Below are 235,392 nucleotides of genomic sequence, written 5' to 3' on the forward strand. Positions count from 1 at the left end.
TATTCTTGTCTGCATATTTTCCCCATTCAGCACATTGAATATATCATGCTATTCCTTTGTGGTCTGCCAAGTTTCTGTGGATAGATCTTCTCTGAATCTGACCTGTCTTCCCTTGTAGGTTAAGGGCTTTTTTCCCCATGCTGCTTTCAGGGTGCTTTCCTTGTCTGTGTATTTTGTGAATTTGACTATGATATGTCTTGGTGACAGCTAGCTTTTGTTGAATTTAATGGGAGTTTTCTGTGTTTCTTGGATTTTGATGTCTGTTTCCTTCCCCAAATTAGGGAAGTTTTTAGCTATAATTTGTTCAAATAAACTTTCTGCCCCTTTTTCTCTCTTCTTCTTCTGAGACTCCTAAGATATGAATGTTTTTATGCTTTAAGGAGTTGTTGAGTTCTCTCAGTCTCAATTTGTGATCCAATACCTTTCTTTCTCTATTCTTTTAGCCTTATTATTTTCCATAATTTTATCTTCTATATCACTGATTCGTTCTTCTGCTTCATCCATCCTTGTCATTGCATCTCAGATACATCATTTTTTATTTTGACATGAGTAATTTTAGTTCTTTTATCTCTGCAGTAAGGGATTCTCTAGTGTTTTCTATACTTCTCTCAGGCCCAGCTAGTACCCTTAAAATTCTTGTTTTAAATTCTGGTTCAGGCATTTTATTTATATCTGTATTAATTAAATTCTGGACATTACTTCTTCCAGTTCTTTTTCTTGTCATTTTGTCTAAGTCACTATTTTTTGAGTGATTGTTAGGAAAGCTTGTTATATTCCTGCTTCCAAGAGTAATGCCTGTGTTAAGAAGTCCACTAGGGCACCTGGGTGGCTTAGTCAGTTAAGTGTCCAACCCTTGGTTTCAGCTCAGGTCATGATCTCACAGTTCATGTGATCCAGCCTGTGTCAGGCTCTGTGCTGGGCTTGGAGTCTGCTTAAGATTCTCTCTCTCGTCCTCTTCCCCTGCCCCTCCCCTGCTTGCATGCATGTGCTGTCTCTCTCTCCTTGGTCTGCTTGTTAAAAGAAGCTAGATAAAAAAGAAAAGAAGGAGATGAAGAAGAAGAAAAAAGAAGCAGCAGCAGCTAGATCCTATGTCCCTTAGAGCTGAAGTTTTGCAGCACTCTATGATCAGTAGACTTGGTGCTTGTGAGGGGTTTGTGCTGGTCCTCTGAGAGAGGGGCCTGCTGCACGGATTCTCAGATGAATACTTGCCCTCATGGAAATGCACCTGCAGGGCTCAGGGTGGTGGGGCTTGGTGTCTGGCATCTACTGTGTGGTACTGTTTTGCTCCCTGAAGTCAGTGATGATGGATTGGGGGGAAAATGACTTTGCTCCATTGTCTCATTCTTGGAGCAGGGAATAAGTACCTGCCATTCTAGAAGAAGCAAGCAATCACCCCTTCTGTGCTCCCAGCTTCGGTCAGATCCCCGCCTTCACCTGTCTGTGTCTGCGCTATCTTCCTGCCAGGCAACACAGTACCTGTGCTTTATCTCAGGTACGTGGCTGGGTTTCAAAACTCCAAATTTTAGGGACCTATATGGCATGGACCCACACTGATCCTCTGGGGGAGGGTCTTATTGCACTGTGGCTGGCGCGAGTTTGTCCCAGAAAACAGTTGCAGGACTACACAGTGGTTCAGAATTTATGCTAAAGCACAGCAAAAAGCCAGGACCAAAGTTTGCTGCCTTCAGCCAGGGTCTTTGTTCCTATGCTAGTGAATAGGGCAGCACATTCACGCTGCCAATTCTTTTGTCCCCAGAGTGGCCATGCCACCTCTCCCAAATGGACTCCAACAAGGGAACGCTTCCCTGTGCCACCCAGGGTATCCTCAGACCATGCTGCCCACACCTGGGTCTCTGTCCTCCTTCCCCATTGGAGCACCGCTAAACCCACCAAGCACTGCCCTGGCAATGGCTTGGACTTGTAAAACTTCAGACTTTGTGCTCCACTGCTTATACAAACTTGCGGTACTCAGCCCTTCTCCTTTTCCCAGTCAATGGTTTTAGGGAAGAGTTTTTCTTGTGCAATCCCCTGCATGTGACTTCACTTTCTCTCTTTCTGTCTTGCTCCTCCCTCATAATCAGGGCTCCCTCCCTTCCGCAACACCTGCAATTCTTAAATCCCCCAAAACAACTCTCTGCAACTCCTCCAGCAAGAAGCACTAATTTCTACTCCTTCTCTTCTTACCTACAAGAAATTTTAAAAAAAGAAGAAGAAATTAATATCATAGTCTACAAGATATATTGCACTGAAAATTTGACTCAAATGTAAGCTTAAAAAAATTGTAATAAAGTTCATAACCCTATTAGTGCCTTGAGTTATTGCCTTAAAGCCTCAAATTTTATTTTTCTAAAAATCTGTGAGGTGTAAGGGATATTTTCAGAAACAACCTTACTTTATGTATAATTTTTTAAATGTATGTATTGTACACCTCTTCACTTTACCCATTGTTTTGCAAATTAGTTATTTATACATTCCCAAAATGTGCATGCTGTAAGGGCTGAGCTTAGCACTCTGATCTTTGTGAACCTCTGAAAATGTCATTTTCAATAGAGATTTTCTTTTAAATAAATATATGATTTCTATAATGAACAAGTAGTGCCAATTGCCAAAAAATGACAAGGAAAAAGCAACTCTTAATGTATCTATTAAAAGGAAAGCTTGAAGAAAAAAAAAGGGAAGCTTAGGAATATATTATTCTGAAGTCATTTAAATTGCTAGTAACTAAAATTCTAAAATTAAGTAAATTTACATAGTCTAACACCACTTTTATTTCTTAAAAGAGTTATATAAGGAAATTGACTCTTTGGAGAATGTCATGCTTTGGACAATTATTTAAATTAATGTTCCATAAATCACAATTAATCTTATTTAGCAGATTAGCTCATATAATTAGTTTACATATACATGATTAGAACAATAAAATGCTCTCAGTTATGTAATTGTTTATAATTAAAATGTTAATTTACTGCTCAATTTTTAAATTTCCAAACAAAATGTCTGATAAATTTGTTTATCAGGGTGGGAGAGAAGAAGATAATGCATTTCAGTAAATGTCAGTATGGTTGAATGTGTAAATCTTGGAAGTAGATATAAAGGATTTGACTCCTTTTTGACAGCATCCTAAAAGTGAAAAAGGAAAACACACACACACACACACACACACACACACACACACACACACACCACATCATCTCAAAAGCCTTATCCATGCAGAACACAGACTTATTAGAGTTTTGCTTGAATCTGACTTTAAAATCTATGGTAATTCTGTATCATTTGTCTCTGACAGTCATATCACCAGGAAAGAATTAATCTATCAGAGTTACTGTCTCTTCCTCTTCTTTCCCTCTTCTATATGCCATTCTTATCCTTTCTCCTTCTCTCCTTCCACCTTTCCACTTTCTTTTTGTCCTTTTTTCCTTTTTTTCTCCTAATGCCAAAAAAAGCTTACTTAATTAAACCACAGGTCCTAATACCTGATATCCTAGAATTCCATAATTAAAGGCTTCTCTTTTATGGAAAAATAGATAGAAATATCTGCCCCAGCCACAGAAGGAAATAATGGGTTGGGAGTGTATGGTAGTTGCAATCCAGGCTGTTTCTAGAACCAAACAAGAAAATTCAAATACGTAAAAATTAGTCAGACTTCAACTTTATTTCATGAATAAGAATTAATACTGAAAATATAGAGATGTCATTTTCAAGTTTATTATTTCAAGACCATCTTTAAAGCTTTCCAGGAAGGCTTTAAAAACAATTTTACTCAATTCTCAGAAGGTAGCTCTTATAGATTCAGTTGTGCCCCCCCAAAATTTATATGTTGAAGTGCTCACCCACAGTACCTCAGAATGTGACCTTATTTGAGGATATTATATTATTGCATGTATACTAAATGTCCAGAATAGGCAAATCTATACATGGAATGTGGATTAGTGGTTGCCAAGGGCTGAGGTGGGTGGTGGGGAAGTGGGGTGATGCTACTATACAGGGGATTTCTTTTTGGGAGGATGAAAATGTTCTAGAATTGACTGTGATGATGGTTGCACAACTCTGATTATAATAAAGCCCATTTAGTTTTGCACTTTAAATGAATGAATTGCATGGTATGCAAATTACATTTCAATAAAGCTGTTAAAAATAAAGGCTACACTTTAAAAACATTTACAATTGACTTGTCCCATTACAAGAACTGCATTGCAGAGAAGAAGGATTATTGCTCTCACTAGATCTATCTCCTAGCTTCTCACCACATCAAAATTATAAATGTTTATTTATAGCTAGTGTATATCCAAGACCTTCTTCAAGATTTGTCATGTAGTGTGCTAACCACACTGTGTCACTGAAGGAGGAGAAATGAGACACAATGACGCTCATCAAGGGAGGGAAAGTTAATCTTCTCATCAAAAACAATCAAACCTCCAAAGAGTTATTTTAACATACATTTGAAATCGTCCTGGGGAGTAAAATACTAAGAATCTTTTTGTTATTTGAGATTTTTAATTTTTTTTTTTGACATTTTTAACTTTTAAAATATTTGACTTTTGACTTATGGGGTGCCTGGATGGCTCAGTCGGTTAAGCATCCAACTGTTGATTTCGGCTTAGGTCATGATATCACAGTTCGTGGGATGGAGCCCCTGCACTGACATCACAGGGCCTGCTTGGGATTCTCTCTTTCCCTCACTCTCTGCCCCTCTCCCACTCATGTGCATGTGCACTCTCTCTCAAAATAAACAAACATTAAAAAAAATAAAATAAAATACTTGACTTGTAATTCTGTTGTTTATAAAAGAACTAATAACCCTGCCAGTCTCCCCTCTAGAAATGTACAAATCCACATATAGTCTTTCTTCCCCACAATAGATTCTTTAACTACAGACATGTCTTTCCGAGGATTACCATTTCTCACCAACGTGTTCAATTTAACTTAAAGAAATCAGGCATGGGGGCGCCTGGGTGGCGCAGTCGGTTAAGCGTCCGACTTCAGCCAGGTCACGATCTCGCGGTCCGTGAGTTCGAGCCCCGCGTCAGGCTCTGGGCTGATGGCTCGGAGCCTGGAGCCTGTTTCCGGTTCTGTGTCTCCCTCTCTCTCTGCCCCTCCCCCGTTCATGCTATGTCTCTCTCTGTCCCAAAAATAAAAATAAAAAAAAAAAAAAAAAAAAAAAAAAAAAAAAAAAAACGTTGAAAAAAAAAAAAAAAAAAAGAAATCAGGCATGGTGAGAAGAAGTAGGAGAGAGTATTTCTGTAGAGACCAGCATGCTACAAGTGTAAGCAAGATAAAGACATGTTATGAAATCCATAGTGGTTTTCTAGTGTGTATAGTAGTTCTGAGATTCTTTGTGCTATGTCAACATGCAGGTCTTTGAAATTTTGACTAACCACAGGGCATCCTTTCTTCTGCGCTAGAGCTGTGTGCTGCGCAGAGGTGAAAACACAATGAATTCTCTTCCAGCGCTGCCCTCAGGTCCAGGCAGTAAGGGCCCTTGCCCTTGGCCTCATGGTTTAGAAGGTCACAGTAAATCACAAAACACTCCAACTCCCAATGGCATTAAAGAGCACGTGGGCTTCTGTGTCTTTTAGGACCAGATGCTAAACAGCCTCTCTTGTGAATAACGCTATTCAGGGCCTAGGATGCTTTTCCATCTCTCTTCTTTTGTGTCCTTGGTGGTTGGGATAGAGTTGAAAATTGTGATTATAAAGCTAAAGATGTTGAAGACAGACAATGCTTCAGAGTGTAGGAAGGATTTCCTCTAAGAGTGCCAACAAATTAATCTATCAGATCCTTCCTCTCAACATAAATGCCATACATACTTGCATAAGAAAGTATCATTTCCTATCAATGTTCCAAACTGTGCTTCAGGAAGTACTTACGAATTAATTAGCATAGTATTTGCAACAATGCACATGGCAATTGATGGACATTTTGTAATACTAATTAATATTACTTAACTCTGCATTACATAATTTAAGACATAATATGTGTGAAGCTTGACAATCTTTATATTAGCCATTTGATAGACAATGAATTCAAGGATGGGAATAGTTTTATTTTTGTGCATGTATTTAATATGACAATTATATTTTAAAAATGAATAAATTTCAACTTTAATAATATTGAGTGAAAATGTTGAAGTTTATTGTTATTTGTAGTTTTGAATCATCTACAATAGAAACAACTTTTTGAAAACTTGGGAAACTTATTTTAATTTTTTGACATTTTCTATTTATTTGTATGAAAATATATTGAAATGTATTCACTTTGAATACACTAGAATTGTTTAATCACTTATATAATTGCTATTAATAGAACATAACTCAAGGGAAAATATTATAATAACATAATTATTGATATTGCTGAAATGGAAGCAAGAAAAATAAATTTAATGGAATGAATACATAGTAATTTATGAAGTTTTATTTTATCAGTCCTCCAAACAGCATTATTCCATCAACGCAAGACCCAGACATATATAATTAATGGTTAAATTGAGTTGTTCTCACTATTTTGCTAACATTCATATAAAAACCATAGTTTTGCACATATTTTTGAGTTTATTGTACATATGTATTTGTCAGGGTAGGCAATTAGAGCATGTTTTACACAATAGTTTGTTGCCTTGATTTATAACCTTTAAATATTTAGACCTATGGTAAATAGACCTGCATTTGCACTTCTGCTTCAGGACTACACAAGTATTAGCGGCAAGACGGTTCCCTCATAACTTTGGGGATCTTACAGGTCATGTTTTGTTTGCACCCTGTTTTGATGGTGGTGGCAACATAATCTGCCTTGTTTTCCATGGCTCTCTTACACAGAGCAGATTTGCGGTGAGATTTATATATCCACAGTCATGGTCTGCTGCACCATACGGTTCTGGGGGTTCATAGGGACCAGACAGCCAGTGCAAAGCAGGTGTATCTCTGGAATTCTTTTATATAGACCATGGCTGCAGAGATGTACTGATATGAAGTCCAGTACTGACCAATCCACATTCACACTGAAAATGAACTTGGAATGACGATCCATTTTTGACAGTAACAGCAAGTTGCCCACCAGGTGTCAAAGGGACACAATAGAAATATGAGCTGGAACCAGTGAGTCCCATCTTGTGGTGGTTTCATATGATCTGAGCCCTACAGTCCTTTGAATTATAACTGCCATGTTAAGTTCACCAAGTTAGTTGAAAGTGCTTCAAGACTCTCCAACCTGCTTTGTTACAAAGTCGCTGTATTAGTTTCCTGTGGCTACTGTAATAAATTAGCAACAAATAGTGGCCTACAATAGAAATTTATTCTTTCACAATTCTGGAGGCCAAAAGTCAGAAATCAGTTTCAATGAGCCAAAACCAAAGTGTCCACAGGGACATTCTTTCTCCAGTGGCTGAAAGCGAAACTCCATTATTGTTCCTTCCATTTTCTGGTAGCTGCCTGTAAGCTTTGGCTTATGACCAGATCACTTCTGGCTAGGCCAGCTGATTCCCTGTCTGCCCTGTCTTCACACAGCCTTATCTTCTGTGGGTAGTAAAATCTCCCTCTGCTTCACTCTTACAGGGATACATGTGTTTACATTTAAGGTCCACTGAATGACCCAGAATTCTTTCCCCACTTCAAGATTCTTAACATAATCACTTCTGCAAAGATTCTGCCATATAAAGTAACATATACAGGCTCTAAGGATTAGGCTCTGATATATTTAGGGGGACTATTTTTTTTTTTTTCAACGTTTTTTTTTTTTTTTTTTTTTTTTTTTTTTTTTGGGACAGAGAGAGACAGAGCATGAACGGGGGAGGGGCAGAGAGAGAGGGAGACACAGAATCAGAAACAGGCTCCAGGCTCCAGGCTCCGAGCCATCAGCCCAGAGCCTGACGCGGGGCTCAAACTCACGGACCGCGAGATCGTGACCTGGCTGAAGTCGGACGCCTAACCAACTGCGCCACCCAGGCGCCCCTAGGGGGACTATTTTTTAATCGAGACAGGTACACAGTCATTTTAATATCATAGTTTTTTAATCCTACTTTTTCAGAGTTCACCATAATGAACCTAATTCTTTTAGCTATTTCATTGCTAAGAATTACTTGTAAGATTTTACCTAAAATCATAAGTCTAAATGTATTTCTTAAATGCACATTTCAAATTCATAAGAGCTATGAATATAATAAGCCACTACTACACATTATAGCATATGAAATTTCAAACATTCCCATTTTCTTAATAAAAACTGTTAACACAAGGCTCTGATTCTCTTATATGTTTTAACACTTAATTTAAAAATTTTCCAGACTTAAAATTTTAAGTCTTAAGGTTGAGAGTAACCATCCTAATTAACTGATGGTGTCACTATTAATGATTTAACAGTGCTCCTTTGGGGGACTACCCTTACAATGTTAATTATTCATGCCCTGGATTATCATACCAAGGTTTGCAGTACATAAATCCAAGTAATCCTCTAAATCAGTATTATCTTTACCCAGTAATATGTGGTAGGTGTGTGTGTGTGTGTGTGTGTGTGCGCGCGCGCACGTGGTTTTTTTTTAACGTGTGTTTTTTCTTTAAGTAATCTCTATGCACCCAACAAGGGGCTCAAACTCAGGACTCCAAGATCAAGAGTCATTCACTCCACTGACTGAGCCAGCCAGGGGCCCCATATGTGGTAGTTTTAAAAATATATCCACAAAGTCTTTGATTCTCCTTCCTTTAAAACCTGAAGCTTAATTTCCTTCCCCTTGAGTGAGGCTGGACTTAGAGCCTCACTTTTACTTCAAAGATTAGGTCATAAGAGGCATGTGGCTTTTTACCTGTTCTGTCTTGGATCACTCACTCTGGAGGATGTTAACTGACATGCTGAAATGACTCTCAAGCAGCGCCAGGGAGAGAGTGACATGGCCAGGAACTCAGGCCTCTTGCCACCAGCCAGTGAAGAAGAGGCATCCAGCCAAGCGCTCCTTGAGAGAGGAGCTGTCTCCAAAGTGTATCCTTTAGCCCCGAGCCCCTGTCAAACATGCAGATGACCCTCGATTGGGCTGACACCTTGACAACAGTTTTGTGAGACACTGTGAGCTAGAACCACCCAGCTAAGTTACTCCCAGATTTCTGGCTCTCAGAAACTGGGAGATAGCATATGTTTGTCATCTTTAGCCTTAAGGTATGGGGTTCTTTGTTAAGCAACTATAAATAATTCATATAACTAGAAGCAATCTCCACATTTTTCTGGATACCCCCTGCATCTTAGAATTGCATATAATTAACAGTGAACAATTCATTGTAAATGTAGGCTGGTGAGACTTTGCCTCAAACATTATTTGACTCAGGATCAAACTGTAAGATTTTATGGATATATATATATATATATATATACACACACACATATATATACGTATATATATATATATATATATACACATACATATATATGAATATATAAGAATATATATATATTCTTATTTTAATTACAAATAAACCAAATGTAGAATTCAGAAGCCACTGGATATGTATAAATATTATGTGCATCTTATACAAATGTGTTTTTGATGATTAAGAATGTTTTAAAATATTAACCACAGTACCTCAAAATAAAATACAATTGAACTTTTAAAAACTGGAAATTATGAGAGATATTACACAATTATACCATACTGCTGGGCTGAACTGTGACCCACTAAAATTTATAGGTTGAAGCCCTAACTCCCAATACATCAGAATTTGTGCAGTAAAACCTTGGAACACAAGTAACTTGTTCTGCAAGCGTTCTGCAAGATGAGCAAACATTTCTAATAAATTTTAACTTGATAAAGGAGCGAAGTCTTGTAATGCGAGTGGTACCTGACGCTGAACGTCACATGATCGCAACTGAGCCAATGGTTCATGAAATTCGATTTGATATGCAAGTGCTTTGGATTACAAGCATGTTTCCGGAACAAATTATGCTCACAAACCAAGGTTTTACTGTATTTGGAGATAGGGCCTTTAAAGATGTAATTAAGGTTAATACAGTCGTATGGGTGGGCCCTAATCCAATCTGACTGGTGTTCTTATATGAAGAAGAAATTTAGACACACACATGAGGCACCAGGGATATGTGTGTGCACAGAAAAAAGGGGACACACAGAGAAGGCCTTCACCCTCAAGCCAAGGAGAAAGGCAGCGAGAGAAGCCTATCCTGCTGACACCTTGATCTTGCACATCTAGCTTCCACAACTGGGAGAAAGTTCTGTTGTTTAAGCCCCTCAGCTTAGTTTGTTATGGCAGCCAGAGCAATCATATACCTTTCCAAGAAAGGTCAAGGGAACTTCCCCATGCATTCTTTTCCAGATCACCCAGGTCTTGCTCAAATTAATAGATAGTATTAACTTTAGTGCAATATTTTAAAATGTTGCATGAAACCAAATACACAATACCCCAAAATACACATCCCATTTTGTAATAACTGTTCTTGCCACCATGGAAACAATAAAATTGCCAATTTTTAAAATCAGATTTTGAAATATCCTGGGGTGCCTGGGTGGATCAGTCGGTTTAGCGACTGACTGTGGCTCAGGTCATGATCTCATAATTCGTGAGTTTGAGCCTCATGTCGGGCTCTGTGCTGACAGCTCAGAAGTCTGGAAACTGTTTTGGATTCTGTGTCCCTCTCTCTCTGACCCTCCCCAGCTTACGCTCTGTCTCTCTCTTTCTCTCCCTCTCAAAAATAAACATTAAAAAAACAATTAAATATAAAATAAAACACTTATCTTTGGAATACCTCAATTTGAAGTAATTGTTGTGAGGAAGAAGATTCTAAAATGAGTCTTTCAAGTAAAAAGAAAGTTTGTTCAGGGCACCTGGGTGGCTCAGTTGGTTAAGGGTTAAGCGTCCAACTTTGGCTCAGGTCATGATTTCTCAGGTTCATGAGTTCGAACCCCACATCGGTCTCTCTGCTGTCAGCTTCAGAGCCTCCTTTAGATCCTCTCTCCCCTTCACTCTCTGCCCCTTCCCCACTCGCACACACACACGCTCTCTCTTTCTCTCTCAAAAATAAATAAGCATAAAAAAATAAAGTTTAAAAAAAAAAGGAGGAAAGTTTGTTTGATCCAGCTCTCCGTTTTTACTCACCTTCTGTTATCTTCATTCTAAAATCTGAGCTTTTGCTATCATACAAGATTTTTTTTCTTTTCTTTCATTGTGGTAAAATACACATAACATAATACATACCACCTTAACCTAGGCAAGAATTTAAAATGCCTTTTTTTTCTGGGATCATCTTATGACTCTTTTATCAATTAATTGGTCCATGGTTTGTTGTTAGCCACTGAAAGCTGTATTTGTCATGTTTGAGTTTGAAATTCAGCGAGAAAAATAGAATGTTGTTTCAAAAAAACAGTTTGTTTTCTATACTTTTTTAGTATCATACAGAAACATTATGGTCCTTACCATGTGTACATTCATTCTATATTCTGGGCTTATCTCACATCCCAGTTTTTGTTTCACATATAGAGAGTATCTCAATTTTTTAACACATCAAAGCCAGAAGGTTTTTGTTTGTTTGTTTGTTTTAAGTTTATTTCTTTATTTTTGAGTTGGGGGAGGGGCAGAGAGAGAGGGAGTGAGAAAAAATCCCAAGCAGGCTCTATGCTGTCTGTGCTGGGCCGGACACGGGGCTTAATCTCACGAAGTGTGCCTTGACCTGAGCCAAAATCAAGATTGAGACTCTTAACTGACTGAGCCACTCCGCTACCCCTATTTGGTTGGTTTTATGCTTTTGTTTTTTAGGCGCAGTGTACCCAAGAACTCCCACCCCCTTTAAGATTTGCCTTGTGACCAGAATAAGAGGTGGCCTCATGACCCTCAAGAAAGTTGAGATATTGTGGCATTCAGCAAGGAATAGGGAAAGTAGGACTTATTGTCTTGAGTTGAGAAACAGCAAAAGGCCATTTGATGTCATATATTGAAATTTTTTTTTATTGTTTATTCATTTTTTGAGAGACAGAGACAGAGCGTGAGTGGGGGAGAGGCAGAAAGAGGGAGAGATACAGAATCCAAAGCAGGCTCCAGTCTCTGAGCTGTCAGCATGGAGCCTGACGTGGGGCTCGAACTCATGAACCGTGAGATCCTGACCTGAGCCAAATCGGATGCTTAACTGACTGAGCAACCCAGGTACCCTGATGTCATATATTTAGATGAGTTTATAATACTTATCAAGTAAAACTTTCAGGATCATAAAAGAGGTTACAGTATTTGCCCACTGAAATAAAACATTGATGATCTAGGAGTTGCATGATTGTCCAAGAAGCAAATACTTAAGGATCTCTTTGTTCTTCAAGATTTCTAAACTTTAGAATATGTGACACCAAGTTTTGTTGATTATACCGAGCAGCTGATTTCCTCTTGAGCATTGCCTGTTAAATTTTACTTTCCCACGTAAATTGTAAGACACTTAAAAGTCTTTGAACCTAGGGGCACCTAGGTGGCTCAGTCGGTTGAACGTCCAACTTCAGTTGAGGTCATGATCTCATGGTTCATGGGCCTGAGTCCCCCATCAGGCCCTGTGCTGACAGCTCGGAGTCTGGAGCCTGCTTTGGATTCTGTGTGTGTGTCTCCCTCTCTCTCTGCCCCTTCCTCACTGATGCTCTGTCTCTTTCTGTCTCTCACAAATAAGTAAACATTAAAAAAAAAAAAAAAATTTTTTTTTTAAGTCTTTGAACCTAAAGGTTTCCAACAAGGAAAAGTAAAACCCACAAATGCGAAAGGACTCAAACAATGGATAAGTTAACTCTGATGTGATACATCGGGTACTTATATACAACATTAAATAGTTTTATGAAAAGTCTCAGGCTCTGAGAGTTAAAAAATAATCTGGCTTTCCTCTTGAGGAGTCCAGCTCCTGGTTTAAAAAACCCATGTGGGATTTTTCAGTCCTGATTGCAGCCAATCACAAAGACCCTAAGTGGCAGGCCTCACAAGGGAAAGCCGCCCTCCCCATGCCAGACTTGACGCAGAGTCGGTACATTGCAATCTCTGAAGGGACTTGCAGTCAAGGTCCCGGGCTCCCCTGGCTGGTCAGGCTCTTACATCTCTATTTGCATTCCTAGCTCAAGCTTCTGTGTTCCTAGGTGTCTTTATCTGAGGCCTTGGGCTGAGGGCCTCTTCAGGCGCCTCTGCCAAATCCTTCTTATTGGGCAAAGGGACAAACCTTGAAGATATTCTTCCCCTTTATCAGTATTCAATATTCCCACCCCACCCCACTCCACCCCCATGCCGCCACCTGGCGTCTGTAAAAATACCACACACTTTTGTCCGGGGTTCCATCAACAGTGAGACAACCCCATACCACAGTGACCTAGCAGATCCTGGGCCAGTACGCCATTTTGTGGGGGAAAATTGAAGAGCAGGAGTTGGCACTTTGTCTGGTTGTAGCCTTTTACATGATCTCAGTAAATGATTAAAAACTTAACTCTTTCGTTTTTGGCTTGTCGCTTTCATCAGTTACTCTGATACGTAGCCTCTCAGCTCTCTTTTCCACAGCTCAGTTGAGCTCCTGATACCACCCCGCCCCATCCCCACCCCCGTTAATGCATCCAGGTCATCTAACATAACAAGCAATATAACTAGTTCACCTCTGACATCCCCTACTCTTGAGTTGGTCAAGGTGAGTCTTCCTAACAAGGCAGAATGGATCCTGAGCAAGAGTACGATGGGCAAATCTGACTACATGGTCTACAGAGTTAAGACTTACTAATGTGGCTTTATTATTTATTGCAATGTATGGATCAAACACATTTGTATTCAAATATAAATACCAAAACCTATTTTTCATAGTCAAAGAATCTTACTCTGTCACACATGAAAATGGATATATCAGAATGTTTTCGGTTTCAAGAAAGAGAAAACTGAACACAAAGTGACTAACATAAGAAGAATTTACTAGCTACTCTAAATGACAGACCAAGACATAGGGCAGGCTTTAGGCACGGTTTGGTACAATGTAACTGGTCTGTGTCTCAGTCTTGCTTTCAATTTTTCACCCCTTTCTTTCTTTGTGTGCCCTTCTTATCCGTAAGTAGGTTCTGTAAATAAAACACAATGGCTTCAAGAGTTCTAGACTTCACATCTGTGGGTCATCCTATCTGAAGCAAAAGAAGGTCTTGGCTGTCTCAAAATTCCCTCTCTCTGATTAGGCCAACTCTTAAACCAATCATGGTGGTTAGAGGAGTTTATTGTTCCAACTGGCTTGGTCCAGGTCAGATGCTGTATTCTTTAAGCTGATGGCTGGAGTTACATCCTCCTAAAACCACATGATATCCCAAATAGAAGTCAGAGTCTATTGAGAAGAGGAGAATGGGTACTGGGGAGTTACGAAAAGATGGCAAATAAATTGCGCAATACAGAATGGACTGTACCTTTTTTATTTGGTCCAGAAATCAACATACAAACCACAAATTTTGTCACTACTCTTAGCTTGCTTACTTAGTACAACATTTTGCACAACCACTATTTCAGGGCCATATTTAAAGTGTTTCTTTGCAAAAAATTGCTTTGCCATCAAATTATAAAACACATCATCACTGTAATCACTGTTGGTGGTGGGCAGGGGTGCGGGGAAGACTTTAAATTTTTAAAGTACTACTGGGCGAATTAACCTAAACAAGATTATAGCAACTTCAAAAGTGTCTCAGCCGCCTCCATTCCTAAAAATAAGTTGGTGACAGGAGGTGACTTGAAACACTCAATAAACGATAGTGTCAGTTTTATGTGGGTTTAGCTGTTCAAATCTTTGGACCAAACGAGTTGCAGGTGATATGTTTGCAGTATGTCAAAGGCAAGGGGAAAAAAGGAGCAATGACAACAAAGAGAACAGCCTCAAGACCTTCCTAATGTCTTTATTAGCCTTCCCTAAACACTGAGTACTTTCTATGGATCTAGGATCTAACAAATGAATTTATTAGCTACTTCCAGTCAGTGCTGATGGCATGGCATTTAACCAATTTTAAATTGTCATGGTATAAAATATGTAACTTAATTGTATTATTCTTATCTGTCTAATTCATTCATACTGAAAAGAACAGAAAGGATTTCTACCTGACAAAAAGTTTCAAAGCATACCTTAGGTGCACATAAACAAGGATGATTAACACGATCCTTCCTGGAATCTATGAAATTCAGTCAAGATGTGGCCTTTTCTCCTATAGCAACAGCTCATCTGTACATTTTCAAAAATCTGAATCAGATATATGGATGATGTTAACATCTGTAAAACAGATATTTAAACAATGTCTCAATGTGGTAGCACTGGGAATATAAAGACAAACAAGACAGTCTCTGTATTTAAAGATCTCACAGTCTACTGTTCGAGGCAGAGATGTAAGCAGAAATTAGCCCCGAGATCCCAGGAGATGGAGGGATTAGCTTTGCCTAAATGTATAAAAGGCACACAGAGGAGGTAACACTTGAACTAGATCTTAAATTATGGGTAACACTTTTATAGTTAGAAGAAAGAAGTCATGGCATTCTAAGAAGAAAGCCAAACCCAGGTTAATAAAAAGAAGTGTGGAATTTTTGGAGCAAAGGGTACTTGGATGATATCTCTGAACCCAGAATTACGTTGGAGTCTGCAAATGACACTGATTCTGAAAATGCTAAGGCTGGAGACTCAAATTTACATGAAGTGAGAGTTGATAAAGTATTCAAGAAGGGCAGTAGTGCAATTGGTTTTGCTTTTCAGAAGGATGGCCGTGGTAGAGTGTGGCTATAAAGATGGAGGCCAGCTAGGATAAGGTTTTAAAGTCCAGGTGAGAGGTAATCAAGTTCTGGATTAAGTCCATGGCGAGAGTTCAGAAAGGAGATATTGGAATGCAGAGCCGCTTCTGAATTTACAATTAAAAAGACTAGGTAGGTGAGTAAAGAAGCAACAGTTAAGACGACAAAGAACACCAGATTTGCAGCCTGGAAGAGTTGGGTGGATGACAGGTCCTGCCATTAACTTGCTTTCTGATCTCATAAGTTATTTTACCATGATTATTATTTTTTAATGTTTATTTTTGAGAGAGAGAGAGAGAGCAGAGGAGGGGCAGAGAGAGAGGGGGACAAAGGATCTGAAGTGGGCTCTGTGCCGACAGGAGACAGCCCTACATGGGGCTCAAACCCACAACCCACGAGATCATGACCTGAGCCTAAGTTGGACACTCAACCAATGGAGCCACCCAGATGCCCCAATTTTACTCTTATTATTTATTAGGTACGTATAACCTACCTAATTGGTTATTGTGATGATTAGATATAATATTTATAAGCCTCCTCCATATCACTAGTTTTTTATGATTATTCATGATGATGATGATGATTAATCAGAGTATGAGAGAGAGGGAAATCCTGGAACTCCTTCTAGGTTTTTGACATAGATGGATGGTGTCATGGATGGTGTCATGAACTAGACAAGTGACAGAATATGTTCTTGGAAGTAAGCATGAATTCATCTTCAGTCTCTATAAGACTCCAGGTCTAGATGTCCAGGGGACAGTTGAAAACATGGACCAAGAACTTGGGAAAGAGAGTCTATGGTTTAACATACAAATTTTAGAGCTTGTCAGTATGTAAATGATTTTTTGAAGTAAAAATAGTGAATGGAATTAGTCAAAGACAGAAGAGCCAGAAAAAGCATTCTAAGAACTGAACTCATGTTAAGTGACCTTGAGCCTTGCCTTAAAAAAAAAAAAAAAAAGAATTATTTCTGAAGTTCTTTTAAGAAAGGGCTATCATTGGGGCACCTGGGTGGATCAGTTGGTTAAGCGATTGACTCTTGATTTTGGCTCAGGTTATGATCTCATGATTCTTGGGTTCAACACCCTATTGGGCTCTGTGCTGACAGAGCAGAGCCTGCTTGGTACCCTCTCTCTCTCTCCCTCTCTCTGTCCTCTCCCCCTTCTCACTCTCTTTCTCTCTCTCTCTCTTTCTCTGAAAAATAAATGAACATTTAAAAAAAAAAAAGAGAGAAACGTCTATCATTTCAAAACTTCCACTTTGTATTAGTGTAGACTTGCTTTTTTTAAATGTATTTATTTATTTATTTCCAGTATAGTTAACATACAGTGTTGTGTTAGTTTCGGGTATACAATATAGTGATTCAACAATTTTGTTTTCCTTTTAAAAATTTTTTAAGTTTATTTAATAAATAAATAAACAAACTTATGAGACAGCATGAGCAGGGGCAGGGCAGAGAAAGGGAGAAGAGACAGAATCTCAAGCAGGCTCTGCACAATCAGCCTACAGCCTGATGCGGGCTCAGATCATGACCTGAGCCAAAATCGGGAGTTGGATGCTTAACCGACTGAGCCATCCAGGCACCCCTGATTTAACAATTTTGTACATCACTCAGTACTCACCACAATAAGTATACTCAGTGTAGGCTTGCTTTTGCCTTTGGGAAATCCTTTCGGTTTGGCGTTGGCTAGAAAAAAATGTAAAGGTGGAGCCAAAGTCCTGTTCTGGAAGTTTACGCCCATAAGAAGCTAGACTAATTGCATAATGAAAAACATTGCTGTCTTTGTTAGGGGCTAAAAGGCGACTGCAGAGATAGAGTGTTAACTGGCTTTCTCTATCCATGAATATCTCTCATGAAGATGTTTTTTCCCAATATGGCACAGTCTCTGGAACTTCTGGTATATACTCTTACTTAGCAACCATATCTAGTATCATGGTTTTAAACACAATGTAGATGACGATGACTTTCAAATTTTTATTCACAGCTCAAACCTTTACCCTGAGCCCCAGATTCGTATATCCTACTGCCAAACCAACACCTCCACTTTTGTGTCAAAGAGGCATCTCAAAGTCAACATGTCTAAAACATTACTCCTGATTATTTCCTCCCCCTCGACAAAACTGTCTCTTCCCAGAGTTGTTTCTATCTCAGAAAATGGCAATTCCATCTTTCCAGGGGCGCAGACCAAAAATGTTAGAGTCATCCTTGATTCTAGTCTTTCTCCCCTGCTCCATATCCAATGCCTCAGTGAATATTATTAGTTTGAACTTCAAAAGAATCCACTAAGGAGGGTACTTGTAGTGAGCACTGAGTAATACATGAAATTGTTGATTCGCTATATCATGCAACCGAAATGAATATAACACTATATGCTAACACTATTGAAATTAAAATAAAAACTTAATTAAAAATGTATATCCAGGGGCTCCTGGGTGGCTCAGTCGGTTGAGCATCCGACTTCAGCTTAGGTCATGATCTCACGGACTGTGAGTTCGAGCCCCGCGTTGGACTCTGTGCTGACAGCTCAGAGCCTGAAGTCTGCTTGGGATTCTGTGTCTACCTCTCTCTCTGCCCACCCCCCCCCCCATGCTCTGTCTCTGTCTCTCTCTCTTTCTCTCTCTCTGTCAAAAATAAACATTAAAACAAATTTTTTTTAATGTATATCCAGAATCTGTAGAAGAAGCAAGGCTTTTGAAACTATTTAGCACCCCACACCATAAATAGCCACAGAAGTATCAATAGCCATTAACAAGACCCCAGTAACATCCTAACTGATGTTGTGTTGATAAGATGCTTCTGACGCGGCTCCCACTGATTCCCCCTCCTGGTGGCCGTGTCCTCCTGTAATCCCCTCCTGTTAAATGTGGGCTGGACCTAATGACTTACTTTTAATGAATCAAACATAGTAAAAGTGATGGGATATTACTTCTGTAACTAAGATACAAGACTCTGCCTTCCATCGTGCTGAGATTTCTCTCTTTGTTCTTCATGCTAGCTAGCTCTGATGGCTAAGACTACCTGGGATGGCACTGTGGACACCTCCGGTCATCAGCCAGCAAGGAACCGAGGCCCTCAGTCCAACAGCCCATAATAACTGAACTCCGCTCACAACTCTGAGTGAGTCTGAAGGTAGATCCTGCCCCACTTGACCTTGAGATTACTGTAACCCTAGCCAACACCTTGACAGTAACATTGTGAGGCCCTAAAGCAGAAACCTAATCCATGGCTCAATTCTTGAGCCATAGAAACTATGTGAAATCGAATGTGTTTAGCTCACTAAGTTTTGAGGCAATTTGTTACAGGGCAACAGCTAACACCTCTCTCCAAAGTCAATTCTGAAATAGCAGATGACTTTTTTTAAAAGTCAAGGCACTCCTCCACTTAAAATCTTTCAACAGTTTGCAATCTCACTTGGAGTATAAGTAAAAACCCTACAATAGCTTCACATGGCCTCCTGACTTTTGTTGGACATGCAAGCATGCTCCTTTTTCAGAGTAGTTACACTTGCTCATCTGCTTGGAAGACTTTTCTCTAGTAGCCACATGGTTTGTTCCTTTCCTTTTTTTCACCTCTGCTCAAATGTCTCCTTATCAGTGAGAACTTCCCTGATTACCCTATAAATTATCAATGACTTCCCTCCCTGATACTTCCTATCTTCCTTCCTTACTTTATCTTTCCTAGCATATGACCTACACCTTTTATTGTATACTTGTGTATTGTCCTTCTCCCCTTGCTAAAAGAAAAGCTCTAGGAAGAAAAGGACTGATTTATTCATTGCTGTATCTCCAGCACTGGAACAGAACTTACGACATAGTAAGCTCTCAGTTTGTTGAACAAATGAGTGAGCTTCTGGTTCTTTAGAGGTGGAGTTGGTACATTTCAAAGTTGTAAATGTTCGGGCACCTGGGTGGCTCATTTGATTAAACATCTGACTCTGGACTTCATCTCAGGTCACGATTGCACGGCTCATGAGTTTCTGCCCCACAGTGGGCTCTGTGCTGACAAAGCAGAGCTTGCTTGAGATTCAATCTCCTTCTCTCTCTGTCCCTCCCCCGCTTGCTCTCTATCTCTCTCTCAAAATAAATAAAAATAAACTTTAAAAAAAGAAAGATGTAAATGTTTAATGGGAGAAAAACAAGGATGGGACAGAGCCCTACTCAGGAACTATATAGCAAACAATACACAAAACGCCATAGGAATATGAATTGCTATTACAATCTACCATTGGTTAGGATAGGAAGCAAAATTATAATTTAATGCTATTATAAGCTAGTAATTTTTCACATAAAGAAAAAAAATCTGTTCCATAATCACAGACTGTACCCCTAACCTTGGCTAATCATCTTGCAAATGCATGCGATTAGTCACAATGGATAATGTGAAAGGGAGTGCCAGTAGCTCAGGCAGCACAATCCATCACCAACACAGGGGAAATAACTCAAATTTCGTGTCCTACTAATGGCGGGTCAGTAGCATCAATTTTGTATTTGAAGGGCAATCCAAACCAAATTCCCTAAAATGCACCAAAATTTTGATAACTCCTCTCTGCTAAAATGAACATCATCTAGCAAAACAACAGATTTAACATTGAAAGAAAGTGCAGCAATTGGGAAAGCAAGCGAATTAAAAGCATAAGAACAAATCACGCAAGGCAATCTTGTTGGTTGTTTTGATAGAACGTCTAAATATACGGCTATTTAAGGGAACAGTATTTTATCAAAATGTCAGAAAACCTTACTCATTTTTTATGGAATCTAACAATTTGGCTCAAATCTCCCTTCAGTACAAAAACTGTATACTGAAAATGGGTCAAAGGTACAATATATGGCCCTGTTTGAAATTACCAGCACATCAATCCTACGATATAATGTTTTAAGACTGGAAGATGAATATAAAAGAGTAAGAAGAACCTCTAAAAACAGTCAGGAAAGTAAAAAGCTAAGTACATTAGGTTATCAAAAGACATTAGAGATGACAGAAAGGGATTTTCAACTATTTGGAGCTAGAGGAAAAAAAAACTGATGGGATAGGCTTACCATTTAAAGAATATAATGCTAACAGGTGATAGAACACTAAAATATTTCTATTCGGTCTCCTTCAAGTTGAAAAGGTCCAATTTAAAGAAAGGAATTATAGCCCAAGATAGTTGAGAAGATAGTAAAAAAGGGCACATAACCACTTTAAGTGAATTTAAGTCTGTAAGACCAAGCCAATTCCATCTTCAGAAGCTGAAAGAATTTGTAGATGGGATCTCAGCACCACTATTTGGTATGAAGAAAGGAGTAGAAGCCAGGAAATTGAAGGTGGCTCCATGTTCCTCTTTTTAATAGGAATATTGCAGTGTTTTGTTTTGTTTTAAGTAGCAGACATAGATTGTAGGCAAAATCTAAGAGTGGATTTATTAAGCATATGCATTTCAAACATCTAGGAAGTAATGTAGGGATGGTTGTGCACCAATAAAGGCTTACAACCACAAGGTCTAAACTAAACTCATTTGCATTCTTGTTTTGATTGGGTTTGTTGCTTGTTTTCTTTTTAGGTCCAGATTTGCTAAAAAGAGCTCCTGAGCTTTGGAGGTAGGGAACTGAATATGGATTTCAATCCTGGCCTTACCACTTTCTTCCTGGGAGATTGTGGGGAATTCTCTCCCTTTTTCTGTCTGTCTTGTTTACTCATAACACTGCCTCAAGGAGCTGTTGTAAGGGTCTTGTAGGCTGATCCGAGTGAAGCGCCTCGCGTAACTTTTGACACACATTTGACTTGGTATTAAGTGTAAGTGGAAATTCTGCATTTCTCTACTTCCATATTCCTTTTTCTCAGTGCAGTCCCTTTGCTCTTTTGGAGCTAGCCTATTTAAAGGATGTGTGCTTTCGGGTTGCCTTCTGTGCTGAGCAAAAAGCTTACTCAGGCAGTTTCAGCTTATGCAAAGGGGAGGCATAAGATTGCCCAACACTTCCTATATAATGACCTACTGTAAGAGGTTATCAGAAAGCCCCAGTGGCCACAGATTGAACCACTGTCTTCAGTTTTATCAACAATAAAGCTGATCCTCTGATCTCGGGGCGCCTGGGTGGCTCTGTCGGTTAAGCATCCCAATTTTGGCTCAGGTCATGATCTCATGTTTATGAGGTGCAGCCCGGTGTCAGGCTCTCTGTTGTCAGCACAGAGCCCGCTTAGGATCCTCTATCTCCTCTCTCTTTCTGCCCCTCCCCAACTTGTTCTCTCTCTGTCTCTCTCTCAAAAAATAAACGATAAAAAAAAAAGTTGCTATTTTGATCTTCATCCTAACTTTTGTCTCACTATCATTAGGGGGAAAAATTGGGGGTTCGGGTGAAGAAGACAGTGTTGTCAGCCAGCTGGAACCTCAACAAAGATGATTAACAACAATGATGAGAAAATTAGTAAATTGGGATAATTCTTACATATTTTACACTTGGATCACAGTTCCTTAAATGACAAAATCTTTGCATTCTTTTGAAGAAGATGGTTAAATGTATGGTGGTTAAATAAGTAATAAATTATATACCAAAAGAGCCTCGATTTAATAATACTTAATGTTTCCTTAGCATTTAAGGAACCCTAGATACTTAGCTAAATGCTTCACGTGTATCATCTTATTCTTCTCTAACAGCCACTGGATGCAGATACTGAAATTCTCCATTTTTTTTTTTTTAATTTTTTTTTTTCAACGTTTTTTATTTATTTTTGGGACAGAGAGAGACAGAGCATGAACGGGGGAGGGGCAGAGAGAGAGGGAGACACAGAATCGGAAACAGGCTCCAGGCTCTGAGCCATCAGCCCAGAGCCTGACGCGGGGCTCGAACCCACGGACCGCGAGATCGTGACCTGGCTGAAGTCGGACGCTTAACCGACTGCGCCACCCAGGCGCCCCTGAAATTCTCCATTTTACAATTGAGGAAACTAGACCTCAAAGGTTAAGTGATTTGCCCAAGGTCACACAGTTAAGTGGAAAATCAGGATACAGCCTCAGATCTGTGTAATTCCAAAGCTCCTATTCTGACCCAGGGCTTGGCAGACTGCATAGCACAGGCCAAATTCGGCCTGTTGCCTATTTTTACAAGTAAAGCTTTATTGGAACTGCCACGCATGTTTGCTTACATATTGTCCATGGCTGCTTCTGCACTGCAATGGCAGAGTCTAGCAGTTGTGACAGAAAGCACATGGCCTACAAAGCAGAGAACAGTTATTATCAGTGTCTTTATGGAAAAGTTTGCAAACCTCTGCTCTAGTAGAAACCATTCTGTAATGTTCTTTCAATTGAGTATCTTGCCAGTTTCCATCTCGTGCATAATTTCCATCTCATGACTCAAATCTGGCCCCTCACTTAACACTGGGTGATGAGATAAAAGCTGGGGGGCTTTCGGGTGTACTCTTTTATTCAGAAACTAAAATGTAATAAATGACCCAATGGCCCCCATAGTGTTCTTTTTTACTATTTTTTCCTCCCTGGAGTTTCAGCATTGTTCTCAAATCACTGTAAATCCCTTAAGTGGTATCTCTTGACAGTCCCGGATTTGACCTTTTGGAAGAATTAAGACAATTCCTAACCAATACAACTATTCCTAACCACATTCAGGGTTTTTTCACTTTATATTAGGAAAAATTCAAATAGACACAAAATATATAGAGTGAACAGTTAAGTCAAATTCCATACGTCCATCACCTAGGTTCAAAATTATTATCTTTGAGGCTAATTTTATCTCATCTATACACTTTATTTCCCCCAGTCCCCACCCCCAAGCCATTTAAAACACATTGCAGACATCATTTCAGCCATAAATACTAAAAGTGGTTTTCAACACAGACCAATAGGTTATCAGTAATAAAAACTATATACTCCTTAATATCTGCAGACCTATAAGTCTGCTCAAATTCTGGTTTTATACTAGGTCTCTGCTTCTGGCATGACAATGTATACTGCATTTTCCGTCAAAAAAGTCAGTTTAAGAGAACATACTGTTCAAAAGTCCATTAGGAAAAGAGTTCAGAAACTGTTATAACAGTTCGTATCATGTGGTAGGAAGTGATTTCAATTACTCTACCAGTGAAGCTCCAGGGGTCAAGAATGAGAGTCTAAGTAATAAAGGAACATGGGGGAAGAAAGAAAGCTACCCAGGCCATGATGTGCCAACAAAAATAATAAATATAACATCTGCCATATATTCTTGAAAGATCCTATACCTGTTTGTTACTGAGACCATTATACATTTCCCAAGACTACAGTAATGATACAGCTGTTACTGTTGGAAGCTGTCTTTTAAGTGTGCAGGGAGAAGTTGTAGTCTATCTTTTAAAGAAGCCAGCACAAGCTAACCATTTGTAGATGTTCTTGAAAGCCAGAAGTGTAATTTTGCTCTATGCAAAACAACTAAAAAAGATGTGTTGCTTGCTGGCTCCTCAAATATCCCCAAACACAACCTGTGGATAAGACAAAGTTAAGTATATTGCTTACATATTAACGAAGAACACAACCTCTGCAAAGCTTTGGTAATGTCTCTGTGGGGGAATGAATTCAGCATTAATTGAGAATCAGAGATTTAGTTCGCTGGGGAGCTTGATGAGAACTGGGTAAAGATTAAGAGACAATAGTCCAGGGTTGTCAAAAACAGCAGGCAAGGATTTTTCAGGCAAGACATTCCAAGAATCTTAGGATGCGGACTGTGTGTTGATGTTTTCCATTGAAGAATTGATGGGTTTTTTGAAAGTCACACCTGTGAAGACAATGGAATAGTAAAGTCATGTAAAGTAGATGGTTAGGTTATCTGTGGGTAGTGAGGGCAAAATAGGCATTTTAATTCCTTGGTGTCCAAACTGCGGGTAAGGGTTGGTAGTTTCAGTTCTCAACCTTTATCTTCAAGTCAAATAAGTTGTCTTCAAATAGGCCATGGTTAGGTAAATAAGCCATATATGAGATAATCTCTCCATATACATACATGTTTTTAATATAATGTAATCCATAGAGTGTTTAATTAGTCTACTAGATTTGTGGTGAAGGTGCCAGTAGGGACTGAAAATGATTCATTATGTATTTTTCTTCTTCATTTTGGAGTTCAGCCCATCTTTCATGTGGCTCCTGAGGTGTGGCCCTACTTAACTTTCAATATCCTTAGAGTCTTCTTAGCAACTGTAGAGAACTTCCGGTCACTGCACCTGCAATCATTCAAAGTTCAGATGGTTAACCCAGACACGTCATCAACTGTAGTAAAAGTTGGATCTTTTATCTAATTCTCTCTCCCTAATGCTTACCCCTAATTACTTAGGACTCAGAAATGTTTTGGTTTGTTTTTTTTTTTTTCATTCCTGCATTATGCAGTATTTCTGAGATGTCATGGCCATTAACACTATGAAGCCTACCCAAGAGTTGCAATGTAAGGCTTAGAATTTAGTGCTTCTACTTCTCAGTTTTAATCCAATATTTCTGCACCATATTTCTGATATTGTTGAGAGATAGAAGCAGAAAATATTCACCTTTAGCCCAGAAGGCTGACCTATACCCTGCATAGTTCTGATAAAGATCAAATACTGCTGGTTGCTATATCCTTAAAGAATTTCATGACTGCCTGTATATCTCACCAATAGTTAATATCGAACTGAATGATAAGCACCAAAGAAATCTTGAGAAAGTAGTTTTACAAGTAGAAATTTGAAGAAGCCATTTATGATCTAATACTCCCGGCACATTCCCGCCCCCTTGATCATAACCACCAGCTTCATACAGCAAAAGTGCAGGTCCTGTCTCTGCGCTACTTAAATGAACTTACTAAGTTGTACTGTCAATGTCTCAAGAATTCTTTCTTGGCTGTCATGCTTGATGACCCTGCAACAGTATCAACAGTGATGAATCACAGAAACACTCGGGAGGTCCGAAATCATCTTGCAGTTATATGAGTGGGAAAAATCCGAAAAGTTAAATTTCCAGCGTCATTTCCCTAAGTGATCATATCAATATGGCTAGTGTTCACCCATACTCAAGATGAGATTGTGCAGTATATATTCCCATCTACCCTTGAAAGAACAGAAAATCCAAGCTTTCTTTAGGTTGTTAGTGTTTTACTTAGAGTCTAATTCACCTGGAGGATTTGGTCTCTTAAATCGTAGGAGAACTAACTCCTGAGGTGAGACTCTTACCGATTTCTGAACCAATTTACCCTCAAGGCTCCAGTGGAGTAAGATCCTGGTTAATGTGAACATCTTCCACAGCAGCCCCTTCGGCTGCCTTACCCGACTGACTAATCTAGCTTTTCGCCCTAACAATCTTCCTCCACTAATAGACCATAGACTCTCAATTATCTGACCATCTGTTCTGTATTTATCTTGCACAACCTCTCACTCTCCCTAGTAGTCAGAGCCTGCTTCCAAACCGCCAACATTTCCCTGTTGATTGGCTCTTGACTTTCATATTAGTGCATGCTCTATATAAGGGGCCACCAACTCTGTTCTTTTCTTGTGTAAGCAAACTACTTGCAATAAAATCCAAACTCAGCTCATCACAAATTGGCAACTCAGAAAGAATATCTGATGGGGAGAGAAGCAGGTCTCAAAGACTTTTAGACTTGTTCTTGGAGATTTCTCATTAATTTCCTCTGCTACTTAAAGAAGGTCTTGCTCCCAGGGTGCCTGGCTACCTCAGTCGGTAGAGTATGCAACTCTTGACCTTGAGGTGAGTTTGAACCCCACATTGAGTGCAGACATTACTTCAAAAAAAAAAAAAAGGTGCTGCTTCCTCTTTGACATTTTCTTCCAAGATGGGACACAAGACTCTTTCCTTAATTCTCCATAGTGCAGCTAGACCCAGACTGAAAAATTAAAAATAATTTACTGAGTACTAAGAGTGAGAAGGTACTAACAGTGATAGAAATAACAGAAGTAACTTGCTAAAAAATAATCAATATTACACTATGCTATTTATCTATCTCCTACTGGGTGTTTATTGCAGAAATTTCTCTTTGCCTGGTTCCTAGTCTCTGCCCAGCCCCAGGTCTGCCTCAATGGAGCAAAGGTCATTTTCTTCTCACTACCTGGAAATAAACTATGCATGACTGGACTCTTTGGGGACCAGATGTAATTCCCAAAGGAGGATGAAAATTTTCTTTCCCATCTGCATAAGCCATGTTAAAGACAAAAACTGGGGGTGTTTGACTGGCTTAGTCAGTAGAATATGCGGCTCTTGATCTTGGGGTCATGGGTTTGAGCCCCATGTTGGGAGTAGACATTGCTTAAATAAATTAACTTTAAAAAAATAAGACAAAAACTGAACAACTAAGGAGAATGATTTTACTCATACTATTGCAATAGGGACAGCATCTAGATCTGAAGATGAGTTTCTCAGTAGGGTGGATTCACCCTAGACATTTTAAAGAGAGCAGTAGCTAAGTGACAGATGGGGTGATTTGCTGTTGGAATTGTTTTGCAGTCAGACAAAGTCTCAGTCATCTCAACAGGAAATGTTTGTCTATGTCTAGCTAGCTTCAGAGGACATACTTTTTTTAAAATTTTTATTTATTTAAGTAATCTCTATATCTAACATAGGGTTCAAACTCATGACCCTTGAGATCAAGAGTCACATGTTCTTCCAACTGAGCCAGCCAAGCACCCCAGAAGACACATACTTTTAATGTTAGCTAATCACTCATGAGACGAAGAATTAGAAATTGACTAGGGGCAAAAGGGGAAAGGTCTCTGTCTGGCCTTGTTAGTAGGTTCAGGCAATAGAGAAAAGCGATGTGTTTGACCTTGTCACATCACCTTTCCTCTTATTGAAGAAAACCATAAAGTTGTCCTTAAATAACTGCAAGGGAAACAAAGCGATGGGGAATGTACAGATCTACACCTTTGTCATTCCAGATTTGATCTTGGTACTTAAAGCTCAAATTCAGCCTCTGAGTGAGAAGTTAGTTGGAAGTGGAGTTGTTTTGGAATCTGATGGATCATACACATTTTTGAATCATATTTTGAGACAATAACTACATAGTAGCATTTAAGACTGTGGACAGGGTGCATCATTTAACTGTAAGGCATAAGATTACAAGAAGGGTGAGTAATTCTTGCAATATACCCTAAATCCAGGATCCTAGATTTCCATTTCCCATCCAGAACAACATGTCTGATAGGCCATTTGGATCAACTTTTAGAGAGCCAAATAGCCTTTTCCTTGAGTTTAGTGGTTGACTATTCTACTTGGTGTGTGATGTTAATCCAAGTGCAACAAGATGTTTTGGCTATGGAGCAGACGCCTCCCTGACCATCTGGGAAGAGGTTGAGAGCTATATGATTGTCTATAACAACAGGAGCCAGTGAGTTTAAGCTTATTTGTTGTGTTTCTATGGCAGAAATGGTATCATTTATTACTTCTGTATGGGTTTGGAGACCTTTCTATTTTTTCCAATTTATAATTTCCATAGTGGATATAATAGCCTCCACAGCACACATAAAGGGAGAATTAATGACCTCTCTATGAACTCCCCTGAATAACTTATATTTGCCTCATTTTGAAGTGACCATTTAAATCTCCAGATGGACACATGGCCAACAGGTAGACTAGTGATTTTAAATAACTGGAAGGGGGCGCCTGGGTGGCGCAGTCGGTTAAGCGTCCGACTTCAGCCAGGTCACGATCTCGCGGTCTGTGAGTTCGAGCCCCGCGTCAGGCTCTGGGCTGATGGCTCGGAGCCTGGAGCCTGTTTCCGATTCTGTGTCTCCCTCTCTCTCTGCCCCTCCCCCGTTCATGCTCTGTCTCTCTCTGTCCCAAAAATAAATAAAAAACGTTGAAAAAAAAATTAAAAAAAAAAAATAAATAAATAAATAAATAACTGGAAGTCCCAGATAAGGTTTCTGAAGATGTAGGGGAAAAAATGATGTGGGGAAGGCAGGTGTAGGCTTGCTACCACATAAAATGTAATATACTTGGCAGGGGGACACAGGCACTTTGGGGGGTGTAGTAATTAATAATAATAGTTGTAGTTCACCATTGGGTAGATCTGGCAGGAGGCCATAGTCATTACTTAGAATTCAACAAAGTTTGCAAGGTTAGTTGAAAAGTAGTGAAGGAGAAGATGGTTATCAGAAATGAAAGTGCTGATGTGTTTTTTTTCTTATACCTGTTATGGGGAAAGTAGAGTCATGAGTTTTGGAGATTTTTAAGAAATTTTTGTTAACATTTGTTCATTTTTGAGACACAGAGTATGAGTGAGGGAGGGTCAGAGAGAGAGGGAGACACAGAATCCAAAGCAGGCTCCAGGCCCTCAACTGTCATCACAGAGCACAACGTGGGGCTTGAACTCATGGACTGCGAGATCATGACCTCAGCTATAGTCAGATGCTTAACCGACGGAGCCACCTAGGTGCCTAGAGTTTTGGAGATTTTAAGAGATGTCTTGATTATGTTGGGAATTGCTGAGAAGTTGGGGTTGATGAAGTGGAAGTGGTTGAATTACCCATATAGACCATTAAGGAGAAAGTCTCCCTGGGGTGTGTTGAAGGCAATGGAGTGTCCACCCCAGTGGTCAGGTGAGGGATGGGTTGAGAGTGTAGGGACAGTTGAAAAAAAAAAAAAAAAAAACAGAACAAATTGAATGAGGGAGCTTTGTTCTCTTTTTGTTTATATGGTGAGACAGGACAGGACAGAACAAAGAGGGGCAAAATCATTTCAAGGTATTGTGTAATAAGGGGAGCATTGGTTCCAAGATTGATGGAAATAGAAGAAACAGTTTGACAAAGAGTAGACAAAGAAGGCAGGGATTAAGCAGGGAACCCCTGGAGGATCTTGTTTTGGAATCTGGGGTTGAAGCTGACCACGTTTTGATGCTCTGTGCCTGTTTGGTGGGGCTTGGGAAAGCAGGGTACTTCATGCTATTCTCTGCTTCTCGGAGCTCTTGAAAGAGCCTTGGTTTAAGGTCTTCTGTTGGATCAGATTTCTATTTAGGTGAGGCTGCCGTCTTCCTTAATTGTGCAACATGAGCTCAAGGTTGTATTCCTTGTAGATTTGCAGCAATACTGGTGGTTAGAAGGACAGAGTTAGGTCCCTTCTACTTGGATTCAGGATCAGTTTTTCACACCTGTCTTTCCCAGAAAACTAGGTATCTGACCTGAAAATCATGTAAAGGCTGAGGTGGGAACTCTGGGCGAAAACAGAATTGACCTGCTAGTCATAAGTATGAGTGTATTTAATAAGACCTGGGCAGTATTTAAGGTTATTGGATTGAATCATATTAGATCTCCTAAGGTCCAAGAGGGATAGTAGATCTTCCCTGCCCTGACTAACTATTTCATAAGGGCTGAAGTGGGAGGAGCAAATAATGATCAGAGATAAAGGCATGACTTTGAACCCAGGCAAACGCGAGTTCCTCGGGGAATTTGGTTGTTTTGGCCCATTCCTTTTTCCAGAGAATGGTAAGAAGGATGCAGTTTTGTGAGAGTAGAAGTATCTGTTGAACATTAGTGAGTTGAGTGCCTCTATTACTAGAGGGGAACCAAGGGACTGCCCAAGTGGTTATTCTTAGCTACAATGGTGGCAGTGCCTATTTTCAAGGAAAAGCTTCCAACCATCCTGAAAACATGCAGACTATGGTTTAGAACATATTCCTATCCATGAAACATTAAGAATTGAATAAGATCCATTTACCAGTGGAGAAATGAGACAGAAGGAGCTGGCTCTCATCCTTGTCCCACATTTACATTTTTACCAGGATTCTGTTCCTGGTAGATTGAGCCAGTGGAGGTTACCTACTCAATATGAAGGCAGGTGCACTCCCACTAATATTTGTGCAGGAGAACTTTATTTCCTTTGCCATAGTGTCTAATCTCACAGAGGTTATGGACTAAATTGCAGGCAAGAGAAGAGGACAGACCAAAGCAGGTGTCTCCAGAGCTAAAAATAAATAAAGATAGAAACCCCCCCCTGTTTATAATTAGCCTTTTCAACTTCAGGTGCTACCAGTTCCTATGCCTTAAATTCCTTAAGAGTTTCTGTGTCTAAAGGAGATTGAACAAGAGGGGCAGGGAGGGTAGTTGAGAAAGAGGGGTCTTGGAAAGCAGTTGTGTTAGTGTATTTGTCAACCAAGGAGTTTACTTTCAGGAGTCTGGCTACTAGTCTGAGGTTTGATTTTAAGAATTTTTCTTGGAATTCCTGGGAATTACAGATTTTTATCATGTCTTTGTCATCAATGTCTGAGGGCCTCTAAATGTTTATGTCTTTTGGCTGGTCCTGTTACAGAATGATCTTTCTAGGAGATCCCATTTGGTTTATGTCTCAAATTAGGTAAAGAGTGGGAATATGAAATAAAGGCTTGATCCCAAGTCATCAGCATGATGATGACTTTATCCTTTAGTTTGACATAAAGGATATATTTTGTAGAAATGTAATATTGTCTTTCTGAAAGGGGGCCATCAGATCATCTTGGGTGTAAAACACTTAGAAGAAATTTTCATGACCTTATTACTTAAACTTATGTCAGGTAGCATGGGACAAATACAAACAATGAAAGACTGTAAAAGGGTTCTACCACATTCTGGCCTACTTGATGTTATTGGCCCAAGGTCATTTCAGGCTAAGGGCTCCAGAAGCATTCAAAATGCATTTCAAGAATTCATATTGATTTTGCAGTCTGATACCAAAAGAACTTCTTGGGTTAGACTCTCTCTCTCAAAATGGCTCTAAGTGCTTATAATTACATTTCAAACATCGGCTGCAATAATCAGGTCTGTGCTAGTTTTTGCAACACATGGATTGACAGACACCATCCTTACTGACAATAGTTCTGATTCAACCTCAGCATGAGTGGTGAGAATTTGTAGTTGGGAACCTTATCTGAGCTGTCACCATTATGTCTTATCAACTCGAAGCAAATGGCCATCCCCAGATGGATGGTGCAGTCTACTAAGATTGCCTTAAATAAGAATGTTGGAAGAACTGGACTCCAATGTTTCCCAGATTTTGTTTTGGCCCCAAGGTTAACATTTTCATTTTCAACAACTGGAATTGAATTTTCTGAATTGATTATTGGGGGGAGGAAAGGAGGTGGTGATAATTCAAGACATGCTATGATGGTCTCACCTAGAGCAGAAGTCAGTCTACCATCTATTTTTACGAAGTCCACAAGCTAAGGTGTTTTTTGCAGTTTTAAATGGATAGAAAAAAATCCAAAGAAGAATAGCATTTCATGACACATGAAGATTATATGAAATCCCAATTTTAGTGTCCATAAATCAAGTTTACTTGGAACACAGTGGCACTCATGAATTTATGTTTTATCTATTGCTACTTTCACCATGGTAGTTGTAACAGACACTCTAGCTAGCAAAGGCTGAAATATTTACCACTTGATTCTTTACAGAAAAAATTGGCTGGCCCCTGCTCTAGCAAGCTGAAGACAAAGAAAAACTCCTTCTGGAAATCAGTTCCATATTTTTACCTATTTTTGCCAACGGGCAAAATTTTGCCAGAGATTATAAAGGACTAGACTAGGTATTTATCTTTAAAAGACATATATGGGCAAAAGGCCCCAATTCAACGATTGATTGATAAGATCTTCTTCCATGATGACTTGGTAACAACAGCATCCTTAGAAGTGCCTCCACGGGTGCCATTAGCATGGAATATTTAGCTCCGTCTTCTAAAAGCTGAGTAGTGACACAAAAGAAAAAAACTAATTTTCCTGGATTCCTGCAATCGCTCTAGAGAAGTCAGCTGGAATTGCCATACTTTCTAGTAAAACTCAGAGACAATGTCATAAAAAGCTGTGCCATAAAGGAGAAAAGGGTTCTGTTAACTCACTAGTAGGGCAGCGGGGTGGAGGCTAGAATGTGGCTGGTGTGGTATGCAGGACAGGTGATTTTGTGCTTTTAGTGTTACTGCTTGTAGTAACTTTGGTGTTTAAATTGGTGTTCGGCATCTTTGGTGTTCTAGAAGGCAATTTAAGAAGGGTTAATTTAAAATAGATATTGTTCTTGATAAATAACGAATCTTCCTGTCTCTAAGTGATCTTATTAACTTTGTAAAACAAGGAGAAAGTAAATGATCATAGGGACTAATCAGCAATCCCTATTATTACATTATTCATTTTTGAAAGGCTTTATTCTACTTGTCTTTCTTTCTCTGCTGCCTTCTCTCCTCCCATACATTTAAAAGTTGACTTCTTGGGGTGCCTGAGTGGCTCAGTGGGTTAAGCCTCCAACTTCAGCTTAGGTCATTTTCTCTTCGTTCATGAGTTTGAGACACTATAGGCAGTGGGGAGCCTGCTTTGGGTCCTCTGTCCCCTCTCTCTGCCCCTCCCCCATTTTGTGCTCTCTCTCTCTCTCTCTTTCTCTCTCTCTCTCTCAAAAATAAGTAACATTAAAAAATTTTTTTAAGTTGACTTCTTTGGGATAGATGCTCACCAATCCCTTTTCCTTTCTCACTTTAATTTTTCTACTTAGGAAAGTTCATCTTCACCTATGCTTCAAATAAAATGTTTATGCTCTAACTTAAAAAAAAAATTAACCTCCAGTCCTTGCTGAAAACTCCAGACTGTAACAGTGCCTTCTCAACACTGCCACCTGAATGTCTAAAAGAGACTTCAATCTCAACATGTCCAGCAAACACTCCTGATCCTCCCATGCAAATTGGTCTTCCTCCAGGGCTTCCTGTCTTGGTAAATGTCATCCCTATGCAGCTTGGCAAACCAAAAAACTGGGACTCATCCTTGACATCCCCCTCTCCCTCCGTCCAAATAAGCATGCCCTCCGTCCAAATAAGCAAAAATGAGGCTCGTAGTTTCTTAAACATGGTGTCAGTCATAGATACCCACCTCTATTTACCTCCATTCCCATCCTCCTAGTTTAAAGCTACCAGAATAATCCCTCATCTCTGGCTACAGACACCTAATTTTGTCTTTAGACACCACAATCTTTTCATATGCTGTTTCCATTCCCCTCCAATCCCTGTGCAGGAGCCAAAAGAAGCATATAAAACTGCAACTTTTATTGTGTCTTCACTCTTCTTTAAATCCTTCGATGGCTTCCAACTGTTATTAAGGTGAACGACATTCCTAATGACCAAAGCCACAAGCGCTGCAAGATCTGACCTCTGCCCGCCTCACACGTCTCTTGGGATGGCAATCTTCCCTCCGTTACAGTCCCTGCCAAATTGGTCTTTTCTCATTTTCCCAAATGTTCTATTTTCTTTCAGGCTGCAGGAGCCTTCCACAGACAGCTCTCAGTTCAGCTATAACGTTACTCACGATAGAACCGCCTGGAGACCACTAACTCCATCAGAGATATAAAGCCATTGAGCCTCAGAAGGGTTCAGGTCCTCAGTCTCCACCCCTAAGCTCCCAGGAATCTCCTTTGATCCTATGCAAATTTACCCACCTTGCCCTCAGAGAACTGATCTACATTTGAAGGGATATTAAAAAGAGCAGTTTTGTTCAAACCATTTAAAAAAAAAAAAAAAAAACGGGGCGAGGAGGTGGGGCTTCCCTGACAATGGGTACCTTCTTCCGTTACAGTTTTTACACATCCACCTTTAGAAGTCTTCCTTCAAGACAACCTTCCTGGAACAAGTAAGACATATTCTGTGATGCTTTGCTGTCTACTGCTGCCAGAAAATTGAAAAACATATTTACAGTTTTTGCTCAGTCTGTTTCTAAAATCAGTCTTTTTTTTTTTTAGTCTGCCTTTTTAATAAAAGGTAAATGCATGTATAAAACTTTTAAAAATCGAATAATAAACAAATTTACAGGATGAAATGTAAGTTTCTTCACTGCTGATCCTTCTCCCAGAGGTAAGATTTCATTACTTACCGTTTCTTTATATTCTTCCAGAAATACTGTATGTATACACAGCATAAAACACACACACACACACACACACACACACACACACACACACACACACATTTATTTATAGAAATGGGGGTCCACTATATCCCTCTTTTCACCTAACTAGGAGATCAGCACACAGAGGCTTTCTCATTTCCTTACTTCAAGACTTCACTTGAAAGGAAGTGTCTTCTAGGTGATAGGTTGGAGATGGCAGCTAATACCATGGTGATAAGCTTTTTGCGATTTTTAAATGCGTTAAATTATCATACTGGCACCTTAAACTTACACAACGTTATGTGTCAATTACATCTCAATAAACCTGGGACAGGAAGCAAAATGGTTTTTTGTTCTATCAATTGATAGTGCCTCTAATCACTTAGGAGAACAGTTGACTTCTCCAAAAGTCATCGGATATTATCTAACTCTCTGATTTTTTTCCAGTTCGAAGGGTAAAAATTAGTATCTTGATATTTTTTTTTTTGTAGGTTGCTTTGATTGCATTTCTTATTATTAGTGAGGCTGGGGCACCAGGGTGGCTCAGCATTGGACTTCAGCTCAGATCCTGACCTCATGGAGCATGAGTTCGAGTCCCGATTTGGGTTCTGTGCTGACAGCTCAGAGCCTGGAGTCTGCTTCAGTTTCTGTGTCTCCCTCTCTCTCTGCCCCTCTCCTGCTCAGGCTGTGTCTCTCTCTCTCTCTCTAAAGATAAACATTAAAAAAATTATTAGTGAGGTTGAGCATTTGTTTTAATGTTTATTTTTGAGAGAGAGACAGTGTGCACGTGCTTGTGGGGAAGGGGCAGGGAGAGAGGGGGACAGAGGATCCAAAGTAGGCTTTTGAGTTGACAGCAGAAACTCAAATTCCCAAACCTGAGTGGAAGTTGGATGCTTAACCAACTGAGCCACCCAGGCGCCTGAGGCTGAGTATTCTTTCATATCATACTTTCATATCGTATCATACCATATATTTATCCTTTTGTGAAGTAGCTATTCAGATATTTCACCTGTTTTTCTTAAGTAGTTGAATGTTTTCTCACTAATTTGTAAGTTTTTTATATTTCATTATCCCTCTAACACATGTATGCACACACATACACCTAGGTGATTATATACCTGCATATAAATGTCATTTTTAAATGTTTTATGATTGTATATATTTTAAGTTTATCTTTTAATTTGAAAGAGAGGAAGTGTGAGCGTGAGAGGGGGAGAGGGTAGAGGGAGAATCCCAAGGAGCTCCGTGCTGTCAGCTTGGAGCCCCGTGCGGGGCTGGACCTCATAAACCGTGAGATCGTGACTGGAGCCGAAATCAAGAATCAGACGCCTAAGCAACTGAGCCACCCAGGGGCCCCATGATTATATTTTTATATTTAAATCTTTGATGTCTCTTTTATGAAAGAGAGGGATTTGGTGATAAGCAGTGAGTAATGATAGCTGGTAAGTTTTAAATAGCAATTATCCTTTTACCAAAGGAATTTAAGGAGTTTACAACAGTGATTAAGTGAGTATGTGTTTGTCCTCTCTATGTAACAACAAATTCCTTGGTGGTAGTGGCCAAGCCTATTTTATTCATTTAATTTGTCCTTAGCATTCAGAAAAGTGCTTCACACGCAGCAGTCTCAGGAATTATATTCATTCATTTATTTGATAAAATGAATACATTCCTAGAATAGCACTTAATTTTAAAATTATGTTAGTAACTCATATACATTATAAAACATGGAAAATAACAGTATAAAGAGAAACATAAAGAAGATGTTCAAATTTGCTTGCAAGCCATCCAGAAATAACTGTGACTAACATTCAGCGAATTGTCCTTCGTATCATTTTGTCTATGTCATATACTATTGGGGTAAAGATAGCATAGCAGACAGTTTTGTTTTTTCTGCCATCAAGTATGTATTTGGGGAACTCACCTTATCCCACACTTGTTCAGTATGTGTGTTTTCTTTTTCTTTTTTTAAAGTTTATTTTATTTTTTATTTGTTTTAAAGTTTATTTTGTGTATGTGTGAGAGAGAGCGCGCGCGCAGGGGAGGGGGAGAGAGAAAGGGAGAGAGAGAATCCGAAGCAGGCTCCATGTTCAGTTTGGAGCCCCCCTCAGGGCTCGATCCCATGACTGTGAGATTGTGAACTGAACTGTTATCAAGAGTTGGTCGCTTAATCGAGTGGGTCACCCGGGCACCCCTCTTTTTTTCTTTTAATGAGTTGTTCTAAAACTTGGTTTCCTTCCTTCCTTCCTTATCAAAGTACAACTGACACACATTACGTTAGTTTTAGGTGAGGTAAGTGTATTTTCAACCCAGACTAGGTTAGTTAGTCCCTCTCCTGGGAATGCTGGGAAAGGGGATTGTTTTGTTGCTATTTTTATTTTTTACTGGGATTTTACAGTAATGTGAGGTTGATATGAAGGTGGAGCTGTTGGTGGCTCTCCAACTGCAGGGTGAATAGTTCCTGCCCACAGAACAAAGCCCACAGAGTGCAAAGAGATGGAGAGAGAGACCTGGGAACATTGCTTCAGAACCTAGATCCAGCTATGCCTGAAACAACTTCCTATTTATGTGAACCAATATGTTCCTTTTTGGTTTCACCTAGTTGGAGTTGTGTTTCTGTCACTTTCACCTGAAATAATTGTAACTAAAATAGGGGTAATTTCGATAGAATTTCATGGTGCTGTGGGCAGGGACCTACAAACACCTGACTCCTGACTTCCTCCTTTCAGAGTTCTGGAGGGAAGAGGTTAGGGATATGAATACACAAAGAAAAGAAGAATAAAATCAGAAAATATTTTTAGCTCACTGGGTAATGAATAATTCCTGAGGGGATCAGGTAAAAGTGAGTCAGGGACTGGACAGTGCCCTAGACAGAATCTCTCTCTTCCCTTGAGACTCTATATATTGCAATATTAGCTGTCAGGTTGTTTTTATTTTATATCCCCATCAGATGGGACTGAGTTTTATATAATGAAGATTAGAGAAGCTAATTAAGTGGATTTAGAATTTAATATACAGAGGTTTTACAGCCAAACAGGCTCCAAATAGATGAGTAACTTTTCCTGATAGGGACAGACAGGAGTCATACTATTGGAATTTTATCATTTATAATCTAGCAATGATAGCATGATACGTTCATATAGTTTTAAGAGGTAAGTGCAAGTATGAGAAATTTCAATGCACAGTCAACTGAGCTGAGAGTGGAGTTCATAAATAAAAGTTTTCCTTAAGTTTCCATACGGCAACTCGGTTGCAGTTATTTGATCGTCATGAAAGACAAATTCATGAATGGAGAAATGTTACCCATTCTTTGGATTATTTTTTCATCTATCGATTCATTCAACAAATATTTATGGAGTGCCTATGGAATACTAGGCATTGTTCAGGTGCTGGGCTTACAGTAATACAGAAGACAAAGGCATTTCTTTCTTGGAACAGACATTCAGAAGCATCTCAGTTATATTGAACTGAACTTGGAATGTACATACATCTGGGCACCTGGGTGGCTCGTTGAGTGTCTGACTCTGTATTTCAGCTTGGGTCATGATCCTGAACTGTGTTGGACTCCATGCTGAGCATGGAGCCTGCCTGTGATTCTCTCTCTCTCTCTCTCTCTCTCTCTCTCTCTCTCTCTCTCTCCCTACCCTCCCCCATCGCCACTCTCCCCCACTCTCTCAGATTCCTTTCTCTCTCTAAAACAGAAAGAGAGAGAGAGAGAGAGAGAGAAGATACGTATATCTGTATGATGAGGAGTGTTCACTTGCAGAGAGATGAGGACAATTGAGGTAATTACCTGGATAAATAGAACTGTAAAACTCAGTCCGTGTGGAGAACACAGGCTTGCTTTTTCCTGAATTTTCTGTATGATTCCCTCCCTCAATTCTCCATTTTGCCTTCCTAGTAGAATCACTGTCTAAGAATGTCCACTGCACTAACTTTGCTGGAATCCAGAGATCCAGAGATGAAAGAAGCTGTATATATGTAATTGTAATGTGGTGTTATTAACAATGAGATGCTTTTGCAGCTTCTAATGTTTATAATGATATGTTATGGTTACATAGAAAGTTTTTCCCAGTGATTTCTTCCAGGCATTACTTCTTTGCCTGTCCAATATTCCTAGAATATAGGAGGTAATTATTAGTCCCTCGATTCTGCAGGTAGAGAAACTGAGACATTAAGTGAGTGACTTATTTAAATCATAACTCGTGACCAGATTATAAGAAAGTCTCATTATAGGCTTATAAGGGAAACCAACCATACCTGCAGTCTTTCCAGTTCTTCTGTTCTGGATTTTATTTGAACCAAAGGTATGACCTGAGATACCTCTGTACAGCCTGTAGGTTTCAGCTTCTCCATCTGGAATATGAGGCAATGGGCTAGATTCAGGTTCAGTAGGTAGGTTCAATAGGCACCGATCGTGCAACGCATGTGCCAGGTGCCTTCAGTGTTGTCATACTTAATTAAATTAAATTTTAAATTAAATTTATATTAAATCTTGCAACAGATGAAGAAATTCAGGCACCAAGATGTTAGGTAAGTTGCCTAAGGTAACCCAGCTAAGGATAGAGTCGGTATATTAATCCAGACTTCCTGACTTCACTTTTTCCTCCGTTTTTTCACACTTCTTCTGTATTTTAGCATGCTATAGAGTTATACAAACTATACATGCATTTTGACTCATTGACATATAAACTAAAACAGTCCTGTTACCCCAAATGCAGGTAACGTAAGGAGAGCAATAACTAATATATCTGAATTAAAAGTTAAAAATTTGACTGAGTTTATATAACCTAATTTTATGATTTAGCAATGTTTGAGGCTTTTGGGTGACATAGGAGGGTGTTTAGGAAATATGTTACAAAAAAAAGCACGTTACAGAAATCCAAATACCACAATGTTCAATGTGTTATCGATATACTGATTCAGAGGTTGATTCAAAGTAATGATTATTTTGTTGAGAAATGTATAACTTCAAATATATCTTCCCATTCTGTACAGCTCAACAAATGGATTTTGACATGTTAACTAACACTAAGGAAGAAGGAAGCTACTGGGTTCTTAAAAATATAGATGGAAATTTATGACTGACCCATCTCCTACTATGTCTATGATTAATAGTTAGTAATCAGTGGATAGGTTTTGACCATTATAGTTGGCACATAGGACCAAAACTTGTAATAACATAAATAGGTGATATAACAAGGCAGGTTATTTACATCGTCTTTGGGAGGTAGGTCTCAGGCAATACTGCTATTTGAAGAAGCTAGCCACATCTCTGGTGTGAGCTATATTTCTAAATTTCCCCAAAGTCTGTTGTTTCATCTGTCATGTAATGTGTTTTCTGTGTTATTTTAAAACATTTAATTCTGCTATAAAAACAGAAAAAAAAAAGGAGAGTAGATGACACTAGGTAGAGAAGCAAATCGCTTATGAGACATGATAGATTCAGGAAAGGAAAGGAGAGAACATGAGCAGAAAACAGATAAAAATGATGGGACAAATGAGAAAATGACTTCTAGGCAGAAAAGGATTGAAGAACTGAGGATGCACCAGATATTTATGGTTCAGTAAACAGGGGTGGCATATAAGGCACTCAATATTTATCGGGTTGAGAACCAGCTACCCACTGGCGATACCCAATCTGACCCTGCGTGTCCTCTGTCCAAGCAGCACAGATAAGACCCACAGCTGCTTAGCAGACAAGTCGTAACTGTGCTCAGGCACAATTGTCCCCACATCCCTCTAATAGAAGGGAGATGCTGGCCCCAGATACGTTCCGTCTGTTGGATCTCTTTGCTCAAACTTCAGCTCTGCTCCTTGTAACTATACCAGCAGTGGGAAGATTGATTTGTCTGAGTTAGAAAACAGACAGACGGATAGACGGACTCCAACAGTTCAAATGAACACCATGTGGCCCAGGGTCCAGGGGGTGTTCCATCTGTCACATTTTATTCTATGTGGGTTGACCAACCCCACCTCTTTCCCCTGCTTCTCACCAAGTGCTTTATTATATTTCTTTTTAATTTTTTTTTTGAGAGAGATAGAGACAGGAGGAGAGGGTAGAGGGAGAGAGAATCCCAAGCTGGCTCCACACTCAGCAGGGAGCTCAACGCAGGGCTTGATCCCACGACCCTGGGAAACCAAGAGTCAGACACTCAACCGACTGAGCCACTCAGGTGCCCCTCTCACCAAGTGCTTTAAATGAATGTAATCAACTGCGTGATTTGAGTGTCTTTAGCTGAATGGTGGGCCTTCCACAAAACTCTGTGTAACCAACCTCATCGTGTGTTTGGAGGCTACTAGGTAATTCCTCACATGGCACGGCTGGCCAATTTTTGCCTCATATTTCTTCTTTGTATTTACAACTGATGGTAATTACACTGGAGTGGGCAAAGAATATACTATTTCAGAAAGATATTTGGTCATCTAAAGAGAGCATTTAACTGTCACGGCGATACATTCCAATAATAGTCTGGCTGCAGCAGACAAACAAGAAAAGAATTCATGGTTCAGCAGGATAAAATCATAGTGCTTAAAAGCTGGTTCTAGTTCAAACTCATTTCAAAAGATGAGATTTAGTGACTTGTCGAAGATCACTATTTCTAGTAACTAGTAAGCCAGAACAGGAGCCAATGCTGTCGAAAGAGGCTAGGGGGTGATTTGAGACACTACTGCTGTTCCTATCTGGGTCCTGGGTAATGACTGAGCATGCGTTCCAGCACAAGTTATGTAATGACTAAAAATATAAACTACAGCTGTGAGTTTAATGGATTAACATTATGTGTGTTTTTTTAATGTTTATTTATTTTTGAGAGAGAGAGAGAGAGACAGAGTGTGAGTGGGGGAGGGGCAGAGAGAGAGGGAAACACAGAATCCGAAGCAGGCTGCAGGCTCCGAGCTGTCAGCACAGAGTCCGACTTGGGGCTCGAACCCACGAACCGTGAGATCATGACCTGAGCCAAAGTCAGACGCTTGACCAGCTGAGCCTCCCAGGAGCTCCAATAGATTAACACTAAATAATGCAAAAATATACAGAGAATGTCTGTTTATTAACAGGGTTTATAGAGGTGTCACTGAGACATTTCAAGTCCCTAAAATTGCTCCTTTCCCAAATAGCTGTCAACTTAATCATGACATTACACATTGCCCTTTGATTCTAGAAGACCGAACTTTAGTCAGCCTCAAGTTAGTTGATTTTAGCTGGACATTCTTGCCCAGTTATCAAAAATATTTAATTCACAAAAGCTTTTACTCACCAGCTAATGCATATGAAGAACCGTTTTGGATGTTTGGAACATGAAAATGACCAAAATTTAAGCTACTGAATCAACAAACACTTTGGATTTCCTTCCATGTGCCAGACACTGTTCTAGGAACTAGAAAACCACAGTAACCATGCATTAAGCCAGAGAATATTCATTACCAATAAAAATAAGGCTTGATTGCCAGCCCAAGTATGATCTCAATGACCCAAATGGTGGTTTTCTCTTTCCGATTCCTCCTATTATTTTGGAATTTTCCTTCAGACTTCTTGCCTAGTGGTCACAAAATATGTGCTTCAGCTCCAGGTCTCCTGTCCCCACAGTATGATCTCTAAAGCAGGGAGAATGAGGGTGGTGGGAGAGATATTCTCTTATAAGTATCACACAGGGCCCCTGCCTTGGTGGCTCGCTGGGTTAAGCATTGGACCTCAGCTCAGGTCATGATGTCACAATTCATGAGTTGAGGCCCTGCATGGGGTGACCTTGAGCCCTGCTTGGGGTGAACACAAGCCCCACTTTGGGTGAGCCCTGCTTCTTTCTCTCCCTCTCTCTCCCTCCCTCTCTGCCCCTCATGGGATTCTCTCTCTCTCTGCCCCTTACTCATTTGCACCCTCTTTGTCTCAAAGCAAGAAAGAAAGCAAGAAAGCAAGAAAAAGTCTGTCACACAGACAATTCCTGTCCTGAGGGTTCTCTGCAGACATCCCCTCACATTGGTGTTGACGAGGAGAACTTTCTGTGATGTTGAAACTATTCTATAGTCTGTGCTGTCCAAAATGGTATTCACCAGCCACATATAGGTAGTGGGCACTTGGGTTGTGGCTAGCATGTTGAAGGAACTGAATTTTTAGTTTAATTGTAATTAATTTAAATTTAAATACTCACATGTATCTAATGTCTACCATATTGGACAGCATAACTTCTGATTCTTTTTGGCTAGAATGAGGTCACCAAAAGTTTGGGCAAGGGAGGCGGGGAAAATGATTAGCTTTTTCAGTCTCTAAGGGAGAAAAGATTTGGGAATGGATGCTTGGCAGAAGCAAGTGTCTGTGATAAAAAGGAGATAAGACAGTGTCATAGAGCTGGTGTCATGTGGGAGACTAAGGACAGAAAAATGTAAACAAATAAATTTTAAAAGGTAGCTATCTTCAGGTTTGAACAAGCCATGTTATCTAGACTCCGTTTAGATGATTGGTCCAGATTTCAGAGTAACTTAATAGGGAGTGATTAGAGGTGGGCGTAATTTAAGAAGGCGGTTGGAAAAGCCTCTAGGAGCTAATAGTTTGGTAGAGGAGGAAGACAAATCATGTAAAATAAATTGTTAACAATAAACAGGGTGGCATCTGTGTATATACACACATATTTATTACATATTCACACATACATAGTTATACACTGTCCCTATTAGGAGGAGAAACAAAGTATTTTGGAGTGTTTCTCTGGTGTCTCCCACAAGCCTTACATAATATAGCAAGACAAGATTGGTAGCATAGAAGCTTTGGAATGTGGTCCACCTACCATCCTTAAAGCAACAGTTGGTGCAACATAGCTTTACTACTGGACTGTGGGTACATGAATATGGTTAATGAGCAATTTCTCAGTTTCTATAGGATGTTCTAAAGTGGGAAATCACAAACACAGTGAAAACTTTGAAAGGATCTCTTAAGTCCTACAACTTCAAATCCTATGATGTTCATGATGCCTGAGGGGGGATCAGCAGTAGATAGACCTGTCTGGCAAGAGGCTGTCGGGCCTGGGGTAGCATAATTAAAGCACGGTTTTTGATCTGACGCAGGGTAAGTGATGGTAAGTTTCAGACAGTATCATCCTCTATTTTTGTACATGTGGAAGGGACTTCTTGCCATTTCCTTACAAACCCATAGTGGTACAGAAATGATAATAACAAGGGGTCCTGTGGTTCAAAGGACTACAGTGTTGAGAGATATTTTTTCTAAAGTTCTTGCCAGCCTTAATACACTACTAACTTGTGATCTATAATGATTTTTAATTTTCAGAGATAGTATGAGTGATTCCTGTACAAGAATGGCTGAAATTGTCCATGTAGTAAAACATTTCATTTCCTCTGTATTTCTCCTTGGATGAGTGGTACTACTTGAGTTTTGTTTGTTTTTTTTTTAAGTTTGTTTATTTACCGAGAGAGAGAGAGAGAGAGAGAGAGAGAGAGAGAGAGAGCTGGGAAGGGGTAGAGAGAGGGAGAAAGAGAATCCCAAGCAGGCTCCACACTGCCAGCTCAGAGTCCAACTCGGGGCTCGAGCTCATGAACCGTGAGATTATGACCTGAGCCGAAATCTAGAGTCAGATACTTAACTGACTGAGACACCCAGGTGCCCCCCACTTGAGATTCTTTTTCTTAAATTCTATACTTTATATAACTTTTTCAACTGCAGTGAAGTAAACAGAGGCTATGTACCAAATTGATGTTAGTGCTTGTGGCAAATTTCAAAATAGACATGCACATTTATTTCAACTATAGACTGACATAAAGTATGTGAAAATATGCACAGATTCTAAGTTCAAATGACAATTTGTAGCTATGACAATAGTAGCATGACTATTAAAAACTTCCATTTTGCCACAGTAAGAAGTATTTAATTTTTTTATGTTTATTTATTTATTTTTGAGAGAGAGAAAGAGAGAGAGAGAATCCCAAGCAGGCTGTGTGCTGTTGCTGTTGACCCCACAAACCTTGAGATCATGACCTGAGCCGAAATCGAGATTCAGATGTTTACCTGATTGAGTCACCCAGGTGCCCTAAGAAGTTTTTACTTTTTTTTTTTTTTTCAACGTTTTTTATTTATTTTTGGGACAGAGAGAGACAGAGCATGAACGGGGGAGGGGCAGAGAGAGAGGGAGACACAGAATCGGAAACAGGCTCCAGGCTCCGAGCCATCAGCCCAGAGCCTGACGCGGGGCTCGAACTCACGGACCGCGAGATCGTGACCTGGCTGAAGTCGGACGCTTAACCAACTGCGCCACCCAGGCGCCCCAGAAGTTTTTACTTTTATAAAGAAAAGGGATGATGATGATAATATCTTTGTTAGTGGATAATAGTTCTTTATATAAATTCAAAAGAAATGTAAACAATTTTGCCTACTTAACACAGAGGCATTTTTTTTTTCTCTTTGCCTTCTAGCTGATTTACAGATTGAAAGCTACTTCATGCTGATGATGAGCTGCCACTTTTTGTACCCATCAGTGTGGAGATCTGCATTGTTCAACGGAGTAGCCGTTAGGCACCTTGGGCTATTTAAACTCAAAGTTAAATTAATTAAACTTAAACAAAATGAAACATTATCTTACCTCACACAGGCTCCATATCACGTGTTAAACACCCACTTGCAGCTGCCATATTGGACAACACAGACCCGGACTATTTCTATCACCTAATGTACTATTAGCAATGGATACTGTTGGGTTTATATGGTTGAATCTCAAAAAATGTTGGTCAGATGAAGTGCTATTCAAACATGACTGCAAGACTGTACGTTATATCATTTATTTCCAATGCGAAAGTTCTAGTCATAGATTTCTGGGAATTGGTCCCTGGGATAAACTCTGCAGGGGCCCCAGACCCAGACAAGAAAAGCCCCGGGGTTCTGCATTTTAGAGGCCACCATTTCAGCTCACCTCCCCAAAGGGAAAAATTCCCCAAGACCAACGGATGTGTTCCCCAAGAGCCTGTGTCCCCTTCCTGAGTGTAGACCTTGTCCAAGGTACCCAGAATCCTTGAATTCACTGATCAAAAATTCCCAAGGCTACTTCTAGGTGCTCAGCAGGCCTCTCTCCAGAATTGTCCTCCCAAGGGAAGACCAAACAACTGATGTGGGCACTGCTACGCCAAGGGGTGGCTGTTTGAGGGTGTGGACAGAGCTTGGTTGAATGGGCTCTGGTATCCATACACGTGCAGAAAGCCCGCTTGTTTATGAATGGAGCTGGCACAGGAAGCAAAGGGTGTGGAAGTGCGTAGGCCAAGGGCTGGGGGTCTGGCAGTTTCCTCCCCGCCATGTTTCAGGGTGGAACTAAAGGCCTCTGAGATCTCTGTACACACACCTGGCCTTGTGGGTTGTTATTAAGGTATGTTTCTCAAGGTAAGAGAATAGATTATATTTAGTTAGCTTGACATATTTCTTGTAAATATTTAAACATAGAGTATTTAAACATAGAGTATGTTAGCCCTTGCAAATATTAGGGTGGGGTTGGCAGCCCCACATCGTAGAGTGATGGATTCAGCTGGGGTTTCTTGACTAGTTTGGTCACTATTGGTCTAACTGGTTACATCTAACTGGTTGCTGTCAGTGGAAAATTTCTTTCAAAAGGCTTTTGGTCAGGCGGGACCCCGATGCATCCTTTCCAGGGTTCACAGCTGGAGTTGCCGAAGGCCAGAAACAGCTTCTGAGAGTCCCCGGACCAGGAGGGGAACCTGTTTCTTGCTCTGGGGCATTTGGGACAAATGAGGCTACCGTGTACCAAGAGAAGGCATGAAATCCCTTGGTGGGGGGGCGGGGATGAGGTGGGAACGTATACTCGGTTTGGGGGCCCTTGCCCTTTCCTTTCTTTCTCGGAGGAAATACAGCCCTGCTCCTCTCCCTCGCTCCACGTTCCCGGCAGGGGCTCCTCGGGCGGAATGGGCGGCCTCCAGGGGCGCACAGGGCGGCTTTGTCTGCAGGGCGGCCGAGGGAATCCAGCGAGAGAGTGGCTACCGTGCCTGGAGTTTGGACGAGAACTTTCTTCCGCCCTCTCCACGAGTTACCGGACTCTCGCGGGGCGCTCACAACTGCTGCCCGGAGGCCGAGGCCGGGGGCCGGGCGTGCACCGGGCCGGGGGTCGGGTCGTGCACCGGACCAGGGCAGGCAGCGCAGATCCCGGAGCACGCTCTTCCTAACCCGAGCCGAAAGCGGCGGGAGGCGCGAGGAGGAGGAGGAGGGAAGGAGGGGGAGGAGGATGGGAGGAGGGGAAGGGGCGGTGGCGGCGGCCGCGGGCGGGGAGGAGCCGCCGCAGGCAGTGGCCGGGGGAGGCGGCGGCGGCAGCGAGGGAGGAGGAGGAGGAGGAGGCGGCGCTCCGGCCGGGCCAGAGAGCAGCGCTGGGACCCGCGCGGCCGTGACCCCGCGGTTCCCCGGACGCCGAGCGCGGCCGCAGCGGACAAAGGAGCATGTTGGCGCCGAGGAGGGCCCGTCCTCCGGCCGCCATGAGGCTCCGGGCGCCGCCGGGCCCGCGCCAAGCCCCCGCCCGCCCGGGCGCCGGGCCGGCCCGCTAGGCCAGCCCGCCGCCGCTCGGCCCGCAGGCCCCGGCGCGCAGCATGGAGCCGCCCGGGCGCCGGCGGGGCCGCGCGCCGCCGCCGCCGCTGCTGCTGCCGTTCGCGCTGCTCGCGCTGCTGGGAGGCGGCGGCTGCGCCGCGGCGCTGCCCCCCGGCTGCAAGCACGACGGGCGGCCCCGAGGGGCCGGCAGGGCGGCGGGCGCCGCCGAGGGCAAGGTGGTGTGCAGCAGCCTGGAGCTCGCGCAGGTCTTGCCCCCCGACACGCTGCCCAACCGCACGGTCACCCTGTGAGTAGCCCTCGCCTCGGGTCCCCTCCCTGGGGCGCTTTCTCGTCGGGCCGCCTCTCTCTGCGCAACTTTGGAGAGGGGTGCTGCCGGCACCCACGCGCCTTTGTGTGAATGAAGCTGCAGGCAGGGATGGCGCTGGGGGGGTTGGCTTGGCAGGGGCGCGTTTCGGGGAAGGCAAGTGAATCCGCCCCGGAGCCGCTTTCCAGTTCCGCTAGTTTGCAAAGTAAAAGTTTTCGGGTTCCCTGGCGCGCCCCGCGCTGTCCCGGCGCAGCGCTTCTGTGGCTGCGCGGTGCCACGTGAGGATGCAAGTAAACACGCAGTCGGCGAAGTTGTAGATGGCCCATCCTTTGCTTGGGCTTCCAGAAAACACGGTGCTCCGTAGAAGCGCCGGTCCTTCAGCTTTTCTGCACATTAACTTACACTTCCATGCGGTTTGCATGAATAGTTTGCAGAATACCAAAACAACACTGGGACTTGGAACGCCTGTGTGTACAATCCCCTAACCCCCAGACTGTTTCCTTGCCTTTCGCTCCCTTAGTTTTATCACACAGTAAAAGAACACCTTTTAAAATGGAGTTGTTATTAAGGGCGTGAAATACATTTGAGACGAACCGTGCACCTTCCAGCCCGGATTTCATGTGTTTGCGCGTTCATACTTAAAAACCCGAGAATTTTGGAATTGAAAACTGGGTTTGTTGAGCCTCCCATGTCGAGGCACTTGAAATTTGAGTTGAGTTTCCGACCTGGAAGGAAGAGTTTTTGGTCTCAGGACTCCATTTGTGCTCAGATTCACGGTCCAGTTTTGCAGGCGTGGTTCTGCCCATGCTAGCCGGACAGTTGGAATCTTGACTTGATTTTCTGAACGAGGAATTGGCTTGGAAAAGTTCAACTATTTCTAAGGGATATTTTGTCGAACTGAAACGTGAGCCTCTCTGTCCCGTGTTCCTCTCCGTTCTTTTGGTTTGTTTCCTAAAAAAGAATCAAGGCTACCACTGTAAAAACACGAAGGCAGGGGGAACAGCATGATTTATGAAAAGCTTGAAGTACGATTTTTAATTTAACCCAAATTAAGCAGGAGGCTAGGGGTAAGAGAAGTATAAACCTCATTACTAAAACCTTTGTTCTTCCATTTCCATTTGTTTGAAATAAGAAAGGCTTAACACATGGAAAAAGTGTTTTTGTCTATGGAGGCATGAAAATGGATAAAATAGTTTTCTTTGACTCCTTTACTGACCGTTTGGTAGTGGCAGCAGCTGTATTTATTTATTTCTTAACCCAGATTCTTTGAAGTGGAAATTTTGGGATGGGACCTTTAATTACAGTCTTGAGTCAAGCAGTGAAAACCCCATGTTGGAGATATCCCTTTATAACTTTGCGGAAATTAGTCATCATACATTTGGGTTCTGAATCGGTGGTGCTCCAGCTGATTCAAGTTTAGGTCGAGTTTTTCAGAATGTCAACAGTTTCAGCTGTATTGTCAGTTATTTTGTAAGTTGTTTTTGTTTTGCAGAAAAAAAAAGATGGTGTCATAGAAAATCACTTTTCAGCACATTATCAGTTAAGCTGTTTCAAAGAATTCTTAGTGCCTTTAAAATGTCATAATTTTTTAAAACGTTTATTTAGTTTTGAGAGAGAGCATGAGCCCTAGTGGGGGAGGGGCAGAGAGAGAGAGGGGGACAGAGGATCCTAAGCGGGCTCCCGTGCATGCAGGAAAGAGCCCGATGGATGTGGGGCTCCAACTCACAAACTGTGAGATCATGGCCTGAGCTGAAGTCGGACGATTAACCAACTGAGCCACCCAGGCGCCCCTACAATGTCCTATTAATCCAATATTTTTTGCACCTGAAACCTCTTTAGATGAAAATAATAGAATGTAGTGAATGGGGAGAAATTATGATTCACTTAAGAATCAGCTAATGTTCCGGATTACGTTGGTTCAAGTTATATCGGACCAGTTCCCTTATTTTGCTAGGGAGTACATCGGAGAGTCCTGCAGGGATAAGTGACTTGCCCAAGTTCCATAGTGATTGAGCATCAGGGTCAATGTCCTAGATTCCTGATGTGCAGTTCAGATGCTTTCTTAACTGTCTCCCCCCCCCCCCCCCCCCCCGCCCCCAAGGCTTTCATCATCTTATTAGTTCAACAGTTGTGTGTGTGTGTGTGTGTGTGTGTGTGTGTGTGTGTTGTTGTTGTTTTTGAGTGTTTCCTAGGTAGTGGCAGCATGTTGAGGTTTAGACTAGGTGTTAATTTCCTCCGGGTGTGGCAAATTACCACACATTGGGTGGCATAAAACCAACAAATTTCTTTTCTTACAATTCTGGGAGCTGGAAGTTGCAAGTCAAGGAGTCAGTAGAGCTTTGTCTTCTCCGGAAGGGTCTTCTGACATTTCTTGGATTGTGCCACCCCAGTGCCAATCTCTGCCCCTGTCTTCATGTCGCTTCTTTCCGGGGTGTCTCTGTGTTTCACATACTGCCCCTTCTCTTGTAAGGACACCAGTCATTGAATTTAGGGTCCACCCTACGTTCAGGATGATCTCATCCAAGGATATGTAACTTAATTACATTGCAAAGACCCTATTTTCAAATAAGATCACTTTCAGGGGTACCAGGGGTTTAGAGCTTTGGACCTCTTTTGAGGGCATACTATTGAACTCACTACAGAATATAAATAAAGCATGGTCTTTCTTTAGGAACACACAGGCAGTAGGAGAGAAATATTCATGAATTCAGAACAGTATGGTAAATGCTCTAATCCTGGAGTGTACATGTAGCAAAAGGAACCCAGAGGAGGGCAACCAAATCCCCCTTGGGGCATAGTTGGTGGGATCCAGGATCTGAGGATCCTGAGCCAATTCGAGAAGGATGAGGTGGATACCTGTGAATGAAAAAGGTGATGAGATGAGGGGGAAGAAATGCGGAGTTGGTCTGTGGTAGACTCCCTACTTCCCACCCCATGCCCATGGGCTTGGAGGGTGCAGTGTTGGCTTGCTATGCGGTGCAGTTTATATTGCTGGATGTCAAGGGCAAGTGTCTACTCCCTGGAGTGGTCCAAGGGGAGCCCGCAAGCGCCTGGTCAAGGACAGACAGGCTTTCTGGTTCTGGTTTGAGTTTTAATTCCTTAGGTGTGGCCAGCCATTTTCAGCTGCTGCAAGGAAATTTGATGGGGATAGCAAGGATAGGATAGAATTTTTTTCTTTTTTTAAATAATGAAAAGTAAGGTAATTTCTGCCTTGGGGAATGAATTAGGCTTCACCATAGCCAAGAGCTCAGACCCTTCAGCTATCTTCATGAACAACATCTATTTTCATAGCCTTCGTTATGGAGAGGTCCAGCAGAAACCCTCCGCGTGACCACACTTCTTTCATGTGTCATGTAGTCTTTTGTATTAATGGAGTAAATTGCATCTATTATTTACAGCCAGATTGAATTAAAATTTGACTTTTAATGTTTTTGTTGGAAATATATATTACTATTTTTTAAACATGTTTGTTTAGTTTTGAGAGAGTGCAAGTGGGGGAGGGATGGAGAGAGGAGGACAGAAGATAGATCTGAAGCTAGCTCTGCATTGACAGGCTGGCAGCTGCAAGCCCGATGTGGGGCTCCAACTCACTAACCTGGAGATCATGACCTGAACTAAAAGTTGGATGCTCAACCAACTGAGCCACCCAGGTGCCCTAAAATATTAGTTATTAACTTTATTCCTGTCTTATTTGATATTTTAAGTTTTAAAAATAATGAGGACTTCAGTTATAGAAAGTTTTACAAATTTACCTTGATTTTCAGATTTTTTTTTTCCCATAATGCTACCATGGAGATTCTAGGTAAATTTTTTTTTTTTTTTTAATTTATGATTTGTCATGAATCGTACCTTAGGGACAATGTCTAGATGTTTCTCACACTTTTTAAAACAATCAGATAATGTAGAAGGTTTGGTTTTTACTCTACAAAATGTTTGTTTTTGCTATCAAAGACCTGATTACAGACATCAACCAGTGTGCCCAGCTCAGTGTCAGGGAGACAAAAAGGAATGCTGTATTGTTTTGAAACCTAAACCTGGTTGGAAGAAAGGATTTGCACAAAAGCAGCATTTAGGGAACAATTGCAGACTGTCTGTAATTAAGTAATAAATCCTGTACTGCCAACTGTTTAAATGCTTTAGGAAGTCTGAAAAGATTGGAGATCGGTTGGGGCTGCGGACGCCCTGGGAGATTTTCTGTTTTCCTGGAGAAGTTTGGACTTGAGCAAGGCCTGAGGGAAGGGAAAGATTGGATTTTGTGCGGACATCGGGGAGTTACTGACAGGGGTGGGGACGGAGTGGTTCTACTGAAGCAGGGAGGTGGTTTTCAGAACCACTGGTCTGTACCAGGTATGTAATACCCAGGTGTGGTGGAGGTCAAGTTAGAGTAGGGGAGCGTGTGCAGGTGGGGAGGAGGAGGTGGGGGTGTGGCCCAGGCAGAAGCTCCCTGGAGCAGTGGTGGAGCCTGGTGAAGTGGGGGACTCAGAGGGGGGAGCATGCGGTCGTAGAAGCCAAGGCACGTTCAGGTTTGAAGGAAGGAACGGGTGCCCATGTTGAGAGATGCTGGGGAATCAGGACCAGGAAGGCCAACGAGCTGAGCACTGGATTGGCCTGCTTGGCGCTTTGGTGCCCTCTGGGGGTCGGAGGCCATGAGGAGAGGTTGGGGTGGCTTCAAGGGAGAAGGGGGTGAGCGAGGATGGTGGTGGTAGCATCTAGACGAGGAAGAATTTCGGTGCAAAGGAAGGTTTCTTAGGAGCAAAGGACCATGAGAGCACATCGGAGTAAGCTGGACAGTAACTTGGGTGTGGGGCACACGGTGGATGGAAGATGAGATGAGCTAAGCGTAGGCACAGGGTTTTGCTGGCAACAGGCACTGTTCGTTCTCGAAGAAGGCGGTGGTGAGGCAGGAGGGCTTTGGGAGTGCAGGTGGGTTGAAGTGGGGGTTCTTTTATGTTCCCATAGACGTGGAGGCAGGGTGAGGGAGGAAGGAGAAACAGGAGGCTGGCTGGCCTTTGGAAGCTGGGAGAGCTCGCTCGCTCGCTGGGGATTGTAGAAAAGTCAGCAGGGTGGAGTTGTGTCCATTTCTGCCTTGTGATCAAATTCGAAGGCACATAGATGACCACAGTTCTTTCTCCAGTCGCATTCAGCCCAGAGGTGTAAATTGTTGGGATTGGCTCAGCTGCTTCTTGCCAGGGCAGTGCCACAGAGCGAGAGAGGCATAGGCTGTGGCCTGAAGTTCTGTGTGTCAAGGGTTAGGTTTTTATCTTTGAATTCAAGGCCATCCAAACGTTTTGTAGCCTTATTTCCTAATACTTGGCACCAATTATATTTTCTTCACATGCATATCAGTTGAGGCACTGTTAATACTGTAGGCACTCGGCTGGGTGCTAGGGGTGTTCAGGGATCACGTAAGACGTGATTCTTTCGTCTAAGGATCAGTGCTATGTGCAAAGTCTCTGCGTAACCCAAGTGTGCCTCTCATTGTCCCCTGACTTGGTTTCCTGTGCATCAAGGGTAAGTCTGTCGCTCTTGCCTGGAAATCCTATTCTGGTAAATTCTGGGTCCTTCACAATCCAGCTCAGCTGCTGTGAGCTTTTTTGTCACCCTTCTGGCTTTGGATCCGTCCCTTCTCTGAAGCCGGGTAGTGCTTAACTAACTGTGCTCCCATGTCCCTCTGTGACACTTTATATGACACTTGCTCTCGTAAAGCACGTACCCTTGAAGGGAAGGACTGGGAAACCTGTCTTAATACCGTGCCTGGACTGTGGGGTGCGAATTGTTCTTAATGGGCGTGAGTCATACTGGCAAAGATAATACTGTATATGTGGTACGACAAAAGGACAGTGGAGGGATGGAAGAGGGATGCGAATTCAGATTTTCACCCTATTATGGCAAATGAGAACACTTATTTATTTATTTTTAGGTTTTTTTTTTTTAATGTTTTATTTATTTTTGAGGGACAGAGCGTGAGTGGGGGAGGGGCAGAGAGAGAGAGGGAGACACAGAATCTGAAACAGGCTCCAGGCTCCCAGCTGTCAGCACAGAGCCCAACGCTGGGCCCGAACCCACGAACTGTGAGATCATGGCCTGAACCAAAGTCAGACGCTTAACCAACGCAGCCACCCAGGGGCCCTGAGAACACTTGTTTACTTAGGTCCGCGTTTCATGGCCGTAGGATCCCCAGTTCAAGAAGGGTACGTGAAATTTGTTTAGTTACATTTGACAGAAGTGATCTTATGTGTCTGGTGAGTACACACATAAGGCGGCGTGGTGGCAGGTTGCTCAGAAATAGTGCAGAATTTTGGGCAGACTTAGGCGTTTGGTCCATGAACGCAGACCTTAAGTTTTTTTCCAATAGGATGGGAAGCTTTTACATGATCCAGACTCTGAATCTTGTTGCTTCTTGCCTGCTTGGAGCGCTCCAGCATCAGGAGTGTGTGAGAGAGGTTGGTGGGTTTGGCAACAAACCAGAAATTAAAATACCAGGAACAAAAGAGCACAGGAATGTTTGGAGATCCTTGTCCCAGTTCATCCACTTTTCCCAGGAGCCTGTAAAGATGGTTTTAAAAAACAGACAAAAACAAAAACAAAACACACCAAAAAACAAAACAAAACAAACACCCCCCCCCCCAAAAAAAAACCCCAGAAGTAAAAGCTCTCGGAAAGTCAGAAAATGACAGTGTGAAGTTTTAGTGTATGTAATCAGTGATTTATTACTATTATTCTTTGCTATTTAGCTTCTGAAAGCCATTGTTTTCTGTATTGGCTGCATTCCTGTGAAGGGGTCTTCAATCCAGAAGACACAGCTAATTTATTGTTGGGTGAACATTTTCCTTGTAAATAGGCAAAAATTAGGATACAGAGCTCTTTTACATTTTAGTAGCTTGTTAAGTCAGTTTTTGCAAAGGTAAGGAAGCTATAGATGCAGGCTTGCTCAATGAGTTTTTAATTGTTGCCAGACTAAATTTATTTTAAAACTTAATGTAATTTTCATGCTTTGTGGTTTAGCTTGCATTAATGTTCCTGTGCAATTTTAGTCTGAGGAGAGAGTTTTAGAGAAAGTAAGCATCTTCTCCCAAGGTTTTTTTTTTTTTTTTTCTTTTCATGACTAAACTTCTCAGAAATTTCTGGTAGGGGAATATCCTGCGTGTTGGCGTGGGGTGAACAGAGAGGGAGTGGGCATCTCACAGAAGGCCGCTTTTCAGTACCATGCTGAGTACATGGCAGTTCACCCAGGGAGGCATTTCTTGTCCTCAATTCCCTCCTGCTCAGGGTCTGAAGGGAACAAAAGGAAAGTTTAGGGATTGGTGTAAGAAGTCTGCAGAACAACCCCTCCCCCCAGTGCTCTGGTCTTCCTTTTTCCTTTCTGTAAGTTGCAAGCCCAGGCTTAAATCTGTGCATTTCCCCATGCAGCGGGGTCTGTCCAAAGACCCAAATCTACTTTTGATGTTTACTGTTCTGTACTGGCATTCTTTTTTTTTTTTTTTTAAGTTGATTCTAGTATCCAACTTTAATAAATTTACCACATATTCTTTCTTTTTTTTCAACATGTTTGTTTATTTTGAGAGAGAGAGAGAGAGAGCACAAGTGGGGAGAGGGACAGAGAGGGGGAGAGAATCTTAAGCAGGCTCCATGCTGAGCACGGAGCCTAATGTGGGGCTCAATCCCACAACCCTGGGATCATGACCTGAGCCGTAATCAAGAGTTGGATGCTCAATTGACTAGCCACCCAGGTGCCTCTTGACCACATTTTCTTATGGCAGTGAATATTTGGGTTTCATTATTCATTTCGTTGGTTTAAAAATACAAAGAAAAGTATGTAAATTGTATATAGGAAGAAATTATGTTCCCTAGTGACTGTAATCTTATAAATCTTTAATAAAAGGGAAGGTTAAAAAAAGTTCCTTGAGATCAAAACTGGGAAAGAAAAGGAAAAACAGTCTTTCAGATGACATGATCTTGTTTTGAAGAGACCTAAAATGGGATTTGATATTTGCTGAAGTAATGTATTTTTTTTTTAATTGATGTATAGTTTCTATACAACGTTATCAGTTTCAGGTGTACAACATACCGATTAGACAATTCTATACATTATGCAGTGTTCCCCACAGTCACCATCTGTCACCATTCAAACTTATTACAAATATTATTGATTATATTCCCTATGCTGTACTTTTTACCCATGTAACATTTTATACCCGGAAGTATGTACTTCTGAATCCTTCTCACCTGTTCTGCCCCTCCTTCCTTTGGCAACCACTAGTTCTCTGTATTTATGAGTTTGTTTCTGTGTTTTGTTCATTTCTTTCTTTAGATACCACATAGAAGTGAAATCATATAGTATTTGTCTTTCTCTGTCTTATGTCACTTAGCATAATACCCTCTAGATCCATCATGTTGTTGCAAATGGCAAAATGTTACTCTTTCTATGGCTGGGTAATACTTTATGGTTTATACCACATCTTCTTTATCCATTCATTTGTTGATGGACGCTTAAGTTGTTTCCATGTCTTGGCTATTGTAAATAATGCTACAGTAAATATAGGGGTACATATATCGTTTTTAATTAGTGTTTTTGTTTTCTTTGGGTAGATACCCAGCAGTGGAATTACTGGATCATATGGAATTTCTAGTTTTAATTTTTTGAGGAGCCTCCTAGTGTTTTCCATAGCGGCTGCACCAGTTTCCATTCCTACCAATAGTGGGAAAGGATTCTCTTTTCTCCCCTTCCTTGCCAGCACTCGCCGTTTCTTGTCTTTTGATACTAGCCATTGAGGTGACATCTCATCGTGGTTTTGACTGCATTTCTCTGAGGACTAGTGATGTGGAGCATCTTCTTGTGTGTTGGTCTATTCAGGTTCTCTGTCCATTTTTAATCAAATTATTAGTTTTTTTTGTTTTGTTTTTGGAATTGAGTTGGTGAGTTCTTTATACATTTTGGATATTAACCCCTTATTGGATATATAATTTGCAAATATTCCTCTCATTGATTAGGTTACCTTTTCACTTTGTAGATGGTCTCCTTTGCTGTACAAAAGCTTTTTAATTTGATGTAGGCCCAATGGTTTATTTTTGCTTTTATTTCCCTTGCCTGAAGAGACATATCCAGAAAGACATTACTAAGGCCATTGTCCAAGAGATTACGGCCCATGGTTTCTTTTAGGAATTTTATGCTTTCAGGTCTTACATTTAGATCTTTAATCCATTTTGAGTTAATTTTGCATTTGGTGTAAGAAAGTGGCCCAGGTTAATTCTTTCACATGTATCTGTCCAGTTTCCTCAACATTTATTGAAAAGTCTTCTCCCCATTGTATATTTTTGCCCCCTTTGTTGTAGATTAATTGAGCATATAAACATGGGTTTATTTCTGAGTTCTCTTTTCTGTTCCATTGATCTATGTGTATTTTTGTGCTAGTATCTTACTGTTTTTATTACCATAGCTTTGTAGTATACTTTTGCTAAAAAACATTCTAGTGTAATTAAAATACAGTATTATATTAGTTTCAGGTGTTCAGTATAGTGAATCAACAATTCTGCACATTACTAAGGGCTCGGTAAGTGTAGTTTTAAAATCGTTTTAAAATTGTTCTCAATCTGGTATGTGATGCCTACATCTTTGTCCTTTTTTTTCTCAAGATGCTTTGGTTATCTGGGGTATTTTATGGTTTTGTACAAATTTTATGATTATTCTAGTTGTGTGAAAAATACTATTGGTGTATATGTATGTGTGTGTATATATATATATATATATATATATATATATATATTTTTTTTTTTTTTTTTTTTACGTTTGTTTATTTTGAGAGAGACAGAGACAGCATGAGTGGGGAAGGGGCAGGGAGAGAGGGAGAGAGAGAATCCCAAACAGGTTCCATGCTGCCAGCACAGAGCCTGATGTGGGGCTGGAATTCATGAAGCCATGAGATCAGGACCTGAGCTGAAACCAGGAGTCAGATGCTTAACTGACTGAACCACCCTGGTGCCCCCTGTTGGTATTTTGATAGGGATTGCTTTGAAACTGTAGATTGCTTTGGACTGTATGAACATCTAACAATATTAATTCTTCCAATCTGTGAATGTGGAATTATCTTCCCATTTGTGTCCTCTTCATCAATGTCTTACAGTTTGCGGATTACAGAAGTTTTATCCCCTTGGTTAAATTTATTCTTTGGAATTCTTTTTGCTGCAGTTGTAAAAAGGATTTTCTTTATTTCTCTTCTCTGTTACTTCATTATTAGTGTATAGAAATGTAACAGATACCTGTATGATAATTTTGTATTCTGCAACTTTACTGAATTTATTAGTTCCAGTTTACTATTGGTAAAGTCTTTGGGACTTTTTCTATATAATATGTCATCTGTAAATAATGACAGTTTTATTTTTTCCCCACCAATTTGGATGCCTTTTATTTCTTATCTGATTTCTGTGGCTAAGACTTCCAGCGTTATGTTGAATAAAATTGTAAGAGTCACCTCGGTGTCTTGTTCCTGATTTTAGAGGCAAAGCTTTCTGTTCATCATTGTGGGTTTGTCATTATATTATATTTATTAATATGTAGCTGTATTATACACACACACACACATATGTACAAATAAAATAGGGCTGTGGGCCTCTATTATATTGAGCGATGTTCCCTGTAAACCCTCTTTGTTAAGAGTTTTTATCATGAATGGATATTGTACTTTGTCAAATGCTTTTTCTGCATCTACTGAGATGTTTTGATTTTTATCATTCATTTTGTTAATGTGTATCATGTTGATCTTGTGGATATTGAACCATCCTTGCATTCTTGGAATATATCCCACCGGATTGTGGTGAATGATCCTTTTAATGTGTTGTTGAATTCAGTTTGCTGGTATTTTGTTGATTTTTGCACATATGTTCATCAAGGATTTTGGCCTGTACTTTACTTTTCTTTTTTTCTTTTTTGTAATGTCTTTCTTTGGTTTTGGTACCAGGATAATGCTGAACTTGAAGAATGCATTTGGAAGCTTTCCTTACTCTTCTAATTTTAAGAATAGTGTGGGAAGGATAGTTGTTAACTCTTTAAATGTTTGATAGCATTTACCTGTGAAGCTGTTTGATTCTGAATGTTTATTGGGAGTTTTTTAATTATATATTCAATTTTGTTACTAGTACTCTGTTTAGATTTTTTGTATTTTTCTGACTCCGTGTTAGAAGATTGTATGTTTCTAGGAATTTATCCATTTCTCCTAGGTTGTCCAGTTTGGCATTTAATGTTTTTGCAGTAATCTCTTACAGTTCTTTATATTTCTATGATGTCAGTTGTTACTTCTCTTTGATATCTGATTGTATTATATATGTCCTGTTTTTTTCTTGACGAGTCTTGCTAAAGGTTTATCAATTTTATCTTTTCACAGAACTAGGACTTTGGTTTCATTGATCTTTTCTATTGTTTCTTTTGGAATCCTTTATTTCTGGTCTGGTCTTTATTACTTCCTTTCTTCTAACTTTGGGCTTCTTTTTTTTCCCTCTCTAGTTCCTTTAGGTGCAAGTTTGGATTTATTTGAGATTTTTTCCTGTTTCTTGAGGTGGACCTGTATCCCTGTAAGCTCCCCTATTAGACTGCTTTTGCTATGTCCCAAAGATTTTGGTGGATCATTGTGTTGCCGCCTTCATTTGTCCCCAGCTCTTCTTGGATTTCGTCTTTGATTTCTTTGACGCATTGGTTGTTTAGTAGCATGTGGTTTAGTTCTAGTGGCATTTCTGATGATTCCCATCCTGTTTTTAAAAATGGCTTGCTTTTGCATTCATTCAACAAAGTTATTCACTGCCTACTCTGTTTGTTGTAGACTTAGGTGGATTTCTGTGACTTTTTATCTCTGGGCATGACTTTTTCTTTGGCCATCAGACCAGTTTTATCCTAGTCCTGTATGCTCGTATCCCTTTCTGGAACTCCATTTCTTGCCCTTAAGCTGTCCAGTATCTCTCCTACCAGACTTGACCACTGGCTCTTTGTGATGTGATTTAACCTGCATCTCCCTCCATTGCTGTGCTCTGCTAAGAGAGCTAGAGGTGGCAGGGGTGGAAGGCGGGAGTGGGGGCTAACAGGTGGATTTGTAGAAATTCTTATAGGCATTTCTAAGGGAAATTTGTAAGACTGGCTTAGGAAAACCTTGTGAGAGGGGCTCATAGACCTTTTTGTTCAGTGACCACCATTGTTTTCCCTCACGTCCACCTGCCGGGCACAAAACCTTTCCAAACCTAGTGTGTCTCAGACCTCTTGTGGTACATAATCACTTCCATTATTTATAGCAATTCTTTCCGAGAACTTTCATGCCATGACCTGTATAGGTAGTGATGATGTCTGTGTGAATGATGCCCCAGGCTCTGCATCCCAGCCCCAGGGGTTGAGGGGAGCGGTTCTCTCAGCTTTCCTATAATCTGGTCGGTGGATTTTTTTGTTGAGGCTTTTCAACCTTGCATTGAGTCACCTGGGAGCATTACAAGTTCAGATGCCTGGGCCACAGACCTCCGCTCTGATTTAATTGTTCCAGAATGAGGCCTAGATGTTGGTATTTTTCACACCTCTGCAGGCAAGTCTGATGTCACCTGGGTTGAGAACTTGTTGTCTAGTAGCCTAGCGACCTGAGGGTTAACCATCTTGACCAGCTGTCACCCACTGCCACAAAAGTAGAGAAAAGAATAGAGGGACACATTGGGGACAGCTGCCTCACGTGGGAGGGAGGGAGTGTTTTAAGTGGAGCAAAGATGGATGAAAATGAGACATTTAGGTAGCTGAGAGCTTTAGGGGGCCTTATTCACAGGAGACAAGACAAGTGACCATTTGTAAGGTAGGGAGTGATGTGCTGCAGGTGGATTTAATGTCAGGTCGTGGGGTTAAGGACAGTTAGGTTGTAGCAGTGTGTTGTGGCACCAAGTGAGCTGAAAGGGCCTAACAGCAGTGAGCATTTGTCCAAACCAGTATTTAAGGGCCTGGTACTCTGGTGGAGCCCCCTGCCTGAGTGTACCTTAAACCCATTATTTTAGATTTAAAGTAGAGATTTAAATCTGGTCGTAATGCATTATTAACATAAAATGATGGAGGAATGAGGAGAGGCCTAGTTTCCCAGGTATATACCTGCTCTGGGAATTTTGGTGGGAGGGAGGTCTTACTAGTTAAAAAAAAAAAAGTCTTATTTTACTTTGCATTGTGATTATTAGTGAAGTTTAATATAATCTGACATGTTGGGGTGCCAGGGTGGCTTAGTCAGTTAAGTATCCGACTTGGGCTCAGATCATGATCACGAGCCCCATGTCAGGTTCTGTGCTGACAGTTCGGAGCCTGGAGCCTGCTTCGGGTTCTGTGTCTCTTGCTCTCTCTCTCTCTCTCTCTGTCTCTCTCTCTCTCAAAAATAAACATTAAAAAAATTTATAAATCTGATGTGTTTACAAAACTCATTTGTGTTCGACCACCTTCTCTGTACACTTTTATTTTCTAATACCATTTTCCCCACTTGATACTCTTGAGATTTTGAGACCTTCTAATCATCTGATAACATTTTAAGTTAAAAAAAATTTTTTTTAAGTTTATTTTGAGGGGGAGAGAGAACATGTGTTTGCGCGTGGGGGAGGGGCAACGAGGAGAGACAGAATCCCTGGCAGGCTCTGTGCCATCAGTGATCAGCGCACGGCCCGTTGCGGGACTCCATCTCACAAACCGTGTGATAGATCATGACCTGAGCCAAAATCAAGAATTGGACGCTTAACCGACTGAGCCACCCAGGCTCCCCTCATCTGATAACATTTAAAAAATTATTTTCTTGCTGATTGGGTTGGACAGTGGAGGCTGGACGATGGGCATCCTTGTCATATTCTTGACTTTATAAGTGATCGGCATGTTGGGCAGACCAGGACAAGAGATTTTCTGTATCCTAGGCTGTGACCCTGAACGGGCTCTTATAGGAGGCACTTGCTAGTTGCTTTTAGCTCTTTATCAATTCAGATGACTGACCTTCCTGTTCTTAGTTTAAATAAAATATATACATCTTTTGACACCCCCCCCTTTCTCTGCCACCCCGATATTCCGATATTTTGCCTTAAGTTTAAATTACATAGTGTTTGAATTGGGCATATTTGAAATCTTTTTTTTTTTTTTTTTTGGTTGGTTGTTCCAACCTGCCCCTGTGGGAGTGGGGCAGGTCTACAGAATTCTATATTCTATACAAAGAAAGCTGAATTATCCAGACCCTTAGAATCTTAGAGTTCTTGCTCAACCTTTTTAGATGACAGTGCCATGAGCATAAAGGAAATCTTTTGGCATAATTGCTAGCTCTACGTGAAAAAGCGCTGCTTCCTCCCTATTTAAGAATGGTCTTTGCAGTCAAGATGTCCCTGTAGAAGAGGAATAAGCACGCCGCCTACCGAGGCTGGGGAGAAGTAGAGAATCCCTGGCGTAATCGAAGCTCCCCAAGCCCCCTGCCTCCCACTTCCCACATCCCTAGTACAGGGAATAATGCACAGGATGTGATTGCGAATTAAATTCACTCCCCATATGAGGACATTTCGGAATTATAATACCTCTTTCCGAATATGTGACCTGGGCTCATAGAAGGTCTAGAAGGTCTGTTCTTTTGAGGTCACAGACCCTTGTTTTGCTCCTTCCTTCAATTGTAGCACCTGGAGTACGGACTTGTATTGCACATGCACTTCTGTGATGGCCTCTTAGTGTGGGCTGGACCAACAGGGCGTTGTAGATTGTGTTTGGGACGGCCCTTCAGTCTAAACCCTCCTTAAATTTAATCGAAGGGAACTTAGAGTGGCCTCAGAGGTGTAAGTGTGATAGAAATTCTTTAATGCAACTGTTAAAGTTTTTTTTTTTAAGTCTGTTTGAATCTAAGTCTAATTAAATTGATTCATTTCCCATCAAGATAAGACTTAAAAGCATCCTTTGTTTTATTGTGCAATGCTTCCCAGCTTTTTTCTCACGAAGAGGCAAAGAGAAATTGACGAGTGTTGTATTCATCTCCAGGACCATGTTTAAGACAGATGTGCTTTCTATTAGATTAATCTTTTTTTTTTTAACCTGCCTTTTTTTTCTTTTTAAACAAGACCAAGCATAAACTCTCCCTTAATGCCCAAGACTCGACTAGAATTCTAAAGTCATTACAGTACTGTGGGCCTTCAGTTCACCTTCACAATGCCAGGCTGCTCCTTCGTTCCTTGTGACTGGGTCCTGCCTCTCGTTTGCTTGCATTAAGGCAGGCATCATACTGTGTGGAACTATTTATAATCCTCACTGTCTTACCAGATTGTGAACTCTTGATGGTGATACTTATCTCTGTGTCTTCAATGTCTCCCCCGTAAACGCTCAGTAAATCTTTGTATAAAGAACTCTCATTTCCCCCCACTGGTTTTTAAATTAAGTTTTAAAAATGTTTCTATTTTTGAGAGAGAGAGTGTGGGGGAGAGACAGAGCGGGGGATACAGAGGATCTGACGTAAGTTCTGTGCTGACACCAGAGAGCCCAATATGGGGCTCGAACTCCTGAACAATGAGATCATGGTGGAAGTCAGAGGCTTAACTGACTGAGTCCCCCGGGCGCCCCTTCCCCAGTATTTTTTTTTTTTTCTTTCTTTCCTTAAGTAGGACTGGGAACAGAATGTTGCATCATCCTTAAGAGGGATGAATCTATCATGGATAAGCTTCAGGTTCTTGAAAGCAGAATGCCCAACCTACAAGATTAGGGCTTAGACTCCCACTCTTCATTTGCTAGTGAAAAATGTCTTCCCAGATTAGTTTGTCCGCCTCCCTTCTTGATCCCACTCCCCACTACCTCTTGAGAAGCCCATCACTTACCTTTCCTGTGTTTTGAGTTTCTCTCCTACTTTGTGACGTTTCTCCTAGGCATACACCGCCATGTCCTTTTCTCCTCTCCCCAAACACCCCCTTGTAGCACCATGTTGGAGGGGTCACTCTCTTCCTTCACAATATAGCTTCTTGAAAAGGGGCTTGAATCCATTGTCTTCATCTCCTTACTCTTCATTTCACTTTCAACCCATTACTGTCTCGTGTCTGTACGGAGCCCAGCCTGAGTCCATCTAGATGTAGACATTTTCCATTCACCACCACGTGTGTTGACTTCTGGTTCTTTGATGGCCACCACCTGTTATCAAGCTCCCCTAATGATTGAATCTTGGCAGTTCACACAGTTTGCGCCATGAAGCTCTTAGGAAGAAATGGTTAGCTTGGCTGTGTGGTTTCTCTGTCAAGATAGACCATGGAGAGCCTTGTCCTAAATAATGCTTTTTGAAGTGCTGAGAATGGGTGTCATCTGATCCGAACCCATGAGAAATAGAGATTGTCCACTTGAGATTACTGCCATTTTAAAGCACCCTGGGTACCTGTGTGACCAGTTTTCAGGGTTCCTTACTTAAATAAAATTATTGGAGTTCCTGCAGGGGTAAAGTTGAAACACTTACGCATCAGCTCGGCTAGAAGTTAGCAACCACAGACCGGGACCCTGAGCATAAATACTTTGTCAGACTTTTCCTCGTTTAAGCTTTGTGACGTTCTCAGGTACTTGAGTTAATATTTACATCTTTTCCCATTTGAGTGATTTTTTAAACCTTTTAAATTGTGGGTGTCCTGTTGGCACTGCGTGAGCAAAGGTGAGGGGGGATTATGGAGGCCTTCTACGTGGTCCTGGTACGTTGAGTAGTACTGGATGGTGGCACCTTTCAAACGGAAGGTGTAGGGGTCGTGCAGTCTGGGAGTACCAGGCTCCTGTTGTGCCTGGAAGATATACCTGGGAGGTGAACCTAATCTGGCCCAGTCAGGTTCCCTCTCTTTTAAACTTCTTTGTCTTGCTAATCTATGAAACTGAGCCTTAGTGGTTATATTTTATTCTGACCCTGAGGGATTAGTTTTAGTTTAGGTTAGGTTTGGTTATTTTTAGGGATGCATTTATTTTTCTGTTGGGAGATGGCGGGATAGTAAAGTCAATCTAGAGATTCTGGTCGTCTTGTTGTCTTTCAAGAGCATGGGAATTGGAAAACACTACCAAGCCTTCTGATGAAATTAATTTGATAGACCTGCTGCTTCCAGTTTGGATGTCGCCTAAAGATTTATGATTGAGTTACATGGTTACAAACTGTTTCTTTCTGTTGCTGGTTTAACTTTCTCCCAAAACCGGTTTGGTAATTACCAGGAAATACTGGAGAACAGGAGAACCTTAAGCTGTCTATAGAGCCTTTCAGCCTTCAGAACTACCTTTATATACAAGAACCTTTCACTGAGTTATGAGTTGTAATGACGGCCAGCATTCAGATGTTTCTCATGTACCGGGTACTGTGCGAAATGTTTCACATACCACAGCTCAATCATGAAAACCAGTTCATGAGGTTGCTGTGGTCCCGCCCCTCCCCAACATCTGACAGGTGTGCCAGCCGAAGTGTGGACAGGTAAATCGATCCTCTCAAGTTACAGGCTTTGTAGGTTTCTGGCGTCTGTGTCCTCTGGGCCTGTAATTCTCAGTATCATGTCCATAAAAGATAAAACAGACAATTTAGGTGCTCACTTAGGCAGTGGGATTGGGGTTAAATCTTTTTTTTTTTTTTAATTTTTGAAATTTACTTATTTTTAGAGAGCAGGGGAGGGGCAGAGAGGGAGGGAGAGAGAGAGAGAATCCCAAGCAGGCTGTGCACTGTCAGCGCAGAGCCCAATGTGGGACTTGATCTCACAAACTGAGAAATCATGACCTGAGCCAAAATCAAGAGTCAGATGCTCAACCGACTAAGCCACCCAGGCGCCCTTGGGGGTTAAGTCTTTGTCGAACAAAAGATATGGGACTTCTTTACTTTGAACCATTTCTTTAGCAGTGGCTGGCTGATGAGATAACAAGGTAACTGAGAATTCTCACCTGGTGCATATTCTGTCCAAGGAACTAACTGTTGAAGGAAAGAATTTTAATTTCCTATTTTCCTATCATCGAGTGGTTTTGGGGGGTGACTAGGGCGGTGGCACTTGGGACGGCCGTGGAGTAGTATTGATGATTAAATAATCAGTCCTTTTCTTGTCTGCATTCTTGAGGTTGGAAATTGTACCCTGGAATGCTAATTGACCCTGTCTCAAGCCTGGCTGCCACTTTCAGATGAAAGGAGTGATAGCGAAGGGAAGTAGCTGCATTTTGGGTAGGTTTCCACTTTTAGGGAGGGTCCACACCTACGTGTCACAGTTGCGCTGGGTAAGCAGGGCTCTGGCATTCTTATTCCCTATTTGATAAGGATGACCAGAAGGAGGGTACAGAAGAAATAGCAATGAGACCGGATGGCTGCGTGGGTGGCTTACAGTAGCTTTGATACCAAGCAGAATGGTGACCTGTAGCCAGTCCTCACTTTTCTGGCCCTCCCTTTCTTGAATAGTAAAATGGGGGTTTGAAGCAGATGATCTTCAAGGGCTCTTGAACTAGTAAAGTTGTATGATTTTATATATCCCACTAAAGCAGACCAAACCTGATAAAATCACGAGGTAGATTTAAAAATCCATGCACGTTGAAGGAAGCTCAAATTGTTTTATTAGGATTGATTCATTGCATTATAATAGGTGCAGCAGCTGTTTTCTTGGGGGAGGGGGTGTAGTATTGGGTCTGTTCAAGTCCTGAGTCTGGTCTGTGTGGTTCCTGAGCTCCTGGGCATTTTCTTTCTTTTCTTTTTTTTTTTTTTTTTTTTTAAATGTTTATTCATTTTTGAGAGACAGAGAGAGCATGAGTGGGGAAGGGGCAGAGAGGGAGGAAGGCACAGAATTCGAAGCAGGCTCCAGGCTCTGAGCTGTCAGCACAGAGCTCGACACAGGGCTCGAACTCACGAACTGCGAGATCGTGACCTGAGCCTAAGTCAGACGCTCAACCGACTGAGCCACTCAGGCGCCCCACCTGGGCGTTTTCGTACCACTCCTGGGGCTAGTTGCCCCTCACCGGCTGAGACCTGCCCTCTCCCTAGGGCTACTGCCAGCCTTGGGACCGTGCACTCCCTTTCTGTTAATTGGATTTCTTTTTTGACTCTTAGTTCCCATCTTTAACATCTTGGTAGACTTTGTTAGCATCTGAACTCCGGTTGTCTCTTTGTGTAACCCTATTCCTTCCTCTGTTACAGGAATATAGATTTTTAACTTCCCAGCTCAATGAATCGGCCAGCTTGCTTGTCTGAATTTTTGAGTCTCAAAGGAATTGACAGGGTGTCCATAATGTTTGGAAACCTCATCTTACTTTCTTTTCTTTTCTTTTCTCTTTCTCTTTCTCTTTCTCTTTCTCTTTCTCTTTCTCTTTCTCTTTCTCTTTCTCTTTCTCTTTCTCTTTCTCTTTCTCTTTCTCTTTCTCTTTCTTTCTCTTTCTCTTTCTCTTTCTTTTGTATATTAGAGAGAGAGAAAGAGCCCGAGTGGGGGAGACACAGAATCCGAAGCAGGCTCCATGTTCTGAGCTGTCAGCACAGAGCCTGACGTGGGGCTTGAACCCACGAACCCCAAGATCATGACCTGAGCCGAAGTCAGATGCTTAGCTGACTGAGCCACCCAGGTACCCCTAGACTTTCTTTTTAGCATAGTGAAGATACCCTTCATGACATCATACACACAGTCACGTATTTTTTCCTTTTATCTCCAGACTTAGTGCATCTTTTAAAAAAATTTTAATGTTTATTATGAGAGTGAGAGAGTGTGCGAACAGAAGCAGAGGAGGGACAGAGAGAAGGAGAGACAGAATCCCAAGCAGGCTCCTGCACTATCAGTGCAGAGCCCAATGTGGGGCTCAAACTCTTGAACTGCAAGATCATGACCTGAGCCGAGACCGAGAATCTGACACTTAACTGACTGAGCCACCCAGGCGCCCCCAGACTTTATGCATCTTACAGATTGTGTGCCACACAATTATTTTCTTGCTGGCATGCTCTCCTACCCTTTACAGCTTTGCCTGTGTTACCACATATTTTTTTATTAAAATTTTTTTTTAATGTTTATTTTTGAGAGAGAGAGACAGAGTGCAAGCAGGGGAGGGGCAGAGAGAGAGGGAGATAGAGAACCCGAAGCAGACTCCAGGCTCTGAGCTGTCAGCACAGAGCCCGATGCGGGGCTGGAACCCACGAACTGCAAGATCGTGACCTGAGCTAAAGTCAGACGCTCGATTGACTGAGCCACCCAGGTGCTCCATCACATATTTAATACAGCTCTTTCAATGCCAGTGTTCTGGCTGATGCTGTTTCACGGCAGTCCCCACTGACTCTGAATACCTAACTTCTCTCTAAGTGGGTAGGCCAGCTTCTGGTCATGATCCCTCCACCAATTATAAAACTACATGTGGGGTCATAGTTGTCTATGATCTACTTCTGCACTGGAAGCCAGTATGACAGATAGATTTCTTGAGTGTCTGCACTGGTGAATTGGGAATAGCCATCAGGAGTGTCGTGTAAGTGTATCAGGAAAGAGCTAGGACTCACTCATGGGCTGCCGTGGGCCTGGGATGGGGACCACTAATGAGCTGCCCCGGGACGGGGAGGTGACGGCACACATGCCGTTGTTTGCCAGTCGTCCCGGAAGCCCAAGGCTCTTAATCATTTCTTTTTCTTTTATAATCTTAGGATCATATGGCTTTTTGTGCATATCCATGTTCTTTACCGTTTGAGAGTGTTTTCAACAGCTACTTTAAGAGTGGCTTGGCATACATTTATAAAAGGTCTCAGGAGATTTCTTACTGGAAGAATTAGATTCTATACTTAGTAGTAAGCTCTCTCCTTGTCAAAAATATTGATTTCACTCCTCAGTGATAGTTCCTAAAATGTACTTTCCAAATATCTTCTAATAGAGTGGCTCCTAGCATTTGGACCAGCAGTCTAAGGATCTTTGGGAGATTATACTGGAGGAGAATGCTGGTTCCCATATATTAAGAACTACAAATTAGTGAAAACAGACATGATCTATTAGAAATATGGGGCAGTAATAACAGGCAATGTCTACAGAGCGTGCCAGATCCTGTCCTGTGTGATTTGAGTGTTGTATTAGTTAATTCATACAGTTCCCTGATGATATCATTATTCTGATCCCTCTTTTGTGTCTGAGGATGTGGGGCATGGAGGCTTATTGATTTCCCTGAGGTCACTAGCCAGTAAGTGATGAAACCGGGACATGAGCCCAGACAGCCTGACTCTAGAGCTCATGTTTGTAAGCAGTGTGTTGTAATGGTCAAGGGGCGTTTCCAGACCTTCAAGGGAAGGAAACAGATTCTCAGTCGGAAATGCAAATTAGAATTTTGAGGTACCACTTTTCACTACTTAGATTCAAGTGTGACTTTGGTAGGAACTACTTCATAGCTGACGTGTAGACTTAAATCCCTCCTTCCCTCCACCCTCGTCCGCTCACTCTGGCCTCGCTGCTCTTGGAGCTCAGGTGTTCTGCAGCCCAATGCCACCTGAGCGGAGGACCCGCCCACCCTGTGCCTGGACTTCTGACCTGTGTGCCAACTTACCGGTGTTGATTTAAAGCACTCAGTTTGTAAAATTTGTTGTGCAGCAGTAGAAAACTAATAAAGAACTTTGAGGGGTTGTCTCTGTTTGAAAGGATTTTCCCCTTCCTGTCTGCCCTTTGAATTTCTACTCCCTTTTAAAAAAAAAAATATTTATTTTGAGAGAGAGAGAGAGAGAGAGCTTGTGAGAGTGAGAGCAGGGGAGGGGCAGAGAGAGGAGGAAGAGAATCCCAAGCAGGCACTGCGCTGTCAGCATAGAGCCCGGCGTGGGACTCGAATTGTTGAACTGTGTGATCGCGACTTGAGCTGAAACCAAGAGTCAGACACTTCACCGACTGAGCCATCCAGTTTTTTGTTTTTTTGTTTTTTTTACACAAAGTTCAGAAACGCTTGATCATTCTGCATTTCAGCAACATTTAAACTGCATTGTGTTTGGATCAGTCATGCACCCTTTTCGTAGCACTTTACATTTAGACCACAAGGATTATTTCTACACATGAATCTAGCTGTGTATCCTTGGTGTCCCTCCTAGCACAGAGTAGGTGCTCAAATATATTCTCAAGTAATGTGTAGTAGGTCTGTCAGGAATTGTAACTTAAAAATCAAAGATTCAGAATTCTGAAAGGACCTCAGTATGGTCCCAGGAGAGAGCTCTCTATTTGATTAAAATGCCAAATAACTTGCTTTTATTGTATTCATAAATATTAAATGTCCAGTGTTCTTTATGATGTATAGACACCTTGAAAAATGGGCTCCCTTTTCTCACGGAGCTGGTGTGTTCATGAGATAAGATGAAGTGTTCTTTAATAAACGGTTTTTCATTTTTGGGCATTTTAGACGTATATCTAGACTGGCATAAAAAACCGTTTAGTTTTTCTTAACCAACTGCTATTTAAATACATGTAGACTTCCTGCTTAATGCTAAAGCATAAAAATAGATGATTTCCCTTTTGTTTATGAAACTGCTGAATAAAGAATCTGAAACAATTATAAGAAGGAACAGGCCTGAAGAAATGTCAGGTCTTTGATTAAGAATGAGTGGAAACTTGAAAGGTTATTTAACGAACCATTTGAATAGTTAAGCATGACCATATGCCCAAGATGACACCTGTTGACTTACTGTAATTATTAATGGCACCTTGTTTTATTCTCAAGTGTCTGTTTGATGATAAATTATATTGTGACCCTGTAATAGTATGTTAGTGGTTGATGTCTTTGACTTGCCGTCTCCTTTTAATAATTATTCACCTCCCAGAGATTGAAGTTGGAAGTTGTACAGCATCCGGTTTCAAGAAGGCAGGCAGACTGTCCTGAACTTCCTCCCGGACTCGCCAAATCTGTGGAAGTGGTATTAAAACTGAATGATAAAAACACCCACGTTTTCGTGTCTGTTTGGAAACTTACAGGGTTTTTTTTTTTTTTCTTTATCATGGAATTCACAAATTTTATTAGAATACACCTGGGTGTGTGTGTGTGTGTGTGTGTGTGTGTGTGTGTTTAAAATTGATTTGCCTGGCATGTGGTTAGTTTTTTATAAGTCTTCAAACTGGAGATATCCCCTCCCCCGCCCTTTTTGAGGGGTTTATATATATATCTTTATCAGACATTACTTTTTTATTGTGGTAAAATACACATAACATCTCTAACCATTTGTAAGAGTATAATTCAGTGGCATTAAAGACATTTGCAGTGTTTATAACCACTGTTACTATACCTGCAGCATTTTCACCCTTTCCAGTGTAAACCCTGTACCCACTGCATGATAACTCCGTAAAACCCCCTTCCCCTGAACCCTGATAACCTCTGTACTACTTTCTGCAGAGATCTTTCCTTTTACTTAATTGTAGTCGTCTTTATACCTGTTCCATTTTTTTTTTTTTTTTTAGGTTTAGTTTTGAGTAATCTCTACATCTGACATGGGGCTCAAACTCACAACCCCAGCATTGAGTTGCATGCTTCACACCGACTGAGCCAGCCAGGTGCCCCCACTACCTGTTCCTTTTTTTACCCTCTGGAATCTGTATTCTTACAAATACTCCAGATTTCATGATTTGCCTCCCACTGGTGTCTGTCTTGATTTTTATTTGCTGAATTTAAAAAGTCAAGCTATATGATCTCACTCATATGTGGAATTTAAGAAACAAATGAGCCAAGGAGGAGAGAGAAAAAGACAAACTGAGAAACAGACTCATAACTGTAGAGAACAAACTGATGGGTTACCAGAGGGGAGATGGGTGGTGATGGGGGGGGGCTGGAAATAGGTGATGGGCATTAAAGAGTAATCAACATCACTATTCATTAGGAAATGTATATTAAAACCACATTTAGTTACCACTGCGCTAGAACGGTGTAAATAAAAAATATTCTGGGCGCTCCTGGGTGGCTCAGCGTCCGACTTTGGCTCAGGTCATGATCTCGCGGCCTGTGGATTTGAGCCCCGCATCGGGCTCTGTGCTGACAGCTCAGAGCTTGGAGCCTGTTTCAGATTCTGTGTCTCCCTCTCTCTCTGCCCCTCCCCTGCTCGTGCTCTCTCTCAGAAATGAATAGATATTGAAAAGAATAAAAATAAAATTCTGACAGCCCCACCGGTGGGGAGACTGTGCCACAGCCCTCACACAATGCCAGTGGGGGTGCAGGATGGTGCAGTTGCTCTGGGAAAATGATTTGGTAAGTTTTTTATGAAGTTAAACGTGCACGAACCAGCGATCACACTTCCAGAGAGTTAGTTACTGAAAGAAATATGTTCACACAGAAACCTGTCTTCAGATATTTGTAAGCAGCTCTAGTCCTATCACCGAAGTCTGGAAGTTTCTCAAATGTCCTTCAGCTTGGTAAATGATAAACCGTGGTCCGTCTCTACCATGGATTGTTGTTACTCAGCAAGAAAAAAGGAACAAACTACTGATGTGTGCAACACAGATGAATGTCCCAATATGTTAAAAAAAGGCGGGGGCTGTGATGATGAGTTATCACCTATAATACTCCCAAGGGTTAGAAATCATCTTTCTTGTAGCTCTCCTGGTTTCCCTACCCACCACACATATGGAATAGCATTTTGGGTGCTGGAAAGCCTTTGTGCTAGGTTGCCTTTTATTTGGTTACTTTATGTGTTTACCTTTTCCAAACTCAGAAAATGAACAAGCAATTTAAATGGACACTTTACCAAAGGATATTTATCAATGACAAATAAGCATATAAAGAGAAGCTCGACATTTATACTAACAAAATTACAAAAGAGATACGTCATCATACCTACTAGAAAGGCCCAAATCGAAATGACAATATCAAACTTAGAGGGTGTGGAACAACTGGAACTAAGTGGGGCTATAAAAGGCTACGACCACTTTGAATTTATTAATGCCTAAACCCTATGACCCAGGAATTCCAATCCTAGATATTTAATTAAGAGAAGAAAACTTACGTCCACAAAAAGTACGTACGTGGTCTTCATCACTTAGTGAGGAACCGGAAGCCCAGATACTGGTCAACAGGGATAGTAAACCAATGGAGGTGTGTGTATTTGCATAGTAGACTCCTACTCAGAAATAAGGGAGAAATTATACAGCAGTGTAGATGAATCTGAAATAATGATGTTGAAGACACAAACTGTGATAAGCGTTCCCAAAAGACCAACTTAATTGATGGTGGGGGAAGTCAGAAAGTGATTTCAACAGGGTAGAGGGCAGGAAGGAATTTTCTGAGAGGATGCCAGTGTTCTCTGTCTTGTTTGGGTGGTGATTGTATATAAAGGTGTATGAAACTCAAAAAGCATCAAACTGAATACTTCCGTACATTTTATTATATGTATGTTACAGCTCAGTAATAACAAGGCTAGGATTGTGCATTAAAAGTAAGTCAAGGTGAGGTGCCTGGGTAGCTCAGTTGGTTAAGCGTCCGACTTCGGCTCAGGTCGTGATCTCGCCGTCTGTGGGTTTGAGCCCCGAATCGAGCTCTGAGCTGACAGCTTGGAGCCTGCTCTGGGTTCTCTATCCTCCTCTCTCTCTGCTCCTCCCCCACTCATGCTCTGTCTCTCTCTCAAAAATAAACATTAAAAAAATTTAAAAGACTTTGAGGACCCCACCAAGCATGTCTCAAAAGAAGAACAACCATAAGAAAGTGAGAAAAGTAGGTCAGTCAGTGGTTGAAGCTATACCCAGGGCTTCTGTGAGAATTGATTGGGCCATAATACAGTCTTGTAAACAAAAAAGGGATGAATCAGTTGCAGACTTTCGAATTTGCTTAGAAGAAATATTTAGACAGCATTTTGGTCTCAGGGACTGTGAAGCTAATATTGCCTTGTCTGCTCATTTTGTTAATGGGCTTCTCCCTGAGCTTAATGATTTATTAAAGAAACATAAAATAAGACGGGAGATCACTCCCCTTTCTGAGCTCCCCACATCTTGCTGAGCATTTTGAAAGAATATTAGAACAGAAAAAGGGGTTATCCAGCAAATAAACTCATGGCCCTACAGTTATAACAACTACAGGGGCCTTGACCAAACTTTAGAACTAACTTTGCACCTGCCTCTGTTGAGGAGATACTTGTCAAGATATAAGCAAAAGGGACATTGGATAAAGGACTTTGCCCTCAAACAACCTGATTATCCAAGAAGAGGAAACACTCCACCTTCAGATTCTCAAGATAGCACTGATGGGGCTGAGGAATCATCTGGTAAGCCACTCCCAGTAATTCCTGTAACTCATCAGGGTGAAATGAAACTTGAAATAAATGAGAAATCTGCACTGTGCTGGTAGATACCAGAGGGACTCTTTCTCCTTTTAACTCCACCATGGTACAGCAAGAACTTCTTCAGAGTAATAAAATTGGTTTGGCGATAGGAGTCCAGTCCAAAGAGTTCCTTTATCAGCGCCCTTAACTTTGGCCCTTACCCTCTTCTCCGAAAATCATGCCTGTCTCTTAGGAGACACTGACTCTGTAAATCTCCTGGCAAGTTACCTACTTCCTAAATTCAGAGGTCAAATAAATTTTGTCTTCCCCAACCATATAAATCTGTTAATTCAGTTTTTTGGACATGGGGGTCTGACATTTGACTGTTCAGGTGAGGTTCGCTGGTGCCTCTGTCACCAGCCTGTAAGAGACCACTGCTGAGCCCTCCCGCCACTCACAAGTTCCAGCTGCCCCAAGAACAGTGAGGGGTTTGAGCTGAGCACAACTATGAAGTGGGCCATGGCAAGAAAAAGGGAAACCATGACCACTCCAGAGGACCCAGTGGCCAGAGAGAACAAGGGAGCAATCCAGAAGTCTGCTTTTTTTTAAATTTTTTTTTAATGTTTATTTATTTTTGGGACAGAGAGAGACAGAGCATGAATGGGGGAGGGGCAGAGAGAGAGGGAGACACAGAATCGGAAGCAGGCTCCAGGCTCTGAGCCATCAGCCCAGAGCCCGACGCGGGGCTCGAACTCGTGGACCGTGAGATCGTGACCTGAGCTGAAGTCGGACGCTTAACCGACCGAGCCACCCAGGCGCCCCCAGAAGTCTGCTTCTAATGACCTGTGTCAAAAGTTGATAAGAAACAAAAACCCAGTGAATCACCAAAGTGGTAATCAGTAGAACTTTACTGTGCACACGCCAAAAGGCTGTTTGCCAACTATGAGCACTCAAACCGAAACATGGAATGAGGCTCCACGGTGGCTTATATCGCATGAGGGCAGTGAGTGTTCTTTACAGTGATTGGTTATAGTAATAGAATTTTCTTAAATGTAAAGGAATTGGTTAGTGGTTACCTCATGTCAGTTTTGGGGAATGAGGTTAGTTTTGCTTATGATTTTCAAATGCAGAGGCAAGAGGTGACCCAGGTTGACCTGGAGCTTTTGCTATTAATAACATTTTACCCCTTCATCAGTTGCTTTTTCTGTGTGTGATAAATGTATTTTAAATCTGACCATTTGACAGTATGGTGCCTATATCATAACCCACTGATCTTTTTATATGGGTGATTTTGACTTTTTTTCATCTTTAGTCTTGATAATATAATTTGGGTATCTGTGAAGATCAGTTTTCGTTTGTACTTTTTACTTGGTTAATTTAAAAAGCTCCCCCTGCCCAATTTTAGTTTAATCATGTATCTCTGGAAGTTTAACTGCTTCCCTTATAAATGAGCTGGCAGCTTATGAGATCTGTCGGCTGCTTGAGTGATAGTTCTCCATGACACCTGAATGAATCCCACCAACCTCTCCTAAATGTTAAATTCTGAGAGGTTTAGCATTTCTGCTGCCTTTAATTACTCTGACTGCTGTATAATATGTAATCGTCTATTACACAGCTTTTTTTTCAGTGCTGTATCATAGTGAAACCTTAATGTGTAAACATTAAGCCGCGATTAAGGATCCAGACTTAAAATTCAACCCCAGTTTGTGTGTATGCCAGCAATGACAGCTACTGATAAATTCTTAATTTCTTTTCCTAGCAGCTGGAAATTTCTTTTGATACCAATTTGAAGATGGTCCTAACTTTAGAAGGGTGAAAATGTGGAAAACAGTATCTTAGGACACTTCTATTGCAATATTAAAAGAAGAAAGCGAGATGTATTCTGGTAGAATTTTGGATTCCCTTCTTCCCCCTAAATTACATAAGCCTCAGAGAGAAGAAGTAATGAGAACAGCATTGAGGTTTTTACTCCTCATCTGTAACACTGGAAGCTGGTACATTGTAGGTGCGGGTGAATTCCTTAAGAAGGATCTTTGCCGATCCTTAAACCCAACCATATTTTTATTTTATTCATTTATTGAACAGATATTCTGGGCATCTTGCCAGTTGGGTCCTCTGGGAAGCACATGCCAAGTGCTTAGACGGGGTTAGAAGTAGATTTTTACCGATGGAAACACAGTATATGACGGGAAACGAAGCAGAAGTGGGCCCGGGGATCCTTCAGACTGGGATGCAGGTGTAGTCTCTGTGAAGGGAGAGGGGAAAGGGAGGATGACTGGGTAGACTACGGTGCAGTTGTACGGAAGTCTGGGCCCGCCCTGGTGTAGAGATTGCCCACTGGCGAGTCTGTGCTGGCCGGGAATGGAGAGCCCTCTGGGCCCCGCTGTGCTTTGTCCTTGGCTGGCATTGCCTACAAAGTGGCGGCCTCTGCTTAGAAACTGAGGCAGGTCCTCCGCACAGCGGCAGCTGGAGTCTCTCTGCTCACTGGCCTCCTGTGCAGGGTCTCTCTTAGAGGATGGTCTGAGGAGTGCGTCTCCACAGCCAGGAGAGCCCCTTGCCGCGTACCAGGAGTTGTTGTAATGTTAACTCTGCCACTTGGTTTGAATCGGAACCTGGACCAGTCGCCTAACTTGCAGATTTTAGCTTTGGAGAAAATAATGCCGATATCGTAGGGTTTTCGCGAAGTCTCACCGCACAGTGGTCTGACTCACACGTTCGGCGTTCTGGTCTGTTTCCTGTGGGGATGCGGTGATGGTCAGATTCGAGAAGGTCCCTGTGCGGGTTTCACCCGGTCATGGCAGACACGGTAAACACACATACCTGAACGGCAGCCTCCCGGCATGAGAGCTGCTCATTAAAACCAGGTGATGCGGCAGTGTTGCGCGCAAAACGTTTTTTCACGCACCAGAGCTGTGAAGCCTACCACGCGGAATGTTTTCTGCAGAATTGAATGAACCAGTGCGCAGGGTTCGGAGGACACATTGGCGAACAGACTAATGATACTTCGGACAAAATGTGCACAGCGCCTCTGGCATGCCGACTTAGGTGTGATTTCAATGTAAAGGGGACTCAGATTGATGAGTTTTGCAGTCTAGGAGATTCTTATTCTTACTTGCTGGGAAGAATTAATTTCGAAACGAGCACACGATGTTTCATTTGCTGGGAAACCAAAGGATAAACTGGGACAGACTGTGCTAAAACGGGGGTTGACAGACTTTCTCTTTTTCTGTAAAGGACCAGATAGTAAATATTTTAGGCTTGCCTGGCCGCCACAGTCTCTGTCGACACCACTCACCTGCGCCGTCCTGGCATGAAAGCTGCCGCAGACGACATGTGAACAAATGGGCCTGGTTGTGTTCTGATAAAATTTTGAAAAGATTGGAATTTATGTTCCATAGGATTTTCATGTGTCGCAACAATACCATTCTTTTGATTTTCTTTCAATCATTAAAAATATATAAAATCCATTCTTGGAGCCTACCGGCTGTCCAAACAGGTGGTGGGTTGGATTTGGCCACCCTGTGGACTAGAACTTTGAAGAACGTAGGAGTAACCGGATTTCATTAGTGGGATAAATGAAGCAAAGCACTAAAATTCACTTTTGAGGAGTTAGCATTTCTGATTTTAGCTTTTTGCAGGTGCTCCTAAATTTTTAGGACATCTGCCGATTGAGGTTAGTGACTCAGAAGCTTAGCCTAGCCATATTGTCTGTTTTTCTTGTATTTGATAAAGATGTAGCAATAACAAGTATTACTCTACATAATAAATCTAATGCAGAATCAGTTTGTATTACCAGTTTGTATTGCTTGAGCAAATCAGAAATGTCAAGGGATGGAAAATTTTAGTACACATATTTAAAATGCATACCTTCGGCCCTCTGTTTGTCTTTGCTCTTTCTGTATGAATACCTGAAAAGCTCTCTCTCTCCCTCCTCTGCGTGGTATCCCATTTTGTGGATAACTAACCAATCCTGTATTACTGGAACGAACCTAAATATCCAGTCGTTAAGTTTTATGAATATAGTGCAATGAATACTTTTGTTCTATAAATATGCAATTGCATAATTTAACATATAACATGAAATGTATATTGCACAACTACAAGTATGTCTTTAAGGTAAATTTCCAGAAGTGGAATTAATGGATCAAATACTGTATATGCATTTGAACTTTCGCCTTGCATAGTGTGATTGTATTGATTGATACCAAATTTGAGTGGCTGTTTCCCTCTGAATATAAAGTGTGTTGTCACATTTTTGTTTTTGCTCATTAAGTGAATTATGGTATCTTGTTTTAGTTTTAATTTGCATTTCTGTCATGATTGTGGTTGTATATCCCTTCATATGATTATGATCCATTTGTATTTATTTTCCTTGAACTGTCTTTTTATGGCCTTTGCTAGTTTTTCTATTGGGGATTTTTTTTTTTTTTTTTAAGTGCTCTTTATATGTTTGAGGAATTAGTCCTTTGTTTTTGATGGTAGTCCCAAGTGTTGTATATCTTTTAACTTTGCTTATGATTTTAAAAGTACCAACGTTTTAAAAATGTAGCCCTGTTTACTCCTTTTCTTAGTTCTTTAAAATCTTTAGTTATTATGACTTGTAAATCTGTCTGCCCTCCTCCCCCCTTTTTTTTGTCTTTATGAGGCTGCCTTTAACTATGACATTCTCTTAGTCTTCTCCCTTTTTTTTTTTTTTTAATGTTTATTTATTTTTGAGAGAGAAAGAGAGAGAGCATGAGTAGGAGAAGGGCAGAGAGAGAGAGAGAGGGAGACACAGAATCCAAAACAGGCTCTGGGCTCTGAGCTGCCAGGACAGAGCCCCACACGGGGCTTGAACCATGAGGTGTGACATCATGACCTGAGCTGAAGTTGGACGCTTAACTGACTGAGCCCCCCAGGCACCCCTCCCTTTCTTTTCTAAGGATACTTGTCATTGGATTTAGGACCCAAACTAATTAAGGATGATCTCATCTCAAAACTTTGAACTTCATTACATCTGCAAACATCCTTTTCTTTTTAAGGTCACGTTCCTAGGTTTTGGGTGGACATATCTTTTGGAGAGCCACTGTTCATCCCACTACAAGAACTCCATTTGATTGTTTTTCTGATTTTTTTTCCCTCCAGTGTTGACTTCAAGAATTCGATTCCTGACGTTTGATCTGAATATTTAAAGCTCTTGAAATATATTTTCAGTTCTTCTCAGAAGGAAAATTATTCGGTGCCTTCTGCCATACAGGGTGCGGGTACTATGAATAGCATAGCGTTCCATTCTGGGACTTGGAATAGCAAGTGGCTGAGAACGTGTAATACTTAATTTTTATTTTTTTCTACTTCATAAACTTTTGATTTTTTTTTTAAAACATGTCTACGTTAAGTCTTACTCCTTTTTTCATGTTTCAGCATAAGTGGTATATTGAACTAACTTGCTACTGTGTTCAATGATAACGGGCATCCAAGGCTTCCTGCAGTGTTTAAATTCAAGAGGCATGAGCCCAGAATAGCGCTCCTAAGCATTGTCTGTAGATATGGTAGTGTTATAATATCGTTAGTATAGAACAGAAATGGGTATACATAAGCTTTATAATCTTGGTCAAGTTTTATACTTTTTATTTAGTTACCTCCTGGAAAGTTTGAAGTTTCAGAGATGTCAGCAAAAATATTGATTAGAATGGGTTTTAGGTTTATAATGATACATGATATTATGCCTTTGCTAACTTCACAGTCCCCAGTCTCAAAATTGAGTATAAAAACTGTCTGCAGAGTAAATTTATTCACACTGATCCTGTTTTCTTACACAAAATCCTTAAACACATCAAGTTATGTATAGACTGAATATATTAACATGAGGTTGTAAACTGTATTTTTAAGGTTGCAGTTATAACTTTTTAAGTGTGATAAAATGTCTTCCTTTTTACTCTTCTCAATAAAATCTATCATTTATTGTACTAAAAGCCTTTATGACTGAGCAAAATGACAGTCCTTTCGCTGAAGCAATACTGGATTGCAGTGAATGTAATTCAGCCAGAGCCCTGGATGTTTTTCACGAGCTACTTCCATATTTGGGTTTCATTCTTCACTCAGACACAGGGTACTGATGTCACCAAGCCTGTTACCTGTTAGATTGTGTCATTTTCCTTTGTTTCTTTAACTTTTGGTTTATCGGTTATAAATGCTCAGTCACTGTAAAGTTCGTCAGTTTTGCTCATTGAAACATGGATACAGAAATTTAAAAGGGGCTAGAAAAGGATCTGGGTGGTCACTCTGGTCCGAATTTTTTTCCATCTTTTTTTTAAAAAAAAATTTTTTTTTTAACGTTTATTTATTTTTGAGACAGAGAGAGACAGAGCATGAACAGGGGAGGGGCAGAGAGAGAGAGGGAGACACAGAATCTGAAACAGGCTCCAGGCTCTGAGCTGTCAGCACAGAGCCTGACGCGGGGCTCGAACTCCCGGACCGTGAGATCATGACCTGAGACGAAGTCGGACGCTTAACCGACCGAGCCACCCAGGCGCCCCTGAATTTTTTTCCATCTTAAAGGTGATGAAATTGAAGTCTAACTAGAGAAGTGAACTAAATTATTTATTGCTGGTGAGGTCTCTGTTAAAACTCCAGGCTCTGGATCTCTGCACATTGTTCATTGCTCTACTTTTAGTGCCTATTTATTTATTTAAAAAAAATTTTTTTTTAACGTTTATTTATTTTTGAGACAGAGAGAGACAGAGCATGAACGGGGGAGGGGCAGAGAGAGGGAGACACAGAATCCGAAGCAGGCTCCAGGCTCTGAGCCATCAGCCCAGAACCCGACGCGGGGCTTGAACTCACGGACTCACGGACCTCGAGATCGTGACCTGAGCTGAAGTCGGACGCTTAACCGACTGAGCCACCCAGGCGCGCCCCAGTGCCGATTTATAGTGCCTGCTAAGTTGCAAACTCTCACTACGTAAACATTTCTTGAATATAAATAAATAAGCATGAGTCTTTAATCTCAAAGCTTCAAGTATTCCTTCAGTTTTTATTTCTAAGATATAATTCTATGCAAAATTAACGCAATTTCAAGTTATACCTGCTTACGAAGATTCTTATGTTTATCATCAGGAGAAAAAAATATTTAAAAAATAAGAGGAGTCTGCTAGATGTTTCAAAAAAACTACAATTATAGGGAATAAGAGAGAAACTAATAGAAGGCTCATCACTAAGGTAGTGATCCATTAGGATGTGTTTCTTCCCAGTCTTTTTTTTCTTCTTTTTGATCTCTGTATAGATTCTTTTCAGTCAGCGATATCACTTTTGGTGTTTGCTTCTGAACTGAGTGTAAGCATTTTCCTTTTTATCAAGTTTCCTTTGAAAGAATTCTTTTTTCATGGATGCATGAAATTTTGTTTGGATGTGCCATCATTTAACTCTTCCTCTTACATAATGTTGACATGAGGTCGCTGGATGGATATCCTTCTTGTCGGATTTGGTGACATGTTTAGGAGTGATGTTTTGGAGAGCAAGGTGCACCACCAGGCTGCTTGAGAAAGCTGGTTTCAATGACCTTTGTGGCCAAAGGTGGGCAAGACTTAGTTTGCTTTTGCTCGAGCCAACCACCTCACTTGCAATTTTGATTGGAGAAAATGGTATTGTATTTTAATGGCAGTTTATTTGACCACCATGTTTTCTTGGTCCCGATGGTTGATGCCTTGTCTTTGCTTTAGGAACAGCTTTGAGAAGCAAGAGGTTACATGGTAATACACTTGGATTGCAAGAAATATTGGAATGATGGTGGAAGGGGCTGCCTGGTGGGTGCAGTCAGCTGAACGTCCGATTCTTGATTTCAGCTCAGGTCATGATCCCAGGATTGTGGGATCAAGCTCCGTGTTGGGCTCCACGCTGAGCATAGAGCCTGCTTAAGATATTCTCTCTCTCTCTCTCTCTTCCCCTCTCTCCCTCTCTCCCTCTCCCCCTCTCCCCCTCCTTCCCTCCCTCTCCCCCTCCCTCTCCCCCTCCCTCTCCCCCTCCCTCTCCCTCTCCCTCTGTCTTCTCTCCCCCACCTGTCTCCCCAGCTTGCACTCTCTCTTTAAAAAAAAAACAACCAGAAACAAAAAAATGAAGGAGGATGTGTGACTTAGACACAGGGAACAGAATCTGAAATTTGATGAATGCTCGTTGAGTGTGTCGTGCATTTTCTGATTTCCTTCTGGTGTTTATGAGTAGATATTATTCTTCCCGTTTTATGTGTGAGATGTGGACTGACTTACCCAAGATCAGTGTAACTTGAAAGCAGTAGAGCTGAGTTTTAAACATGGGTATCCTTGACTTGAGAAACTCCTAATAATCATTCCCAAAAAAGGCTCTGAAATATGAATCTGCATGAACAGGGCTTTTTTTTTTTTTTTTTTTTTTTAATTCCACTTACATCAAAAGAAATTCAGATGTCAAATGGCTATTTTTGTTTGTTTTAAGACAAATAATCAAAGCTTCTTCTTTTAGGGGCACCTGTGTGGCTTAGTGGGTTAAGCGTCCAACTCTTGATCTCAGCTCAGGTCTTAATCTCAGGGTCATGAGTTCAAGCCCTGCACTGGTCTCCATGCTGAGCTCCATGCAGGGGAAGCCTGCCTAAAAAAAAAAAAAAAAAAAAAAAATCTTCATTTAGAATAATAAAAGTAGATAAAATAAAAATGAATGCCTGAAATCGTATGACCCAGAGGCATTCTGTTATTTGTATATACACAGAATTGCTGTGTTGCTCTTTCCAGGAGGGAGGGGCCCACTGCTCAACCTTGTGCCCATTGTGAAGAATGTCCCTGAAGTGCGGCATGTGTGTGATGTGCATGACGTGAAGTGTGTGATGGAGAACTTTCTTGTGCATGAGGCCAAGAGTAAGTTTCTTGACCTATGTTGGTGTGTGTTGAATGTGGGGTGTAGAGTAGAGATTTTCTGGGTTTGTGATCTGATTCTGGCATTTGCTGGTGTAACTTTGGGCCATTAACCTGACTAATTCGTCTCTACCTTGGTTTTCTCACTTTATTATTTGATGTCCCCATTCCTCCAAATCAAGTAGCTTTAGCATTTTCACTTTATGGAAAATATTTATTGGTATTTTAGCTGCCAACGGTGCACAGTTACAATGCCTGGAGAGGAAGCAAGATCGTGTACACACAAGTGCCTTCTTGGGCAAGTCCTACTGTGGGGGTGGCTTGACTGACTTCTTGCAATAAGTTCTTGTTTTTAGGTTGTATTTTTATGAACGTTGTACCTGATACATGACATAGAATACTGTGATACAGGTACCTGTGCCCTCTGTACGTGAGGATGTGCAGAAAGCTTATTTTCACACACAGAGGCGCAGTGCATTTGCATACCGTTAAACTACAAATAATATTCAGCGTTGAAATAATATCTAGAGGTTGCTTTATTTCTTTGTAAGATCAGTATTTTATAGAGTGTTACACGTTTTTCTATTAAGTTTCTAGTTTTTAAATAAGCCTTCAACTTACATAAATTGGTTTAATTATATAAACGTATGTGCTGTTCTTCTCATATTGAACTTTAGAGCTATTTTGTGTTCACTTCTCTCCCTTTTTACTTTAAAATGATGGGAACAATTTAAGAGGCAACAAGATGTGTGCGCAAGTTATTTTAGGTAGTTTCTCAGAGAGAAAGAAGGTCCTGTTTTTTTTCAGGCATCTCAAAGATTATTTGGGTAATAAATGACTTTCTAGAATTTCTCATAGGTTTAAACATAGGGAACTAAATTATTTTGATATTATTGGTGTATGTATATTCCATAACTTACGTTTTTTTGTCTTTTGTTTTTTCCCTGTCATTTTTAGGATTCTGAGTAACAATAAAATATCTGAGCTGAAGAATGGCTCATTTTCTGGGTTAAGTCTCCTTGAAAGATTGTGAGTATTGTTTATTATCTCTTATTGTTATTTCACTTACTGCATTTTTTTTTTTTGCTGTTTATTATGAGCTTTACTTGAGTGAAAGATAATACTAAGTGCATTTTCGTTATAAGACTGTTACTAAAAACTTGAGTTTTCCCAACATTTTATTTCAAAAAATTTCAAGAATTTAATGTGAGAAAACAATTCGTTAATTAGATGTTGGCAAACTTGCCGAAAAAGGGCCAGATAGTAAATAATTTAGGCTTTGTGGGCCATGTGGTCTCTGTCACAGTGCCTCGTTTTCTGCCATCTTAGTGGGAAAGCAGCAAGGGACAATAAATACATGAAACATTGTGGAGGCGAAATTATTTGCAACGCAGGCTGAGGTCATGGTTTGCTGATCACTGGTTTTTGGAGCATAGATGCTCTTTTGAAATTCTTTCATGACGTGGATGTCTTATAAAATAAGTAGAATTTAAAAAATACATCAAGGGGGGTAACTTTTGGATAAATTTTGATATTTTATTGAATGTGGTAATTTTGTTTTGCTTAGAAATTAGGTCTAGTTTTGCTTATGATCAGATATAAGTAGCACTAATTTTTTTTTTGTTTTTTGCCTTGGAGTTTGCACAGTGAATATTTAATTTGTGTGTATTATGAATAATATTTTTGGTTCTTGTTTCAAATTCCCTTATTACTCATACATTTAGGATAACATCTCAAGACATTTTTTTTTCTTTTTCTTTTTTTTTTTTTTTGAGTACGCTTCATGTCCATGTGGGGCTTGAACTCACGACCCTGAGATCAAGAGTCCAATGTTCTACCTACTGAGCTTGCCAGGCACTCCTGGGATAACATTTTTTCAGATGAATATAAGGCATAGATCTATAAGGAAGCTGGACCGTGAACCTCTCCACTTCTGTTGAATAAGAGACTTTTCCTTATTTTCTTAGTTCTCTTTGCTTTACTTTCTCTATTTCTGTGTGGTCTTTCTTGACCGTTTTACCTAGTAGCTTCTACAGTCAAACATCCACAGGACATTTATTGCTCTGGTCACTGATGTGTTATTTACACATATACCTAGAGTTTTTATTTGTCCTTTTTAAAGTGTCTGTTCTTTTCATTCATCATGTGTCTTTTTTTTTTTTTAATATTTATTTTTGGGAGAGCACAAGTGGAGTAGGGGCAGAGAGAGGGAGACAGAGGATCTGAAGTGGGCTCTGTGCTGACAGGTTGACAGCAGTGAGCCAGATCTTGAACTTACCAACTGCAAGATCCTGACCTGAGCTGAAGTCAGATGCTTAACTGACTGAGCCACCCGGGTGCCCTGATTTACTGATTTTAAAGCTAAAACCTCTATAGTTTTTGTAATTTCCATACCAACTCCTTGAATAATCTCTTGATTCTTGCTTTCTACTGTTTTTAGAGCTTTCTCATTTTCCCTCTCTACCAGGTCACCTAACTGACTCTGGAACACCTAACTAATGTCCTCTGTCTCTGTGTGTCACTGCCCCCTCCTTGTGATGGAATCCAAACAATATCTTGCCCTTCCTTTATGTCTGTCAACTCTACCTTGGATTCTTCTGTGGTTTTCTTCACTGTAAGATTCTCCTCATGGACTCTGGTTTGCTTTGGGTTCTCCTCATGCTATCTGTGAAGTATCTAGGTAGCTTCTCTTCTCAGACTCTGCAGAGACTTTGGGACTTTGTCTTGGGCTCTCAGTGCCTCACACACAAGCTGTGTGAGTGCAGTGGTTGTCTTTGGGCTGCCATAACAAAATGCTGTAGACTAGGTGGCTTAAACAACAGAAATTTATTTCTTCCCAGATCTGGAGGCTAGAAGTTCAAGATCAAGGTGCTGGCAGGGTTGATTTCTTCTAGGGCCTTAAGGGAAGGATCTGTTCCAGGCCTCTCTTGTTGGCTTGTAGATGGCTGTGTTCTCCCTGTGTCTTCCCATTGTTTTTCCTCTTTGTGTGTATCCACATTTCCTCTTCTTACGAGGACACTAGTCATGTTGGATTAGGGCCTATGCCAGTGACCTCATTTTAAGTCGATGACCTTTTTAAAGAACTCATCTCCAAATCCCAAGTCCCATTTTGAGATTAAGAGGGGTTACGACTTCAACATAGGAATTTTGGAGGACACAATTCATCCTGTGACAATGATGTAGCATTTTTGTAAGTTTACTTATGTGTGTTTCCCCTGCCTGTTTACTAATTACTCTGCCTTGGAAGGAATGACAAAACAGAAAAAAGCATTCAGTGTTTGGCTGTTGAGTTTCAGAAGTCCTAGTCCAGTATAGAAAAGAGATTTGGGAAAAGATAACATAAGAGAAACTTCCTCCTTTCCTAGATACACATTCTGTGGGCTCAGTGGAGAGTTAGAAGGAATGTAGAAAGAGTGTTTATGCTGGTGGGTCCTGGAGAAGGGTCTCTGTCTTTGCTTTCCCACCCCTACCAGGTTTAGGGGAAGGACAGGGAAAATGACCATATAAAACAAATGGATGGTTCTGAATCTAAGGGCAAAGAGCCTCTGAGTCCTCTTTCCTGGAGAGGAAGCAAACCCCCAAATTTCCCAGGACCCAGTGTGATCTGGGAGCAGAACTGGTCACACAGCCATTGAGGCACATGGGCTAGGTCATTCTGTTAGAGTTTCCCAGGAACAGCAGAATGGCCCTTGCTGAACACAGGGATGGGTTGTTCTAAAAGAAGGTAGAAGGATCTGGGCTACTTCCGGGGAACTCAGCCTAAGACATAGCTAGCCACGTAAGTGACTTAAGGTCTTTATGAATGACATCATTTTCAAAATTTTCAGAGTTACTCGAAAATACAGTGTAGCTGATTTTATTCCTTCACTGGTCATTCCTGGTGCATCTCTCCTTGTGTCTTCCCCCTGTGAACCTGAGAGCCTTTTGTGCACCAGCACTGGAAGGAAAGCCACTGCCCCAGGGACCCTCAACCAGTGACCGAGAGTAGATGGTGGGTAGCCACCTGACCACCTCCCCTCTCAGAAGGGGTGATGCTCTCTGCTGTGCCCCAGGGGAGATCTCCTCACCAGTGCCCCTTGTATTGGCTTCCTTCTCATTAAGGGCTGGCTGGGTTGAATTGACTGGCAGATATGCCCCAGAGGTTGAGGAAACCTACAGGCCAAGCTGTCCCTGGCAGTTCTTTTGAAGAATAACTTTTTTTCTTAATGTTTGTTTATTTTATTTATTTATTTAAAAAAATTTTTTTACCATTTATTTTTGAGACAGAGAGAGACAGAGCATTAGTAGGGGAGGGGCAGAGAGAGGGGGGTGGGGAGAGGGAGGGAGACACAGAATCTGAAACAGGCTCCAGGCTCTGAGCTGTCATCACAGAGCCCGACACGGGGCTCAAACTCACGGACCGCGAGATCATGACCTGAGCCGAAGTCGGACGCTTAACCGACTGAGCCACCCAGGCGCCCCTTGTTTGTTTATTTTTGAGAGAGAGACAGAGAGAGACAGAAGGTGAGTAGGGGAGGGGCAGAGAGAGAGAGGGAGACACAGAATCTGAAGCAGGCTCCAGGCTCCCAGCTGTCAGCACAGAGCCCGATGTAGGGCTTGAACCCTGTGAGATCATGACCTCAGGCAAAGTTGGACACTTAACCAACTGAGCCACCCAGGCGCCCCTGTTTGAAGAATAGCTTCTTAAGAGGATTAATTCTCCCTCTCTCTCTCTCTCTCTCTCTCTCTGTCTCTTTCTGATATATTAAAACTGGCCTGGGTACACATACTCATTTTAGAGTGTTGTGATTCTTCTTATTTGCCACTATTTAGTGACACTCCTCTGTAGTCTAATTACTGACACTAAAATTACATACCAGGGAATGTGTTTAACTCCCCACTTTCCATTCCACCCCAAAAGATGGGTCCAGGTCATGATGGCATCTCTTTGTAGCTAGCCTGAGCCAGTAAGAGTGATGAGGGGTATTTAGCTGTGAGAAAAAGGTATGGCTCCTAAGGAATTACAGGAGGAAAGAATTCACTCTTTTTCATGACTTTGTGCTTGGAGATAATTTGTGGACCTTGGGATATCCTATCATGGTTGAGGGTCAGCCCGAAGGCCAAGTTGACATTCTGAGAAGGGCAGACTCCAGAGGTGGTTGGAACTGACCACTTAGCCTGTCCTGTGTCTTGATTTCCCTTAATGCCAGAGAATTTCCTTTATTGCTAAGGCCTTTTTGAGTAGAAATTTCGGATACTTCAGTTAAAAAGCATCTTTTCTGATACGCTTGGCATTCTTTCCTAAAGAAGTGTGTTCTTTTTCCAAGCACTGTTAAAATACTCCTTTGATTTTGTTAAAGCAATTCTTGTGCACATTTTCATTTATTTTTTAATGACCCAACATATTTAGATTTAGCTATAGACCCTAAAGTTAGACTCCTGTTCCCTAGGGAAGCTGTGTTTGGTAAGAAAGAGGAGAGATGTTAAACGAGAGAATCTGACTATAAATATCGTTTGGCAATGCCTGATTAATATGACTATTAGTAAGTATTATATAATATGTCAAGGCGTGTTTATTATTAAAGGAAAAGTGTATCTTTAAATCATATTACAGTACTCCGTTATTCATGAGAGGTATAATGTAGAAACACATGTAGTACATCATTGACCACAAATTTATGTACTGCGGTAGCTAAATCAGTACTTGTTGTAGATGCGGTTTAAAATATGAAAAGGGAAACCTATGTTTTTAAAAAATGAAACTGACATATATTTGTTTGCAGAGCTTTTTAGCTCCAATTGGGGGCGCTTGGGTGGCTCAGTGTGTTAAGTGTTTGACCCTTGATTCTGGCCCAGGTCTTGATCTCACTATTTGTGGGTTCGAGCCCTGTGTTGGGGGTCTGCGCTGACAGTGCAAAGCCTGCTTGGAATTCTCTCTCTCCCTTTCTCTCTGCCCCTACCCTGCACGAGTGCTCTCTCTTTCAAAATAAATAAACGCTTAAAAAAACACAAAAACATGCCGATCGAATTTTCTCCCGACATATTGTTTCTCTTTGAGGTGTAGGATTGTGGACAGTTGGGCTGGGGGGAGATAGGGACTAAAAAGTTGGGCCTAATGATTAATTGTATTTTCTGGGGATAAAAAATGATTTTTATAATGAAAATTTATAATCATACAGAAAAATTTAAAGAATCATGTAGTAATCTCCCATATCACCAAGTCACTTAACCTGCATGCGAGAAGAAGTAATGATTTGCTGTCATTTTTTTTTTTTTTCTTTCTTTATACTGGAACATGTGTACACATAGACATGTTTGCTGAATTACTTGAAGGTCAATTGCAGGCATCATGACCCTCTGCCTGTATTAAGAAATGTAAGTGGTTATGAATGCGATGCAGCCGTCTCTCTGTTGCCTGAGTTTATGAATATCATAATGATTCTGTAGCTAACCGTAATTTACCAAAAAGATTTTTATAGTGAAGGTCAGCTAATGGAATTCTGTCTCTCAGCTATGGTTTACTTTTTGAAAAAAATTTTTTCTTATCCATTTATCATCTGTCTTTGTCCATTTTGGCTGCTATCACAAAATACCACAAACTGGGTAGCTTGCAAACAACACAGATTTATTTTTCAACAAACATTCAGTTTTGGAGGCTGGCCGGGAGGTGCAAGATCAAGGTGCCTGCAGATTTATTGTTTAGTGCGACAGCTTCTTGGTTGACTGTCCCCTCACTTGGTGAAACGGGAGGAGGAAGCTCTCTGGGGTCTCTTTTATAAGGGCATCAATCTCATTCATTAGGTCTGTGCCCTCGTGACCTAATCACCTCTCAGAGGCCACACCTCCTAATTCCATCACTTTGGGAGTTAGGATTTCAATATGAATTTTTGGAGGACACAAACCTTCAGACCATATCAATTCCATCTATACTCTATATTGTGTGTCTGTCCCTCTCACTGAATAGACAGACGTGGACTCTGCCCTTGTGGAACTTCTGGTCTCTCAGTGAAGGTGGTTGAAGCAATCAGTAGAGAGACCTGAGGGCCACATCAGGGCAAGTACAGGGCACTGTTGTTCACAGATATTTTTCTAGAAACAGGAATGCTGTTCAAGGTGTAAAGAATGAGTAGGAGTTATGCAAGAAAACCAGGATGGAGGTAAGGGTAGATGTTGGGGGCTATTGGGATGTGTATCAGTGACAGAGCAACCACGTGCCAAGGTCTAGAGGTGAGAGAAATAGGACTCTTCATAGAAACATCTTGAAATATGACTAGTAATATGAAGAGAGAGAGGCCAGATGAGGGTTAAAGCAACGTCTGGGACAGCATGGGAAGTCAGAGTTAGGGTAGGAAAGAAAGAGGGCCAGGGCCATGGAGGACCTTGGAAGTTAAAGAGTTTGGACTTCATTCTGAGAGAACTAGAGCTTTCAGATGTTTTCTCCAGCACAGAGACACATTCAGGTTTATGCTTAGGAAGATCACTTTAAATGGAGAGTGGATGAGAGAAACCAGGGCACCAGCCGGAACTGTGTGGGGGTCACAGTGGAGAGGAGGAGAGAGAGGTGCATGGCTCTGTGCGTCATTGGAAGGCTGGACGATAGCACATCTGATAACTTTTTTTCGTATTATAAAATTTATCAAACCCAGAATTTGAAGGAACATTATGTCCAGCACCTTGATTTAACCATTATCAACTTTTTGGCATGTTTGCTTTATATGTCTCCCTCTTGCTCTAGGTGTAAATTAACTCAGTTCCTTTAGAAAATCTGCACTGTATCAATGAGAAAGATGTGTTTAAATCCTGAATTCTGGCTTGGCCACTTATTAATACCAAGATCTTGGCCTGATTTCATAATCTTTTTTGCTGTAGCAACAGACGTGTAGCAACAGTCGTGTGTCCTAGGATTGGTTGTGAATTCTTAATGGGATGACAGGTGACAGACAACAACTTGCTGAAATTAGTGACTTGTGTAACTGAGGAGCCCAGAGAGTTAGAGCTGGACTTCAGGCTTAACTGGATCCAGGGGCTCAGCATTAATTCTCTTTTCCTATCTTTTGGCTTCATTAGACAGGCTCTTCTTTACTTTTTTTTTTTTTTTTTTTTTTAAATAGTCTCAATGCCCAAATGGGGCTTGAACTTAAGACACTGAGATCAAGAGTTGTGTGCTCTGTTGACTGAGTCACCCAGGCACCCCCTAGCCAGGCTCTTATATCATAGAAGCAAGAGGGCTCTAAGGTTACCTCTTGACCTCTAATCAAACCACTGCAAATGGCCATTCCCAACCCCCGTCTGTCTCTTCCTCCCTACCCCAGGCCCTAGGTTTAGTTGGACCAGGGTCATGTAATCATACCATTTACTGAGACCACAGTGTTTGAAGAATCTGGATGGAGGTTGATCAAATGCCATACCTGGAAGGGTGGTATTGGGGGCTCTGGGGCACTGTCCGTCCTATATGGTGTGTGAAAGAAGTAGGTCTGTGAGAAGAGCAAGGGAGAAGGCAGCAAAAAAACAAAACAAAACAAAACAAAACAAACCCGAAAAACCAAAACTAAAAAAAACCTAAAAAACCAAAAACCAAAAAAATGTTTAGCACAATGACTAAACATTAAATGATTGATAGCAGTCATAGTTTGAGTTCTCATTGTTAAATTCCGGAACCTTTCATGCTAGCTCTCCTTTCTCACCTCCATCTACTCCAAAGTTTTTGAATTCCTTTTTCCTTAGGAATGAATTTTATGTTTTTTCTTTTAACTTAAGTTTTTGAATTTTTGAATGACTAAGTCTTTCCTTTTCTGCTGTGTGCCCTCAAAATGGAGCAGATGGGTAGAGTGTCTCCTTAGGTTTCTGCACTGATGTTAACACTTGGCCGAGAGTACTGGTGGGTTTCACATTACTGGGCCAGTATCTTTTTTTTTTTTTTTTTTTTAGTCAATTAATTTATTTTCAGAGAGAGAGAGAGAAAGAGCACAAGCTGGGGAGGGGCAGAGAGGGAGAGGGAGACACAGATCCCAAGCAAGCTCCGTGTCATCAGCACAGAGCCCGATGGGGGGCTCGAACCCACAAACCGTGAGATCATAACCTGAGCTGAGATCAAGTCAGACACTTAACTGACTCAGCCTCCCTGGTGCTCCCATTGGGCCAGTATCTTAACCTGAGTTTCCCCAGAAGCTGGTCCTGAGATGAAGTTTGAGTTCAGGTGGTTTATTTGAGAGGTGGTCCCAGAAAGCTCACAAATTAGGGAGGGAAGGGAGGAAGCCAACGCCTGGTGCCTTTGTGAGCAGCTTTGTTGCAGGGAACTGAGCCTGGACCCGGAACGCTGGGAGCTGCACGGACACACGTCACCCTCATCCCCCTGGAGGCAGAGGATTCTTCCACTTGCCTCTCTCATGGGGCAGGAGCTCTTCTCGGGCCAGTCACACCCTTCACTTCTGACTTCCCTGGAGTGGCCCTTAGGAGCTAGCCAGGAGAGAGCCCACAGGGCAGAGAGGCGTGTCGGGGGAGGTACAGGTCTGGACCCTGCTGTCACAATCTGCCTTAGTACCTGTCTGCCCTGGGCAGGAGTTTGGGGATAAGGGATGCTGGGGGCATGGCGTTTGTAGTTGGAACTTATTCTCTCCCTGATTTTCTGTGGAAATCGTTGCACCAAAGACCTCTTTTTCACTCCTAGTTTAGAGGACCTAAAAGCTGGTTGGTAGTTCCAGAAAAGGGTAGGATTCGTGAATTGACCTGAATATCTTTTGAAACTTTTATTATCATCCAGTTACATTTTGTGAAGCTACCTGGCCTTTTCAGATACTTTGGGTTACTTTATTTACAAAAAAAATATCTTTGAGGCTATGGTGCCAAAAACCAAAAAGGTCAGCTGCCTGCTTTGGCAAAGCAGTTTTCTTGTGGAATATAACGTCTGAGCTCTGATTAATGAAATACTCTTACTTAGTAATGGTAATCCAAGCATAGATTTTATGTGTAATAGTTATTTTTTAAAAAGGGATTGCAGGGGTGCCTGGGTGGCTCAGTCAGTTAAGCATCCGGCTTCAGCTCAGGTTGTAATCTCACAGTTCAGGAGTTCGAGCCCTGCATTATACTCTGTGCTGACAGCTCAGAGCTCAGAGCCTGCTTTGGATTCCATGTCTCCCTCCCTCTCTGCCCCTCTCCTGCTTGCACTCTGTCTCTCTAAAATGAATAGATTTAAAAATAAATAAATAAATAAATTAAAAAGATTGCGGATTACTGGGGTGGTGGTGGTGGTTCAGTTTTAGTTAGAAAAACCTGGCTCTGATTTGGGGAGGAGGGTAGAATTGAAACTGTTCCTCCAGAAGAGTACCTGATGTGTTACAATGGGAGTTAAGACCCAAGAAAGGCAGAACAGGATTTGCTGGAGAGCATGCTGCTCCCAGAATTCACAGACTGCACTTCCAGAGAAGCGTTACTGAGAGTTTCTGGTCAGTGTCTGTCACCCCATATTAAACAGCATGGAGAGTGTGGGAGGCCAGTGTCAGCGACGTATCAAGAATGGCGGACTTTGGGGCCAGTGGGTGGCTCAGTCGGTTAAGCATCTGACTTCAGCTCAGGTCATGATCTCATGGCTTGTGAGTTCGAGCCCCGCATTGGGCTCTGTGCTGACAGCTCGGAGCCTGGAGCCTGCTTTGGATTCTGTCTCCCCCTCTCTCTACCCCTCCCTGGCTTACACTCTGTCTCTCTCAAAAATAAACATTTAAAAAAAAAAAAAAAAAACAAGAATGGCGGGCTTAGAGTAAGTGAATGACTCCTACCATGTTGTGCATAGGGCCAGTCTTATCAGGATGTTTTTGTGAAATTTCCAGAAAACCTGTTCAGAAACTAACCCCAGCTTTGTAACTGGTATGTGGCAATAGTTGGAATGAGCTGTTGGAAAAAAAAAACCCAGCATGTTATGAAGCAGGCCAGATACCAGTTTTCATTAGCTGATGGGACAGTGAAATTGAATGTGCCTTCCTTCACTGGATGGAAGAAAATCCGTGGCTCAGCGTTCACTACATACAGTAAGACTTCCTCGGGGGTCTTTTCTTAAACACAAGTAGGCAAGGGAAGTCACACGCTTTCTGAGTTAGAGCAGTTTGGAAAGTCAAACATAGGGTTCTCCTGTAATTTATAGACTGCCTGGGCTCAGGCTAAAACCCCATGATGGAGCAATAGTCATAAAGATCCCAGAGACCCGTCACCTCAGTGTCATGATAACAGGTGGCACCAGTGGTCCAAGATCTACTTCAGGAAGGCCTTTTAAATTTCCAGTAAGTAAGGGACTGAAGGATCCTTTGAGGTGGCACCTGCCCTGCTAGGTTTTATCTTGGTGTTGCTCTGCATTTCTGTCTTGTTTCCCTAACTCTGTGTGCATCCCTGTGCCACGTATAATTGTGTCACATGTGCAAAGGGTAGTGTTGCCATTGTTAGGGGAAGAAGGAAGAAGGGAAGGGCGGGAGAAGTTGCAGAGAGTTTCTGTCCTTAGTCTGACATCCGGCGCCCTGAGAGATGACTGGAAACCACTTGGGACTTCAGTGGGCAAGGTTATGAGTGAGTCTGGCTCGAGGGTCTGGCAAAGCTCCAGTGTGGGCCGGCCACTGGCAGGAATGTGGTCAGGAAAAATGGGCTGCTCTTCTGCTTTTCTAAGTCCTCCTGTAGTTGACTGTCAGCTGTCTTTGAGGTCGGTGTGAACATCTGTAGGGGGCAACTTGAGTCCCCAGCTGGGCCCAGGCACCCACTGGAGAGCAGCAGCCTTATTAGCAGGTGGCTCAGATCCCCTCGGGTGGAGGGATGTGGCTGTGGCGTTCACCACCGGCCCCCCAGTGGCGATGCGCTGGCATGGCGTGGCTGTGCACTTGACCCTGGGAGTAAATTGTGCATGCCATCAGCTGCCATTCATTGCCTTGGGGGCTGGTGGATCTTTGCTTTGAGATACATATTGTGAATTATCACATTTTTATTTTACAGGAATCCTAACCATAGAAGCTCAGGGAGGGAAAAATCTGAAAAACCAAATGACACGAACGTTAGAGCGTGTATTTTTGAAAATGGTTTTTAAAAATTAAGTTTAATTATGTTCCCACATATAATCTCTGATTTCTTTCGATAACTGAAGTATAGCATACTAAGGAAGAAATTGTAGAAATAATGTATAGGATTGTAGCTTAGCCATAACTTTGAATTTGAATAGTAGTAAGGACATACATATCTTTTTTTGACATATGCCTTTATTGTATTCACCAAAAAAGTGATATTGGAACCAGATTTCTTGAATTTGAATTCTGGCTCTACTCCTTACTGCTGAGGTTAACCTTTTTGGCGTTAATTTCCTCCCATTGTTGTTTTCTGTATAGCAGGTAAGTGTAGTTTGCCTAACTATTTGTTGCAGTGCTGATACATGAATAACTTTTATTTCTAACAGGGACCTCCGAAACAATCTTATAAGTAGCATAGATCCAGGTGCCTTTTGGGGACTGTCATCGCTAAAAAGATTGTAAGTATTTGAATTGTTTGCCTATGAATTTAAATTCTTCTTTTTAAAGTAACTGTTGACCTACTTTAAGCTTTACCATGATTAAAAAAGGTGGGTTTTTAACAATTTTTAGTTAACTAGCCAGGACCGTGATTGGGGGGGTTGGTGGGAGAAAAGATAATAGACGTCGTGTAAAAAGTGGTTAATTTGTACAGTAATTTGATTTGTTTCATGGGAGATGGTTGTGTCCTTCATATGCTAATAAAATGATTACTGGCTTTGCCAATGATCATAATATGTAATATGTGAAGGAAGGATTTTAAGTTATAACTGCATTCAAGCTCCATCTGTTGTATATCAATATCAGTTGAGTCCCCTTTCTATTAATGATTCAAAGTCTTACTATTAGCATGTATATTTTATCTGTGTATTATTATTTCAAAACCTACAGAGCAGGTTTTTAGTACTTTTGAGGCTAAATAACCCCCCTCACCCCTTATTTTGCTGTTTTCACAGCTGCCCTGTGAGCTCATATTTGAGCATGTGAGCTTAATTATTATTAAGTACTGGCTGCTTACCATGGTCTGACTTCCTGGGAAGAGCTCACAGACTCTTGGGGGCAACTAGACAATGAAAATATACCCTAACACAGGCACATGTGAGCTGTCACAGATAAAGTTATAGCAATAATAATCCACCAATGACAGGAGCGGCCACCTGGGAGGGGAATGGCCTGTCACAGGAGCAGTTGACCTTCAGATTTGACCTGGCTCCTGAGGGATGAATAATACATACTGAGGAATAACAAAATGGGTGTTCTAAGCAGAATGGACAATGTGGGAGAATATGTCTCTTGGGGTTGAGTTCTTTGGCCAGAGCATGAAGTATATAGCAGGAAAAGATGAGTTTTGGAAGTTGGGCTGGTCATGGAGGGATTAAGTTTGGCAGGCTTTTGATGACCTGCCACATTAAAGAACTCTGAATCTCTTCAGACAGGGCGAGCTAGGAGTGCCTGGGTGGCTCGGTCTGACTTTGATTTTGGGTCATCACGGTTGAGATCGCGCCCAGTCTACACTGCCAGCACAGAGCCTGCTTGGGATTCTCTCTCTCTCCCTCTCTTGTCTGTCCTCCCCTGCTGCACTTTCTCTATCTCTCAGAATAAAAATAAACATTAAAAAAAAGTGTGGGGGGGCGCCTGGGTGGCTCAGTCGGTTGAGCGTCCGACTTCGGCTCCAGTCATGATCTCGCAGTCCGTGAGTTCGAGCCCCGCGTCGGGCTCTGTGCTGACAACTCAGAGCCTGGAGCCTGCTTTGGATTCTGTGTCTCCCTCTCTCTCTGCCCCTCCCCCATTCATGCTCTGTCTCTCTCTGTCTCAAAAATAAGTAAACATTAAAAAAAAAAAAAAAGTGTGGGGCTAGGAGGACTTTTTGGTTTTATCATACTCTTTTATTTTATTTTTTTTTAAGATTTAATTTTTAAGTAATCTCTATACCAAATGTGGGTCTTGAACTCACAACCCTGAGATCAGGAGTTGCATCCTCTACGGGCTGAGCCAGCCAGGCACCCCTATCATACTCTTTTATTATTTAACATTTTTAAGGTATTGAGGGTGCCTGTTCATTTTTTTTTTTTTTTATGTCTTTGTTTTCCATATTATTTGTATAGTAAAATCAGCTCTGTTTGTTCTTAGTTGAATCATGTCATGACTTAAATGCTGGCAGTGACCTTCCCTCCCAATATTTTTGACGTTCGGTATCTATCATTCTCTCATTCAAAACTCGTTCCTTTTTACAGTCAGAGCCAGTTGTAAGAGTTGGCCATGCTAGTTTTGCATATTTAAAAAAATTACTTTTACACATAAATTTTTTTTTCGTCTAAAACGTATCCTCTGAAACCCTTCCTCTCAGTCTCCTCTCTTGGGTTTCTTAGTGTTCAGAATTCTGGAAGATGAAACATAGTAGGAGTTAAAGGATTCTCTCTTCATTCTGTAAAATTGTTTAAAATCTCAGTCAGACTCTGTAGGAGGAAATTTTATTACCATGGTTTTCGTTGAGGGCCGTAGATGGTGGTTCATTGTTTTTATCAGCCATGCGTGCACTCAGGACGCCCAGGGATGTCTGGAGGAGGTCTTGCCCCTGATCAGTTTTCTTCCTCGTGCACTTTGCTCTCCATTATTTTCCAGTTAAGGCTTTTTAACGAGACAAGTCAGAAAAACTGGCCCTTCTGGAGTAGGTCAGTGGTGTTAATGGAGACTGGAGTTCTGGATAAGGAAGATAAGCATTGGAGGGGAGGGGCATTACGTGGGGCATCAGAGTTGCAGAGGATCAAGGTGTAGAGTTAGGTTTCCAGCCCAGTAAAAGTAGTAACTGAGCACAGCAGTGGATCAGGTGGTGAGACAGAGACCACCATCAGTTCCGTTAAACAAAAATGGAGTCTGTTGTGGGTGCTCAACAGTGAGCCCAGCTCCGAGATACACAGGTAACTCAGGAATCCCTAGAGGGGTTGGCAGACTAGTGGAATCATATACACCGACCAGGAGCCTAGATGTGGGCTTGGGATCTTCTTACAGAGAGCTGGAGCAGTAGCTACAGTGTAGCTCCAAGAGCTTCTAGCACTCAGCCGTTCCGACCCAGACGAGGGTGTGGAACTTGGCCATTGAAGGGCTGCAGGCACCTCTAAACCGGTCACTGGGGAGAGGAGCAGCAGCTTAATACGCTTGTTTTATTACTGAGGCCCTTTCTTTGTGCTTCTTACCAGGTGCACACGGACACCATGTTTGGATGGGTCAGTTTGAATCCAGGTGTAGGAACAGGAGTCCTCAAGTAGGAAGCGAGAGAGCTGGTATTAGACTCACCCTATCAGAAATTGGGGCAGAGGCTGAACCATCTTTGTTTTATTTTTCCCTCCTGGCGATTCTGATGCTAAAGTTGGAGAACTTCTAGAATAGCTTTCCCTCCAGCTTTTTTTTCCCCTCTGCGGGTGGGGTGTGACCTCATACTGCCAGATAAGACAACTTCTCTCCCTCTGTGATTGACACCACTGGATCCCAGCCTTTTGGGAGGGAAGCTCTTTTTTAGGAAGATAAATGCTAATAATATCTCCATGTAGAGATGGGAATTGAAGGGAACTTGACTGTGAATAAAAAAGCAGTTTCATCAGGCTGTTTTTCAACGTTTTTTTTTTTTTTTTTTTTTTTTTTTTTTGGGACAGAGAGAGACAGAGCATGAACGGGGGAGGGGCAGAGAGAGAGGGAGACACAGAATCGGAAACAGGCTCCAGGCTCCGAGCCATCAGCCCAGAGCCTGACGCGGGGCTCGAACTCACGGACCGCGAGATCGTGACCTGGCTGAAGTTGGGCGCTTAACCGACTGCGCCACCCAGGCGCCCCTCATCAGGCTGTTTTAAGGATAATGCAGAATATCTTAGATTCTCTGTCTAGTTCTTTATCCTTTAGTAAATAATTTCTCAAGTACTTCCGTCCAAAATAAATAAATAAGTTTCTTTTTTTTTTTTTTTTTTTTTCAACATTTTTTATTTATTATTTTTGGGACAGAGAGACAGAGCATGAACGGGGGAGGGGCAGAGAGAGAGGGAGACACAGAATCGGAAACAGGCTCCAGGCTCCGAGCCATCAGCCCAGAGCCCGACGCGGGGCTCGAACTCACGGACCGCGAGATCGTGACCTGGCTGAAGTCGGACGCTTAACCGACTGCGCCACCCAGGCGCCCCAATAAATAAGTTTCTTGATTGGTAGCATTTAATTACTAATATTGCCCCCTGCATTGCCTGAGCATTTCTTTATTGCATTACACATTAAGTAGTCTCTTGTGTTCTTGCCCAGGAAGGTAATTGCCATTTATAATAATCTTCCCACTAGAAGATACATTCTTAATTTCAAACAGCTGACTTGTAATGGAACTTACGGTATACGGTTTGCTGGCTGAGAGCATCCTGTATGAAACTCAATGAGAAACAAACATATTCTGTGTTAGTAACGTTTGCTAGTTGCTTATGGATACAGGCACTGCTTCTTATGAGGCCTTAAATCATTCATTTCAATTGTGCATCTCCCTCGACAGCCACACATAAAGTGTTTTTGTAAGTGTACCGTGCCTTTGCCTTTATTTTATAGATAATTTGAATCAGGAAGATTAAGTGGCTTTCTGAAGAATAAACTACCAAAAGTAGGTAAAACCCAGACCCATTCAGTTTGTCTTTTGCTTTATCAACACACTCAGGCTGATTCTCCATCTAAATGGAAACCCATTATCAATACCTAAATACTATTTTAAATAGGTATAGCTATAATGAAATTGTTTCCCAAAGAATCAGTGGTAATTACACCAGTTAAAGCTCAGAAGAGAGACAAGATAATGAATAGAGCCCAGAAATGCTTGCTTAAGCAACAATTCACAAAATGATGCCTAATTTTCTTAAACAGTAAAACCCAGAAATGAAAGGAAAATCGGCTGGAATAAAAAAAGTCCCACAGGATTAAATACTTCACTTTAACATTGTGAGGAGCAGGGTCCTGGAGCCCAGCAGGCGCAAATAAAGTTTCAGTTTTGAATGGCTTAAGATTCTTTTATCAAAAGTTGCTGTAAGATAGAGAAGGCAAAGCTGTAAAGTTTAAGGAATGACATTAGAAAGCAGTAAGTTTCAGGTATTCTTGAGGAAATAAAAGTTCAAATATTTTGGTTATTTGCCCCTTTATTGTCTGTTAGATGTTCGCTGAGACTGAGCTCTGTCCCTAACTTCTCCAGCGTCGTGAACTGTGTAGGCCATCTAAGGAATTCTGTCACAGACAGTAAGGTAGATGGAGTCTCCTTTTTACCACTCCAGTTTTATCTTGAGTCATTTTATAGGAGTAAATGCTTGAAATACAGAGGGCACCTATAATTAGACAGCATGTAGTCTGTAAGTGCCAGAAATAAGTGAAAGCAAGACTTCGTTTTTCTCAGTGCTACCCTTAACTCACTTGAGGTAGGTAAACTTCTCAGAGATGCTGAAAAGATCTTGTATGTTACCTGGGTGCTGTTCCTGAATATTGAATGTATGAAATCTTCATTAACCAAGAGAACACATTGAAGATATTTTTTCTTTCCCCTTTCTCCTTAGGGATCTGACAAACAATCGAATAGGATGTCTGAATGCAGACATATTTCGAGGACTCACCAATCTGGTTAGGCTGTAAGTACTCTTTTCTATTAAAATGTAAGAAAGCATGTGAACTATTGCTCAGATATTTATAGATACCCGTGACATGTTTAATAGTAAAGTAGCAACTGTTGGGATTATAGAAGGAGAAGCAGATAGCTGGAAATTCAATCCTGGAGACATAGTGTCCTCAGAACTTAATACTCTGTTACTGTGCGCACGCACACATGTACACACAGGGCCACACAATGTGGTATGTGCCTCAGAGGACATGTTCGTGTGGAGAGAGATGGTCGGAAGCTTTGCCAGTCTGGATAAATTTCCTCGAAGAGGTAAAACGTGAGCTGATGGTCCAGAGATTGTAAAGATTTGGTTAGTTAGAGAGGAAAAGAAGCGGAACAAATGATGCATGAAAGTGGAAATAGGAGCAAAGCCATTGTCAAGGGGAAGGCCACTGGTGTGAAGAATAAAATAGCCATTTGAATTGTGATGCCTCTGACTTTGTGATTTGGGGTGAGTTAACTTTTGTGAGCTTTTCGATTATTTTTCATCTGTTAATATAGGTTAATATACCTCAAGGTTATTATAAAGATGAATTAAAATTTGAATTGTCTGTATCTATCTCAAAATTTACATATGATATAAATGCAGAAGAACTTTGTATAAGCCCTCAAATGCATTTTTTTTTTAATTTTTATTTTTATTTTTTAAAATGAAGAAGAGGTTCTGTTTGGGAATAACTAGAAGTGAAGCCTATAATAATAGAACTTTAATTTTTTCTTAACGCTTTTTTTATTTTATTTTTTGAGAGTCAGAGATAGAGTGCAAGCAGGGGAGGGGCAGAGAGAGAAGGAGACACCAAATCTGAAGCAGGCTTCAGGCTCTGAGCTGTCTGCACAGAGCCCAGTGCAGGGCTTGAACCCATGAATGCGAGATCATGATCTGAGCCCAAGTCACATGCTTAACCAACTGAGCCACCCAGGCGCCCTTATAATAGAACTTTATATGGGAGCGTATGAGAAGCAGATAGAGGCTTAGATCCGATTTAACAATAGGAATGCACTGAAGGACATTTATCTGGGAAGATGGCATAAAATCCTATTTTAGAGAATAGTAATCTGGGAATAGGGTGCAGGATGAAATTCGGGATTTACAGTAGAAGGTCTAGTTACGAGGGTTGTCTGTGTCTGGTTCTGTCTCTGTAGCTTTTCGGAATGTTTCTTCAACTTCATTCATGTTAACTTTGAAAAAGCTGTTAGGGGGCTTCACCAGGGAGATGAGTTCACCCTAGCAGGAAGGGAGGGGACTTAGGATCACCTGTTAGAAGACCACAGAGGATTCCTGTTTCTTAGCAAACTCATAATACTTTTCAGTGAGCCCTTTAATTTAGGGGGAGACGTATATGGCCAATATTCCTGTGTTAAAATAGAAGACTGATTTGGTGTACAGCTTTACTCATAACTGGAAATCAATGAAACCAATTGCATTTTTTCTTTTTTTGAGGCTGTATCACAGCACTTTTATTTCAGTGCTTTTATCTCTTCTTGAGGGTTTTGTATTTTTGGTTTTTGAGGACTGCCCAGGAATTGGCAAAATGAGGCATTTATGGAGAAAAATCTGTTATATTTTTGGATAGCTATGACTCAAGTAACAAAAAAGAGTCTGGAGTCTACTGTTTTCATTGACTTGGGTTCCAGATGGATTTATAGCTTCGGCAGAAGAACTAGAAGGGGCAGTCTTTATGTTAGGGCGTTTCCTTACTGTTTCCTTACTGTTTGTTTGTTTGTTTGTTTGTTTCTTTCTTTCTTTCTTTCTTTCCCTCCCTCTTCTTTCTTTCCCTCCCTCTTCTTTCTTTCTTTCTTTCTTTCTTTCTTTCTTTCTTTCTTTCTTTCTTTCTTTCTTTCTTTCTCTCTCTCTCTCTCTCTCTCCCCCTCTCCCCGTCTCTCTTTTTCTCTCTGTCTCTCTCTTCTTTCTTTCTTTCTTTCTTTCTCTCTTTCCTTTTCTTTCTTTCTCTTTCTTTCTTTTCTTTCTCTTTCCCTGTATTTCCTTCTCTTTCTTTCCTTCTTTCTTTTTCTTTCTTTCTTTCTCTGTACTTCCTTCACTCTTTCTCTCTCTCTCTCTTTCTTTCTTTCTTTCCCTGTATTTCTTTCTTTCTTTCCTTTTCTTTCTTTCTCTTTCTTTCCTTCCTTCCTTCCTTCCTTCCTTCCTTCCTTCCTTCCTTCCTTCCTTCCTTTTTTTCCTTTTCTCTCCTCCTTTCCTTCCCTTCCCTTCCCTTCCCTTCCCTTCCCTTCCCTTCCCTTCCCTCCCCTCCCCTCCCCTCCCCTCCCCTCCCCTCCCCTCCCCTCCCCTCCCCTTCCCTTCCCTTTCCTCTGCCTCAAAACCTGAAGTTTTAAAGCTCGGGTACATCTCTTAGATTTTTAATTAATTCTTTGATACTTGTGAGAATTTACAGGACATTTATTCAGGTGAATTATTCAAACAGAAGAATAGTGCTACCAGGTCTCCTACTTTGAGATTTGATTGAGATAATTTTGTAGCCCATGTAGTAATAGGTCTTTGTGGCTTTTTTAAATGCAACAGTTGATGGCACATACAGAAGTAAACCTGACTTAACATCCTTTAAATACTGTTCTAAGAAAAATTGGCAATTGAGGTAACTTCTTAATGTTCAGAAATGCATTGTAATGGAGATGCCTATAATAATTTGGGTTGACCTAGGTCTAGAGCTGTGGATCAAGAAACTTTGGACAAGTATTCTATATGGGCAACAGCAATTTCCCAGTTTCTAGGCTGAGCCACCCTGTGTGCTGGTTGTGAAGGCTAAAAACAATTTGTGTTTCCCCCTGGGAAGAAAAACATACTTAAAAAAAATTTTTTTTTCTAATGTTTATTTTTGAGAGAGAGAGAATGCACTAACAGGGGAGGGACAGAGAGAGGGAGATACAAAATCCGAAGCATGCTCCAGACTCTAGGCTTTGAGCTGTCAGCACAGAGCCTGACACAGAGCCTGATGCTGGACTTGAACCCATGAGCTATGAGATCATGACCTGAGCCAAAGTCGGACACTTAAACGACTGAGCCACCCAGGCACCTGAAAAACATATTTAAAAAAAAATGTTTATTTATTTTGAGAGAGAGAGAGAGAGAGCACGCCAGCCTGGGGAGAGGCAGAGAGAGAGAGGAGAGAAAGACAACCCTAAGCAGGCTCTGCGTTGTCAAGAGATCCTGACCTGAGAGTTGGACGCTTAACTGGCTGAGCCAACCAGGCACCCCAAAATAGTATTTTCTTAGTGTAACAAGTGGAAAAAAAATTTGATTAGCAATGGGGCACATAGTGCATTTCTTACATAAGATCTGTCTCCCCCCCAAAAGACCAGGTATACAGAAGAAGGGAATCCACAGTGGATCACTCTTATAGATATTTCCTCTGCTGCTGCTTCGGGGGACTCTCTGGGTTGCCCTGGAACTTGGCATCTGGGACTGGCTGGGCTTCTTAGCCAAGGAGGCTGGAATGGAGGCCTCTTGCCAGGGAGGCCGGATGAGACCTTGGCACACAGACTGTAGCCTTCTTGCCCTGGCTTCTCATTGTTTTGAAATAAGTTGTGGCTTTAGAGGCTTAGGTTAAGAATTCAAAAATAACTTTAAATAGTCTGAGGCTTCAGTGGACATGGATGTGGAGGGTAAAATTGATTAATTCTATCTGTGGATCTCAGCCTTTGTTGATGGAGAATTTCTGGGGAGAACCGTCTCAGAGAAGTGAGGGCTTAACTTCCCAGAGGTTCCCACCCTATTCCGCTCAACAGTGGAAATAACCGGCAAACCGAAGATGAGGAGCTGAAAATGGATGCTATATTTAAATTATTTTTTAATGTTTATTTATTTTTGAAGGCCAGAGAGACAGCGTGAGCTGGGGAAGGGGCAGAGAGAGAGAGGGACACAGAATCTGAAGCAGGCTCCAGGCTCTGAGCTGTCAGCACAGAGCCCAACCTGGGGCTTGAACTCACAAACTGTGAGATCATGACCTGAGCCGAAGTCTGACAGTCAACCAACTGAGCCACCCAGATGCACCCTGGACACCATATTTAAAAGCCAAACCAGAGATTTTTTTTTTTTTTCTCTGAATTGCATTGTATATTTTCATTATAAGTCTCTCTCCTTCATTTAGGAGGTTAATTTCCAGAGAAATTGTTAGGAGATCAGCAAATCAAAAGCTTTCTCCTTTTTTCTTTCTTATGAATTTTGATCAATTTAAATCTGATATTTTTTTTCCTAAGAATTACACATTTAATATTTTTCTATCAGAAATAATTGATAAGTGGTGTTTATGAAAACTTCCTTTATACAACTGAACAGTTAGTGATGTCATTAAGTAATAAAACCATTTAGAGACCTGAAGGAAAAGTTAAGCCTCCTTCCATCACCTCAGACATACCACTGTGAGGTCGCCTGTACTCACTACGTGGCTGTCTTATTTTCATATTTTCTGTTGCTCCCACAAATGTACGGGCATGCATATAGGGCTTTAAATGTGTGCTGTACTCAGCAGTTTACTTAAAAAAAGTACCCATATATCATTAATCTCTTTTCAAGGGGGTACATATTGTCGTAGTCCTTGTTTGTTAATAGTTACAGAATATCCCTAGTGTAGAACTGATTATAATTTAGTCAATTGTTCTTCTGTTGAAGGAGATTCTATTTGATTGCATTTTCCCTTGCTTTAATCCATTGGCCCTGGTAAATATCCCTGTTTATACACAGGTGATGTATATATTTAACTTACAGGAATTCAGATGTATCTGTTTAGCAAAAAGTAAGTAAATAAAAATTAAGACATTAAGAAACAACAATGCAAGGGTGGGAGTGGGGGATGGATGGATTAGTCACCTGCTGTTCCATTCAGTGAGGTGATAGACTGGGGAGCAATGACTTTGCTGTGCTGTTGTCATTCTCATTTCCCTTTTGCTTTTTCTGTGTAAGCCTCTCAGAGCTGGGGTGTGATTGTAGTGTTTTAAAACACGTGTAAGTTTTTATGGTCCCCAAACCAAAGCCAGTCACTCTGTTTGGTGTTCAGCCAGTCTGTTTGAACGCTGGAGGAAAAATTGGTTTGTGTTGGGATTTACTGGAAGGATGGCATGTCTCACCCCAGTGTGATTCCTTCCTCTGTGATTTCCAAGAGGAAATCGCTAATAATAACTAATAATTAGAATAAAATTACCTAATAATTAGAATCTAATGATCCCTGTAAGGTGCTTTTATTTTGTTTATACTTAAATCCTATATTTACAGGATAGAGCTTTATTTCCAACTTACTATTAAGGAATTTTTCAAGCTTGCAAAAAAAAAAAATTAGAGACAATTATATAAGGAATTTCCATGTACCCTTCCTCCTGTTTTAACACTTAGCAACTTCATAACCAGTCTTGTTTTAGTTATGCCTCCCATCTCTTTTGCCTTCCTGCCTACCTTGGTTTAAACAGATCCAAGTAATCATGTAATTCCACATAGGATAGCTTCATACAGGTACTGTTGTTCATTTTAATTGCATGTAGGTTACTTTTTTTTTTAAGTTAATTTCAAGAGGAGAGAGAGAGAGCACAGACATGCGGGTGGGGGGGGGGAGGGGGGAGAGAATCCTAAGCAGGCTCCACACCCAGTGCAGACCCCTGTGTGGGGCTCGATCCCAGGACTGTGACATCATGACTTGAGCCAAAATCAAGAATGGGACGCTAAACCCACTGAGCCACTCAGGTGCCCCTAGGTTACTTTTTAAAAATATAATAATGAATTACACTTCCATCTGTAATATCCTTTTCAAAATCCACATTCAGTATCCCTTCTGATAGGCCAAAAAAGAGAAGGGCATCTCTTTCATCATTCTTTTAATGGCAAATCTCCTTTTTTGTTTGTTTGCTTACATTCCTAGGCAGCTCTCCTATGAGAATCTGAACCCTTTTATCCAGGCCTTTTCTATCAAAAATTCGTATATTATATTTAAAAGCCAATCCAGGGAGGTCTTTTTTTTGTTTGTTTGTTTTTGTTACTGAATTTCATTGTATATTAATTTGTGAAGGATTGGCATTTGTGTCATATTAAGTCTTCCCATCCAGGAATACACGACTGCAGATGTCACAGGAATGGCTGACCTTTCCCGGATCAGTTCTGTTCCCTCTCCCGACCAGGGAATCCATCTACCTGATTGTCCACACAGGAGGGATTCAGTCCAGACCCCAGTGAGAGGCAGGCTTTTTCCCAAGTCTCAGGGCATCTCCTTTGAGAATTCTAGGTCTAAATTGTATCTATTCTTGATAGTACTATAGACAGAGAACAGATCTTCAGATCTTGTGGGGGTTGACCTTCCTGCCATTTTTCCGGAGCCCTCAGTCCTGATGTAGTATTCAGAGCCTCCTGAAGTGGAGTCCACATCCCGAATAGTCAGCCACCACCACGGAGCACCTACTGTGTACCACAGCTTGTTACTAGCTGCCAGGGGTACCCTGATAAATAAGACGCACAAGTCCTGCTGCTCCCAGAGCTTATGGTCAAGCGCGGAATCCTTCTGGGTTTACCAAACCACTCAGATTGTAGCATGGGACGTTCTGGGTTTAAGTCATACAAAACTCAGCAAGGGTTAGGTATTTATTCAAGTCATCTGATACAAGGGGAGGAAACAAAATAGGTTAAGTAATTTGCCCAAGGCCCACACTGAATTATGTCCGTCTTAAACCCTGGACTCTTTCCACTCTGTTCACATTTTTTATCCGCTTCCTATGGGTTGCTGCTGATAATTATTCAGATCATCCTTGTCCTTGTCCTTTTCTGGTTTTTAAATTTCTGCTTTCTTACATGATGCGGAGTTAACATGCGAAGACTGATTTACTTAAAATGAGAGCATGACTGAGGCTCTACCTTATTGGTAAGGTAGCTTTTAGATTCGCCTGGTATTTGGTAGAAAGTCCTATGTGATAGTAATAACTTTAATTTTATTACTTGAGATAGGCTGAGAACAAAGTTATTCATCCTTGGATAAAGTATTTACTACTTGCTCCTTTTTATAAGATTTAAAACAACTTTCATAAATTCTTTATAACATTATTCAGTGATTATAGGACACTTTAGAAAATTGTATAAAATGATACATAATTGTATTTTTTATATGAAATTGTTTCCTTTTTTTTTTTTCTTTTTTCTTTCCCAGAAACCTTTCAGGGAATTTGTTTTCTTCATTATCTCAAGGAACTTTTGATTATCTTGGTTCATTACGGTCATTGTAAGTAAGAAAAAATTTTTTTCCTGTTTTGAAAAATAAATCTTGATTTTTTAAGAATTAAAAACAGTTATTATATGGTTTAAGAGACTTCATGGGGAAAATGTGAAATTTTGCAGAAGTTAGATTCTCAATTGGGAGCATGAATTCTCATTGAAAAGCATACTATAAACCAGAGTAATGTGTTTCAGACTGGGACAGCCATTTTCTCCTTAGAATACTGTCTCTCTCTATATTTAGAGTAAATAAATGGGCAATTCATTCTCTTTCACTTTATTTTCAAATTAGAAAAGATTGTTTGACTAGTTGAATCCTCAAAGTATAAAATATCCTTCCCTATGAAAGTCTATTGTGAAGAATATTTTATACTTTAGGGTTTTACTTTTATCTTGTAACCCTTTCCCCAAACTGAATTCACAACTAATTACTGAAATTTCTAGGATTGTTTATGTAGAATGCCTGCTTTACGAAACCAACATAAGATCATACTGACATAGCTCTCTGTAGCTTTAGAATTAGCTGATCTTTTTTTTCCTCCCAAAACAGTTTTATTAACTGAGATTGTATGGGAGTTCCTTTTGACAGTAATTGTATTTCCACATTAAACCATAATATATTTCAAACTGTAAGTTATACTAATTTCTATTGGAGATACAGTTAAATAAAATGTTTTTCAAATCTTTATTGCGTATAATTTATGGGGTTGATTATTTTTCCAGGGAAAAATGTCTTCTCTTGCAGATGCTATCTGGTGTATGCTGTCTTCTTCCCTACTGTGCCTTGTCTTCTCCATTTTTTTTTTTTAACCTTTCCTTCCCTGTCTCTTCTCTGCTCTTCTCCTTTAATTTTCTAGGTGTACTGTTTAGCAGTTTTCACTGAGATGTAGCTAATATTTAGGCATTCGTCTGGCTCCTCACCATTATAGATATGGACACATGTATCCACTTGAAGACCCACGGTGGATCAAAGTCTGTCTCGTCTTTCTTTTTGTTGCCATTACCATTGTTTAGTGAATGAAAACATCTGTAGTAGGCTCAAGTCAACCATTTCTGTAAGTTTAGAAAATAAGGACTGCAGAGACTAATCTGGCTTTTGAGACCTTGGGCAGTAGGAATGTAGGAGGTATTTTTATCCAAAAATTGGGAAAAATGGCTAGTGTTTTTACCTCCGCGTGCTGGAAACCAACCAGAAAGTGGTGCTTAGGGGTTAGAAGTCAGTCCAGTCGTCCTTCCGTAGTGTTTTCTAAAATTTACTTTCTCTTTTGTGTATCACTCATCCCACCTCCTTTTTTTTTTTGCCAGAATTAATGAGATGAAGCCTGTGCTGATGCACGGTCCGTGCTAGGAACACACATGTTATATTTGTTCTTTGCACTTTGATTTATTTGTGCAGGATGTGTTAGGTTCTGTGTTAGTTGTATCTATGTTTTGTCCCCCTATTACGTAACGTGTTCGTGTCCCCATGCTTTTTGATGAATGGGTAGAAGTTTGATAGGCCCAGAAGGTGGAGGTTTGCTATTCTAGACCCTAAGATTCAGGAGCCTGTTACATAGAAGAGGGATGATGTGTAGATTTTGGTTGCATACCAGCTTTGATCTGAAGCGGTCAGTCTCAGGATTAGCAGGGGGGTAGGGCTGGGGTCAGCCATTCCTCCTGTCCTCTCATTAGCAAGGAGAACACAACCGGTGGGTGGTTTGTGCCCCAGGCATCCCAGGGTGAGCACTGGTGTGCTTGTCAAAGCAGAAGCCAGCATATAAAGCAAACATGCCATTCTATTACATTCACTGTAATCACTAATTTGAATTTTGTATGTTACAGAGAGTTTCAGACTGAGTATCTTTTGTGTGATTGTAACATACTGTGGATGCATCGCTGGGTAAAGGAGAGAAACATCACTGTCCGGGACACGCGGTGTGTTTATCCTAAGTCTCTTCAGGCCCAGCCAGTCACGGGTGTGAAGCAGGAGTTGTTGACGTGTGGTAAGAGAGAAAGAGAAAGAGAGAAAGTGTTTGCCATATTTTACTTGCTACTGTCTTTTTCCTGACAAACTGTGAAGTTCTCTTCACACTGTGATGGAACTGATTACAACCATTACTCTTCTTGGATCTGATAATACATATTTAGTGTATGTGAATAGTTAAGTCAACTGGATAAAACAGTTTTGGATGGGTGTTTAAAGTTCTTAGGTTTTGAACGGCTTTCTGTACGAAAAGCAAGTTCAGACAATCTTCAGATTTTCTATCAGTTGGCAAATCAGGAATTTGATAGTAAAAAAAAAAAAATCTGTGGTTGCAATCATACTACTTGTTGGTAGGAGTGTGAATTAATAGAGCCTTTTTGACATATACTTTGGCAGTATGTATTGGTGTTCTCAAAAATTTGATACAGTTTAATCCAGTGATTCTATAGGAGGGTGTAATTCTTAGGAAATGATCAGCTATGTTAGTCAGTATTTAAGTGTAAGCATATCTTCAATCCTCAAAAATAGGGAATTGACTGAATTACTTGTGACACATCTATTTATAATAATGCAGCTATTAAAATTCATAATTTTGAAGAGTATTTGAAGACTTGAGGGAAATACAACATATTTATTAAAAGAAAAAGAAAAAAAATACACATAAACCGAAAATATTCCTTAAAATGATAAGAGGAGATTCCAGACTTTGTGTCTGGAAATAAGCAGTTCTATACTTGTTTACATTGTTTCTTTATTATCTTTATTGCTGTAGTTTCACAAGTAAAATATGCTCATTAGATGAAAATTAAGATTTGTGAAAAGAAATAACATATACATATATCAAATCATCATGATGTACACTTTAAATATCTTACAATTCTAAACATGGGTGGGAAGAATAAAATAAACAGAAAAATATATTATAGTTCTGTCAGTTATACCTCAATAAAGCTGGAAGAGAAAAGACACTAAAAGAAGCAAACCTATGGGGTGCCTGGGTGGCTCAGTTGGTTAAGCATCCAACTTCGGCTCAGGTCGTGATCTCATGGTTCGGGAGTTCAAGCCCCACAACGAGCTGTGTGCTAATAGTGTGGAGACTGGAGCTTCCTTTGGATTCTGTGTCTCCCTCTCTCTCTGCCCTTCCCCTGCTTGTGCTCTGTCTCTCAAAAAGAAATAAACACTAAAAAAATTAAAAACAAACAAACCCAAAAAAGTCCATGCTTGCATTCCCAAAGGTAGCTGTTGTCAACGATAACTCAGTATATTTTCTTCATCCTTTTCCTGTGTTTTGACCAAAACCTCATCATACTCTAATAATATTTTGTAACTTTTTAAAACTGGAGATGATGTAAACCCATTTCCTCATCATATAAAAGAGATGCATACCAGTACATGATACAGATGTAGCTGTAACTTGACCACTTCCTTATTACTGTGTATTTAGTTTGTTAATAATTTCCAAGGATTCATTTCTTTGTATGCCTGTTCGCATATGTGCTGTTACTCTTTAGGATAGACCACAGCTTGGACACCTGGTGGCTCAGTTGGTTAAGCATCTGACTTTAGCTCGGGTCATGATCTCGTGGTTCGTGGTTTGAGCCCCACATTGGGCTCCATGCTGTGTGGAGCCTGCTTGGGATTCTCTCTCTCCATCTCTCTCTGCCCTCCCCTCGTTGTGTTCTCTCCTCTCTCTCTTTCTTTCTCTCAAAATAAATAAATAAACTTAAAAAAATAAAAAAAATAAAAATAAAAGAGAGGATAGAGTACATACAGTTAAAAGTAGTAGACAGTGGACTAAGTATTCTAAAGGCCTTTAATGAGCCCATGGTATTTGTGTATAGTTTTGCACATATATTTAGAATTCCTCCCTGTTATTTTTCTGACTGGAAGGAAATCTATCAGCTTTTATTTTTTAATTAATCTTTTTTTTTTTTTTTTTTGAAGTTTATTTATTTTGAGAGAGAGAGAGTGCACATGAGCAGCAAAGGGGCAGGGAGAGAGAGAGTCCCAAGCAGGCTCCATGCTGATAATGTAGAGCCTGACATGGGGCTTGAACTCACAAACCATGAGGTCATGACCTGAACTAGAACCAAGAGTTGGACGCTGAACCACCTGAGCCACCCAGGCACCCCATATCAGCTTGTTAAAATGATGATGATATGTGGGATCTTAAAAGATTTTTCCTTCCCTTTTTCTTTAAATGTTCTAAGTTTTCTCAGTGAGTATTCATCACTTATGTAAGCAGAAAGCAGTGGAAATGCTGTCTTCTAAATGTATTCTAAAATTGTATGTCTATCAGTATTTACTTATCACCAGCTCCATTCTCCAGATTTAAGTATTATTTTACAATTTGTTTTCTTAGTAATTGCTTAGATACCACAAAACAGGAACAACTTTAAATGTCAGAACTGATTATGAAATGGTTTCATTTTAATTTTACTAATTTTGTTTTCATTTAGGAGCCACTTATCTCCGTAGGAGCCTTGTTGGTGCTAGCATGAAAATGCTGGTCACTGGGGAAAATTTGTTTTTTCATTTAAAACATTTTAATTAGAATTTCTATCGCTTTGGGGGTACCTGGGTGGCTTAGTTGGTGAAGCATCCAACTTCAAATCAGGTTGGGATCTCACAGCTCGTGAATTGGAGCTGGAGCCCTGTGTTAGGCTCTGTGCTGACAAGCTCAGAGCCTAGAGCTTGCTTTGGATTCTGTGTCTCCCTCTCTCTTTACCCCTCTCCCGCTATGCGCACACTTGCGCGCGCTCTCTCTCTCTTTCTTTAACATAAATAAACGTTAAAAATAAATTAAAAAAAAATTTTGTTTTCATAATAGAGTTTTTTCTTTCTGTGTATATTTATTTTTGAGAAAGAGAGAGAGACACACACGGAATCTGAAGCAGGCTCCAGGCTCTGAGCTGTCAGCACATTGCCCGATACGGGGCTCAAACTCATGAACCGTGAGATCATGAATGACCGGAGCCAAAGTTGGAAGGTTAACTGGCTGCGTCACCCCAGCGGCCCCCCCCAAAAAAGAGTTTCAATAGCTTTTAACTCTGGAGAGTGAATATAGTATGGTATCTGTTTCCTGAGTCTTTGTTTTATGGTCTGTAGATCCACCCCTTGAATTACCATCTTTCTACATGACTCCTTCTCATCGTCAAGTTGTGTTTGAAGGAGACAGCCTTCCCTTCCAGTGTATGGCTTCATATATTGATCAGGACATGCAAGTGTTGTGGTATCAGGATGGACGCATAGTTGAAACTGATGAATCTCAAGGTATCTTTGTGGAAAAGAACATGATTCACAACTGCTCGTTGATTGCCAGGTAAACTTTTTTAGATGAGGAATCGTCTCTGTGGATTTTCTGTATTTCAGAATTGAAGTGTTAGATTTTGAACTAATATTTTATCTTCTTGCACTTAAAAATACAAACATTTGGTTTTCCTTTTCCTGATTGTTACTCATTTCCGGAAATTAAATAGCTACCTTTGTCATCCAGTTGTGGAGCAGAAAAGTATAGGAAGAAAGGGGGAAACACTGTTAAAAAGTTGGAGACTGTTTTTGTTAAAAGTTTTAGGAGGAAAAATGTAAACTTTTTGTGCCAAACTTAATTTCTAACCATTTACTGCTGCTAAACTCAGATTTTCACATTTAGCAATCACCTAATTTTCACTGTAGGTTAATGCTACAGTTTAAGATACTGTATTTCCTTTCTCTACTCCATCAGTATAAAAGATTTTAACACCTGTCCTGTTAACCCAATGACTGGTATGATCACCAAAATCATTGATTTGAGTGAGTGTTATAAAGTATAAAAAAACAGAGTGAAAATATATGATATTATCACTATATATTTTATTTTGGTAAAATCTTAACCTGTAGGCATTGAATTTTCTTTTTTCTTCTCTCTTGTGTCTCTCTTTTTTTCCTTCCTACCAATTTCGTTCCTTTTTTTTTTTTTTTTTTTTTAGAGAGAGTGTGTGTGCACAGGTGTGAGTGGGGGAGAGGCAGAGTGAGAGTGAGAGAGAATTTTAGCAGGTTCCACGCCCAATGCAGAGTGTATCGTGGGGCTCAGTCTCACAACTGTGAGAGATCATGACCTGAGCCGAAATCAAGAGTCAGATGCTTAAGCAACTGAGCCACCCTTCTTACTATTTATTCTTCCTACTTCTATCTATTTAAGAATAGGTCTGTAGTTTCCAAACTCTTTTAGAGCAACTTAGGGTAATATCATTGCAGATTCAAAGAGGTGCCATTAAAAAAAATTATCAAGAAAATAAAGGCATTCTGACTTGAGAATCCTGTCTGAGAATTTCGGGGATAGAATATTCTATTTTACAATTTTTGTTTCCCTCCTGAGATTTCCTGTCTGTTTATTAGAAGCATATTTTTCTTTGTGTCTTCTAACATATTTATAATAGATGCTTTTAAATTCTTGCCTGCTATTTCCAATATCTAGGTTATCTTGGAATCATCACCACTGTCTTCTTTGCTTTTGAATATGTTTTATATTTTATTATTTAAAAAATGTTGAGGTGCCTGGGTGGCTCAGTTGGTTAAGCATCTGACTTTGGCTTGGGTCATGATCTCATGGTTTGTGGGTTCAAGCCCTTGTTGGGTTGGCATGGGGAACCTGCTTGGGATTCTCTCTCTCCCTCTTGCTCTCTGCCCCTCCCCCACTTGCACCATCTCTCTCAAGATAAATAAATAAGAAAAAAATATTGTTCATGTGTCTAGTAATGTTGGATTCTATCCTGGACAGTGTGAATGATTCACTATAGAGAAGCTGGCAAAGTACAGCCTATGGTCCACACCTGGCCTGATGGGCCTGTGGGCTAAGAATATTTTTAACGTTTGTGAATAGTTACATAAGGACCAATATAATATTTTCAATGTTGCTTCTTGGCCAGCAAAACCTGAAATAATTACTGTCTGGCCTTTGAAGAAAAAGTTTACAAATCCCTGACTCTGGGTTCTCTTCCATTTGCTTGAAGTCAGCTGGTTTTTGTTCCCTCAGGCATTTAGTTTGGCTAAACTCAAACTCCTATTTCTGTCTTTTCTGTGCTGGGCAGCATCTGAAGTCTGGTTGGTGCCCACTCTGTCAGGGGCCAGTTAGAGATCCTGGTAGATGTTCTATGCAGAAGTTTGGGCTTCCCGCCAGGTTCCTGTCTACCTCTGTCCTCTGATTTTTCAACAAGTAAGACTGTGAATTTCTATGTGAGTGGGGCCTGTCCTTGGGCAAAAGCCATTGAAAACACTTTCCTGGTCTTACTCCCCAGTGCTGATCCCTTCTTCCAGGTGTCAGCTTCTCTCCGGTTTCTGCTTGCCTTGGATCACTGACTGTGTGTTGAGATAGGCATCATGTTGTAGTTTGTCCAGAGTGTATAATTGTTAACTGCAAGGAGGGTAGTTTCATAGGAGCTGCCCTGCTCTTTCCAGAATCAGAGGTGGTTTTTTTTTTTTTTTTTTTTTTAATCAGGGAGTGAGATTGTTAGAAACAGTTTGTTAGGTCCCAGTGAGAAGACTCTAATTGTTACCTCACTTGTGTTGTGATAATTTCACAAGCATTGTATATATGTTAAAACTCATGGAGTTATGTGCTTTAAGCAGTTTATTATATGAATAGACAATAATTGAGATATGATATAGCAACAATAATATATTAAAATATATAGAACCTTTTTTTAAATAAAAAGGCTCTCAATCATTTAGTACTCTTTACATTTTGCAATTATAAAGTAACTAGATTAACTTTATACATTTATTTCTGCAGGTCATACTTTAAATTCTTTGTGAGCAGGACCAAAAATTAATTCTAAGGTCAGCATCCTTGCCTAATAGTTTTTTGGGGAGGGACACTTGACTAATGTGAAAATCTTTCATATGAACTCCTTTACCCAAAATTTGCCTCTGAATAGTAAAGAAGTTGTAGGAAAAGGAAATGATGGTTATCAATTTGGTTAACCTGAGATACTTGTTTGTTCTTCAGTGGTTTTTCTCATGTTATCCATTCTCCCTTGGTAAGAATCAGAATTTGCACTTTTCCTCAAAGATAAAATTGAAGCTGCTTCTTCCTCCTTAAATCTCCAAATATGCTGCCTTGAGGATTCCCGAAAAGTTTATTCTGATAATTGGTTTAAAGCATTGAAGGTGTTGCTAAAGGTTATCTTTAAAAGCATGTTGGCAGAATGTGTTAGGACCTTCGCTCCCAGCGGGTGTGCTGAAGTGCCCTGGGACATCACAGTGAGTTTACAGAGGTGCTGTGGGGTGTTGTAAGTTTTTCTTTTTTTTAAACTTTATTTATCTGTGTTTGAGAGAGAGTCGGGGAGGGGCAGAGAGAGAGGGAGACAGAGAATCCCAAGCAGGCTCCATGCTGTCAGCACAGAGCCCAACATGGGGCTCAGACTCACGAACCGTGAGATCATGTTCTGAGCGAAACCCAGAGTCAGTTTCTTAACCGACTGAGCCACCCAGGCGCCCCTGTTTTAAGGTTTTGAAGAAGTGTGGGGATACTTGACATTTGTTGGACCAACTTGAGGCAGTTACAGTATCATTCGATCATGCTGGATTCCTTTCTCTGGCGCCATACTTTAAGGGTACCGAGCTTTGGGTGATTAATATGGTGCAAAGCAGGTACTGTGTGAAAGTCATTGTGGAACGTGAAATAAGGGTATCGTTTGATCTGTATCTGACATTTGGTTAATTTTGGAGTGCTCAAAAGACAGACGCAACCCATCAGGAAGTAATTGTGGTCATTGAAGAATGAAATATTTACCTCGGATTGTTGTGCATTATTTTTTCAAATGGCTCTTAAGATATTAGGACATTGATACACAATTCTGGGATTTAATTTAGTAATTGGACCATTGTAGGTATTTCTTTTGGGCTTGGGGCTCTGCGTAACATTTTCTTGTCAGTGAAGGTGTTGTGAACCAAGAAAGTTTGGGGACCTCTGGATTAGAGAGTGATTGGTTATTTTAGAATTTGGTTATTTAAATTTAAGGTAAGGTACTTTTCGTGGACTTTATTTGGAGTATATTTAGTACTTTTAGTACTTTATTTGGAATATATTTATTACAGTGTGTTGGTTTGTTCACTGACTTAATTAACAAAGATGATAAACATTTTCTTTGATTCAGAGTAACAGTGCCTCAAAGTCTTTATTAGAACATATGATGTTGTATAGCCATTAATGATTTAGGAGACTGGAAAAACGTGTATTAACTTCAAGACATAATTTTGTCAGTTAATTAAAATGATACATCCTTTATGTCTAATTATCTCTTAATTTTCTATTTACATAAAAGCATAGCATAGTGGGTCATATGGTGGGGAGAAAGGCTAATTGAAGGTTATGACATTTGCTCTTTAATTAATAGGTTTTATAGTAGAGAATTATGATTTCATCTTGAAAATTGAATTTACTGACAGCTATTTAGAAATATAGCTGTTTTATAAATTGAAGTATACCTTTACATGGAAAACTCCTTTTGTGAAACCATTAGTTGGTAATTTATTAAATCTTTGTAGAGACTTAATGAATTCTTCCCACAAAGTATTTTACCTTAAATATTTTCTTAATTGTTCACTTCATAATATTAATCTCCTTCCTTCATGCTTGACTATTTTCCTTCAAATCAGTGGAAAGGTACTTGTAACCTGGAAACGTTTCCATTAGTTTTGCTGAAGAATGTGCCGCCATGTTTCTGCCTTTGCACTTAGGCTGTTGCCCTGCCTGGCTGCATCCTGGTTTCCTCTTTCTGGTGGAAGAAGTGTCAGGCATGATGTCCCATCTCACTGTCACTTTGTTCGTAGCTTTTTTTTTTTTAATGTTTGTTTGAGAGAAAGAGAACGAGGAGGGGCAGAGAGAGAGAGAGAGAGAGAGAGAGAGAGAGAATCCTAAACAGGCTCCGTGCTGTCAGCACTCTCTCTCACTACTGTGAGATCATGACCTGAGCTGAGGTCGAGTTGGTTGCTTACCTGACTGAGCCACCCAGGCACCCTGTTCATACTTCTGGTACAGCTCTAACCCTAGTGTTTTCAGGAGCTTTTTATCTGTTCATCTTGACTTGCTGTTGAAGTACTTAAATGGAGGGATCATTTATATATATATTTTACATATGTACATATATATGTACATATATACGTATATATGTATGTCTATATATATACATAAATATTTAACATTTATCCTAGCATGGTGAGAGGGGCATGTGAGGGAGAGAGAGGGAGAGAGGGAGACAGAGGATCTGAAGCAGGCTGTGTGCTGACAGCAGAGAGCCCGACGGCGGGGCTTGAACTCAAAAACCACGAGATCGTGACCTGAGCCAAAGTCGGGTGCTTAACCAGTTGAGCTACCCAGGCACCCCTGGAGGGATCATTTTAAATTTGTTTTTAATCTGGCAAGTGCTTTGCCCACAGTGTGTATTCAGACATATTTGCTAAGTGAATGATAGAAGCCTGATTGTCTCCCTTTTTTGGTCTAACCATATTTTCTCTCTTTTTAAAATCTTTCTTCATGCAGTGCCCTCACCATTTCTAACATTCAGGCTGGATCGACTGGAAATTGGGGCTGTCATGTCCAGACCAAACGCGGGAACAATACGAGAACCGTCGATATTGTGGTATTAGAAAGCTCTGCACAGTACTGTCCTCCCGAGAGGGTGGTAAACAATAAAGGTGATTTCAGGTCAGTGACATGGAAAGTGCTGGAAAAGTGATTTGCCCACATCTGTTTTTATTCCTAAAGGTGCATCATGGTCTCCTGTTCTGAAGAAGAAAATTTGAGAAATACATGCATGTTCATATACATAATCCTTACGTATCTTAGGACTACCCTTTAGAACAGTGATTCCAGACTCATTTATGAAGATTAAGAAAAAATGTGCCTGCATTTTATCTCAGATATGTGGATTTAACAGCCTCTGCAGGCAGAGTATTTCATGTTTAATAGTTTGTTGTAAAAGTTAAGGACCACTACTTTAGGGAAACGTTTTGGAAATTCTACTAAAACTGTGAAATCCAGACAGGCTAATGGTATGTCCTGTTTTTTTTCAGGGGCTCTTTTATGGATGAACTTTGCTTCATATTGCTAAGTTACTTTTACCTATTGGCAGTTTAGTAGACATGAGAATTAGGAGAAACCCACGTCCCTTTTTCCTCCCCAATTTGGTTTTTCTGACAATTAAGCCAGAAGGACACTGGGGAATGAAAGCTTTTCAGATGGCCTGAAACTTTGGGAGCCACTGGTGGTGGACTCTGTGTTGAGATAAGCAGAAGAAGTTAAATATTACAGTTTTTTTTAAATACAAAATTTAGAATTTGTGGGAGGTAACAACTTTTACCTTAGACTCTCCTTAACTTTTCAAGGTTTTTAAAAAGCATCTTTATATTATTTATTTAATGTTCTTTATGTTCAGGAATTTAATAATGACTTTATAGTTGATGTAAATGTAGGGAAATATGTCTGCTCTTGAAAGCAGTGTAAATAGTGTGTTGAAAACCCAGTTTGCACGGTCTTTGATTGGTGCTCCTTTTGCCCAACTTTTAAGGGTAAGAAAACCCTTGGATATTAGTCTTTTAAACCCAAGGTGAAGAAGCAATGCAACATCTTTAGCTCAGCTGCTTCTTCATGGCTTTTTTAAAAAACTGTCTTTTTGTCCTTTAAAAAAAATCTCTCTGACCTGAGTATATGGAAATTAGCATTTTATTATTGCCAAGAGCTAAGTCCTTTATGTAGATTAACTGTTCACAGATAATATTTACACTGTATACTTTAAAGCAAAATAGACAACATTTGGGAATTTTGTTCTATTCTGCATTTTTTATTACGTGCTCATGATGTGTTTTCTATTTATGGTGGATTTTCTCTTCCTACTCATAATTGGAATATTTTACAAATTTAAAAATAGGAGAATCTAATTGGAGTATTTTACAGATTTAAAAATAGAAGAATCTAATTATTTAACTGATTAACGAATTAGCTTTCGACACTCCTTAGTATATTACACGATTGGACTTTCACTGCATTAATAAGATTTAGTTTAGTGTTGCTTAGTCTGTTTATGCAGATTTCGGTGATGAATTATATTTCGGCATGACTGATGCTGTAATTTATCAGTTCCTGTGTTACAGGTCAGCTGTAACTTTTATTAAATATATTCACTTCAGTCCCACTTTTGGAGAAATGGAGCTCAAATGACAAAGATTTCTCCCAGCTGTTAGTGGCAATCCATGCCAGTTGCATAGGGAGCAGTTTCTCCCAGATAAATTCATTCGTGTGTCGTGTTGGAGGTCTGCTGGGCGACCCCCAAGTGCAGAAGTTTGCTAGGAGGACTCGCGTGGACTCAGCTTGTCATTGCGGTCACAGCTAAGATGCACTATAGTGATGGAGTAAGACACATAGCAGGATAACCAGGGGATGGACCTAGCTGCATTCTGGAGAGATCCACGTGCAGGCTTCTTCCTGCTCTTTCCCTCCCATGAAGATCACACACAGCATGCTCCTCCTTCAGCCATGAAAAGGCAGCAGCCTCTATGCAGCCCGTGGGAGACTCAGCACGCCGAGTTCTTATTGCTGGCCGTGTAGACACCCTCTGCCTGGCATGTACCAAAATTTCAGACTCCCAGGAAGAAAGCAAGTTTCAGCATAATCCCTGCGGTGTGTCCCAACAGCCTGGGCACAGTGAACAGCCCTCCAGTTCACTGTTTGTGGGAATACTGCAAGTCCCAAATACTCCCAAGTCCCCAGTTGTCCCAGCAGGCCTTTCTAAGGAGAGCCATCCTGGCCCTGCTGTGGTGACTCTTGTCTGCACATCTGCTGACTCTGTGCCGTAGGTGGGATTTTCTTTTTTAAGACGGTTTTCCTGTGTGTTTATAGCAATATTTAGAATATTTTAAGGAAGTATGCTATGGTATTAAAATATATGTGGCTGATGGTTTAAAACAGTTCAGTTCATGCTAACCTTTTTTGTAAAGTCTTTGTTCCGAGAGGAATTTGTTTCTTCTTGATTTTTCTCTCTGATTATCCGTGACCTGTTGTCATCCTTGATTTTCTCCCCCTATTACTTGTGTTCCACGTGAGTGTTTTCATACAGTTTTGTCTTCGTCTCTCTAGATGGCCCAGAACATTGGCAGGCATCACTGCGTACCTTCAGTGTACTCGGAACATCCATGGCAGTGGGATCTACCCTGGAAACCCGCAGGATGAGAGAAAGGCTTGGCGCAGATGTGATAGAGGCGGCTTCTGGGCGGATGATGATTATTCTCGCTGCCAGTATGCAAATGATGTCACTAGAGTTCTTTATATGTTTAATCAGGTAACTAGAAAGTCTTCACGTTGACTGAGGTGGTTAATTTATTTTCGTTGAAATGCCAGGTGTGTGTTTGTGTGTGTTTTAAATACGAGTAAAGCACAAGGATTTGGTGTTTCCATTCAGTTGCTCTGTCTTGGGGATTAGGCTTTGTCACCTCAACCGGTATTCAAGGCCCTCTGTGGTGTCGATTTTCCTTTCCAGTCACTGCCTGACTCAGTGCCTTTGTTTGAATATCTTTATCATCTATATTCACTAGACCGAATTCCCAGCCATCCTTCAAATCCATCTGGGAAGCCACCTGTTGGGTTCCTTTTATAATCTCTTTGTCACGAGTGATCCCTTGTCACACTTGTACTCATATGTCTTTTCTTGTATTCTCTCCTGTGCATCCTTTTAAACCTGACCACGTTGTGAGCAGCGGGAACATGGCCTCCCTGTGACGCATTTTCTTAGGCTCCTTGGTAGCTGTTATGTCCTTGGTGTAATGGTTGGTGCTGAGTTGTGTTTAAGTCAATAAATAAGCAAATGTAAAACATTACCGGCAGAGCATGGCAGTATAGATACATGTTCAGTAAGTGCTTCATACTCTCGTGCATTGGGGCTCCAGGGGAGTTATTGATCCCTCCCGGTTGGAATACTCAGGAAAGGCTTTACTAAGCAATTGGAATCGAGTATGTGTAGAATTTGGATAAGCAGAAAAGAAGAGATGGTGTTGGGTGTTTACCAGCCGGTGTTTTCATGTATTACTATGTTTCATTTAAAGTTAAAAAAAAAAAATTTGCCTTTAGGTTGGTTACCATTATAATGCCAGTTTTCTCTGCTTTGAAAAAGCATTTTAAGAAGGTCCTGGTGATAAATGATAAAGACTTTGAATTCATTGCCATGTTTTGAATGCAAAGATAAAACGCCAGATTTTTTGCCTTTTTAAATACAGATGCCTCTCAATCTTACTAATGCTGTGGCCACAGCCCGACAGTTACTGGCTTACACTGTGGAAGCTGCCAATTTTTCTGACAAGATGGATGTTATATTTGTGGCTGAGATGATAGAAAAGTTTGGAAGATTTACCAAAGAGGAGAAGTCCAAAGAGGTATTTTTCTGGTCCACATTTGTAGCATATAGCATGTCAATGAATAGTCATGTGATAGAGTTGAATCTGTAGTTTGTATTTATTTAAAAAAATTCTTTTAAACTCTTTTATTTAGTTTTGAGAGACAGAGAGAGACAGAGCATGAATGGGGGAAGAGCAGAGAGAAAGGGAGACACAGAACCCGAAGCAGGCTTCAGGCTCCGAGCTCTCAGCTCAGAACCTGACACGGGGCTCGAACTCAAGAACGGTGAGATCGTGACCTGAGCTGAAGTCAGACGCTTAACCGACTGAGGCACCCAGGCGCCCCTGAATCTGTAGTTTTTAAATAAAAGTTTACTTATTTTGAGAGAGAGAAAGAGAGAGCAAGCAGGGGAGGGGCAGAGAGAGGGAGAGAGAGAATCCCAAGCAGGCTCCATACTGTCAGTGTGGATCCCGATGCGGGGCTCAAACCCACAAACTGAGATGATGACCCTGAGCCGAAACCAAGAGTTGGACACTTAACCAGCTGAACCACCCAGGCGCCCCTGAATCTGTATTTCTAAAGCATCTTTATGTTTGCTCTATTTTAATTAAGTATACCTTTTAATTTCCAAAGAATTGAGAAATGTATGCTGCATTTACTATAGTAATCTGTTAGAACAGAGGTGAACAATCCGTTCTTGGGAATTAAGGTATCGTGATAGAGCAGAGCCAGCCTGTGAGAGAGCAACTTCCTGCCTCCACATTGTGGGTTGGCTAGAACTATTCCCAGGCATTCTGGGATTTCTCCTGTCTACACAGGCATGTGTTTATCCTTCTCTTTCTCTTCCCCCACCACCCAGTTTTATTGAGAGACAATAGACACTCATCAGTATATAAGTTTAAGGTGTACACCATGATGCTTTAACTTACATACATTGCAAAATGACCATCACGATAGGTTAGGCTAACATCCATCTTCCCATATAGATACAATAGAAAGAAAAGAAAGAGAAAAAGAAAAAAGAAGAAAACAAATTTCTTCACGTGATGGGAACTGTTGGGATTTACTCTAATAACTTTCCTATATACCATGCGACACTGTTAGCTGTTTTCATTTGTGCGCTACATCCTTGGTACTTATAACTGGAAATTTATACCTTCTGACCACCTTCCTCCAGTTCTGCCCCCTGCCCTCCCAACCCTCTGCCTCTGGTAACCACAGGTTTGTTCTTTTTTCTGTGAGGTTTCTTTTTGTCCACATGTAAATGAAATCAGGCAGTATTTGTCTTTCTCGGATTTATTTCACTTAGCATAATGGCTTCAAGATCCCTCCATGTTGGAATAAATGATAGGATTTCCTCAGTTTTTAAATGGCTGAATATGATTCCTTTGTGTATATATATATATCACAACTTCTTTATCCTTTCATCCTCAATGGATCATAGGTTGTGTTATTATAAATAATGCTGCTATGGACGTGGGGGTGTAGAGCCATCTTCGAGCTAGGGTTTTAGTTTCCTTTGGATATATTTCTGGAAGTGGAATTTTGGGATCATGTGGTAGTTCTGTTTTTAAATTTTTTAGGGTCCTCCATATTGTTTTGCATAGTGACTGTACAAATTTACATTCCTACCAAGTGCACAAAGGTTCCCCTTCTCCATATTTTTGCCAGTGTTTTCTTGCCTTTTTGGTGGTAGCCATTCTAACAAGTCTGAAGTGGTACCTCATTATGCTTTTAATTTGCATTTCCCTGATGACTAGTGATGTTAAAGACCTTTTCATGTACCTCTTGGCCTTTCATATATCTTCTTTGGAGATATGTCTGTTAGGTCCTTTGCTTGAGTTATAGAAGTTCTTTATATATTTTGCATATTAACCCCTTACCAGATAAATGGTTTGCACATATTTTTTCCCATTCTGTGAGCAACTAGGTTGTCTTTTCACTTTGTGGATGGTTTCTATTGCTATGCAGAAGCCTTTTAGTTTGATGCAGTCCCATTTGTTTATTTTTGATTTTGTTGTTTGTGCTTTAGATGTCATATCCAAAAATCGTTACTAAGACCTATGTCAAGGAGCTTTATTTCTGTCTTCTTGGAGTTTCATGGTTTCAGGTTTTCATTTAAGTCTTTAATCCGTTTTCACTTAATTTTTGTGAGGAATGTGAGATAGGGGTTCAGTTTCTTTCTTTTCCATTTTAATATCCAGTTATCACAACACCATGCATTGTGAAGAGACTGTCTTTTCTTCATTGAGTATTGGGCTCCCTTGTCAAATATTAGTCGACTGTATAAGCTGGGCTCTTGTTTCTGTTCTATTGGTCTGTTTGTATTTATGCCAATACCATACTGTTTTTGATGACTATAGCTTTTATAGTATAGCTTGAGATCTGCAAGTATGATGCCTCCTTCTTTGTTTTTCCTCAATATTCTCTTGGCTATTCAGGGTCGTTTGTGTTTCCATGTAAATTTTAGGAGTATTTTTTTCTACTTCTGTAAAAATTGCCATTGGAATCTTGATAGGGATGGCATTGAATCTATAGATATCTTTTGGTAGTGTTGACATTTTAACAATATTCTTATAGTCCATGCACATGGGATACCTTTCCATCTATTTGTATTTTCTTTGACTTCTTTCATCGGTGTCTTGTAGTTTTCAAGGTAGAGAACTTTCACTTCATTAAATATATTCCTAAGTATTTTATTGTTTTTGAAGTTATCGTAAATGGAAATGATTTCTTTAAAAAATTTTTTTTAATTAAAACATTTTTTAAGTTTATGTATTTATTTTGAGAGAGGGAGAGAGAGAGAGACAGACAGACAGTGAACAGGGGAGGGGCAGAAAGAGAGAATCCCAAGCAGGTTCTGTGCTGTCAGCCCAGAGCCCGATGACAGGCTCAAACTTACAAATTGTGAGATCATGACCTGAGCTGAAACTAAAAGTTGGACACTCAACTGACTGAGCCATCCAGGTGCCCTGGGATTGATTTCTTTATTTCATTTTTATAAAATTCATTGTTAGTGTGTAGAAATACTACTGAGTTTTAATGTTAATTTTGTGTCCTGCAACTTTACTGAATTCCCTGATAAATCTAACAGTTTTTTTTTGTTGTTGAGTCTTTAGGATTTTCTGTATATAAAATTATGTCCTCTGTAAATAGAGACAGTTTACTTCTTTGTTTCCAATTGTGATACCTTTTAATTTTTTTCTAGCTTGGTTTCTGTAGGTAGGACTTCTTGTACTATATTGAATAAGTGTGGTAAAAGTGGGTCCTTTTGTCTTATTTATAATCTTAGAGGAAAATCTTTGAATCTTTCACTATTGAGTATGAGGTTAGCTGTGGGCATGTCATCTATAGCCTTTATTATGTTGAGATACATTCCTTCTATGCCTAATTTGTTGGGAGTTTTTATCATGAATAGATGTTGAATTTTGTCCAATGCTTTTTCTGCATCTATTGAGATGATCGTATGGTTTGTTTTTATTCCATTCATTTGATATATCATATTGATTGATTTATATATGTTGAACCATCCTTGCATCCCAGAGATCAGAGATAAATCCCACTTGATAATGGTGGGATCTTTTTAATGTACTGCTGTATTTGACTTACTAGCATTTTATTGAGAAGTTTTGCATCTACATTTATCAAGGATATTGGTGTGTAGTTTTCTTTTCTAGGAGTGTCATTTTCTGGTTTGGTATCAGGATCATGCTGACTTTGTAAAATGAGTTTAAGAAGAAGAGGGAACTCTTCAGTATTTTGGAAGAGTTTGCATGTGATTGGTTTTAATTCTTCAAATATTTGGTAAAATTCACCAGTGAGACCATCTCATCCTGGGCTTTTTTTCATTGGAATACACACACACACACACACACACACACACACACACACACACATATATATACACCCACATACGTATACTTATGTATATATATACACACACATATATGTATACTTATACGTGTATACACACACACACACAAATATATATATATATATATATATATATATATATATATATATATATATTTTTATTTTTAAACATTTATTCATTTTTGAGAGAGACAGTGTGAGTGAGGGAGGGGCAGAGAGAGAAGGGAGACACAGGATCTGAAGCAGGCTTTAGGCTCTGAGCTGTCAGCACAGAGCCTGATGTGGAGCTTGAACCCATGAACTGTGAGATCATGACCTGAGCCAAAGTTGGACACTTAACTAACTGAGCCACCCAGGTGCCCTGGAATATTTTAGATTACTGATTGATTCTTCCTACTAGTAATTGGTCCATTCACATTTTCTATTTTTATCTGATTTAGTCTTGGTAAGTTTTATGTTTCTAAGAATTTTTTCATCTAGGTTGTCTAGTTTGTTGGCGTATAGTTTTTCATTGTTTTCTCCAGATCCTTTGAATTTCTGTGGTATCGGTTGTAATGTCTCCTTTTTCGTTTATAATTTTGATGATTTGAGTTTTCTTTTTTTCTTGGTTGGTGTAAGGGTTTATCAGTTTTGATTTCTTTTCAAAGAACTGACTCTGTTTTGGTTAATTTTTCTATTGTTTTTTTGTTCTCTATTTCATTTATTTCTTCTTTAATCGTCATTATATACATTTTTTCTTCTGCCGCCATTGAGCTCACTTTGCTCTTCTTTTTCTAGATCCAGAAGGTATAGAATTAGGCTATTTGGGATTTTTCTTGTTCTTAATGTAGTTGCTTATTGCCCTTAACTTTGCTTTTAGAACTGCTTTTGCTGCATCTCCCAAGTTCTGCTATGTCTGTTGTGTTTCCATTTTCCTTTGTCTCAGGAATGTTTTTTTTTGTTTGTTTGTTTGTTTTGCTGCATCTCCCAAGTTCTGGTATGTTTGTTGTGTTTTCATTTTCGTTTGTCTCAAGAATCTTTTTTTTTTTTTTTTTAAGATTTTATTTTTAAATAATCTCTATACCACATGTGGGACTCGAACTTAGAACCCTGAGATCAAGAGTCACATGCTCTACCGACTGAGCCAGCCAGCCAGGTGCCCCTCAAAAACTGTTTTTAAATTTCCTTTAATTTCTTCTTTGATCTACTGATTATTGAGTAGAGTGTTGATTTCCATATGTTCATGAATTTTACTGTTTCGCTCTTGCTACTGATTTTTGATTTCATGCCATTGTATCAGAAAAGATACTTGGTCTGATCTCAGTCTTCCTGAATTTGTTAAGACTTGTTTTGTGGCCTGATATAAGGTCCATTCTAGAAATTGTTCTGTGTGTACTTGAGAGAAATGTGTGTTCTTCTGTTGTTGGGTAGAATGTTCTGTATATGTCTGTTAGGCCCATTTAATCTCTAATGTTGTTCACATATACTGTTTCCTTTTGATTCTCTGTCTGGGTGATCTGTCCATTGTTGAGAGTCAAGTATCAAAGTCTGCAAGTACTATTGTTTTACTGTTTGTCTCCTTTTCTGTTAGTTTCTGCTTTCTATATTTAGGTGTTCCAATGTTGGGTGAATGAGTATTTACAGTTGTTAGATCTTGTTATATTGACCACTTTATCATTTTATAATGATCTCTGTGCCCTTTTACCACTTTTAAAGTCTGTTTTGTTTTTGGTTACCATTTGCTTAAAATGTCTTTTTCCATCCTTTTCTCTCAGCGTAGGTTTGTCTTTAAGGCTAAAGTAAGTCAGCATATTGTTGGATCTTTTTTTTTTTCTTTAATCTACTGAGGCATTTTCTTTCTTTTAATTGGACAATTTAATCTTGAAAAAAATTTTTTTTTCATGTTTATTTCTGAGAGACAGAAAGAGACAGAGCATGAGTGGGATAGAGGCAGAGAGAAAGGGAGACAGAGTCCAAAGCAGGCTCCAGGCTCTAGGCTCTGAGCTGTCAGCACAGAGCCCGAGGCGCACGCAGGGCTTGATCCCACGAACCGCGGGATCGTGACCTGAGAAGAAGTCTGATGCTTAACCGACTGAGCCACCCAGGCGCCCTGGACAATTTAATCTTCTTAACATTTAAAGTAATTATTGATAGGTAAGGACTTACTATTGTCATTTTGTTAATTGTTTCTTGGTTGTTTTGTAGATTCCTTATTCCATGATTCTTATCTTGCTGTCCTTTTTGTTGTTTTGATATCTCTTCGTATCAGTGTATACTGTTTTGGCTTCTTTGTTGTATTTTTTGGTGTAATTAGTATAAGATTTTTCTGACTGGTTGCTATGAGGGTCACATAAAATATCTTAAACTTATCACACTCTATTTTAAACTGACGGCAACTTCAGTAGAGTTTGTAAACTTTGCAGTTTTACTTCTCCTCTCCCTCACGTTTTAGGTTACTTCTGTTACTATTTATACAGTACAAAAAAATACATAGGGATGCCTGTCTGCCTCGGTTACTAGAGCATGCGATTCTTGACCTTGGGGTCGTGAGTTGAAGTCCCATGTATGGCATAGGGTGTACTGTAAAACAATTTTTTTTAATGTAAATTATAACAGATTGTTGTCATTATGGTTGTTTTAAGTATATTCTTTTAACTTTTAAACTAGTTTTAAGTAACTTATGCCCCACTATTACCATATTGCAGAATAGAAAATGCCCATATATTTGCTGTTACCAGTAAGATTTACACTACCTTTTTAAAAAAAAAAAAATAAAAATGTTTATTTGAGAGAGAGTTAGGGAGAAGCAGAGAAAGAGAGGGGAGAGAGAATCCCAAGCAGACTCTGCACTGTGAGTGCAGAGCCCAATGCTGGCTCCATCTTTTGAACCGTGAAATCATGACCTGAGCCAAAATCAAAAGTTAGATGCTTTACTCACTGAACCACCCAGGTGCCCCAGCCATTATTGCTTTAAGTATACTTTCTCTAACTTTCTCTTTCTTTTCTCCTTTTGGAATTCCTAAAATGTGAATATTGTTTTGCTTTTGTTTTGTTGTTTTTTTTTCCCCATTGTGTCCCATAATTCCTGTAGGCTTTTTTCACTCTGTTTCAGAACATTTTTGCTCCTCTGACTCTGGAATTTCCAGTGTCCTATTCTCTCTAGTTGTTGATTCTTTTTTCTGCATGGCTGAAGCGACCTTTGAAGCTCTGTTGAATTCTTTTTTTTTTTTTTTTTTTTTAATTTTTTTTTTTCAACGTTTTTTAATTTATTTTTGGGACAGAGAGAGACAGAGCATGAACGGGGGAGGGGCAGAGAGAGAGGGAGACACAGAATCGGAAACAGGCTCCAGGCTCCGAGCCATCAGCCCAGAGCCTGACGCGGGGCTCGAACTCACGGACCGCGAGATCGTGACCTGGCTGAAGTCGGACGCTTAACCGACTGCGCCACCCAGGCGCCCCTCTGTTGAATTCTTTAGTCATTATATTTTTCAACTCTCGGATTTCAGTTTGTTTGTTTTTTGATGGTTGCTGTTTTCTTGTCAGACTTCTTATTTTATTCATGTATTGTTTCCCAAGTTTTATTTAGTGGTGTCTCTCTTTTCTTGTAGCTCACTGAATTTCCTTAAGAGGAGTATTTTAAATTCTTTGTCTGACAGTTCTTGGATCCTCCATTATTGGAACTCGATGAGTTTCCTTTGGTGGTGTCATATTTACGTGACTTTTTGTGATCCTTGATTCCTTATTTGAGTAATGGGGCTTCTCCTCTAGACTTACCAGTTTTGTTTTTTCACTGGTTAGCTCTGTTTGGGTTTCTGGGTGTGTCTGCTGGTAATGGCCTTGGGCAAGTGGGACCTGCTATTATCATCTTCTTTTGGGCCAGGCGGCTCTTAGAGCTCTGAGAATGGGTACAGGGACTTGTGCTCCTGGCTTGGTTGCCTACCCTGCTGAGGCTTTGTGGTTGCGCGAATTCTCCGGTCAGACTTACTAGATATGGTCTGGACTGGATACCATATTCCGGGGTAGGTGGGGCCATGGGTTAGCTTCCCTCCAGGGAGAGCCATCCTTATTGTGAGTTTTAGTCACCGCGATCTTGTTATATTGCTTAATTTCTTTCGTAATATCCTGGAATAGGAGACTATTTTTTGGAACTTTTTTGAAATTCCTAATGATTGTAATATGCAAGTTAGGAAAATTTGGTGACTTTGAAAATGAGCACATTTTGGGGTACCTGGGTGGCTCAGTTGGTTAAGTGTCCAGCTTAGGCTCAGGTCATGATCCCATGGTTTGTGAGTTCAAGCCCTGTGTTGGGCTCTGTGATGACGGCTCAGAACCTGGAGCCTGATTCAGATTCTGTGCTTCCCTCTCTCCCTGCTCCTCCCCTGCTCATGCTCTGTCTCTCAAAAATAAATAACCATTAACAAAATATTAAAAAAGAAAAGAAAAGAAAACAGGTATATTTTAATAGGGCCATGTTCTTAAAACTATGCTTGTCAACATGATATCCTTTATGTGAAAACATTGACAACCACCATTTTCAGAATGAATGAGCAGAAAATAATGTTTCAAGTAAGTTTTTAGATGCAGATTAATGTATTCTTAAACGTTAAGTTTCAAGCTACTTGAGAACTAGTGGCTCTTATTTGATAGAGTCAGTTACACAAAAAGGTTCTGCTCTGTCAGCACACTGTCAGCTTGGAGCCCGATGGGGTGTTTGGACTCATGAACTGTGAGATCTTGACCTGAGCCAAAATCAAGAAACATGCTTAACCAACCGAGCCACCCAGGCACCCCTCATGTTTACTTTCTAGTAGTGTTGCCCTGTGTGGTTTTCCAAAGTACACAGCACACAGCTGTGTAGAAACACTGGACTGAACAAAGTCTAATGTATTTCTTGATGTAGGACCTCCCAGATTCATTAATAATGTTCAAAGGTAAATACTGTCCCTAGTTCTTCTACATCATTTAAACCAAGGAACTTTTTTTTCCCCCTTTTTGGTACACTGCTTATTAATATCTTGCATTTTGGTGATAAGTTTTGTAACTTGGAACTACAGCCCCAGTACCCTACGTGCTTTATTTGATAGGATGTAGTTACTAAAGGAAGAAAAACAGTTACATGTATTTAAATGAGACTCAGATCAAGGGACCATTTGATAATGAGGTAACATTTTAGTGTTGCTCTCTGAACTTCAGACCACAGTTTTCTTAAGAGCTGTCTTGCTACTTGATGGTCTCTCTGGGCCACAGCCTACTTCCGGTGGTAAATTTTCCCAGTGGTGGGAGAAGCTGTCTGGATTCTGGCTCTGTGGTAGTGCTGCTTTCCATTTTGATGATAATCACAGGTTGGCTGCTACATGATGAGAAATCATTCATGGAAGTGGGAATGGTTTGAGTCCCGGGAATAAATGGCATATCTTCTGGAATGTGGACATTGAGAAATATTTTGCCAATATATAATGCCTGTTTATTCCCTCACTGCCCTGTTTGTTCCCACGCTGCCTGTTTATTCCCACACTGCCTGTTTATTCCCACGTTGCCTGTTTATTCCCACGCTGCCTGTTTATTCCCTCACTGCCCTGTTTGTTCCCACGCTGCCTGTTTATTCCCACACTGCCTGTTTATTCCCACGTTGCCTGTTTATTCCCACGCTGCCTGTTTATTCCCTCACTGCCCTGTTTGTTCCCACGTTGCCTGTTTATTCCCACGCTGCCTGTTTATTCCCTCACTGCCCTGTTTGTTCCCACGTTGCCTGTTTATTCCCACGCTGCCTGTTTATTCCCTCACTGCCCTGTTTGTTCCCACGCTGCCTGTTTATTCCCACGCTGCCCTGTTTATTCCCACGTTGCCTGTTTATTCCCACCCTGCCTGTTTATTCCCATGCTGCCTGTTTATTCCCTCACTGCCCTGTTTGTTCCCACGCTGCCTGTTTATTCCCGTGCTGCCCTGTTTATTCACATCCTGTCCTTGTTTGGCCTGAAGGAGCTTTGTGCGCATCTCAACTCGTGAGGAGTCACATGGTGCCCAGAGGTGTGCGTTCCCCCACTGCGTGCGGTGAACGTCTCCACTTTGGTGTGCTGTCAGGTAGATGCATCTTGTTGAGGACAGGAAGTGCATAGGGTTTCATGAGTTACTTATTAACCTGAGGCCCTTTCTTTATTTTTGAAATGGGATGATATTTGCCCTCTTTAACTTGCAGTGTTTGTGTGCACAAGTGAGAAAATAGAGGCGAAACTGTTTTGCAGAATCATTGAAAGCTATGTTATACTTTCATAAAGTTAGGAAATTTAACATTCTTATCTCCGAAGCTGAGAAGTAGGTTCTTTAAAAAAAAAAAAAAAAAATCACCAGAATGCTTTAATTACTTAACTGTCACTTTCACTGGTGACATTAGCGGTAAAGTGTGAATTAACTTTGGAAACAAATGATGGCAAGTTATTAAGTATAAATAGGAGAAACAGAAGAAAAATATTTAGGATTGAATAATTGAGGTATAAATGTACTATCATCACCTGTGGTCGTGACAGGCATCCTATCAGATTCTCTGGAAAGTTAAAGTATAGGCCATAGCTGTCACCATTTATTAGAACAGTAAAAAGAAATCATGATGTTTAAGGGCTTCGTTTTATGTTAATTACCATGAAATTATTCTAAGGTATCCTGAAATGCATATGGCTTAGTTGGACAAATAATTAAATTGATTTTTTGCATTATATCCAAAAAGTTACTCTGTTATGAATAATTCATAAGGGAAATATTGTGAGGCAATTGCTTTTTAACCTATGATTGAGTCTAGGCAGCTCAGGCTGGTGCTCTGTGATCTTAAGGTGGGTGCTGAAAGCTTTCCAGCCGTCAGATCCAAATGGTGTCTTTAGTGGACTCTTTTTTGTTTTAATATTTGTTTTATTTTTGAGAAACAGAGCACATAAGGGGCAGAGAGAGGGAGACTCAGGATCCCAAGCGGCCTCTGTGCTATGAGCACAGAGCCTGATGTGGGCCTGGAACTCACGAACTGTGAAATCATGACCTGAAATGAAGTTGGATGCTTAACTGACTGAGTCACCCAGGCGCCCTTTTGGTGGGGTTTTTTTTTAAAACAGCTTAAGGAAGGGGCGCCTGGGTGGCTCAGTAGGTTAAGCGTCCGACTTCGGCTCAGGTCACGATCTCGCGGTACGTGAGTTCGAGCCCCGCGTCAGGCTCTGGGCTGATGGCTCAGAGCCTGGAGCCTGTTTCCGATTCTGTGTCTCCCTCTCTCTCTGCCCCTCCCCCGTTCATGCTCTGTCTCTCTCTGTCTCAAAAATAAATAAACGTTAAAAAAAAAAAATTTAAAACAGCTTAAGGTTGTCTGTCAGGCAATTTAAGTGTCTGTTCCATATTTACACTAGTGATGTCTCTTATGAAAACATATGTGCATTTCAGAAGAGGAGAATGTATAAAGATCAGATTTGGTTATGCATAATAGTCCTTTTACTGCTCTGGTTTTAAATTGTAATTAATTATATATTTAAAATTATATATATGTATGTATGTATATATATCTAAAATTTTTAATTTTTTAGTGTGCTCTAGTTTAAAGAAATTTTTCTAATGTTTATTTATTTTTGAAGGAAAGAGAGACAGAGCATGGGTGGGGGAGGGGCAGAGAGAGAGGGAGACACAGAATCTGAAGCGGGCTCCAGGCTCTGAGCTGTCAGCACTGAGCCTGATGTGGGACTTGAACTCACAAACCATGAGATCATGACCTGAGCTGAAGTTGGTCGCTTAACGGACTGAGCCACCCAAGGCGCCCCAGTGAGCTAGTTTTAAATGTCTGAGCGAGGCATGCACCCTAATGCTAGTTTACCACAAAGTTCATTTGGCACATTTTTATGGCCAGATCTTTAAAAATGTAAAGTTCTTTCACTTCCTTATCTTAAAATATAATCACTTATGTATTAACCATTTTGTTTTGTTTTCAGTATTACTAATGTTTTTTCCTTGATTTTTGTCGGACTTTACTGTTAAGCTTTTCAGAGATGGCTACCCTGGCTTTGTTACATTGTTTCTGAAACTTGAGTGTATATCTCAATCCCCCGAAGGTTTGTGAAATAGAGCGGTGGCCCTGCCCCCTCAGTTTCTGATTCAGTCTGTCAATGAGGAGGTCTGAAAATTTGCATTTCTACACTGTGCCCAGTCACCTATCTTTGGCACAAGCTTTGAGAAGCACTATAGTATCTTCCTTTTCTACCCCTGTCTTGCTTTAAAAAAAAAAAAAAAAAGTATACTTTAGTCTTAACTTCCTAAAAACTTTTCAGAAACTTTTTTTATTGGAAAATTCTAAAAGTGTAGGAGAGAGAATGTTATCATTAATACCTTTCACCGGGCTTCAGCATTTTTCAGTATTGACCAGTTTTGTTTCATCTATCTACTTCTTTTGTCCCCATTCCCCCACTCTTTCTTTTCCTTTATCTTTTTCTTCTTTCTTTCTTGTTTTCCTTCTTCAGTGCTGGAACATTGAATAGCAAATTCTAGATGTCCTACTTCATCCATAATTTTCCTGAAATAAAAGGAACTTTAAAATAGAACTATGAGGGGCTCCTGGGTGGCTTATTGGTTAAACGCTCGGCTGTTGATTTTGGCTCAGGTCATGCTCTCACAGTTCATAAGATTGAGCCGGGAGTTGGGCTCCATGTGGACAGTGTGGAGCCTGCTTGGGATTCTCTCTCCCTCTCTCTCTCTGCCCCCCCTCCACCTGCACTCATATGCACGGCCTCTCCCTTTCTCTCTCTCTGTGTCTGTCTCTGTCTCTGTCTTTGTCTCTGTCTCTCAAAATAAATAAACGTTACAAAAGATAAAATAGAACTGTGATACTGTTATGTGTTACCCAAATGAGCTCTGAGACCTTAACACCATCAAATATCTAGTCCTTGTTCAATTTTCCCTAATTATGGTTTTTAAAAATGTGCATCATGTGTGTGGTTACCTTAAGGAATTCGTTCACTTAATTTTGCAGTTGGTTATGTGGGATTTTCTAGACATAGGTCACCAGTGAATACAGTTGGTTTATCTGTTCCTATTTAAATTGTATCCTTTTTTAAATTTTTTTCCCTTTCTGGTTGTCTGTTAGTGAGAACCTCCAGAACAATGTTGATTAATATTGATGATGAGAAGTCTTCATGGGAATAGTCTAATGTATCCTTATGAAGTGTGATATTTGTTTGCTTCTGTTAAGTGCCTAGGGGCAATACCAAGGTAAGGGGCTTGCTTTGAAATTAGTTCTCAGCTTGAGGTTTTTTAGACCTCAGGAATAATGTGATGCCTGACCTTAGTCCTTTGTGATCAGCTGTGTTTACGAATTGCCAGGGAAGAGATTTTTCACCTCCTACTTTGTGCCAAGGTCAAGACAGTTTCAATTTTGCTTGCTGGTTCGCCCTGACCCTGGAGGTGTCCCCTTTATGTTATCAGCTTAATGCAGTGATCTCCTTGTAGGCCTGCCTGGAAATCAAAACATAAGCCACGTCCATCAGAGTTCAACCTCAGAGCTTCTTGGATTCCTGCTGCTGTTTTGCTGTGGGCCTCTGGAACAGTCTTTATTGTCTGACTGGTCAGTGGTGCCTTTCTTTTTTTCCTGTTGACGAGTTTTCGCTCAGCAGTTTTCACTGTTAGCAGGGGAATCTTCCTGAGTACCTAGTTCTCCATGCTTCCCGAATGGGAGATGCACAGAGGTTTGTGTAATCAGAAAAAAACAAAATGAGCTTCCCTCGGGAGAATTGAAGGACTCCGAGGAGTTAGGCTCTTCCATTTGTTGTGAAGGTATGGCTGAGGGGGCCGCCGATCGAGGTCCACCTCTCTTGAGTAGTGTTCCTCATAAAAGCAGCTTTGCTGACCTGGAGGAAGCGTTCTCCCTTTGTGTTGATAATTGTGGTATGGTCTTCACCGCCTCGCCTAGAAACATACCATTTTTTCCCGTGTGATAGAAACTGTGCATTGATGCATAGTTTTTACTTGTGTATCTTTTTCTTATACGTCTATATTTCCCACTATTTGCTTTCTTTATTTTTTTTAAATTTTTTTTAACGTTTATTCATTTTTGAGACAGAGCATGAATGGGGGGAAGGTCAGAGAGAGAGGGAGACACAGAATCCGAAACAGGCTCCAGGCTCCGAGCTGTCAGCACAGAGCCCGACGCGGGGCTCGAACTCACGGACCGCGAGATCATGACCTGAGCCGAAGTCGGACGCCCAACCGACTGAGCCACCCAGGCGCCCCTGCTTTCTTAATTTAAAAGAATAATCCTTTTTATTTTGCTAAGCTACCTCAAATCTGTTTTGTAAGGAAACAGAATAAATGGGACATTTATTCCACATAACATTATTCTCAGCCTCCCCCCGCCCCCCCCTTCTCACCTGTTTCCCCGGATCCCCCATGGTCATCGTCCTCCTCTTCATTATCTTCTTCGCTCCTTTACCAAAATAAAATCAGATCTTTAATCTTTGCCACAGGCCCTGATGATTATCACAGTGAGACTCTCACTGAATATTGACCGCTTTACTAAGCAAACTGAGAAGCCTGCAGTGGGATCCCGAGGCACTCAGGACACCGAAGCTAGTTAAGAGGGACGTAAATACACCTTTAAAACTTGGCTTTCACAGTGGAGTAATCCCTTTGTTAAAAGTATGCAGGGCAGTAACACACTTTGAGATAGGTTTGATCTCAGTATTATACGTAATGTGTAACTAGGAGAAACTAGGAGAAAATCGTGAGGGCTTCTTGAACTTAGTAATAATACCAGCTACTGCCCTTATTCCTGTTATTACCTAGTCACGTTTGGACAGCACGTCATCCCTTTACAAACTGTCACCATCTTAGCTGTCCCCAAACAACTGCCCAGCTTGCTGCCCCGTCCCACACATGAGTCTGTAATTCTTGATTTTCTGGTTATTAGGTTTAACGGGTACCCCCTGCTTCCTTGTGCTTGGAAATGCAAACTGGGGTGGGGAGGGCTACATCCCTTCGCTTTTCTCAGAAATGACGTGAGTTGCTTAATGAAGATAACTTTTGTTTTCTTAATTTCCTACTGGCATGAACCCTTCTGAGCCCTTCTCATAGAATTCTTGGTCTCATTTTACAAGTGAGAAAACTGAGTGTTGGGCAGGCTCAATAACTGACTCGTGGGCATTTAACTGGCAGGTGACAGACTTGAAGTCTCAACCCAGGAGTGTGTAACTCGAAAGCACATAAATACTCTGTCTTCATTGTCCTACTATCCTCCTACATTACAATTAAATACCAAGTTTAGGTTATGCATCATCTCGTGTGTTTCCTATGCTAATGCATCAGACATTCGTGAAATTTACAGGTGATTTGGTCTGATTCTGATCAGAATTCCAAACACATATATTGAGAACATGAAATATTCTTATGACAATTGACATTTAATGCTTTCTTTGTTATTGTGGCATTTCCATTTCTTTACCCTTTTTATCTTTGATAATGCGCGTTCACACGTGTTTTTATTTGAGCTTCAACCATTCACTGTGACAGGTGGGAGAGCAGGTGTGTGATTCCTTCTGACCCTTTTGTGGCTGGAGTGGCCTTTAGGAAATGAGGTCAAGGAGAGATCCAATGCTTTTTAACGCTCGTTGCAGTTGCCAGACTGTCTTGGTGTGTCAGATTTTAGGAATACTTTTTTAATCCAATCTAATTTTTCATGCACTGTTACCCTTTTTGTGTCCTTCTTTTGCCACTGTGACGGATTCAGAACTGCTTCTATAACCAAGCTACAGAAGTTTACAGCATTTTATGATCATCTGCTCTGGGGAGTATTTTGGCAACAAATCCCTTTCCTGAGTTCTTAGCCATTTGGAATGAAGTAATGAGAAAGATAGCTTATTCTCAGCTAAAGCAATCATTCTTGCTACCTATATACCTTCTTAAAGATACTTCTTTTCTTTACAGTTATTAGAACACACTAAATTCCATTACTGGCATTATCTGGTGGCCATAGCAGTAAGTAGCTTTTTGATCACACAATAATTAAAGTTTCTCAGTGGAGATGATGTATCTGTCAGGTCTCCTGTTGGATCTTTGTAAAGTCTATGTGTTTAAAACTTAAAAAAAAAAAGTATAAGACAAGTTGAATTGTAATGGTGCTAATCTATGAATACTCCATATTTATTTCTGTAGTACCTTAGAGTCTGTGTTTTCTTACATACTATCTTTTAGGTGTTTGCAGCCAGTGGGAATTTTTTGATAGCCATAGAGCATCTTTTAAAATCCACAGTAGGTAAGAATAAGAGACACAAACCTAGCCAATTTATTCCGGCTACTCTGAATTCCTGTTAAAAATTGGCAGTTACTATTCCAATTGTCTGTATAAATAGCTGATTGACATGTTCAGTTATTGGCATATCGGAGTCATTGTCCTTTTTTTTTTTTTTTAAGTTTATTTTATTTATTTTGAGAGGGGGAAGGGGCAGGGAGAGAGAGAGAATCCCAAGCAGGCTCTGTGCTGTCAGTGTGGAGTCTGGCACAGGACTCGATCTCATAAACCATGAGATGGTCAATGACCTGAGCCGAAATCAAGAGTTGGACGCTTAACTGGCTGAGCCACCGAGGCCCCCCCCCCCCCATTGCCTTCTTTATAGCTCCAGAAACAAGAGCTTCTGTTAGAATAAAATCCACCCCCTCACCTGTTTGTTATTAGGAATATATAGACTATATACTAGGATGCTAATATTCCATGTATTGTATAAAATGAATAGGCTCTGGGTTGCATTGGGGTTGATTATAGGCCTAGGCCTTTCTGGTTCTCAGTTGATCTTGTTAATGTGTTGGGTTTGGAGGGAAATGCTCTTTGGGAATGTCTGAGTCCATTAAAATAGAGTGTTTGGATTAAATTCCCTTCTCTTCATTATATATCACTCTGGTAGTTTTGCAGTTATCACAACTTAGTCACTTTTAAAACATGTGTTTACTTGTTTTGCATTTCCTCAGAGATTACAAGCCCCCTAATAGACCTTGTGTGTTTCTCTTCCTGCTGTGTCTCCATTGCTCTGCACAGTGCCTGGCTCACCTTGGTTCTCAATAAATATTTAGTCAGTGAGTAAATGGAACTGTGTAGCTATTGGCTTTTATACCAAGAGTTCTACTAGTGAATAAGGGTATAAATATTAGTAAGACATTGTGTTGTCTCTGCCCTTAAGATGTTTACATTGGAAATAAAATAAGGAAAGAGTTGTGATATAGTATGTTAGAGGCATTAAGAAGCCCATAAACTATTTTTAATCGGATGAGGTAGCAGTGCTTTAGAGAGTAGAGAGAGACAGTTTTGCTGGATGCATTGTCCTATTTACAGATGAACATAGACTTCAATTATTTTTAGGGGCGCCTGGGTGGCTCAGTCGGTTAAGCATCTGACTTCAGCTCAGGTCGTGATCTTGCGGCTCGTGATTTTGAGCCTTATGTCGGGCTCTGTGCCGACAGCTCAGAGCCTGGAGCCTGCTTCGGATTCCGTGTCTCCCTCTCTTTCTGCGCCCCCCCCCCCCCCATTTGTACTCTGTCTCTCTCTCTTTCAAAAAAAAATAAATATTAAAAAAATGTTTAACTGGCTGAGCCATCTGGTTGCCCTGAACATAGACTTTAAAAAGGCACTCCTCTTTTTAAGTTAAATTCAATTCAATTAAATTTTTGTTTTTTGTTGGGGTGTAATTGACATGAAACATTGTATTATTTCTAGGTGTACAGCACAATGATTCAGTATTTGTATATATTGTGAGTCGATCACCAAAATAAGTTGAGTTCGTATCCATCAGTGCACAGTTACAAAATTTTTTTTTCTTGTCATGAGAAGCATCTCCTCTTTTAGCACCTTTCACATATACAATAAGTATTTTTAACTACAGCCCCCACGCTACGTCCCATGACTTATTTGTAACCGGAAGTTTGTACCTTTTGGCTTCCTTCACCTATTTCGCCCACCCCCTACTCCCTCCTCTGGCAACTCCCTGTCTGTCTTCTTGGCAGTTTTGTTGAAGATTCCACATAGAAGTGAGATCCTATGGTATTTGTGTTCCTGGGTCTGACCTGTTTCACTTAGCATATAATACCTCAACTTAAGTTCCAACCATGTTGTCACAAATGGCAAGATATCCTTCTTTTTTTTTTTTTTTTTTTTTTTTCAACTTTTTTTTTTTTTTATTTATTTTTGGGACAGAGAGAGACAGAGCATGAACGGGGGAGGGGCAGAGAGAGAGGGAGACACAGAATCGGAAACAGGCTCCAGGCTCCGAGCCATCAGCCCAGAGCCTGACGCGGGGCTCGAACTCACGGACCGCGAGATCGTGACCTGGCTGAAGTCGGACGCTTAACCGACTGCGCCACCCAGGCGCCCCGATATCCTTCTTTTTAACGGCTGTGTAAAATTCCAGAGAGTGTGTGTGCATGCGCACATGTGTGTGGACACCACGTTCTCTTTATCGTTCATCCATCGATGTACATTTGACTTGCTTCCATGTCTCGGCTACTGTAAATAATGTTACAGTGAATGTAGGGGCGCAAGAACCTTATGAGTTAGCATTTTCATTTTCTTCAGGTAAAGTGGAGTTGCTAGACCCTATTTTTAATTCTTCAAGAGACCTCCATACTGCTTTCTAGAAGTAAGTGGCTGTGCCAATTTACATTTCCACCAGCAGCACACGAGGCTTCCCTCGTCTCCACATCCTCGTCAGCTGTCCCTGTGATAGCCATTTTCACGGGTGTGAGGTGACATCTCATCGTGGCTTTGATTAGCATTTCCTGGATGACGAGCGATGTTGAGCACCTTTACATGTACCTGTTGGTCAGTCTGTATGTTTCTTTGGAAAAATGTCTATTCAGATCCTCTTCCGAATTTTTAATCAGATTTTTTTTTTTTGCTATTGAGTTATATGAGTTCTTACATAGTTTTGCATATAAATGCACCATCCCTCTTTAACACTCCTAGAGCTATCTTGAAAGAGGGGCCTATGCTGGAATTGAAATGCTAATAAACAAATAATGGAGCGATAAAATACAATAATGAGGACACCTGACCAGGCATGGTTTTAGGAGCCTTGTATTTATCATAGGAACTTAATCTTCACAACATTCAGAAAAGACAGGATTGTTATTATCTGCCTTTTACAATTAAAGGAAGGCATAAGAGGGTAAGTGTCCAGCTCAGCTAAAGGTCAGGACTTGAAGTCCTACTCTTCACCCCTGTACTCACTCACTTGCCTCACCCATCGTGTTCCAGCGCTGGGATCCAGTGCATTTCCACAGGCTGGTCTTCTTTGTGAAGTGAACTGTGGGTGGGATGGACTGAACATTTTCTAGTCCCACCTCAGTCTCATAATTGTACATCTTGTACATCTTGGGAAGAGTATCGGATGCAGAGCAGGGTTGAACAGCTCATCTGGGATCTTCTGGGATGATGAAAAGACATTTGCTAAAATAGCCTTCACTTTCTTGCTTGGCTTTGGGGCTTAACGCCTTTGCTGTTTGTTTCTTGATTAGAGGACCAGCCAGCTTGTAAATCCTGTGATCCTACCTCTGGAGTGTTTTTGTAGTTGTTTCTGCCATAGATCTCCCTCTCAGGAACATTTTGCTTGATAGCAAACCCCCTCGACACCAGTATGTCTCATTAGCCTGGGCTATTCGATGCATTTCTCTGAAATGGGACATACAAGTCAGTGTCGACCATAGTTAATGGACATTTTTGGTGGCATTGCCTGACAGATGTTTACATCTGTAAGTCATGGACTGAACTTAATAAAAGGAATTCAATAAATAAAACAAATGGTGGAAAAGTACCTCTTAGGATCCATGTATTTCATGGCACTGGATCGTAAAGCATTCATTGAACTGGGAGGAACCGAAGAGGTTCATTCGAGGTCATGGAAACCGCATGTGCAAAGACCCATCCAGTGGCCTGGCATATGCGGGGAACTCATGATAGCTGGACATTCCTAGAGTTTTGGACATCACAGGATACAAAAGAGGTAGCTGTGTGTATTTCTTACTAATAATACTGAGTTAACATACAAAAAGAGGTCTTTATAAATGTTTTTCCAAAGAGTTGAGATCTTTTTGTTCTGGGAATTGTGTGATATCTTTCCCTTCTCCTTGATTAACTTAACTGCCTTTTTCCCCCCTTATGAAAATGAGTACCACATGTCATTCTTTACCAATGAGTTGGTAGTTATTCAAGTATACTGTTTTGAGCGAAATGTGTTTTTTTTAAGAGAGAGAGCGAGAGGCAGAATGTGAGCAGGGGAAGGGGGGGAAAGAGAGAGAGAGAGACAGAAACACAGAATCTGAAGCAGTCTCTGGGCTCCAAGCTGTCAGCACAGAGCCTGACCCGGGGCTCGAACCCATGAGCCGTGAGATCATGACCTGAAGTCGGATGCTTTAACTGACTGAGCCACCCAGGCGCCCCTGAGCTAAATGTTACCCGCCGGTCATAACTGAATGTGCTATTCATATCTGAAAATGTTTCAGTCAGAAAAAATAAGTGCCTGTTGGGTTTTCAGGTGAACATTTAGACGGAAGGCCAATCTTGGTGTCTCATTGTGATTTTGATTATGTAAAACAGCCTGTATTGGTTTTAAAGGTCTTCCTCTTCTCTCCTGCACACCTGCTAGCTAGGTGATGTGATGGTTGACATTGCAAGCAACATCATGTTGGCTGACGAGCGTGTTCTGTGGCTGGCACAGAGGGAAGCTAAGGCCTGCAGTCGAATTGTTCAGTGTCTACAGCGCATTGCTACGTACCGATTAGCAAACGGGGCTCACGTTTATTCAACAGTAAGTGTAACACTGTCCTAGAATTCTAAGAAAAGAAATTCATTGAAAGCAACTTGAACTTATAAAAGATAGTTTTGTTTTTTTTCCTCATGATGTGGGTATTTTCTGTTCCTGCTGATTATTACAGAATTTCCAGTTCTCTAACATTTTAAAAGCTCATTTCACTTTTGAGTAATCTGTTTTCTTGGTAATTAGAAAATACTTTCTTAATTTGCAGTTTGAATGGTTATCGCCATTTAATTTGAAAGACAAATAAGCACACTGTAGGATTACTGTAACTGTCACATGCACCTCCCAGCTGATACTCTGTTCTGGGCCCTGAAGGATGTTCTGAGAAAGTGATTGTTTGCCCAGATTCCAATTTCAAAAGAGAACTGGGGAGCGCCTGGGTGGCTCAGTCGGTTAAACGTCTCACTTCAGTTCAGGTTGTGATCTCACTGTTTGTGAGTTCAAGCCCCACGTCGGGCTCTGGGCTGACAGCTCAGAGCCTGGAATCTGCTTTGGATTCTGTCTCTCTCTCTCTGTGCCCCTCCCCTGCTCACACTCTTGTCTGTCTGTCTGTCTGTCTCTCTCTCTCTCAAAAAATAAACACTACTGGGGCGCCTGGGTGGCGCAGTCGGTTAAGCGTCCGACTTCAGCCAGGTCACGATCTCACGGCCTGTGAGTTCGAGCCCCGCGTCAGGCCCTGGGCTGATGGCTCGGAGCCTGGAGCCTGTTTCCGATTCTGTGTCTCCCTCTCTCTCTGCCCCTCCCCTGTTCATGCTCTGTCTCTCTCTGTCCCAAAAAATAAATAAAAAGCGTTGAAAAAAAAAATTTAAAAAAAATTAAAAAATAAAAAAAATAAACACTACTAAAAAACAAAAATCAAAACAGAAAAAGAGAGAGAACAAGGAGGCCCTCTAACCTTTGTGCACTGTTGACATTTCCAGTAAGTCTCACTCTTGGAATAATGAGTATTTATATTTAGTAATCACTCATCATATTAAATTTTATTTGTGCTAAATTGAGCAGCTCTAAATTTCTTGGTGTACTGCTGACTTTTTCTACAAATGTGGTAAATATGATAAATACTCTGTCATTCCCTTACTACTCATACTCTGATCTCTGGTCCACGGTTCTCATTTCCTAATTATTTTAAGTCGGTTCATAGAATACTCTCTACTTCCTCCTAGGATTTTATACAATTCAGGGTTACTGTTTTTCCAGAGGTTGATGGGATCTTTTTGATGATACTGTGTTTTATTGTTCCTTTTGCTCAATTAAATTTAGGATTACTTTCTTGAATAATAAATAAAATGGTGGGCCTACCATGGCTACTGACCTGACAACATACTTCAGGGTAATTTCTCTCTCAGACACATGGCCTTACTGGAAACTGGCTTGCCATATTTAAAAAAAAAAAATTTTTTTTTTTTTAATATTTATTTATTTTTGAGAGAGACAGAGACAGAATGCAAGTGGGTTAGGGGCAGAAAGAGAGGAAGACACAGAATCCCAAGCAGGCTCCAGGCTCCAAGCTGTCAGCACAGAGCTTGACGTGGGGCTCTAACTCACAGGCCGTGAGATCATGACCTGAGCTGAAGTCAGATGCTCAACCGACTGAGCCACCCAGGTGCCCCACACCATTTTCGATGACCACATTTGGTCTTCCCTGGTCATTTAGATCTATTTTAAATTCCTTGCCTGAGCCTTACTAAGCTCAAAGAACTTCTTCCTTTCTCTAAACTTCATTGGTTCTTTGGAGAACTCAAGGATATAATAAAGGTACATAGTGCATTTGCCCTCCTTTTATTTTATTTTTTAGTTTTACATTAATGCTTTTTATTTATTTTTGAGAGAGAGATACAGAGCACAAATTGGGGAAGGGCAGAGAGAGAGAGGGAGACACAGAATTCGAAGCAGGCTCCAGGCTCTGAGCTGTCAGCGTAGAGCTGACCTGGGGCTTGAGCTCATGAACCGTGAGATCATGACCTGAGCTGAAGTTGGACGCTCAACCACCTGAGCACCCCCCCCAGGCGGCCTGTCCTCCATTTCAAAGGGTAGGAAAGGTTCCCGGAAATGGTGCATCTACTTATCAAATGATACAGCTTACAGGGCACCTCCAAATGGCTGTTTTCTTCCTTTCAACTGAGGTTTCACATATTTGTCTTAATTATTTGTGTCTTTGGTCAATAAAAAAATGGAGCATACTTTGTTAACAAATACAGTTGGGGGCATCTGGGTGGCTCAGTCGATTAAACATCCAACTTTTGATCTAAGCTCAGGTCGTGATGTCACGGTTTGTGGGTTCAAGCCCCACGTTGGGCTCTATGCTGACATTGCCGAGCCTGCTTGGGATTTTGTGCCTCACTCTGCCCCTCCCCTGCTCTCTCTCTCAAAAATAAATAAGCTTAAAAAAATGTAATCGAATTTAGTAAGAGTTTTCACAATGTGACATCTGGGTTGCAAAAGCTAATGCAAAAATTTGTTAGTCTTGAATATTTGAGGGAGCACCAATTCTTTTCTTCCATACATATGGTGCTTGGCAAATTCTACTTTGCCTTTTATATTTTTTAATTTGTATCTTATCTTCCTGATAGATTTTACACACCTTGCACATAAGTTTTACGCTTAAAAAAAATTGCAAAAGAGGACTTTGTCCATACATGGGACTTAAAATGGGACTTTGCCTTTTTTTTTTTAAGTTTCTTTTTAAGTAATCTCTGCACTCAACTTGGGGTTCAGACTCATGATCTCAAGACCAAGAGTCACGTGCTCTACCGACAGAGCCAGCCAGGCGCCTTAGAACAAGGCAGCTTTTGAAAGTGTATTTCCCAAACCCCAGCACTCCTCTTGTGTTACTAAGCGAGTCCACTGATTTCTCTAGCTGATTTTTTTATAAGACACACTTTTCTTTAAAGTTTACTTATTTATTATTTTATTTTATTTTTTAAGCATTTTTTTTAATGTTTATTTTTGAGAGAGACAGAGTGTGAGCAGGGGCGGGACAGAGAGAGAGGGAGACACAGAATCTGAAGCAGGCTCCAGGCTCCGAGCTGTCAGCACAGAGCCTGACATGGGGCTCGAGCCCACAAATCGCAAGATCATGACCTGAGCTGAAGTCAGACACTTAACCAACTGAGCCACCCAGGTGTCCCTATTTTATTTATTATTTTAATTCTTTTTTTTAAAAGTTTATTTATTTTGAAACAGTGAGCACGAGCAGGGGAGGGGCAGAGAAAGAGGAAGAGAGAGAATCCCAAGCAGGCTTCCACACTGTGAGTGCAGAGCCTGATGTGGGGCTCCATCCCACGAAGCATGTTCCTCAGTTGGTATTTTTCTAGATTAGGATATCCTTTTGTTTCCAGCATCTTTTTTTATGTGCCAGTTACCTACACAGTGTCTTTGTTATGTAAGAACTTGAGCTTTTTGCCTCTAGCTTATGTACAGTGTTTTTTGTTTGAAGACTCTTTGAAAGTGCTTTTCCCTCATGCTGTAAATCTTTCATAACTCCTCTTTGACTTTTGAAGTATTCACCCAATATTGCTCTGGAAGCTTATGTCATCAAGGCTGCTGGCTTCACTGGGATGACGTGTACCGTGTTCCAGAAGGTAGCAGCCTCTGACCGGACAGGCCTCTCTGAGTATGGGAGGCGGGATCCAGATGGAAACCTGGATAAGCAACTGAGCTTTAAGTGCAATGTTTCAAATACGTTTTCAAGTCTGGCCCTAAAGGTATGTTACATTTTATAAGCATTTAAGACTCTTTATTGTTAGGTTAGAATGCTCAAAATGGTTTGCTTTGAAGAATCACCTAATTAGAAGTTATTTTGGGGATGGGGTAGGTATTGGTATTGGTTTTTGCTGTTGTTTTGAAAGAAATTCAGACCAGGAAGGGACATGTAATGCCTCTCATGGGCCTAGACACTTCTGCCCTTTGGACCCTGTCTCTATACAAAAATATCAAAATTATATTTTATGACTGCACTGGTAAAAAGATGGATATATTAATACATATTAGAACATTTTCTTTGACCTGAAAGTTCATTTTTATGCTCCTGATTTTAAAGACATGAGAACATTTCGTAGACCTCCTGAAAGTATTGTGTGTCCTTGGCTCTGTGCCTCTTGGACCTAATGGAAAAGCCAGCCTTGAGATTGGGCATTTAATCAGGCAAGCTGTATATCAAGAGTTTTGGCAAAGAAGTGCAAACATGTGATCTGTCTTCAGAAAATGTGTGTTTTATTGCAGCAAGCAAAATGAAAAGCATTTTTATTGAGTTTTAAAATTTGGGGTTTAGATGTGTTTCATTAAGACTACATTGAAGCAAATAGTGGAGGTCCAAGTCTAACACCCTAATGACACCACATTTTTTTCATTTAGCTTTGCGTGGCCACGTGTAGCTGTGTTGTCTGTGGATTTTAATGACACAGAACTTTCTTTGTTTCTGGCTTGTCCCTGAATTATCTCACAAACAATATTCCATTCACTTTAATGGCTGCATAGTAATTGATCAAATAAGTGTTAGGTGTCCTGGTACATTGTGGGCATTCAGTAAATATTAAATGAATGAATGAACGAATGAATGAATATGGGCACTCAGCAAATATTGAATGAATGAATGAATATGGGCACTCAGTAAATATTGAATGAATGAATGAATATGGGCACTCAGCAAATATTGAATGAATGAATGAATATGGGCACTCAGTAAATATTGAATGAATGAATATGGGCACTCAGTAAATATTGAATGAATGAATGAATGAATGAGTGAATGAATATGGGCACTCAGTAAATATTGAATGAATGAATATGGGCACTCAGCAAATATTGAATGAATGAATGAATGAATGAATGAATATGGGCACTCAGTAAATAATGAATGAATGAACGAATGAACATGGGCACTCAGCAAATATTGAATGAATGAATGAATATGGGGACTCAGTAAATATTGAATGAAAGAAAGAAAAGAAGAGAAAACAAAGAAAGAAAAGAAAAAAGAAAATTAATGTATTTTGTTACACCTTGCTATTGGTGACCTCCATAAGGAGAGCCAGCTTGCTGAATTTAGAAGCAGTCCAACTTCCCTCACTTCCCAGGACAATCTCAACCAGGCCAGAATGTCTAATGATAATATATTTACTTGATATAATATACTCAGAGGAAAATTCGCAAGATTTATTTGTTACTCTTGGTTCTGTGAGGGTACTCAATGCACCCAGCATTGCTTCTGCAGACCTGTTCCTTTCCTTGTTGTGTTTTTCATTGGTAAAACATACCACAGAAGGCAGAGAAACAGCATCGCACACACACCCGAGAGAGAAAGGCATGTGCCTTTGAGGAGCACTTAAAATTGATGAACCCTTCTATCTTAGATGATCAGAGCTGGTAGAAAGGGATTACAAATGATGAAACCCTACATTTCATCAATTTCACAAGCTACCCCTCTGGGTAAGGAGAGCTTCTACCTGCCAAAGTCGAAAGCTTTAAATGAACACACTCAGATTTGTCAATTTCATACTATTCTATCCTTTTAAGATCATCTGTGGCCAGAAACCAAGGACACATTACACTATTATTCATGCTTCTTTGGTGGACATGATTAAACCGAGTGAAAAGGGAGTCTGTCCTTCGTGACACAAAATTAGTTAAAAATTGTAACGTCAACAGAGCAAAATGCTTTAGACTGTAACAGGAAACTACATTTGTAACTTTACACTAGGGCGGTTTTTACTCTTTACGCATGTCTTTTTCCTTTTTTTTTTAAAGCCTTGCATATACTAACTAGATACCATGTATATACTTTTGAATGGGAGAATATGCTAACATACAAAGTTAAACCTATAACAAGGAAGTTTTCCGTTAGCAATAGGAGCTTCTTGAATTGCTTTTTATTTTATTTTAATTTTTTTAACGTTTTTTAATTTATTTTTGAGACAGAGAGAGACAGAGCATGAACGGGGGAGGGGCAGAGAGAGAGGGAGACACAGAATCGGAAGCAGGCTCCAGGCTCTGAGCCATCAGCCCAGAGCCCGACGCGAGGCTCGAACTCATGGACCATGAGATCATGACCCGAGCTGAAGTCGGACGCTTAACCAACTGAGCCACCCAGGCGCCCCGTTGAATTGCTTTTTATATATTTCTTCAATCGCTGTCCTTCTGTCTTTACTACCATCACAGCCTGGTTTGGACTTCTAGATTACCTAAACCGTTGTGGCTTCCTATTTAGTCTTTGGGTCAACAGGCTCTTCCTTAAAAATCCATCCTCCTTATATAGATTGTCTACCTAGGGCTGGCATTCAGCAAGCATGTAGCAATTCAACCATGACAGTAAAGTACTGAAATACTTTCCTACCCTCTACCAGAGAGCTGTCGTGCCAGTTCCCTGAGCGGCTCCTCAGCCCTGCTCGGCCTTCTGGGAACACCTCCTAGTCTGTCCACCCTTTAGTAACAAGTTCCAGGGCCGCAGAGCAGAGGGTCTCCAGGAGTCTTCCTGTTTGCAGAGGCTGTTCAAGTTGTCTGTGTCCGTGTCATTTCACCTGGTTAATGTTGTTACTAGCATTATCCCTGGATCTACCCAACATGGAAATTGATCTCGCGTATCCTCTGATAAATACTCTTCATGTCTCTCTGGAAGCTGGCTGCCAGGGAGCTTCATCCTCTGGCATTTATCTGCCCTCCTGCGCCATCTTTCTTCCTGCCTCCTTTCTTCTGTCCACTAACAACCAACCCCCCATGGTTCCTCTCCCAACCTATTAGGTCAGTCTCATGCTAATTCTTCTGCTAGGATTCCTGGCTCCTCCCCTTCCCCTTCTCAGCAATTTGGTTGTGCATGCAGAAATACTGCCTTCAAGAAATCTTCCCTAATACCGTCCTGTCTATCCTCTCCCACCCTTATCTCCTTTATTTCTCCGTACTTTGTCACATTCTGTGCATCTCTTTGTCATTGCATGTTACACACAGGGGCCAAATGGTTTTCTCACCTCCTACACGGGAGGCTGAAGCTTGCTTGAGGGCAGAGTGCTTGAGTCCCAGTGAGCACCAATGCGGGCCGGCCAGGTGGAGACTGAATTAGCTGTCCTTGGACTCTTACAGCACCACATCTGTTCTTTTTTCTTAACCAAATGCTTCCTTCTCCTGTCGGTGCCATAACAGATTATATTAGCTCACCCAACAGTATCTGTTTTTCGATAATCTGCTAAGAGCTTTTAGAAATTGCTGGTGTTTTGAATTCAGTTGTAATGTAGTCTGGAAGAATTGGTTCTGTAAACTTTCCTCGACTGGAATTTAGAAATCAGTTTTTCTTGCACATCCCATGTTTCCCTTGTCCGAGACCCCAACTGAAGTTCTCTAACTTTCCACACCAGTGGTGTATGTCTTCGGGCCCCCTGTCCTCCTTTCTGCCCCCTTTCCCACCCCACCCTCTTTCCCACTTCTGCCTGGTGAAAGCCTTGCTACTCTGTTTCTAAGACTCCATGCAAATTGTACCTTCCTTCTCTTCCTGAGAATTCATCACCGCCTGTTTGTTCCATAGTGCTTCGTCTGTTCTCCAGAATAACTCAAAGCTGATACTATGGTGAGCTGAGTTAGACTGAGAAGCCATGGGATATGGTGATAAAGAATTTGGTCTCTGCAGCCAGACGTTGTCTTTCTGCTCCCTAACTTAACAGCTGTGCAAACTTGAGCAAGCACCTTCACCTCTCTGAATGTCAGTTCCTCATTTGTTACACAGGCGTCAGGAAACAGTAGCTAAATCAAAGGGTTACTTGGAGGATTAAAGGAGGCAAATATGTAGACATTTACACTAGTGTCCAGCACAGAGTAAGCCCTTAATAAATGTTAGTTCTTATTATTGTTTTATTGTTGTTATCTCTCCCCTGTTCGATTATCAATATTTGAGTTAGTGTCCGTGGCTTATTCATTGTTTATCTCCAGATCCTGCACAGTGCCCACTACAGAGTAACAAAATATCCAATAAATACTGTTGAATAAAATTTAACAGCCAAAGCTTAATTAGCAAGGAAAGTCAGTTAATAAAAACTTCATTCTGAAGTCAAACGTAATTCCTGTTAATCTTTAGCAGTGAGATAATCAAAAAGTGGTATGCAGTTAATAACTAATTATTCACAAAAAAATTGGAGTGTATCATATCTATCTTTAAAATCAAGGGAGTAGATAGTTAAGACAGTATGAATCAATTAGTATTTTCTTGTTTTAAGGCAGGTGGTGCCTCTCTGACTTATTCAAATTTGTGTTAGAATTCCGCAGAATTGAACAAAGTTAGGATTTCAGAAAATTTTAACTTGCTAATTACACAGTGGCAGATGTTCAGGTTGTTTCATAAGGAAAGATGTTAAGATCCAATGGAAGTATTGGAGTTGACATCCTTTATGATACTTAACGTTCTTCTTGACTTAATATCTTGTAAATAGGGAAATATACATGAATTTTGCCAATACAATAGTAAGAGCTCTGTGATAACATTAATTTTATGTGTGTTCATATTTGGTCGATTTTTAGTATTAATACTAAAAGTGAATTGTAGAAGTCAAAATATGATGAGGTTCTAGATTATTGCTGGGAAGTCAGTTACTTGAAGACGTTTTCTGTTTCCCCAGACTCCAGATAACCATTCGCCACACTGCGGTAGTAAGAGTAATAAAAATACCACCCACAGTGATGTGGCCTCTTATGCTTGTCATGGTCATGGTCCCATGCGGTCCTTACAACCGTTTGTTAGAAAGATCATTAGCTGCCTGTGACAGATGAGACCCAGAGAGTATAAACAAAATTGTGCAGTGTTAAGTGGCCACTAAGTGGTGAGGCTGGGACCTGTATCCTGGTTTCTTATTTCAGATCCTATGTTCTTTTCCCCAGGGTTGGCATATGATCTGCAGTAATAAAAATTAGACGCCAAAAACATATACGGTATTTCCCAAAGGGTTGTAAGAGAGGTTTTTCTAGTTTATTAGCTCTAATTGCCCATGTGTATATCTTTCTATTGCTGCAATCCATACATTTAAAAATGAACAGAGGGTTAAATGGAATGACAGTCAGCGGCAAAAGGTAAAAATCATGGTAAATGTAACAAATGAGTGTTTCTCAGTGATTGTTTTCATTAGATTTACAGCTTTGCCATAATAAGTGATCACTTCTTTTAAGGAAATTAAATATACAAATATTATATTCTTCCTATAAAAATCCAGACATTCTGATACAGCTTTTCGGGCACCCCTAACCGTCCCCTCTCCATCCCAGGTCACCTGTGATAATATTTAACAATATTCCTTATTGGACTTTAAAGGATATTTCAGAAGCTACAGTATGTACAGCCTTGAATATGTAGCTTTCATCTGTCAACGATCTGTTCTTACTCCTCTGAGTTTTTATTATTTGTTGTTATTTGGATGGTTTTACAAGTTTAAACTCGGATAGAAAACATTTTCTCACTGCTAGAAATTATAGATGTCATTTCCTTTTTTTTAGCTCTTTCAGAAAATGTCAGTATGTCTTCTTTTTAAAATTAATTTGATATACCATAAGTAATGCTTACCCAGAGACCTGTGCTTTTTGAGTCATTTTGTGTTCACAACAAAACTATATTATTGAATTTTATAGTTCTCAAGTTTTAATAAATGTCCAGTATGTAACGCTTTATCAGGAATTTGACCTTTTAACTAATCGATCTGTTGATGTATTTCCCTTTTTTCTGCACACCTATTTAAGATAAAGTTACATACATAGTAGAAATTCACTAGATTAGCGAGTGAATTTATAAGAAACTTTGTTTCTCTGTCAGGTTATATTTTTAAGTGAGAACAGTAGAAACCTTTTTGTGTATTTTTCTTAGGCAAAATATATTTTTTTTTTAATGTTTGTTTATTTTTGAGAGAGAGAGAACAGAGCATGAGCAGGGGAGGAACAGAGAGAGGGAGACACAGAATCTGAAGCAGGCTCCAGGCTCTAAGCTGTCAGCACAGAGCCCGACGTGGGGCCTGAACTCATGAACTGTGAGATCATGACCTGAGCCTAAGTCGGCCGCTTAACCGACTGTGCCACCCGGGTGCCCCTCTTAGACAGAGTATTTCTACCAAATACCTTCTTGGCATCTTCCATTCAAAAGAAATATTCAAACTTCCAGTATTCAAACTTTTCAAAATACTTCATTCGACAGACATTTGTGTGTGTCCAGTGTGCTCCAAGATTGTTCTAAGCACAGCAGTTAAAAACTAATTTTAAAGTTAATCACTTGCTTAAATAGATCCTTTTTTAAAAATACAATCATGCCACACAGACTTTTGTTAGTTTTACAAACGATGGGTTACTTTTACCGATACAAGTGCCAGGAACTATTATTAGTGTAGAGGGTCCAGAAACATAAGGGAGATTATCTGTACTCAAAAATCCTGCTACTCTGGTTAAAGGGGCAGACAGTGAGTTACACTGTGAAAAGCGCACATATTAGCAATGAGATGTGTGTGCAGAATCCCGCATGAGGCCACAAGAGGGAGCAGCTAACTGGAAAAGCAGTGTAATAAGGAATCATGTAATTAATCATCCAAAAAAGCCCCGTTTTAAGGATGTCTTTCTCCTGGCTGTCAACCGCTCTTAACCCTGAGCCATTTTTGATCTTGCTAGAAATCAGATTTGCCCAGTTCAAGAGTTGGCCAGACAAAAGAATAGTAGAGCATTTCAGCAAGGGGTCCTGGCACGTACAGCACACACAGTGGCATAAAACACATATGAAATCTTGAAGATCGAAAAATTCAAGGTGGAGATATAGGGGGTTTTAGAAGATGAATTTGAGATGTAGATTTTAGACAAATTATATGATATACTTACAGTTGGGGACAGTGTTCCCTAAACGTTGGAGAGCCAAGGTGTTCTTTAAAATAACAAGGTCAGATGTATATATATATATTTTAATTTTTAATGTTATTTATTTTTGAGAGAGAGAGCGTGAGCGGGGGAGAGACAGAGAGAGAGGGCTTGAACTCGTGAACCATGAGATCATGACCCGAGCCGAGGCCAACGCGTAACCAACTGAGCCACCCAGGCACCCCTGAGATGTATTTCTTTTTCTTTTCTTTTAAAAAAAATTTTTTTTAATGTTTATTTATTATTTTTGAGACACAGAGAGATGGAGCATGAACGGGGGAGGGTCAGAGAGGGAGACACAGAATCTGAAATAGGCTCCAGGCTCTGAACTGTCAGCACAGAGCCCGACGCGGGGCTCGAACTCACGGACCATGAGATCATGACCTGAGCTGAAGTCGGACGTTTAACCGACTGAGCCACCAGGCGCCCCCTGAGATGTATTTCTTAAGAGGAAATTCTGTTGATAGCGTGGACATTGGATTGGAGAGAGATTGATGCCAAGAGAAAAACTTTGTGATAAATTCCTAAAATAGGGATTTTTTTCAGATGGTTAATTATTTGCCTGCCTGGCATATGAATTTATTTTTTATTGAATGCCGAGTAATTTATAATTTAAAAATCCTGTAAAACACTCCACGATCAGCCAGCATTACTAGCTCTTCTATTTGTTACTGTGTTTTTTCCAACAGGATGTGTTTCTTAGTCTCAGGGATACTTCTGCTAAAATGAGAGTTTGTTTGAATCTATTTCTATTAAGTCTGTAGAATTTCTTTTTTTGTTGTTGTTTGACAGTTCGAATCCGTCATAAATCACCTTTAGAGTTCCGTAAGTCCAAATTAATTAAACTCAGATTTGTGATATGCTGCATTGGTGCTTATTTCTGTAATTGATCATTATAAAATTGATGCAAAGAGTGATCACTGAGATCCCTGATCTGTTCAATGCATCGACTTCAGCAGTATGTGTTATCATGGGAAAATTCACTTTGTAGTTGGAAATAATTCCTTATTTACTACTTCAACTCTTTGAACTATAGTTCCCATTTCTCTTTCTTTTACGCTTCTTTTCCTTTGTGCTTTTGTGTGGTGTTCAGATACTTCACTTAACCAATAAGTTATTTTAACTATTAAATTTCATATGTATACATTTTAAGAAACGGTTCAGTGTACAAATAGGAAACATTCGTAGCTGTCTAAAATATTCTTCCTGGTTTCTGTGTGCTAATGTGGCAACCTTTCTTTGCTTTTGTTTTTATGTGTATTCAGAATACTATCGTGGAAGCTTCCATTCAGCTTCCTCCTTCCCTTTTCTCACCAAAGCAAAAAAGGGAAGTCAGACCAACTGATGACTCTCTCTACAAGCTTCAACTCCTTGCGTTCCGCAACGGAAAGCTTTTCCCAGCCACTGGGAATTCAACAAACTTGGCTGATGATGGAAAACGGCGTACGGTGGTTACCCCAGTGATCCTCACCAAAATAGGTTTGTTACGTAGGCATATGTTACCCTGGAGTTGCTGGACAATGTGACTTTAATGATATACTGTACCTAAAAGTGCTTAATTCTGTTCCTTCTCATTTTAATGAGTCACTAGTGAAAAAAGACACTGCAGAGTACCCATTAGAGTGTAAGTTGACATTTTATTGTTTGTGAAGTTTGTTTCAGAAATATTGTTACTTCCCGTTTCCTCCAGATGGTGTGAATGTAGATACCCACCACATCCCTGTTAATGTGACACTGCGTCGAATCGCGCACGGAGCAGATGCTGTGGCCGCCCAGTGGGATTTCGATTTGCTGAATGGACAAGGAGGCTGGAAGTCAGATGGGTGCTATATACTCTACTCGGATGAAAATATCACCACCATGCAGTGCAACTCCCTTAGTAACTATGCAGTTTTAATGGTACGGCAGTTGTTAACTTTATGCACATAAACACTAAATTTCCTCATTTTTTTCCCTATGTGTAGTTAAATGAAGATTTTTTAAAAAGAACTTTTAACATAAATTGTTACCTGTAGTTAAGGGGTGATACTTGGTGTAATTCTGAGTTTAAAGGGAAATTAAGTTACTACGAAATGCAGTGTGTGGGATTGAATTTGGTTACAGGGATTTTCAGTAAACTTTATAAGTGAGACAGTTCAACTAAACTTTGACCTTCTGAAAATTTGGAGACATTTGGGTCTATAGAGTCTAACTCTTCACCAGGAAAGAGTGACTCATTTGCCCAGAGATACACAGTGGATAGTGAGGGATTTTCCTTTTTTACCATCTTGCACCTTCTTCCACTATACATCATAATTTTTAGACTCTTCAATTTAGAGTAACAGTGCCAGTTTCTGTTTAGTTACTGTAACTGATGGTATTGACACAGTTAAGGCCTTTTCACTTTTAATGCTAATCAAGCTGCTGTTACTGTCTGTTATTTACCACTGTTCCTACCTGTCAGTCTTTGGTAGCCAGTTTCTTTAGTCTCAGAGAAACTAAAATGTATGGATGTATATCGATGTGTATATGAATGTGTAGGAACAGGTCTTATTATTAGTGACTTACCTAAGTGAGTTGGATTCCTGAGCTGATAATTGTGAAATTAGCCATGCTATTTGTATTTTTTATATTACAGTATATAAATGGAGTAGTACACATGGATTTGGAGAACAGTAGAAGGAATTGCTTACGAATCTGAAAGGCATTTCCAAGAAGTCATACAGGACTAGCCTGGGAGTGAGGAAGCTTATGTTTATGTTCCTGCCCCCAGCTCTGAATCTGTTATCTAGACAATATTTTATCAAAGCTGAGTGATCTCGAAACGTGATATATCTTTAAAAAAATTTTTTTTAATGTTTATTTTTGAGACAGAGACAAAGCACGGGCAGGGGAGGGCAGAGAGAGAGGGAGACACAGAATCTGAAACAGGCTCCAGGCTCTGAGCTGTCAGCACAGAGCCTGACACGGGGCTTGAACTCATGAGCCGTGAGACCATGACCTGAGGTGAAGTCGGATGCTTAACCGACTGAGCCACCCAGGCACGCCGAAACATGATATATCTTAATTTTTGTAAATTCTTCTTTCCTTAACAAATGTGCATTTACCACTAGAAGTGATCTTGAAGCAAGCTTGAAGTAGGATAAATTTTCCTGAACTCCTTTTTTGTTTTTTTCTTTGTACCTCTGCTAAGCATATACTTACCCAGCAGCTGGTCAGACACGTAGAGGAGTGACTATATTGTTCAGCAGGGCGTAAAGATGGTCTTTCAGTGACCTCCATTAATATGTGGGTTATTTAGCTTGGCTGACGGTGGATAGAGTCTACACTAGTCACACTCAGCCATATTTGTTTAAGTCATTGATCCTTTTCTTGTGCATGGTTCTTGTTGATAAGTTTAGGCTTCTGACAAATAGAAGATGTTTGATGTCTGTAAGTCTGGTGTCTGTAAGTTCACATTTTATTATTTTGTAGTAACCTTTCACATTAAAGCATGAAGCATTAATTAACGTATGAGGCATTTTGTTTCACTTCGAAAGTGTTGTCATTCAGGTTTTGATTATAAAATAACATGAAACTAGAAAGTACTGGAGGAAAAATACTAGAGATACAGCATTGTCTGAACTTTATATAATAATCAGAAAAAGTTGGGTAAAATAAATGAAACAAAACACACACAAAAGGCATTTTATAAGCTTCACTGTTAATGACATGATACTGCACGTGTGAAACTTTTATTTTTACTTAATACTAGTTTAAAGCATCTATTTTTAACTTCCTTAGTTCTTCTAAACTATTTAAATTGGTATAATCCTTTTCTAGAAAGAATAAGCTATTTTATCTTTCATGCTTTTCATCTTTTAAAAAATGTAATACACAGTTCTTATTTAAAGCTAAAATACAGTATTGAGATATTTTTCTATTTTCACAGAATATCCCTTTCTTTTGCTTTTTAAAAATATAACTGTGCCATCTAGAGGCTGCAAAGTGAAATGTATCTGAAATTATTGACAAAATTATAATAAAGTTAGTATATGGGATTTTTAGAGTTGCTAATTAAACATAAAGGCAGAGCTAATTAAATTATACCTATTCTTAAGTAAATATATGTCTAAGATAAAAGTGGTGTCTTCAAAATAATGGAAGGCAGCATCTTTTTTCCTTACCTGACACTATTTTGAATAATAGATAAAATCCTATTTTTCTTGAAAACTGTCTTAAAATACATGGCTTTATATAGAAAATCTAAATTCCTAATTCGGCCTTAAAAATCTTTTTTCTGATCTGGTTTTAAATAACTTTGTATTTAAAAAAATGAGACAGAAAGAATATATTGGTTTGCAAATCTGGAATAGATACCGTAGTTTGATTTAGTAGATGTCCTGTGGTAACCAATCGTGTCTATCCTCAGTCTTGATGGGAGAGAAAAAACTTACATAGAAATTGGGTTTGTTGGAATTATATGATCCGAAAAATAGGAATTGAGGCAGGAAGATTCCTAGAAGTTGGGGTGAGTAGGAGACAAAAAAACCTGAATAGCCAGGAGGCGATGAGTAGGGTCAGACAATTTACATAGCACTTAATACTTTAGTCGGTGATAGGCACAAAAATGTGTAATAACCTCAGTGCCTTGATTCCTTTTTGTTACCGTATTCACACAGAAATACATGAAACTAAAGAGTACTCATTTGTTTTTACGTCTTTCTAGTGCAGGTTTGAATCTTTGTTTGTATAAAACTTGCTGAATGAAAGCAAACTACAGCTTTGTCTACTCTATAACTGAACGTGAATGTTAGCACCGTTGGGTTTTTTTTCTTTATAATTCTTAAATAGGTTCTACATTCACACAGATCAAATGTTTTGATTATTTCTGCACATTAACGTAGAGTGAAAACTTGACCTCCACCCCTCTCCCCCATCACAGTCATCCTGCACCAAATAGGTAACCTGTCACTAATAAAAGTTTCTTTCCTGTTGTTGAAGAGATGTTCATGTATGTTGAAACAAAATGAATAGGTAGTCCTCTTTTCTTCCATTTTTACATGAAGGCTGCATGCTGCAAATGTTGTTTCAGGCCATGCTTTTTTTCTGTGTATCTAATGATGATGATGATGTCCACGGAACAATTTATCTTATAATAAAGATATCTTTATGATGATACCTTAGGATGATATGATTCTGGTGGCTAATTTTCATTAAGTGCTCATGTATTGGGCATTCTTCTGAAGTCTTTACATGCATCAACTTATTTGGTCATCAGAGCTACCTCACAAGGTCTAATACTATTATCATTACCCACAGTTGACAGATGGAGAACCTGAGGCATAGCGAGGTTAAGCACCGCCCGACTTGATAAAGTTAGTGTCGCAATTGAGATTTGAATTCAGAGTCCAGAAATCTGTGTTCTTAATCACTCTACTAAATCTCCTTTCAGAAATCTTTCTATATCTTCCTCATTCTTTTTTACTGTTGAATATTATTTATGCCCCTACCATGATTTATTTAGGTATTCCTCTCTTTTGTTTCTAGTAATTGCCGTGCACAATATTAGTTTGCACATTTAACAGAAAATCTGCAGGATAAATTTTCTAAAGTGGGATTGGTAATCAAAGGGGACCAGTTGTGTTCCGTGGAGGTATTGGGCAGAGTGCACAGATAGATCTGAAGTGTCTGGCTTAATGATATTTTTATGTGAATATGCACATTTGGCTACCATCAAGATCAAGATTTTTGCTCGAGCACTTGTTAGCTCTCCTGTGCTTCTTTTTAGTTAATCCCACCATCATCTCAAGAGGTATCCCCCCACCCCCTTATGTCTATCACCATAGATCAGTTTTGCCTGCTTTTCAGCTTCATAAAATGGGAATTTTACAGCATGTACTCATTTATATCTGATGCCTTTCCCATCATTACATCTATGAAATGCATCTTTGTTTTTACATATGGCAGCAGCGTATTCTTTTTCATGCTACATAGTTCTTTGGAGGAAAATACCAAAACTTGTATGTTCTACTCTTTATGGGCATTTGAGCTGTTGCTAGGTTCAGGCATTCAAAGCAAGCTGCTACGAGTATTCACATACTTGGTTTTTGGCAGACAGAGGCACTCAGGAGTGGGATTACTGGATTGTATGTACCCGTATATTTAGCTTTGGTAGCTAATGCCATACAGTTGACCAGAGTGGTTATTTTGGTTTATAGTCTCACCAGTAATGAGAGTTTTCATTGCTCCACATCCTTGCCAGTGGTTGCTAGTGTTAAGTCTTTAATTTTAGCCTTTGGTGGGGGTATTATGATATATCGTTGTGGTTTTAATTTGTCGTTCTCTGTTGACTCGTGATGCTGAACACCTCTCCATTTTCTTGTTGTGAGTTTGGGTATCCCCTTATTGTGAAGTTCTTGCTCAAATCTTGCCTCTTTGTTTTCATTATCTTTGGCTTTTATTTTTCTCATTCAGTTTTATTGAGATATAATTGACATGCAACACTGTGTAAGGTGTGCAGCATGACTAGACTTCCATATATTATGAAATGATCACCACAGTAAGCTTAATGAACATGTGTTATCTCATATAGATACTAAAAAAGAAAGAAAGGAAAGTTTGAAGCTCTACTCTCTCAGCAGCTTTCAAATATATTATTCAGTAGTGTTATCTTATAACTGGACGTTTGTACCTTTTAACCATCTTCAGCTGTCCTCCCTCCTTCCATGCTCTGCCTCTAGTAACCACAAAAATGATCTCTCTCTGTGAGGTTGGTTGGTTTGTATTTTGTTCATTTATATTGCTTTGTTTGTTTTTAAGATTCTACATATAAATCTTGCCTATTTTTAGTTTGGTATCTGTTTTTTTCTTATGATTTATAGGAATTGTTGATATGAATTGTGAATAGGAGCTCTTTGTTGGATTTATGTGTTTAAAATGTCTTCTCCCAGGGGCTCCTGGGTGGCTCAGTCGGTTGAGCGTCCAACTCTTCATTTCGGCTCAGGTCATGACCTCATGGTCTGTGATATCGACCCCCGCGTCAGGCTCTGCACTGACAGCACAGAGCCTGCTTGGGATTCTCTCTCTCTCTCTCTCTCTCTCTCTCTCTCTCTCTCTCTTTCTCTCTCTCTCTCTCTCTCTCTCTCCCTCTTTCTGCTCCTCCCCTCCTCGTGCATGTGCTCTTTCTCTCAAAATAAATAAATAAAATTAAAAAAAAAAGTCTTTTCTCCCAGGGCATGCATGCCTTAATGAGTTTGGGCTGTTGTAACAGAATACTGTTTATATAAGCAACAGATTTCTCACAGTTCTGGAGGCGAGAAGGCCAAGATCAAGGTGCCAGCAGATTCAGTGTTTGGTGAGGGCCTGCTTGTTGGTTCATAGATGGTGTCTCACATGGTGGAAAGGGCAAGGAAGCTGTCTGTGGTCTCTTTTATAAAGGTGCTAATCTCAGTCATGAGACCACGATCCTGTCCTAATCACCTCCCAAAGACCCCACCTCCTAATACCATCAAATTGGGAATTAGGATTTCAACATATGGATTTGGGAGGGGTGCAAGCATTCAGTCTTTAAAAGCGACTTTTTCCTTTTTCTTTTAATGTTGTCTTTTTATGTACAGAGTTTCTTAATTTTTCTAAAGTTTTGCTTTTTATAGTTAGTGCTTTTTATTTCCTCTTTTAAAAAACTCTTCCTATCTCAAGATTATGAAGATACTCTTTGTTTTCTTTAAGAAGCTTTAATGTTTTTTATCTTTTACATATAGGTCCATGATTTCGACTGGAATTGACCTTTGTATATGGTGTGAGGTAGGGGGAGCCTTTTTGTTCCATAGGGGAAAAATTAAAAGCAGCATAGAAGTCATATCCTTTATTAATTCTTCATTTTTTATTTTAGAGCTACTTTTAAATTTTATTTTTGGTGAGCTTTTTAATACTTCTTTGTAGTCTGACAAACGGGATACCCTGTGGTATTTTCTTTGAACTTGATTCCATTCTTCAGATCATGGTGAGTTTACATAATTACAGATTGATAGTTAATCTTATACTTTTTTATTTTTTATATGAGGGAGACAGGGAGAACACAAGTGGGGGAGGGGCAGACAGGGAGAGAGATTCCCAAGCAGGCTCCACCCTGCCAGCGCAGAGCCTGATGTGGGGCTGGAACTCACAAAAAGATCATGACTTGAGCCGAAACCAAGAGTCAGATGCTTAATTGTCTGAGCCACCCAGCTGCCCCTATAATTACTCTTATTATTAATATAATGACAATGGATTATTTAAAACTGCCAGTGATTTTATATTTAGTAAGTCTTGGGCTAGAAGTAACATGCAAATGTATGAATCTATTTTTATCAAGTTAACAAAGATTTTCAAAAACTCTTCTTCTTGGGGCGCCTGGGTGGCGCAGTCGGTTAAGCGTCCGACTTCAGCCAGGTCACGATCTCACGGTCCGTGAGTTCGAGCCCCGCGTCAGGCTCTGGGCTGATGGCTCGGAGCCTGGAGCCTGTTTCCGATTCTGTGTCTCCCTCTCTCTCTGCCCCTCCCCCGTTCATGCTCTGTCTCTCTCTGTCCCAAAAATAAATAAAAAAAAAAACGTTGCAAAAAAAAAAAAATTAAAAAAAAAAAAACTCTTCTTCTTCCCTTTATTTGGGTCCTTAATCATCATCTTTGTGTGGGGTTTTTTTGTTGTTTTTTTGGAACACCTTCAGGTGTTTGGATACCTTCTGCCTGCTCTGGCAAAGTTAGCTTCTATGAAAAACTATACTTTTCACTTCCTTTCTCCATTATTTTCTTAAAATTTTTACTGTAAATAGTGAACAGTATCACTCTGATGGTCTGTTATGTACACTTGCAAATGTTGAGTTTTTCTCTCCTCAAAGGTACTTCCTGGTGGTCATATATTTGGGTGGTGTATTAGTGATCTTTGTGCTAGTGTATCACAAAGCTTATGTATATAACTGAAAATAATTTTAATTCAGATTTATATTTTGTTGCTTTAGATATTTAACTTCTATACTATCCTAATCTCCTCAGTTGTCTCAGTAGTCTTATATTCTTGTATTTTAATGCCATCAAGATAGGAGGATTTCTTACCTTATTTTGTTTCCTTTATACCTGACATCTGTAAATCATGGTGGCCCAGAGCAGTCAGCTGCTTTTTTTAAATGGTTATATACTAAGTGGTTCATAAGTACCTGCAGAATAGCCTCAATTTCTCCCTTGGCCCTCAAAGCCTAAAGTTAACTGTTTACTGCCTGGCACTTTATCCCTTTCCTTGGTCAGTCTCTCAGCAGGAGTTCTTTTCCATTTGGGCAGGTCAGTTCGTTGTGACCATCAAAAATGCCCCAGTAGGGCACCTCTGGGTGGTTCAGTCAGTTAAGTTGTAAGATCAGATCCCCATCTCGCAGTTTGTGAGTTCGAGCCCTGTGTCGGGCTCGGTGCTGATGTGCGGAGCCTGCTTGGGATTCTCTTTTTCCCTTTCTTTCTGGTCACACCCCCAACTCCGGCTCTCTGTCTCTCAAGATGCGTAAATATGCCCCAATAGAAGCAGTGCCCTGTGAAACTGGTGACAGTAGCACCTGTGCCTTTCTCTAGCTATAACTTGGAATTATAAGAGTCTTTGCCCTTTATTTCAGCCTCTAGTTTCTTTCATCTACTGTGTTTTATTTACTTGGCTTTTGAAAATACTAATTGCTTTTATTTTTTAAATTTTATTTAAAATATTGTTTGTTTATTTGAGGAGAGAGAGGGTGGGGGAGGGGCAGAGAGAGAGACTCCCAACCAGGCTCTATGCTGTCAGCACAGAGCCCGACCCAGGGCTTGATCTCACAAACTGTGAGATTGTGACCTGAGCCAAAATCAAGAGTCAGACGCTTAACTGAGCAAGCCACCCAAGCTCCACAGTGCTGGCTTTTAAATGTAATTACTATACACGGTATATTTTGAGAACTGAATTGGAAGTTTGAAGTTTCATTAGCTATTTTAAAAAAAAAAAATTTTTTTTATGTTTTTATTTATTTTTGAGACAGAGAGAGACAGAGCATGAGCAGGGGAGGGGCAGAGAAAGAGGGAGACACAGAATCTGAAGCAGGCTCCAGGCTCTGAGCTGTCAGCACAGAGCCTGACGCAGGGCTCGAACTCACGGACCGTGAGATCATGACCTGAGCCGAAGTCAGATGCCCAACCGACTGAGCCACCCAGGCTCCCCAAAGTTTCATTAGCTATTATGCAGCCACCTGTGTTGTTACTCTCAACAAGGCCCATGGATGGCACGTTTGCATGCCCCCCGCCGGCTCATACCCAGACCTTGCCAGGTGATTGGTGGTGTCTTCACTGTATAGTGGGTTAACTCTTCCGGAATCACTTAGCCAGCACGTAAGTGGGGACGTGTTACTGAACGTTTCCTAGAGGAACGTACAATGAGTGGTGCACGGAAAGAGTCTGAAGACCAAACCCTGGCTACTGAAAGCTTATCTTCAGTTATTCATCGTGCACTGGAATAGTAGTTTCCTGTAGAAATGAAGAAGAAACGTGTCTGCTTTTACTAGCATCTAACTGGCTCTCGTTGCCCCAGTGTGTTTTTGAGTTTTCCCATTGATATTCTGGACTTGTGGCAAAATGTGAACACACTGAGGCCCTGTGCTATTGACTAATCTCGTGGGCATCTCACAAGGGCTGGTTGCTCAGACCTTGTGGCCATAGGACTTTTCTCTTGTATTTTCTCTTTTTGGTACTTAGTTTACAGCCTGTCAGCTCTCGAGGGCTGGGACTGTGTTCCGCGGTTCGCTGAATACCCGGGGTTTGGCACAGCTCCTGGCCGTGGCGGGTACCCAATTAACGTTTGTCAAATAAATAGATGAATTGCAGGTTTGAGACTCATCACAGCGTAGTGGAACACTCAGACTGGAATTCAATTTCCCTTGTTGCATCTCCAGTTTCCTATTAACCGTGATTTTTGTCAGGCTCCGTGAGCCTCTGTTCATCATTTGTTACGGTGAGGGGCTTGTTAAGGTGTTCTGATAAGATCTTTTTAGATCCATAATTGTATTGTGTCGGCTTCCCATTCTTCTGTGGGAAAATTTGCCCCCTTTTCCATCTAGCTTTTCTGGATGTGTCCGGCACCTTCGGATTAAAGATGTGTTTCCTGTGAACTACTTCCTGCATCCAGCTGTCATTTTGTAGCCTCCAGAGTCTGTCTAGAAAGATCATGTGGTGACGGGATCTGGTGACTCTACAGCTTGGACTTCTACAACCCTTATTGTCTGGCATGGTGGCTGTGGCCGGCACGGAAGCCGCGTTCCCAGCCTGTTTTGGTCCTTTACGAGGAAGAAGCCTTATGTGTCTACTGTTTTCATTGTAGTGGGGGCACTGTCTGCATCGTGTTGGAGAACACAGACTTGGCAGCCACGTTCTCTTGGACCTAATCCTCACGGAACTTAACCTCTCTGCTCCTCAGTTGTTCAAACTATAAAATGGGGCCCGTGATTTGTGTAGCTCATAGAGTTAACTTGCTGTAAGGTGCTGGCCTAGTGCCTGGATTATCATAAATGCCAAATGAGTGATTTGCCGTTATTTTACGGTATTGATTTTTGAGCTCTTCGCTCCCAAAACCGTGTTGCCTTTACTGTCCTCAGACGTTGTTGTGATCTGATCGTGCATCCCCCTCCCCTGTGACTCACATTTCTTCACGGGCAGGACCCATGTCTGACCCCTGTGTCCCCAGCGCCTTACACGGTGTTTAGTCCACTTGTGTTTGCTGGCCTTGGAGCTAAGCTTGCCCTACATGGTTGGGAACGTCTGTCTGGGCTTGGCTGTCTCGGAGGTACTGCTGGGCTGTGCCTTATCACAAGGCTGCTGCTGTCCGTCACCCTTGTAGCAAAGTCAGTATGCAGATTTGCAAAGCCGACGTAGAACAAGGTACGTGTGTGCGTGTATGTATGTATGTATGCATGTGTGTGTGTACACATACACACATACACGAACACAGCCTAAGTGCACACACCGTAGTAGTTTACACGGTGGGAGTCAGGCAGAGTAAGGTGTGAGGAAAACAGCATGAAACATTGGTCCTCGAATAAAATGAAGACGTCATAAAGGTCAGAGTGTTTTAGTCTCTGGAGAACATCTCCGCGTGTCCAGAACAGTGCTCCCAGAATGGTCCTTTCTTTTCTCCCCCCAGGATTTGACGGGATCTGAACTCTACACCCAGGCGGCCAGTCTTCTGCACCCCGTGGTTTACACCACCGCTGTCATTCTTCTCTTGAGCCTCTTGGCGGTCATCGTCAGTTACATATACCATCGCAGGTAAGAAGGGGAACTTGGTGAATGGAGGACTTTGACTTGGAGGGTGTTTTTCACCTTGAATGAGGATAAAGCTGAGTTTTAACACCGTGCTATCCTTCCAAAGTAAGAGCAGTTCCTTGAGAACGCATCAAGCCTCCTTCATTTCACGCAGTTTGAGACATAAGTAATTAGTCCATGCGGTGGTAAATTCGTCTTTTATAGCATCCAGTCTGTTTGTATCTGGGAAAGAACATGGGAGGGATGTGTTGGAGGCGGGGAGGTGAGGCTTGGGGACAACCATGGGTGAGGGGAGCCGGAGGCCTCTTACCCGTAGCCGTGTCGTCCAACTCCAGACTGTGGTGGTATGTGTGTTTTATGACTTTTTGCAGGTTGCGATATTCTTTATTTTAAAGATGGCATTTGTAAGAAAGTTTGTGGCATTTCAGTGTGGGATATGGTTTTTGTTAATTGGAGGCAGAGCTACAGAAACTTTTATTTTATGGTAGGAACTAGAGGGATTTGCTAAGCAGAAATTCACTTCACAAGAGGTTTTGCCAGAATGTATTTTCCTTTTTAAGCTGGACATATATGGCATTTCTTGACATTTAGTTAAGAAACAAAAGGAGATTTTGATGTTAAAAAAAGAAAGATTTCAGCATTTTGTTACGAAAGGCCAGGAAGAAATGCACTGGGCATTTAGACGCGTTATCCTAGTAGGTCAGAAAAAGTAGAGATTGGCACCTTGCAGAAACCTCTAGGAAACAAACAAGTAATCCCGCCGTCAGAAGACATCATAACAGAAGCCCAGATATTTCTTATTATGGAGAATTTGTTTAGCCTTTCGTGGGTGCAGTAGTTCCATAAACGACTTGTCTCTTTTGGTCATAAAGTTAAATGTTAAGACACTGTATTGACTTAAATGTCTCAAATCCTGTGTGTGTGTGATAGTGTATGTATTCTAAGTAAAATGTTTAAGCATGAAACCTTTACATCTGGCCTTTTGTGCTGGTGGAATTGCTGACTTGTGGATGAATATCATAGTATCCTGCTTCACATGGACTAGCCTGAATATTAATGTTTCTTTCTTTCAACAGTCTGATTAGGATCAGTCTCAAGGGCTGGCATATGCTTGTGAACTTGTGCTTTCATATTTTCCTGACCTGTGTGGTCTTTGTGGGAGGAGTGACCCAAACCAGAAATGCCAGTGTCTGCCAAGCGGTAAGTCAGAATGAAAAACTGGAATGGGAAAAAAATACTGGTATTAGAAAGTAATTTCATGTTTTATTAACTGTAAAAGGAAAAAATACTTCTTCAGGTTGTTTTTTCTTTAACGAAAGTTAAGCCAAGTGTCACTTACCAGATTTCAGGTTTTGAACTCTTAGTTCACAATTGAACACATGACTTAGGGAGCTTGTCTCTTTATCCTTGGGAATTCATTGCTACTTGTTATGTCTGTTATGGTGGCAGACATTTAATTTAAAAAAATTATAAGACCCTGACTTCAGCTAAGAGAAAAGTGTGTTTTCTGACAGTAGAGTTTTAAAAATTATTTCACCTATTTATGACAAAAATAGGAACTTCAAAAAGATTTAACTGGAAGATATAAAAATCAGAAACTTGTGAGGTGTGGTAAATATGAAAAATTTAAAAAATATTCAACTTTTGGGGCTCCCGGGTGGCTGAGTCAGTTAGGTGTCCGATTTTGGCTCAGGTCATGATCTCGCGGCTCGTGGGTTCGAGCCCCCCATCGGGCTCTGTGCTGGATCATCAGCTCACAGCCTGGAGCCTGCTTCAGATTCAGTCTCTGTCTCTCTCTGCACCACCCCCTCTCTCTCAAAATATAAATAAACATTAAAAAAGCATGTTTAAAAATATGCGACTTGTAACTTCAAATAAGTAAATTATTATATGTAAGCTTAGTACAGTATTCTTGTAGGATAAGTATAAAAAAAAACAAAATTATTCAACATATGAATAGACCTAAAATTCTCCGTATTTCCTATATTTGCATATTTTTTTCTGTATGCATGATAGCAAGTGGTGCCATATCGTAATTAAGAGTCAGACTGCCTGGATTTGGATCTCAGGTTTACTGTTTACTGTTTTGATGGACAGTTTATTTAACGTTTGTTTTTTTAAGTTTATTTATTTATTTTGAAAGAGACAGAGCAAAAGCAGGGGAGGGGCAGAGAGAGAAAGGGACAGAAGATCGGAAGTGGGCTCCATCCTGACAGCAGAGAGCCCGATGTGGGGCTTGAACTCACAAATTGTGAGATCATGACCTGAGCCAAAGTTGGACGCATAACAGACCAAGCCACCCAGGCACCCCTGACTTTGTCTGTTAATTGCAAAAAACATATAACAAAAAGATACACCCTCTTCATAAACTTTTAAGTGTACAGTTTAAATATAAGTACAATGTTGTATAGCAGATTTGTACAACTTTTTCATCTTGCATGACTGAAACCTGTTTTAGCGTGACTAAAATGCTATATCTGTTAAACAGCAACTTCCTGCTCCCCTCTCCTCCCAGCTCTGGGCCACCTCTGTTTCACTTGCTGCCTCTATGAGCTTGACCACTTAGATACCTCATCCAAATGGACTCATGCAGTATTTATCCTTCTGCAACTGACTGGCTCATTTCACTTCGTGTAAAGTCCTTCAGTGAGGTTCATCCATGTTGTAGCATGGGATAGGATTTCCTTCCTTTTTATGGCTGAATAGTATTCCATTGTATGGACGCACCACATTTTCTTTATCCATTTACCAGTTGATGGACATGTAAGTTATTTCCATCTCTTGGCTGTTGTGAATAATGTTACAGTGAACATGGTGGGGGGTGTAGATATCTCTTTAAGATCCTGTGTTTAGCTTTTCTATGTTTGAGTTTTCTCACCCATAAATTGGGGATAATAATTGAGTTATCAGATTATGTGATTATTTATATACGAAAAATCCTACAGTAATTCACAGATAAATTATTTGAAGTAATGGGAAGGTTTAGCCAAGGGGGAACATGCAGGAGTTTGATGCTAGCTTGCAGAAATAGAACTCTGAGAAAACATAATTAATGTGAAGGTGCCATTTATGTGGCATCAGAGAATATCAGGTACCAAGAAATAATAAAAGATGTTCGCGATTTACAGGCAAAATAGTAATAAAGTATTAAAAGAAGACCTAAGTAAATGGAAAGATATACTAGGCTGAAGGAGAGGTAGTTTTAATATCAGAAAAGTGGTGGTTCCTCTGAAATTAATATATACATTAAATAATTTTTTTACGAAACTCAGTAAGATGGTTTTTAAATCTATATTAAAAGCAAAGGACCGAAGATAAAGATAGCCAGGACTTTTCTGCACGGGAAGAGTAGAGCGAGAAGACTGCCCTTCTGATCATCAGAGCTTGTGAGGCTCTTGTCATGAACACCGAGGCATTTGGTGTAGGGAGAAGGACACAGACCAGTGCAAGCAGAAGGGAGACCCCAAGGCAGACCCATGTGGAACTTTGGTGTGAGACTGAGGCTGCACGCCTCATCAGTTAGGGAGAGAGAGACCTCTGCAGTAAAATAAAAAGGAGCTGGGAAAATCCACGTGGAAAAACATTACAGTTGTGCCTTATAAGATGTCAATTCTGGGTGGATTAAAAACTAACATGGTCAAGCCAAAATGCTAAAATTCATAGTGGGAAATACCACCATTCTTGGGATAAGGGATTTCTTAATTATGACACTAAAAGGCATTGACTAGAAGAGAGATAATTGTAACTGAATTAAAAATAAGAGCTTTTGTTAAGATTCCTTAATGAAAGTGGAAGGACAAGCTAACAAATTGGAAGACGCTGTTCCTTTTTTTGTTTGTTTGTTTGTTTTATTTTTTTTTTACTCTCAATTTGGTTAACATACAGTCTAGTCTTGACCTCAGGAGTAGATTCCCGTGATTCGTCACTTACATACAACACCCAGTGCTCATCCCAACAAGTGCTTTCTTTAATGCCCATCACCCATTTTGCCCTCTCCCCTGGCCTCCACCCCCCCCCCCCATCAACCCTCAGTTTGTTCTATTTAAGAGTCTCTTATGGTTTGCCTCCCTCTCTGTTTTTATCTTATTTTTCCCTCCCTTCATCTGTGATCATCTGGTGAGTTTCTCAAATTCTACATGAGTGAAATCCTAGGAGACCTGGAAGACATTCTTCTTAATACATACCACCGAAAGGACATTAGGATAAAAAATACATTAAAAACTGTAATCAATGAGAATGTCCCAACCGACCCAGTAGAAAAAGTGGTGAGAGTGGACAGGCTTTTCATAGAGGAGAATGTATACACTGAGGGAGTCCGTATACACGGGAAGAGGTACTCAGCAGCATGGGTGGTCATGGAGATGCAAATTAAGACAATGCGGTAATATTTATGCCTTTTCCGTCAGCAGAAGTCAAGCCTGACACTGCTGGGTCATGAAGAACATGTGGGTCCACATGTTTTATACATAGTGGGTGGAAATGTAAGTGGATGATTTGGGGAGGCTTTGCCATCTGAAGTTAAACATGCACACACCTTGAGACCCAGCAGCCCCACTCCTGGAATCAGAGAGTGAGCTTGCCCATAGGCAACAGGCACATGCGCGCGTGTGTATGTACATGTGTAGGAGTATACGCATGCACATGAATATTCATAGCAGCGCTGTGCACAATAGAAAACACCTGGACGCAACCCAAATGCCCATCGGTGAGAGAGCGGATGAATAAACTGTGATATCATGCAGCAGTCAGAACTAATGAATGACAACAATGTGTAACAGTATGGGTAAGTCTTAGGAACATACGTGAAAAAATTAAGTCCCATAAATTACATCCACCCCGCCGTCTTTTTTTGTGAAGAAAAAAGTAATATGGGAACAGCTCGCTTTTAATGGAAATATGTAGATGCGGTAAAGCTGAGGAAGGACGGCAAAGAGATGGTAAACATAAGGTATAGGGTGATTACCTGGGGTGAAGGGGATTATGTTATTTGATACAGGTTTGATCAAGGTCTCACCTTTTGATCAAGATTCCTAGATGCTTGCAAACAGTAACTAATTAAATCAAAGCAGGCCATGCTTGGTCTCGTCATTAGAATGTGCCTTGAACCTAAGGCTGGCAATTAATCTAGTATTGTAGAGCTGACCTCTAACTGACAATAGGAGTGTGTATAAGAATCATGGAGAGGATTAAGGAACTCAGGAATACCTGGTATACAGAACGTGCTCGTGGATAGTAGCTATTATTACTGCTGTCACTAGTGACAAAATCACCTCTCAGTTGTGCAGAATGTTTCTGTTGTAGGCCATTAGTATACATTGAGAAACAAACCTGATTGGAGCCTACGACAGGTCAGATAATGGGACTTGGGTCAACTGAATCCATGCACAGAAGATAGTCTCCTGTTTTCCCAGTCCTTCCCCGCTTCTGATTTCTCTTCATCTTGTTTGGGGGCCTCAGTTTTACTGTTACTGTTTGAGAGATACTGTCCCTCCCCTCCCCTCCCCTCATTATCATACGGTACTTACTACATTTCCATGATGCCTCCGACACTTTGCAGTCGACTGGTGTTTACCTGTTTACTGACTCTGGGCGCGATGCTCTGCAGGGGCAGGAATCCCCTGGATTTGATTCACCCGTGTTTATCCAGGGATCAGCCCAGGACCTGACCCAGAGTAGGTAGGTGATACTAGATGCTTAGCAAGTACTGACTGGGTGAACGAACAGAAAAAGGCCTTTGTTTACAAATAGTAGAAAACGTTCAACCCTGGAGCCATCCTGAGCATGGGCTGTTAGGAGCGTGCCCAGCACATGTGGTGGTAGTGGTAGTCTCACTTTTGTCTAAAAATAGTCATTGTTTTCACAAAGCAGACACATTTATTTCACTAAGGAGATGAATAGAAAGAGGCCTTTGTGAAGATGACTGCCTTTTCGTTGCCCTGAATGACATTTTATACCATTTCTAGAAAGAAAAGGAGACGAATTTGCATGGAGTATCCGGGGCCTCTACACTGAAGGTCCATTACATAATTATTTATTTTTTAAAAAGGGAAAGGCAAGTCTTTAGATGTTTTCGTATGTCGTGTTCTTCTGTTTTTACAATGTTTTCCCCTTCTTCTATGAAAGACATTCTTGCTGCTTCTGACTCAGACATGCCTGGTTTTGCTTTGCTGTTGTGATAGTTCAGTTAGAAGCCAGCTGAGCAGGGGGGTTGGTAGGAGGCATGCAGGACTGGCCTGGGGTTCTGGACACTAGTAGGTAGGTTCAAATTCGGTGTCTGCCAAATGACTAGTATGACTACCCGCTTAACCTGGTAGGGACTTAATGCTTCTTCTGTACAATAATGGGTTGGGCTAATTAACTTAAGTGATCATCCAGGTTCCTCCAGCGGAAACCCTAAAGTTCTAAAACGGAACGCTAAGGTGTACGTATCTTACATGCAGTTTGATATGTGTACCTGATCAATGTACAAAATTTTATGTTTCTTATCTCCCTTTTTAGTGCTCATATATTTTATGAGCGGCAAGAACAGGTTCTAATATAGGTTCCACCCCACAGTGATTGGTTGAGGTTATTCAAGGTGCCACTAGGCACCAGCCAGGTCCTTCCCACTCTGTCTGTTCCAGAGGGTACCGTGGGTACATTCTACAGCCTTTTACTCTTTTTGGCAGAAGGAGTCGAAGGAGAATAAGAAGCTGGGTGACAGAGGAGCCAGGGCTGTTGACTCCCAGTTGCAAAGGTTCTGGGTTCTGGGTCATGATGCACTGCCGGATAATTGTTTGATAATTAATCTTCTGTCCTTGGTTTCCCTGGTTTTCCTTAGAAAAGATTTGGCTGGATCTTACCTAAGTCCCCTTGTTCCTCTACCATTCCATCCATGATTTAATCTATTAAGCACAGTGCTGGCTGACCTTCTCTGGTGTCCTTTTGTATCTCTTATCTAGAGTTCTTCTGCAATGACACGTGAAATGCATTGGGGAAATTTAATCAGTGAATATTAAGAGAGTCGACTTGCCAACTACTGCAAATGTGTTATCTTAACTTTCATGTTAACCCTGGGAGGTACTTCTTACTCATCTATTTTATCAATACAGAAATTGAGTCGTAGGGATTTGAAACAGCTTGCCCCAAATCAAGGGCTGTTAGGTGGCAGAGGTGTGATTCAGATGCCAGTCTCTCTGACTCGGGTGGCCCTCCCCCCTCACCACTGTGCTTTACTGTTCAGTGAAGACACACAGCACAATAGAAGGGGCATGGGATTTGGAAGCCAACAGGTGTGGTTGGGACATTAGGAGGATAAATGGAAGCACGTACAAATTGTCTAAATACGTTTTTTGGCACATAGCAGGCATTCAGTAGTGGAAACTATTATTATTTCGTATGTATTCATACATTATTATATGAATATTAAAGATAATTTTTTTGCACACTTGCTGTACATGCTGTAATATCTTAGGTTTATTGGTGGTTAAAAATATGGTTGTTATGTTTGGTCTCTAGTTTGTGAGTGTGGTTAGGTAGCCTATATATAAAGTGCAACTCTTTTTTCCTTCTTTTTAAGGTTTTATTTTTTTATTTATTTTGAGAGAGGAAAAGAGAGAGGATCCCAAGCAGGCTTTGCAGTGTCAGCACGGAGCCTGACGTGGGGCTCGAACTCACAAACTGTGAGATCATGACCTAGCTGAAATCATGAGTCGGACACTTAACCGACTGAGCCACACAGGTTCCCCTCAAGGGCAACTCTTTAGGATGATTATTTTATATCCATTTTACAGCTTTGGAAATTGATATCCTGAGATCAGGTGACCTCACTAATCATTTGCATGCCCTATAAATTAGATTACTTTCCCAAACTTTACAAACTTTCCCCTTGTATTTCTAATTTTTTTTTAATGCTTATTTATTTTTGAGAGAGAGAGAGAGAGTGTGTGTGTGTGTGAGCTGGGGGAGGGCAGAGAGAGAGGGAGACAGAATCTGAAGCAGGCTCCAGGGTCTGAGCTGTTAGCACAAAGCCAGACATGGGGCTCGAACTCAGGAACCACAAGATCATGATCTGAGCCGAAGTTGGACGTTCAAGCAACTAAGCAACCCAGGTGCCCCTCCACATGCATTTCTAACGCAAGTGGAAGAAATTTGACAGATTGTATTTCAAGGGTCTGATAGTGCGGTAGGAAGTACCCCATTCCAAAAGCTAGGAATACCCTCTCTGCCAGTTCTCAGTCTCTCCTTTATTCCAGTTCTTGTGGAATATCAGGAGATTTTCTTCCATGATGGTTACTAGGAGACATCAGGCTCCTAAAATTCTGCTATTGGTAATATTTGACTGAAGCCTTCGGTAATTTCCAGCATGAATACTTCTGGAAATTTTGAAATGCCGTAGAAAACACTTCAAAATCTAAAGTTGAGTTTTCCCTCTTGGATCTAAAACAAGAAAATGCTCCATCCTGCACCTCCTATGTTGAAAACATTTTTACTCCTATTTTTTAAACTTACTTCACAGCTCAGGTTTATTCTTCTGACCTCAGCATCACTCATAAAGCCTACCATTGTGATTTGTCTTGAATGTTTTGGTGTCTGTGTACCAAATTCATTTACACTATTTTTACTTCTAGTATTTGGTGTGACTCCAGATAGCTTAAGGTTTATTTTCTGCTTTTTGTTCCACTTTCCTCTGTAAATTTTGCTTTTACAGTACAGTCAGTAAAACTAATGGAAGCCAAGGAGCCACTCCTCTCCTTACAAAGAAAATCAATCTGAGTTTTCTCATTTGGCCAAGCTGGATCCAGCCTGCCGGCCCTTCCCAAGTCACTGTAAGGTTCAGGCTGGACAGTGACTACCTTCGTTTTTGTCCTGCAAAATAAGACTTGGGTTTTCATTTACCAGATTTTGGCGCTCACTGGTTCTCATTAAAATTTCTGGGCAACAATCTAAATGCATGTATTATTGACACAGGTTTGGTGATGGCAGTCAGATTGATTCTCTTGAGATCGGAGAGCCATCTTTTTAGAATGAAAAAATTTTTCTTGAAGATTTTCATTAATAGGATGTTACCTGTGATAATTGTTTAAAAAGGAAACATTAAAATATGGTAGTTAGACAAGAAAGCTGAATTGTGTCCTTGATGCCCCAGTGACACACTTATTTTTCTTAAAATGGATTTTAAGGCTTTCTTAGCCCCAGTACATAGCCTCACCTAGAATTTGATCTTCAACTAGAGTTGCTTCACACTCAAGTCACATGGTAAACATACCCTCCATCACCCCTCTGAGAGAAGAAGCATAATTAGTGTGACCATTACATGTGCTACAGTTACCTGCTCTTAAATGGGTACCTATTGTGTCTTAAATATTGTAACCATATAGTCCCCAAAAAATTGCTAGAGATGGTTATTGATAATCTTCCCACTCTTCAAATGAGGAAAATTAATTTAGAGAGGTGACATTATTTACTTAAAAGCACACTCTTAATAGTAATAATTAAAATACAGGTACCATTTTTCTTGATTATTTACCATATGCCAGGCAATGTGCAAAATGCTTTATGTAGGCTCTCTTAGTTAGTCTCCCACTACTTTCATCTCTCTCTCCGTCTACCAACGAAGAAACCAATGTTTGAGATGTTATGTGACTCTGCTAAGGTATCATAGCAGATAAGGGGTGGATCCTGGTTTTAAAACCAGGCAGAAGTTGTTGATTCTAGCCCTCACCCTCTTAACCACCAGTGTATTACCTTGCTGTCTTACCGTCACCGTATATAGTAAATACTTCTGAATTAGAACAACTCCGTTCTGTCACACGAAAGCTTATTCTCTGTGTATTGTGACTTTCACTCTCTGGTTACCCTTGCCTTCTACATTCTTCCTTAAAACGGGCCTTCGAAACTGAACTCTAACTTATGACATTGCATCCCTGACAGACACACCTTTGGTTTAAAGATATTGAAAAGCCAATTCTGTGGTGTATGAAGGGTTTTCTTGGGTATAAATTGTACGTAGTGTGTGGGCCTCCGAGATCCAAATGTTGATTTGTCTGTTAGGGGACATAACCCACTGTCACATGTCTGTTAGGGTCCTCTGTTTGATTCGTGGGTAGAGGAACTGATCTTTAGAAGATACTGTCATACTGGTTTGGAATCATATTTTTGGAAGTTACTTACCAGTTATTTTTGGTAAACCTTGGTGGCAGCTACTACTGGGGAATTTTTTTTTTTCCTTTTAGCTTACATATAGTCTTCAATCTTCTTTCTAGATTGGAATAATTCTTCATTATTCCACTCTTGCTACAGTACTATGGGTGGGAGTGACGGCTCGAAATATCTACAAACAAGTCACTAGAAAGGCTAAAAGATGCCAGGATCCTGATGAACTACCACCTCCACCAAGACCAATGCTCAGGTATTTGGTATCTTTGTTCAGTGTTTCATAGTAAATGTTCATGAAACATCAGTTTAGCTGAAGCTTCATCATAGCAAAACAATTCTGAGTAAGTTTTGGGGAGTACATAATGGACTTGGAAGCCGGGCTTCCTGGGTTTGGGCACTGGCTGCACAGCCGTCCAGCTGGGAGCCCTTCGTGAGGTTGTACCCTCTCCGTGCCTTCCTCTCTCATCTACAAAGTGGGAATAACTAAGTGCCGTAATGTGTGAAGCAGCATCTAATCGGCTCTAAGAAAATGTTAACTGTTTTTATCTCCTTGAGGCCATGTCAGAGATTTTTAACCTACTTAAGTGTGTTTCAATTTAATGATTCCCTACAAAGGACAACATAGTTTTGGAGTTACACCTTTCTTCACAATTATAAGAAGAAAATAATGGATTATCGTGCTGGATGAGTAAAAATTGACCAATGGTGATTGAGTTTACTGAATGCTGGCTGTGTACTTGGCACGGGACCAGAGACTTAAGCTGTCCTGCCTTTGAGGGGTTTACAGTCTGCGTGAGGAGACCGTAAAGAACCAGCTGCAGGCTGTGTAAGAACGTTACACAGTGGAGATACGGTCTTTTGAAAGTGCAAACAAAGGCACTATTAATTTGGGGGGATGGTGTTAGGAAGTATTGACCATTAGTGATGATCCTTCATTAGGGATTAGAGCAAAGGGGAGAGGGGACACTCCAGATACAGGATTATGTGGTGAGTGAGCTGAGGAAACTTCAAGAAATGCAGTTTGGCGGGAACCTATGGTATGTGGTGGAGAGTTGCCGGAATTCCGAGTGAAAGTTCCGTTTCAGGCCTTTGGAAGCCATGTTAAAATGTGGGCAGCCATTGAAGACTTACCTAAGGGAGTGGCCTGACTAGTTATCTCTTTAGAAGGACAGCTTTGCATTAATATAGAGTAAAAATTGGAGAGCCTGAGAGTAAGGAATTCTGCTGAGGTCATTAGGGTGGTCCCCATGAGGACTGAAACCAGAACAGCATCATGGAGAATAGAGGGTGTGTGTGTTGAAGACAGTTGAGGCAACTTCTCTAGGGTTGATGGCCAACTGGATTTAAAACGTGTGGGAGGGAGAGAATTCCAAGATGGTTACAAATTGCTCTAGTTTAGTTTGGCACATGGTGCTTCTGTCAACTGAGAAAATAATACAGGAAATGTAGAATGGGGGCGGGGCAGGTAAGCACAGGGGAGGCAGGCTTACTAGTACTTTTTGTGAGAAGTGTACATTTTTGGAAACCTGGTACTCAGTAGGGAAGATGTGCTAGGCATTTTACAGACAGGACAGGAGACATTTTCCATGTGTGGTGATTGAAGACAAGGATAATAAATCAAATCCCCCAGGGAGAAGTTGGTTAAAAAATGGTCCTGGGGCCATGTTGATATTTTTTTTTTTAATTTTTTTTTAACCTTTATTTATTTTTGAGAGAGAGAGACAGAGTGTGAGCAGGGGAGGAGCAGAGAGAGAGGGAGGCACAGAATCGGAAGCAGGCTCCAGGCTCTGAGCTGTCAGCACAGAGCCCGATGTGGGGCTCGAACTCACAGACCGCGAGATCATGACCTGAGTCGAAGTCGGACGCTCAACCGACTGAGCCACCCAGGCACCCCAAGGGCCATGTTGATATTTAACAAATGGGCCATAGCAAGTAAAGGGAAGAACTGAAAGAGAATGCCTGAGAACGTAAAAGATTCAGGGAGTGAATGGTTCCCTGGACGATTAAGGGACAAACAGGAGTGCTTGACCAGAGTCAGGTTACAGGATGCGAGTTGGCACCTCTGTCACTTGGGTTAAAAGAACTGAGAGATGGTGTTTGATTAAGAGATTTAGGGATCCCATCCTTCAGAGCTATTCCTTCCTATTGTTAGGTTCTGAGAAAATAAATAATAACCCCAAGCATTAAGTAAAAGTTTTGAATACAGTAAAACCTTGGTTTGTGAGCATAATTCATTATGGAAGCATGCTTGTAATCCAAAGCACTTGTATATCAAAGCGAATTTCCCCATAAGAAATAATGGAAAGTCAGATGATTTGTTCCGCAACCCAAAAATAGTCATATAAAAGTGATTACATTACTGCAATATAATCCAAAATAATAAAATACGAAATATAAAGAAAAATAAAATAACCTGAACTTTCGTGGCTGGTGTGAGGCAGACCAGCCAGAGGAGGGTTATTGTGTCAGATGACTTTCACTATCACTAATGGATGTTGACTACAGTACAGTATTAATAAACTTTTGTCATGTACTGTATTTAATGTAACTGGCAATAAGGCAGCAGAGGAAGGGGTCTATATCTGCAAGCAGCCTGACTTAGAATGAAGCAAAGTATTCCTAAGTTTACTCTTGTACGGAAAAGCAAAGGATTGTCCGTAAGTGCTTTGAAATGACAAAAAATACACTGGGCCTGTTGTGGGTACTTTCTGATGTTCTGCAAAATCACTGATCTCTGCCAAACACAGCAGCCTGAGACCGAGCATCTGAGCATGGGAGATGATCACCCACAATCCCCCAGCAAGAGAGAGAGAACCATTGGCTCATTTGTGATCATGTGACATTCGGCATCACAGACTACTCGTATTGCAAGACATCACTCGTTTATCAAGTTAAAATTTATTAGAAATGTTTACTCGTCTTGTGGAACACTCACAGAATAGGTTACTCACAATCCAAGGCTTTACTGCACTGCCTTCATCCAGCCAGCTCAGGAATGGGGCTGTGTCTCTAGAATTGGCAGATGCAGAGTTAAGATTCTGACTGTACCCAGCAGGATGCAGCCAGGGCACAAAGTTCCTATTTTCTCTTAATCAGGGAGCTCAAAGAAGCTCTGGTCAAAAAAAGAAGTTTCTCTTGGTAGGACTTACCGCCATTCTGTCTCCCTCAGTTCCTACTGCACGATCCTTTTTCTTGCTGTCCCCAGTGAGTCCATGGGAAGGAGGTCAGGAGGGGCCTGGGCACTGTGTGAGGCTGAGATGGGGCACCTTCCTTGCCTCAGTGACTAGGGATAAGCATACACAGCAGTGAGGTGGCCTGCAACACACAGGCATAGGCAGACATTAATCAGTAGTAAATATTATTACATACTTTGTGTGAACTGTATGGCACAGCGAGACCTTAAAGTCCATTTTGTAATGGACTAACTTACTGGTTTGCCTGCTGAATTCCCGTGGAAAGAGTAAAACCCTACTTGCAGTATCTCTTCCTGTCCACAGGGTGGCAGAAGCTGATCAGCTTTCCTCAAGTGGAAATGTGGTAGCCTACTCAAAAAAAGCTATCCAAACAAAAACTTAAAAATTTTTTAAAAAGTTATTGTTAACAAAGCAGCCTCCAAAAGTTAACCTCCAGTTTATAATAATTAATCATTGAGGAAGGACTATTGCAATACCGAGATACCGGGATGTGTGCACCTTAATCAATGGGAATGATGAGCTGACATTCACATTGTCCCTTCTTCCAGATTCTACCTGATCGGCGGTGGCATACCCATCATAGTTTGTGGTATAACAGCGGCCGCGAACATCAAGAATTACGGCAGTCGGCCACATGCACCCTAGTGAGTGTTTTGTGTTCTCTGCGTACCTGACCCCAGTTGCTTCTCTTTTAATGCTTTCCCAGGCCCTGACTCTCTTGCAGTTCCTGGAACAGTTGGTTGCCATGCAGCATCTGAACTGGTTTCCCATTTTCTTTCCTAGTTGCTGGATGGCGTGGGAACCCTCCTTGGGAGCCTTCTATGGGCCTGCCAGCTTCATCACGTTTGTGAACTGTATGTACTTCCTGAGCATATTTATTCAGTTGAAAAGACACCCTGAGCGCAAATATGAGCTGAAGGAGCCCACGGAGGAGCAGCAGAGGCTGGCGGCCAATGAAAATGGCGAAGTCAACCATCAGGATTCCCTGTCTCTGTCTCTGATTTCGACGTCAGCGTTGGAAAATGAGCACACTTTTCATTCTCAACTTTTGGGGGCCAGTCTTACCTTGCTCTTATATGTCGTCCTGTGGATGTTTGGGGCCTTGGCTGTTTCCTTGTATTACCCTTTGGACTTGGTGTTCAGCTTCTTTTTTGGAGCCACGTGTTTGAGTCTCAGCGCATTCATCGTGGTTCACCACTGCGTCAACAGGGAGGATGTTAGACTTGCGTGGGTCATGACCTGCTGCCCCGGCCGGAGCTCGTACTCCGTGCAGGTTAATGTACAGCCCCCCAGCTCCAGTGGTGCGAACGGAGAGGCGCCTAAGTGCACCAACAGTAGTGCAGAATCTTCATGCACAAACAAGAGTACATCGAGCTTCAAAAATTCCTCCCAGGGCTGCAAGTTAACCAACTTGCAGGCTGCGGCGGCTCAGTGCCACACCAATTCCCTGCCTTTGAACTCCACGCCTCAGCTTGATAATAGTCTGACGGAACATTCAATGGACAATGATATCAAAATGCATGTGGCACCTTTAGAAGTTCAGTGTCGAACAAATGTGCACCCAAGCCGCCATCATAAAAACAGAAGTAAAGGACACCGGGCAAGCAGACTCACCGTCCTAAGAGAGTATGCCTATGACGTCCCAACCAGCGTGGAAGGCAGCGTGCAGAACGGCTTACCTAAAAGCCGGCCGGGCAACAATGAAGGACACTCGAGGAGTCGAAGGGCTTATTTAGCCTACAGAGAGAGACAGTACAACCCGCCCCAACCCGATAGCAGCGACGGCTGTAGCACGCTTCCCAAGAGCAGCAGAAATTTTGAAAAGCCTATTTCAAATAGTAGTAAAAAAGATGCCTTAAGGAAGCCAATTGTAGTTGAGCTTGAAAGTCAGCAGAAGTCTTACGGACTCAACTTGGCCATCCAGAATGGACCAATCAAAAGCAGTGGGCAGGAGGGCCCCTTGCTGGGTACAGATAGCACCGGCAACGTCAGGACTGGGCTATGGAAACACGAGACTACTGTGTAGGGTAGCAGCGGTGGGCTTCCTGGGCACAAATCTGTACAGACCGTGTTGTCCACATTCCTTGAAGCCAGGACTATGTAAAAACAGACTGCAGCCACCTTAGGGATTCAAAACAATTTTGAATAAACTTTGAAGTTTGGGGTCTTATTTTATACCCCCCGATTGTTGCTTTTTTTATGAATTAAAAAGAAAAGCCCTCTAAAGCATCGTTTTCATTGTCAAAGCACCAGCAGGACTTTGAGCATCTGAAATGTAATTTCTTGGAATCTGTGTATCTACGTAACATTTCAGGCTTGTATTTAATATAATAAATAGGTGTTTGTCATTGTTTCAGTCTCACATTTTTTTTTTTACTGTTTGCTTTTGAGAGAGAGAGAGAGAGAGAGCACGTGCGCGCACAAGTGGGGGAGGGGCAGAAAGAGAGGGAGACACAGAATCCGAAGCAGGCTCCAGGCTCTGAGCTGTCAGCACAGAGCCCGACTTGGGCTCAAACTCCTAGACCGTGAGATCATGACCTGAGCTGAAGTCAGATGCTTAACCAACTGAGCCACCCATGTGCCCCATACATTTTTGTATTTTATAATAGAAGCATGTAGTTCTATTTTAATTGTGTTTATACATGGGGATATTTTAATGAGAATTCTATGTAAATCAATTAGCAGACTCCTACATAATTAACTCCACTGATTATGACATATAAATCAAAACTTGTTTGGATTGATGTATTTTATAAATACAGTTTTAAATGCTACAAGTTTGTAAAAAGATCTCACGGAATTTTTTTTTTTTTGAAATGGAAATGCCTCAAAAGCTCTCTCTACATTGAATTACTTTGTCTTATCACTTTGGTCCTCTTAATATTGTTTTGTCACTTTTGTGGCTTTTCAGTGATTTATATTTAGGTTTAGTTTTCTTAATCATTCCTTCCCCCCACCCCCCAGCACATACATTATCCTTGAATGTAAATGAAGTACAACCATACAAGTCAGCTTCACATTCACTTACTCTGAGTTCTTCAGTATTGGCTGTTCTGTTGGCTGTTACTTTGTTCTCAGATAAAGTTCCTCAGGTACTGATCTTTAAATTACAGTCTGAGGGCAAAAGCTGCTCTGATCCAAATGTTCCCCTTGGTCATTGATGCACTGCGGTCCTTAACCATGTCTGGTCCTTAGTCTCAATGGAGTCCATTCCTGGAACTCTTTTTTTTTTTTTTTTTTAAAGTTATTTAATGTGTTGCATTATTTTTAAAAATGTTAATTTCAGCATAGTTCATGTGCGGTGTTGTATTAGTTTACATTAGTATACGTTACTCAGTGCTCATAATGATAAGTGTGTTCTTACTCCCCTTCACCTACTTTAACCATCCCCCCACCAACCTCCCCTCTGGTAACCATAGTCATTTCTCTGACTATTTCACTTAGCATTATACTCTGTAGCTCTTTCCATGTTGTTGCAAATGGCAAGATCTCATTCTGTTTCATGGCTGACCAGTATCAAATTATACGTGTGTAATATAATCACAGAGCCCAACGCAGGGCTCGAACTCACATGCCGTGAGATCATAACCTGAGCCGTGTGTATATAAGGTGATATATATACATGTACACACATTCATACCACATCTTCTTTATCCATTCACCTATTAACGGACACCTGGGCTGCTTCCATAACTTGGCTATTGTAAATAATGGTCTAATAAACATAGAGGGATATATATCTTTTTGAATTCGTGTGTTCATATTCTTTGGGTGAATACTTCCGTGGTTGAATTACTGGATCATATGATCATCCTATTTTTAATTTTTTGAGGAACCTCCATACTGTTTTCTACAGTGGCTGCACCAGTTTGCCTTCCTACCAACAATCCACAAGTGTTCCTTTTTCTACATCCTTGCTGATGCTGATTGTTTCTTGTGTTTTTGATTTTGGCCATTCTGACAGATGTGAGGTGATACCTCATTGTGGTTTTGATCTGCATTTCCCTGATAAGTGATGTTGAGCATCTTTTCACATATCTGTTGGCCCTCTGGATGTCTTCTTTGGAGAAATGTCTATTCATGTCTTCTGTCCATTTTTTAATTGGAGGTTTTTTGTTTTTTGGGTTTTATTTGGTATTGAGTTGTATCCGTTCTTTATATATTTTGGATACTACCCTTTATTTGATTTATCATTTGCAAATATTTCCTATTCAGTAGGTTGTCTTTTAGTTTTGTTGATTTTTTTCTTTTGCTGTGCAAAAGGTTCTTTCTTTCTTTCTTTCTTTCTTTCTTTCTTTCTTTCTTTCTTCCTTCCTTCCTTCCTTCCTTCCTTCCTTCCTCCCTCCCTCCCTCCCTCCCTCCCTCCCTCCCTCCCTCCCTCCCTCCCTTTCTTTCTTTCTTTCTTTCTTTCTTTCTTTCTTTCTTTCTTTCTTTCTTTCTTTCAAGAGAGGGTGTGACGGAGCAGTGACAGGGGCAGAGGGAGGGAGAGAAAGGCCATCTTAGGTAAGCTCCATGCCCAGTGCAGAGCCTGATTGCAGGGCTTGATCTCACAACAGTGAGATCATGACGCAAGCTGAATTCAAGAGTCACTTAACCCACTGAGCCACCCAGGCACTCCTGTGTGGGAGCTTTTTATTTTGATGTAGTCCCTGTAGTTTATTTTTGCTTTTGTTTTTCTTGCCTCAGGAGAGATACCTAGAAAAATGTTGCTATGGCCGATGTCAGAGAAATTACTGCCTCTGCTTCTAGGATTTTTAAGGTTTCAGGTCCTACATTTAGGTTTTTAATCCATTTTGAGTTTATTTTTGAGTATAGTATAAGAAAGTGGTCCAGTTTCATTCTTTTGCATGTGGCTGTCCAGTTTTCTGAACACCATTTGTTGAAGAAACTTCTTTTTCCCATTGTATATTCTTGCCTCCTTTGTGGAAGATGAATCAGCCATATAATTGTGGGTTTATTTCTGGCCTCTCTATTCTCTTCTATTGATGTTTATTTCTGTTTTTATGCCAGGGTCATACTGTTTTGATTACTACAGCTTTGTGGTGTATCTTCAAATCTGGGACTGTGATACCTCCAGTTTTGTTCTTCCTTTCCCGGATTGCTTTGGCTATTTGGGATCTTTTGTGGTTCCATACAAATTTTAGGATTGTTTCTTCTAGTTCTGTGAAAAATGCTGTTGTTACTTCGATAAGGGTTGCATTAAATCTACAGCTTGCTCTGCGTAGTGTGACAATTTTAACTCTATTTGTTCTTTCAGTCCGTGAGCATGGAATATCTTTCCATTTGTTTGTGTTGTCTTCAGTTTCTTTCGTCAGTGTTTTATAGTTTTCAGACTGTAGATCTTTCACCTCCTTACTTAAGTATATGCCTAGGTATTTTATTATTTTTGATGCAATTATAAGTGGGATTGTTTTCTTAATTTCTCTTTCTGCTACTTCATTTTTAGTGTATAGAAATGCAGTGTATAAGTTAATTTTGTGTCCTGTGACCTTACTGAATTCATGTGTCAGTTCTGGTAGTTTTTTGGTGGAATCTTTCAGATTTAGTATCATGGCATCTGCAAATAGTGAAAGGTTTATTCTTCCTTACCAATTTGGAAGGCTATTATTTCTTTCTGTTGTCTGATTGCTGTGCCTAGGACTTCCAGTACTATGTCGAATAAAAGTGGTGAGAGTGGACATCCTTGTCTTCTTCCTGACTTTAGGGGAAAAGCTCTCCATTTTTACCCACTGAGTATGATGTTTGCTGTGGGTTTTTCATATACGGCCTTTGTTATGTCGAGGTATGTTCCCTGTAAACCTACTTGGTTTTGAGGGTTTTTATCCTGAATTGATGTTATACTATCCATCGTAATGATCATATGTTTTTTTATCCTTTCTCTTATTGATGTGGTGTAGCATGTTGATTGATTTGCAAATATTTAACCATGCTTACATCTCAGGAATGAATCCCACTTGATCATGGAAGATGATTTCTTTCATGTATTCAATTTGGTTTGCTAATACTTTGTTGAGGCTTTTTGCATCTTTGCTCATCAGAGATAGTGATCCATGGTTCTCTTTTTATGTAGTGTCTTTATCTGGTTTTGGTAGGGTGATACTGGCCTCATAGAATGAGTTGGAAGCTTTCCCTTCTCTTCTATGTTTGGAAAAGTTTGAGAAGGATAGCTATTAACTCTTCTTTAAATGTTTGTTAGAATTTACTTGTGAAACTGGTCCTGGACTTTTCTTCGTTGGGAGTTTTTTGATTACTGATTCAATATCATTGCTGGTAATTGGTCTGTTCACATTTTGTATTTCTTCTTGGTTTAGTTTTGATAGATTATATTTCCAGGAATTTATCCATTTCTTCTAGGTTGTCTAATTTGTTGGCATATAATTTTTCATAATATTCTCTTATAATTATATTTCTATGGTGCTGGTTATTATTTGTCCTCTTTCATTTCTGATTTTGTTCATTTGAATCCTTTTCTTTTTTTATGATTCTGGCTAAAGGTGTATCAATTTTGTTGATGTTTTCAAAGTACCAGCTTGTTTCATTGCCCTATTGTTTTGTTTTTTAGATATTATATATATTTGTCTAATATCTAAATAATATACTTGTCTTATTTTTAGTTTATTTCTGCTCTAATATTTATTATTTCCTTCCTTCTACTGGTTTGGGTTTTTGTTTGTTCTTTCCTAGTTCCTTTAGGTGTAAGGTTAGGTTGTTTGAGGTTTTTCTTCTTGATGTAGGCCTGTAAACTTTTCTCTGTTGCTATAAACTTCTCTCTTAGAACAGCTTTTGCTGATCCCAAGGATTTTGGGCTGTTATAGTTTCATTTTAACTTGTGTCCACATATGTTTTGGTTTCTTTTTGATTTCTCAGTTGGCCCATTCGTTGTTTATTAGTGTGTTATTTAACCTCCATATATATGTGTTCTTTCTAGATTTTTCCCTGTGATTAATTTTTAGTTTCTTAGCGTTGTGGTCAGAAAAGATGCATGGTATGACTTGCATCTTTTTGAATTTGTTGAGACTTGTTTGGGTGCCTAATATGTGATCCATTCTGGAGACTGTCTCATGTGCACTTGAAAAAAATGTGTATTCTGTTGTTTTAGGGTGGAATGTTCTGAATATATCTGTTAGATCCATCTGGTCCAGTGTGTCACTCAAAGCCATTGTTTCCTTGTTGATTTTCTGTTTGGATGATCTGTCCATTGATGTGAGTGTGGTGGTAAAGTCGCCTCCTATTACTGTATTACCATCTATTACTTTATGTTTGTAATAGCTGCTTCTTGTATTTGGGTGCTCCGTGTAGGGTACATAAATATTTACAGTTGATATATCCAATCGTAAATTGGATTTGTCCCCTTATAATATGGTGCTCTTCTTTGTCTCATTACTTTTTAAAAAAATTTTTTTTAATGTTTTTATTTATTTTTGAGACAGAGAGACACAGAGCATGAGCAGGGGAGGGGCAGAGAGAGAGGGAGACACAGAATGTGTGAAGCAGGCTCCAGGCTCTGAGCTGTCAGCACAGAGCCCGACGCGGGGCTCTAACTCACAGGCAGCGAGATCATGACCTGAGCTGAAGTCGGACACTTAACTGACTGAGCTACCCAGGCACCCCTTGTTACTTTGTTTTAAAGTCAATTTTGTCTCATATAAGTATGGCTACCCTGGCTTTCTTTTCACATGCGGTTACATGATAAATGTTTCTCCATCTCTTTACTTTCAGTCTGCAGGTGTCTTTAGGTCTGACCTGTCTCTTGTAGACAGCATATAGATGGGCTTATTATTATTATTATTTTTTTATCCATCCCTTCACCTTAGGTCTTTTGATCGGAGCATTTGGTCCATTTACATTCAAAATAATTATTGATAGGTATGTGCTTACTGCCATTTTGCTATTTGTTTTATGGTTGCTTTTGTAGTTTTCTCTGTTCCTTTGTTGTCTTGCACTTTTCTGTCATGGTTTGCTTGCTTTCTTAGTGATTGACTTGGATTCCTTTCTCTCTTTGTCTCCTGTTGTTTAGTTTGTTGTTATTTTGTTGCTCTTATTACTAGTTTTTGATTTGTGATTACCATTAGGTTTGTATATAATATGCATGTAGCAGTCTATATTAAGTTGATCGCTTAAGTTTGAACCCATTTTTTTCTGACTTCTCTCCCCTCCCACATTTTAGGTATTTGATGTCTTACTTTACATCCTTTTATTTTGTGAATCCCTTGACTTACTTTTGTAGATATACTTATTTTTACTGCTTTTGTGCACCCTATTCTTATTACTACTTATGGTCTTTCCATTTCACACAAAGAGTCTCCCTTAACATTTCTTATAGAGCTGGGTTAGTGGTGATGAATTCCTTTAATTTTTGTTTGGGAAACTTGATCTCCTCCTATTCTGAATGATAACCTTATGGATACAGTATTCTTGGCTGTAGTTTTTTTTTTTACTTTCAGCACTTTGAGTATATCATGCTACTACTCCCTTCTGGCCTGTAAAATTTCTGCTGAAAAATCAGCTGATAGCTTTATGGGGTTTCCCTTGTATGTAACTGCTTTCTTTTCTCTGGCTGCTTTAAAATTTTTCTCTTTATCACTACTTTTGGCCATTTTATTTTATTTATTTATTTTTAAATGTTTATTAGAGAGAGAGAGAGCAAGGAAAGGAAAGAGAGAGGGAGAGACAAAGAGGAAGAGAGAAAATCCTAGTCAGGGATTGTGGTGAGTGGTCAGCACAGAGCCTGATGCAAGGCTTGATGTCATGAGCTGTAAGTAAGATCACAACCTGACCAAGGTCAAGAGTTGGACCCTCAACCAACTGAGCCACCCAGGCATCCCTACTTTGGGTCATTTTAATTACTATGTGTCTTGGTGTGGACCTTCTTAGGTTCATTTTTTGGGTGCTCTCTGTGCCTCCTGGATCTGAATTTCTGTTTTATTCCCCAGATTGAGGAAGTTTTCAGATACTAGTCCTTCAAATACATTTTCTGCCCTCTTTTCTCCTTCTGAAATACCTATAGTGCAAATGTCATTATTCTTGATGGTGTCACTGAGTTTCCTAAGTCTATTTTCATTTTTTGTTACTTTTTTCTGTTTTCTGTTCATCTTATTTGCTTTCCATTATTCTTTCCACCAGGTTACTAGTCTGTTCTGCTTCTCCTAGTCTACATTAATTTCCTCTAGCGTATTATTAATTTGAGCTACTGAGTTCTTCATCTCTGATTGGTTCTTTATGTTTTCTCTCTTTGTCAAGGGTGTCACTGAGGTCCTCCACTCTTAAGTCTAGTGAGTATCTTTATGACCCTTACTTTAAATTCTCTGTTAAGCATCCTACTTCCTCCATTTCATTTAGCTCTCTTGCTGTGATTTTGTCCCTTTTTTTTTTTTTCATTTGGGACATATTCCTCTGTCTCCTTGTTTTGTCCAATTCAATTCTCTCTGTCTGTTTCTATGTGTTAGGAAAGTCAGCTTTGTCTTCTGCTCTTGAAAGTAGTGGCTTTATGGAGAAGAGGGCCTATAGTGTCCTGCAGTGCAGTCTCCAGAACCTGGCACTTCAATGGTGTCTCCTGTTTGTGTTGCATGCGCACACAATGTTGTGGCTGAGCCACTTTCTCCTTCAGTCATCTGCGATGGTTCTCTTTGCCTGTTGTGGGCAGGTTTTGGTCCCTGTGTTGTTAGTGGGCCAGTGTGGTGCAACCTTGGGCTTAAGTTGGACCAAGTATTTGCCAGAGATGCAATAGCACTGAATTGCTGGGTGCTTTCTCGGTCTTATCTCCTGAGAAGTTCTCCTTGTTGAATAGGGCCCGCCGTTCAACAGAACAGGTCCAAATGTCTGCCTTCACCTCTGGGGCTGTATTCAGACCAGTGTGTGGTTATCTTCTCTCCCCTGGGTGGGAGTCACTTTGGAGTGGTGCTGGCCCCTTTCAGAGCTGCTTGCCCATTGGCAGGCTTGTGGCACGGCTTTGGATGAACTCCAGACAAGCGTGAAGTGGAGGGGATTGATCTGCAGAAGAAGGTGGTGGTGGGGCACATGGTGCCCGTTAGGTCTGCCCTGGTCTCCTGTGAGAAAGGATCGAGGCAGGTCAGGTGGAGGGAGTGGATCTGCAGAAGTACAAGGTGAGGGGTGGGGTGGAGCAGAGGGTGGGCTTTGTGCTGATAGCAAGCCTTGTATGGGTCTGCTGCAGGAGAGGCCTGGCTTCAGGGGGTGTGTCCACAGGGAAAAACACCGGGTGGGGCATGGCGTTAGCAAGTTAGGTAGTGAGTGTTGACACTGTGCTGATTCTCACAGGTGTCCATGTATCTAGACTGGGGGGCAGGGCAGGGAAATGGCACCCGCCAGCTTCTTTGTTCCTGGGAAAGTCTCCCAAAGATCCCTGCTCCTCTGTGATTAGTCATGGTCTGATATTAGTAAGCAAATCTCTCCCGTATGCCCCAGGAATTTTTGAAACTACTGCTTCTGTGCTGTATCTCAGTGGGGCTGTTTGCAGTTCTGTCTTCTTAAGGGTGGTGATTCTCTCCTGTGCTCTCATAGAAGCCAGACTGCTGATTTTTAAAGTTCTGAGTGTTAAGCCCTGCTGGTTGTAAGAACTCAACAAATTTGGCCTCTTGGTGTTCAAAGCCAAAAATGGGGATTCATGCTTCCCATGCAAGCTCCTTGGTATGAGAGTGTTTCTTTGCCCCTCTCTACACCTGTGGTGTCCCTCCCTCCTGTGGACAGTCCTGTGGGTGTATTTGGCTCCTGACCTTGTCTCTGCCCTTCCTACCCTCTTTGATTGTTGCCTCTTCTCTACATTTGGCTGTGGAGAGTCTGTTCTGTCAGCCTTCAGGTCCTTTTCTGGGTTATTTACACTGATGTGGCTGTATCCAGGGGATGAGGTGGTCTTAGGGCCCTCCTACTCCACCATCTTCCATGAAAGTTCATTTCTGGAACTGTTTTGAAGGTCAGATAGGGTCTGCCCTGACTCTGCATCCGGGCCCTCTGATAGGTGAGACAATGCTTGAGAAGTGAGGCACAGCTCAGATCTGTTTGTGACAGCTGCCTAAAGGTTTGAATCAGATCAGATTCAAAGTGTACATTCAAGAAATACTGACTCAAGTTTAGCTTGATAAACCCCAAATCTGAGAGATGTACCACTTAACTTCTATAGAGTGAATATCAGGGACACCACAAGATCACTTATTAGAGGGTAAGTGTTCACTTGTCATTGGATTACCGCATTAGAAATAAATTATTTTGCTTTCCAATAATAAAACTGGTAGTTCTATTTAAGCCTTTGTCAAATGTCAGTTTTAGAGACATTCTTTTGGTGGGGGAAGCAAACCAATGGATAGCTCCTGACCAAATGGATGGATTCAACACTTGCACGTTGGACCACTGCCTGGCCCAGGGTCTCCTGGTAAGTTGATATATGTATGTAGGATGACGTGTAGAAATGGTAAAGATAAACTAAAGAGAAGTGAATGGAGTGATAATGCCTACTTCTTTATTGCTATTTTAATTTTGCTCTTGTATTTTGTAAAGCATCAACAATGTGTAACGTCTTTCTCTGACCCATAGGTTGACTCCACATAGGGAAAAGAACTTTGTTCCTCTGCTTTTTCCTACCTCACAGGAAGTGAGGAATTTCCCCTCCTGGAAACGTTCACCATTCAGTAAGCATCTGTTAATTTAAATATAACTTTGTGTAGATAACAGAAGACAAGAAGGCTGGGCCTAGGGGAGGGGTGGAAGACAGAAAACATCAAATACTTGGAATAAAATGAAGATTCTACTAAAAATATTTGGAATGTGTTGATATTCCAAGCGTAGAAAGTGATGAGCAATGACTTTGTGCATTAAACTCCTAGTGTTTGACTGAGTTAACATTTGATGTTTGCGTGTAGGAAATGAAGAACACATTGTATCCCCTTACCTTTGTCCTTTTTGATTTATGGCTTGTGGCTGGTGGAGGTTTCTTTATTTTTCACAGGAGCATAAAACTGTTAAGAGAGGTTTCAGTTTTCTCAGAGAATTGGCTCATTCATTTTCCCGATTCAAAAATGTTGGCAAGTGAGGCTCAAAGAATTTCTGCCATGCCGAACATGCTGGCGGGTTGCGCCACATCTAGGAGCGTGACCTGTTTCCTCATGCTGTGGCCACCATGCTTTGCAACACATCGCGTAGCTTCTCTGGAGACAATCACTCATGCCCTCACGGTGCTTATGATCTGTAGTTTCCCCAAACTTTATTCTCATCCCAGTTCTTTTGTTTGCGCTTTAATATCATAATAAGGTATAACTGGTCATGTTCTGATTAAGGAAACACACCTGATTTACTCTTTTATTCCACGGAAGGTTTTTAATCATGTTGTCACACACTGCGTAATATAATAACATGATGTTATTTGCTAGTATTAAACGCCAACCTCTGATTTTAGGTAACAGTTCGAAATCAGGTTTGTGTTTGAGTATTTGTGTGACTAGATTTATATACATGTATAAACATATATTAATATTTCAGCTTGTAATCGGTGGCAACTAATTAATTTCTAGATAACAGGAATTTTTGCACATGCAACTTAATGTAACTTTGTATCCATGTTCAATATATTTCTATAAATAGGTAGAATGTTACAGACAGATGGCAACTTATATATAGATGCTTAGGCTTAGATTTTGCTCATTATTGAAAAGTAAGAAAGTTAAAACATTTAAACCTATGTGTTTCAGGCATTGAGATCAGAATGCCTAAGCTGAAGTTGGTTGAGACCATAAAAAATGAGGAAGTAAAAAAATTAACGGAAAGCATTTCAGCTAGGAGTTAAACTAAACCATCAAGAAAAGTGAGTGCTACAACAGCAATCCAAAATTTAAAGCAAACGCTAATTGTCTTTTTCTTTTCAGATTCCCAGAATCATTTAATTATTTGAATATTCATTCCAGTGCTTTCATCTGAGAGGCGATTTGATTATTTATAGCGACTTATGATAGTGTTTCCCAAACTTGGGCCATTCCATCATTCTTGCCAAGATTTTGTCATATCTTCCTAATATTTATAGTAATACAGTCATATGGGTCAACTCACCTATTTTTCAATGAAATGCAAGTAACAGTAAATCCAGTACATTTTTTTTGGCTAAATGAAGCCAGCTCCTCAAGGAGAAATGTGTAAGTGTCAGTTCTGTGTGTTCACTTAGTTACTGTAGACTGACTCGCCCTGTCTTTCCACCTTCTTGGTGAACCTAGTGCTGCACGTGATGAAACCCCCAGCAGCCCTTGGACGTAGCTTTCCTTCAGCTTCTTTCCACTGGGGATGCCAGTGGCTCAAAGGTAGATACCAAGTGTGAACTTACAGGACCCCCGTTATAGTCAGTGACAGACCACTACCTACGCTTTTAGGATTGGATGCTCAGAATTAATTCCTAGCCATAATCTCATTAGATTTTTTTCAGCAAACTTTTTCAGCAAGCTTTATATTGTTTGAAATATGTATTGTCCTTCTAATTGTTATGTCTACAAAACAGTGGAAGAAAAGTGTGTGTGAGTGCATGTGTTTAATCCATTACTGCTGCCATTATCCAGTTGGAGAAGGTACTGATGACGATTCTTATCAGAATATTCTAGGCATTTTGGGGACCCCGGGTGGCTCAATTGGTTGAGCGTCCGACTCCTGATTTGGCCTCAGGTTATGATCTCACATTTTGTGAGATCAAGCCTCGTGTTGGGCTCCCTGCTGACAGCACGGAGCCTGCTTGGGATTCTCTCTCCTCTCTCTGCCCCTCCTCCCTTGTCACATGCATATGTGTGCGCACTCTTTCTCTCTCAAATAAATATTTTTTAAAAGAATATTCCAGGCATGTTTTTAAAAGTTCAAAATATTTCTAGAGGGTTCTTGAGACACATTCACTGTGTAAAGAATCCAGCTAATCAGAGTGTTCGTATGAACAAATAGATATGCAGAATATGATTGGCCACAAAGCCAGGAGTAGTCATGAGTTCCCAAAGTCATGGGGACTTTGAGTCATGACTCAAAGAAGATTGGGTCTAGGAAGATACTCTACACGAAGGTAATGAATTTCCCTTGGAAATTACAAACCAGTAATTTGTTACTGGTATCCATTCCTATATAAGACTGAGTAAAAATGTTTAGTGGGCAACCATGATTAACAATTTTTACTGCTTAGTTAAGTATTTCCTTTTAAATTTTGTATTTTAAGAATGTACATTTTAGTACCTTAACACAGTAAGGCTTTCTTGCTGAAGCAGTGGTCTGGTATGTATGTTACTAGCCGGGCAGCGCTCCTCAGGGGTTCTTGCCCAGGCTCTGCCCGCTCCAAGTCCTTCCTCAGAGAATGGTTGGTAGCACCGGGGAGGGTTTTATGAATCAGGCCCAGGAGATGGCATGTCATTTCTGCCCCAGCCCACTGGCCAGAGTGCAGTTGTGGCCACACCTAACTGCAGAGTAAGCTGGGAAATGAAGTCGAGCTGTGTGCCCAGGAAGGAAGGGGAGATGGTTTGGTGACCAAATAACCAGACAGCCACAGGAATAGATTCCCAGGATGTACACCAGTGAACTTTATTCCCACCTGTCTTCCTACCTGTTGAAAATCTTACTTTTATAAAAGCACTGATCCATTATGAGTTCCAAACAAAAATGTTAGATTTTACATCAGTTTGTAAATTACGTAATGGCCAACATTTTTTTTTTTTTTTGAATTTACATCCAAATTAGTTAGCATACCATTTAGCCCCTCCCTCCCCCCCACCCCCACCCCCCCCACCCCCCCCCGCCGCATATAGTGCAACAATGATTTCAGGAGTAGATTCCTTAGTGCCCCTTACCCATTTAGCCCCTCCCCCCTCCCACAACCCCTCAATCATATGACTTCACTCATATGGGGACTTTAGTGGCCAACATTTTTTTTTTTTTAGTGAATGCTTATTTATTTTTTATTTATTTTTTAATGTTTTTTTTTAAATATGAAATTTATTGTCAAATTGGTTTCCATACAACACCCAGTGCTCATCCCAAAAGGTGCCCTCCTCAATACCCGTCACCCACCCTCCCCTCCCTCCCACCCCCCACCAACCCTCAGTTTATTCTCAGTTTTTAAGGAGTCTCTTATGCTTTGGCTCCCTCCCTCTCTAATCTCTTTTTTTTTTTCTTCCCCTCCCCCACGGACTTCTGTTAAGTTTCTCAGGATCCGCATAAGAGTGAAAACATATGGTATCTGTCTTTCTCTGTATGACTTATTTCACTTAGCATAACACTCTCCAGTTCCATCCACATTGCTACAAAAGGAATGGCCAACATTTTTAAAAGAATTCAGTAAATAGGGGGAAGTTCGGTATCCTTTCTGATCTGCGTCCTTCATATTCTTATTTAACAATGATTATATTGCAAGGCGCTTCTGCCGAAATTGAAATATATTTACAGTTGTTATGTAATCAATCCCCAGAACTTTTTGGTCTTGCAAAACTGAAATTCTACACCCATTAAACAACTCTCCATTTTACCTTCTGCCCAGTTTTGGCAGCTACCATTCTACTTTGTTCCTCTAAATTTGATTATTCTAGGTACCTCATGTAAGTGGGATCATACAGTATTTGTCTTTTTGTGACTGGCTTATTTCACTTAGCATAATGCCCTCAAGATCCATCCATGTTGTAGCATGCGTCAGAATTCCTTCCTTTCTAAGGCTGTATGCTGTGTGTATACATGTGTGTACATTCCATCGTATGTATGTTCCACCTTTTCTTTACCTGTGTGTATCTGCCGATGGACATTTGTTTGCATTGCTTCCATCTTTTGGCTTTTGTGAATGATGCTGCTATGAAGACCAGTATACTACACATAGATATTTGAGGCCTTGTTTTCAATTCTTTCGGATTTATATCCAGAAGTGGAATTGCTGAATCATATGGCAATTCTATTTTTAATTTTGTAAGAAACCACCATAATATTTTTTCCTGAAGCCTGTACCATTTTACATTGTCCCCAATTGCACAAGGATTTCAGTTTCTCCATATCCTCATCAAAACTTTTTTACTTCTATTTTTGATTCTTAGTAGTCTTCCAAAAGGATGTGAGGTGATATATCATTTGGGTTTTGATTTACATTTTGCTAATGATAAGTGATATTGAGCATCTTTTCATATTTTTGTTGACCATTTATGTGTCGGTGGGGAAATATGGAGGTCCTTGGTCTATTTTTTCATTGCGTTACTAGGTTTTTTTGTTGTGGAAGTGCAGGTGCTTTATATGTTCGATAGTGAACCTTTATACAACGTATGATTTACAAATATTTTCTTCCATTCTGTAGGCTGACTTTTCAATATGTTGATTGTGTCCTTTGACACACAGAAGTTTTTAATTTGATGTCCTATTGATCAATTTTGATTTGTGTTCCTTATGTTTTTGGTATTATACGTGCCAACCTAATGTGATGAAGTTTTTTTCTTCTAAGTGTTTTATAAAGTCTTACATTCATCTTTTCATGTGCCTGTTGGCCATTGAATGTCTTCTTTAGAGAAGTGTCTATTCATGTTTTCTGCCCATTTCTTCACTGGATTATTTGTTTTTCGGGTGTGGAGTTTGGTGAGTTCTTTATAGATTTTGGATATTAGCCCTTTGTCCAACAGGTCATTTGCAAATATCTTTTCCCATTCCGTTGGTTGCTGTGTAGTTTTGTTGATTGTTTCCTTTGCAATGCAGAAGATTTTATCTTCATAAGGTCCCAGTAGTTCATTTTTGCTTTTAATTCCCTTGCCTTTGGGGATGTGTCAAGTAAGAAATTGCTGTGGCTGAGGTCAGAGAGGTCTTTTCCTGCTTTCTCCTCTAGGGTTTTGATGGTTTCCTGTCTCACATTCAGGTCCTTCATCCATTTTTAGTTTATTTTTGTGAGTGATGTAAGAAAGTGGTCTAGTTTCAACCTTCTGCATGTTGCTGTTCAGTTCTCCCAGCACCATTTGTTAAAGAGACTCTTTTCCATTGGATATTCTTTCCTGCTTTGTCAAAGATTAGTTGGCCATACTTTTGTGGGTCCAATTCTGGAGTCTGTATTCTATTCCATTGGTCTATGTGTCTGTTTTTGTGCCAATACCATGCTTTCTTGATGATTACAGCTCTGTAGTAGAGGCTAACGTCTGGGATTGTGATGCCTCCCGCTTTGGTCTTATTCTTCGATATTACTTTGGCTATTCGGAGTCTTTTGTGGTTCCATACGAATTTTAGGATTGCTTGTTCTAGCTTCGAGAAGAATGCTGGTGCAATTTTGATTGGGATTGCATTGAATGTGCAGATAGCTTTGGGTAGTATTGACATTTTAACAATATTTATTATTCCAATCCATGAGCATGGAATGTCTTTCCATTTCTTTGTACCTTCTTCAATTTCCTTCATAAGTTTTCTATAGTTTTCAGCATACAGATCTTTTACAGCTTTGATTAGATTTATTCTTAGGTATTTTATGATTCTTGGTGCAATTGTGAATGCGATCATCAGGGAAATACAAATCAAAACCACACTGAGATAACCACCTCACGCCAGTCAGAGTGGCTAAAATGAACAAATCAGGAGACTATAGATGCTGGCGAGGATGTGGAGAAACGGGAACCCCCTTGCACTGTTGGTGGGAATGCAAACGGTGCAGCCGCTCTAGAAAACAGTGTGGAGGTTCCTCAAAAAATTAAAAATAGATCTATCCTATGACCCAGCAATAGCACTGCTAGGAATTTACCCAAGGGATACAGGAGTGCTGATGCATAGGGGCACTTATACCCCAATGTTTATAGCAGCACTCTCAACAATAGCCAAACTATGGGAAGAGCCTAAATGTCCATCAACTGATGAATGGATAAAGAAATTGTGGTTTATATACACAATGGAATACCACTTGGCAATGAGAAAGAATGAAATATGGCCTTCTGTAGTAACGTGGATGGAACTGGAGAGTGTTATGCTAAGTGAAATAAGTCATATAGAGAAAGATACCATATGTTTTCACTCTTATGTGGATCCTGAGAAACTTAACAGAAGACCATGGGGGAGGGGGAGGGAAAAATAAGTTAGAGAGGGGGAGAGAGCCAAAGCATAAGAGACTCTTAAACACTGAGAACAAACTCAGGGTTGATGGGGAGTGGGAGGTTGGGGAAAGTGGGTGATGGGCATTGAGGAGGGTACGTATTGGGATGAGCACTGGGTGTTGTACGGAAACCAATTTGACAATAAATTTCATAAAAAAATAAATAAATAAAATAAAATCTTTCATTCACATCTTTGATCCGTTTTGAGTTCAGTTTTGTATTTCTTTTTCATCTGTTATCATTTAATGAACCTCCATCTATTGTGGCTTCAAGCTACCAGGACACAGCAGCACCCCCACTCCTACCTTTCCCTCCCCCCCCTTCCCCCCCCAGCCAAATGTTTAATTTCCTCTCCAGCTCTTGTACTGAAGAATTTGGCCTTCATGATGACAGGCTGTTTTGGGAGCTGTCCCTTCCCCAAAACTTTGTAGTAGTCCGATTGCACGAGATCAACAAGAGGAGCAGCGCTGGTCTTCTTTCTGGCAGCATTTACATGTGTCTGCTCGCTGACCGAGGTCCACAGTTTATCAAGGTTGACAGTTGGGCAGAAGCTCTTATCCCTCTCTAAGTGGTAATGCCTCATACCAACTTTTCCAAAGTAACCCAGATGATATTTGTCAAAGTTCATCCTATAGTGATCCATTACCCTGGCCTCCTGAGTGCTTCTGGTGTTTGCTGATGGGCGGCCGTGGCCTTGACTTGCATGGCCTGCCGGTTTCCAGGTCTTCCACAGTCTGGTTGGCAGCCCAGATGAAAGAGCCATTTTCGTGTGGTTTGTAAGGATCCAACTTTATTTCTTTGGCTTGTGGATATCCAGTTTTCCCAGCACCATTTGTTGAGGAGACAGTCCTTTCCCCATTGGATGTCTTAGCACCCTTGTTGAAAGTCATTTGACCCTGAATCTGAGGGTTTACTTCAGGTCTGTCTGTTCCACTCCATTGGTCTATATCTCTTATCTTTATGCTAGTACTGTACTCTTTTGATTACTGTCCTTTGTAAAAAGTTTTGAAATCAGAAAGTGTGAGACCTCCAGGTTTGTTTGTTTGTTTGTTTTTTTGAGAGACAGAGCATGAATGGTTGAAAGACAGAGAGACAGGGAGACACGGAATCTGAAGGGGGTTCCAGGCTCCGAGCTGTCAGCACAGAACCTGACGTGGGGCTCAAACTCACAGACCATAAGATCATGACCTGAGCCAAAGTGGTACGCCCAACCTTCTGAGCCACCCAGGTGCCCCTGGGTTTGTTCTTTTTTTGACATTACTCTGTTAGTTAGCTAGGGCTACCATAACAAAATACCACAGACTGGGTGGCTTAAACAGCAGACTTTTATTTGTAGTTCTGAAGGCTAAAAGTTTAAGATCAACATGTGTGCAGGTTTTGTTTCTTAAGTGGCCTTTCTTCTTGGCTTTCAAATGATCTTCTTGCTCTGTTCTCACATGGCCTTTCCTCTCAGTATGCACATCTCCGGTGTCTCTGTATGTACTCAAATTTCTTCTTACGAGGACATTGGTCAGATTGGATTTGAGCCCACCCAAAGGCCTCATTTTAGCTTAATCACCTCTTTAATGGTCCTCCCTCCAAATATAGTTATTTTCTGAGCTATATTGGAAGGGATGTGGTGGGGGGGAGGGTAGAACTTTAACATGAATTTGGGAAGGTACGTAATTCAGCAGATAACAATTACTTTGACTATTTGGGACCCGTTGAGATTCCATATGAATTTTAGGGTGGATTCTTCTATTTCTGCAGAAAATACTTTTAGGATTTTGATAGGGATTGCATTAAGTCTGTAGATCATTTTGAATGATATTGACATCCTAACAATACCAAGCCTTCCAATCCATGAACACAGTATCTTTCCATTGATTTGTGTCTTTCTAAAAATTTCTTTTGGCAGTGTTTTTTAGTTTTCAGTGTATAAGTCTTTCACTTCCTTGGTTAAATATATTCCTAAGTATTTTTATTCTTTTTGATGCTATCGTAAGTGAGATTATCTTCATAATTTTATTTTTGGATTGTTCGTTGTTAGTGTATAGAAACAACTGATTTTTGTGTCTGATATTATTGTATCCTGCGACTCTGCTGAATTTGTTTATTCTACCAGGGTTTTTTATTTTTTCCCCTCAAATCTTTAGGGTTTTGTCTATATATTATGTCATCCAGAGCACAGATTTGGGTGCCTTTTTGTTTCTGTTTTTTGTCTAATTGCTTTTGGCTAGGATTTCTAGTGCTATGTCGAATAGAAGTGATAAAAGTTAGCATCTCTGTTTTGTTTCTGATCTTAAAGGAAAAACTTTTCCATTTTTCTTCACTTTTGGGTTGGATATTAGCTGTGGGCTTTTCGTAGATGGCCTTGATTATGCTGAAGTAATTTCCTTCTGTTCCTAGTTCTTTTTATTATTATTATTTTTTTAATGTTTTTTTCTTTTTATTTTTTGAGAGAGAGAGAGTGAGTGGGAGAGGGGCAGAGAGAGAGAGAGAGAGAGAGAGAGAGAGAGAGGGAGAGAGAGAGAGACAGAATCTGAAGCAGGCTCCAGGCTCTGAGCTGTCAGCACAGAGCCGTGAGATTATGACCTGAGCTGAAGTTGGACACTCAACCGACTGAGCCACCTAGGTGCCCCTGTTCCTAGTTCTTTTTTACATTTTTTTGTTAGAAAATGTACTTAATTTTGTCAAATGCATTTTCTGCATCAATTGAAGTGATCATGTCTCCCCCCTCCCCGCCCCCTTCATTCTGTCAATGTGGTATATTGACACTGGTTTTCGTATGTTGAATCACTCTTTCATTCCAGTAATAAATCTCACTTGGTCATGGTGTAGAATCCTTTCAATTTTTTGTTGAGTTTTTGTTGCTGGTATTGTGTTAAGTATTTTTGCACTGATACTCATACAGTCTTCCACCTTTTAATAATGATATTGGAATAGGTGTTTTGTAGATACTCTCTGTGATATTAAGAAAGGGTTTTTTTTAACATTTTAATTAATTTATTTTTTAATTTAAATCCAAGTTAGTTAGCATATAGTGTAAACATGATTTCAGTAGATTCTTTAATGTCCCTTACCCATTTAGCCCATCCTTCCTCCTACAACCTCTCCAGCAACTCTGTTTGTTCTATTTAAGAGTGTCTTATGTTTTGTCCCCCTCCCTGTTTTTATATTATTTTTGCTTCCCTTCCCTTACAATCATCTATTTTGTATCTTAAATTCCTCATAAGAGTGAAATCATATATTTGTCTTCCTCTGACTAATTTTGCTTAGAATAATATAATACCTTCTAGTTCCATCCACGTAGTTGCAAATGGCAAGATTTCATTATTTTTTATTGCCAAGTAATACTCCATTGTGTGTGTGTATGTGTGTGTGTGTGTGTGTGTGTGTGTGTATGTGTGTGCGTGTGTATACGCATACCATATCTTCTGTATCCATCCATCAGTGGACATTTGAGCTCTTTCCATACTTTGGCTATTGTCGACAGTGCTGTTATAAACATTGGGGTGCATGTACCTTTGAAACAGCACACCTGTATCCCTTGTATAAATATCTAGTAGTGCAATTGCTGGGTCATAGGGTAGTTCTATTTTTAGTTTTTTGAGGAACCTCCATGCTGTTTTCCAGAGTGGCTGCACCAGCTTGCATTCCCACCAGCAGTGCAAAAGAGATCCTCTTTCTCCACATCCTTGCCAACATCTGTTGCTGCCTGAGTTGTTCATGTTAGCCATTCTGACAGGTGTAAGGTGGTATCTCATTGTGGTGTTTATTTGTATTTCCCTGATGATGAGTGATGTTGAACATTTTTGCACGTGTCGGTTGGCCATCTGGATGTCTTCTTTGGTGAAGGGTTTATTCATGTCTTTTGCCCATTTCTTCACTGGATTATTTGTTTTTTGGGTGTTGAGTTTGATGAAGAAAGTTTTTAATTAAACAAAGTTAGCTGAGTTTTTACCATGAATAAGATTTGGATTTTATAAAGTGCCTTTTGTTGTATTTAAATGCATAGATTTCTCCTTTATTCCATTACTATAGTCAAGCACATTGACAGAATTTTGAATGTTAAACTAAGTTTGCATTCCTAGGTAAATGCTATTTGGTCATATAACATCTGCATTTTATATATCTTATATAAAACTGCATTTTATGTGCATATGTACTTTTTGGGTTTTTCATCTACATTTACTAGAGAAATTGGTCTAGATTTTTCCTTATAGGGTTTTAGATGTATATTAATTATCCTGGCTACTTAAAACTAGTTGTAGTACTTCAGTCATTCTCTGAAATTTTTGGAGTTTTTGTAAGATTGGTTAGTCTTTTCTTAAATATTTGAAAGAATTTTGGGGTGAAGTTATTATCCTGGTCTCAAGTTTTCTTTCATGGGTAATTTTTAGTTACAGATTCAGTTTTCTGAAAGATCTTGAACTATTAAAATTTGTCTCTATTTTCTTGTTGTGTAAGATGTATTATTTTCTGAAAGAGTCTGGCCACTGCATCAGAGTTGACTAATTTATTGTCCTAAAGATCTTATCTTTCTAATATCCATCATCCCGTAAAGTAGATTATACTAATCTCACCTATTTCATTCCTGATAATGCTACTTTGTATTTTCTCCACTTAAAAGATTCTGTCATCTTCGAGGTTTGTCACTTGTGCTAACCTTTTCAGAAAACCAACTCTGGTGTCGCTCATTTTGTCTGTTTTGTTTGCTTCCTACTGCTATTGCCTTTGTTCTTCATTATATCTTCTCATGTTTTTGTGATTTACGGTGCTGTTCTTTCTCTGACTTTTTAAAACAGGTTCCTAACCTTCCCTTTTTTAAAAATCTGCTATTAGAAGGGCACCTGGATGACTCAGTTGGTTAAATGTGCAACTGTTGGTTTTGGCTCAGGCTCACGGTTGGTGGGTTTGAGCCCTGTGGTGGAATCTGTGCTGGCAAGAGTCCCTCCTTCTCTTTCTGCCTCTCCCCTGCTCGTGTGTTCTCTCTCTCTCTCTATGTGTCTCTCTCTCTCTCAAAATAAATAAACATTTTTAAAAAATCTACACTTAGAGCTATGTAGTTCTCTGTGAATGTTTGGAAATAATGAGAACCAAAACTTTGTATAAATACCTTTATGTTTTCTTTTTTGCTTATTTTAAATAAAATTATAGGCAACTTCTGTTTACCCTAGAGTCTAGTGAGCAACTGATGTTTAAAGTTTCTTCATTATTTCTGTTTTTAACCCTTCCGCTAAGTATCTTCTTACCTGCTGAAGTTTCATAACTTCTCATTTTGCCCGTTTTTTCTTCTTTTTCATTGCCAGTAGACATTTATGGGGTGAATTCCATGGGGTTAAATGTCTAAATGTGCTTCCATATGAGGATACATTGCCTGAAAGACTCTTCAGTGTAGGCAAAACCCTACAAGAGTATCTTGCTGTAGCACAATTCTAACTATGATTCAGGTGACGTGCAGATGATTTTCTCTCATAAAATATCCCCTGAAATAGTTCAGTTTTATGAAAAAGTGAAGAAAAGTTTGTAGCTTTAAAATTATTATAGGGAAAGAAAACCCAGAAACTTTAAAAGAGGGAGTGGTTTGAGTCAGATTTTTTTAAAGTTTATTTTCCTTATTTTGAGAGAGAGAGAGAGAGAGAGCGAGCATGGAGGGGCAGAGAGAGACTCCCAAGCAGGCTCTGCACCATTAGCATGGAGCCAGATGTGGGGCTCGAACTCACGAACTGTGAGATCATGACCTGAGCCCAAGTCAAGAGCCAGTCGCTTAACCTCCTGAGCCACCCAGGAACTGCAGATTTTTCATTATAACTTAAAAGTTCTTAACATTGAATGCAGACTGTGTTTGAGAAGTGGTGTTTTACGAGACTTCATACATTGTACTGACTTCAGGGTTTCATTTGCAAGCTGATACCATAGCAGGCCTGGAAGGTTTGGTTGGTTTTATTGACAGAAGGCCTTGGTGCCTACAGAGACAGGAATTTGCAGCCAAGATTACCACACAAAACTGAGTCCCCTAGGGTGATAGCCACAGGAAGAAATCTACCAACTTTTAGAGATAGAACGCAGGGGAGTTTATCAGTCATGGCCTGGGCTCTGGTTTATCTCCTCTGCGAGTGTATAACCACACGGGTTGGTATTTAAATCTTTACTGCCTGCATCCTTCTAGGAATATCCTCAGCCAGAGATGGTAAAATAAATGTGACCTTGCTAGATGCCACTCCAGTGGACGCAAGAAGCTAACATAATACATGCCTGAAAGTACACATTGTCAATGACCTGTAGGATTCAGGAGTCCAGATGTCAACCGTCTCTTAGGTATTCAGCACTGTGCTCTCCCAACACTTTGGAATGACCTGCTATAGTTGTGTTTTTGCACCCGTCCGTCTCACTCTCGTCTACAGTGGCTGCCATTCTCACGTAGTGTGATCTCCTGGCCGCAGTTAATTACTCCAGGAATGGGTACATGGCCCAAGCCAAAGCAGGCCGTCTCTTGCAGAATTTGAACTAAAGAGAAATCTCTTCTAGTCACTTGATGGGTAATGTAAAGACTCAGGATCCTTTGGTTGTTACATATTCATTCATGTAACCCTGCAGCCAGAGAGAACAATGCAGAAAAACAGGGGGGAGGAGACAAGAAACAGAGTCCCAAAGGCTTCTGTGAGTGCCTGGGTTTAGAAATTTCAAGTGTAGCTGCATTCCCTACCGGTGAGTTCTGTGCCATACATTCTGTCATTGGATCTCCCTCTTCCCCCACTACCTTCTCCCCCTACCTCGACTTTGGCCGAGGTTATAGTTCATCCCAGAAGAGTTCAAACTGATATACCAATAGAGCCCCCACCTCATTTTTTTGTGGGCTCTCCGGGATTAGACATCTCTGTTTTGATGGAATGTTTGATGGAAGAGATATTCCAGATCTGACAATCAAATGCTACAGTTTCATTTTTGTGTCAACACTCTGATTCATTCTCCTTATTTGAGTAGAAATGCCTAATAATGTCTTTACATAAATTATGGCACCATTACATTGTGGATTTTATAAGTGCCTTTAGCTATTACACTATGAGGGAGAAGTTGAAGGATGAGGAAATACATTTCTTTAGGCAAAACAGAGTATGCCAACCTCACCTATCACATTTACTATTCTGCAGGTGACGTTTGTGCTCCAGCTAAAATTACTCTTTTTCATACGAACAGAAGATTGGTTGAGTGATAGTCCTTCATTCAAGAAGGCACAGTAAAACTGACTGAGAAGCTTTTCAGAAGCAAAAATACTCTCCTAAAAATATTTTTGTGTTCTACAGAATGTCATTCATTCAATATTCACCTTTGAATATTGAAATTCCTTTTGACTCATTAAATACATTCTGTCACCAAATAGAAGGCAAGCTTTAAGAATTTAACAATTCATGAGGATCTATTTATAATTTCATGTTTCTGCTTTAGGGAAATAGTTATGTACAGGATGTTAGACTGGAACTCTCCATGCCTCGGTTTCAACTAAGGTGATGATTCTGTGAATATCAAGATACTGAACGGGGAGAAAGCAGTGCATGCAAACTCTGTAAAAGAAATGTAAAGGCACCTGTTCCACAACTCTGTATCTGTCTGACAGACTAAGGATCAAAGAAGAGGTCTGATAGCTTTTTGTGTGGGGCCTGGAGAAGAGAATTCTTTGGAGGCCTCTTGCCATCCCTGGAGGGATGGAATTTACTCTCTAGTAGAGTGCTACCTTCTTTACCTCGAGCCTGGTGAGAGAGACTTCTGTGAGGAAACAGGGAAGGCTACTATGTATTCCCCCAAATATGTCCACATCTTTTTTTTTTTATTAAAAAAAATTTTTTAAAGATTATTTGTTTGAGAGAGATAGAGAGCAAGCAGGGTAGGGGCAGAGAGAAGGACAGAGAGAATCCCAAGCAAGCTTCGCACCATCAGCACAGAGCCCGATGCAAGACTTGAACCCATGAACCGTGAGATCATGACCTGAGCCAAGGTCAAGGCAGGCACTTAACCGACCGAGCCACCCAGGTGCCCCATAGGTGTCTACATCTTAATCTCTGGAACTAGTGAATATGTTGCCCCATTTGGCAAACAGGACTTTGAGCTGGTGAAATTATCCTGGGTGATCCAGGTGGGCCCAATGGCATCACAAGGATCCTTTGGAAAAGGAGGCACAATGGTCGGTCGGCCAGAGGTGACGTGACGATGGAAGTAGAGGTCAGACCAGTGTGGCATGAGCCAAGGAATACAGATAGCTTCTAGAAGGTAGAAAAGGCAAGAAATGGGTTTTCTCTGTTTCTTCAGAGCCCTTAGAAGTAATGCACCCCTTCTGGCTCTTTAATTTTTAGCTCAGTGAAACTGATTTTGAATATCTCCTCTCCTGAACTGTAAAATAATAATCATTTGTGATAATTTGTTACCGTGAAATAGGAAACCAATACACAGATTGCTGCTTGGGTGACAGAGCTGAGTGCTGCTGTTGTGATAGAAGTTGAGAGACACAGACTCGGTGGGGGGGAAAGACGGGTAAGTATTTTCTGTGCATTGGATACAGACCTCACAGTAGACCTTGCTGGCAAGAGGTTTCTGTGAGGCCTGTCCAATACTGCCCTCTGTGGGAGTAGGGAGTCTCAACCAGAAGAGTCTGGAAGTAGGCCATAGACCTTCTGTTGTCAAGGAAGGAATTCCAAGTGACCATATGCGTCCGTCTGTGTCAAGGAAGCTGCAGCAGCGTTAGGCCCAGAGAGCTCAAGGCCGACAAAGGACAGTTCCAAATCATGTGAAACCTTTCATAAGCCCTTCCCCCAGCACGTCAGTTCTGACCGAAGTGAAAGCCACTTCTAGATAAATGGGGGGAGACGAGATGCGGCGATGGAGAAGCTGGTTACCATCTCTTTCTCTCTGCAGACTTGCACCTACAGTAATACCAGCAACCTGGAAGAAAGCAGACGACGGGACATGAAAGCAAATTCACAGCTTTGTTACCTTGAGCCGCAATTTCTAAGTACCTAGTCAAGAGATTTTAAGAGTATAAAGGGGACCATAGAACCTTCCAGCACTTTCTGTTTCTCACTAAATAAAGTATAAACACACAGGCGCCAAAATACACTTACATCTTCTAAATCTTTTTTTTTTTTAATTATTATTTTTTTTTTAACGTTTATTTTTGAGACAGAGAGAGACAGAGCATGAACGGCAGAGGGTCAGAGAGAGGGAGACACAGAATCCGAAGCAGGCCCCGGGCTCTGAGCCGTCGGCACAGAGCCCGACGCGGGGCTCGAACTCACGGACCACGGGATCGTGACCTGAGCCGAAGTCGGCCGCTTAACCGACTGAGCCACCCAGGCGCCCCAACATCTTCTAAATCTTATGAACATTTTCAAACATGGAAAAAATTAGGAATAATATTATAGTGAACCCCCCTGTGATGGATTGAATTATGTCCTCCCTCCTCCCCAAATTCATCTATATTGAAGCTGTAAGGACTCTCACCAGAAATCAACCATGCCGGCACCTTCATCTCAGACTTCCAGCCTCCCGAACGGTGAGAAGATAAATAGCTGTTGTTGAAGCCACTTGTCTGTGGTATTTTATTATGACGGCCCAAGCAGATGAATGCACTGCCTGTCCATCCCCCATGTTCAGCAGATGTCACCATCATGTCGTGCCTCCTTCATCTGTTCCTCTTCCTTCTTCCTCCTTTCCCCCTTTTCCGTTAAGGATTATTTTACATTAAAATTGGATATCACGTCACTCTTATCTCTAAATATATCCATATATGTCTGTAAAGAACAAAGATGACACACAGCCTAACCACTGGGGCACAGAGCATCACTGTTCATGAGGAGAGGACTTCCCGCACCTTCTAGGTACGCTGGACGTTGATTTGAGTTGTGGGCGTGTGATTTGCTTTCACTGCCAAAATGAGAACAGAAGTAACCCATACCAGTTAGCTATTACTGTGTAATAAACCACTCCAAAACTTAGTGGCTATAATGCAAGCATTATTTCTCATGATTCTGGGGGTTGGATGGGCATGGTTGCGGCTGGATGGCACAAGAGGTCTTCAGTTGGCATCACCTCTTTGTGTCACGTGTTCTCTCATCTATCAGCAGGCTAGCTCTGGATTCCTCAGACAGTCGTCCCGCAGTTCTAGAGAACTCGAAAGCAGAGCGTAAACTTCAGTGCCCAAGCACTTTCATGCCTTTGCTTCTGATGCATTTACTAAGATGTTCATTAAGTCACATGGGGGGCATCTGGGTGGCTCAGTCGGTTAAGCGTATGACTTTGGCTCATGTCATGATCTCGTGGTTTGTGGGTTCAAGCCCAACATTGGGATCTGTGCTGATAGCTCAGAGCCTGGAACATGCTTTTGATTCTGTCTCCCTCTCTCTCTGCCTCTCCCCTACTCACGCTGTCTCAAAAACAAATAAACATTAAAAAAATTTTTTTTTAATAAAATAAAGTCACATGGGCAAGCCCAACTGCAGGGACCTGGAGAATGGACTCTGTCTCCTGATGGGAAGGGCTACAGAGTCATACTTCAAAGGAGTAGGACTCTTCCTGATGGGAAGAGGTTTTGTGGCCATTTTTGCAATCTACAGGTAATGTGTGGCTCTTCCCAAGATACGATTAACTGAGGGCTTTGTTTTGAATGTAGTACATTTGAAAAGGCCAGATAACAAATTAACAGTTGGAAATTGGTAATGGAACAAAGCAAAACAGGATTAACAGGAAGGGAAAGAAGTAACAGTTTCTAATTGTTTATTGATGGCATATAGAAAACAATACATTTTTATGGATTGATCTTGCAAATTTGCTAAATTCACCTGACGATTATGGTCACTTTCTTGTAGCTTCTTTAGGATTTTCTTTTTTGTATGAATGTTTATTTATTTTTGAGAGACAGAGAGCATGTGTGTGCACCAGTGGGGGAAGGGCAGAGAGAAGGGGACAGAGGATCTGAAGTGGCTCTGTGCTGACAGCAGACAGCCCATGCGAGCTCGAACTCACAAACCATTGACGATTCACCGACTAAGCCACCCAGGTGTCCCAATTTGTTAGGATTTTCTGTATATGTGATCCTGTTACCTGCAAATAAAGACAGTTTTAATTCTTTCTAATCTGTATGTGTTTTCTTTTTCTTGATGTCATTTCCTATTTTAATGGAAAAGCATTTATTCTTTCACCATTAAATAGGCGTTAGGGTGGGGCGTCTGGGTGGCTCAGTCGGTTGGGCGGCCAACTTCGGCTCAGGTCATGATGTCTCGGTCTGTGAGTTCGAGCCCCGCATCAGGCTCTGTGCTGACAGCTCAGAGCCTGGAGCCTGTTTCAGATTCTGTGTCTCCCTCTCTCTGACCCTCCCCCATTCATGCTCTTATCTCTGTCTCAAAAACAAATAAACGTTAAAAAAAAATTAAAAAAAAATAGGCGTTAGGTGTAGGGGTTTTTTTTTTTTTTTGGATGCCTTTTAGTAACTCTAAGTTATTCCTTTCTTTTTTCTTTTGAAAATTCAGTATAGGATAAATTTATTACAAGGGACTCATAATTGGAATCACAGGCATGCAAATATAATTCCCACATTCAGAGAACTATTTAACAAAATTGTCAGATTAGCCCAAATCTACCTTGTCAAAATGAGATAAAGATATACTTTGAGATGACGTGGTATGTGTAAAGACCAGTGGCTTACTACATATATTATGGGCCAATCCCTTTTATTTTATTTTATTATTTTATTTTATTTTTATTCATCTTTTTAAATTTTAGTTAACATACAGTGCAATATTCATCACTTACATACAACACCCAGTGCTCATCACAACACGTGTTCTCTTTAATATCCATCACCCATTTAGCCCATCCCCTACCCTCCTCCCTCCATAAAACCCCTCGGTTTGTTCTCTGTCATTAAGAGTCTCTTGTGGTTTGTTTTCCTCTCTTCTCTCCCCCTACCCTTTCCCATGTGTTTATCTGTTTTGTTTCTTAAATTCCACATATGAGTGAAATCATATATTTGTCTTTCTGAATAACTTATTTCACTTAGCATAATACATTTAGCTCCACGCACGTCATTGAAAATGGCAAGATTTCATTCTTTTTGACGGGTAATATTCCATTGTGTATGTATACCACATCTTGTTTACCCTTTCATCACTTGATGGACACTCAGGCTCTCTCCATAATTTGGTTATTATCAATAATGCTGTAATAAACATCAGGGTGCATGTACCCCTTTGAATCCGTATTTTTGTATCCTTTGGGTACATATATAGTAGTGCAATTGCTGGATCGTAGGGTAGTTCTATTTTGGTTTTTTGAGGAACTTCCATACTGTTCTCCAGAGTGGCTGAACCGGTTTGCATTTACACCAATAGTGCAAGAGGGTTCCCTTTTCTCTGCATCCTTGCCAACACCTGTTGTTTCTTGTGTTGTTAATTTTAGCCATTCTGACAGGTGTGAGGTGATATCTCACCATGGTTATTCCTTTCCATTCTTAAATGGAAATTTCACTTCTTCTTTCCTACTATAAGTATTTAGAGCTATAAATTCATCTTCAAACTTCTGCATTACATAGATCCCCTAAATTTTTTTTCTTTTAAGTCCTTTTGAAATATTTTCTAATTTTCTTCATTTCTTTTTTGTCCCATGTGTTGTTTGGAAAGTATGTTGGAAGATTTTCCAGATATGACTATTATTATAGATTCCTAATTCAATTCCTTTGTCATTAGAGAACATGCTTTGTAAGTCTTCAGGCCTTATCAATTATTTGTTGTTTTGTTTAGCATGTGATCTCTCTTAGTGAATGTTTGATGACCATGTGTAACAAATGCACATTTTAATGCTGTTGGGTAGAATGTTCTATAAATGTAAGTTAGAGTAGTTAGATTGACAGATTTTTAGGATGTCTGTATTCTTATTGACTTCTCTCTACTTGATCTATTGTTCAGAAAGGGATGTTGAAATTTCCAGTGATAATATTGAATTTGTCTACTTTCTATTTTCTCATTATATTCTTCATGTATTTGAAACTATGTAACTAAGCATATAAACTTAGGACTGTTGTGTCTGTTGATGACTTGATAATTTTATTATAAAAGATTTGTCTTTCTGACTACTTTTAAGATTTCTATCATTAGTTTTCAACAATTTCATTATGTGTTGTGCTTTTCCTTGTGTATATATTTCTTGGATCTATGTGTTTATTGTTTTTATCAATAAAATTTGTGAAATCTGCAGGCTATTCCTTTGATTTATCTTTTTCTTACACGTAAGTTAGAACAATGTTGTCTAAAAATCACTGAAGTTCTGTTCATTTTTTGCCTGTTTTTCTATCTGCTCTTCAGTTTGGATAGTTTCTAATTCTATGTCTTCAAGTTCACTAATCTTTTCTTCTAAAGAGTCTTATCTCTATTAACCCCATCAAGTTTTTCACATCAGATATTGTATATTTCATCTCCAGGACTTAATTTAGTCTTTCTTTATATTTTTTATTGTCTGTATGTTTTCCTTTAAAATAAAATATTGAGCATATTTACAGTACCTCTTTTAAGTCCTTGTCTGATAGTACCATCCTATGTCATTTCTAAGTATTTTCTATTATTGACTGATTTTTACCCCCTCATTCCTGGGTGGCATTTTCTGGCTTCTCAGTCTGTTGATTTTACTTGAAGTCTGTACATTGTGACCCTTTGTTGTTGAGTGTTAGATTTTGTTGTCTTAAGGAGCACTGGAGGTTTTTTTCTAGCAGACGGTTAGATACATGTGGATTTTCTTGGTACTTAAAAGCTGGCATTTAAGGGCTTGCATAGACTTCACTGTAAGCCTGGTTTACCCCTACCATTTAGTGATAACTCTCAGGTCTCTAGACTTGGTGGGTATTGAGACCTCCCTGCTGTGCCTGGTTTAAACTCAAACATCTCTCAGGTCTATGTAAGAGCTCCTACAGGGGCACCTGGGTGGCTCAGTTGGTTCAGCATCTGACTCTTCAGTTGAGCTCAGGTCATGATCTCATGGTTCATGGGTTCGAGCCCTGTGTCTGGCTTGGCAATGACAGTGCAGAGCCTGCTTGGGATTCTGTCTCTCTGCTCCTCCCCCCACTTGTGTGCTCTTTCTCAAAATAAATAAAATATTTTTTTAAAGGGGTCTTAAATTTTCTCAATTGGTCTTTCCTGACTGTGAAATTTAACCTTATGCATACATAAGTTAGTGTTCAGTTATAGTTTGGAGCAGATCCCCATGCAGATTCCTGGAGCTCTTTCTTTGTATGCTTCTCTCATCTCTGGTTCTTTTGTACAAATGCAACCACATGGCTTTGCTGACTTCCAGTCTTCATGAACAAAGTGGCACACCTGTGTTCTGCTTGGGGTTCTCTTTTCCAGCATAATCTATGAAGTGCCTCCAGGCAGAAAGCTGTGGTGACTATATCACCCTTCTAGACATTTCTCTTCCTTTAGAGATTGTAGTCCTTGGCTACATGTTCTATAATGTCCATAAACAGTTTCACATGTTTTGTCCATGTCCCTACTTGTTTATGGTGGGTAGACAAATCTGATCTGTTACTCTAGTGTTGCTGGAAGGGAAGCCCTCTACTCCATTAGTTTTTAAGACAGCTGGTAATGTTGTTTGTTAAGTCCCTCTAGAGGTAGCCAAGGTATATTCAACTGTTTGCTCAAAATATATTTTCTATTCATGAAATGCAAATTTTATCAACTCTTTTGAAAATTAGAAGAGCTGATTGTGATAAAGCTACAGCTCTTAAGGTAGAAACGGAGCTGTTAGTAGCTATTAAGCATGTTTCTCAGTTAAAGAGACAAAACCATATAATTAAGACCATTAGATCGGTTGAGGAAGCATTGTTGTGCATCTCTGCAATTTTGTTCTCTTCTGAATTTGACAGAACTTTTTTTTTTCATTGTCCATATACCTTGTAATAATGTCACTGATTTTCATCATTTTCAAAAGGCTGAACTTGATTGTATTTTGTAGAGCTATTAATTCTTGGTTTACACAGCTTTTAGAAACCCGTAGTTTTCTGGATCAATTTTTATAATTTGAAGTGATACAGATTTCTTTTCTTTCTTTAGCTTTATTTAAAGACCCTGAGGGGACATTGATTTGGAATTAATTCACTTATTTAGAGAAATCAAAGAGCCTGCTAGAAATTATGTTTCTTTTCATATTTAGTATAGAAATCCTGTTTTCATGGAGTTTGGCAATAGTGGACCCCTCATAAGTAAAAATGTAGAAGGCTAGAGCTTTTTGGACAAACAGGAAGAATCTTTAGAGTTAAAGGAGCCCATATTGTTCCAGATTAAAAAACAACAAAAACAAATATAAGTATAACATGAACTCAGGTAAGAGTGAAAGGGAAGTTCAAATGGATGAAAAGATAATAAGACAACAAGCAACAAACAGCTGCTATAAGCTATAGCCTGTTGTCTGAAGTAACTTCTGTCCTCAATTCTGAGGAATAGAAAACTCTGGGAGAATCAGAGTTGGATAAATTTTCAGGAAACGGCAGATGTTGGTGAAGACGAGGAGAAAGGGGAACTCTCTTACACTGTTGGTGGGAATGCAAACTGGTGCAGCTAGTCTGGAAACAGTGTGGAGGTTCCTCAAAAAATTAAAAATAGAATTACCCTATGACCCAGCAATAGCACTAATAGGAATTTATCCTAAGGATGCAGGAGTGCTGATTTGTAGGAGTAAATGTACCCCAGTATTTATAGTAGCACTTATCAATGTTAGCCAAATTATGGAAAAAGCCCAAATGCCCATCAGCTGATGAATGGATAAAGAAGATGGTGTACACACACACACACACACACACACACACACACACAATGGAATGCTACTCGGTGACAAAAAAGAATGAAATCTTGCCATTTAAAACAACATGGATGGAACTGGAGGGTATTATGCTAAGTGAAATAAGGTAGAAAAAGATAGATATCATATGTTTTCACTCATATGTGGAATTTGAAAAACTTAACAGAAGACCATAGGGGAAGAGAAGGAAAAATAAGTTTTAAACAGAGAGGGAGGCAAACCATAACAGACTCTTAAATACAGAGAACAAACTGAAGGTTGGTGGGGGTGGGGGTAGGAGATGGGGGTAGGGGTCGGAGGTGGGGGTGGGGAAAATGGGTGATGGGCATTGAGGGGGGCACTTGTTGGGATGAGTACTGGGTGTTGTATGTAAGTGATGAATCAGGGGAATCTACTCCCAAAGCTGAGACTATACTGCCTACACTATATGTTAGCTAACTTGACAATAAATTATTTAATAATAACAATAAAAAATAAAAAAGAATGAGAAGCCTCCATACACTGTGAGGCATACCCACCCTTAGAAGATAAGCCAAATCTTGACTGGTCAACCAGTTGAGATACAATGAGCCACTTTTAGGTTTAGACAGTTCGTTATAAACCACAGGAAGAAGTCAGAGGGGCTGGCTCCTTGTTCTACTCACCAAAAAGGACAACACCCAAACAAGAGACAATGATTGCAGGATTAGTTGCGGGTGCCCTGTCCGCAGCTGCCTGTCCATCAGAACCCAGGAGATGATGAGACACTGTCTCGTAACATCCGTGCAGGGAGACAGAGAGGTGGGTGAGAGATGACTGCCTACCAGCTCCTTAGAGGCCGCCCAGCCTCTCTGCGCTTCAGGATGGTGTCCTGCCAGGACTCAAACAAGCTGCAGCTCGGGCTTTGTTTATCCGGATGCCTGCAGGGTCACCAGGGGGGAGCTGTTCCCCTGTGTGAATCGGCAAACTTGGGTGGATCTAAACAAAACTCTTAAACAGATCATTGATGCGAAAACTAAGATGATCTATGAACATCTAAAGAGAGAATGAGTTGAAGATGTGATGCTGACAAGGTCAAATTTGATATAAATGAATGTGTCATCATGACTTCTGTTCTAGGAAACTGGCCTTCCAGTTCGGTGAGAGTGGGACCTGGCTTAGCAGAACTCTCCAAAGAAAAACACTGGTGAGTCAAAAAGACCCGAGGGTTTTCCTGGATAGCTTAGTGTGAGTGTATGGTGATCTGAGAGTCAGAACAGTACGTAGGCCAGTCGCTTCTAGCATTAGGATGTATGTTTCCAACCCCATGGATAGTGATATGCTTAGTGTAACCCATGTTACACCTGAACAGTCACTTTGAAGACAGTTTAGGTTCAGGAGATGGGAAACACGTTAAAAAGTAAGGGTTTCTTAGGCTAGAGGAGAATCAAGATGGATTATTCGTAAAGCCCTATACTATATGCTAGATATCATGTTAAGTGCTTTGCATGAATTATGAATTAAATTCTCACGGTACCATATCGAGTAATTACCCTTATTCTCGTCATGTTCCGTAGGAGACAATGAAGACTCCATAAGGTTAAACAGCGGCACTTAGACATGTTCCTAACTGGTGCCTGAGCTGGGATTTGAACCCAGGACTAATCCCAGGTCCACACTCCTAACATGTACTGTAAAATTTCACTACAGTTTTCCAATATGTGAAGGGCTTTAGTGTTTAAAAGGGATATTATGGACTGAATTGTGCCCCACCATCCCCACACCCCATTCACATGTCAAAGCCCTAACCACCCCCCGATCTGACTATATTTGGAAATAAGGCCTTTAAACAGGTAATTAAAGTGAAATGGAATTTAGACTTCAATGCTCAGCAGTTGGTAGCCTAGATAATCTTTGAAGTCTCACACAATTCCTACCTCACTTATCTCTGCCCACTGAGCTTTTTAAAAAAGATTGTTGTTCTGGAATAAGTTTAGATTTATAGAAAAGTTGCAAGGATAGTACAGATAGTTTCATTAAACCTACAGCCAGTTTTCCTTCATATTAATATCTTACATTACTATGGCATATTTGTCATAACTAATGAACCAATATTCCATTGATCTTTTGAACCCTTTTTTTGTTTTTTAGAAAAAATTGCAATTTTATTTTGTCTTTAATCAAACTGAAGTGTTTCTTTGCTCTGAAAATAACTGTCAAAAATACAAATGTTGGCTCTGAAACTTTCAACTGAGCAAAGAAATTTCAAGGCTAAAGCAAAAATGTACTCCCCAAATTTCACACAAGTGGGCAGAACAAAAGCTATAGAATCTTGAGAATGGGAAGATACCTCAAAATAGTAAGTAGTGTAGAATTTAAGGAATAAAGTATGTGTCTGAGGGGATAAAAACAAGACAGCTGCTTCTGAAACTCTGTTATCAGTCAGAATGTGACTAGAATGAATTTAAGGTTAGAGCAGAATGTTTGTTTTGGTTGAAAAACATAATGGGAAAGACAGATTTTACTTTGCTTTCTTTGTACTAAGGATAGCATGATTTCTTCCCCCACTTTTTTTTTTAAGTTTATTTTTATTTTTGAGAGAGAGAGCTCAAGAGCAAACAGGGGAGAGGCGGTGGGGGTGGGGGTGGGGAGACAATCCCAAGCAGGCTCTGGGTTGTCAGCTCAGACCCCAGTGTGGGGTTCAAACTCACAAACCATGAGATCATGACCTGAGCTGAAATCAAGTGTCTGATGCTTAACTGACTGAGCCCCTTAGGTGTTCCTTCCCCCACTTTCTTAAAAAAGGTGCCTGGTGCAGAAGCACATGAGTAACTTCCTGACTCTTCCTTTCATAGTCTTTACAAATTAAGAATTTTTAGAATTAAAGACTATACAAGGAAGTATATAAAGAAAGATTTTATCCTGAGGTTCATTTGTTTTCCTAGGAAATGATCACTGGACAAATTAATGGAAAAAAATTATCAACTGTCTCTCTTAGGTCTTGGCATGTTGAAGACCTATCCTTTTTCCTAAACCCACTTAAAAAAAAAAACAAAAACTACTCGGTAAAATTCCAAGTTTTCCAAAGATACTAAAAATGTATTTTCCACTACAAACTGCAACCCCAACAAGTAGATTTTGATGCAACTCTGTGTCACAAAAGAACCAACATGGTAATATAAACTAAACTCGTAAAACCCACACAGAGGAGGAAATGGTATGTTTAAATAGCAGCATCCATTTGGGCATTGGATTATGTAACACATACTGAAAAAGTAAAACCTTCTGCCCATTGTAGGAAACTGTTTTGGACATTTCTCAGTTTGGCAGCCCTTCTTATCTTGTGAAAGGGTGAGGCTGTCTCTGTTATTTTCACTTTGTCACAGCAAAGATGGTATGTGTCCCCATACTGTCATAACTGGACATGGGAACATGTGCACTAAGTCACAGGAGAAACAGATTTTAATTCTACACAGATCTGTGCAGTAGCCAAGAAGGAATAATCACAATTATAGATGTGTAATGGGTGAAGGCCTTAATGAGTGATTACAGATAATATAAAAATATTTTTAAATAGGTAGGTGGAAGAATCAGCATTAACTAAGAGACAAGAAGGCAAGCAGCAGATTCCATTAAACGAAGACAATGAAAAGGGATGATTTGTGCATTAACAGGACAAAAACATTACCTCTAACCTCATCTAGATATAATTTTAATTAGTCCTTAGATGAGGAGGGATTAGATATTAATAACCTCTCATAACAACTTACTGTATTTATGTTTACATAATGCAAATAGTAACTTGACATTAACTATTGAGTAAGTAGCAGATAGTTCATTCTATACCAGGTTCAGTTTCAACTCATCCTTGTAGTAGTTTTTGAAATCCCAAGTCATTGAATTCCTTGACAGTGGTCAAAGGCAGTATCTCAACTGTGTAGATACAAACTGACCATTCAGCCAATGGCTGTGGATCAGACCAGGTGAAAGGCCTTCACTCCAGGTGCTACCTGAGCAAAGCATACATATATGTCTTTGGGACATAGCCGGACATTGCCCTGACTTCGTTTGTCTCTGATCTGTGTTTTTTAAAGTGTGGTAGGCTGATCATCTGTATTAGAACTCCCAGAGTTTAAAACACGGATTCTGGGGCCATGTCCAGATTTAATGAATCAGAATTTCTGGGGATGTCCGGGAATCTACATTTTAAAGACACAATTAGCCACTTTGAATGAGTGAAAACTACTGTCTTAGACATTAACATTAATGGGAATGAATTCTATATAGAAATTTTATAGGAAACCAAAAGATAATTACCGGTTTTTAATGTTTCCTTAGTAATGCTTCTATTTGTGTCTATAGGTGATTCTTAGGAAGGCTTATTTGGGTGTTGAGATTATTTATAGTATGTTTATGGGGATCATTGTAATTACCTACCTGAGGACCCATATGACATGACCATACTGTATATCTGCTGATGATTTTCAAATTACTCAAGCAATGCGTAAAGTAGTTATATGAAAACTTAACTGGAATCGTACAACCGAGACAAATCTATTTTGTCAATTCCCACATTTCTCTACATATCTAACAACCACCTACATGCTCTCATGGCAAATTATATGTGGTTTTTTAAACCATCAATGTAAATTAGAGTAATAAATGTAACCAGTTACTGTCACTCTACTTAGAATCTAACAGATAATACTCTCAGTATTGCAATCACTAGACGCCTACAGTTATACTTTGTGCCTGTATAGCTGGACCAACATAGGAACCAAAGAGTGTTAATTTTTTAATTCCCTGTCTTGCATGAAAGAATCTCTACAGGGTAATAATATAAAAACAGGATCTATTTTTGAAATCTTATCTAAAAGTGGTGGTGTTTTATTTTAGAGAAACTAAGAAAGCTAAGCTAAACTAAGAAAGTAAGAACATTATATCCCAGGAGTATGGTGTGATGATTACAAGTGTAGACTCTGGAACTGGACAGTCCACACTCCACTCCAGTTCTACCCTTTCTTAGCCAAGTGACCTTTGACAAAATATTTAACTGCTCTGTGCTTCAGTTTTCTTATGTGTAGAATGGCAAAATAATTGCACCTCTCTCATTGGTTTGTGGGATGATTACGTAAGTTATATACGTAAAGGCTGAGGCCAATGTCTGGTACGTAATAACACACTCGAAGTTAGCAATGATTATTATTATTATTATTATTATTTTACTTTTTATTTTTATTTTTTAATACAGAGAGCATAAGCAGGGGAGGGGCAGAGGGAGGGAGAGAGAGAATCTTAAGCAGACTCCACACTCAATGCAGAGTGTGACACAGGGCTCAATCCCATGACCTTGGGATCATGACCTGAGCCAAAATTAAGAGTCTGATGTTCAGGTGACTGAGCTAGCAAGCACCCCAGCCATTATTATTATTAATCTATTTGATAACATGCCAGAATTGTGTCCCAGGTCATTCATCTGGTTTTGGTACTCCTTTTTGCTCTCACCAGTAACTTGAGGGTTCTTATTTTTTTTTTTAATTGAGCTATAATTGACATAACATTATATTATTTTCAGGTGTACAACATAATTTGGTATTTGTATATAGCGCAAAAGGATCCTGACAGTAAGTCCAGTTAACATCTATCACCATACATAGTTACAATTTTTTGCCAGTCTTGAAAATCATGAGAACTTGTTTCAAGATCCACTTTCCCAGCTACTTTCAAAAATATAGTATCATATTATTAACTATTGTCACTGTGCTGTATGGTACCTCCCCATGACTTATTCATTTTATAATTGGAAATGTATACCTATTGACCCCTTGACCCATTTTGCCCACTTTATACCCCCTACCTCTAGTAACTATCCATATTTGTATCTTTCTTTTTTTAAATTTATTATTATTATTATTATTATTATTATTATTATTATTAAGTAGGCTCCATGCCCAGAGCCCAACACAGGGCTTGAACTCTCAACCCTGAAATCAAGACTTGAGCTGAGATCAAGGGTCAGATTCTTTTTTTTTTTTTTAATATATGAAATTTATTGTCAAATTGGTTTCCATACAACACCCAGTGCTCATCCCAAAAGATGCCCTCTTCAATACCCATCACCCACCCTCCCCTCCCTCCCACCCTCATCAACCCTCAGTTTGTTCTCAGTGTTTAAGAGTCTCTTATGCTTTGGCTGTCTCCCACTCTAACCTCTTTTTTTTTTTTTTCCTTCCCCTCCCCCATGGACTTCTGTTAGGTTTCTCAGGGTCCACATAAGAGTGAAAACATATGGTATCTGTCTTTCTCTGTTATGACTTATTTCACTTAGCATCACACTCTCCAGTTCCATCCACGTTGCTACAAAAGGCCATATTTCATTCTTTCTCATTGCCACGTAGTACTCCATTGTGTATATAAACCACAAGTTCTTTATCTATTCATCAGTTGATGGACATTTAGGTTTTTTCCATAATTTGGCTATTGTTGAGAGTGCTGCTATAAACATTGGGGTACAAGTGCCCCTATGCATCAGTACTCCTGTATCCCTTGGGTAAATTCCTAGCAGTGCTATTGCTGGGTCATAGGGTAGGTCTATTTTTAATTTTCTGAGGAACCTCCACACTGTTTTCCGGAGTGGCTGCACCAATTTGCATTCCCACCAACAGTGCAAGAGGGTTCCCATTTCTCCACATCCTCTCCAGCATCTGTAGTCTCCTGATTTGTTCATTTTGGCCACTCTGACTGGCGTGAGGTGATATCTGAGTGTGGTTTTGATTTGTATTTCCCTGATGAGGAGCGACGTTGAGCATCTTTTCATGTGCCTGTTGGCCATCAGGATGTCTTCTTTAGAGAAGTGTCTATTCATGTTTTCTGCCCATTTCTTCACTGGGTTATTTGTTTTTCGGGTGTGGAGTTTGGTGAGCTCTTTATAGATTTTGGATACTAGCCCTTTGTCCAATAGGTCCTTTGCAAATATCTTTTCCCATTCCGTTGGTTGCCTTATAGTTTTGTTGATTGTCTCCTTTGCTCTGCAGAAGCTTTTTATCTTCATGAGGTCCCAATAGTTCATTTTTGTTTTTAATTCCCTTGCCTTTGGGGATGTGTCAAGTAAGAAATTGCTACGGCTGAGGTCATAGAGGTCTTTTCCTGCTTTCTCCTCTAGGGTTTTGATGGTTTCCTGTCTCACATTCAGGTCCTTTATCCATTTTGAGTTTATTTTTGTGAATGGTGTGAGAAAGTGGTCTAGTTTCAACCTTCTGCATGTTGCGGTCCAATTCTCCCAGCACCATTTGTTAAAGAGACTGTCTTTTTTTCCATTGGATATTCTTTCCTGCTTTGTCAAAGATGAGTTGGCCATACTTTTGTGGGTCTAGTTCTGGGGTTTCTATTCTATTCCATTGGTCTATGTGTCTGTTTTTGTGCTAATACCATGCTGTCTTGATGATTACAGCTTTGTAGTAGAGGCTAAGGTCTGGGATTGTGACGCCTCCTGCTTTGGTCTTCTTCAAAATTACTTTGGCTATTCGGGGCCTCTTGTGGTTCCATACGAATTTTAGGATTGCTTGTTCTAGCTTCGAGAAGAATGCTGGTGCAATTTTGATTGGGATTGCATTGAATGTGTAGATAGCTTTGGGTAGTATTGATATTTTGACAATATTTATTCTTCCAACCTGTGAGCATGGAATGTTTTTCCATTTCTTTATATCTTCTTCAATTTCCTTCATAAGCTTTCTATAGTTTTCAGCATACAGATCTTTTACATCTTTGCTTAGATTTATTCCTAGGTATTTTATGCTTCTTGGTGCAATTGTGAATGGGATCAGTTTCTTTATTTGTCTTTCTGTTGCTTCATTGTTAGTGTGTAAGAATGCAACTGATTTCTGTACATTGATTTTGTATCCTGCAACTTTGCTGAGTTCATGTATCAGTTCTAGCAGACTTTTGGTGGAGTCTATTGGATTTTCCATGTAAAATAAATATCATGCCATCTGCAAAAAGTGAAAGCTTGACTTCATCTTTGCCAATTTTGATGTCTTTGATTTCCTTTTGTTGTCTGATTGCTGATGCTAGAATTTCCAACACTATGTTAAACAACAGTGGTGAGAGTGGACATCCCTGTCCTATTCCTGATCCCAGGGGGAAAGCTCTCAGTTTTTCCCCATTGAGGATGATGTTAGCTGTGGGATTTTCATAAATGGCTTTTATGATGTTTAAGTATGTTCCTTCTATCCTGACTTTCTCAAGGGTTTTTATTCACAAAGGATGCTGAATTTTGTTAAATGCTTTTTCTGCATCGATTGACAGGATCATATGGTTCTTATCTTTTCTTTTATTAATGTGATGTATCACGTTGATTGATTTGTGAATGTTGAACCAGCCCTGCATCCCAGGAATGAATCCCACTTGATCATGGTGAAGAATTCTTTTTATATGCTGCTGAATTCGATTTGCTAGTATCTTATTGAGAATTTTTGCATCCATATTCATCAGGGATATTGGCCTGTAGTTCTTTTTTTTTACTGGGTCTCTGTCTGGTTTAGGAATCAAAGTAATACTGGCTTCATAGAATGAGTCTGGAAGTTTTCCTTCCCTTTCTATTTCTTGGAATAGCTTGAGAAGGATAGGTATTATCTCTGCTTTAAATGTCTGGTAGAACTCCCCTGGGAAGCCATCTGGTCCTGGACTCTTATTTGTTGGGAGATTTTTGATAACCGATTCAATTTCTTCGCTGGTTATGGGGCTGTTCAAGCTTTCTATTTCCTCCTGATTTTTGGACGTGTGTGGGTGTTTAGGAATTTGTCCATTTCTTCCAGGTTGTCCAGTTTGTTGGCATATTAATTTTTCATAGTATTCCCTGATAATTGCTTGTATGTCTGAGGGATTGGTTGTAATAATTCCATTTTCATTCATGATTTTATCTATTTGGGTCATCTCCCTTTTCTTTTTGAGAAGCCTGGCTAGAGGTTTGTCAATTTTGTTTATTTTTTCAAAAAACCAACTCTTGGTTTCGTTGATCTGCTCTACAGTTTTTTTAGATTCTATATTGTTTATTTCTGCTCTGATCTTTATTATTTCTCTTCTTCTGCTGGGTTTAGGGTGTCTTTGCTGTTCTGCTTCTGTTTCCTTTAGGTGTGCTGTTAGATTTTGTATTTGGGATTTTTCTTGTTTCTTCAGATAGGTCTGGATTGCAATGTATTTTTCTCTCAGGACTGCCTTTGCTGCATCCCAAAGCGTTTGGATTGTTGTATTTTCATTTTTCGTTTGTTTCCATATATTTTAAAATTTCTTCTCTAACTGCCTGGTTGACCCATTCATTCTTTAGTAGGGTGTTCTTTAACCTCCATGCTTTTGGAGGTTTTCTGGACTTTTTCCTGTGGTTGATTTCAAGCTTCATAGCATTGTGGTCTGAAAGTATGCATGGTATGATCTCAATTCTTGTATACTTATGAAGGGCTGTTTTGTGACCCAGTATGTGATCTATCTTGGAGAATGTTCCATGTGCACTCGAGAAGAAAGTATATTCTGTTGTTTTGGATTGCAGAGTTCTAAATATATCTGTCAAGTCCATCTGATCCAATGTATCATTCAGGGCCCTTGATTCTTTATTGACCGTGTGTCTAGATGATCTATCCATTGTTGTAAGTGGGGTATTAAAGTCCCCTGCAATTACCACATTCTTATCAATAAGGTTGCTTATGTTTGTGAGTAATTGTTTTAGATATTTGGGGGCTTCCGTATTTGGTGCATAGACATTTATAATTGTTAGCTCTTCCTGATGGATAGGTCCTGTAATTATTATATAATGCCCTTCTTCATCTCTTGTTACAGCCTTTAATTTAAAGTCTAGTTTGTCTGATATAAGTATGGCTACCCCAGCTTTCATTTGACTTCCAGTGGCATGATAAATAGTTCTCCATCCCCTCACTTTCAATCTGAAGGTGTCCTCAGGTCTAAAATGAGTCTCTTGTAGACAGCAAATAGATGGGTCTTGTTTTTTTATCCATTCTGATACCCTATGTCTTTTGGTTGGCACATTTAGTCCATTTATGTTCAGTGTTATTATAGAAAGATATGCGTTTAGAGTCATTGTGATGTCTGTAGGTTTCATGCTTGTAGTGATGTCTGTGGTACTTTGTCTCACAGGATCCCCCTTAGGATCTCTTGTAGGGCTGGTTTAGTGGTGATGAATTCCTTCATTGTTTGTTTGTTTGGGAAGACCTTTATCTCTCCTTCTATTCTAAATGACAGACTTGCTCGATAAAGGATTCTCGGCTGCATATTTTTCTGTTCATCACATTGAAGATTTCCTTCCATTCCTTTCTGGCCTGCCAAGTTTCAGTAGAGAGATCTGTCATGAGTCTTATCAGTCTCCCTTTATATGTTAGAGCACGTTTATCCCTAGCTGCTTTCAGAATTTTCTCTTTATCCTTGTATTTTGCCAGTTTCACTATGATATGTCGTGGAGAAGATCGATTCAAGTTACGTCTGAAGGGAGTTCTCTTGCCTCTTGGATTTCAATGCCTTTTTCCTTCCCCAATCAGGGAAGTTCTCAGCTATTATTTCTTCAAGTACACCTTCAGCTCCTTTCCCTTTCTCCTCCTCCTCTGGAATACGAATTATACGTAGATTATTTCTCTTTAGTGCATCACTTAGTTCTCTAATTTTCCCCTCATACTCCTGGATTTTTTTAAATCTTTTTCTCAGCTTCTTCTTTTTCCATAATTTTATCTTCTAGTTCACCTACTGTCTCCTCTGCCTCTTTAACCTGAGCTGTGGTTGCCTCCATTTTATTTTGCAGCTCATTAATAGCATTTTTTAGCTCCTCCTGGCTGTTCCTTAGTCCCTTGATCTCTGTAGCAATAGATTCTCTGCTGTCCTCTATACTGTTTTCAAGCCCAGCGATTAATTTTATGACTATTATTCTAAATTCACTTCCTGTTATATTGTTTAAATGATTTTTGATCAGTTCGTTAGCTGTTGTTATTTCCTGGACGTTTTTTTGAGGGGAATTCTTCCGTTTTGTCATTTTGGGTAGTCCCTGGAGTGGTGCGGGACTGCGGGGCACTTCCCCTGTGCTGTCTTGAATAACTTGCATTGGTGGGTGGGGCGCAGTCAGACCTGATGTCTGCCCCCAGCCCACTGCTGGGGCCACAGTCAGACTGGTGTGTACCTTCTCTTCCCCTCTCCTAGGGGCGGGATTCACTGTGGGGTGGCGTGGCCTGTCTGGGCTACTTGCACACTGCCAGGCTTGTGGTGCTGGGGATCTGGTGTATTAGCTGGGGTGCATTGGCAAGGTGCACGGGGGCAGGAGGGGTAGGCTCAGCTCGCTTTTCCTTTGGTGATCCACTTCGGGAGGGGCCCTGCGGCACTGGAGGGAGTCAGACCCACCGCCTGAGGGAGGGGTGGATCTGCAGAAGCACAGCATTGGGTATTTGGGTGCAAGCAAGTTCCCTGGCAGGAACTGGTTCCCTTTGGGATTTTGGCTGGGGGATGGGCGAGGGTGATGGCACGGGCGAGTGCCTTTGTTCCCTGCCAAGCTAGCTTTGTCGTCTGGGGCTCAACAATTCTCCCTCCCATTGTCCTCCAGCCCTCCCGCTCTCTGAGCAGAGCTGTTAGCTTATAACCTTCCAGATGTCAAGTCCCGCTTGCTGTCCCAACACACTCCATCTGGCCCCTCCGCTTTTGCAAGCCAGACTCAGGGGCTCTGCTTGGCCAGCGGGCTGTCCCTCTGCCCCGGCTCCCTTCTGCCAGTCCGTGTAGCACGCACCGCCTCTCTACCCTCTTCCATGGACCTCTGGTCTATGCTTGGCTCCAGAGATCCGTTCTGCTAGTCTTCTGGTGGTTTTCTGGATTATTTAGGCAGGTGTGGGTGGAATCTAAGTGATCAGCAGGAGGCGGTCAGCCCAGCGTCCTCCACATCCTCCTCCATATCAAGGGTCAGATTCTTAACCAGCTAAGCCACCCAGGCACCCAAGTTCTCAGGATCTCTTGAGGGTTCATCTTTCCTCCCTCATCCCACACAATGCCAAAAAAAAAAAAAAAAAGATTCAAGCTAACTATTGACTTAAATCTAAACAGAGATTCTTGGGTCTGTGTTTTGTTTTTGTTTTTGTCTTCTTTTCCTCATAGATCATAAGGTTGAGGGCTTGGGGCTGGGAAAGAGGGAAGGAAAGGCAGGATGGTGACTCTGGAGGGAAAGAGCTGGAAGAAGGGAGGGAAAGAAAAGGCCCCTCATCTGGAAATGACCCGTGATAAGCACACCATCCAGTGTGTTCACCCATCAATGGACCTCCCATGACAGAGAAGCTACTCTCCAGCAGTCCTGAGCACCTAGAAGCTTCTGCTCACAGGCTGGGGAATCTGGTCATCCTAAGTGAGTTTGGGACCTTGAAGGGAGAATGTCAAACTTGCAGACAAGGTAGAACTGTGTAGAATCAGTGGTGAACTTCCCTAGGAATGGAGCAGTAGGCATACAATGGCTGTTGTGATTCAAATATGTGAATCTTTCTACATAATAGGAACATGCTAAATTGGAAAAAGGTCAATGTAGAGTTTGGGTGGTATTAATGTCCACATTCTGGAATTATAGGAATTACACAACTACATTATTTAATTATAGAGCAAAGTTTTGAGTATGGTTTAAAATATCAGTTCCTTCTCAAGTAATTCTTCTCTCACGAATTTTTAATGTCCCTCTTAAATGAATCATTTTCCTTTATCCTTTAACAAAAACAGTTTTTAAAAAATTCCTACAAATTACTTTCTCATGACATAAATCTCTTCAACCTCCCACCACCAGTTACCATGTCTCATAACTTTTATTTGCATTTTCCAAAATTACCGATGACCTTATCTGCACAAGTCTCATCCATTGTTTTCCTTGACTTCTCAGAAGTATTTGACAACAAATCCCTTGTCTACTTTCTTGAAATTATATTTCCTTAATTTCTACAATATTGCAGGGTATCTGAATCAGTTAAGGATCCAGCTGTTTATTTCAGCTCAGATCATGATCTCATGGTTTGTGAGTTTGAGCCTGACGTCAGGCTTGGGGCTTGGGATTCTCAATCTCCCCTCCCCCCCCCCACCCGCTCTCTCTCTCTCCCCTCTTCCCACTCTCTCTCTCTCTCTCTCAAAATAAAGAAATAAACTTAAAAAAATTTTCCATAATATTTCAGCATGCTAATTTCCCTTCTTTATAATTCATCTATGGTATCTTAGGGGTCATCCTTGGCCTCAAGAAACTTACAGTCTAGTGCCAAGTCCAACATTTTGGCAGACATTGCTAAGTAGCTGGCCCAATCTCAGTGCATAGACCACTTCTCCCCAGCCATTTCCTTCTACACATCCATTAGTAAATAAGTGTAAAGCCCAGCAGTACCCATTAAGCAGTAAAGAAATGTACTATAAGAGCATGGACAGAAGAGAAGTAATTTGAATGGAGGAGATGGGGAAGCTTTATACAGGAGATGACACTTGAGATGGAGATCTAAGGATGGAGAAATTTCACTGGCAAGAAGTGGAGAAAAGATTCCACATGGATCGAACTGCTTGAGCAGTGACCCAGAAGTAGAAGATGTTATATGTTCTTAACTGTTCTGGGTTGAACTATCACGGGGATGAAATGGAAGATCTGAACTACAGTAGATTGGTGAGGACAGGGGGCACATAGACCATGGGTGAATGCTATGGAACCTGAACTGGCTTATGTAGATAGTGTAAAGGAGCCATCACAATTTAGGGACATGAGAATGTCACTATTAGAGTTATGTTTTAGAAAAACAGCTCTAGTGTCAGTGTGGAGAACATGTTCATGGGTAGAAGAGGTTGGTGGTGGGATATCTGTTTATTTTCTTGTGTATCTCATTCAGCATCGATCATACATTGCCCTCTTGGATTACGTATCTCTTCTGTGCTAAATATTTATTCCTTGGATTCCAAGATAAACTATTTAAGACAGGGGACACATCTTGTTTTTCTTTCAAGCATACTATCACATACACAGAAGTTATCACCCTGCCTTGAACATTATCATAATTTTCATTGTTATTAACATTGATTGAGCAGTTATGTGTTAGACACTAATGCAAAGTCAATGATATGTACTATCTCATTGAATCCTTGTGATTGTCCCCATTTTATAAATGTGTAAACAGGGAATTAGAGAACTTAGTCCTTTGCTCCAAATCATATGGTTAGTAACCAGTGGAACCAGGATTGAAAATAAGTTCTTTGTGACTCCAAAGTTATTAACAGCATTGTTAAATGGACTTGCCATAGTGGCCAATCAACACATACTTTTGAACGATTGGATAAATAAAAATGGTGGGTCACAAAATAAATTGTTTTGATTTGATTTGATTTGTATAGGCAGTAAACATATTCATTCATATTGGGAAGATATATCCTGTGTCTGAATTGTACACATGTGTCTATCTAATATTTTCAAATAATAAAGTTAATAATAGTGGTAGGAAGTATTACTTATATGAATGAACGTCATGAAAGAACCAGATAGTAAATAATGTCAGTGCTCTACCTAGATCCCATAATTCCCTTTTCACTGTTTCTGTGTGTCTCCAGACTTCAGTGTGCTCTTATTCCCATAATTCCTAAGCTATAGCAATTAGGGGGAGGATTTTCTTCGGTCTACTGGACACTTCTTTGAACACGTGGGAACGTAGCCCCCCTCACCCCCTCCCCCGCCCCGCGTTGACCCTTGTGCAATACCTAATGCCAATGGAGTTTTAAAGTCCTGCTTTCTTGACTCAGGAAAACTCTCAGGGATAATTTTTTTCTTCTTAGTTCTCTGTGGGGCTAGGCTGTGTGATTTCGCTTGAGATCAGACCCTTATTTGTCTTCCTCCCCCTCTCTGTCCTTTTTCCTTCAGCCTTTTTTTGTTGTTGTTTTTCCCCTTGATGAATCCCTTGCAGGTGAACCTTCATCTCAGGATCTGCCTTCTGGGGAAGTTGACCTGGGAAAATTGTACGTTAAAATCTAATAAGTCTGCTTATTTTTTTCCTCTTTCTTTTCATTGTTTAACATGGTGTGTATGTCTTTGTAAGAATCAGTGACCAACATCACATGCAGTGATTTGTTAGGATCCCTTCTCTTATCATACGACTTTTTCTGAGATTTTATTTGACCTTTGGTACTTTTTGTAGCAAACAATGCAGAAAAGTTTTCTGCTGAGTGTGTTCATGTACAAAAGTGCAGCTTATGTGTGTTTGTTGAATGGAAACTAGAAGTTGCCTTAAAAATTCCACTATTGAATTTTTAGGAGTTTGAAAATCTAAGTTCTTAAGTTGTATTCCAAATATAGCCAATGTGCTTTTTAAAAATGGGTACATTTTGAATTCACATGGTTCAGATAATTCTGTTTCTTCCAGCATTATGAGCAAAACATTGATATGTTTTCTTCCTTCATTTCCCAAGCTGCGCATTTTATTTCTTCCAACAGGACCATGGATAAGCAAATCATTCCAAATTTAGCACATTGGAAATGTCTCATGTTTAAATCATAGATGTTTTTATGGCTCGTGTGCCTTTTGCTAACTTTATCTCCCGCTTTGCTTCGGGTAACATTCTGAATGCTAGCAGTTTCTTGTGCCTCCAGACTGGTGATGATGTTCGGCTCTCAAAATGGCCAGGTCATAATAAATACACTTTAAATAGAGCTCAGTAGTGCTCATGATTTGCAAACTAACTGGCTCCTCTCCCTTCCAGCCTTAGACTGTAAATTACTGCATTGTATGTGATTAATGTGGCCCCATCAACATCCTAGTCCCGCTTAGGTGACTAACTTGGGATAGAGTTACCTAACCTAGAAATTCTCCTTGAACTTGGAGGGAAAACAGACATGGCAGAGGCTGGGGGATTTTAGTGGAAGAAAAGATGTATTTTCTTTCTTAGTCCTTTCAAAATACATAGTATTAGTTATTTCCTGTATCTTGGAGGTTACATACAATAAAGTCTTACAGTAGAATGGATGCTGTCGTACAAAGTGTTAGCTGATGCCCCCTGTATCGAAGGCCCAGTGTGTGCTAATGCAGAGAAACCACTGTAGGATGGAGAGGCAGATTAAGGGAAGAGAGTTGATACCCAAAAATGAACAAGGAGAAAACTGTCAGGTTCTAGGGCCTGTTGGATGCCAGGCATGAGAGATGAAACTGATGGGGCAGGACGTGAGCACAGGCAGGGGTGAAAGGGAAGGTGAGACAGGGACAGAAATGAGGCAGGAAGATTTGGGACCTTTGCAGTATTCTGAGCTGAGCTGGCAAGGGCTTCCTTTCAATGCCTTGGTGTTTTGATCTGTGTTAAAACTGTGGGACCAGGCAAACAAGTACTATATTAAAATCCTCTTACATAATAGTTAAGAGTGATTCACTCTTTATAATTGAGGGGCACTGCAGTAGGCAATGAGGTTACAAATAATAATAATGATAATCAGCATCATTGTGATAATAATAGTAATAAAAATAGCTTACACTTACATAGGGCTTACTCGTATGGTGTATATTATGTGCCAGATACTTTTCTAAGGGCTTCACGTATATTAACTCCTTACAACTCTTTGAGGTGTAACCACTGTTTTCGTTTATTTTAGTTTCTCAGTTGTTACCATTTTAATGCCCATCTTGTGGATGGTGAGTCTGAAGCACAAGAAGGTGAAATGCTTTGCTCAGTGTCACTCAGCAGGTGAGTGGTAGAACCAGCACCCAAGGCCCAGGAAGTCTGGCTTCAGGGTCTGCACAAAACTGCCCTCAAATAATCTGCTGTTGGGTGGAGAGGTAGGAAATGCATTAACCGTGTAAATGACCATATAACTCACTTGGTCCCAAATATTGAATTAGTGTTCTACATAGTAGATGACTCAGGGGCCTGGAGCTGGGAGAGAAGCTTGTATGTAGCTATTTGGAGAGGTGATAGGACATGAAAGATTCAAAACTCAAGCTCAAACTTCTGGGAACAAAAGGCATTCGTTGGTGACCTAACTGAAGAATCTAGGAGTGCATCTGGCATGCGTGCATCCCAAGGTGTAAATGATGCTATCAACAGTGTCTGTCTTTCCTTCTGGGTTTCCTTTCTTCTGTCAGCATAATTCTCAGCAAAGTTCTCTTCATGCAAGCCAGGTTGCCCCTACTGGCTTCAGGAGTACATTCTGCCAGCTTTATACTCCCAGTAATGAGCTCTTCCACCTCCATGTTTCTAGAAGCAGTTCCAGGATGGTCTCAGATTTGAATTTCCATGGATTCAGTGATGTATCCACTTCCTGAGCCAGTCACTGCTTGTAGGCCTGGGTTATTTATGCATCCCTTGCCCAAGGGTGTGCCTCCCAAAATTATATGGATTAAGTGTATAGGAGAGGTGGTTTTCCAAGGGAACATCTAAATGCAGTTGCCAGAGAGAGGGGAGATGATGGCCTCTAGGAGAAAAGAGGGCAAAACATTAGATCTCTTGCCCCTGTATTACCAGGTGATATGTTGACTAACCAAGCCAAGTACCCAGACAACTAGAAAAAAAGAAGCATGTGAAGGTGTGAAAACCAGTTGGGCAGTCAGAGAAGGAGTCCTTGCTGGAGAAATTGGGACTAGAGTTCGATTTTAAAGATACATTTGAGAGGTAAGGCTGGGGAACAGAGAAGACAGAAGTCTTCTTGGTGTATGGAAAGGCGATACTAAAGCCATATAAAGCAAAACAAAATGTGTTCTGAGAAGGGCAAATGTTCAATATTACAGGAAGAAAATGGAATAGAGTCGGTAAGTCTTAAAAGTTTGATTTTAGCCAGATTATGGAGAGACCTTGAATGCCAGCCTGAGAAATATTTAAAAATTTTTAAATGTTTATTTTAAGAGAGAGAGAGAGAGAGAGAGAGAGAGAGAGAGAGAATGAGAGCTTGTGCATGAGCCAGGGAGGGACAGAGAAAGAGGGAGAGAGAGAATCCCGAGCAGGCTCTGCACTGTCAGCACACGAGCCCAATGTAGGGCTCGAGCTCATGAACCGTGAGATCATGACCTGAGTTGAAGTCAGATGCTTAACTGACTGACCCCCCAGTGCCCCTTTAAATTTTATTATGTAGGCAATGGATAGCCACTGTACATATTTCCTCAGAGAAGTAAAGTAAACCTGACACTGATTTTTAATTTTTTTTTTTTAACATCTTATTTATTTTTGAGACAGGGAGAGACAGAGCATGAACAGGGGAGGGTCAGAGAGAGGGAGACACAGAATCCGAAACAGGCTCCAGGCTCTGAGCTGTCGGCACAGAGCCCGACGCGGGGCTCGAACTCACAGACCGCGAGATCATGACCTGAGCCGAAGTCGGCCGCTTAACCGACTGAGCCACCCAGGCGCTCCGACCTGACACTGATTTATGAAGATTAATCTAGAGAGTTGGTAGCACATCAGGAATCCACAGATCATTTACTAGTTTCCTGATAGGCGGTATCCACACATTTGAGATTTGTTTGAGGAAATCACACAGTGGGGCAGATTGCTATATTGATAGATCCTGTTCATCAAACTCAAATGGATACACAGCACTGCTTTCTTTAATAACTAACTCTCTGGAATAAGCATTTTATACATTTTCTGCCTTGTCTAGACTCTCTTTCTCCTGCCTTTCCAGTCTTTCTCAACTCTCACTGCCCCATTCCTGTGCAAAGGTGCTTCCATTCCCCCCTGGACCATTGAAATACCATATTCCAAGGTGATTCCCCCTTTGTTTTGTCTTTGCCCCATCTTGGGGCTCTAGTCCAAACACAAGGTGCTAGGAGTGATGTGGTAGAGTCAGTGTTTCAAAAACAAGTTAGTGAAGTCCCAGAGGAAAGGAAAGGAAAGAAACAAAAAGGTTGGTAGAAGGATACTGAACATGCTTTTAGGCTGAAGAGATGAAGCCAGCAGAGAAAATTATGATACAAAGAAAAGCAAAGGGGCTAAGTATTGGAGCAAAGGCCCAGAGCGGAGAAGCATCATGGTATCTCAACAGAGACACCTGTTACACCAAAACGGGGGAAAAGGTGCAAAGACTTACAAAGTGTCCTAGCTGACAAAACGTCAACCCTACCTGCGCCGGTAGCTTCTTAACCTGATCTCAAATCTGGGGATGCTACAGAGGTGAGTACGCGTACTGGAGGAATGTATTCAGTTCTTTGTTCAATCACCGTTTAGGCCTTTCTATGCTTATTGGGATGTAACTGTGACCCGCTGAACATTAGCGCCTGTGGAACACAGGTTGTACTGGGAACTGGGAAGCTCATGTCAAATTGTAAGAATCTCCCGGGAGATCTAAGGAAGAGCACAGAGTACCGTGCATGGGGAATCTTTTTAATTTGTACTCATTTTTCCTTGGTGGTCTGTTGTCTGTGCCTGAGTCACGGTGAGGCCCCAAACCCACAGATTCAGCTCAGCCTTGGCCAGGCTTTGTGGAATAATGTTAAGTGGTGCTAACATTTAGCTTGTTGGGGAGCACTGAACTTTAGGAGCAGGCAAAGGAGCTGAGTCCAATTACACTGCCTATAAGAAGACAGTGGGGTAGTGATTTAGCACGTTTCTTGGAAACTTACCAAATGGACAAAAAATTAAGTGTACTAGAAGATTTGAGTAACATAATTAATATGTCCTTGATAATAGACTTATACAGAAATATAAATATAAGATATACATAGAAATTTTTTAGCATTGCTGAGTGCTCATCAAACACTCAGAAGCCATAAAAACGCTATGTGACAAAGAAGTTTGAACCAATAAAAGAATCAACAGGAAAACTCAATCACATTAGAATAACAAAAGGAAAGCTGGAAAGCTGGCACAGATTTGGAAACTAAAATCATAATATTAAATAACCCTTGGGGGGAAAGGACCAATAATGATAAATTGATAAAATAACTAGAATGGATTTACCAAATTATTATATGACAGAATTTATGGAATATAGCTAAGGCAGTGTTCAGTGGAAAATGTATAGCTTTAAAGATCTTTACCATAGTAAAAACTGAAGTCATGTAAACTGTTCAACTAAAAAAGAATTAGTGATGTGCAATGTTAGACCCAGATAGGAAATAAACCAAAAATTATGACAATAAGTTAACATTTATATTACAACATTTATTGACCCAGGCATTGTTATTGATGCTTAACTCACTTGATCCACAATAATAAAGATACACGCAGAGATCACTGAGTCAAAGTATTAAAGAATATTAATCAAACCAAAAACTAAAATAGTTTATTTAAAAATGTTAAAATAAATAAGATCTTTTAATTTTTGCATTGCCTTTCAGCAAATTACCAAGGAACAGATAATTCCTATCCTAGTGATTTATTTCTGGAAAACGGAAAGACATGCCCAATTCATTTATTTCCAGTTTTATTAAGAAATAGTTGACAAACATCACTGTGTAGGTTTAAGGTGTATAGAATGATGGTTTTGTTTAGACCCAATTCATTTTATGAGACTAGAAAAACCATTCTTCCAAACATGAAGAAATGAGAAAGAAAATTATAGACCCTTTTCACTTGCAAATAGAAGTGCCTAAATGCAAATGGGATATTAATCCTACGATGTAACAATGTATCATGATTAAGTAGGGTTTATCTCAGGAATCCAAATATGGTTTATAACTGAGATTCACTCCACCAAATGGATTAAAGAAGAAAAATCACATGTTAACGAAATAGATGCTGAAAGTGCATTTGATAGCATCCAATTCCTATTTATGATTGAAAAAAAAAATCTGGACAACTAGAAATAAATGGAAATTACTTAACTTGATTAAAGCCTACTACAAACATTATGTAATGCCATTTGATAATATGAGGATCCCTACTCCCATCATTACTCTTCATCATGGTCCTGACTAGTTCAAAGAGATTAAGAGAGAGAGAGAGAGAGAGAGAGAGAGAGAGAGAGAGAGAGAGACCAAATCAGGATGCTGCACTCCATAAAACCTAAATGTTTTTAGTTGCTTAAAAACCCCAAGAGTTTCTTTCTTTCTTTGGTTTCTTTTTGGTCATTTTCATATTAAATAATACTCTCTTAGAAACAGTCTTTAAAGTATATAAACAAAGTGTCTTCATGGCATCAAAATGTTACTCCAGATCAGGAGGGACACCAGTGGGAGGCGTGTGACTGCAGAGGGCACAGCCCCACTGTGTGCAGGGCTGAGGATGGGCGTGCTCTGGAGGCCCACTTGGCTGGGAGCCACCTTGGGGAGGAACACCCCCGCCAGCAGGACCTGGAACCCTCTCCTCTGCTGCCCAGCCTGTGGCTCAGACTATTCATTTGGTGTCACTTGCCTGGAGTGGACCCCTGGCCCCTGCTGCTTTCTCTCACCTGAGGACCCTTGGGTCCCCACCTCGTCTCCCTGAAATGGGTCTGCTTCTCCTTCCCAGCCTGGGCACCGGGCAAGGCCAGGAGATGATCAGGGAAGCCCACCCAACAGGACAGTCATCGCAGGCTGCCTGGGACCCTGGGGAAAGAGTCTCAGGCTGCCCGATGGGGTCTTCATACCCACAAGTCAAAGGCAAGAACAGAAAGGTGACAGAAGAAAGAAGAGACACGAAAGTCACCACTGGAAATGTTCAGGAAGCAAACACGCCCTCTCAGACCCTTTTCACACACGGTGGCTGTGGAGCCATCTATGAAAAATGACCCTCTGGTCACCCTCTGCCTGGAACCAGACCGCACAGGTCAGGTGCGGGGTCAGCCAGACTGAAAACCGAAACCAAAGGGAATCAAGAAACTCCAAACGTCACTCGGAAATGAGTGTTTCTGTATCCCTGTGACACCTAGCAGGCCCCGGTGGACTTCTCCATGAGACCGCTTCCCTGAGGCACCTCAACCCCTGCGAGCTGCCACACCTAGGCCACACACTGTCTCAGGGGCTCCCACTTTGGAAGATCAGGCTGCTAGCTGCCTCTCTGCACTCTGTTTATGGAAATCAGAAAACCCTGTGGGCCTTAAATCACCCTGTTCTTGGCCAAGTGTCCACTCAGGGGGGAGCCAGGGCGGTGACAGCTGCCACAAGTCCCTCCAGGAGCTGCTGTGCCACGGACAGAGGGTCAGGGCCTGAGGCCGGGCCTCATTGGTGTGACTTGTGGGAGAGGGATGGGAACTTTCCCGCCCGGAGGAGACGACCTGGGCGCCCAGTTTTCAACAGATGCCACCAGATTAGGACTCAGACCCAAATCCATGCCAACTCTTCAGATCCTGCTGCCCGGAGGAGGTATGACCCTCCCGGGACCATCACAAACTGGGTGAGTGGGCAACAGCGAGGAAGACCCACTCCTGGGGCCCTACTTTGGCTGTCGAGTCCAGGGTCCTTCTCTTGGGAGAAGCCTGTTCTCTCCTCTGGTGACAGAGGCGTCCTGTCATCTGGGAAAGGCAGCACAGGTAGGGAGGGGCAGGGCTGGGCAAGGCTGCATTTATAGCTCCAGCTGAGCAGGAGGTTGGCCCCACCTCACTAGGGCCCGGAGGCCAGGCCTCTCCTTACACTCTGTGGAGTTTCCTCCCGTTGTGCGGGTGGAGTCTGGCTCTCACCCCCCTGGGCAGGTGGTCAGTACAACTAGGAGCATGTCCAAGGCCACAGAGTGCCAGGAGGTGGCGCTGGTCACTCCCAGCTCTGGGCATTTAAGGCAAAGCCTCCAGGGGACAGCGCCAGCCCTGGGAAGCGGGGAGGGGGAGACTCTGGGAGCCCCCGCCCACCAGTCCCAACGTGGCATTTCAGAAGCCGCTGGCTTTACTCTGGGACAGAGTCCAGGCGCCCAGCTTGTTCTACAGCGTGCTCCGAGGTGGTTCCCAGGGTGGAACCAAGCGCACCCTGGCCCCACGTGCTCAGACACAAAAGGGTCAGTCGTCCCCCGCACGGCGAAGCTCAGCTCCCCGTGTCAATAGCGGCTGGTC

At 40.6% G+C, this 235,392-nt stretch overlaps 1 protein-coding gene, 1 long non-coding RNA gene and 1 pseudogene across 4 annotated transcripts; 1 reads left to right on the forward strand and 2 right to left on the reverse strand.

Moving 5' to 3' along the window:
• Positions 1-15,058: 15,058 nt before the first annotated feature.
• LOC131507764 (uncharacterized) lies at positions 15,059-42,297 on the reverse strand. The gene is made up of 4 exons (XR_009259691.1): positions 41,795-42,297; positions 38,799-38,894; positions 24,203-24,461; positions 15,059-15,219 (listed from the first exon to the last, which is right to left on the reverse strand). It is a non-coding gene; the product is annotated as an uncharacterized LOC131507764 (long non-coding RNA).
• A 4,728-nt stretch (positions 42,298-47,025) lies between these two features.
• On the forward strand, positions 47,026-181,019 carry ADGRA3 (adhesion G protein-coupled receptor A3). Of its 3 annotated transcripts, XM_058722963.1 has the most exons (19): positions 47,027-47,359; positions 83,328-83,399; positions 94,771-94,842; positions 99,940-100,011; positions 107,174-107,245; positions 109,060-109,220; positions 112,310-112,523; positions 117,723-117,887; positions 120,315-120,516; positions 121,448-121,603; positions 142,055-142,216; positions 145,726-145,929; positions 154,345-154,558; positions 154,770-154,978; positions 165,216-165,340; positions 166,414-166,537; positions 175,582-175,727; positions 179,217-179,312; positions 179,452-181,019. In XM_058722963.1, the coding sequence occupies exons 1-19, from the start codon at positions 47,115-47,117 to the stop codon at positions 180,692-180,694; spliced, it is 3,954 nt and encodes a 1,317-aa protein (XP_058578946.1). In that variant the 5' UTR covers positions 47,027-47,114; the 3' UTR covers positions 180,695-181,019. The 3 variants fall into 3 exon arrangements, with proteins under 3 accessions (XP_058578948.1, XP_058578946.1, XP_058578947.1); XM_058722965.1 differs by lacking the exon at positions 145,726-145,929 and having other exon boundaries at positions 47,026-47,359; XM_058722964.1 differs by lacking the exon at positions 94,771-94,842.
• Positions 181,020-197,019: 16,000 nt separating this feature from the next.
• Positions 197,020-197,481, reverse strand: LOC131508093 (large ribosomal subunit protein uL15-like; annotated as a pseudogene).
• Positions 197,482-235,392: the final 37,911 nt, after the last annotated feature.

This window comes from Neofelis nebulosa, chromosome 3, assembly GCF_028018385.1.
Source record: "Neofelis nebulosa isolate mNeoNeb1 chromosome 3, mNeoNeb1.pri, whole genome shotgun sequence".
Classification (NCBI taxonomy): Eukaryota; Metazoa; Chordata; class Mammalia; order Carnivora; family Felidae; genus Neofelis; species Neofelis nebulosa.

What these genes read in the sequence shown, in the direction of transcription:
- ADGRA3 (XM_058722963.1), top strand. Translation starts at nt 47,115, where the DNA reads ATGGAGCCGCCCGGGCGCCGGCGGGGCCGCGCGCCGCCGCCGCCGCTG. An exon ending in CTGTCATCGCTAAAAAGATT is followed by an intron (nt 94,843 to 99,939) that starts GTAAGTATTTGA and finishes CTTTCTCCTTAG; the next exon opens with GGATCTGACAAACAATCGAA. An exon ending in AACAATAAAGGTGATTTCAG is followed by an intron (nt 117,888 to 120,314) that starts GTCAGTGACATG and finishes TCGTCTCTCTAG; the next exon opens with ATGGCCCAGAACATTGGCAG.